Genomic DNA, 288,358 nt, shown 5'->3' with positions numbered 1-288,358 from the left:
CTTTGAAACTGCTAAACAAGCAGCTTTTCTGATCGCAGTTTGTGACTGGGGTGCATTTCAGTGTTCACTCTGCGTATAGAAAATGCACTTGTTATTTAAAAATACAAATAGATTGAATATAACTAGATAATTCCATTTGCGGATATACATTGTACTCTGCAGCAGTTTTATTCCCACATTTAGTAAATTCTGGTTAAATGAATAATTTCTGGGAAAAAAGGAGTAACAAGCATCTGTGTATGTTTCCTCCAAATTTTTTCCAACTTTTACCAGCTTCTCAAAAGTTTTCAGTTCAATTTAAAAAGGAATAGGGCATGTTTGTTAAAAAAATAATGACATAGTCTATAATTAGACATCTTTCTTAAAAAATAAGGAAACGTGTTGCTATGTGAATATGTTTCATACTTCTGAGTAACGAATTTACACGAAAGTGATTAGAATAACAGTTATTTCAGACATTTACCAGTATACAATATCAAAAGATAGTTAAAAGTATAAAATTAAGACTTTTTTTCTAATATTATACTGAAAAAATACAAATATAATAATAAAGGAACACATATTGTTCAATAGTAAATTTAATTTTCTGTATAAGCTAATAGAAAAATCCAATAGCTTGACTCTGTGACTTAAGGCAGTTCATGGTCCATTGATTGTTAAGCTATTATTTTCACCATTCATAATATATCATGAATACAGAGTAAAACCAACTTTACTTTTAGGAGAGCAAATTAGTAAATTTGGGAAAGGTGATTTGGCCACATACTATAGAAGCCTTTAAAATACCAGTATCTTTTAGTGTAGTAAGTCCATTATAAGCAAGTTATTCTAAGAAAATAATTAAAGATTCATACAAATACATATTCATTGATATTCATTTCAATGTTATTTGTGCTAGTACATAGTGTAAATCATTTGACTGTCCAGTAGGAAGGGAATGGTTTAAAAATTAGGGTATGTCCATATATGAACAATAATTTAGCTATTAAAATCATTTGAGGGTAACATTTCATGTCTTATAAATGCTGAAAAAATACAAAACTAAAGTTATAATCACATGATTATAATTTATTTATATAAATATAGAAAAATTAAGGCAAGATCACACAAAAACATTAACAGTGGTTTTCTCTTGTGAAATTATTGGTAATTTTTATTTTCTTCTTTACATGTATATATTTTCCAAATTTCTGCCATAGTATTACTTTTTAACTAGAGGAAAACTATAAAACTATAAGCTTTTTATGTTATAATGCTAAACCACTACTTTATACGTATATCAAAGAGATGACTGAGGACTAGTTAATTAATAGGATTGGAGTTGAAAGAATAATGTGGGCATGTGACTTTAAGTTAGAGTGAAATAGGCTTGGAGTAAGTCAGGGATTCTTAGTATTGTTTAATTTTTAGAGTAGTTTTCAACATGAAAATGCTAAGAAACTATTACCTTTTCACCTCTAGTTTGAAACAGAAATGCGTGTGTGCAACCTGAATCGATGGGATGATATTTCTGTACTCCAGGCCTGTCAATCCCTCACCTTTCCAGAACACTAAACCAATAAAGTGAATTATTTTTGAGAATAACGAAACAGAGAAAATGTGATTTATAAATTGACTTCTTTGTTCTGCCAATTGACTAAGTGACACTTAGTCATCTCTAAGTGCCTGGAGAAAATAAAAGGCATTTCTTTTTTGAAGCTGATGAACAATTAGGCAATTGTAAAGCACTGAACGACAAAGTGGAGGATACAGGGTAATATTGTTTTATGCATCTTCCCTCTTTTTCTCTTTTTATTTTTATTTTTGGAGAAAAAAATGCTTGAGGCAGATATTTTACTTTCTCTCCTACCATCTAGGTTTTAAAATAATGATGAACATTTGCTATGGATAACACAGAGGGATACAAGCCATAGTTCAAATAGAGAAGTTGTTTTCTAAGTTAACCAGCACATTGTTTAGGGGAAAAAACTGCTGCCAGGCTTCTTAACTTTGTTCAAAGGTCAGAAGGTCTCATAAGTACTTTCAAATTTCATTCCCTGTAACAGCTACAAGTTTTTCATGTGGGGGATTAAAGTACACTTCTGTTTGCAATATTCATTATCTTTCAAACTCAGCAGAGATGGGTATAGGAAATCCTCTCCAAAACTACAAAGGCTTTGAAATATGTCAGTTATAAAGGATTGTCTTGGGTTCATAAAAAATATGATAGCTCTCTTTATCAAGTTAATGCTAACAAGAGCTATATTATGTAGAATCATACGTAATCATGTACTTGTTTTACATCATCACTCAGCTGATACAGTCACATGTATATACGTAAGTACATATACATATTTATTTATATTTGATGACAATTGTTAAGGGTAAGCCACTCTGTAAAGTAACATTATAGACTAAATTCTGCAGTGTAACCCCTTCTGTTATAAACACAGAATTGCTGGAAAAATATAATAAATGAGTAGACACACTATAAATGTTCTTTTGTCACAAAGGGACCAATAAAACTCAAACGATAGTGGTAAGCATTAGGCAGCCCACAGAGTGTTAAATACTAAATATGAGTAGCTAAAACAATTTTGAAAATAATAAATTTGGAAACATCACAGTACGGAATTTAATTATAGTAATCAAGATACTGTGGTTTTGATGACACATCGATCAATGGAACATCCTAGAGAGTCTAGAAATAGACCCATAGCAATAGGGCCAGTTGATTTTTGACAAATGGCCAAAGGTAATTCAATGGATAAAGAATAGCCTTTTCAACAAATGGTGTGGAACAATTAGATACCCACTGGCTGGATCCAAATAAAACCTCATCCTAAAACTCTTACCTTATTCAAAGTAAACTCAAAATACATCAGTGATCTAAATGAAAAATATAAACTATAAAATTTCAGAAGAGAATGCAGAATTAAATCTTGATCTAGCATTAGGGAAGAAATCTTAGATCTGACCTTAAAAACTCAATTCATAAAAGAAAAGAATGATAAATTGAACTTCGTCAAAATTTAAAACTTTTGTTTTGTGAAAGACATTGTTAAAAGCATGAGAAGAAAAGCTGCAGACTGTGAAAAACATTTGAAACCATGACAAAGATCCAAAGATCTCTTCAAACTTAACAGTAATAACACATACAATCCAATAAAAAATGGACAAAACATGAACACACATTTCACAAATCTATGGATGGCAAATAATCACATGAATATTTTTTGTCAGTAGGGAAATAAAATTAAAATCACATTTAGACACCACTGCACACCTATTAAAATAATGAAAATTAATAACAATACCAAGTGTTGAGGAGGATATAGAACCAGAAGATTCCTCACACACTGTTGATGAGAATGTAAAATAGTACAACTTCCCTGAAGAATTTAGAAGTTTCTTAAAAAGTTAAGACTTAATGGGACTTACCATATGTCCCAGTATCCCCACTTCTAGGTTTTATCTTAGAGAAATAAAAATTCATATTCTCACAACAAAACCATACATAAATGTTTATAGCAAGTCTGTTCATAGTTACCAAATCTGAAAGTAACCCAAATGTCTACCAATGGATAAATGGATAAATAAATGGTAATACATCCTTATAGTGTAATACTACTGAACAATAAAAAGGTATGAACTCTTGATAGTAACAACATGAATCAATTTTAAAGGCATTATGTTGAGTGAAAGAAATTAGTTATATACATATGACTCTGTTCACATGATGTTCTGGAAAAGCTGGGAGTATAGGGACAAAGAACAGATCAGTGGTTGCCAGAGGATAGGGGTTGGGGAGTGTCTGACTACATAGGTGCAGCATGAGGGAGATTTTTGGAAAGATGAAACTGTTCTGTGTCCTGATTGTGGTAGTATTTATACAAATCTGTACGTGTTTTAACCCAGAAGTGTGCATGCTCACACACACACACACACACACACACACACACACGTAAAATTAACCATATATCAATTTCTAGAAATAGTAATAATATCAGCCCAAGATTTTAAGTGATGTTAAGATTTTGGAAATTGCATTCAAACTACAAATGATAATTATTATTGAAATTAAAGTTTATTAGAACTGAAAGTGTAATTTTCATGAGTAAATTTCCTTTTCTTCTAATTATATATAATGTAAAAATCATATTTTGATTGTTGCTGTTTAGCAATTCTCCCACGATATGAACTGTTAAGGGTTTTATAGGAAAATCTTATAATTTGAGGTATTTGAAACTCAAAGTGTGTTTTTTTTAATTGGTATATAAAGGCTGAATTTGTTCTAGTTGTAACACTCATGTTTAACTTAATAATTGTGGGTTTAAAAAAGGAAATCATGCTCAAATTCTAAGAGATAATGACTTTCAAACTAGAATTCTATACCTAGGCAAAATATTAATTATTTGTGAGTGGGGAATAAAGACATTTGAAGACATGCAATATCTTGAAATATTTACTTATCACAATTCTTTCTTAGAAACCAACGAAGGTAAAATAAGAGTGTAAGCCCTAGGACCAAGGACAAAGGAGTAAAATCTTGAGATTCAAAAAAGAGTTTAGGATGAAATAATAAATGAGTCTGGAAAGGTGTGAATAACTTAAATAATACCTTAAGTACTTCAGTTCAACAAAGATGTAATGAGAGATGATACCATGTCAGACTGTTTGGTAAAAAATAAAGTATTTTGGAGTCTACTAATTAATTGAAAACAGTGACAAGTAAATTTATAGAGCACAGTATGGTATTATTAGGGTAGTAAATACAGAAAGTGCTAAAGGAGAAACAAAGAAGGGCCCTAACCCAGAAGAACTTGGGAACTAGGAAAGGAGAGGAGATGAAACGACTTCACAGAGGAGGTGATCTATTAGGTCAAACTTGAAATTTGGGAGTTCGCCAAGTAAGGAAGGTAAAGAGGGAGAATGGGGTTCTACTTAAAGATCTGGCTTGTGAGAAGGCCTGGGGCCACACAGAACTAGGGTAGGGTTTCAGGGCGTGAGTAGAGTTTCTGGGCGGGAATTCCTGCCCATTCTCGGGAATTATTTTCACTTTCCCATTCCCAAATCCCAAGAAATATTGGTTGGGAAATCGGAAAAATCGACTCCTTGAACCCAGTAATATCCACAATGGGAAACAAATGTATTACTCACAATGTATCTCTTAGACATTTTTCCTATTTATCAAGTATTATGGGTAAAACTCAATATGGCTGGCTCATAGATTTTGAAGAAAAGACAAGCAAGAGGTGAGGCTAGAATTTAAAGAGAAACTACCTCAGATCATGCAGGGGCTGCAGGCCATGTTGAGTTATTTTGGATGTATTTTAAGATTAATGAGAAGTTCTAAGAGTGATGGGATCAAAAGATCACTCTGCATAGAGAAGGAATTGAAAGGAGTAAACTTAAGGCAGAGGGAGACTTCTGAATAGCTGATGGAGGTCCAAATAAGGTAGTGAAAGTGAAACTGGAGAGAAGAAGACAGTATAATAAATATAACTTGATGATGCATGTGAATAAGAAAGAGAACTAAAGAATGAAATTAAAGCCATTGATAGGGCCAAAAAGTGACCTGTGTTTACTTCTTCCTTCAAGGTTTTCTAGTACTTATAGTTAGGACATCAAAGTCTGGCAAAATGAGGTCTTGGCTCTGTAGGTGAAAAAGGGGCTTTATCCCTAAAAAAGTGTATTCACCCTGGGAACCAAAAATTGGGTTTGGCTTTTGTAAAGAGAAGGAAAGCAAATGGGAGTGGTAGTACTCAGAGAAAAAAAGGTGCAGAGGATGAAAGGAAGAAGGGACAGGTGTCAAAGAATGTATGCCTGAAATGAAAAACCTCGTTAGGTTTAGTGGCTAAGTGATTACAAATTGACCTGGGACTTTTTAGTAGGACTGAGAGGATGGTGCTGGAAGAGTGACTCTCCTCCTGCCCCGAACTTCTTTCTCCACATTAATAACAATGGGTAAGAATTGGCAGGATCACAGTGCTTTAACACTGACTGTTCATGGAGGAAAGTATCATCAGCAGGATCACCAGTTGCCAGGAAAGAATTCTGGATCTCCTGCCTTTCCTTTGTACAGCTGTGGGAACAGGAATGAGGTTGTGGATGATGTTTGTCTCTCAATTTTTGAATTATCAAAAAAGAGGCAGAGGAAGGGAACCATGATAGGAAAGAAATATAAGCGTGGAAAAGCCAAATGGGATTTGAAATAATTTGAATAATCCATAGATACGGATTTATTTTCTAACCCCAAAACTGGTGAAGCGGAGAAGTCTTGTTTATACTGGGGGTGCCAAAAACACGTATGCACATGACTTGCATTTGTTGTTATCGGTTTATGAGTATATTGAGTATTACAATTTTAACACAGTTTTTTTCCTTTCTGAAAACGTGTATACATTTTTTTTTGGCACACTGTGTATAGTACAAGTATATCTAAGTCATGATATAAATGAAAAAAATATTCTTTTTCCTTCAGTAACATCAAACATGAGATAGGCTAGAAACATAGCTATAGACAGAAATATGAAGCTTTTGTCTGGTTGTCTAGTAACCTCTCCCACTACCTAAACAGCCACTCAGTATTTTAATGGCAGGTTTTGTTAGGCAAAAACCAATTCCCAAGTTAAAAAATGACTGCTTGACTAAGGCCTGTCTTATTTAATAATTCCTTCTGCAATCTGTTTGCTTGTTGTAGAGATAGGTCTGAACTCACAGTTGAGATGATTGCATAACTGATGAAAAGAGAAGGATATTTATCTTGTCACTTAAACAAATTAGCATTTTAGGCATATAGGCAGCCCTCATTTATATTCACTTATAGTCATTAAAAATGTTTTTTAAGAGTTGGCATTTTCCATTAAATTATGGATCCAATTGTCAAGTTAGTTTGAAATCGGACTCAAAATAGGTAACAGACATATTATGAGCTTTTAGCCTGACCATGTTTAATAAATATTGTTTTCAATAATTTTGACAGTTATTGTTTCTGTCATAAAATAGCATTAAATAATGAAATTTAGAAAAGAAACCTCATCTCCACTTTGATAATTTTGGCTTCATATGGGGGAAAACAGCCTACTCTTAATTTAAAAAGTAACTTTGTTTTCTGTTACTCTATCTTAAAAGAAAACCTTTTAAAAATGTGTGGTTGATTTGCCTGAGCAAAGTGTGCAAGACCAATTTACAGTAAGGACCATGTCGTGCTGACGAAAATCGGACTTGCTCTTTCCACTGGGCATCACATTGCATCTGTTTTTGTGACAGCATTGGATTCGGAAATTAAGCACAGCAGGAAGGAAGATCTTGCATAGATTAAAAATGTATTGCATGTCTTGACATTATAGCCTGCTTTTACAGGGAGAAAAGCCTAAACCCCCATCTACTGTACCTAGGGGAAATGAAACTGGGTGGGGAGGAGAGTAGCTAGTCCTAGAGTATCATTCTGACTTAAACAGGTATGATCACAAGATTATTCCCAGTGTCACAAACAACCAACATATCCTGATTTCAAAAAAAAATAAGCTCTATTTTGAAAAAGTATTCTATAGTAATGTATAATGCATATAGAAAATATAGAAAACAAAAATGAACATCTCAACGAATTAACAGACCAAACATCCATGTTAACATCAAACAGATCTAGAAATAGAACACTGTCAGCACCCCAGAAAGATCCTCATGTCTTTTCTAACTTACAACCTGTGTCTCTAAACACTATAGGTTAGTGTTGCATATTTTTTTAACTTTATGCAGATAAAATCTTAGAGTGCATATTATTTCATTTCTGGTTTCTTTGGACCCACATTAACGTTAATGAGATTTATTCATTTGTGAGTGTAAATACAATTCCTTCTTTTTTGCTGCTTTTTAGTTGTCCATTGTATAAATGCACACAATATAGTCGTTTAGTCTGCTGTTGAAGGCCATTGGGTTATTTCCCATTCTTAGGTCCTATGAATAATGTTGCCATGAACATTGACATACACCTGTTTTGGTGCATATGGACATGCATTTTTATATACAGAGGAATGAAATTGCTAGACCATGTAACAGTTTCAATTTTACAAGTTTTCAACTTTAGAATGCTAAAAGATTGTCCAACGGTGTTTAAAGCAATTTGCATTTCACCAGGTTTTCAGAGTTCCTGTTGCTTCGTGCACTTAGTAACTCACCAGTATTTAGTAACATCAGTCTTTTTCCTTTTCAGACCAGCAGTTTTGGTGGGTATGGAGTGTGCAACATTGTAGTGGTTTTTTTTTTAATTAAAGTTTATTGGGGTGACAATTGTTAGTAAAGTTACATAGATTTCAGGTGAACAATTCTGTATTACATCATCGATAAATCCCATTGTGTGTTCACCACCCAGAGTCAGTTCTCCTTCCATCACTATATATTTGATCCCCTTTACCCTCATCTACCACCCCTGTCCCCCCTTACCCTCTGGTAACCACTAAACTATTGTCTGTGTCTGTGAGTTTTTGTTTCTCACTTGTTTGTCTTGTTCTTTTGTTGTTTTTGGTTTATATACCAAATATCAGTGAAATCATATGGTTCTCTGCTTTTTCTGCCTGACTTATTTCGCTTAGCATTATAATCTCAAGATCCGTCCATGTTGTCACAAATGGCCCTATTTCATCTTTTCTTACCCCCGAATAGTATTCCATGGTGTATATATACCACAACTTCTTTATCCATTCATCTACTGAAGGACATTTTGGAGAAGGTTTTTGTAAACAGTGCCTCCAATAAGGGGCTAATATCCAAAATATACAAGGAACTCATGCAACTCAACAACAAAACAACAAACAACCCAATTTAAAAATGGGCAGAGGACCTGAAGAGACATTTCTCCAAAGAGGACATACAAATGGCAAATAGACATGAAAAAATGCTCAACATCACTAATCATCAGAGAAACGCAAATAAAAACCACAATGAGATATCACCTCACCCCAGTCAGAATGGCTATCATCAACAAGACAAATAGTAACAAGTGTTGGAGAGGCAGTGGAGAAAAAGGAACCCTCATACACTGTTGGTGGAAATGCAGACTGGTGCAGCCGTTATGGAAGGCAGTGTGGAGGTTCCTCAAAAAATTACGAATAGAATTACTGTATGACCCAGCAATCCCTCTCCTGGGTATCTATCCAAAAAATCTAAAACATTTATTCATAAAGACACGTGTGCTCCAATGTTTATTGCAGCTTTACTTACGGTGGCCAAGACATGGAAACATTGTAGTTTGAACTTGCATCTTTCTGATTATTAATGCTGTTGAACGTCTTTTCATATATATATTGGTCACTTAAATATCCTCTGTTCTCTTTTTTTATTGGATTACCTGCTTCTTATTGACTTGGAAAGCTTTTACATGTTTAAGACACAAGCACTTTGTGTACTAGTTTGTGTGGTGAATGTATTCATCCACTCCAGGGAGTACATTTTCACTTTCTTAAAATTGTCTTTTGATTAATAGATGTTCTTAATTTTAACATAGCAATATGTCATATCATGGAAGTTCTCTTCTATTCCCAGCCTGTTAAGAAGTTTTGTCACGAATGGATATAGAATTTTATTTTATCAAGTACATTTCTGTATCTATTGTATTGGTATGTACTTCTTGTCTTTTTTTCTATTAATTTGGTTGATTTCTGAGAATGATTTCAGAATGTGAAGTTAACCTTCCATCCCAGCAATAAATCAACACATCATAATTTATTTATTATACTTTTAAAAATCATAGGATCCTACTTGCTGTTGCATTTAGGTTTATGAAAGATTGGTCTGTAATGTTTCTTTCTGGTATGGTCCCTGTCTTCTCTCATAAAATGAGTTGAGAAGTGTTCCATTCTTTCATTGTTTTAGTCTATTCTATTTGGATAAGATTGGTGTTCTCATCTTTTTAAAATCTTTTGAGAATTCACAAGTGAAGCCTAGAATCTGGACCTAAAATTTTTGTTACAGGAAGGCTCTAAATTATAGATTCCATTTTTTCATGTGGTATTGGCCTATTCAGATATTCTCTTTCTTATGTCAGTTTTGGTAAGTTGTGTTTTTCTAGAAAGTTGTTCATCTTATTAAGTTTTAAAATTTGTTACCACAAAGTTATTCAAAATATTTTCTTTTTTGAAGGATGTGGGATCACTAGTAATGTCTCCTCTTACTTTCCATTTTCCTAATAAACTACTCCAAACAACTTTTCACTCACATGCCTCCATCATCAATGACATTTCTATTGCTGGATTCGGTCACCAAGTCCTAGCTCTTATTACCCTAGAGCACATATCACACACTTTTCCTTCTTACACCATCTCTTCACTAGACTCCCCCACACAGTATTCTCCTGTTTTTCCTCCTACCTCACTAGTTATCTTTTCTCTGTATCCTTTGATGGTTTCTTTTCATCCCTTTAACTCTTGACACTGGTGTTCTCCTTGTACCTCTTCTTGCCTCTCACTGACTACCTTGGTTACTCTATCCAGTTTTGTGGTTTTAAATGTATCTGTACAAGGATGGTTCCCAAATAAACATCTCCATTCATGATCTCACCTCTGACCTCCATACTCATAACAGCCAGTGTCCTTCTTGACATCTCCACTTAGATTTGACAGTCATTTCAAACTGAATGTGTCTAAAACTTACCTTCTGATATCCATCCCCCTACCTCAAACCTGTGTCCCCACTGTCATTCTCAGTCCAGTAAATGGAAACTCCGTTTTCACAATGCCTCAGATGAAAAACCTTGGAGTAATTTTGACTCCTATCTTTTTCTCATACCCCATAGTCATTGATCAGACTGTCAGGCTAGCTTTAACTTCAAAATACTTTTATTGAAGATCAGATGAAAATTTACTCAATCTCACCCATTAAAAGAGATGTACAGAATAAAAATGGCATGTTTTGTTTCTTTTACCTATCAGATTAGCAGTAACAAAAAGACTTTTAACGTACTTTGTTGTGGAAGTAAGGGAAAATGCACTCCTGTATGTTACTCACTGTTAATGTAAATCATTCAAACTTAAAATAATGATTAAGGGGGTTGGGGGGTGGGAGATGAGGGTAAAGGGGATCAAATATATGGTGATGGAAGGAGAACTGACTCTAGGCAGTGAACACACAATGAGATTTATAGATGATGTAATACAGAATTGTACACCTGAAATCTATGTAATTTTACTAACAATTGTCACCCCAATAAATTAAAAAATAATAATAATGATTAAAATATTCCATTATATAAAGTTTCAAAAAAATACATTTCTTATTTGTCCATTTCTTACCCACTACCTCTGCTACCAGTCTTGTCCAAACAATTATTTATCACCTGGTTAATTGCAATAATCTCCTAACTAGTCCATGCTCTTGCCCTTTGGCGCTGTTCGATCTGTTCTTAACACAGCAGTCAGAGTGACCCATTAAAACATAAGCTAAAAAAACAAAAAACAAACAGACAAACAAACTAAGCTGAATCATGAAGCACCTTTGCTCAAAAATTTCCAGTCTCCCCATATCATTCAGAGTAAAACCCAAAGGCATTGCAACAACTCTAATTCTACCTTATCAGGCTCTAGCACCTCTTTCACCTCAAATTCTGTTTGTTTGTTTTTTCTTTCTTATCCCACTCCAGTCATACTGGATGCTTTGCTTTCCTGAAACACATCAGACAAGCTTCCATCAAGGCCTGTGCATTTGCTGTTCTCTTTATTTGGAATTTTCTTTCTCCGTCCATTCACATGGCACACTTTCTAATTTTCTTCAGTTATTTATTCCAACGTAAACTTCTCACTGCAGCTTTCCCTGGAACCTATCTAAAATTGAAATTTTCTCTTTCCAAAAAACTTCCTACCTCATTTTCTTGGTTTTTCTCTTTGTGAATCATTATCTAGTATACAATAAATTTTGCTGATTTATCTCAATTATTCTCTCTCTCTCTCTCTCTCTCACTAGAATATATGTTCTATGAGGTTGGAAATTTTTACAACCTGGATTCCTTCACTGGCACCCAGAACAGTGCCTAGAATAGAGTAGATGCTCATAAATTATTGAATAAATGAATAAACAAAGTTAAACATATTGTTCCATAGTTTTCAAAAAATTAATATTTCCATACAGTGATGCCTACATACAGTATGCTGTATATAATTTCATCTCATCTGCCATACATACAGTATGCAAAGTCCTACTGAATCCAAGCATCCAAGCATCCTACAGCATCCAAGTTGTGCTATGATGGCAAAAATTCCATTTTCTCTGTATTATTGAAATGTTTTATTTTTGTATCTATCAATATATCAATAGAGTTATTTCTGAATAAAATGAAGTAAGCAATAGAATGTGTAAGAGAGTGATTGCATTGTTGGTCCAATTGCTTAGTCTTCCATAATTTAGTGTCCTTTGTCATGTAAATTTGAATCCCCTTCTACCACTCCTTGATACTGGGCTTAGCCATGTGACATTCTTTGGCCATTGGATGTTAGCAGATGTGACACAAGCAGTGTCTTCTCTGTGTTCTCATAACTGGGCTAGTCTGTCGAAGAATAAGACATGAGAAACAGAGCTGAATCATCTTAGTTGTCCCAACTCTGGCCATCATAGATCAGCCAACCCATACATATTTGAGTGACAGCAGTCATGATCAGTCTCCTAACCAAACAACTCACATATGTGGCAATAAATGATTATTGTAGGTTCTGAGATTATTAGTTACACAGCCTTACTATGGCTGTAAATAACTGGTAGAGAATGATTTACAATGCTGGCAAGACGTAACTTCATGCTTTAGAATTTTGTTCAAAATAACTAAACATTTTGGGACACTTAGTAATTTAGACACCATTTTAAGGTGAAATTCTAGTAGTATATTTCTAGAAGTCTTGTAGACACTAAGTTTTGAAATGAGAAGCATTACTGATTTTAAACATCTTTCTCAAGCAAGCTTTTAATATGAGCTAGATGTTACTGATGTAAATCAACTCACAAATAAATAGTCTTATTACTAATTTCCTGGAAAAAACATTGATTTTCCTGGTCTGGTTTCAAATATTATATTTTTTTTTGAGGAATATTACCATTAGGTTAAATACTTTATTTAATGTCTGGTAAAACATAAACATTTCAAATAAGCAAAGAGGGTTGATTTATTTTGCTGAATCAGTACCAATTTATGAATCCTAGTCAGTAAAATTACATAAAGAAAAGCTTATGTCATGATCAAAGATTTTAGTGAAATAACTTCTGTAATGATAGAAATTTAATTTTGTACCTTATTATAAGTGATGTGGCTCGACAGTGTGCATGCTGAAGTATTAACAGCCTCTATGTTTTACTTTTAGAGAACAGATTTTCATGTAGTTACTAATGTCAGTTCCATGATCAAAAATCAAAACCAAAGCAATACCTAAATGAACACACTGGTCACAATTTAAACTTGCACCAGTATGAAAAATCTTAGGAAACTACATGGTATCTGAATTCAATGAGATAATTATGCAGACTTTGGGGAAAATTCAGAATCCATTATATTCACAACTTTCTGTTGTAATACTGCAAGTATCTCTTAAAGTTCATACCATGTCATATCAGCGAAAAGTAGATAAAACATGTTTTTTACTTAGTTTCTGACAATTTTTGTATTTGTTTAAATGGATCTTATAGAACAACTGTTATGAGATAATGAACAATACATTATTTTGTAGCTTAGAAATAGGCAAACTCAGAATTTTGAAGCACTTAACACAAAAATTATTGTGTGATATTTATAGTTAAATTACTATGGCTAAAATAGGTAAGTAGTGAATATTACTTTTATTCAAAAAGAATGAGATCTGTAGTGTTACAGAATAGAATTACAATTGGAAGGGAAACACACATTGAACTTTACGGCTACATTGTCTTAATATTTTGTTTTTGAAATTACCTAGTTTTTTTCCCCAAATTATGCACATACATGCTTCATCTATAGTTCTTTGCATCATGCTCACACTTACTAAAAACCATTGTAAGTTTCATGAAAAATACATGACATTTCCATATACTTGCAATTGTGAAAGATGTAACATGGTGCATTATTTTCAGCTGGCACTGTAATTAACATAATTTGGCAGGTTAAAGATTATTTAAATGTAGAAAACACTACATAGTATATACTACTTAGGTAAATGGTGAATACAAATCAGGAATTTTGAGCAACCCCTGCAGCACTATGTTAGAAACAAATAAATTCTTTGCTTAACTGTTTAAATTCTACTTAAAGAGCTAGAGGAGTAAAAATACCTGTCCCAGTTTTTTTTTTTTTTTTTTTTTCAGTTTAATAACACCAGTAAGGGGATTTCATAGGAAAAAGAACTATTTCTTACTATACTATTTGGGAGTTTGGTATCAATGTAGGATTCTACATTTTGGGGGAGGAAAAATACGTACGTATTGATATTGCGTATATATGCCAGCTTGCACAAGACAAATTTGAGTAGAAAAAGATCACAGGAACACCATGAATATATAAAAACTATGATTAAGGTATATAATGTGTGTGCACAAATTATATCCTAAGAAGCTCTGTCATTATAACAAAGGGTAAAGCTGGGTCCAGGCTCTTTAGATGCTCAGAAATTATTATGAACTAAGGTGCATTAGAAGAAATAGTCTTTCCTTGATCTCAGTTTGTCTCCAGCAAACGGTATTGGACATATTGGATGAAGTGATGCAGTGTATTATGGCAATTAGCATAGAATAATTATAGTGGTGCTAGTATTTAGTCCATCTTAATGAGACTGGCTGTACCACACGCAGGCTTGGTCTGGCTACCTTTATTTCCTCAGACGGCTCTGCCACATGTAAGTGGAAAGTCCTGTTGGTCACAGAGTAGAGCTATAATAACTAAAGTAAACTTGTTGAAAGGGGTAAATAAAAAGACAACAACAATTATCTTGAATCATTGTGACCCCTTTTAGAGGATAAGAAGTAGGGCAGCAGATAACATTCTCTGAGGATTTTACACTAATGTAAATACATTAGTGTCATACACTAATGATGACACATAGAAAGTATCAAGTAGAACTAACACTTCGTTTATGATTTTCTATATTTCTCTCATTTCTTCCATGTAATTGTACTTTACATAAAACATCTTTGGCAAATAAGTTTCTACATGTCACTTGAGTATGTTTACATCTATACTCTTCATTTATATCAGGAAAAGATTTTCTACACATCAAAAACATGGGCCACATTTCCCCACTTTGCCTACATCATGAATTGTGAGTGGATCACATAAGCAGTTTCTATTAGTTCATGGTCTCTTTTTATAAACTGTTGGTTTGCTAATGGCCTCTACTATAATAAAATGTTTTACTGGCAAAACTGTAATCCCCCTTGACCTTCTCCAGGTCTAGCTGGCACATGATCGTATTGTTGTCAGGCAACTCATTTACAAATAGTACAATCAAGTGCATTATGAGATTTCTTTTAAAGCACTGATGGTATATCTGTACTGCCAGCTGCTCTAATGATGGAGAAGCTGCATTATTCTAAGCTTCAAACACACTTATTACAGTGGGACTCTGTGACACATGTATGCATGTGTGTGTGTGTGTGTGTGTGTGTGAATATGTGTGTGTGTGTGTATGTGCATTTGCACGTGGACATGCACATAGCTCATGCATTTAACTGAATTTTATTGAGTTTTGATTGACAGTTGAACCCAATTTTGGGCATTTTACTCTGATTCTTTTAAACAGGGACCTGCCAGGATAGGAGAAAATAACAGTGAGACTGAGAGTGCCCAAGTTCACAAGAGAATGAAGAAAAGAAATAGGGGTGCAAAACACCTGTCCATTGAATTGAAATGTGTTTACGGTTTCTATTCCATCCTTCTCAACAAGAAAATGAAATATGGGATTGCAGAATATACACTATACAGGGATACAGAAACTGTTTCTAATGTTTTTGGTTTCTTTACTGTTGTTGATTTTTTCCCCCTTTTTTATCTTCCTTCCCCTCTCCCTCTTTCCTCTCTCTCCTCTTCTCTCTCTCCTGTCCTTGTTCTTTCTCCCTTCTTCCCTCTCTTAATCTGTTTTGTTTTTGTTTTGAGAGTCAGAACTCTGAAGTTAGAGGTAAAAAATTCTACTGGAAAGACCATCACATTTGCACCACAGTCTAAAACATTAATATACTTTGAGCTGGATCTGTGACAAATCAGCATTATTCACATTTCAAAGTCAACCTTAATATCCCATTCCAGACCAGATCTTAGTGGTCCTGAACATAATTAAATTAGTTGCAGAGATTGTGGTCCCAACATGTAATTTCAAGTGTCTTTCTGTGCCAATTACCCGGAGGCTGTGATTTGAGCTACTTCTAGGACACTTTGAGGACAGTAACGTTGTGTTGCCTGTGTTTAGTGATCCTGTAGTTATGTTCATCTAATTTCTAATTCACCTCCTCTGTGACTGAGTGCAGAGGATTTTACCGTACATCAGCGCTGAGCATGACACCAACAGTCTCACAGATGTGCTATCCTGCCCTTGCCTACTTTGTCTAGCAAGTTTTATTTATTATGTTTCCTCTGATAATTTTAACCTACTTAAAACGGGAAAATATTTAAGTTTATTTACTTTTATTCTCACTTTAAGCTGTCTTGACAAGTTCTGATTTCAAAGCTTCAATTTTAAAGAACAAATAATCCAAAAGACAAGGAAGAACAGATGTGTTATTACCCAAGACCTAACTTTCTGCATGGCATTGCCCAGAAAGAAAAGATACAGTGTTGATTAATTGATTGTTAATATTTTAACATTAAATTATCAAGACTCCAAAATGACTAAGAAAAATGGATTAGTAATAAAATATATTTTCCATATTTAATACTTATAGTTGTATTCTAAATTATTATAATTTAATATTACATTCTGATAAATAATGATTTAACAAAACAGCTCAGAGTGTGTAGTACAAATACTAAATAAGTTTGTAGTTAAATATTTATAGTGCTTATTGCTAATCATACACACTAAGAAAAAGACAAGGGAAATGAAAAATCTTTGCAAAATATTGATAGTGACAAATTATACAATTCAAGAAAAATCTAATAGAAATATAATGCAAGACATATATAATTTTTAATTTTCTAGTAACATTATAAAGCGAAAAGAAATATAATATTAATTTTAGTAACATTTTATTTGATCCAGTAGATCAAATATAATAATTTCAACATGTAACAAACATAAAAATATTAATGAGATATTTTGTATTCTTTTTTTCAACTGTCTTCTTCAAGATCCATTGTGTATTTTACACTTACAGCATATTTCAATTCCAGATTTTCACTGGAAACACTTGATTTAGGTTTCATAAAATATAAAGTTGAAATACTAGATTGATATACCAAAGTTGGAGGGGGGGTGGTAGATGAGGGTAAAGGGGATCAAGTATATGGTGATGGAAGGAGAACTGACTCTGGGTGGTGAACACAAAAGGTGATTTTTAGATGATGTAATACAGAATTGTACACCTGCAATCTATGTAACTTTACTAATAATTGTCACCCCTTAAAGTTTAATTTAAAAAAATTTTCAAACTAAATTGAGTACCATAAGAAATCATTTCCTGTAATATTTTCACTCATATTACAAAACTGGTTCATCTTTTTTAGAAGAATTGATTTGTTAATCTTTGATACAAAAACATAGTTGCAGAACTTTGTGTATTCAAGTTTACTTAATTCACTATCTCTTATGCCAACTAAGTATTAACATTAAATTTGAAGGGTTCTTGCAAATGAAAAGCAACTCTGAGTGTATCTGTATCCAAAAAAAATTTCTTCAGAACTTTTTTTTGTAGTTTTTTCCTGACAATTTTCTTAATATTATAAATTATAATTAAAATTTTCTTCATATTGACTGTCATTTAAAATATGTAAATTATTATTATTTATTTGTATCATGAAAACTTTCTATTTCAACATTTTGTTCCTCCCTGATTGGTCATAGATAATGGAACTTCAAATTTCCAAGAAAATTGAACTTCAAATTTCCAAGAAAATCTTTGGTTTGAGTTATCAACAAATCTTTTTAAAACAGTTAATTTTTGTTACACTCTTTGTTATACCAAGAATCAACCAGTGGGCACTGACAAAGAATAGAGGATCAGCAGATTAATTGTTTGGTTTTTTTTCAGTAGCTCCATAAACAGGTGATATCATAGCATTTACACATATGTACTAACCAATTTTACAATCCTTTCATAGTTAAGGGATTGTCAATCCTTTCACTATCTTTTCATAGATTCTACTTCAGAAATCTGAGCATAAATATTTTCAATATGTATTGAATTAAATGAATAAGAGGCATGAAACAATAAGAGAAATAACAATCTTTTGCTTTAAAAGTCCAATAACTGGATTTTTGACCTACCATAGCTGGAACATTGTCTATTGTGATAGAAACTAATTGGTTTTTAAATATCTAGCTCAAATTATTCTTTGATAAATGTAAGATTCAAAAATATTTATGCCATGAGTTGGATTTGGTCAAAAGTTAGGAACATTTCTTCATCTTTCCATTTAAAAATTATATGTGTGTGTGTGTGTGTGTGTGTGTGTGTGTATACACACATGTATGTGCAAGAGTCTCAGTTTGTAGCTGGCCAAACTTATAAGCTTAGATTCTGTGTTAAATTATTTTAAAAATATTTTAGGGACATTTCATTCTGATTTCAGATGACCAATTTCACCAATTCTCTTTTTTTTTAATTAGTTTCAGGTGTACAAAACAATGTAATAGTTAGACATTTATACCCTTCACAAAGTGATAACCTCCCTCCCCCAATCAACTACCCCTCTGACATCATATATAGTTGTTACTGTTCCACTGACTCTATTCCTTATGCTGTACTCCACATCCTGTGCCTAGATAGATAGATAGATAGATAGATAGATAGATAGATAGATAGATGATAGATAGATCGATAGATAGATAGATAGATAGATAGATAGATAGATAGATAGATAGATAGATAAAATTATAGTTGACATCCATTATTATTTAGCTTCAGCTTCAGGTGTACACTGCAGTGGTCAGGCACCTACACCATCTATGAAGTGGTCTCCCTAATAAGACAAGTGTCCAACGGATACCCTACAAATTCTCCACAACATTGTTGACCATATTCCCCAAACTGTCCTTCACATCCCTGTGGCAATCTTGTGGCCACCGATTGTGCCTTCTAAGCCCCTCACTCTCACCAATTCTCTTTTGATTATTGAGGAAATTTCTTACCAAATTCATTGAATTTGCCCAAATGCCTCTTAATCATACCAATTTTATTATGTTTAACATTATTGTATACAACAAGCAAACAACTTTTTCATTTTGCTCTAATGATACAAAGTGTAATTGCCAAAATTTGTGACATAGTTTCTCCCAAGTCTCATTTTTTCTTTACTGTTCTGGTGGTAGTAGTTTATTGTTCTTTACTCTTGCATTATTTCAGTCACTTCTGTGTCAGTACTGTGCTTTCATTTAAAATTTACAATTTGTACTTATGAAAATTAAATTAATAACATATAGTTGAATTTAATTACCAATTAATTCTAATTCTAAATTAGAATCTCCTAATGCTTAAGGTGCTCTTTGCCCAAAAGGTAAGTGTGTTTTGAAGCTATACTCTTTCAGTCTTTAATGACCAACCAAAAAAAATTGAAGATGTTAAATCAGAATCCATAGGCACCCAATTTACATTTACTGAGTATTACAGGTAGTGGGTAACTCTTGTCCATTAAATGGTGTTTTTTTAAAAAATGAAAGAAAGCATGATTTCAGATATCAACGATCTGCCTCGGTTGGGCAGACAACTGTGTTTCTTTCGTTCTCTAAATAACCATTTTAACAATGTTGTAGTAATGTGCTCCTCTGGTTTAAAATCTGAAGCACTTGTTTTAATAGTCTAGCAAAAGATAAATTGTAGTGACAATTCATTCTTTGCTTGGAGGGAATCAATATTTTCAGCTCTATTCTCTCTCTTCCCTTGGCACTCTGTGTCACCTGGGTTCCCAGTGCATGTCACTCTGTCACAATCCCTGTGTATATTGTCCTCTTCTTGTGAAAGGCCCCAAATGGGAGATAATAATACAGTCCTCAGCCCAGTGACATGCAGGTCCAGAAGGCTTTCAGGGGTGATTTGAAGAAGGAAATGGGAAAGAACACTAAACTTTAGAAAATGTAGTGAGAGTTAAAATGAACTTGGTAAAAATGTCACCTCTCTATCTTCCATACATCTCCAGACTTACAAGTTTAGCTCCTTCAAGGGTACCTGTTCTTTACCAGTGTCAGGAGTACAGAATGCATAATGCCGTAAGTAGGAAGAGCAAGCTGTGCCGTCGCTAAACTCAGTCCTGATCAAGAGATGAGAAATCATCATCTGACAGATGATTTCTGACCTAAACTTTTTACTGCTAGTGCTAATGTGTGCAATAGAAAGCAGTATCAGTTTGCAGAAGTTATATTAGCTTATCATATCATACTGTCTTTGTCTGATAACGTGAGAAATGTAATAAATACAATGGTACCTAAAAAGGAAGAGATAGAATGCTTAAACTTCTTAGGACATAAATCTGATCTTGACAGTGAAAGCAAAAATGTGAATTTACTCAAGGGAGCTCAGTATGTCCAGATTAAGCCAGTTGGATTGTCTTTTACTGGACACCAGTTAGATTTATCCAGGAGAAATCTTAGATGAAGTTCAAAGGGTTTCTCTACATTGAATTGTGCTAAAAATATAAAAATTAGATAGATGGCATCGCAACTGCCAAAGGTGGATAATTTAATTGTTTATATTATTTTGCTAATGCAAAGCAGAGCTCAGGATCCAACAGGGTAAAGAATGCAAATTTCAGAGGATCAAAAGCAGTGATAATAATAATAGATAATGTTAGTGAACGATAGCCCTGTTGGGGTTTTATATATATTATACTACGTGATCCTCACAACCAACTTGTGGGACTGGTATTTTTATTCTCCCTCCTTTAAAAACAACAAAAGTCAAGTTAAGTAATTTTCCCAAGGTCACTCTGGGTAAACTCAGATTCCTGGCTAGAAATCTGCCTCCCAACACTTTATACTGCCTCCGTATACTTTATAGAGAGAAGATTTATTTGTAAATCATTGAGTAACGGAGTTATGTAAGTTTAAAAATTTAGAGATAAAAGAAAAATAACCTACCTACCAAGGCAAGGAAATACTTTTATTTAGTATGATTCTTAGTATTTCAGTGTATTTTTAACATCCTTTACTGTTTGAAGACAACTGTAATTTTTCTCAAGCAAAAATTTTCTAAATTTTCATTGCTGAGTATATTTTAGGCACTGTGCTCTATACTGAGGATACAAATATCTTATGTCCTCCTCCTTTGAGTAGCATAAAATCTAGAGGAGGAGACAACTCATAAATAAAGATATCCAACACAATGGGGCAAATGCAAGGAGAGCTAAAGGAGGGAGAATTTAACTCAGAGAGCTAAAGGAGGGAGAATTTAACTCAGCTGAGATCAGAAAGAGGTATTGTTTTAGAGAAGTACCAAAGAGATTGACACATTTGGGGAGAAATTCTGTGAGATTGAGGTTTGCAGTGTTTGGGCAGGAAAATAATAAATATTGAGATGATAAAGGTATATTAGAAGTAAAGCACAGTGGTCTTGAATGTAGCCACCCTGTTTTGCAAGGTATGATCATTAGGAAAATACTGAGGAGGAAAACAATGATAAGCAAATATTTTAAAAGGGGAAGACATTCTAAAGTTTTAGGAAATATTCCATAAGACTTCATATTAATTTTGAAAAAAAGTGATAAAACATGATATTAAGTCAAAATTTCTCCTGTGAATTGCAATTTATATTTAGCTTTACAAATTGGATGAACTAGAATAGTTTGTAAAATTAACATTCAAAGCCACAGAGAAGAGATGCATTTATATTCTGCCATATGCCATCTGAGCTCCATTTTTTGAAAGATGGACAAGCTTCGTGCACTGCTCAACGTTTTTTTCCAATTAATTACCCAATTACTTCACAAATTATATACTTGCTGCAAGTTGTGCTATTTTGAGATACTATATTTAAACCTATTTTCTTTCTTGTATGTTGAAAAACTCTATACTGATTTCATGTGGCTGAACGCCCCCTATTGCAAAATTTTAATTCAATTCATGAAGCTCGCTTGTGTATTTTACTTTTTACAGATTCTATTCATTTGCAAGCCACTAATAATCCACAGATTGCTCACTTGCACACATTCTCTCTTTCACACTCATATACAGTTACACACAGACCTAAAATAGTCCAATTTTCCAAGTAAATTTGCTGATCCAATATGAAACATATTATAGTTATACATAACTAAATATTTTTTGTAAATATCATTACATTATTTAATAATTATTAATATAATTAATACTCCTTTAGAGGAATGAACCTTTTCTTACCATGGGAATGGACTTGAGTCTTTCCTTCTTACTAAATATCTAAAACAAGGTAATAGAATCATTAATGGAATGATGACATTTTTATCTTGGTACAGAAGCATGTAAACTGGAATTTACAAATCACTTTAACCTTTAAATACATTCCAATAGAAGGATAATTAGTGAGCCTACTATGTGTCCAGCTCTCAGTTTGTGTCTGTGTCATCACCTAAATTCAGGAAAATGCACCTCAGACATAGAGCAGTAAAATTTTACAAAATTCAATCTGCGTAGCTTGAAATACTTAACAAACAAACTGAAGTGTCTTTATTTTACCTAAAAGGCCCTCACTTTATGAAACAATTTTTAAAATATTGCTCTAAATAGCAACTTTCTTCATTTCTTTACAACATCAGTCACACATTTTTAAAGAAGACTCTTCTGTAAACTGAAACAGACTATGGTTTTCCATTCTTTTTGAAACGCAGTAGAATGTTTACATATGTGTTAAGAGTAACAGAAACAGAAGAGAATAAGCAAAGTTGATAACTTGGCGTCAATTAACTTTCAGGCAAGAAAATTGCAAATCATATGTATACTTATAATCTTTTCTCAATCCTAAAATGCCATTAATTGTAGATGACTTAGCTTCAAGTATGACAGCTTTTTGACAAACAAGATGAAATACCACATTAACTGTGCATTAATTGCTTGACCTATGCAAATATCAGAAATATTAAAATATGAATAATGGAGTTCAGAAAATTTAGTTTGTGCATACCTAGGAACATTTTCCCTGTATATTATAATGTGCATATTTGCACGCATGTGTGTTTGTGTGTGTGGTGTGTGTGTGTGTATGCATGCACGTGTGCAGGAAGGCAGAAGGAAGAAAGATTGATTGCTAGCTGGCATGGGTGCATACAGACTTGCATGCTTCTTGAAATCTCTTCCACTATTCAGTTGCAAATGCCTCAGGCATTCAGCTACAGAGTGCAAAAAGAGACAAATACCCACCCACACATCAATACTCTATTTGGTAGTTTAAAATACTTATCATCTAAAACATAGTTCTTTAAATACTAAATACAGCTGAAAATCAGTTACATAATGACAAAAAGGAAGACAGAGGTACCAACTGCAGTACTTTTTAGTGGAAATAGATGTGCTCTGGGCAAGATCTGTTGGAGAGGGGAAGGGTTAAGCTTTGAAATTTTTATTTTCTTCCTATGCTACTTTTTAAATTTCACAGTAGTTAGTAAGCTCATGTTTTGTGTTATTGATGCTTTAGCATCCTTTAAAAATATTTAATTACCTAGTACGAAGAGAGGGATAAAAGATGGTAAGACTTAAAAAAGAAAATCATGTAAGCTACATTTAAGTTTTGTTTCACAGCCCTCAATTAGATATTAGCTAAGAGAAACTTAGATTTTCCCTCCCAAAATACACTGCTATTGCTTTCAAAGCTTCGCATAGGGATGTTTAGAGGAGAGAGGGAACGTCGTCCATTTTTATTGGACGACGTGCATTTTTATTCAATGCACTGTAGAGTCTTATGAACAACGTACCCTGTACATTCAAGGGAATTATAAACAACTTATATAATTTATCCTGATACTCTCTGTAGGCTGCATCTGGTTTTGGTTACATGCATGTACGTCTGCCTTATTTTTGAGGAGAAACAAAATGTAAGCAGAGAGGTGCAGTATCCGGAGAGAATGTTCATGTTGAGTCTCATGAAGCCTTGAAGCCCATTTGGTTTTGATGAAGTCATGTGACTTTAGTTCATACCAAAATGCAAAAATAAAACTATTTCTATAAAACATCTTTTAAAAATTATACTACAACAAGGGAAGGTTATAAAAACAAACTCCCACATTTAAAGAAAGATGAGGAAAAGCATTGGAAATTGTGAACTCATAAATACCTCCTGTAATATTTTTCTGTAAATGAATACTACCCCTAAATACCATAAACCTCTCTAGAAGAAGAGCTCTCTCTTCTGATTCTTTGTATCCTCAGGGTCTAATCTACTCTAAATACACAGAGTAGGCACATAATAAACCGTTGATGACTTATTTATCCATTCAGTTTACTGAGTTGCTAATATGTGCTGTGAATTACAACTAGAGTACTAAGATGAAACAAATGTAGGTCCTATTCTCAAGGAGCTATTAGTCTAAGAGGGTAAATAAGATACATAAAATATATGTGAATATCAGATATGCAGATATATAAAATAACAAGATAAACTGAAAAAAGGAAAACGTTAGAGTCAAAGTAGAGACAAAATTCACTTGGAAGTTCAAAGGAAGTAATTCAGTAAATGGGAAAGGCTTTATGAAGAAGGTGAGCCTAATAGTGATAGCAGACAAAAATTGGATCAATGATGTAATATTATTTTGGAAGCAAATATGATAGAAAGAATTTGAAATGAAGGGAATTAAGTTCTCTGGAATATAAAAATATTTAAAATTGTTTTGAGAGTGTGTTTTCTTTTTGGTTCATTTATGCAAAATAGTCTGTCTAATAAATCTATGCTTTTCCTAGCAAAACTACACACATATGTAAAGTGTAAATTTTTATTTGTTCATTTATTTAGTAAAAATTTGTCTACTTATAACTGTATTTTAGCATAGTGAACTAAAAGCACAATAAGGTATTAAAAATACACGACACATAATACATGCTTTCAAGCATGTATATATACATGCAGTCATCATTATGGTAGAATTTGCTAATTATAAACATCCACAGTAGTTTTGTTTGTCTCATCCAACACAGCCTTTGTTTTTTTTTTTAAATAGGAAATAGACCTATCCTTAGTTTACCAATTTTATCAAATTAAAATACAGATAACTTCTGGCTAACAACATAATTGGTTTTTGTACAAGCAAAGCCCTTCTAAGTCAATCCCTTGATGTTATCAAGTTAGGGTTTTATTCCAGAAAAAAAATTGATGTCATTATATACTAAAGATGTTCATGAAAGTAAGTTAAAATAAAACACAAATGTATTTGATAGGTCCATATCAAGTACATATAAGGAAGACTGCATAATATAAAACCACGTTGTAAATATTCCTTTGGAGGTAAATTTCTATAACTTTTACGATGGCTAATTACAATAAAAAAGATGATAAAAGCAGAAGGGCATATTTTAAGATATTATTAAGTCTAGGCTTTCCCATGAAATAAAATACACTTAGAAAATTTTATGTATTATGTTTTTATATTCTGTTTTTAGAAAGCCCTTGAATTTCTTACATTACCTCATTTCATCATTTATGCAACCTAGTTGGTAGAATTTTGTGATCTATCTAGTCTTTATGTTTAAGCTGTTTCTTTAAATTCTAGATAAATAGGCAACTGAAGAGCTCTTTGATAATAGTAAACAAAACATACAGGATTGACTAGACTAAAATGTAAAATCTAGAGATAATTTCAGCTGAAATATATTAATTTGGTGGTTAGAGGGAAATAAGCATAAGAAAAGGGAAGAAAAAGTGTGCATAATTAGAGACTTCATTATTGACAATAAGTTAGATACCACATTATTGCCTGAACAAAGATAAGCATAATCTGTGTATTTCCAAAATGTTCTGCTTTACATATCCTTATTTAACATTTGAAACTTACGAAGACTTATTAATGTCATTTTTTCCCCTCTGCATTTGTATAGCAAATGACACTGTCTTCTTGTTATTACAAGTGTATGACCATAAGTTTTAGGCTTTTGTTTCTATACTCAGTCACAACCAAAATTTATTTGTCCCAAGGTATACCCTGGCCAACACTGGACAAAGTTGTTCTCTTTTTGAAAGAACTAATTCCTGAGGAAGGCTCTTTTCCTCTTTGATGCTATTATAGTACCGGCTTGGTTATTAATCTGCTAAGGTGATCATGTCCTACTTCAAATACATCTTATCCGCATCACATAAGAAACTACATAATGAATCACAGAAGAAACTACATTCATGTACACGATTGTTGGATTTATTTCATTGTTATTTTTAAAATAATATGGGCATCTGAATATGTAAATTGAGGCTATAAATGAAAGTCTGTCATTGCAATCTCCATTCTCCTACATTCTCTGGTATTTCCCCTAAGCGATTTTGCACCTGACTAGTTGCATGGTTTTAGCCCCCATTAAAATAGGTCTGACACTTCAAGAAAAAATAAATCGTGCCTGAAATTGGGACTCTTAAAATTCTAAAGTGTCACCCAGAAGCCAGCAGTGGCACTACAGAGGGCCTGTAAAGAACAAAAAAATAAAAACACGTGAAATGTGATGTTCTTTTTGTTGTGGCACATCTAACATTTTTAAGCTGCAGAAGTCAGCTTCATATAGTTTGATCAGGTTATAAGCTATAAAGCCAAGGTTGGTGCAAACTAGCTTCAAGTCACATAGAAAGATATTCTTAGGAACTGACATTTTCTCGATGATAAATACAGCCATCTTCATTATAATCAGCATTCTTTTCTATATGTAGGTATTTACAAGGCAATTTAGCATGTAAAAAGAGAAAATATTTTCATCCTCTAGAAGTTTATCTGTTCTAAAAAGCAATCTGCAACAAAGATATGTCTTTTCATACGTTGCATGTTGATAGAGGAAATAGTGGGTTTTGGTTCTAACAAAGACAAGGGGAAAAAAGGCAAAATTGAAGCAGGAATTCAAAGGAGGGGAAAAGAAGTCCAGCATCTTTAAAAAGTAACCTCCTTCCACAGTATCCATTACTGCTGCCATCAGTAATGAGTGTACACATATTTCATTACAATCCACCCTCCTTCTTACATATCAAGAAGATTTGAGATATTTGAATGAGTCAGTTCAATTAAGCAGAATTCTCAACTCTAACTTGAGTTTTGAAAACAGACGAAGCATGCAAATATGTCCAGGTTTCAAACCTGAGGTATGTGGGTAGGAAAACTGATCTCCTTAGTCAGACAAACCAAATGCTCTGGAGGAACAAGTCTAGATTCCAGAATACCTCCTCATGCTGACTCGGGGCAAATGCAGCAAGCAGTAATAGACAGTAGCCTATGATTGTCTGGTCTGTCCATTCCAACAGGGAAAGCTGGGTGGGCATGATGGCTGAGATGTGAAAACTGGAACATACCATACATCTGTAAAATGTTCCCTCTGTACTATTGTGGTTAGTGTTCCATGTGGAGTGGGTAAGAGGAAGTGGGAAGAAGTGGGAGAGGCACCTGAAAATAAAAAACAACCTAAGAATTTGCTTGCAAAAAGGAAACAGGTTGTACTGTGAGGATAGTCATCCTACAAAGATTCCAAATGCGCTCTATTTAACAACTAGAAAAATGACCTGCTTTCCAACTGAGTTGAATTCGAGGCAGGAAAGCTGTAGCTGGAAGTTTTGCAAGTCTATTAGGTTCTGAATAATGCTTATACTGTTAATTATCTTCTATACTTACCATACTACTGAAAACTTGTATACGACTGGGGAGACTGTTCAGTAAAGTAAATGAACTGTTCATCCTCAACACGCTAGTTTTGCAATGCATTTCTGAATAAATATATTTTGTAAAATGTCTATTCCCATATCCCACAGCTCATCATTGTCATGTCAAACAGCCTTCTCTCTACTAAGGTCTTTGCTATAGATACACAATACCAATTAATAGATTATAGTTGTCCAAACCTGTCCAAAAATAAACGTATTATTTTAAATTATGAAGACAGCCAAACAGTCTGATTGAAAGGGATATACAAATAGATATAAATCTTCTTTGAATTGCAATCAACCAGTTTTTTCTAAACTACATAATCAAAATGAATTAATACTTAATCCTCATGCCCTACCACACATTATTTTCAGTGTGGGTGCAAAACAGGCACATTATGTTGGGTTGAACAGATGTGGAGATTCTTAATACCATCATATAAAAATAGACTATGGCTTAGCTTCAAAGTGCATACTCAAAAATACACTGGCATTTTGGGGAACTATTATAACGCTAGCCCATGTAGTTAACTCAAGGCAAAAGCCATTCTAGTGTAATTACCATTTTTAGAGTTTATATGTCAATGTGTTTTTGAGTGCTGATAACAATGTGAAGTTTTCTGATATTCCAAAAGACCAAATCTTGGGGAACTATAATCTTAGGAATACAACATGACATCTGTGAAACTTTCAATTTAATTGTGCTTCAAAAACTCAGCTCCCATGTGTATATTTTAAGTTAGCTATCCTCTAAGATATTCATTCTTATGTTGGTCTATCTTTTGTCTTTGTCTTTTCTAGTGCTCATAAAACTTAACTTTCGCCCAGCAAAGCAAACATTGTGTTTAATAAACTACTTAACTTATCTGAAATTAATAACTCACCTGAAGAAGTAACACATTATTTTGTACTTAGCCATTGTATATACCAGTTGATGTATGTGTCTGCTTTTTAAATGATCATATAAATGGAAAGAGTTCTTTCTCTCTTTTTTTGTTTTGCTTATATTTGGACCTTTGAAATTTTGCCTGCTTCCCTGACATCTTACACATACACTATCATCTTCAGGTTAATCACAAGCATTACATAGTAAGAAAAGAATGAGAGCTGAGAAAAAAAGAGGTCAATTCAAACTGAAAAGAACAGATTAATCGGTTGAATCAGAATAGAATAAAAGCATAGCAATTCTCTGGAAGCATTTAAAGCTATCCTAATGAATTAATAGGATGAAAATATTTATATTCAAGAAGTTTCTGTGGGAACTCAGGCACTAAGGATTGAATGTTCTAAGAGTTAGAGAGGATCATGGATTCTGATGCTGATTCAACCTTATGATCCTTGGCAAGTAGTTTGGCTTTACTGGATTTCACATTCCTCACAAAATTCAACTAAGATTTTATTTATGGGAATTAATATATATATATATATATATATATATATATATATATATATATATATATATATATATATATAAAATCAAGAATTTTACAAATAAGAAACAGATTAAAAAACATTCTCTAAAAAACAGGATAGGAGTTGGTATCCAAAGTATGTTACATATTAATCTCAATTATGGATGTTATGTACATTTCCAGCAGTGGCAATGTTATAATCTGTGAGTGTAACACATATTTAGTGTAATTCTTTTAATCTTTGATTACTTAAGTAACAAATTTAATGAATTTTCAATAACATCAGATTGAATATTTTAAAGTAACAATGATGTTTATGACACAAACAAAATATTCTTTAGAAACCAGCTTGAGTTTAAATACAACAATTACATAGAAAAGAATATAATAATTTTGTCTCCTAAAGAAATCAGTGTTTTCAAGTGTGGCCACAAATATAAATTAGGGGTTTTTTTAATTCGGTCCTAGGTGACATATTTTTTTATGTTCGTTTTTAAGTTTTATTCATTTGTAATTCTGGTGTCAGAATTTACCCACGTTATACTTACCCTAAAGAGTATTCTAGAAGATGAAAAAACTAAAACCCTAAAATTCCTTCAATTCCACTTATTTCAACTTACAGTCACATAAAATGAATTAAACTGATTACAGGTACTGAATCCATTTGAATGGGAATCAAAATAGATATGTAAAATTTAGACTAGAAATAATGTTATAAAGATATAAAATAACATATAATAAACACAGTACAATATTGTAAAGCAAGAATAAGATACAAAATATCCAACTTGTATTTTTGTTTGCAATTTTTAATTTTAGTGTACTTTTAATTGTTTAAATAGTATGCAACCAAAGATAACAAAACTTTTTAAAATGTAGCATGTTAGGTGAGATTTAAAATACTTAGCTATAGTAAGAAAGTGCCCTAAAGAAAAAACATTTTCATTCCTCTTTAGAGATCACCATTTATGTCTAAATAAAACTTTATTACAGATAAAATTATGATCCTGTAGTAGAGACAGGGTGGTGAAATGAGCACTTACCAATAGTCTAAATTTGACTATTCTTAAATTATATTTTTCTTTTTTTCACCTCCCAAGTTATCCGTTGTTTTTTCCCTTATATCCAAATGTTAAAAGCTCACTAATTACTTATTAATATCACACAAGAAATGGATAACCTATTTAAATGGACTTTTTTTAATTGAAGGAAAATCAAACAAAGCCCCTCAGGTTTAATAAAAATGGAAATGAATACAAATTTTTGAGCTACATTAAACTATCTTTGCATTAGCAACGAAAAACATATTGGCATCCAATAAATGTAAGTAAAATGATGACTTTAATTGCCAGTAAATATCTCCATAAACATTATTTACAGTTTCATAATTTGAATGACTTGTAAAAGAAACTTTCTAAGAGCAAAAGAAGGTCTATGACATCTTGAATTGACAGAGTTTCTGGGAAAGGAGTTACCGAGATGGGGATACCAGACTTTGTAACCCAGAAAGCCATCAAAAGTACATGTCTTAAATAGTCAAATTAACAAATCTAGTGTCCCTTAGTTTCCTTACTAGCCCATAATAATGAAACTTCATGCTTTGTGAGAACATTCACAGTTCCCAGAATGTTCCTAAATGTAACACTGAATCCATCTCCAAAAATGTTTCCTAACTATAACATTGAATCTATTTCACTCAGAGAAGTCCATTTCCTACCCTACCCTGCCTCCTCTTAGTTTATAGTATTCAGTGTATGTAGTGGAGACCATTACAAAAACACCACTTCTTAAAGAAGCACATTTCCAGGCATCTTCTGCGTAGCCGTCCCCTAAATACCTCAACAGGAAAAGGGCATTTCAGCCTGTCTAGGCAAAGCACTGATGGGGCAAATTCTATCTACATGTCTAGACATAAAACTAATCATACACTTATTGATGGTACAGTATCGATTTGTCCCTGGGAAATATTAAAATGATATTTAAAAATTTTATATCACCTTCCATCTATTAACATATTAGACAGTTTAGTATTCATATCCTTTCTAGATAAAGCATATACATATTCTTCTTAGATTTTAAAAAAATACTGTATCTGGAAGGAACAGACGATCTTTGCTTAAAAATAAAAATCATGCAATTAAATGTTAACCAATCATAGCCATTACTTTCAAAGACATCTTCTGGAGAAATGTTAGCTCTAAAGAATTGAAATATTTACTGACTTTATAACCAATAAATTTTACTAAATGCATGTGCCTGGGTAGTTTCGTAAGGGAGATAGCATAGATAATCTGATAGCTTTTTTGTTGTTGTTTTTTTTAAAGATCCTCAGGGCTACTGTTCTCATAAAGAATGACAAAATGATACACCAGGTTTATTCAGCTTCGAAGGCAGAGAACCTCGGCCTCTTCTCAGGAGAGTAATACTTTTAATGACTCCAGGGACAAGGTTGTTATTTGGAAATCAACAAGCACAGCCTGAATTGACAGTGGCCTCTTCGTGTTTTACCTTTTAATGTGAACTAATACTTTCTCCAATTTCTCATTTTTTCCTACCTACAAATAAACCAATATAAAGAGTGAGCTATAATATTCATCCCACTCACTTCTCTATTCGATATGGCAGTACTGATGTCCCAGGTCCCTAGACTAATCCTTTATTTGGGGGTAGAGCTTTTTTTCCCCAGAATAAATAAAAACAGAAATTTCATTTTAATAAGGCATGTGTTACCCCTCTGCTGCAATTTCAGCTACTAGCGGACAATCATGCTGTGCATTGATTTAGTTTTCTTGCAAAGGAAAATAATGCATGATTTCTTTCTCATTGTATGGAGTGGAGATCACTAAGCCACCACTTCTTAAGGCAATGCATCTCTAAATGAATAAACAGAGATACATGTACTGCATAATATAATACTCTGTAGAAATATTTAGAAATGGAAAACTTAGAAACATTCAAGAAAGAATTTCAAAACTGGAAAGCCAATAATCTAACAGGGTTTGGAAATAATGTTTAAACAATACAACATTAGCACCATAGAGGCGTGTCAGCACAGCAATCTAAATTACTTGTATTCTTTCATGCTTAGATTTCTTCTCAGACAGTCGTAAGTCTAGACATCTCAAAAGTAGCAATTTTAAGATAAAAATGTAGATGTAGAGAAACTAAGTTACTACCATGGCACATAACTGAGGCAAAATAAATGAAAAAAAAAATTTTTTATTTTTTTTCCTTCCTAGGGAATAATGTTGCCTACTCTTTTAAAACAAAATATTGTTTATTCACACTATAGTTCCATTTTTGCATCAGTTGCCAAAGTGTAAAATGGTGATGAAATAAGAAAAAAATCTGTTTTGCCCACATTAGGAAATAATGAAAACGATATCTGCTCGGAATTTAATTCTGAATTCCCTGTTAATAAGTCAATAAAGTCTATAAAGCATAGTTTCTAATGATGGGGGGCCACAGACCACAAGAATTAGTCACCTGGAGTGATTGTTAGTAATTCAGATTTCTAGACTCCAACCTAGATGCAACCATCTGAATTTCAGGGAACTTAAACCTAGATATTCCCCATAGCTTGAGAATCATTTATACAATATCATTAGTGCTTTTACACTTAGATATCAACATTGTAAGTTTGAATAAGAGCAGAAAATTAGCACAAGTATTTAGTATTGCAAAGCTATAGGACACAATAGTAATGGAAATATGGCGGGGAGAGGGATTCAACAACAAAGACTTCTACTTATAGAAGAACAATAATAATGACTACAAGCATGTTTGTCATGCTTTCTGAGGGTCGGAAACTAAGATAGGAATTTCAGATGCAATGATTCTTAGTACCTGGTTCCTATCCTTTGATGAGAGGGCAACTCACAGCCTGGAGCCTTGGAGTTGCTGTTTCCTGAAGCCTGTGATGTCTTCTTTTTTAATTTAATCCCTGTTTTCCTAGTATAAATCCTTGAGTAACTTTCTAATAAGTTGTACATAGGAAACAATTTTTCTGAGTCCTTGCTATATCTGAAATTATTCTGTCTCCACTTTTGATGGGTAGTATGATTGGGATACAATGCTAGGTTGGAATTACTTTTTCTTTGAATTTTGAAAGATAACTGTAATATTCTGTATTCAATATCACTGACGAAATATCTAATGTTAGTTAGATTCTTTTTCTTTATAGTTGATTCTGTTCTATTATAGAACCAGAAAAGGACATGGTAAGAAACCTCTTGGAAAATCTGACTTGTTTTCCATGAAGTTTGGAGTTGCAAACTCTGGTGATTTAATCTCAACTAGAAAACAGCTGAGCAAAGATAGAGAGCTCTAGTGACTGCAACTTGATCACTCAGATTTTAGTGGGGGGCAAAAGCCATGTTCTTGTCCTTGCTTTTTCCCCATGGCCTACGTAAATACCACAGAGAGCAGCTTGGCTAGAGATGACCTGAGAGGTCACTGCTTAGAGGGCTTATGTCTGGTGCAGGACCACAACATCAGACAGGAGATGTAGTCTTCTGCCAGGGCAGAAGCTGAGAAGTCATAACAGGTCAGCCACAGAAGGAATAATTGGTGTCAGAGAACTGAAAGCGAGAACACTCCCAGCTCCGGAAGGGTGGAGGTCAGAAATGGGTACATTTAAAGACATGTAAGTATAAAAGAGAGACAATATCAAGACATCTGCCAGAAAGTGAATATTGCAGCCAAGAAAGAGTTATAAATACATAGCTCAATAAACAAACATTGTATTTTCCTTTACCACTCATCACTCTGTCCCACTTTAATCTGGGAAGAGCCAAAGACAAAATAGTGAATGGAGGGAGAGAAGTAAAAGAGCTGAGAGGAAGCAGTAAGACACAGAACATGTTTCTTTACCCTGCTGCAAGGTCTCCAGCCTGGGTCAGGCTTCAATCAGTGTGGGAGGAAGGGGGAATGAGTGGGTATGCAATCTTTGATATGAATATGAAATAGAACTTTTGGTTGGAATTAGACTAATGACTAGTCTATTATCTGAAAATAACAAAATAATCTATCAGACATGCCTGGGAAATATCAGGGTAAGGAAGAGAGATTTGACATTGCATACTTGAAAACAGAGGGTTAAAAAAAGTAGAGCTATTTTTTTCTTGTAGCTCCACTAATCGCAGCCCATTCAATTAACTAGTTATAATATCATTTTTATTTCTTTACTATTATTTTTTATAAAGTTCTGGTAGAAAAAGTCAATATATGTGAGCTCAGTTCAACATTTTAATTATGGGTTCTAGAAATTATTTAAAAAAGATTTTTTTGAATGTGATTCTGGGCTGTTTTTTTTTGACTTATTCGTTACCATTCTTCCTATTTTATTATATTTTGTAAATCTGGAAGAGTTGAAACTAACAAACTTTGAATCTATAATAGAACATATGACACCCAGTAGCTAATTTGGTTGCTTTTTCCTGCAAATACCTTTTTAAATCAAAACTAACACATGTTTTGGTTTCAGGGAGATGTAATTTATATAAATATGTAATCAATGTCATAAGTGGCTAGGTTTCAGATTAAGTAATAAAAGGCCAATGAACAGTATGAGCATGACAGCACGGTATATAAAAAGATGACCAAGTTTCATTCAAAATGAGATAGAGTTAGGGTTGAAGAAGAGGGTCCTCATCAAATATCACAGGTCAAGAAGAAAAGCCTCCGTATTTCAGCTGTCGCCTCTTTACACACAACTTCTGTCTTTGCCACCATAACTCCTACTGTGCAGTTAAACTGACAGAGATCATTTTGCTTTGATTGGCAAAAAGAGAGGAAGAAAAAGAAGAGTTGGGAGAAGAGAAGGTGGAAAAGGAAAAGGAACAAGAGAAACTAGAAGGAGGAATGACAGGGAATGAGGAGAGGGAAGATTAGGAAGAGGATGAATCTGAAGGCTATTTATGAGAAATGAACACTAATAAGGGAAACCTTTAATCTAAATATCAGGCAAGAGAAGGCTCCAAAGGTGAGTTCTTTCTTGAGGAAGAAGAGTCAGATTTTTAGGTATGCTGTCAAATAGAACAGCCACAAGTTTATGTGCTATTTAAATTTAAGGTTAAATTAAAATAAAATTTAAAATGCAGTGCTCCAGTTGCACTAGCCATATTTTAAATGCTAAGGAGTCACCCGTGGCTAGAGGCTACCTTATTGGACAGCACTGAACCATTTCCATCATTACAAAACATTCTATTGGAATGTGTTGTTACAAAGTTTAACATCAGCTGAAGTTCAGCTCGTTTTGGAATAGTAGGTCAGAGATGCTTTTTGAGAGAGGGAAGGGTTATTCTTGGAATAACTCTAGTAGTAGTGGGCAATTTAGGTTTATTAAGTAGGTTGGGGAGAAACAATTAGTAGACAAGGTTGTATGTAAGATGGGGTTGGGAAGAACAATTAGGTAAAACAAGGACATGTGAAGGGCACAATGGTAGATTTTTAGACCTTCACAGTCTCTTGTAGTCTTTCTTGTTAATTAACAAGAAAACTGAGTCTCATTTTTTCGACCATATGTTAGTTTATTTAGTTCTCCAGATTTACTCCATTCATGTTGTAATTTCAGATTCATTAGGGATGACTGCCATCGGGGCTTCTCATAATTTTTCTATGTGTAGTTAAATTTCAATCATTTATTGAGTGAAATGCTGTATTGGAGAGAATGGAGAAAAAACTGTAAGGACACGTGACATACTTATTAGATGACCTTGGGTAATGACACTTAGCCATGATCCCACCCCATTTGGGATCATCCAGAAGAATAAATCTTATCTCCATCTTGAGTCTGTACAAAAGGAAGTTTTGATATAATTGGTTTGCTTAACACTTTGTCCTGATTTACCCAGAGTAACAAAATTAGAGAAACAACTTTAAGAATCTCATTTTAACAATCAAAAACCTTAAATCAGTAGAGACACATCCACAAAAATCATATCAACAAAAAAAGGAAAATAGTTTAAAATAATGTGGTGGTCGGCTTTCAGGGCTTTTATTCCCCTGATTTTAGGATCTACTTCTAACCATCTGCTGCTTGATCTGAGATTCTTGGGAAAGCTGTTTTCTTTGAGATGCCATCTGCTTCTGGAGAATCCTGAGAGCTCTAACTTTGCAGTTTCCTATTGACATGAAGGGTTAGGAGGTGGGTACAAGATGTATTTTTAGGGAGACATTAATCCAATGGTCAGTTCCCTGGAGTTTGACATTAGTGTTAGTCGTAAAGAGTGCCTGGTAAACTCCCTTCTAAGGAAATCCAAAAGCAGTGTTACATTGGTATCATTTCCAGTAAATCAGGTCTCCCGGCTGAAAGTCACAGGGATTCTATGGTTTGTCTTTGAGAAAAACACCTCGGCTTTTTTGTATAATGCCTTAAACCTCTCCAACATTTGGCCATATGAGCCTTAAAAAGAACAGAATAAAGGATAGGAGATGAGATCCATACCGGAGCATCAAATGACCATCTCACATGTGGATAGTCTATGAGTTCCTGTTGAAGAAGACTTAATGTCCGTAGGAGCTAAGAGTAAAGTGTTTGGCCACAGCAACTGAACTTTTTTGGATAGTTTTGCAAGTTTCCTTTTCAACATGACATTCATTCTGAGTATTAGAGATGGTAGGGGCTGTAAAGCTTCAGCCAAACAGGTCAAGTCTTAAGAACCCCTTAATTACTAGTCTAGTGAAATGGGTAGACAAGTCTATCTCTATCACTAGCCAAATATGTGAATCTTACTTAAGTCTAGAGTTTCTTTGCTACTATTCAAACAGTTGTTTTGTAACAAGGAAAGGCTTCCAGCAGACAGACAATAGTAAGAAAATATTCATAGTTATATAGGTGGGATAACTGAATATAATCGATTGTGCTATTGAGGTAGAATCCTCAAAGTTCATGTGCAAATGAAGAAACATTCATGATGAATGGGGAATTTTTTTAAGTTGCAGAAGATAGTCTTTAGGGAGTTTGTCCAGGTCAACGTCTCAGCCATGCCAGTTTTCAATATAGACCATATGTAGGGGTCACCAGTTCAGAAAAATTAGGTATCCAATGTCTACCTTGTCCCATGAGACCAAGAAATCCTCCAGATTGATAATTGGCTGGGAAAAGTCACAAACGGATTTTAATCTTTTAGGAGAAAGAGGCTTTCTGTTACTCTGTTCCCCAAAACATAAGACCTAACCGGACAATCAGCTCTAATGCATCTTTTTGGAGCAAAAATTAATATGAGACCCAGTATTATATTATAGTATAGTATTATATTATATTATGTTATATTATATTTTATTAAATAAGACCGGGTCTTATATTAATTTTTGCTCCAAAAGATGCATTAGAGCTGATTGTCCAGCTAGGTCTTATTTTCGGGGAAAAAGAATGAGTGATGTCGTGGCCTAGGTAATGCATGAGACTAATAAAATTGGTATTTATCTCTGAGACTTTGTGTATCTTATACATTAACACTACCGGCAAAGTGAAAGGATAAATTCTGCAAGACTTTCAATCTGTAAGAACATAACAGAAAACCATCACATGTTTTTTTTTTTTTTTTTTTTTAAGTCATGTATTTTTAAGATTATATAAGAGTCCTGAGGGAACTGGATGTCTCTAAACTTCTCTAAGGTTAGGATTATGTAATTCCAACAAGTACGATGGTACCTTTGTAAACCTTTGAACAATAACTGTCTGTGTGTATTGTTGATTTCCCAAGTGAATGCAGATACAGAGACTCTGACTGCAAGGTCATTCCAAAGAATGCTAAGCATAGCATTATGCTTAGCACTCTACCACTGTAAAGTGAGCCACTATTTCTGACTGACAATGAAGTGGTGTTAGGATTGAGGACTACATGGAAGTGAGAAAACACAATCTCAACAATTACCCTTAAATCTTGTTGAAAGCAGTAGCCATGCCCATTCCCGCCCCCTTCCTCCCCCCCTCCCCACCCAACCACCTCCGGGGTGAAACAGCGGTGTTACAAAGGCTACCACAGGAGATAGTGAATTATTTCTGTAGGTGTGCAGATGGGGTGCACAAAAACTCTTTTTAAAGGTTAGTTTGGATCATTTTCAGTAAAGGTATAGAGAGATTGATTGAGACCTTTAAAGATACAGCCTCCTTTACATGTTCTGTGTCTAAACTGTCTTTGGCCCAGGGACAACTGGGGACGGAGTCATGGTCTGAGATTTTTGTTGGGGAAACCTCAGACAATAGGTAACCAATTTGTGCTATCAGCAAAGTACAAGCCAAGGCTGTTTCTCCTTCTGGGAGTTCCAGAAAGACTGTCAGGTCATTTAATACTGGTGCCCCATTAACAAATAAGGTCTCTTCTCAACAGATTCACCAAGGAAAAAACAGCAGAAAAGCATATTGACTAGTGAGAGGGCCCAGAGAGACAGGGAGGGGTTTGGAGAAAGGCAGAGTCTCAGAGGTGTGTGAGATAACTACCATTGAAACATTAAACAACAACAACAAAAAAGGCTTTCTTGAAGTATAATTCATACACAAAAAAAGCTGTGAAACGTTTTTGTTATCAGGGAAAGAAATGGTAAAAAAGTAGTCAAGTTTATAACAGAGTGTAGTCCTAATAGCAACAAGAAATGGTACATTCTGATTTTGCAATTGTATAGAAATCTTTCTCTTTTCTCTCTGTCTCCTTTTTTATTTTTTTATTTTTGTTAAGGGCAATTAGCAAACCAGAGCTGCTGCTTACTATGAAGGGTATTAGTCTGTGAGATAGTTTGTCTTTTTTTCTTTGTAGATATTATCTTTTTCTCCGAGACAGGGCAATTGTTCTTCCAGTGTCCTTTGTCCTTATAATATCTGCAGGTGTCTTTATCTAGACTAGACATAGGGGTGCCCTTGTCCTTGGGTTTTTCTAATTGTTTAAACAAAAGAGCTATTCATTTGGTCTTTAAATTTTCTTTTCTCTAAGTCAAAATATTTTCAAAGTACTCTATACACTCTTGTAATTCAGAAAGAAACAGTCTGCCATCTTATTAATTTTCTGACTTAATCTGCCGCCAGATTTAGACCATCAAAAAAGTAAGTAAAGAAGGCAGTTGTGAGGCCTTATCCTATTTCATTTCAATCTGTAGTCAGATTTTGACTCATGTATTTTATATCAGTCTCATCATCAATCTTTTCTCCTTTTTCTAATCAAGTTTTAGTATTTTGGGATCTCACAGGAGCTGAATAATTGGTAAATATTGGAGAGTACCACAGTTCAAGATTCTTCGGTGGACTTTTGTCTTAAGAGGGTTTACAAATCCTGAACTAGATTCTGCAAATCTGACCTTGACCAAGGGTTAAAGTTATAAAAAGCAGGGAGATTGGCCAACATCTTTGCAAATCTTGGTTAAGAATCACTGCCTAAAGACTAGCAACTAATAAAATGACTTGCTCAGCTGTCCTGTCACTGAGACTCCAAGGAGGGAGATGTCAGAGATATCCAGCACTCCATCCTCATGGAAGTGGCCCAGGCTGAGCAGCAGAGGATCCGCTTTTGATCCAAATCAAAATCACAACACCAACGATTGTGGGGTAAAATGAGCGGAAGCCAGTGGTCCTCAATTCAAGGGGGAGGGGTTTGAGGAGAGGGAGAAGAGGGTGGGAAGAATAACACAAGGGACATACATCAATGTCTGAAGACATTTTCAGCTGTCACAATTTCAAAGGTGGGTATGCTAGTAGTTCTAGTAGGTAGAAGCCAGCAATGCTTCTAAACATCTTGTAATGCACAGGACAGACTTCCAAAACAAATAATATCCATCCCAAAATATTAATAGAGCAGAAATCGAGAAATCTGGGCATCAGTCTTCATGCTAAAAATGCCAGACATCCGAAGGTTCTGACAGAGAGGTTTATTTGGGGGAAAGAAGGTAACATTTTTAGACCTTTAGCAGAAAGGTCAAAGTTCAGTTAATTTGAGAACTCAAGTCAAAAATGGTTCTCTGAATAGGGAAGAATTGTTCTTGCAGGTTCATAGGTGTTTGCTTAATTCAGATTTATCAAGAAAGGTGGACAAGCGTTAGGGGCTAAGGTCGCGGGCAAGAGAGCGTTGAAAAGAATAGCTGTGGGAGTCAAGGACAAGTGAGGGCCAGACTAGGAAGTTCTCTTACAAGAATGATCTGAAACACATACAGGAGATCGATGTTATCAAAATGTAGGATTCTGCCTAATGGAGGAATGTTTTCCCGTTAGAATAAATAAGAATATGAAGCATAGTAATGAAGTTCGTTTGCTGTTCGAAGAACTATATAATATGGGATACAACCAGTAGCACTACTCTGGCCAAGGCAATATTTAGGTAGAGATATTAAACTTGTTCTGTTTCTACTTTCGAGCCACATCAAAGATTTTTAATTGAGTCATTTTAACCTCACAGCTTCTTACCAGACTGATCCTTATACAAACTAAACGAAAATGGGCAGGATTCTTACCGATGGTAGAATATCCCCTAAAACAAGCGTATGCTTGAAAGTAGTTAAGGAAAAATTATGTGGAATAAAGACAGTCTGGGTTGTTTGACCTGGTTGAATGAAATCTGGAAAGATTGCAGGCTTTTATTCAGCAGTACAGAAGCAACTTTCTTTGAAAAAATGTGTTTGAGTACAAACACCAATTCCTCATTAAATCTACATGTTTTAAATAGTCCTCCACTAACTGTTTTTCTAAAGAGTTAAACAAAAATATTGGAAGGAAATTTAACAGGTTTCAATAGGTGAAAAAGACTTCCTATCACAACCAGGCAGAGAAAATGACATTTTCATGTGTGGAGGCCTGCCATGGAAATACTTGTAACAAAGCCTCTTCCACAAAGCAACTTGGTCAAAGACTGAGGAACAGAGATATGCATATGAGGAAGCACAATGCCTGGTAATAAACAGGCCTGTTTCTTTTTAATGTGTAATCTTTTAGCTTTCTGCCTGGATGGTGTTATATAAGGCCATCATAATCAACAAATTTCACTGCTGCTGAGGAGAAGAGGAAGTCTAAACACATCAGCAATTTCTTAAGAAAGTGCAAATGCCAAACAAATCAGGAATTCATTAACTAGATGGTGCTGACATTTCCCAGTGGCTTTTGGAGAACTGAACCATTCATTCCTCAATCTTTACTCAGGAACAGGGGGCTCTCTGATAGTACATATGAAGTGTGATTTTGTTTAGACTTTAAAAAAAAAAAAAAAATCATGGTCTGATGTGCGTTCCTACCTTCAGGTTTTAGTATTTTATTGAGCATGTCCTGAGGTGCGGCAGTGGATGACAGACCTTCCGTGTCTTTTTCCCAATTCACGCTCATTGCTCCTCTCTGATGGGAGACCGAAGGATCCGCATCATCCACAACCTGTTATATCATAGAGCAAATAGAGTCAAATTTCTTTCTAAAGTCTTTCTATGTTTCTCTCTCTAGATTATATTGGTTGTTCTTTTTGAAATATTAATTTTACAATTTCATCTTTATCATGTTTGATTCACTGGCGTCAGAAACTATTCACAGTCTATAAACAGCAAGGCTAAATAATAAATGTCAATTTCTTTCTTTTTACCACATGAATAGACAGCCCACTGGTCAGAGTAAGAGGTGTCCTAAAAGGAAGCAATAAGGACATAAAATACGAGTACACATCTTCAGCCAGTATGGGGCAAACAGAAACATTCTGTGAATAATTGTGTTGAATAATTAAATAAAACAAAATCTCTGTCATGTGGATTAACAAACAATTCCCAGCTTAGGCTCCTGGTAAAAACTTCCCCAAATCCTTCCTTGTATTTATTTTTCATAATATAACACTGATTGATTCTTGAATTTTTATGAACTGCTTGTTCACAAAAAGTGAAAATTTTGATCTTAATTACATTAAGAAGCAGATACATTCAACAGTCTATTATAATATCAATGTTATGTTCTTATTTCAAAGAGCTTCTTACTCTAAATCACGCTGTTATGCCTTTGATCATTTTGGGAATATTGGTATGACTTTGGCTCAAAAGTACTATGTAGAATTATATTTGTTTTAAAAAATAAACTGATTTTAATTGATATTTTTCTGAATTAAAAAAATAATAAATTTTGACCTTGGTTAAATAGCTATAGGCACACTTGCTTTGAGTATTATTTTTGGGTATCACTTTAGAAAGTTTTTCAAATTCTATTAAAACTATACTTGAGTATTATTCTGGAATATTTTTCAAAGTATAGTTTAATAAGAAAAATAAGGAGGAAAAGGAATATGCTATTGCTTTATAAATGTAGCCACTTACACCAAAATATTTTTCAATTCAAAGAGTTCATAAGTTTGTCAAATCACCAGTAATCTATTTGCTTAAGCAATTGAATTCTTTCAAGTTTCATATTTTTATGAAATATGTATATTCTAAAGTACTAGTATAGTACCTAGTACTAGTACCTAGTATATTCTAAAGTATTTAAATTATTTTCTATTATAAATAGTTATATTCTATCAAGTTGATGACTCCCTTACAATGAAAATCAAGTTTCACAATTGTTAGTGGATTCTAAAATTTTACTCTGTATAAGATCACAGACAAGATTTCAAGCCCATTGCTCCTATACATTAATGTTTCCCAATACAGATGCCAACATAGGCAGAAAGCTAGGCAGTTGATCTGAAAATTTGATGTAGTTAACATACCAAATTCTAAAGTCTCGGTTATCCGTTATGTTCTTCAGCCAAGAAGTGCTCAAGTAAGTATATTGGCAAAAAAAAATTTTTTTTTCAGCAAAATTTTATAGACAGTTAGTAGCAGAGAATTTTTATAGAAGAGGAGTAGAGCTCTGAAGTGTACAACTACAGTTACCATCTGTTAGTCTCCACAATCTACTTCCACCTAGGAGTTTTAACTAGCATTTTCATATGTTCATCTACTAGAACATTTGTTATAGCTTTAGAAGTCTTCTGAAGGTTCTAAACTACTAGTCCTTTTGCCCAAGTTTTATCAGGTATCTCTTGATGACGTGAAGTTTGCCCTCTAGTACTTTTGTCAAGCACAAATTATTTGGACACTATTTCTTTAGCTCTTGCATATTCAAAACTTTCACCATAGCTTTATACTTAAACTTGACTGAATATAAAAATCAAGGACTTTACTTGTTTCCTTGGATAATTGTAAGTTTTGCTAGACACTTTTATCTTTAAAGTTCAACAATTCTATTAAGCAATGTGTCCGTGTGGATCATTCTGGGACAGTTTTTTATCTGCTAAAAGTTGCCCTGTCAACTTAAAATTTCAAGTAGCTTTGTTTGTTTCAAGAATATATTTAGTTATAGTTTTAAATAGTTGTTCTCTCCTGTTGTTTTAGTTTTGTTTTTCTGGGACTCTGCATTGTTTTGCATCTCCTTTGTGTGGTATCTATCATTTTTCTATAAATTTTTATCTCTTTATTTCTATTTCCTTTCATGAATATCATATTTTGCATTTCTATCTCCTCTTAATGTGCTTCTGTGCTCTTAGTAAACAACCCCTATTTCTCAAAGTTTTATCTCTTTCTATTTCTCTACCAAATTCTTCTAGTTTTAGTTTCACACCTTTCTGTTGTCTTACCATTATCTTCCTGAGGTCTTCTATTTTCGGTTGGTAAATTTTTCCTTATGGCTTCATATTTCTTTCTAATTCATGTTGGTATCCTGGCAAGAGTTTTCATCTGCTTTATCTTAATATATCTTTTAGTGCACTTTTATCATCAACAGGAAAGTTGTGCTATTTTTTTTCGCATTCTTATAACATTTTTGTATAAATACTGTAAATGTTACTTTTTTGTTATTTGAATAAGTTAAAATCTCCTGGAGTTTTAAAAATATTGGAAGGGGCTCAGATAACTTTCCAGGCTTCGCCAGTCAAAGACCTCTCAAGCCAAGGGCCATTTCCCCATTCATGCGACCTCTGTAAAAACATGCCTCCACTGCCACTTTAAATCTAGTCTGGCGCTGGAGGACTTTGACTGTCGGCTCTCAGTTTCCCTTGTTTTTTTCTAGTTTGTCTTCAGAAGTGAATAGCCCTGGTCTTTCAAAGGATTTTCGTTTTTCTGGCTGGAACTTTCTATACTTTCTATCTTCAAAAACTCTAGAAGTCAGGTCCTGTTCAATCTCAAACCTGCCCATTGCAGTTTACTCTCAAGATAGGGCCTTATGTTTCTGGATGAATATTTTCTGTAAATTTATGAGAGCTGCATCCGTCCGCACTCATGGCTCTATCACAACCTTCCCATGTGGGTCTACTTCCCAGGTCAGCTTAGTTGCCTTTGAACCCCTGCACATAATTTTGAGTTTGTAGGTACATTCCTCTTTCTCACCTTGATTTGTAAAAAATACGGATTGTGAATTTTTGTGTGTGTTTGTTCTGTGAGGTTTCCATAAGGAAAAAAGAAAAAAGGATGATTCAGAACTAGACTGCTATATTCCAAGAGGCACTAAAAGTCTCTTAGGAAGTTTTGTTAGTTATAATGCCCAGACAATATGAAAATCAATTATTTTTTTTCCTCCTAGAGTCAAGTTACTAAGAAATGATATCTTTTGACAGCATATTATCTCACATACCATAATTTAATAAATCAAAATAAAATTTAGCATACTGTGGAATGCACCTGTTTTATTGTATTATGGGATGAATGTTATCTTCCCAAAATTTGTTATGAAGACCTAATCCCCAGCACCTCAAAATGTAATGATATTTGGGGTTAAGTTTTTAAGATATGATTAAATTAAGAAGAGGTCATTCAGATGGGTCCAATTCCAACCTGACTAGTGTCCTTACAGGAAGAGAAAATTTGGATACACAGACACCAAAGATGCACACACACAGAAAAGGCCATATGACAGCGAGCCATCTGAAAATTCAGCCATCTACAAGATAAGAAGTCTCAGAAGAATCCAAATCTTTGACCTCTAGCTTCCAGAACTGTGAGAAAATAAATTTCCATTGTTTCAGCCACTCAGTTTGTGGCATTTTGTTATGGCAACCCTAGCAAACTAACATACGCTGCTAACTCTGAAATTCATTTAGAAAGAGTAAGTACATCTCTCTAGTCCCCAAGGGGAAAAAAAAAGGGAGGTTTGTTCTTATGAGTTGAGGTAAGAGGGTTTAGAATGCCGTCCCCAGAATTTATGACTATACTCCGTATTTAGCTATAGGGTCTGTTGTTATTTGACTAATACAGCATGATTTTATTTCTGAATAAATAGGTTTTCAAATGATTCATTGAACATCTATTAAAAATTAGCAATGTTTACTTTTCCTATTTTATTCCATCATTACACCTAAAATATTTTTTCTCAATGCCTAACATTCCATTATCTCTGCATACATTCTTATATATCATCTTGTCAAAACCCCGTTATTAGTTATGAGGATTTTCTAGAAAATAGCAAAACATTGTGTTTTTCAGTATCTGCACACACGTTGATACCACACAGCTGACTGGGGATTAGGGATTGCAGGGAAAGAAGTATAGGAGCCGTTCAGCATGAGTCTTGGCATTTTTGCCCTGATACTCACCAGATGGTTCTAAAATGCTTTCTACCCCCATATCCCCACTTCAGTGATAGCACAGTAACTGCAGTCAAAAGCCTAATTGATTTGAGAAACCTGAGGAATAGCTGGTGAAGTCTTCCAAAGGATTAATTAGATCTATACTTTAAGAAGTCAATAAAAGATCAATATAATTGATTTGAATGCCGTTTTTACAGTAACCCTAAAATGTCTGACATCATTGAATAAACACACGCTCTAAGAGATCCAGCCTGATTTTCTGGTTACTTTCATTTCTCAGAAGAGCACATATTTTTAGTGTGTTACGTACTTTAATGCTGTTCCATTCACATTTTAGTAGACATATTTTTAGAAAATATATCTTTAAAATGAGGATTTAAATGAGAATTTAGCTGGTACCTAAAGAAAACCTATGTATACTTCTAAAAGATTACGTTTATGTGATGATATTCCAAAATTAAATACAAAGTAGAAAACTGGTCTTACATTGCCATTGCTCTTCTTAACTCTGTGTGTGTGTCATTAAGATTCAAGATGATGTTTCCTCTATTTAAAATGTTTACCTCAAGTAACTTGTATTTATACTGTTTTAGCCAAATATTGATGCACTAACATGTCAGAAAGGTTTTCCTGGCTTGAACTCAAGACTCTCAATCCATTGATACTACAAATTCCATTTCAAAATATATCCCCAACAGTCCATCTCCTTCATCTCCACTTTTAGAGCCATTCTCATCTGTCACCTGCGTTACCCCCATGACCGCCTGATATCCTTTCATGTTCTTTTATTCTTAGAATCCGTCCAAAATGATCTTTTTAAAATATGAGGTAGACTATGTCACACACCTGCTTAAATCTGTGCACTGCCTTCACGTTGCTCTTGGGAAAAAAGCAAACCCCTTCTCATAGAGCCTAACAGGCCCTAAATAATCTGCCTAACTATCCAACTTTATCTCCTAGAACTTTCCCTCTTGTCTGTTGGGCTCCAGTCCCACTGGTCTTCCTCCAAGTTTATTCTTACTTTAAAGGCTATGTATTTGCTGTCCCCTCTGCCTCGAACTCTCTACCCCAAGGCAGTCCTAAGGCAGGTTGCTTTTTGTCATTCATGTCACATCCTAAGTATAGCTTTCTCTGGCCAGCCAATTAAATGTTTGAATCTCCTCCCATAAGTCATCACTTCACATAACCCCATTTTATTTTTTTCATGGCATTTACCACTATCTAAAATGATAGATTTATTTTTTTTTCTCTTTCTCCCCACTGTCACATAATTTCCTGAGATTAAGGAACCTGTATGTCTTCCTCACCAGTGTCCCCAGTACCAAAAAAAGAACTTGACATATTCATACTAATTGACTGGGCATTCAGTAAGTCGTTGTCGAGTATATCTGACTGGTTGAGTGAATGCAGAAATGATTCCAAACAATTACATGGTATTCTTTCTAAGCTTACTAGAAGTTCACCTAGATTATTTGAGTGCTTTATTGTGTTTTAATATAATTCATTTTTCTAACAAAAATGGAGTCTAATTCGGTAGCTATGTCTATAAAAATCATAGGAGTCAGACAAACAATCAAATTAGTTTATTTAGTATCTTTACGTCTCCTCCTACTAATCCATTAAAATAATTTAAATAATTTGAATAATCCAGATAACTTTTCTTTCAAACTAATAATCTCATTCAACCCATTGTACAATAGAGACATAGGATCCCAAATAAAAAACAGTTAAAAAAAAAAAATCTCAAGTGAAATGAAAGGAAAACTTGATTTTTTGTTTTTCTTTAATTCCACAAAGAAAGAGAACTGGTGTGTGAATCTCTGGGATACTCAACCGGGGTGCCAAAAGGGCTAAAATGACTGGGTGGAGTGATGGTTACTCTGCAAATGGGTCTGCAGTGAGAACTGTGCTCCCTAAACCAGGCTGAAGGAAATAAAGCAAGAAAAAGGCAGATTAAGAGAGCATCAGGGTGGCCAAACAGCTTGATTTACTCTCATGTCTCAGAAACTTTCATTAAGATTTACATCATGATGCTGACCTAAGTGGCAAAGCAATTTTTTCAAAGCTGAACAAAAAAGCTAATACTCTCCAATTGGGTCAGGTAACCTTTTTCTTGCTCACAGCAAGTAATGGAGTTTGCCTCATGTGAATGAGACTGACCAATGGACATATATCGCTGCATTCCAGTGAAGTAGGTTCCCTATGTGATAAATTTGCACTCTACTTATTAAGGTTTTCTAAAAGCCCTTTCTCATTTTATTCATTTTTCTTAGTAAGCCTGAGAAAGGCTGTATGCAAACTTTTTTTTTAAAGTGCTGGCTGACATTAAAATACCCAGCATGGTTTGTAAAAGCACCTGGAGAAAAAAATGACCCAGTACCTTGGGAATCAAGTTCCTAAAACAAAACTGAAAAACAAAGTAAGCACACACACATATTAAAGAGATTTAAGTGGTGGCTGAAATTAATTAGAATTTTTGTTTTACGTAATTGATTTCAGAAAAACTGATTTTTTTTTTTTGTAAGTGAGATAATCACAGAGAGGAAAACTACCACAGAGAAACAAAGTGACTGTCTTAGAAACTGTTGCATTAACAGCCCAAAGCAGTAAAACATAGTAAATATAGTGTAAACTAGTCACTGGCATTAATTCTATTGAATGGGGTGGGGGCTACAACCTTCTTAGGCAGAGAGAGATGGCAAGCTGCGTCCTTCTAAGCTGGCCTTAGCCATATCAGGGAATTATCTTTGCGTAACTACAACCACGGGTTTTCTCAGGCCACTACTAACACCTGGGTGTCTCAGTGTAAATGAAAAATAGAAATGATGTCCTTCCTCAGTAAAGAAGTTTTAGAGGAGTTTATTGTTATTTCACAACAATAATAAGCTAATTTCATATAAATGACACAATTCAAATACATAAATTTAAGGGAAAAACATTGGGAGGAAGAGCCAAATCATTAGGATATAACATTTTGTTATTTAAAAAAAAAAAAAAAAATCCTCTCACCTTCATGGAAAAAATATTCTTTGTGGCAGTTTTGAGGCTTACTTGTTCCAGTATCTTCATTTTTTTAAAAAAGGTGACTACATAAAAACTTTTCCTCAGACATTAATGGCTTTAAGTTTTTAATAATTTGTAGTTTTGAGATACAGCATTCTCCAATGAGAAATAACTGGAAAAATCAAAGAGATACAAAATTATAAAGTATTTAGAAATCGCTTTTAAATTATTACTGCAAATACATCACAATATTTCAACAAGAGTCATACCCCATTTTAGAAAACAACCACAGTTTTAAAAATTCTGTATATATCGATGTCCCACCATTACAAAACTCCTTTACTATGTTCATTATTAAATGTCAACTGTAATTAAAATTTTTTTTAATTATTTATTTTTCTTCAGTTATACTTTACATTCAATATTATTTTATATTAGTTTCAGGTGTACAGCATAGTGGTTAGATATTTATACAATTTATACATTGATCCTCCTGATCAGTCTAGCACCCACCTGGCAGTATACATAGTTATTACCATATTATTGACTATATTCTTTATGCTGTACTTTACATCCCTGTGACTATTTTGTAACTACCAATTTATATTTTTTAATTTTTTCAACTTTTTCACCCTGCCGCCCAACCTCTCTCCCTTCTGGCAACCATCAGTTTGCTCTCCGTATCTGTGAGTCTGTTTCTGTTTTGTTTGATCATTTATTTTGTTCTTTCTATGCCACATATAAGTGAGATCTTGTGGTATTTGTCTTTCTCAGTCTTACTTATTTCACTGAGCATAATAACCTCTAGGTCCATCCATGTTATCACAAATAATAAGATTTCATTTTTTTTCATGGCCAAATAACATCCGTTGCATAAATGTAACACTTCTTTTTTATCTATTTGTCTATAAATGGGCACTTAGGTTGCTACCATATCTTGGCTATTGTAAATATCGCTGCAGTATGCATATATCTTTTTGAATTAGTGTTTTGAATTTCTTCAGATAAATACCACAGCGTGAAATTGCTCGATCATAAAGTAGTCTATTTTTAATTTTGTGAGGAAACTCCATACTGTTTTCATAGTGGCTGCATCAATTTGTAATCCTACCAACAGTGCACAAGGGTTCCAAATTCTCCATATTCTCACCAACATATTGTTTCTTGATTTATTGATGATAACCATTCTGACAGGAGTGAGGTAATATCTCATTGTGGTTTTAATTTGCATTTCTCTGATGATTAGTGACATTGAGCATCTTTTCATATGTCTATTGGCCATTTGCATGTCCTCTTTGGAGAAATGTCTATTCAGGTCCTCTGCCCATTTTTTAATAGATTTTTTTGTTTGTTTGTTTTGTTTTTTTGGTGTTGAGTTATGTGAGTTCTTTATACATTTTGGATATTAACCGTTTATCAGATGTATCATTGCTGAATATCTTCTCACATACTGTAGGATACTTTCCATTTTTTATGGTTTTCAGTCTTACATTTATTTAAGTCTTTAATCCATTTTGAGTTTATTCTGTATATGGTTTAAGAAGGTGGTCTAGTTTCATTTTTTTTTTGTTTGTATCTGTCCACTTTTCCCCAAACCTTTTATTGAAGAAACTGTCTTTAGCCCACTGTATGTTCTTGCCTACTTTGTCAGAGATTAAATCACCATATAGTTGTGGCTTTATTTATGGCCCATCTGTTATGTTCCATTGATCTATGTGTCTATTTTTTATGCCAGTACCATGCAGTTTTGATTACTATAGCCTTGTAGTATAGTTTGATATCAGGTAGTTTGATACCTCCAACTTTGTTCTTTCTCTAGATTGCTCTGGCTATTTGGCGTCTTTTGTGGTTCCATATAAATTTTAAGATGATTTGTTTTATCTAGTTCTGTGAAAAATGCCATTGGTATTTTGAAAGTGATTGAATTGAATCTATGATTACTTTGGGTAGTATGAACATTTTAATGATGTTAATTTTTGCTATCCATGAATACAGTATATGCTTCCATTTATTTGCATCTTCTTCAATTTCTTTATTCAGTGTCCTAGTACAGGACTGTTACTTACTTGGTTAAATTTGTTTCTAAGTATTGTTTTAATTCAATTTTAAATGGGATAATTTTCTTAATTTCTCTTTATGATGTTTCATTTTTGGTGCATAAAAAGGCAGTATATTTCTAAATATTAATTTTGTACCCTTCTACTTTACTGAATTCATTTATCAGTTCTAATAGTTTTTTGGTGGAATCTTTATGGTTCTTTTTTATAGTATTTGCAGGTGATCTGTAAATAATGACAGTTTTACTTCTTCCTTTCCAATTTGCATGTCTTGTATTTCTTTTTCTTGTCTGATTGCTATGGCTAGGACTTCCAATACTATGTTGAATAAAAGTGGTAAAAGTGGGCTTCCTTGTCTTCTTCCTGATCTTAAGGAGAAAGGTTTTAGTTTTTCCCCATTGAGTATGATGTTAGCTGTTGGTTTGTCATATATGGCCTTAATTACATTGAGATATATTCTCTCTATTCCCACTTTGCTGAAAATTTTTATTATAAATGGATGCTGGATTTTTGTCAAATGCGTTTTCTGCATTTATTGATATGATGATATGATTTTTAGCCTTTATTTTCTTTAAGTGGTGTATTGTGTTAATTAATTCATAGATATTGAAGCAAACTTGCATCCTAGGAATAAATCCCACTTGATTATGATGTATGATCTTTTCAATGTATTGCTGAATTTGGTTTACTAATATTTTGTTGAAGATTTTTACATCTATATTCATCAGGAATACTGGCCTATAACTTTGCTTTTTTGTAATATCTTTGTCTGGTTTTGAATTCAGGATAATGCTGGCCTGTAAAATCATGTTGGGAGCATTCCCTCCTCCTGAATTTTTTGGAATAGTTTGTGAAGGATAGGTGTTCTTAGAATCTGTGTTAAAATTCACCTGTGAAGCCATTTGGTCCAGGACTTTTGTTTGTTGGGAGTTTTTGATTAATGATTCAATTTTGTTTTTAGTAATTGATCTGTTCAGATTTTCTGTTTCTTCTTGATTCAGTCTTGGAAAGTTGTATCTTTTTAGGAATTTATTAATTTTTCCCAGATTATCCAACTTCTTAGCATGATAGCATCCAACTTGTCCATGATATTTTCTTACAATACTTTGTGTCTGTGGTATCAGTTGTCACTTCTTTTTCATTTCTGATTTTATTTATTTGGATCTTCTCTCTTTTTTCCTTGATGATTCTGATTAATTGTTTATCAATTTTATTTATCTTTTCAGAGAATCAGCTCTTGGTTTCATTGACGCTTTGTATTTTTTTTAAAACACTATTTTGTTTATTTCTGCTCGGATCATTATTATTTCCTTCCTTCTAGTCACTTTGGGCTTTGTTTGCTGTTCTTTCTCTAGTTACTTTAAGTGAAAGTTAAATTGTTTGTTTGAGTTTTTTTTTCCTTGAGGTAGGCCTGTATTACCAAAAATTTCTGTCTTAAGACAGCTTTTGCTATGTCCCAATAGATTTGGGGTTATTGTGTTTTCATTTTAATCTGTCTCAAGGTATCTTTTGATTTTTTCCCTTGATCTTGTTGTTAGTCCATTCATTATTTAGTAGCATGTTGTTTAGCCTCCATGTGTTTGTATGTTTTATTTTTTTTTCTCATAATTGATTTCTACTTTCATACAATTGTGGTCAGAGAAGACTCATGATATGATTTCATTCTTCTTAAATTTATTGAGACTTGTTTTTGGCTTAACATGTTGTCTATCGTTTCATGTGCAACTTGAAAATAATGTATATTCTGCTGCTTTGGGATGAAATGCTCTTCAAATATCATTTAAATTCATCTGGTCTAGTGTGTTATTTAAGGCTACTGTTTCTTTGTTGATTTAATGTCTGGAAGATCTGCCCATTGGTGTCAATGGGTATTAAAGTCCCCTACTGTGACTGTATTACAGTCATATGTCAGTCAATATTTGCTTTATATGTTTAGATCTTCCTATGTTGGGTGGATAACTGTTTACAAGAGTGATGTCCTTTTATTGGTTTGACTCCATTATCCTTATGTCTTTGTCTCTTGTTGTAGCCTTTGTTTTAAAGTCTATTTTTTTCTGGTATAAGTATTGCTACCCAACTTTTTAAAAATTTCCATTCACATGAAATATCCTTTTATATCCCTTTACTCTCAGTCTATGTATGTGTTTCAGTATGAACTAGATCTCATGTAGACAGCATATGTATGGGTCTTGTTTTCTTATCCATTCAGATACCCCATGTCTTTTGATTAAAGCATTTAATCCATTTATATTTAGAGTGAATATTTATAGACATACAGTTATTGCCATTTTATTTATATTTATGTTCTTTTTCCCCTCCTTTTTCTTAAAGAAGTCCCTTTAATATTTCTTATAATACTAGTTTGGTGGTGATGAATACCTTTACCTTTTTCTTGTTTGGGAAGCTCTTTATCTCTTCTTCAATTTTAAATGATAGCCTTGTTGGGTATCTGCTGTGCAGGAGGCTTACCCTGTGGAGTCAGATTTGCCCAGCAGATTCTGGTGCCTGCTGAGATCACCATTTGGTCATGCCACTTGTGGGCTAATTGGGTGGTGCTCTGTTGTAGTCTGAAGCTGACCTCCTTGAATATTGGTTCTGGAGCCTCTTGAGGCCCAGTTCAGGCTCAGGTCAGCTGCTGCCTGTGACCAGCCCAGGACTAGCTGGTAGAAGCTACAAAGTGATTCATGGTTGGTCGCTTCCTGTGCTGGACATGGAGGCATGTGGGAGAGGTCACACACTGAACCAAGGACAGTTACCAAAAATACCAGACCTGGGGTAGTTCCCAAAAAGCCCAGGGTACCCCAAGGCCTGCTGTTACGTGCTGTCTGTCCATAAGACTCAGCCAGTGTAAGAGTCTCAGGCAATATGCGAGTTGGGTGAGGCAGGGTCTCAGGAAGTCACTAGAATGTGAAGAATTGTGGTCACCAGATTAATGTAGATTTTGGTTTGGTGCCAGTTCTGATTCTGGAGCTACTCACCAAAAAGTTCAGAGCACACTGAGGCCAGCCGCCACCAGCCTTGGGCTTGCCCACCCCTGAGAGGTGTCTAGGAAAGATTGTAGAATGAGCTATAGTGGCTACTGGCCATAAAAGTACCTCCAGTGGCACATGAGTTGAGGCCAGCTGTTTTCTGCTGAAAGAGCCTCTTCGAGTGTGCAAGGCAGGGCTGGTTGCAGGTTATGGAAAGTGCCTCTGGTGGTGCACAAATTCGGTAGGATGAGGTCTAAGGGAGATACCAGGTTGGAGAAAATGGAGTTCACCAGGCCAGTGCAGTTTTATATTTGGCCATGTTGGGGAAGGGCTCAACAGAGGAAAGATTGTGCCTGCCTACCAGCTGCGCAAGAGGTGGTTTCTACACAGGGAAAATGGCTACTGTCCCTCCAGTCCTCACCCTGAATTCCCACAACTCAATTTCTCCTTGTATGGCTCTGGTGCCTCCTAAGTGGCTGTCCCTCTGCCAGAGCCCAGTGTGAGTGCTTACAAGTGAGTCTGTGTGCTGGCCCTTTAAGAGGATATGTGGGTTTCCAGCAGCTTTCTGTCTCACAGCCAGATATTGTGGGGACTCCTTTTTGAGGCACAAGTACTCTGGGCTGGGGAGCCCAGTATAAGGCTGGGGTGCCTTTCTTTTCTGGGGAGGCAACCTCTGCAGCCAAGATATTCCTCCTGAATCTCAATTGCCACATCAGGTGTGGGGCCAGCCTGTTTTGTGTCTCTGCCCCTCCTACCAGTCTCAATGTGGCTTCTTTCTGTCCTTAGTTATAGGGTGTCTATTCAGCTAGTCTTCAGATAGTTCTCTAGATTGATTGTTCTATAATTTAGTTGTAATTTTAATGTGGTCATGGGAGAAGGCAAGCACAACATTTATCTACTGTGCCATTTTGCTCCCTCCAACTGTAAATTTGTATATAGTTGTAGTATTTCATTTTCATGTAAGTCTTCAAATTATACAGTTATAGTATTTCATTTTTGTGTAATTCTTCAAATTATATACACCATCTAGAGCAGTGCTCCTCAAACACTAATATGCACATAAATCAAATGGGATTCTGTTAAAATGCAGTTTATGCTTTAGGGCCTGAGATTCTGCATTTCTAACAACATTTCAGGATGCCCATCTTGTTGGACTGTGGACCACACAGAAAGGCCATACTGTTCTTTCAATACTGTAAAGCATTCTTTAATGAAGTGTTAGTATTTTATGTTAGAACGTGTAGCTCTCAAAGCAAAATGTGTATATTAAGATGCTAAATTTTAACAAAGTTAATTTTTATACTGATGAAATTTCCATATTAAAAATAAATAATTTCTATAATTAGTTAAGCATCATTTTGCAACCTTTATATCTAGCTAACATCTATTTTGTGGATTATTAATGGTAAATGTACATAGATTATTTCATACAGGTTCATGTCATATGGACGTACTTAGAAATTTTAAATGGGGGCTCAATAGTAAATGGTAGAGAATATAAACTGAAAAACAAATTGTCATATTATCCAGTACGCTGCTAAAAGGGTTTCTTAAATTTTTATTTTAAGATTCCATTCATAACCACAGTGGGAAAAGCAGCAGAAGCTTCTTATTGAAATGTTGTTGTATCAAAAAGGTCTTTCAATTACTGGGTGTATTCCTCTAGAAAAAAACAAATATCAATTCTGTTAGAACAAGATACTTTACTTTCATTTGTTAGAAAATTATTATAATATGCTGAATTTGTTAGAATAATATACTCTACTGCCATCTGCTGTAAGATTGTCATAAGAAATATATGAAGCACTTATATGTAGAGACAACAAAGTTATAATAAATAAGCACAAACATTTTTCCAACTAATAAGACATCTACCAGGTACACAGTGTATCCTTAGGTGTGGCTCCTTTTGTAGTGTGCAACCTGAACTGATATCCACTCCTCTGATCTGAAGGTAAAGGCTGGCCCTTACGTGGTCTCGGACCATTGAAAGTGGAATTGATGCTGGCCTCATGACACAGCATCAGGAAGAACATTTGTAGATGTCAATAGCACAGACGAGGTTCAACATTCATGTGCATGGAGCCCCGCACATCTGTAGGGTCGGACTTGGCCACCACATGGCTTACATTGGTGCAGGGTGGTGCTTGCTCAGGCACAGGATGGGTTCTCACTTCCCACTCCACAATAACTTTCAGTAACTGTTGCCTTTCAAAATCTAGTTATAGACTTATCTCCATTCTGTCAGGATGGGTGAGCAGCTATCATATAATATATAGTAATTGCATCTCTTTCTCCCTTGAATTTAAACCACAGATTTTGAAACTTAAATGTCAAGAACACACTGTCTCTCTCTGTTCTCTCGTTCCTCTTGCCCACAGGGACTCTTCCTGGATAAAAGCCTGGACATGGAGATGGGGACCCTCCTGTTATTTTAATATTTCACAATATTATTCCACACTGATTGATAAACTGTAAGAGAGGTGTGTCATTTAGATAGTACACCAGGTTGTTCCATTTAAGAGATAACGCTTCAAGCTAAATTATTGTATGATAATGGTACTTTCTGGAAGCACTTTTGATAAATACTAAATAAAAACATCTGTCATCCTCTATTTCTGTCCTTTGATCCTTTGATGGATATCGTTTAGAACGTTTAGAACAGGATCACATAAATCTGACAGAAAAATGTTTAAAAATTGTATCAAAGAGATGTCTGGCAACATGGTAGGCCAAACTGATACAAATAAACATTTTTCTCATTACAAACTCATAGATAGGCTAGATACATTATAACCAAAGTTTTAAATGCATAGTCAAATTCAAAATGAAAACAAGGGAAATCACTAGGTATTAGAAAGAAGAGAGAAATAAAACAAGAGCTGAGACTTTGCAGTTTCATGGGTGTTTCTAACGATTTATAGGCCCTGGGGTGTGAGAACCAGTGTGGCAATGACCGTATGGGAGTGAATATGTAACCACAGCTATAAGAAGTGAACGATTTCATCCATAAATTTTCTATTTGCTGACAACTCCCACATCTATTTGTTCTGGTCAAAGCGCTCTCAGGACTTCCCCTTCTCATAGATCTTCCCTCCTGGAACAATTCAGTACTAAAGCCATTAGGTGGGTCTACATGTGATGGGAGTTGGGGCAGATGCTGAATGTGGAGAATCAAAGCTTAAATGAGATGAGGAGGGAATCCCTATAGAGTGGGAAATTAGACCAAAGTGAGTTTTCAGGGCCCCGGGGGGGGGGGGGTGGGAAGGATCCCTGCAGTGACGCAGTGCAGCACAGTGGGTTGAAGCAAGAGTAGGGAGAGGAAGGCATCATAACAGGATGTCAGAGCCAGAGGGCTGAGGTGGGCATGTGCATAGGACATGGGTTACATACAAAAAGAATGCTGAAATAAATATATGTGACCGAATTTCTGACTGTCAGAAAAAGTAATTACCAATGTGAAAAGGGAAAAACGTTTACTTGAATGCTATTGAGGTGTTGGTCTGAAATCAAGGGTGAACTACTGGTTTTTAATATATAGAAATAGAAATAAATACATGAGTGTATAATATATGCACATATTCCTTTGCGCTCTCAAACTTAGAAGCTCTGGTACCAGTGAAAATCCCCCAAACGGTGAGCATAGCTAGCATCAGATCTCGGTTTTCACATTATTCACATAAAGGAACCAGGGCTCCTAAGAGAAAATGTCTGAATCCAGGGCTGGGGAGGAAAAGGACAGATATGCCTGCAACATTTTGTTGTGCTAGAAGCAATGAAGTGCTCTAAGAATGATGGGCCATGTCAAAAGGACACAGGAATCAATTCAAAGAGCTCCCAATGGTCAAATTTTAGACAATATTAGCACCAAATACTGATACTAATGTGTTATAGCTTATTGAATAAAATATAATAGGAAATCATAGTCCATTCTGACAAGTGAATAAATCAAAAGCTTTTGATCAAAAAAAGGACATTTTTCTAGCTTCACATGGTATTTCCCCCAAATATTTATTCATTGCAAAGTTTTAAAAACGTAACTTTTAAAGTGAAGATCCTGGCAAACATCATCTTAATCAGGGATCAAGGGAACAACATCAGTAATGGAAAAAATCAGTTTTTGTACAACCTATAGGGTGCGATGACAGGAACACAGTATCGCTTTTGTGGTATTCCTGCCCAAGATATACCTGTATAACCTGAATCAATCTTAAAGAAACATCAGACAAAATCAAACTGAATGACATTCTGCAAGGTAGCACTCCTGCACTATTCAAACATGTTAAGGTCATGAAAGCCAAGGAAAGACCAAAGAAATGGTCCAGACTGCAGAAGGCAGGATAGTTAAATGCCCCCGTGCGACTCTGAATCATACACTTTTACTTTAAGGAAAATTACTGGGGTAACAATGGTGAAACTTGGAGCCTGAGGATTATATGTAAAGTATTAGTGTTAATATCTTAATGTTGACGGTAGTGCTGTGGTTATGTGGGAGACTGTACTTGTTTGCAGGAAATACACAGTAAAGTATTTGGGGGCCCAGGGTGGCAAATACTCTTCAAGGGCTTCAAAGGAAATTTTTGTTGTTGTTGTATTTGGAACTTTTCTGTAAGTTTGTGGTTGTTTCAAAATGAAACAAAAACATTTTTTTAAATGTCAATGTTGTATTTGTATAAACAGTGACAGATCCAAAGATATTTATATAACCTAAATTGTGTGATATAAAGAATAGTGTTTCAAATTAATGACTAATTTTACATATCACTAACTTAATTTCAAAACAACACTCTGAACTCTATAAAGGGCAAGCCTAAGGCACATAAAAGAAATTTGCCCAAAGTTATACTAAACATCCTCTCTAACAGTAGAGAAATGTAATTGGTCCAGAGTAATTTTTCTCTGGGATTTGCTTTAATACTACTTTTATTCAAATAAAACTCCCTTGATGCCTATAAACTATTATGTCAAGCTTCAGATATAGGATGTTTTTCCAGGGTTAAGAGGGGTTCTTCCAAAGGGAGTGACAGAAAAGCTCCGTGCCCTAAGCCAACAAATGCCAACAGCAGGAGCAATCCCTCTGTAATTAATTGGAGAGCTGGTTCCAGCACAGCTGGGGCACTAGAGCCCCCTTTCCCCTTTCTGCTCCCCATGTGTACAGAATGTGATCACAATTGGCAGAAAGCATAGAGCTTACGTATAGCATAAAACCTAAGAGCTGTTCTCTCCAGACAGTGGACAATCTTTATGGGGAGAGACTCACAATGGGTATTGGGGCCAGCAATCATAAAAAATATCGAAGACTTTCAATGACACACTGAAGAAGAAAAAAAGAGTCAGATCCTTTTTTTCTTCTGAGAAGTCAACTGAGAAGTCAAATACTCGAAAGCTGCTCCCACCCAGAATCAAGTCCCATTTACTTTTGCAGGTTGAAAGACTGCTAGCCTGGCTGCTCCCCACAGCTTCACAGGAAATATTTCCTGTCAACACAGAAAAAGCAGTTAACTCTCCTTCCACCTCATCACCCCTCCAAATCAAATGAGTATTAAAGAAAAAACTTACTTAAATGCAAAGAAAACGTATACTAACTAATCTTTCATTCATAAAGTCTCTGACAGCCAGAGTATCAAACACTTTATTAAACCATTAGCAAGAACAACAAAGATCAAGATGAACATATGGAACAACCATTAGTCAGACGTCACCAATACAAAAATGGACAATAAATATGAACAGCCAGTTAAAGAAGAGAAAACCTGAATTGCTAATAAAGATGTAAAAATATGGTTAAATTGAGGAAGAAAAAATTCATGTGCCGGTGGTTCTGCATAACAACTAAGCATCACCAGAAGTGCCCAGGTGCAGCACTATAACCCCGCCCAGGGCTGCTCTGAAAGACACTGATAAGAGGACGTCCTTTCAGGAGGACACCTTTAAGCAGAGTACCTAGGGCTTTGTTTTGCCTGGAAAAGGGGATAACCAGATACACCTATCTATACCAATATGTGAGCGGTAACTAACACTTTAAATGGATGGTCAGAGACTTGGTAGGAAAACTATTGGAAAAAGCTTTAAATTATTGGAAATCTCTCTGAATGGGCAAAGAATGTGAAGGTAATTGTGTCCCATGTGAGTTGCTTGGCAAATGACCTCATCAGAGGAAGATTTCACAATCAGGTGGAAGACGACCCGATCTGAGGACATCAGTCAATATCCCCCTCCAACTCCCTAATTCATTGCTCAATGGGCATATGAAGAAAGTAGCCATGGAAGCAGGCAGGGAGGTTATACCGTATTTTGCCATGTATAATACACACCTATGTTTTTGGCCCAAACTTTCTGGGGAAAAAATCTTTTGTTTTAATTTTTAAACTCAAATTGTTATTTGCTTACATTTAGGTATTTGTTTTTTGTATTACAAAGCAATTTTAGCATTTATTTTTTAGCATATTATGGTACAAGAAATTTTGTGTAACAAATAATTACAAAACACAAGAACAGATAGAAAGTACATGAAATTTTATATACCGGTAACAAATTTACGATATTTATGCATCATAGGAGGCCAAGAACTCTTCCTTGTTGCAAGTTCATTGTAAGTTCAACAAAACCGATAATTATATTCCAGGGTACTATTTTGCATATGGATATCATTATTGATTTCTATACACTGTGAACTCATAAGCATAAATAAAAGAATTAAAAACATTTATATAGATAGGGAATTAATACTGCCCCTGTATAATGTGCATCCTTATTTCTCCCTCACAGATTTGGTCAAAAAAGTGCATATTATACATGGCAAAATACAGTACCCGGGTGAAGCAACATGACTTCCATTCACTAAAACTCATCTGGCTACAGCCAATTGCTGAATACCTCATCTTCCAAAAGCACAGACCAACACTGAGCCCCTGATGTGGAACCATTCTGCCAAAGAACCAGCCAGCAACTTGGAAGCAGGTCGATTAAGTTGGATTGCTTCCATTGTGAAAGAAGCAGTGCTTTGCTCTTACTAGAAGAGACACCGACAATGATTTGCCTTCTCTGCCTGCAATGTTTCTGCCAAAACTACCATCTGTGGATGTATAGAATGTCTCATCGACCATCATAGAATTTTCTGCAGCACCACTTCTGACAAAGGAACTAATTTGATAGTAAATAAAGTGGAACAGTGTATCCATGCTTATAGTATTCAGTGGTCTTGCCATGTCTCTAAAGCAGCTGAATCAATAGAACAATGGAATGAACTTCGGAAGACAGTTAAGAGCCAACCAGGTGGCAATACCTTATAGTGCTGGAACAATGTCCTGAAGGACACAGCATATGCTCTCAATTCATGATCAGTATATGATGCTGTTTCTCCAAGAGCAAAGATTCATGGATCCAGGAGCCAAAATAAGGAAATAGGATTAATTTCTATCACTTTACTTTTAGTAATAAGTTAGCAAAATTTTTGTTTCTCATCTCCACAAACTTGGGCTCTGCTGGTGTAGAAGTCCTGGCTTTCAAAGGAGGAATACTTCCACCAGGGGAAAGCAATAGTTCCATGAAACTGGAAGTTAGGACGGCCACTTGGCTACTTTAGGCTTCTATGTTAATAAATTAAAGGCAAAGCAGAAGGCCACAGTGTTGGCTGAGGTGATATATCTATCTTGACAACCAAGAGGAAATTGGGTTGCTACTACAAAACGGGGTGTAAGAAGTATGTGTGGAATACAGGAGATTACCCCCACAACACCTATTAACACTCTCGTGACCTGTAATTAAAGTCAATGGAAAACTAAATCCAACTGGAAGGATTGCTAATGGTCCAGACCATTCAGGAATGAAGATTTTGGTCACGCCACCAGGTAGAAAACCACACCAACTGAGATGCTTGCTGAGGGCAAAGGGAATTTGGAATGGATAGTGAGTGAAGGGTGTTATAAATACCAACTACAATAATATAACCAGTTGTAAGAATGAGGATTGTAATTATGAATATTCCTTTCCTATTGTGATATGAATATATTTCCAAATACATTACCCACTTTTTTCTTCTCTCCTCTTCCTATCATCTAACATAAAGTATGTTAATAGTAATCTTTATACTGCCATGTCTAAATTAAAGGGTATCAAAGAGAGTGTGTGATTCAGCTAGATAAAGAATGGATCTCATCAAAAGATAGAAAATGAGACATTGTATCCTTGGTGGGGAGAGGGTTAGCATGTTTCATTTATGCATGAGATAGGTGGTTATCCTGTTAGTTGGCTATGTAATGTATAAATATGGCTAAGCTAAACTACATTTGCCAGGATTCAACTCCCTGAATATTTCCAGTTAGAGTTGTCACAACAGAAACTTGCATGAGATCTAGAAGGCAGAAGTGAAGGAGTAGTTATGGTTTGCTGTCTGAAGGTCAATGCACTTCATACCCTATTTGGAGGCCACATAAATTTTCACTAATTCAGCATCTCCCTGTGTTGGCGTGGACAGCAGCCGAGCCTCCCGCTCCTCCAGCTACTGCCAAATCTTTCCTTTTAGCTTCAAAGTTCTGAGTTGCGTACCAATGTGGCTCCTAAGCAAACCAACAGCTTCTCCAGCAGGTTATTCTTGGAAGCAAGGCTTAAGACTGTGATGGGACAGGCCAGTGGGAGTTCTGTGACTGATACATGCAGGTTTCAGCTTGTTCTTCGTGGTTTCCAGTTCATGCGCACCCCCCCACACACACCACTTCATTCCCTCTTTTCTTCCCAATAGCCTTTCTTGTGTCCTCAAGCTAAGTACTAGATACAAAATAAATAGCCAAAAAGGCTGCCCTTACCATTTGCTGCAATTTCTTAAAGTCAAATCCTGTAACCAATCCCTTATTCAACATTATTTCCTGTGTTGTGCTTCTCTGAGAAAACCCTGTCTGGTAGGAGAAATAATTTTGCCACACACGACCTGAAAAACAAAAACAAAAAACACAAAACCTTGATTTCTAGAATTACTAAATCATATATCTCTAGGTAAAAGAGAGAATTTGAAACAATAAGAGGCACAATCATATATCTCTAAATTTGATTTAGGAATAAATATGCATTAAAAGAAGTGTTTTATCTTGGATTCCTGAGAAATCAAAGCCTGAGACAAGAGCTAATATATTATTTGGGAAGCCCTTGCAGGACTTCAAGGATGAGAAAAAGGGAAGTGCAGTAAGAAGAAAATGAAAAATGTAAAGTGAAAATGACACTGCGGAATACTGCTTCATAAGAGTGACAAGGAAGCTAGTGTGTTGTGTGGCAGATGCATATTAGACTGCTCTATAGAGGCTGCAAGGATAAGCTATGCCTTGAGTTCTCGCTGGGAGAGGGGATGGAGGGAAATGTACCTGCCAGGCTTCTCCCATCTCCTGTTTCTCAATGTTGCAAATTCAGTGCAGAGATTGCTAATTCCCCCACACTTTCAGGTTTCACTTTCGGCAGCTGCTCCAGATGCTAAACCCCAAATTAAGTATGGTGGCGGTGGGAGATTCCAGAAATTCCCTCTGTGCAGCCCCATCACGGCTGAGGAAGCAACATTCACCTGATACACGACTGGTTGACCTAAGCCGTGATGGTACTGCATCTTCAAAAGGAAAAAAAGCCTTTTTTTACCTGGAGAAAAAGGGAATGTGAGGGACCCAGTGAGCCTTGTATCTGATAAAGTAAACAGTCAAAGAATGATAGTTAAGGCTGTTGCTTCTGATGAACAGCCTTGAGCAAGCCCAGCAAGAAGGTCCCCTGGCTCTGTGGGCTGAATTTAAAGGGGGAGCTAATTAAACATCGGAGCACGCCACGCTTGGTGAAATACACTACAGCATGCCTATATACGTCAGGATCAAGGCAAGGATAGCCACCAGGATAACAAGTACTTAGTACTTCTCTGCAGAAATTAGCTGATGTATTTATAAAAGGGGTGGGGGGAGGAATTAGTTTAAAAATTGGAAATGGTAAAAGGTCATTGTTTGTAGATAATATAATTGTATCTTGGGAAATGTAGTAGAACTACTTGTATAATTACAAGAGATTTCAGGGAGATGAATAGATACATAATTAATAAACAGAAACCATCAGGATTATTTATACAAAACCTGCATTTTATAGATTGAAGCTGCAATATGATATAAGCAAGAGCTATATAAAGAAAACTTTCAAAGCCTGCTACAGTCAAGAAAACAATATATGGATAAAAAACAAATTACATGATCTTGAATGGGAGGATTCACTATCATAGTATTTCCAACTCTTGCTAAATTAATTTATAAATATATCCACAATACTAGTAAAAATAAAAAGAAGATTAAAAAAAAAAACTAGACAGCCTGGTTCTAAATTTTTTTCATGTGGAAAAATAAACAAGTAAGAACAACTAGAGAAATTTTGAAGAAAAAATAGTAATAAAAGTAGCCCTACTAAATATTAAATTGTAAAACAACAGTACTGGCTCAGAACAGAAGACATTTAAAAAGTCCACAAATAAACTCAAATATAGATGAGAATTTAATGTGTAATAAAGGTTGAATTACACATCAGTCTGGAAAAGATTTTAATTCAATAAGCAATGTTAGGAAAAATGTTAGGGAAATTCCAAATCCCACATGGAAACAAATACTAGTTGGATCACAAGTTTAAATGAAAAAAGAAAAATTAAAAAGAAAATTGAAACTACCAAAGTACTAGAAATTGTACTGTTCTTAGTAGCCTCAGAATAGAGAAAGCCATCTATGCTGGGAAGCTGACACAGATGTAGAAAGCCATCTCCTTAACTCAGGTGGTGGGCTGGCTGAACTTGTGATCCCAGAGATTCTGTGGGATCAGATTGAAGCCCTACTTCAGTCCAGACCATTCTGAGCTACTCCTCTCACTCTCCTTTTCCTGCGAGCACTTCCTAAAAAATCACATACACAAGAATATCTGTCTCAGAATCTGCTTCCAAGGAACTGGACCTAAAACAGTGGTGAATTTATTGTCTATTAGGAAATTAATTTCAAGCCATAGTTAAAATAAAATGTTCTGAGTTCTGTTGCAAATGAGTTTTACTGCTGAGCACATCATGTTTTGTTTATTCTTTGAGATCCGACAAAAGCCTCATGAGTTCCCTCATAAATTAATATTATGCTAGTTAAAACATGAAAAAATATCAAAGAAAGTTTTGGAAAAAACTCCAAGATAACATTCTTTAGCCAATTACTGCATTACCAAATATAACGTATAGTAGTGTGTTGGCTAGCATACATCCAATTTCAAGAACTACCGGAGAAGATGCATACCCATTGACTTAGTAATTCCCATTCTCGTTATCTATACTAAGAAAATTAGAAATTTAGAAAAAAAATTTTGCACAAAAATGTCTGTCATTGTGTTGCTTATTCATATACTCACAATGAACAATCTGAAAATGAAATTAAACAATTCCATTTACAATAACATCAAAAAGAATAAAATACTTAGAAATGAATTTGACAAAATAAGTTCAAGACTTGTACACTGAAAACTATAAAATACTGTGGAAAGAAATTAAGAAAGACTTAATTAAATGGGAAGACCTCCCATGTTCATGGGTTGGAAAACTTAATATTGTTAAAATGGCGATAATCTATAAATTGATCTATAGATTCAGTGTAATCTGCACCAAAATTCCAGTAGCCATTTTTTTGTAGAAATTGACAAGCTGGTCGTAAACTTCATATAGAAATGCAAGGGGCCCAGAATAGCCAAAACAATCTTTAAAAAGAACTATAGAGTACTCACACTTCCCAATTTCTTTTTTTTTTAATTAAATTTATTGGAGTTACATTAGTTAGTAGAATTATATAAGTTTCAAGTGTACATTTCTATAATATATCATCTATATATCACATTGTGTGTTTCCTCCCAGAGTCAGTTCTCCTTCCATCAACATATATTTGATACCCTTTTTCCTGTTCTACCACTCCCCCTCTCCCCTTACCCTCTAGTAACCACTAAACTGTTGTCTGTGTCTATGAGTTTTTGTTTCTTTGTTTGTTTGTCTTGTTGCTTTGTTGCTTTCAGTTTTATATCCCACATATGAGTGCAGTAGACTTCAACGGCAAGTGAAGTAAAAGCAAAAATAAATGAATGAAACTTTATCACTCTTTGCAATTTCAAAACTCCCTAGAAAGCTGAAGTAATAGTGTCTCATACTGGCATAAGAATAAATGTAGATCAGTGGAATAGAACTAAGATTCCAGAAATGAAATCTTGTATCTACAGTCCAACTGATTTTAGACACGAGAGCCAAGACAATAAAATGAGGGAAAGAATCATTTTTTAATTAAATTTGCAAGAAAATGATATACACATGCAAAAGAATTGAATTTGGACCCCCCTATCTCTCACCACATACAAAAAATAACTCAAAGTGGATCAAATATTTAAATGTAAGAGCTAAAACAATAAAACTCTTTTGATGTTCGTTGCAGCTCTATTTATGGTGGCCAAGACATGGAAACAACCAAAGTGTTCTTCAATAGATGATTGGATAAAAAGATGTGGTATAGATACACAATGGAATACTATTCTGCCATAAGAAAAGATGAAATAGTACCATTTGCGACATGGATGGATCTTGAGATTATTATGTTAAGCGAAATAAGTCAGACAGAAAAAGTAGAGAACCATATGATTTCACTGATATGTGGTATATAAAACTGAAAACAACAAAGGAACAAAACAAACAAATGAAGAAACAAAAAATTCATAGACACAGACAATAGTTTAGTGGTTACCAGAGGGGGAAGGGTGGTGGTATATGAGGGTAAAGGGGATCAACTATATGGTGATGGAAAGAGAACTGACTCTGGCTGGTGAACACAAATGGTGACATATAGATGATGTATTACAGAATTGTACACCTGAAATCTGTGTAATTTTACTAACAATTGCCACCCCAATAAACATTTTAAAAAAAAGAAAAAGAAAATGTAGACCTACATCTTTGTGATCTTGGATTCAGCAATGTTTTCTTACATATAACATGTAAAGCACATGTAAAGTAACCAAAGAAAAGCTAGATAAATTGGATTTCATCAAAACAAAACAAAACAAAAATTTTGTACCTTAAAGAACACTACCAAGAAAATGAAAAGACAACCAGCAGAATTGGAAACGATACTGAAAACCATATATCTGATAAGAGTCTAGTATCCAGAACATATAAGGAACTCTTACAACTCAACCATTATAACACAACCCGATTTTAAAATGGTGTACATTGCTTGTAGGAATGTAAAATGATACAGCCAATATGGAAAACATTTTGTCAGGTCCTAAACATGTTATCTTAGAATTATCTTAAGACCCAGCAATTCCACTCCTAAGTATAAACTTTAGAGACTTGAAAATATACATCCATCCAATTGTATGTGTATGTTCATAACAGCATTACTCATAATAACTAAAAAGGGCAAACAGCCCAAATATCCATCAGATGGTGAAAGGGTACACAAAATGTTGTATATTCATAAAGTGGAATATTATTCAGCCATAAAAGTGAATGAAGTACCAACACATACAACAGTGAAGATAGACCTTGAGAGCATTATGCTAAGTGAAAGAAGCCAGTCACAAGAGGCCACATATTGTTTGAATCCATTAACTAAAATATCCAGCTAAGCAATTTCATACACACAGAAAGTAGATACGTGGTTTTCAGGGGCTAGAGTCTGAAGAAATTGGGGATTTTCTGCTAATGGGTATGGAGTTCCTTTTTGGGTGATGTAATGTCCTAAAATTAGTGGTGTTTGGTTGCACAAATCTGTGAGCATACTAATAGTTAGTGAATTTTATACTTTAGAGAGGTGAATTTTGTGATTTGTGAATTATAATTCAATAAAGTTTTTATTTATAAAAGAGTTACACTAGGCTACTTCTACTCATACATAAGGAAGTATTGAATATACACAGTATTGTCCAACAGGTAGTAATAGATGCTGATGCATCCATAAAGCAAGATTAGGTTTCTCTAAAGAAAGAACAATTAAAGAACATAAAAGGACTCTAAAAAATTAAAATTTTGCTAATTAAAATATGAAAAATTATCAATAGAAGTGTTGGAAAATAGATATTAAAAATGTTCCATAAAGAAGAACTGGAATACACAAATAAAGAAAATAGATGAGATTTAAAAGTAATAAAATTAATCCAGAAGCATCTAACTCATCTGAGTTCCAGAGAGAATAGGGGAAGGGAGGTAAAGAAGTAATCAAAGAAATACTAGAAGAAAATTTCCAAGAGCTAAAAGCCATGAGTCTATAAATCAAATGAGCCCACCAAAAGTCAACAAAAAGAACAAGAAAGAATCCAATTTAAGTCATTTTCTCAAGAAATTCCAGAATACTAGTTACCAACAGATGACCTTAAGTTCTTCCCCAAAATATAAGCATGTGACATAAATGTTAGAGATCAAAATGGCATCAGACTTATAGAGCAATATTGAATGTTAGAGTAGTGGAGGATTGGCTTCCGAATTCTAAGAATGAATAAATTTTAATCTAAACTTCTCTATCTAGGTAAGCTTTCAAGCAAGTGACAGGATAATATGAACATTTTTATGGTACAATTATTTTTTAAAAATTCCTTTTATGCATCCTTTCTTAAGTTACTACAGTATGTTCTTAAGAAAAATGAAGAAGTAAACCAAGAAAGAGGAAACAGAAATTTCTACTTAGGAGAGTAATGAAAGGACATGTTCAGATACCGGTACTACATTAGACCTTACAGGAGAGGGAGTATGAAAGAGGGAAGTATATATATATGCATATATTAGAACTGCTAGATTATTTGATATGTATGTGCTTTTGAAAAAATTCTGATACCTGTTTGAAAGATCTGTTGGAAAACTGGTTAGAAAATAATAAAAGACAGAAATAAGAAACAAAACAAAAACAAAAGGAAGTAATTATTACTGCCCCCCAAAAGAAGAAATGTCCGACTAGAAAAGAAACATAATCATAGTAAGCAAATTGGTGAAGGAAAAAATAACATTTGTATGATCATAATGATGGAAACACTGTTGATTTAACAAATATTATGACAAAAAATATATTGGGAGGGGTAGAAGAAGAAGATCATGTGGGAATTATGTAAAAGCTAAATCTTCAACTCTCATAATAGAAGGTTAACAGAACACATTTAAAATTGATAAATTAAGAAATTATATCACTTAGAAATATATTCCTGAAAAAAGGATTTAAAGTAGTTCTTCCTGAGGAGGTAGAATGAGAAGTAAGGTGATACATATATATAGAGAGAGGGTGCCAAAAAAAGAAATGTGTACATATTTTAAGAAAGGAAAATACTAAAATTGTAATACTCAATATATACCGATAACAAAAGATGAGTACAAAGTCACGTGTGTACATTTTTTTGGTGCTCCCGGTTTACATATATTTAATTATAGTTGACATTTCATATTTTATATTAGTTTCAGGTGTACAGTGCAGTAGTTAGGCATTTATATAATCTAAGGAGTAATTGCCCCTGATAAGTCCAATACCCATTTGATACCATACATAGTTTTCATAATAACATTATGGGTTATATTCCCCATACTGTATTTCATATCCCTGTTGTGGTTTCAATTCTTAAATTTACGTCTTTAATCTTCTTTGATTTGTGTGTGTGTGTGTGTGTGTGTGTGTGTGTTTGTGTATGGCATAAGAAAGTGGTCCAGATATTTGTGTGTGTGTGTGTGTGTGTGTGTGTGTGTCCATGCATCTATCCAGTTTTTGAAGAGACTGTCATTTATTGAACACCATTTATTAAAGAGACCATTAATTTCCCAATTGTATATCTTTCCTTCCTTGTTGTAGATTAATTGGCCATGTAAGTGTGGGTTTATTTCCAGCATCCCTAATCTGTTCCATTGATCTGTGTCTGTTTTTGTGCCTAGTATCATACTGTTTTGATTACTATAACTTTGTACTATAGTTTGAAATCAGGCAGCATGATATCTCCAACTTTTTTCTTTTTTCTCAAGGTAGTTTTGGCAATTTGGCTTCTTTTGTGGTTCCATAGATATTTTAGAATTATTTGTTCTAGTTCTGTGAAAAATGTCATTGGTATTTTAATAGGGGTTGCATTAAATCTGTAGATTTATTTGAGTAGTATGGACACTTAAACAATATTAATCCTTCCAATCCATTAACACAGTATATCCTTCCATTTATTTGTGTCATCTTCAGCTTCTTTCATTGATGTCTTATAGTTTTCAGAGCACATATATTTTATGAGAGATAAAAGTCTTTCTGATACACAATGGAAGGAAATTACCATAGGCATCTACTGTGTTTCCCCAAAAATAAGACGGGGAAATAAGACAGGGAAAAAAAATTTTTTTTGCTTCAAAAGACGCATTAGGGCTCATGTTCAGGGGATGTCATCCTGAAAAATCATGCTAGGGCTTGTTTTCCAGTTAGGTCTTATTTTTGTGGAACCATGGTAGCTAAATTTGCCACAGGAAGGCAGGATGGAGACTTCATACAACTCACCATGGCTTGTAAAATTGCTAGTGATAGTGTAATGGCAAAAATGTTTTTCAATGCAACTCATTAAGCTTAGGTCTCATAATTTTTCCATATTCTACTGTATAAAGTACTCAGTTCCTCTAATAGAAGGTGCAGATTGACCAAACCTTAGGATGATGCAGTTACAGAATTAGAAATAGTGAATAAAGAAAGGTATAATGACTCTCCAACATCATGCAATTGTCCCATGAAAAACTCATATTATGGACTTCAGCCACCCAGGGTGACAAGGAAGAACATAATAAATAAGTATTACAGGATGTAGAGGATGGAAACCAATTAAGCATCAAAGCCAAAGGAGCAGTCATCTCTGACTACCCTAATCTTGCTCATCCTTACCCCTAAAAATCTCCATAGTCACTAAGAATAATCAACTTTTACTTTTTACTTTTGGATGCAGAAAGTAGATTCTGTCCTGTAGGCATTTTTCTCTCATTTTTTAAATTTCCAAGTATCTTGAAGGCAAAGAATAAACATGGTGGATTTTACTAATTCTTATTTTAAGGTCTTTAAAGGATTTTAGGTTTCTATATTGGGAAACATTAGAAATAGATATTTTATTCAAAAAACATTAAACCTCCTAGTAATCCAAAAGTCTAAGAGAAAAAATTTATCTCTGTAGGAATACGTGGTAACATACTTCCTTTTTACTATAACACTTAAGCTGAATTATATATATTGATATTTGCAATTAACTGGTTGTTTAAATTGAAGTTTCTAGTAGATATGGTTTATGGTATTGATTGTAATTGTTATGCTGTCAAAATTCTTTTAAATGTGCTGTAATATTGTGAAGAGAATAGCATCGATTTTTGGCCCTTTTACCTTGTTTCAAAGCAGACTGGTGTACGAGCTGATACTGAAAAGCCTTCATCAGTCTTCAGCTCCTTACTGTCATTTTATCATTGATGTGTTTGTTTCTCTCCTCTCCCTAGCCCTCAGTAGTTAGCAAAGGCTGGTGGTGGGAGTAAGTAGATCTCCACAGATGTAGGAAATAAGGGGCATAGTGTCTGTAGAGAATTCAAAACAGTAATAAAACCCACTTAGAGTGGCTGTGCTTTTTATTATCACCATGCCCCCCAATTCTAAACAGTGTTCGTGATAAAATTTGCTTCCCCAAAAATATTTTCTGTATGTTCTAAACAACTGTTTCAGTTGTGGCTGTTTTTATAATTTATATGTGAACTTCAAATTTGTAGAATTTTATTACTCATCCTCTAAAGAAATGCTGAATTCTCCTTAGAAGTTAATAGAGTCACCTCCCACATAGACGTGGATTCAGCTACATGCATTTGTTTGAAGAGTAATTTTTTAAAGTTGCAGATTTTTGACTTGTTTCCAGTGCTATTGGTGTCTCTATTCCCCTAAGTTACCATCCATACCTGCCTTCGGAGTAGACAATGCTAGTGCAATGATGATAAAGACAAGAAACAGAACCTGAGTTACCTCAACTCTGTCAGTCCATGTGAAAAAAATGGAGTTTTTAAGTGCTTAAAATGTTTAAAACTGAAGTAGTGTGCAAACAAAGAGGTGTAACTCGTATTTGTAAGAGGAAATTTTATATATGTGAAAAATGTACATGAGCATGCATGAAATAGATTCATTTCACTTTATGATTATTACTAGATATGATTTTCTTGAAGGAGGGACGGTATTTTTTAAATGATCTGCTCTGGGGTCAAATAATGAGGTTATACCATGGCCCACTACCCTTCTTCCTTGCTAAGTTTCTTTCAGTCACTATGTATAATATAGTGCTGACTTTGATTAGTAGATATTCTGAGGAGACACATACTCGTATATACAAGTAAAGCACTCAAAGCATATGGAAAAAGAGTGATAGCAATTCTTATAAAAGTCCAGGGAGGAGCATTTTCCAAGAAGAAATGTTTTATATTCTCAAGTTGGAAATGGATGAAAACTGAAGGGAAACAATGAAATGTTATTTTGACATTTGAGAGGACTGAACAAAAAAAATAATTTTGTTGAATCCTCACGTTGATAAGAAGTGAAAAATGGGGGCACAAAACATGGCAATACCTTAAACAAATATACAAGAACAAAAAGGAGTGATGACAATGTGGATTAATTTGTGAGGGCAGGCTTGAAGGAAATGTTTTTAGAATTAGTGTTCACTCTATTTGTAGCACTGGAAAAAAGGAATCAGTGGACAAAAAACTAAAGTGACGTTGAGAGGTAAGGGTGATTGATAGAAAATGATCCCAGAGGGGACAGAAGGAGATGGAATCAGTAGCACAGAAAGAGATGATAGGGAGTTGCTATTTCCAAATAGGATTTGAAGCATGGATCCGACGTTCTGAAAAAGTAAAACTAACACAGAATTATAAATCCAGAGTTTGAAATCTGCTTTGTACTGAGAATACTTACATAGTTTATATAGAGGAAAGGAGCAGTTGCCATGGTGGCTTAGGAGATGAGAATGGCTATCATACTGAATGACAAATTAGGGCATTAGAAGGACAGGAGGAAATTGCAGAGCCTCAGAACTATTGATGAAAGTTTAAAAGAATTGTGGAGATATAAGAGAAGGTTAAATCTAGGTGTGGAAGCTTAAGAAAGAGTGTGCTAAATCAATCAGTTATAAGAAACTCTGAAGTTTTAGTGAGATTTTCAAACTCTTTTCCTGCACAGGAAATAATGGAATTGGTAAAATGAACTATCTACATAAATACCTAAGGGATATAGACATTATATTTCTTTGTGTGATCTTTTCTTTTATCATTTTGGTAGATTTTGAATACCTCATATTAAATTCGTATTACAGTGGATTCAGTCATAACACACTGCATTTGCTACTATAATTTTGAATAAAGTTAAAACATTGAATGTATTTATTGACCACTAAATTTTAGTCTATGTTTGTTTCCAATAATTAGAAGAAAGATATGGAAAAGAACCACAAGCATAATTTCAGCAACTTCAGTTACAACTAACTCTACTCCTGTCTGTCATGTTCTAAATCCCTAGGCAAAAGAGGATGTATAAGGAAAGGTGAGACTAGGTTGAAGAGTGAGCTTGGGGAACAAATGGAATGAGAAGGATACATGACATTTATTCCACATATTCTGACATGACTTTTCTATGCTCACAACTATTTTAGTGGGACTTATCTCTTCTTTGGCAAATGTTTTGGAAGAAGACAGATGAAAAGAACAGACAGACACATGGAGAAAGTGAAATGAGACAATGTATGCCTTTCTGACAAGGACATTTACTTTTGTGCACACCTATAGATTCTTGAAATTCTCACTTTAAGTAAACTCAATAAATGAAATAATATTTAATATGTATAAAATGGAAATCAAGAGGTTATTATTTACTTTAGAAAACATTACTTCATCTCATGAATGTTTTCTCTTGAGCTTTGTAATTAGCAAGCAACCACAGGACATTAAACATGAACCTTGATTTATACACAATGCTTTAGAAATGTATCAAATTTTGCTGAAATCCCAAAAGCAGAAACATAGCTATGCCAAATGTGGGTCAGTAATAATGTTTTTATAGTTTTTAAAGTCTAATGTAGGCAGGAATGATGATATTTTAGAAGCCTAATAACCTTTTTGGTGGGTAGAAAGTTTTTCCTAAGCTATGTGTAAAGTGAAATTGGAAGAATTAATGATGAGGAAGCATCTGCTCAACAAGTGGACTGGCTGAATTAGAAGTATTTTCTTGCTTTGCCATGTAGAAAATTCAATAAAATGTTTTATAATATACATTTGAATATCTATTTTCTTTTTCTGATCTTAGGTCTCTGTAACACTTAGAGTGGAAACTTTGCCAGGCTTTGTTCCTTTTTGATATCTAATTAAACCTGATTTAGTAGAAAATTTATCAGCATGCCTTTTCCCTCATATTTCATTTATGGATATACACCTATTTTTACCATGCACTGTATGTTGAAAGATCAAATACATCAGCATAATTTAAATAAATCTGAGCCCTATAAATTCCCACTGGACGCAAGACCACAAATGGAAACAAGAACAAGGGCATGTTCAATGACATTAAAATGCAACTAATTTAAAACACAAAGAAAATGCATTTCTATGGAGTGCCTAATAAATCTACAGCACTCATTTCCACAGGATTTTAGTGAGCCAAATACCCCGGCAACTTTCAAGAGAGAATTATACATTCATAGCACAGGAAAAAAATATATATATTTGTGGCTTTGAGGCTACATGGACTATCAATTTACATGCTTTGTTTTTGAGTCATAAGAGACTCCAGCCAACTTTCTAGATTAGCAAAAATTCCTTGATAATTGGAGAATGTGCTAAAGTGAAAATATCTTTAGATTTGGAGTCTTGGTTTGCTTAATTATTTGATTTGATTGCTGGATTTATTTCAAAGAGCACTGGGATTACAGATATGGCCAAAATGTTTTCTTTGAATTAATTATACCAGTAGATCATCAGCATAATCAAATCAATCTTCTGAAAAAACTGGATAATAAGCAAAACCAGTAATTTTTATTGTAACACAAATGTATTTGTATAAGAATGTTAGTAGAAGAGAAGGAAAAGAAGAGTAAAATGATGAAGAGAAAAGGGAATGAATGAGAGCTGGAGGGGAAAAAGAAAGAAAAATAATTGCTAGAGGTGATGGAATGGCTAGAGGCACAGACTGGTTCTGGACAAAAACAGAGATAAGAAATCAGGTTTTGCTAATGAAATAACAAAAGACTTTATCATTTCCTCCTTATTACTAATGTTTCTTAATGAATAGTCTTCCACTTAATGTGAATCCCCAATGTTTTCCTTTTTATTCCTCTTCCCATGCCAGCAATTACCAAAGAAGAGAAGTTCATGTAAGCTTCCTTTTATCCAGATCCTTTCCATAAGGTTCTCTTAGGATGAAGAAAGCCAATTGTCCCTTTTTATCATATTTCCCCAAAAATAAGACCAGGTCTCATATTAATTTTTGCTCCAAAAGGTGCATTAGAGCTTATTTTCAGGGGATGTCTTATTTTTTCATGTACAACAATCTACACTTATTCACTTACTCATGTACAAAAATCTGCATTTATTCAAATATAGCCATGTCATCTTCTTCTGGAACATTGTCATAACTCTCCAAACGCTGAATTCTGGCTTGAATTTCTTGCAACTCCATTTCCTGTAGAACCATTGGCCCCAATCCCTCATGTCCAGCAATAAAGCTCTCCTTAAATGAATACTTTTTGTCCATGTAGCCTGCTCGTCTTACATTGGCAACACAGCTGTCAGTGATTTTATCCCATGGATTCTTTACCCAAGTCACGACCTCTTGCAAGCTAGGCTTCACTAAGTTTCTACGCTGATTTCTCTCCATTCTATTTTCAACATAGTCATTGATTTCTATGTGCAAATGGTACTTGAATGCCTGTTTATTGCAATATCAAGAGTCTGGAGATAGGCAATCATTTCTGTGGGAATCATTATTTGATCTATTCTTCCCTCTGCAAGGAAGTTCTTCATGTCTTTAGCACGGTGAATGCTGGCTGAATCCCAGACTAGCAGACCTCTTTGGCCACCTCGCAAAATGAGTGACAGCATTAAATCAACCCACTTCTTTATAACTGCTTGTGTGCACCAGGCTTTTTTGGTTTCAAGAATGTAAATGCCTGAAACATTTTCAACCTTATCTTTCTTGCCCTTAGTGATGATTAGAAGTGGGGCTTTCTTTCCATCCACACGAATCGCCAAAATACAGGTAACGTGCACTTTTGTAACCAGTAAGGGAACGTAGATTGATGAGGCACCCCTCTGATCAATTGTTGTTTGAGATCGTTGGCCGATAAACACTGCAGTTTCATCCATAGCAATCATGTTGGAGAGCTGGTATTTAGAAAAGTCGATGCCATCAACAAAGGATTTGAATGCAAATGAACATTTAATAACTTCAGTATCTTCCAGATTGAACAGTATTGTCGGTCTTAGAGACAGTTCATATCACTGAAGAAAACCATCCAGCCAGTGTTGTGATGCTTTGAATTCTCCTGGGAATATTTCTAACTGTGGTGCCATTGCAAGGGCAAATGCTTGAATATCATCCCTGCACACAACCAAAGTCTTTGCTTTCCTGTCAGCAATCCATTCCCAGATGATATCTTCCAGCTCAGGAAATAATGGTTGCCGACCTGATCCACACTTGCGCTTCTTAGCATTTCCCTCATTCACCTGTTGACTGAGGTTATTGAACTCTGCTCGCCATTTTTGGACCATTTGGAGATCCAACTTCTCTTTGCAGAAAGCTGTAAGATTCTTGCTCGGGGAGTCCTCCACGATTCCTTTCTTGTACTTGACGGAATAGCCCTTTCTTTTTGCACTCATCTTGTCTGGGGGTCAAAATATTATTTCCTTTAAATCTACCATTAAATCAATTGTTAATTGAAGACTCACGAGACAGGAGTGGCAACAAAATTGATGACAGTTAAAAATGATGGTCCACACAAAAGCGATGAAAAATTGCAAGCACCGAAATTCAGAAAACGTTTCTTTATTTCACATGAGTGCATTAAGTACATCCATTACAACACACAATGTATTGAATTATGAAGATTCATGTTAGACACAACCTCGTCCGTTCGTTATCAAGTGTGCACGTTATTCGTGTGTTGCATCTGTACTCCGATTGGTCATTTGGCAGTAAGTCTGGAGTTCATTTGTTTACATAGGCGTTAACCTCTCGTCCAAAGGCACCCATTTGGGTATTTACAACTACTTAATTATAATTTATATTATTATTTATTTTAAGTATTAATGTCAATAATATTTATTTATTAAATATATATTTAATTATATATTAATATTATTATTTTATAATTTAATACTTCCATTGTGTGTTGCAACAGACGTACTAAATGTGTCTGTCTGGCTGACAATCTTAACTGGGGCTTATTTTAGGGGTAGGGCTTATATTACGAGCATCCTGAAAAATCACACTAAGGCTGATTTTCCGGTTAGGTCTTATTTTCGGGGAAATATGGTATGAGCCCAACCTTCTGCATGTTATTAGTGAACTTTACAATTCCAAACCCATGATCCTTCCATTCATTCAACTATTTAGTTAACAATCTAATATCTCCCAGGCACAAAATAAACAAAAATCTCTACTCTCATAGAGCTTATACTCTACCTGGAGGGGGCGGATATGGGAGAGAAGTTATATAACATAATAAGAAATTAAAATAGAGATGGTAATACATACTATGGAGAAAAACAAAGCAGCAAATGTGAGTAGAGAGTGTGTTTGTGGAGCCTGAGGAAAGGATGCAGTTTTAAATGGAGTGGTTAGGAAAATCCTTACTGAACAGTGTCAATTGAATACTGTACAATGTAAAGGAGTGAGTCATTGGCATAAGTATTCAAAGCAGAGGGGAAAGGAGGAATGCAAATTCACAGATTCAGATTCTGGATGTAATTTTAATAAAGATGGAATCTGAAGTCCCACCTAGGTAAATGTAGGGTGGAAGATATAGGAATGGAAGTCTTTAGTAGAGATGCAGAAGTTAAAACCATGAAGGTTGATAGGAACTTCCAAAGAAAGTATGTGAGAAGAACAACAAAATAGGGGCAGTGATGGAAACCTGCTGGACACTAATATGGAAAGGATAGAAAGAGATGTATGAATTTAAGGAATCCAAGAAAAAAACTGGTCAGAAAAATATGGAAAGAAACAAACAAGCATGAAAGATAAAGACTATTAATCTTCACTAAGGACCTAGGTAAGCTTAGATATCATGAATTTGGACTGACCTAAATTTGGACTGACATAGGGTTGTTTGATACATTTAGGAGTACTCTATACTAGTAATAGCATAGAAGCCTGATTGAAAAGTTGATTCAGAGTGTGGTTTTGCTGAGCAGGTGCAATAAACAATAGGAACATCAAATAACTGAGTTATTGATAGGAGAGAGTGGATAAGATATTCAGCTATGTAGTGCCAGGCAGGAAAAAGTAAGTAAATCAAAAAGAAAGATAAATAGTGAGGAAACACGGGATTAAAGAAACACGATATAAGAGTTTGAAGAGCAGATTTAGTAGGAATAAGGTTTAAGATAAGGTTTAAGTAGGAATAAGGAATAAGATTTAGTAGGAATAAGGAGAGTGAGGATAGGAAAGGGTTGTTAAAGAGTGGGATATGGGTGCTTAAGATTTTTAACATGGAACACAATACAGCAAAATATGATTATATTTAACTTAATCAATTAAAGTTGATATCTTTAATGTATCTTAGGCTATAGATATTTTCACAAATAGAGATTTAATCAGTCTCATTGCTTTTTTTATTGTCACAGAATCCCAAGTTAAAGGATTCTCTTCCAGGTGTTTTACGTTAGAGATATCTATTCTAGTGTACCCCAACTGACCACTGTAGGCAAGACTGAGGGGCCCATTGTAGGAAATCTTCCCTCAGCCTACAGAATCCTCTTTTTACAAGACTTATTTCAGAGTGGATATGAGCATATTACTCAAATTTGCATAGTTCTAGAGAGTTCAAAACAAATTTTTGTATGAAAAGTTTTGGCGGGATCAATCAAATGCCTTCTGAGTATTTTTTCTGTTAAATAGTCTAGGTTAAAAGTATTCACAACTCATTTGGTAAAACTAAAGAAAATAAGATATAAAGATGTAAACATGCGTTCATTAAATAGAAATGCATTGTTTACTATGAAATATAATCATAAAGATTAGATAGATAGGTAGATAGATAGATACATAGATACATAGATACATAGACAGATTACCTTAATTTTAATTTTAAACAAGTAGAACTCTCTTGAAGTAAGGTGACATAGTTGAGTCGTTCTGTTTATCCTTCTCCAACTTTTCTGCCTTTTTTTCTAGATCAGCAGACTGAATGTTGAAGCAAACTGCCTCACCTTCTCTCCGCGAAGTGCTTTGCTTTGAGTTTGCTGCCAGCCTCTTTAAGTTCCAGTCACTGAGTGTGAACCTGTTTTCAGCTTCACACCTCTTTAACTAAGTCTGTCTTGCACATTGAAGCTATGCATAAAATCGTGACAAAGTGACCCAAAGGCTTCTTTTGGTCATTAATCTCCAAGTGTAAACCCACAAAGGAAGAATTTAGTAACTCCCTGCAACAGAATAAAATTAAAATTTTATGGTCCTCAAAGGTAGTACTTCTGAAAGTAAATCTAGCAACACAGACTCCTCCTTTTTCACTAAACCAAATATACATTTCCCTGTATCGTTAATAGATAATTTACCAAGAGAAAGAAATTCTCATAAAAGGTTAATTAGATGTTAAGAGACATAAGCTAAAAGAAAGAATTAATAAAAAGGGAAGATTATTTCAGGCATAATTTGATAAATAATATCTACCAATGTGTTAAAATAGAGAATAAAAGAAAAGTTAAGCAAACAAAAAAGAAAAAAAAGCAGGGAAGAGAAAAAAGAACAAAATTCTAGAGGTACATAAGAAGAAAATGAAGAAAGGAATGAAAGAAAACAATGGAAAGTAAGTTAAAAAAAGAAAGAATGAAAATATCCCACTGATTTTAAAAAGTAGCATTATAATTTTAATAATAATATTAAAAATATTAAATCACTGGGTAATGAGTAAACAGAGATTAAAATATTTTCTTATTAAAATTATGTTTACATGCCACTTTATTATTTTCATTTAATGTACTTCCACTTTAGTAAAATTATCTATATTGCCTTATATTGTTGGATGAATTATTTCATATAGATAAGTTCGTATGAAAACAGAATAATCACACAATGTCTCAAATACAGAGGATGCATTATGTGTGTACATTAATCAGAATATTCAATTTTATTTGAACAAACGTAATAATAATACTACAATGTTTACATTTTCTGCATGCCTAACTATTCCATCAATGCATTAAGATTGCCCATTTATTTTAAGTATAATTGGGATATCCCCCCAAAATCGAATAGTTGCTTCCTCATTATAGCCATGTGCTCACATGTATTCAAATAGAGAACAATTTCTGCAGCATCTTTTAAAAACAAAATAAATAAATAAAGTATCTATCTAATTGTGATTGCTGTTTTGTAGGTTCAGACATTTTAATGCATTCTTCCTTGGAAAAAATAACAACAACTAGGAGCAACAATCACAGGCAAAACTTTCAACACCAATTGCCTTGAAAGGGAAACAAATATTTCCCCCTCACACAAGAAAAAATACTGTCCATTCCTGTCAGCCTTTTCAACCTCTTTTGTGTTCCAAGAAATTGCGAGTAATGAAAACAGGGCAGAGCCAATCAAATGGGTGTGTATACTAGTGCACTGTGAGAGTTGAAAGCTCTGCATTTAAAATAAGGTTTATGCATAATTCATAGACTATGCATGTTTATGTAAATTACCAAAGGCGGAAGTGTATATGAAACCAGAATCTGAGGTAAAATGACGATGTTTATAATATACTGCTGGACTTGCATCTCGCCAATTCAACATTTCCCCGTTACACTATTCTTGAAAATTACATCATGTGCCAGCTCACACTAGGAAACCTAATAAAACTTTGAGGCTTATACACATTGTATATTTTTCATCATTTCTTTCAGATTCAATATATTATTAAACACTGAAACTTAGCCATATGTAATTCAGACAGCCTGGGAATAAAGATGTACACATGTATTCCTGTTAATGGGTGTTTTATAAATCCAGAGAAATAGAAACAGTGCCTAGGAATTTAAAGATAGGAAGGATTTTTAATGTGTTGGGATTTCCACTTTTAAAAAGGAGGAAATGAAGTCTTCCGTCAATAGAAACAGAGCTGGTGAATTTTGGAAGGTAAAATATTATTTGGAAGGCATCCTCCCACCTAACATGGAACACTGCAATAGTTTCCAGCTGATGATATTCAGCTCAGAGTCATCTTCTGGGTGAAAGTGTTCTTTTGAATCAGTCATTGTGGGCTGCCAGCGGAGAAGAGCTCATTTGCATGAGCTCTCCACCTCCTGGTCAGCTCTGAAAATCTTGGCAGCTTAACACTGCAATTGGCAAAGGAGCGTTTCAAAAAAATTAATAAATAAGGGCTTCCAAAGAAAACACTGTCACTAAATTAAGTCCAATGCACCTGAAATTCATTGCTCTGTTATCTTTTTAAATTGTCATAAATATAGCAGGCATTTTAAAGTCATTTCTGTTTATTCCCTTCCTAATGTACTGTGTGAACCATTTTTCATATGTGTTAACTTACTATATGCAAATGGCATTTAATGTGTTTTATTCACAGAATGCATTTACAAATCATTTTGTGTATGGAGGAAAGCAGTTGCTTCACTTTTGCATGTGAAACTGAAAAGGAGGAGTACATATCACTACATTTTTAAAATGAGAGAACATTTAAATGGAATGAGGAAAGCCCACAGATGCTATAATAATTTTTTGTTTCTAATTCATCTATTAGTACCTTTTTTCTCACTTCATAGACTTTCAAAATCTGGTGCAGAATTTCCCCTCCCTAAGAATTTTAAGCTTTTGTCATTAGAAACGATTACCTCTTCCATTATTTGTGTTTAGGTCCACATGTACTGTTCCTCTTAGAAGTCAAAAAAAAAGCTCAGAAACAGCAAACAGTTTTAGGAAGCAAAAATGAATTTAAACATTTGTGTCCCATGTACTACCACAGTAACTGAGAATTAGTTCTTAACACATATAATCATCATGTATTTTATTCATGGCACTTAAAGACTTTCGAATAATTTGCAACAAGTTTATTTTATTTTAAATAGTTCTCATATACTAAACTATGTAAAATCACTAGGTGTTTAAAAAATGGAGTAGATTAAATATTGAAAGTGTATTAAAATTCAATTTTTATATAAGTTAAATATATAACAATAATGAACATCTGTAATTGATATAAAAATAATATGAAAAATGTGTACAACATAATTCTTTTATTCTGCTAATTTATAGAAATAGGTCCCTAAATGATTATTATTTTCATTCCATGTATAGAATGACCAGGAAGAATGCTGGCAATTACTCTGTGAATGGTGTTCTATTCTGGCATGAAGCTATAACTAATTTGCATATAGCATTGTTGGAAAGGAAGCCTGTGACATACAGATCATCATCAACATTGGGAATTCACACTGCCAACTGTACCTCCTCATACAAACACATACTGCCACTTATGGATCAAAGGGGGTGTTGCGACTGCAGTACTGAGCTATTAAAACACATCATGCTACCAGAATTTTAAACATGTTTTAGAGGGGTCTTTATTATCAGAAGGGTATTTTTCCCTTGTTATGTAAACAAAAGGAATTCTTTTATAAACTTATTCCGTGAAAATAATTATCTTTTACCTGCATTGTCATTATTTTCCCCAAATAAAAAAGGCATATGGTACAAAATAAAATTTTAATTATTTGGTATGTTAGTAAACAGCACTTTGCATTTATTCCATAATAGGAAGAAAATTTAAAAGTCTTCTTTAAATTTAAGAATAAGAAAGAGATAGATCAAAATGTACACACAATTCACTAATATTTGAGCAATGGTTTAGTAGTTTCCATGGCGACATGAGTCCACAAATATAAACTCAAGTGAGGCAACTTTGACCTCATTTATTAAATAAGGGAAAAGAAAATTTTATTTTAAATTACCTGGATAATTATCTCAATTATTTCCTGCATGTTGCATATTTAGTCATGATTGATTTATCTCCTACTAGTCATCTTTGTTTTTTTGAAAACACTAAAATTTTTGCTTTGTGCATTTTTGAAGACTAAGTATTTTGAAAATGATATAATGAGAGGTTATTATTTCTTGATGTAAATCAAAGCTTTCTTGATTACAAAATAGTGAATTGGTTATGAAACTTCAAGAGAATTAAGCTCTCAGCAGAAAGATATTTTTTTCTACCAAATTTTTGAAAAAGGGCATGTGAATATATTAGAGAATTTACGTCTGCCCTATTGGACTATCTGCAGTAGATTGTTTCTATGCATTATATGTCAAGACTTGCCTATTGAAAAATATACAACAGGTACGTACTAAAGTATAATTTATAAAGTGTGCTTACAAGATATTTCTCTAATGTCCTTACTTATTACCTATTACCTTTCTTGTCCTCTAATTTTCATGAGGATCCATCGTGCATCTTATTTTTTATTTAGTGAAGAAGCTGAGTAATTGGTTATGGATGATAAGGGAAAAATCAGTCAAATGTGGACAAGGCTGTCCTGATAAGACTGAAATGAAATATGCTTTTGGTTGTGTAATAATTTCCAGCTGTGTTCTAGTTTAAGAAAATGTCCAACATGATACTCCTAACTTAACTCAATCACACATTTCATATAGATTGTGTTTTTCAGATGACACCAAGTTAGAAGGGGTTGCTAACACTTCAGAAGAAAAGATCAGAATTCAAAGTGACCTTGATAAATTGAAGAAACAGCATGAACCAGATGAAAATACTGGCTAACCACAGGTCCTACAGGGAAAGAAAAAAAATATCTAAGCTAGAATTCATCATTGATTGAGTTATTCATTTTTGTTGAATGCCTACTATGTGCCAACCACAGGCTGGCATTTCACACAAATACATTTTTAGCATGGAAATCAACCCCCTACTTTAATACATGACTGGCCTTTTTAGAAATCAATCTCTTTCAAAAGTATGTGTTTTTACATTGTGCAAAACCAGTAGACTAAAGCAGAAAAAATAAAAGCAGATCAAGAAATCCCAGCATCATACACACACACACACACACACACACACACACACACACACACAGAGAAAACCTTCCTTCTTTTTAAAGATGAGTCACTTTGGGGAGACAAAATATGTCATATTTAATGTTTAACTTTTGGTTACCATAAAGTTATAATAAAAATAATTTTAAAACATTTTACTGGTTCAATTCAGGAATACAACGGTCCCTCCGTATCTGTGGTTTCGCTTTCTATGGTTTCACTTATCCATAGTCAACTGAGGTCTAAAAATGTTAAATGGAAAATTCTACAATTAAACAATTCATAGGTTTTAAATTGCGCACCATTCTGAGTATCGTGATGAAATCTCACACTATCTCACCCAGGATGTGACTCATCCCTTTGTCCAGGGTGTCCATGCTGCATAAACTTCCCTCCAATTAGTCACTTCGTGTCCCATCTTGATTATTAGATCAACTGTCATAGTATTGCAAGTAACTCTTATTTAGTAATGGCCCCAAAGCACAAAAGTAGTGATGCTGGCGATTCGGATATGCCAAAGAAAAGTTGTAAAGTGCTTTCTTTAAATGAGCAGGTGAGTACGGTACAATAAGATATTTTGAGAGAGACCACATTTACATAACTTTTATTACAGTACATTGTTAATATTTTTCTGTTTTATTATTGTTGTTGCTAATCTCTTATTGTGCCTAATTTATAAGTTCAACTTTATCATAAGTCTGTATGTATAGGAAAACAGCATAGTATATACGGGGTTCAGTATTCTCTGTGGATTCAGGCATTCACTGGGGTCTTGGAACATATCTCCCATGGATAGGAGAGGTCTACTGTACTCAATTCACTTTACATATTTTGATTCCAGTAGTGTCCTACCTTTGTTTCCACCCAGGCTGCCTTGGAGAATAGTCATCATGCATCCTGGTTTAATTGAGGCAGTTTACCCCTGCTATCCCGTCGTAATTACTAACCTCTTTCACTCTCAGAAGTGATCAGTTTAAACAATAAGTTTTGTGATCCCCCTAACTTGAGACGTCTCTTCACCTGTACCCAAATCCTGCACCTTTTGATGGGGTCCAATAAGATGCCATTCCTGCCCTTGAGGAGTTGGCTGGACACTGGAGGAGACATAAATATCACAGACCTTTTCAGGGGAAATCAAGGACCTGAAGGATGAATTCACATTACACAAAGATTCAAATAAAAGTGAGCTAGTATTCAAGAAGCGATTAAAGCTGTCAAACTTGGAGAAAAAAAAAAAGACCATAAAGCCTAATTGACAACTTAAACACAGTTCATCTCTGAGCAAAAACCACCTTAGATAGGTATGTTTAACTTGAATACATGTTCCACAGACAAAAAGGCAGAACTGATAATAGCGGTTTTTAATAATATTCATAAATAAATAATATATACCTACATATAATGAAAAATATTTTCATTACTTTTCCAGCCTTTTCACCATTCCTTGAAAATGGACTATGTGTTTGCTTTTCTGGTAAGCAATAACTGTTCTACCTGGATTTGATTTTTCATGTTTTTCTCTTTTCAATTTTGTAATGTTAGGTGTGAGGAAAGAAAGAGTTAAATTTTTAAACAGCCACTGATATGCTCTCTAAAGCAATTATTCCTTCTGTCACCAAGAGATAAATGTACTACCACAAGACATTACAAATGTGCTCTTCTAGACTCTAATACAAATTACTGTCAGACCACACCACTTAAAGCCTTCCTCCTCTTATTTAGTAAAGCCAATTCTTTTTATTTTTTTATGTGTAAAGAAGAAAATATCTTGTTCTAATGATTGTTTAACACATTTTAACAATTTTTAACCCTTTTAAAATCACATTAACTGCTTATTAACTTTTAATTCTGAGGTTTATGGACATTGCGGGTTAAGTTGGTAGAGAAGAGAGTCTCTGGTACAAGGTGAGTTTTCTATTATACTATATGCTAGGGTTGCAGAAAGCACCTCACTCAATGGAAGGAACTCTAAAGTTAGTTCTAACCCCAAACAAGTTTCATGAAGAAGAATTCAAACTACAAAAACTAGAGAATAAGTTTGTCTCTTTATAGTCCAATCCCAAGCAGAAATGATTTCAGGGTCATTCAGAGCATATCAATCTGCCAAGAGATTGTGAACACACCGCATACATGTAAGTTTGCACTATAATTTTTTCTATTCTTTCTTTGGGCCTGTGAAAAGATATCTAATCAGCAACTCATTTTTAGGAGGCTGAAATTAAAAACTGAACAACTTGGCAGCATACAGTCTGTGAAAAGTTGCCATGAATTAAGCTATTGGACTGAGAAAGTTTGTGAGAGAGCAGTGACTTTTTCAAGTAAAGGACTCCAATCTGTAGAGTGGCGAATAGTATCGAAATACAGAGCAAAGAAAAGATTTGACATAAGCCAAGAGGCTGATACCAGTCCTTAAATGTCTTTCCAGACCAGCCTTGCAGGAATCCCTGGTTCCAGCCTCAGACATTCACTCTACCCACCAATTCCCTTTAATTAATACACCTTACAGCTCTCTTATTTTGTTTTTTCATATATACATAAACATATGTATATATTTAGGAAAAAAGTGAAGTACTAAACATATGAATAAGTAAAGTATGGGACAGAAAAATTAATTGTCTTAAGTACAGAGTAGAGAGGTTATGTGTTAAAATTAATGGGAAAAAGGTTAAATACTAAGCCAGGAAACTTGGAAAATCTGGCTTTGAGACAACTTATCATGAAAAAATTATCTCTGTACTTGATTTGAAAGAAACTCACTAAGGTTAGAATAGGGGAGCATAAGGCTTGGCCTTTTCTCCCATAAGGTAATTTACACAAGATATAATAGCAGGAAACAGAAGCATGGGATATTCTGCAAGTCATGCTTTCTGTTTGGGGAAATGTCTACTTTCTACTTTATAATACTTATACTAAATATTAAAACTATTTAGATATTAAATTAGATATTAAAACTTTCGTATTCAGTGCCCTAAGTAAGAACAGTTATATTTGGATGGTATACTACCAATCATCAGATTCGTAAAAGAGGTAATCCCATCTTCTCACATTTTTTGACAGTGTTCAGAAGATCCTTGCCCTGAAGGTTGGGCTGTGGACAACAGGTTCTTTTTGGTAGCCCCTCCTGACACTGATGATGAATCTTAACTTATTGGAATTTTGAAACAACAACAAAAAAAACATAGCAAAGAGCCAAGGCCCAATATGCATACTATCTACTTCGTAAAATTAACTCAAGTTAGTACTTAAAGCCACAAAATTGCACTCTTATAATGGTAGAAATGGTAAATTTTATGATATGAACTACAACTTAAAAGATGAACTCAAGTTAAAAAAGGTTTTATTTTTTTAAAAAAGAAAAGTTCGTTGATTTGTGTCTGTGTCTTAAAATTCTGAGTTTTAGAGCCAACTGATTGTGAAAAACTAATTAATTAATTAATTGGGACTTTAATGGAGAAAGAAGAGACATCCTGATCTAGGTTTTCTAAAACAAATAGATAGGATAAGGCCAGAATAGGCAGACTTGAGAATAAGTTAGTGTTATCTTATGAATGCATTTGAATAAAACAAGCTTAGTCCTCAGCCCATCTTTATTTTTGAGGTCTTTATTACCATTATGTGGAGAGTTAAAACAAATGACCAAGTGAAAAGGAAAGGAGACAGGTGATAATTAAGAGCGGAAAAAAATTAATTTTTAAACATTCAGAAGCCCTTGAGTATAGTGATTGCTTTGCTGCAACTGCAGTGATATGAGGACTATTAATTTGTTTAAAAAAAAGAAGAAGAAGAAAGAAAAGAAAAGAAATATTGTTAGCACATCAAAGAATTAAGCAAAATCATCTTGGCTTATATGTTGAAAGTATGGTTAACATGACTCTCAAATAAACTAAGATCGCATTACCCCTATAAAAAAAATAGCATTTTTCAAGAGACCAGATAGCATCAGAACCGTATTTCTTTTTTTTTTCCATTTGATTGAACATCCAGCACTGAGGGAATTCAGGTATCCTTTATACAGTGTAAGCAAATATGTTAAGTTTCTCTACAAAAACAATGTATGTAATAGGGAATTAATTCAGCTAAATTAACATTTATAGACTATTTAATGCGCCTGTGTTACCTGTCTATGCTGTTCTGCAATGCTATTCTCATGCTCTCTTTTTCCATTTATTGTTTTCTGCCAGAAACAACCCTTTCCTCTTGTTTCCTTGGTCTCTGCCAAATACCAAACAAGAAATCATCAATTAAAAACTGAAAGTGGTAACAAACTACCAACTGCCAGATAGTTGTAAAAGCAGCAGGTCTGTTTTCTCAGAAAAAAAAAAAATACCGTGTTTCCCCAAAAAGAAGATCTAACCCAAAAATAAGCCCCAGTTAAGATCGTCAGCCAGATGGACACATTTAGTACGTTATGACGATGTTCAGAAGAAGATGACATGACTGTATTTGAATGTCGATTGTTGTACGTGCAAAAAAAGACATCCCCTGAAAACACCCTAATGTGTCTTTAGGAGCAAAAATTATGTAAGACCCAGTCTTATTTTCAGGGAAACACGGCATATGGCAGACAGAGGCTCCACTTTGAATAGAATGGTGTATTTCTAAAATATTATTTATAACAAAATATTGTCTACCCCTCTTTGTAGAAAATAAAAGATATGAAAAAATCATGAGGCTTTGCTCTTGTTTTACCTGTTAGTGACTGCTGACCCAAGTCCAAAGACAGAGATAAAGAGCTTTGATTAAGGTCCTAGGTAATACAGATTTTCCCTGGTTTTCCTCCTACTTACTTTCCCTTCATAGAAATAACCAAAGAAAGCATCATAGTTATATGCATCAACTCTTAGCAAAGTTATTCATTACAAGATAGATCCCACTAGAGCTTCCCATCCTCCTTTCATCACCCTTCCCTTGGTGGTGGGATACATTTTGGTACAGACCTTTTGGAATATCTTTAAAATTTAAAATACACATACTCCTTGATCCTGACACTTGTGTAAGTATTTCTGTCGGACTGATTTTGAGAAAGAGAAAAGCAGCCCCTGGCATCCAGGAAGTGCCTAACACACCTTAGGCCTTGATGGTGCTACCATGTTTCCCCGAGAATAAGATCTAGCCAGACCATCAGCTCTAATGCACCTTTTGGAGCAAAAATTAATTTAAGACCCAGTCTTATATAAAACCCAGTATTATATTATATTATGTTATGTTATGTTATGTTATGTTATGTTATGTTATATTGTATTATATTATACTACACTACATTATATTATATTATACCTGGTCTTGTATTAAAATACCACCAGGTCTTATAATTAATTTTTGCTCCAAAAATCGCATGAAAGCTGATGATCTGGCTAGATCTTATTTTCGGGGAAACATGGTAGTTACTTGCCTGGCACCCATAGCTAGACAGAGGTGTTCTTCTGTTGGACAGAAACAACCTGATAGAACACCAACATCAGACCAGGTCACTTTGTGGCAGTGATGAAGTGAGACCAAATCAAAACAAACAAAACAAAAGACAGCTTCCTAGGGTCTAGCCATAACCTAAATTCTCTAAGTGCTTTCTGACACCCTCTTACCGAGATCCCCCGAGGTTTTCCATGATGGTGCTCTCACTTCCTGCAACAAGCAATAAGCCCAACTTACTTGCTGGTGGTCTTTGGTGGGAGGGCAGGAGCAGTTCTTAGAGGAAGAATATTATTTACAGCAATGTTTATAATGGCAAAAATTAGAGATGACCTATTTATTCAGAAACATGAAAATGATTCAATAAGTTATGATGCATCCATTTTATGAAATAGCCCTTAAAGAGTAAGTTAGATGCATGGTCGTTGAAAAGGGGGCAGTGTCTCTAAGACATGCTATTATATTGGAGGAGAGGGCAAGCAAGTGAAATAAAATTACCATTCTAGGTTTAAAGAATATTATTCTGTGTTTAAAGAGAAACAAACGTGTGTGTGTGTGTGTGTGTGTGTGTGTGTTTGTGTGTGTGTAGAAAAAGTTTTAGAAGAAGATAAATCAAACTCCTATCTGTTGTTTTAATTTTGACAAGCTTTTGTCATTTTGTAATTTTTAGAAAAGACTATAATTTTTAAAACTTGGCATCTCAATAAACAAATGCCTATCTAATATATATATATATATATTACATATGCACATGTACATATATGTACATATATAGGTATATATGTACATATGCATATATGTATACATATAATGTGTATATGAATTATATATGTTGAGGGGATAGTATACATATTTCTCTGCATCTGCTTTTCACATACATCACAAAAATGTTCTAAGTCAACTGGTGTAGGCCTAACTCAGTATTTATAATAACTACATAATATTCCATAATAAAGATTATCAGAATTATTCATCCATTGTCCTTTGATAGACACTTTTTAATGTACTTTCTGGCCATTATATATGATATGTTCTATACATATGTATTTGGTCACTATATTTATTTCCTTGTATATGTATACTTTCATTTTAGTGCTTTTTATCCTATGACATACAATGACAGGAATCAGGAAATGGATAGGATTTGGTGGTCAAAGAGCATGAACTATTCTCAGTTTTAATAGATATTGACAGTTTTACTCAAAATAATTCATATTTTTACCAGAAGTGTTTCAGAATACCTTTTCCTCTAAACCCCAGCCACCAGTTGGTGTCACCTCTTTTTCTAAATGTTGCCAAGCAGATATCAATTAATAAACTATTTTTACATCATTTTGCATTTCCTGTCCATAAAAGTGGTTGAGTATATGTTCATTTCTTCATTGACCATTTTGAATTTATTTGTCTGCCTTTATAGCCTTTGTTCATCTTTCCATTCTTATACACTTTGTTAATAACTTGTGAGTTATTTGTGAATTATAGATCAAGATTTAATTTGCAAATATTTTTCACATTTTTCTCTTCTATTTACTTTGGTTTTGGCATCTTGCTATTTTGATTGTATTATTTTTTAAAGTTCTTATTAAAGTACAGTTGGCATAAAATAGTATATTAGTTTCAGGTATACAACATAGCGATTCAACATTTGTTTACCTTACGATGTGATCACCACACCAAGCCAGGCAATTATAGTATCATTGACTATCTTCCCTGTACTGTACATTATATCTCCATAGCTTATTTATTTTATAACTGGAAGTTTGCTCTGTAACAGAGAGAAATGTTCAGTCTCTCTGACTTCATGTTGTTCAAGTCTGCTTTGTTCCCATAGCCTTCAGGCTAATAGCTTCCGCTTAGTCTTGCATATAGATGTGCTTCTCATTAGAGGAATCCTTCTTGTGGCTTGAAGAGATGAGGGAAACATGGGTTGTTTATCAAATATTTGCAGGAACCTCATGACTAGACTCACATAAACTAGCACAGTCTTCCTCAGCCACCGCTGATGTCCAGATGTCTGCGTTGGTCAGTCACCTCTTGCTTCTCCCATTTTCCCCTCCCTTGACATAAAAGAAGCCTGAACTCTACTTTCTTAAGATGGATTTGAGGTACCACTAGGTCTCCCATCTTCTCAATTGGTGTCTTCTCAATCAATAAACCTTTCCTTACTCCAAACTCTGACATTTCGAGTTTTGGCCTTTTGAGTTTTGACACACAAACTTTGGACAGGTAAGAATACGTTTTATTCCCCTTTACCTTTTCACCCATCCACCCATCCCCTCCCCTCGGGCAACCATCAGTTTATTCTCTCTTTCTATGGGTCTGTTCTTGTTTTGTTTTGTTTGTTCATTTGCTTTGTTTTTTTAGATTCTACATATGAGTAAAATCATATGGCATTTGTCTTTCTCTGTCTGAGTTTTTACTTAGCATAATACTGTTTAGGTCCATCCATGTAGTCGCACATGGCAAGATTTTATTCTTTTTTATGGCTGAGTAATATTCCATTGTATATATATTGCACATCTTATCCATCCATCTATCAATGAGCACCTAAGTTGCTTGCATATAGTGGCTATTGTAAATAATGCTGCAGTGAACATAGGAGTGAATATGTCTATTCAAATTAGTGTTTTCTCTTCAGGTAAATACCCAGGAGTGCAATTGCTGGTTCATATGGTAGCTCTATTTTTAATTTTTTGAGGAATCTCCATACTGTTTTCCATAGTGGCTGCACCAATTTGCAATCCCACCAATAGGACACAAAAGTTCCTTTTCTCCACGTCCTCTCCAACATTTGTTATTTGTTGACTTTTTGATGGTAACCATTCTGACAGGTATGAGGCAGTATCTCATTGCAATTTTGATTTGCATTTCCCTGATGATGAGTGACTTTGACCATCTTTTCATTTGTCTGTTGGCTATCTGTTATCTTGCTATTTTAAAACATTTTATATGGTTAAGCGTGCATTCTTTTCTTTAATGGTTTGGGCGGTTCTTACCTTGATTAAAATTTTATCTCTAGTACATCAGCATTTACTCTCCTAAATTTCCTTTTAAATCTTGTATTATTTTTACATTCAAATTTTTACTTTATCTTAAATTATGTTCTATAGTTTACAAAAAGTAAGGGATGATTCTATTTTCCTTCAAAGGCATAACTTACTGCACTATTTAAAAATGTACCCTTTCCTTCCAAAATTGATAAACCATCTTTCATATATAAAAGCGCCACATGTACAGATCCCACATGTACTGGGATTGATATTCTGACTAATTTTCTTAATTTACTACATCTACCAGGACCCCAAAACAAATTGAACTATTATTAATTTTAATTTTTAGCTTTTCACCATTTAGAGTGATATTTGCTGTTAATTTTGGACAACTAATCTTTACCGTATTTAAGTAAAGTTCCTTAATTTTTCAGATTTAAAAAATCTCCTTTGAGACTTTTGTCTAGGCTGAATTAGTAGGAAGTTACAAGTCACAATTTCATATGGACCAAGGTCTTGAACAAGGAAGAAACAATCAGATGAACCTAAAAATATTTTTGTTTATTCAGAAGCTTTGCTATAAATAGCCTATTGCTCTACTGGAAAGGAAGATAGAAAATATTTACAAGTCCATGAACTTGAAAATAAAGCATCACCTGACTAATCAGGCTAAAACAAAGATCCCAAATAAAATGACATTTGATTATGCTCTGTTCATAATCATAAGTTACTATCCTTTATACTGTGTTTCCTGACACCAGGATTAACTACATAATATGTGAGGCCAAGTGCAAAATAAAAATGTGGATTCCTTATTCAAAAAGCAGGAAATACATGCCATGAAATATACTAAAATATTTGTTTTCCTTTTTTCTACAGTCTCTTTCTTGACATATCACAGAGTTTTTTTATTTGCTATTTAAAGGCATATGCTCTGGGGCATGGCAATACTCTTGGGCAAGTGCAGACCCTCACAGGCACCCAGGAACTGAGCTGTGATTTGACCAACAGAAACACCCATCTGCTGCCATGCTGACCAGCCAGCCAGTCCCAGCAGTATATGTTGAAAAGACTACTGTTTCCCCATTGAATGGTCTTGGTATAATTGTTGAAATCAATTAGCAATAGTTGTATGAGTTTCTTTCTTGACTCTCAATTCTATTCCTTGGGTCTATATGTCTATTCTTATGTCAACACCACACAAAACAGTGTTTTTACGTAGCTTTGTAGGAAGTTTTGAAATCAGAATGTGTGAGTCTTCCAACTTTGTTTTTTTTTGTTTTTAAGATTTGTTTGGCTACCAGGGACCCTTGTAATTCCACATGTATTTGAGAATTGCCTTTTAAATTTCTTCAAAAATGGTCATTAGAATTTTTATAGGAATTGTATAGAATATATAGATTGCTTTGGGTAATAATAACATCAGAACAATATTAAGTCTTCCAACTCATAAACGTAAATGTCTTTCCATGCATATAGGCCTTCTTTAACTTCTTTCAGCGATGTTTTAGTTTTCAGTGTATAAATCTTTCACCTCCTTGACTAATTTTTTTCCAAGGTATTCCATTCCTTTGGATACTATTGTAAATGAAATTGTTTACTCAACTTCATTTTCAGATTGTTTGTTGCTGGTGTATAGAAACACAACTAATTTTTGTGTATTGATCATGTACCTAGAAAATTTGCTGAATTTGTTTATTGTTTCCAGTAGACTTTTTTTGTGAGTGGATTTTGGTATTTTCTATATATAGAATCATATGATCTGGAAATAGAGAGTTTTACTTTTTCCTTTCCAATTTGGATGTGGGTTTTTTTTTGTTTGTTTGTTTGTTTTTTGTTTGTTCCATAGCTGTAGTAAAAGCAGGCATCTTTGACTTATTCCTGATCTAGGAGGGAAAACTTTCATTCTTTCAGCATTGAATATGATGTTAACTGTGGGTTTTCTATAAATGTCTTTTATCATGATGGGGAAGTGCTTTTCTAGTTTTTGGTTTAGTTTGCTGTTCTTTTTCTAGTTCCTTAAGATGTAATGTTAAGTTATTGATCTTTGTTTATATTTTAAATTTAAGTTTTCAGTTGTTTCTTCCAACAGTTCTGTTTTTCTTCTGGTTCTTTCTTTCTATGGCTGTTGAATCCTCTTAAGTGAGTTGATACTTTTCTTTGACTACTCACCGGAGTTCAGACAGACAGTGGGGTACCTTAGGCAGTGGCAATACCGAAAGTGCTTGTAATTTAAGTGGGGTCTATCCCTGTGGGCTAGATGTAGTGTAGCCAGCAAGTCACGAGAGCCCTGTCTGATAATGGAAGGGGATCTCTCTCTGCTACTAGGTCCCTCAACTGCAAAGGTAGGTCTTCTAGCCATCCTACCCACAGAGTAGAGAGAACTCAGGCAACCTGCTTGACCAGGTTCCTCTGTAGCTTCTTAAATATTAGGCAAATCAATAGACCCTCTAAGATAGTCACATGGATCTCCATGAGCCAAAATTATTCTAAATATTCTCTCTGATTGTTGTTTCAGGGCTCTTTACTACTGGTCCACAAGCTATTGTCCATTCCAGGGAGGAAAATTTCAGTACAGCCCTCTCCATCCAGACCTGGAAGAGCTCGAGGCTTCTAGGGCTCCACCTCCCCACACCTCTATCTACCAGCTTAACAGTTGCTGATTCAGAAAAGGTAGTTATCTGAACTAGAGTTAAGAACATAGGGCAATGGTCATGTGTCTTAATTGCCGTTGCTCCAGCCATTTAAAAAAAATGTATATATTGGTAAAATTTTCTCAACCCTAAAGCACAGTTTTGTTATGTCATGCAGCCATCCTCTTTACATTGGAATGCATCTCAGAGTTTTAAATGGGAAATATTATCAGTATACAGAATATATATGGATAACTTTTCAAGTGTTTATCTACACCTTATACAAATAATACAATCATCACATTCCATAAATAAATGGATATAAGTATTATTTACTCCAGGAAAACAATAAATTGAGTTTTATACTGTAGTCAAATTATTTCTTTTAATCAATGAGCAAACAAGCATACTACACCTTGGAAGACCAATTCCAAACACAGAATTAGGAAGTACAAAATATCATCAGTCTATTTCTCTATGCAAAATGCAAAGCTTCACTTATTTATTTTCTAAAAATAAACTCACAGAAAATAATTCCAGTGAAACTTCAAAATAAAGTTATTAGAAAAATCTACACAAAGCCATCTGAACCAGTTCCTGTATTTGAACATATACTGTCTTGCAACCTTAATAACTTTTATAAGTCAGTGGTTCTTAAGTGGTATTTATTTTTCAGTAACAATTAGTGGTTTGTTGTAAGCCCCCCAGAGCTATAGTAAACCTGTTAGAAAAGATTCTGCATACTTCAAAAAAATCTATTGCAAAGGATATTTTTCTCTAAAAATATTTTTCTCTAGTTTTTGAAATTATGAACAATGAATTAATGTTCCAACTCTCTGTCTTGCAACCTACATTTTATTGATCACCCAACCACATAAAAATAAAAACAGATATTCCTCATAATTCATATACTTCATAAGAGCAATAATTTAAAATTATCTCAAATCATGCTTGCAAATATGTGCTAAACCCCTGCCAATTTCATCCTTTTGGTTATAGTAGTCTCAGAAGCCACTCATTTGTTACCATTCACCTAGCAAAATTTTTCACCCAGCTGGATGGGTAAATAGCCATTTAAAAAGTGGCTACAGATAGCAGTCATTTTTTATTAGTACTCTGTTGATCAGTCTCAGAGTTTTTAAATACTTGCTTTTATTTTCTTAGAATGTTTATCTTTTGACAAGGGAAAGAAATAAAACTATTCTGTGATTACACTAGTAACTCATGATAAGAAATAAGTGGGAAATTTTTCTTGTATAGTTATATGATGCTCAAATGATCTGATTTTAAATTTTAAAATGAAGAGACTAGCAGGTATAACCAATTCTGTCATTACCTACATATATAATTAATAGCTTTTAAAAGTATATATTTGTTTTAATTCCTATTAAATTGCTTGCCAATCCTTATAGTAATCTTAATAATATTTCTCTATAAATCTACTGGCTGTTGTTCTTTATTTATGACACTATTACGTAACATATTATGATTTGTAAGGACAAGAGTGACTGACAATTCCAGTGTACTGCTAGTGCTACATTTTACAATGAACACAGCATACCTTGCTGCACAGAGTTCAGACTCCACCCGTAATGTCCCTAAATCATGTATCAGCTAACACACTGGTAACACAAGAACAATTTTATTTTTAATAACTTTTAACCTAAAGATAATATTTGTTTTTTATAAGAATTTTGGAAAAAAAGAATATAAAGAATTTATAATGTTCATCGGTAAGCCTACCACTAACTTTATAAATGTACATATACATATACAAATATATATGCACATACATACACAAACTACTTACATATATACATACCATCCACCAAAACTGAGATCATATTGTACATTTTATTTTGAAGGTTACTTTCCATACTAGAAAAACTCTAAAAAACAACAACAAAAAATGGTGCTTTCTATATCTTTAAACTGGACTTCTACATACATAGAAGAATAGTAACTATACTAGCATGCCATGTCCAGAGTAAATCTGTTTCTTACAGATATCCAAATTGCTTCTTGACTATTGCTCAAGTATTTTTAAGGATATATTTCTTCTTTTAAATAATTGATAAGAAACTAACCTCATAATAGATGTGGCCTTTAAAAGATGAAAAGCCTTTTAGTTGTTTTTTAAATACTGGACTCTAATTTTAAGAAAGATAAGAGGTCATGATCAAGCTGGGTTGAGCTAGTGTACATGCAAACTTGTTTTATTTTTTAAAGGCACACTTTGGAATGAAATTCTGAATGATGAAAAAAGTATTTAGACCACAGTAACATAAAAAAGTTAAGTACTATTCACAAATAAGTAGTAATTTTTTTTGTTTGTTTTGTATCTAATTTACTCAAGCACTTCCTTATATAAAGGATACTTAGAAATTAACCACAAACCATTAAGGGGCTGAGGTATGTGCTTCTCTTACCCTCAGTGACTAACACAAAACATTTTTGTTTGTTGATGCTACTGCGGCTTCCACTATTGCTGATAAAATTAATAAGAAAATATCTTGCTTTCTGATTCACTCTATTGTTCCTCAATAACTTGGGAAAGTTAATGTATATTTGAGTGATCTCCAAAATAGAGTTCAATATATATTGAATAATAAATAAAAAATCTAAGCCTTAGCTCTTGGTGGAATTATCTTAAATTCCTATATTTTTATCTTAAGAATGAATGAGCTTATAACGTTTCTTCCAGGCTAGTGTGTGATCACTTCTTACAACAGATTCAGGCAGCGCGGTCTGGAGAAAAGTGAAGGTTATGACAGAAGGAAAATATTAGAGGGAGGGAAAGGGAATTAAAAGAATGATTAAAAGAGTTCCATGAATATAAAATCTGTCTGTATATTCCCTTACGTGTATCATTTAAGATCCAAATCAATGATTTACTATAAAATGTTTATATTTACTAATTGAAATTTGCTTCATTGGGGTTTTGACAGTGAATTGTAAGCCCTGAAAATAGTTTGTCTCCATTTTTCTCGTTCTTGGAAACTCAGTATAACAGTTTTGTTTTTTTACCCCACTCTAGCTTCTATCAGTAGCTCTTTTGATAAGAAGTGTCTTTATGCATATAATCACATACTGTTTTCTTCTACATCTTTTTTTACTTTGCGTGAACCCAATTTAAGCTCTTTAAAGATTCCAGATTGTGCTAATTAGAGTGCCACGCCCCCACCCACGCCACCCCATAGGTATCATGAAATCAGGCTGCTGCTAATCCAGCCCTCTCAGTGTATTTGAAATGCCCTAGGATGCACAAGGGTATTAAAAATATCAACCCTAGAGAACAAGATTTGTCATCCCTGTCAAATAGCACTCATCCTGAAGAATTCTGACATTCACCGCAATATAAGTCAGAATCCACTTATTATTTAATTAGCCAATTCTATGCAACTTTTGCCATTAAGTTGACAACATATGCAGCCTCTCTCTTTTCCTGTATTATGGTGTAACCTAACATGAATTAAAGAGGAAGTTTAAATTGAGAGTTCAATCTTCAAAGTCATATATTCGTTGACCTGCAGCATGACATCCTTTGAGTGATAGGAGTTTCTATGGCGAACTAAACCCCTGTTGTAGCATTATGAGATCTGGTGACATTTTAAAAATGCAAATGTTTAACATCAAAATGAAAATTATTTTTAAAATAATGAGTACATTATGGTTAGCTCATGAGTATATAATGGTTATGTAGTTTATCTGAAATGTGATTGTTTTTATTTAAGTGGACTCTGTCTTGAATATTAGTTCATTGACAGACTGAACCACATCGTCTACCGCTGGGAATAGTGGTGTTTGGTTATAGAATTGGAAGTGCTTCTAATTCAACATCTCACATAGTAGCTGATAAAGCTAGATCCGTAAGTCTAAAGGAAAAATTAATAACTATTCAATTCACCACCCTCTTGCCCCTAAACTGTCCTTTTAAAGAAAAGAGGAACACAATGAAATCCTAATGTCTTGAAATGCTGGCATGACAGAGTATTACAGCAACTATTTTGTTAAACCAGCACCGTACCCCCATCCCCCATTACGTTATTCTAATAGTGATATCCCCTTTTGTGGAATTTCTCCTTCCCCAATCCATCCATGTGTTTCTAGTGGGAACTTCCATTAGTATACCCTTTCTCTAACTAAAAGTCGGGTGGGCCCTAACTCATACTGAGTCCAACTTATTGCTCCATCACTAAGGAAAGGACTAATTGTTCTAACACCAAATGGGTGACTCAAGCTAGACCAGAGAACTTCTTAATAAGATCTAATTAAAGATTGTCAGCATTTTCCAATTGCCTTTTGAGTTATATAAATAGAATACTCTGAGTCTGAAGTGGTCTAGAGCCATGTTTCCAATCATGAAGAAATTCATCTGGAATAGGAAAAAGTCTAATATGCTGAAGAATCCGACAAGAGTCAGTTAGAAGAAGAAACCTGACTGGGTTAGATCCATAAATCCTGTCATCTCTGAGTGTAATTCCACCATTGCATTTTCTGTGGATTAGTTACATGAGACAATAAATTACTTATATTTGTTTAAGTTAGTTGAGTTTTGTCACTTGCAACTATAAGTGTTCTAAATAACCAAATAAGAGTTCTGAACCCTGGAATACCTGAAACTCTTAATATATTTTTCAGAAAGCCTGGGAGCTGCTGATGACACCATTCTTGTCAAATGCACCTGAAATATTCATTGAGTAGGACATATTGTGTGTCAATTTAAGGGGACTAAAGTCTGACAGAATATATTCTATAATGACAATGGAGTTATTAGATATCAATAACAGAAAGATATCTAAAAAATCCCCAAGTGTTCGGAAGTTAACACTCTTCTATATAACTCATGAACTAAAGAAGAAATGACTAGAAACAGAAATTATTAGAAATAAAATATTTTGAACTTAATAAAAATGAAAACTTAATATTTTAAAATATGTTATAATACATACTAACAGCTAAATAAATAATAAATATTATAATAAATAGTAACAGCTAATAAAGTATAATAAATATTAACAGCTAAATGCTGTAGTATGGTAGCCATGAACCAACATGAGACTGTTGAACGCTTAATATGTGGCTAGTTTGAATTACGATGTGCTGTAAATGCAAAAAACATACCAGATTTTGATGACTTAGCACCAAAAAGGGAATGTAAAATGTCACATCAATATTTTTATATTGACTACATGTTGAAAAGATAACATTTTTGTATATTCAGTTAAATAAAATATATTAACATCAATTTCACAGGTTATACTTTCATTTTTTCACTATGGCTACCAGAAAAATTTAAATTATAATAGGTATGTGCCTTTCATATTTTGGCTTGGATTATATTATGGTCTGAATGCTTGTGTTCCCCCCAAAATCATGTGTTGAAACCTATCCCCCAAGGTGATGGTGTTAGAGTTGGGGCCTTTGGGAAGTGATTAGGTCCTGAGAGCAGAACCCTCATGAGTGGGATTAGTGCCCTTATGAAAGAAGCCTGAGAAAGCTCCCTTGTGCTTTCTGTGATGTGAAGTGACAGCCTGAATACTGCCATTTATGAACTGATGCAGACCCTCATCAAATACAGAACCTGACCATGTAGGCACACTGATCTCAGGCTTCTAGCCTCCAAAACTGTGAGAAACAAATTTCTGTTGTTTATAAGCCACTCAGTCTGTGGTATTTTGTTATAGCAGCATGAATGGACTAAGACCCATCGCATCCCATTGGTCAGCATTGACTTATAGATTTAATGCAATTCCAATCTCCTACAGGCTTTTATTTAAAATTGACAAAAGGATTATTTAATTCATATTGAAATACAAAGAACCAAAAACAACCAAAATAATTCTTTTAAAAGAACAATGTTGAAGGATGTGTATACTCTCTGGTGTCAAGACTCGTTGTAAAGCTAATTATAAAGTAATCGAGACAATGTGGTATTTGGCATAAGGATACAAAAAACAAATCAATGAAACAGAATCAAGTCCACAAATATATAGTGATGGAAGGAGAACTGACTCTGGGTAGTAAACACACAATGTGATATATAGATGATGTATAACAGAATTGTACACCTGAAATCTATGTAACTTTACTAACCATTGTCACTCCAATAAACTTTAATTAAAAAAAAAAAGAATCAAATCCAAAAATTGCATCACATAATATAGCCTCAATTAATTTTCAACAAGGCATGAAAGTAATCCAATGAGGAAAGGATAGTCTTTTCAATAAATGATGTTAGAACAACTAGGTAGCTATATGGAGAAAAAAAATGAATCTTGATCCTTGTCACTAGTGACACACAGTTAATTTGGAATGGACCATAAAACTAAATATAAATTCTAAAATTGTAAAACTGCTGGAAGAAAACATAGGAGAAAATTTTTGTAACCTTAAGGTTGGTGAAAATTTCTTAGAGCAAAGACAAAGCATAAAAAATCATAAAAATGATATATTGGACATTATCAAAATTTAAAACTTCTGCTCAATAACAGGTACCATTAAAAAAGCAAAATACAAATCACAAACTGAGAGAAAATATTTGTAGTAAGTATATCCGACTAAGAACTAGATCCAGAAATCTACAAAGACGTCTTAAAACTCAATAATAAGAATACAAGCAGTCACATTAAAATCAGGCAAAGATTTTAACAGAACTTTCACAAAGGAAAATAGATGTCAATTAAGGAAATAAAAATATGCTCTGAATCATTAGGAAAATACAAATTAAAACTACAATGAGACACAACTACAAATTCATTAGAATAGGTAAAATATTTTAAAACTGATAATACTAAGTATAATCAAGAGTAAGAATTCTCATACATTATTGATGGAGATGTACAATGGGACAATCATTGTGGGAAACAGTTGAGCAGTTTCTTATAAAGTTGACTATCTACTTACCGTTTGACCCAGCAAGTCCACTCTTGAGTAGTTACCCAAGACCAAGGAAAGAAGGTCCACACAAAGATTTGTTTATGAAACTCTACAGATTAACTCATAATAGCCCCAAGTCAGAACAACCAAATGTCCATCAACAGATGGATAAATTATGATACCCATACATGGAATGTAACTTAGCAATATAAAGGAACGAACTTCTGATATAGTCAACAACCAAAATAAATATCAGAAGTGTCATGCTGAGTGAAAGACTTTAGATACAAAAGTATATACCTTTTCATTACTTATATGAAACTCTAAAAAAAGCCAAATTTAATCTATAATGATAGAAAGATCACTGTTTGCCTGGGGCCAGATAGCAGAGGAGGGACTAGTAAAGCAAAAACGGAAGGGAATCTTTCGGGATGTTGTAAATTTTTTGCATCTTGATTGTGATGGTTACATGGGTGTATATATTTGTTAAAACTCATCAAACTGTTCAATTAATATGAATGCATTTATTGCATGTAAACTACACTTCAATACAGTTGGGGACATTTTTTAAATTGGTGAGAACAAAATAAATTTTTTAAGTGGGATTATAAGACTATTTTAAATTTTTATTTAAAGCTAAATTCTTAGTAGTAACATTGGCTTTTGGTCCATCCTGTTCTTTATTTTCCCCATAAAATGACCTGTTCTCACTTTGTGGTTTTGGTCCATCTTCCACTACAGCAACAATGTTAAGATCAGTCAAGTTTTATGGATGCAAAAAATTAAGAAACATTTTGAACAGACCTTTATAAACCTAAGAAGTTGATGGTTCACCAGCCATTTGCAAAATAATTTTGTTTTAAAGAAAAAAGGAAGAACTGCTCTCCAGAGTTCCCAGCTCCTGTTTATAGCTATAAAGGAAAAGTCACTTTTGCAGATAGTCTGAGAAATAATTTCCTGGCAGCCAACTGCTGTAACCCACATACTAGACAGAACATCTTTGTAAAAGATTGAAAATTCTATCTATAAGACAAATTATTATAGCTATTGTCTTTTTTTTCCACAAGGGAAAATAAAGTCATAGAAGCTCAAGTCATAAATACATGGATCATAGCCTGTGAGTTTTGTAACATTTTATCAACTATAAAAGAAGTCTAGTGAAGCTAAACATGTGCATTTTGGTTACTCTTTTATGCTATCTCAAACTATTATCTGTCAGTAGCCAAACAAAACTATTCTTGCTAACTGGAGGTGAGAAAGTTCAACTTGTTTATCAAGAGAGAAATATTTTATTGCTTATGTTTTCCACAGTGAAGCAAACTGATAAGTTTTAAAAGAGGAAATCCACTCATGCTAGGAATATGATAGAAGAAATTATCTTTAGGCTTAAACTCCCTTTTTGGCATAGGTATAAAGAATAAAATTTTCAAAATGCGTTTTTTTTTTTGCACCAGCTTAGCAATTTACATTTTTATATATTTAGCAAATAAAGAATAGCCCAAAAAGTTCTTCAAACTGCGTTGATGGATAAAAAACAAGGAACGTGTGTGTCCCTGTCATCTTTCTTTGGTAAAAGGTCTACTACCCTAACAAATCTAACCTATGATTACAGCTGTGCCGCCAACTCACTGTGTGTCTTTTGGGGAGTCACTTCATTTTTCTGTGTCTTACATGTGTGTCTGACAAGGTGAAGGAATTAAACTAGACAACAGACAAAAGACTTCATAAAACGTGTAGATTTTTAAGTTAAGGTCAGATGGTTTCTGATCCCACATTCATGATTGTGAGTGTCCTGTATGTTATTTTTTCAGGAATGTATAACTACCTATTCATCATTCTAGATATTATCACTTATGAGTAAGTCAGAAAGTTTAAGAAAATATGGATAACAATTGATTGTCCAAAGATGGGTTAGTGTTTGAGAGGTGATAGGTTGGCAAGTGATCTTTTCTCTCAGTAGTTGTTTTCAAATATCATACCAGTTTTTTGACTTAGGCTGTCTGCAATCTCAGATATCAAAATTGTGCCTAGCTGTGTGGTTGTGTGATATATATATATTATATATACACTATATGTGTATATATAATATATATATGTGGTGCCGATCAGCTGATCAGCAACTATGGAGAGCCATATTCAGTATATCACTTCCCATTTAAGAAATACTTAATAAACAATGACTAATAATCGCATCAAAATGTTAATACTCCAATATCAAGATACCAATAAGTGCAAAATTCAGAAAAGAGCAATTTAAAGGCTTTTAAATAAAAGCACTAGAAAGAACTAGAAAGAGGTTATTAAATTAGAATGACTTTCTTGCCTTTCTTATATCAATTAATCTGCAGACTGTTTTTGGCCACTGGTATAGAAAGGATAATTTTTAAATGTTAAAGATATAATGGGAGTTTTCTAACAAATTTTTTTGAGTCTGGTTTTGCAAGTTCTTTACCTGCTTTGTCTTTGAGAGAGAAAACTATTTCTCAGTTTCATGTCATGGGAAGTGCAAAAGCAATGACACACTAACAGGAAAGAGATGCTTTGGGAGGTGTCTATTAACTCATAAAAGTAGATTGCACACTCGTCAGATTTCCAAATTATTTTTGGACAGTGCTGGTTTTCTGTAATTCCATCCACTAGAAATGATTCAGAATCAGATACTTAGCATTCAGATCCTCTGTGTTATTTAAACGAGAGGAAAAGAGACACGAGTAGTGGATAAGTAGTGTGGCTCTCTTTGCATGGTTATTGTTGCTAGGGAAACCACTTCCTTCTGTTCCTTGTGTTCAGCCTGTCCATCCCACTATCTGGCATCATCGCCTCTCTAGAAGGGCAACATCACAGCATGGCATAAGAACAGAAAACAAAAAGGACAAAACCAGCACATTATCCTGCTTCTCACAAACGTTTCTCAGAAAATCTACATGGTAGTGACTTTTGGGAAACGAAACATAGAACCAGTCCCCTAAGACTGCTATATGCACATGTTGTAGTGGCTACAAGGTACTGCATTCACACATGCAAGTATGCAAAAACACCAATTTTCAAGTCACACTTGAGATTGCAGAAGAGAATATCATGCGTCAGGCCTGGACAGCACAGGGCTTGGCGGCTCAGAGTCCCAGGGCTTCCGAGGTCTGTACAGAGCCCTGTGATCTTTCTGAGAAGCAGAGTCACTGGCAGGCAGTCTGATCAGTGAAGAGACTTTGTGGGAGAAGATTCTGAGAACCAGTACAAATAAGGACTAACACTCTTTGATCCTGGGGTCAGGCTGAGGTATGAAACAGACCAGCTAGCCAAATAAGAATATGAGTCAATAAAAACAAAGCTGACATGTGCTGGTAAAATGACTGCAGGCCACAAAGGCAACTGTTCTTATAACTCCAATATTGGCTTCCTCCTGGACATCTTAGCAACCCTCTCAAAGACCCAAACTGGCTCTACAAAACAGACAAAAAACCAAAACTCTGAAAAGTGCTAACATACAGTAACTAATTTGAATGAGTACAGCAGTAAGCATAGACCTACTATCATTGGTGCATTTAAGAAACCTCAGATAAGTTCCTCTATTATTTTTTGTTTTACTCTGGTTTGCCAGTATTTATTACATGTGTGTTCTGTAAACATTTGCTAAATTGAATTGAGGGTACAAGACAGAGGGTAAACAATGCCTACCAAATTCTGAAGTTGGTAATATAAAAAAGCTGTAGCCATAGTACATGATTATGCAACTAACTCAGCTTAAAAAAAAAAAAAAAACATTAATCTGGAAGAATCATAAACCCAAAGTTCTAATTATGATCCAGATTACTAATGGGTACAGCTTGGTAAAAGACCATATTCAAAGATTCTATTCAGTCAGTCTGCATCCTTTATTCTTTTATTAACCTGGGACTTCACCTTATAGTGCACTCACTGCCTTACAACTTATATATTCTGTGTCTTAAATGAAACTAGAGGGTGATCCCTGAACATTACCACTCTGCAGAGCTCCTATGAAGACCTCTCAGATAACCATACTGTTTTTCTGGGCTCTCAAGAGTGACATTCTGTGCAATCCCAGAATACCACCTCTAAATTTAATAGTAATCGATCTGTCAAATATACAAAAACAGGGGCCAGTTGTCTCAAAATCCCTATCAGCCCACTCATAACCAAAATTCATCCACCAGTTTCTTGACTTTTATAGGCAGTCTCACAAGACAGACAGATGCCTTCAAATTTTCAGTTGTAGACCTATCCAAATTGTCTCTGGAACGCCCTTTTTACATGTTTATATCATTAGTTTTGAGAATCTTAGATATATCTGAGATCTGAGAGAGAAATCCAATTTAGTTTTGAATGATTATGAAGAAAATAGTAAATTGCTATCAATCATACTAATTTGAATTCCCTTTTGCCCCCTAGATAAAGACTATCTTCCCAGTGACCCAATATGAAATACAGATTCCCTTCCTAAAAATTTGAGAAATTAGCTGTAAGCGTAATGAATGCCCAATTCTCATGCAATTAAGGTGGTACTTAGTCGTTCATGCCTACAGAGAAAAAGAGGCAGGTAATATTCAAAACTGTCTGTCTAAATGTGATCTGTTTCTGATCCCCAAAATGTAGCTTTACCATCATAGCACCAAAGAGAGTCATGCACAAAACAAGTCATATTCTCCCAAAGTTGTCTGCTTTTATTTTACTCCATAATCTGATGTAAGGATGCAGCCCTTTGTGATGTTGTCTCCCTTCTACCCATAATCTTCCTCATATGACTATAACCTTATCATTTTATTGTTGGGCACAAACCACAAATACAATTTAGTAACAGTTCTCATAGACGTCATGAGGCATCGCCTCTGTGCTTGACCAATCACCAATCAGAACATTTACAAATTGAAAATGGTTGAATTAACTTAGGATCTGGTTTGGATCAAATGTTAGTCACTGATTCATAGAAACAACAGAACTTTTTGAGGAGACTGCATATATGTATAGAAGTAATGCTTAATATCTTACATAACCTTCAATGGGACAAGAATTTATATGTGAAATTGGTGTCCTTTCCTTCACCATCTCATGCCCACCCCAGACCCCAAATGGAAGTGAATTTGGTGTATCTTCTATCTAGTGTCTCCTGCTCCCTGCTCTCTGAGAGAGAGCTGTTGAAATCTACTCAGGAAAAAAAGTAAAAGCCACAAACCACCTTTCACAGGACACTGAATGTGGTGGGAGGTGGTGAAGTGTCTAGCGGGCTCCACATGGGAAAGACCAGGGGGATGGAGCATAGGTTCAAGGATCATAAGAGTCTGGAAAGGAGAAACAATATGGGAGAAGATTGGAATCTCTGTTTGGGGTGTTCTTCAAATGCTTCACCAATGTAACACTAGACGCTTTGGGTCTCAGTTTTATAAGCATTACACATAATTATAAATATCCATGATATTCAAGTCATACATTTCTGTAGATGAAATTCCTCAAACCCAAAATTTCCTCTGGGAAAGAAAAAAGGCTAAAGAAAATCACAAAACAATTCCGGAACTTGGAAGAATATAGTAACATCATGTTCATGCGTGACATCCAAGTTTGCCTTATCTCGTGGTTGACTAACTGCCTGCTTATTGTGTGTAAAATCGTCCTTGCACATCCAAGCCACAGCCTGGGCAGCAGCCGAGTTTCCCTAACACAAGAGCTTCCTCCTGCCTCTCCTTCCCTTTTACACTTTTCTTTCTCTCCAAGTAGCCCAGAGCCACATTTTAATAAGTGACTTTCAACAGGCTGAATAATATCTTCAGTACATGGGTACATTCAAAGCCTTGGAGGATTTAGCTGTAATAAGTAGTCCTAGCAAACATATGGTCTTCTGAAGCCTTTGAAGTCTCTAAAAACTTCCCTTAAGTAGCCTCAATTGAAGGTTTGGGCTAGATGCTTTACAGAGCCCCTTGCAAAGCCAAAATTCTATGATTTGGGATCAACAGAACTAGGTGATATTACAGCTTACTGCAGTTAATATGGCTTTCTTATATTTAAGAATATTTTTGGATTCAGAACAAGCTGATTGAATTGTTTATCTGTTAACTTTTGATTAATGTCCAGTCCTCACTGGGCTAGCAACAAAACCAAACAAGGTAGAGATTTGTATTCTCATTTCTTTAGCTTGAAGAATGATATGATAAATTTTTTCTGTGAAATGCAGTTAGAAAACCTGGTACAGTACTGCAAAGCCAAAGACATTTTCTTGTGAGTCTGGATCAATTGTCATTTAGCAGACTCGGGATTTGTATTTTTTCTTCACAAACTCCCACACTTACAACACATACCTTCCACATCTATTTCTGTAACTTTATAAACAAGTTTGAAAATAATATAACAATGTTTTTAATATTTCATTTTTCAGTTAGAGATGTAAAATATCATAGAAATTTTCTCTTTTTGGTCAGTGAATCAGATTTTTAATTCTACGTGCACTAAATACCATTTTATTAAATCTTCTAGGAATTTTTATACTAATTACTGACTTTCAAAAATAGTAATTGCATTCCGAATCATGCACAGCATCTAGGGAATGACTCTGTAGCAATAAGATTTTAAAGCACAATCACAAACAACAAATAAATAATTATCATCAATAGAAAGCATAGAAATTAACAGAAAATTAGTCTATTATATTCAATTTACCTAATCACCAATTCCTTATTGGCAAATTGACTATTGGATTGATCAAATTTACCAAAAACTTGTTTTAAGAAATATTCTTTTAGAATATATTTAATGAAAATGAATCTTTTAAGTATATCTACTGACTCTAATCTATTTTCCTAACATTTATGGAGGACTTACAATATGTCAGACACTATTTTATGTACTTTATATAAATTAATTTTTTTACGTTTTGGAACAATCCCATGAGGTGTCTTCTATTATTATCTCCATTTATAGAGAAGGAAACAGAGACACTGTTGTGCTGAGTAACTTGCCCAAAGTTATATAGCAAATAACTAGCACACTGTGCCAAATGGCCTCATAAAATGACATTCACAGGAATTATATTAATGAGTTTATTTAAGAATGTATTCAATGTATCAAAAAATAAGGGGATTAAATCAGTTGTGACTTTTTGCTTTCAAAAGTTTGAATATTTCTTAAAATACTGTTTAGGATATATCCACTGACTAAAATTTAAGGAGGACATATCCATATTTACTGAATATACTTAAGAAGAATATTCCCTAAAACATACCATCACTTGGGCTTTATTCTATTCATTCGGAGAGAGTCACTAAAAAAGGAGGGGAATTAAGCTCCACCTCTTAAAGGGAGAAGCAAAGAATTTGTTGATGTAATTTAAAACCATTACACAAAAATTTATTCAAAAGAAAATATTGGATTGGATATAGAAGACTTCATATGAGAATTTCACAATATGAAGCTAAAACTATTATAGGTTAGAGTTATATGAACATTTTATTGAGATTAGGGGTTTTCTTTTTAAATATTTTCTATTAAAAATATTCAGTTTACTATCTGTTTTAAATTTTTTTCAATGCTGAAATTGCTGCAGCCATGTTCAAAAGCACGGAATGTTTAGGCCGAGAAGCTCTTGTTTGTGTACTCAAAGAAACAAAATCTACTTCTTGATTAAGTATTGGTTTGGTTCACTGATAACCCCTCAGGCCAATTCTATGGAAGATAGGGTGGTTTATGCTTCTGAGCAGGTCCTCAGATTTTTATGAGATGATTTCAATCCTAATCTATTTTGTATTCTCTATAGGACAATCCCTCCAAATTCGCTTAAATCTCTCACTAAATTATTTACAAGGCCCTCACATAGAATTGTGTTATTCATCCTAGAGGAAAATTTAAGAATGAGAGTTATGTAACTCCTTCCTGTATTTATTGTAAGAATGATGGCAAAGATGTTGCCTATTGCTTCACGTGGTATACTCTTTATGAAGACCCATAAGCCTTTCCTCATCTCATTATCAGAAAAAAGAAACAGCTTCTCTTAAGCAATTTATTTTTGTCTTATGGACACTGTAATCATATAGCTGATTATGTTTCCCCTTTCATTGAGTATTATAAAGTTCAGAGGCATGTTTTCACTTGTTTCTACCCAGTGTACACAATTTTATGACATGTGTGATATTTGAAACAACTTTTCCTGTAATATCATTTTCTACCTACTTTCATTCTTTGTCCTATTTTCATTGTCACATATTAAACTTTATTATTTTACAGAACATATTTGTATAAATAGACTTAATTACTCTTGAGAATAATTTGGAACATATATGTATATATATATATATATATATATATATATATATATATATCAAACCTCTTATTTGTCATTAAGCTTCAGAACATGGTTTTTATCTAACTGAGCTTTTCAACTAAATACAATCATTCTTTAATAAATCCTTCTTCAAATATTTTTTCACACTTAATTGTCTTGCTAGGGTATCTCATCCACATGCGTGTCTTTTCAGCTAACACCTATGCTAGATGTGAACACAGGAAAGTACGCCACTCAGATCTCCCTTCAAGAAAGAACTTGTCATTCAGCAGGGAGGAGGGCTGTAAGGTGACAGGCTCCAGCTGTAGTTCTTTCAGTCACCACAGTACTTGAAGCAAGGCTACATTTTTCCTGGGAAGCCCCATGCTGTGACTGAGCATAGCTGGTGTCCTAAAACCTGGCCACTTCTGCCCGGTGAGGGATTCCTCTAACAGTCAATCTTTGATCTCGGGCTCACCATTGAGTTGGCCAGAACTTTTTCATATCTGCATCATCGTCTAAGGCTCTCACTCCCAATTAAACCAATTTCCGGTCATGGGTATCAGATTAACATCATGATGTGAAAGAGTTCCATGACGAGTTGTTCTTTTTTTTTTTTCTTTTTTACTTTGTCTTTCACGGGCATAATCAACCCTCTATATCACTCATCAATAAACTTCTTGCACGTGTAATTCCAAATCAGCATCTGATTCTCATAGAATCCGAAACGTCACATCAGATAACTCACAAATTTATATCTCCTTGCAGTCACAAACATCCAAATATATAGTACGAGTTCTGACAATTAAGTTCGTGAACTTGTTGCAACCATGTTGCTAACTTTTTTTGATATCAGAGGGATTATTCATTATGAACTTGAACCAACTGGACAAACAGTTAACCAAGTTTACTATTTGGAAGTGCTGAAAAGGCTGCATGAAAAAGTTAGACGACATGAACTTTTCGCCAACAATTCATGGCTCTTGCATCACGACAATGCACCAGCTCACATGGCACTGTCTGTGAGGGAGTTTTTAGCCAGTAAACAGATAACTGTATTGGAACACCCTTCCTACTCATTTGATCTGGCCCCCAATGACTTCTTTCTTTACCCAAAGATAAAGGAAATATTGAAAGAAAGACATTTTGATGACATTCAGGACATCAAGGGTCATACGACGACAGCTTTGATGGCCATTCCAGAAAGAGTTCCAAAATTGCTTTGAAGGTTGGAGTAGGCACTGGCATAGGTGCATATCTTCCTAAGAGGAGGACTTTGAAGATACCGTAGTGATATTCAGCAATGAGGTATGTAGCACAAGTTCTAGGATGAGTTCGCGAACTTAATTGTCCAACCTTATATATTGAGTATTACAATTTTAATACAGTTTTTTTTCCTTTCTTAAAACGTGTATACCTTTTTTTGGCACTCTCGATACATCTATTTAAGGTAATCTCCTGGATGTCTCAAAGACAACTTAGATGGAACCTGGACAAACTGAACTCCTAAATCTTCTCCTAATTTTTTTTTCTGCCCTGATGTTATATATCAGTGGTTGGTCCTAGCATCCATTTGGTTGTGCAAGTCAGAAAGCTGGAAGCCATCCTTGACATATCTTCTTGCCCATCCCATATATCCAATTCATCAACAAATCGTATTGGTCTTATTCTTAAATATACTCCTCCTTCTGCATCTCTCCAGGTTATCACAATAGTCTTGGCCTAGAATACCATCATCTCTTGATTTTATTCGATACTAGCCTCCACTCTAATCACCAACCAATCCACCACTCTCTCTACTACAGCCAAAATTATTTTCAAAACACAAATCTGATCGTGTCACCAGCTGACTTCAAATCCTTCGGTTGTTTCCTATTGCACTTAAAATTAAGACAAAAGTTTTTAATACAGCAAGTCCTTGTGCTCAAGCTCCAGTGTCATTTCCCATTCCCCTTACCCAGACATACTGTAACTCCATGATGGCAGGGACTGCGCCTATTTTATTTACCATTTTATCTAACAGTCTGCTTTAGCACCAGGCGTCAATACCAAGTGTTCAATACATAGTTATTGAATATGTAATTAAATGACTGAGTAAATAAATGCATCAGTTAGAGGAGTCTTTTCATAATCCACTGGATGCACTTTGTGTTTTTCTATTGTGGTACTTTATCTCAGAGTTGCTTATCTAAGTCTTACCCACCATTTAATTCTCAGCTCAAATATTGACTCCATCAAGAAGGCTTCCTTGACTTATCTGGTTGAAAATAATTATGTAACCTATCATAAAATCCTATATTCTTCTTGTATACTACACTTACATAATCATCTGATAAATATCTTTAATATAACTAATATACCCAATTAAACTGTGAATTTATTGAAAACAAGTGTTGAGAGTATGCTTTCAAGTATTCTGCACATCACCTAACATACACATGTGTGTATATGTGCTTTACTTGATTGAATGATTTGATTGACTGATCTGGCAACATCTGGATGATTTTTCTTGCCACTAGAGCAACTATGGTACTATTAAAAAGAGTGGATGAGGCTAATAAAAATGTGATGGCCCAGTAAAAATGTTGGTTAGGTAATATATCTCTTGAATCTAACTTTAAGTATCAAGAACAGGAGACTTATTTGACCTATAAATTTTTGTTGGTTTTCTAAACTCAAATGCCATAAAATCCACTTCATAGCTACAAAATATGTAGTGGCTGTGTGTTTTTAAGAATTGCTTAAGATTGCCAAAAGAGAAATTTTTCAAAAGAATTATTATGTGTACCACTGAGGGTGGAACCTAAACATGGAGACTTTTTGAAGCTCCCCAGACGATGTTTAAATTGAAAACCACTGAAATAGTTCAAAATTATCATTTTACAATTATGGGGGGGAATCACAACTCCTTGAGCCTAGAAGTTCTTGTGTTCTGTCTATATGACAGACACTTTTATAAGTGTTTAATATGTATTAATTGGTTATATTAATAAAGAGCACAGAGTATCGGCTTGAATAAATAATGGATATTAGTTTGTTATTCATTTTTACAAGATATATCTGTGGGTGATTTACTTTGCACCAGAAACACAAACTATTCCATCCCGTAAATAAGACCAAACTGTTTAAAAGAGCATATGTCTGGAATATGTAAACTACCAGTCCAGGGAGTTAAAATTTGAGAACTTTGTGTGAAAAACACTCAAAATTACATGCACTCATGACACATATCAGTGAAAGGGCAAGAGTTCTTACCAAAAAAATATATTAATGCAATAAAAGAGATGATAAATTATGTACACAGTTATGACAAACACAGAGAGTGAAGAAATTACATTTATAAAATCAATAGTTTAGTATAAAATCAAACTTTATATCTAAACTTCACCCAGCATAAAAGAATTAAGGAGAAAAATCTCAAGTTCAGTTATTATTTTATGTTACTTTTTTTAAAAAAGGTATAACAGAGGATATAATATCAAAGGAATTTCATATCTCTCCATCCAAGTATAAAATTTAGGCTTCATTGGGCCCCAATTTCAAGGATTTGTGTTACTTGCTATAGGAAAATTAGATATCCTCTGGAATTATAATTTCATCATTTTTTGCCTTGACTAGGCAATTTGCATTTGCCTAGTCAATATCCTTGTTCTTTCTATATTTTGCATGTCAGCATTAAATAAATAGTTATATTTCTGCAAAAGGGAATTTCACAAAAAAAAATAGAAAACATTCTTCAATATAAAAGATTCACAGTCTCTAAGTACTTGTTGTCTCAAACAACATATTATTTCTTTATTGTTGTTTCAACAGTTAAACTTATCATTAAACTTACCCTTTAACAAAATGTAAATAGTTGTCATATTCCTTACTACATTTGTGTACAGTGAGTTCTAGTTGCACAGCTAAAAGTCAGTATCAAGTTTAGTGCTTAAACTGTTAATCACATCAAGAGTTTAGAGCTCCCAAATTTCCTAGCAAAACAATTTTTATTTGACTGTTACTTCCAACATTACCTCCATATGTACATTAACCAACACAATTCAGTTCTACAATTGTTAACTAGAATAAAATGAAATCTCTTCTCCCATTCTTTGCCTCTTCACAAACTGTATGGCCCCTACTCCCCACCAAGAGCATTATTTAAAGCTGATGATATCTGTGTTTTGGTTTGGTCATATACAGCTAAGGAAGCAGCCATAAGAAACATATGAATTAGTTATTTACTTATACCTAGTAGCTTTAGGAGACAATTTGGAAATGAGGGTTAAATGAAAAGAATTAATATTGGGGGAAATTTTGTATAATGGCGGCCTTGAAAATTATAGCGAAGGAAATTCTCTTCTTATGGGTTTAGTCTTTCCCATTCCTGAACATTAATACCTGCCCTGGGAGAGGGATGTATGTATGAGTGTGTGTGTGTGTGTGTGTGTGTGTGTGTGTGAGAGAGAGAGAGAGAGAGAGAGAGAGAGAGAGAGAGAGAGAGAGAGAGAGATTTAACAGCTACTCACTGAACAGTAAGAATAAGACACCCGTTTACAAGCCAACCATTTGGGACTTTTAGAGACTAAGTTTGGAAAGGCCACACCCACTCTAGGCCTTTCTGTGAGATTTAGAGTCTAAATGCCAAATCTGAACTGTCTTTATGAGCCTCTATGGGATTATTCTAACTCATACTTGGAAGAATAGACTTTTGAGAGGAAAAGAAATAGATTGTGGAATTAAATTAACCCTGTAGATAAGGTAGAAAATTTCTAACAGTAGCTGGAGAGATTGCCAAGGAGAAAACCTTAGATATCTTACGATAGAATGAGGTTGAGAACTGGGACAACTTCCCAAGAGGCCCCTCAGGAAAGAGGGAAATCTTTGGTGCTTTCCCTTTGGACTCTGGGAAAGCCATATTTAATGTACACATTTACAATTGTTTCTCCATTACTTTTAGTTTTCTTCAACCCTTTAACAAATTCAGATATAAATTAATAACTATTTGTAGTCTTGTGAGGTGGAAGTAAAGAAACAGGGCCATAAAGACATTGGACCAGGACCACTTTTATCACACACGTCAGCAGAGGATTTAGCAACTAGCACTATTTTCCTGAGGAGACCTGAGTGCAGGAACATGATAAATAATAATAATAATAATAATAATAATAATAATAATAATAATAATAATGTCATAGCAAAGTCTTGCCTCTCTTTTTTCTAATGTATGCCATTGCCTGTCAAGTCTCTTCTTCCTATATACTGCATTAGATATTGTGGGGAAAAAAGTTTTTAAAACTTAACTTTCATCAACAAAAAGGGGAGGGGGAAAATATAACTAGAAAGGAATAGTGTAAAATGTTGAACTTCTGTTCCTAGTACTCACTGAACTTACTTCTCCCCCAACCTTCTATGAATAAACATGGACTATCATAAAATCGTTGTTAGAACCTTGGATATTTCGATAATAAAAGGCCAAAGAAACCAAGGTTTCAAGTCATTCCCAAAAGAATGTGAACTGATTTCATTTGAGAAATTCTGTTGAAAAATACATGTTGATGTGAGTACAAATGGACATTAAACATATGGATTGACCAAAACCCACAATTAATAAATAACAAAATAAGAGTCCACTCAGTTTTGTCAACTCCAGAACTCTTGCTATCCCACTATGCCATACGCCCCCCACCCTCAACTATAGAAAGTCAGCCTGTGCACCTGAGAGATCTCAATGAGCCTATCAGTTCCCTGGGGTCTTGTGGAATGACAAGAAACCCTGCTGGAACCCTGAGGGCAGGTTGTGACAGCATCACTTCTTTAAAAAATATGGAGCCTAGTTCTGCTTATGAGTTACCAACCATATAAGGATACTAATATTTTGGTTTATTCAGAATTAAGAAAGGGACATGGGGGGCATCCAATCTGACATACAGCAAGAGCCTCCTGTCTGCAGCCCTGAGAAGCTGTGAGGTTTAGGTAGTTAAAATTTGACTGGCAGGAGGATCCAATGTGTTCACTGCATTGACACACAGATCGGAATGTTGGATAACAGTACGATTCTGAATGCAGGATATAGATTTTTTGTCATATATCATGTTTGATAGATGTATTTAATATTCACTATTGAATATTAAAACTATATTCCCTTGAAGCAATAGAGCCATCAAGAAAGAAAAAAAATGACATGTTATCTTTTTTGACGTAGTGAACACTGAAAAAGACTGAAAATAAATACTAACTTAGTCTTGACAGGTGTGTGTGGGGAAAGCACACTGTAGTCATCAAAACATGAGAGCATTAGATGAGGAGTCCAGCAAACCCAGTTCTGTTCATGACTATGACACCAAACATATAACCTTGGACAACCTTAGCTTCCTCATCTGCCATAGGCAGCTTATCATACGGTCTATATTTATTGTGAGGTGCAAATAAAATAATGGGCATGATTACAGCAAACTATTACAAAACTGCAAGTTAATCTAATGGTTTAATGAGACAATACATCTATTATAGACAAATTAACCACAAAATTATTTTAATTATCAACAATAGATCAGCTAAGTCATCCATGTAAAATTAGAAAACACAAATATTAAACATGAGTGTTTAAATAGGAGTGAGAGAAACATTGAAACAGTATTTATTGAGAGTAGCTTCAGATGTTGAATTGATTCTCATCCCAATGACACGGAATATTTGTTGTTTTCCCACATAAAATACATCAAACTCTTGGAAAATTACTGATATTTTAAAGGAAATGTTTTCAATTAACATTAAGTTCTGAATGGTGCAATATTTTTAAAGAGGAACTAATACAAAGAACAAACAATATAAATAGATTTTTAAGTCTAAAAGAATAAAATCTTTAAAAGTTAGAATTGAAACAATAAAATAGTGGGCTGTAGGATATGCATAAGCTTGCATATTTTCAGTTCCAGAAGAGCTCCACACTTTGGAGTGCCTTTCTCTAAATTTTCTCAAGACTCCCCTGGTCCTTGGTACTGGCCACGGCTGGTGGTGCCATCCAGTGTTCTCTGAGCTCAAACCATAAACCACAAGCACTTCACTCTCCATTTCTCCACTTTGGGGAACACACCAACCCTCTTCCCAGGGTTTGAAGTCAACCAAATACCCCAAGGAGCTCTGGGACACATGCTGATGGAGTTGTCCTACACCCAGCGTTGGTCCCTATTCCAGGAGGGCAGCCTGATGAGTGGGTAACGCCCGATGGCCAGCACAGCATTTCTTTTAGCAGAATCACGTGAGATTGGATTGCCATAATGGCACTTACAAGCAGCAGATGTTAGTGCCTCTATCATCAGATATAAGACAAGTTCAAGACTGGGCTGCCAAGGATCCATTGCTGAACCTTGGGTTTGAGCTATGTGTGTAGGCTTGTGAGTGAGTTTTCCATTCTGTTCGGACCACAGTGCCGCCTGTGGTCTAAATCCAAGGATGTGCTTAATCCTATGTACCTCTGGCTACTGGTACCTAATGCAGTCATCCATTCCCTCAGCAGGCTTCATGCCACATCTGGCAGCCCTCTGGGTGTGGCTGTACTTTTCTATCCAAGGGCTTTGGGTTGAGATCTGCTCTTGCCTTTGATCAGTGGTAATGCCATGCTCTCCTGAGATGATTTCCTTGCACGAATTGTACTGTTCTTTTGCTCTCCCCTCCCTACCAAGCCCCTCACCTATTCTCTCTGCTGATGGCAGTGTGTAGAGGGAAGGCAGGCAATCAACACTGAGTGAGATCACATTCTAGGAATGCAATGATTGCAGCATAAAGCATCCAAGAAAAGACATGGTTAAAAGACATGTCCTTCTATGTTTATGTTATAAAAGTCTAAATGGTAAACTTAGCATGAGTGGAAAATGAATTGTTGTTCACATTTTCCTGCATAGTTTGAGTAAGGCTTACATTTGTGCTCATCATCAAGGAAGCACAGTGACAACATTTGGGAGAGTCTTTGGACATCAGCAATAGGGAGGCACTATGGATGGTACAGTCATGTGTAATCATGTAACCAGAATTAAACAAATGGTATTAGGGAACTGCAAGATCTATACAGAGGGGGCAAAAAAAAGTATACACATTTTAAGAAATGAAAAAACTGTATTAAAATTGTAATACTCAATATATACCGATAACAAAAGATGAATACAAGTCATGTTTGACTTCTGCAGTTACACATTTGCTACCGTGATTCAATTCAACTTCGAAAAGTAATGCCTAGATAACATCTCTTAAAATGTGTATACATGTTTTTAGCACCCCCGGTATTTTTCAATATAAGCAGGTTCCAAAGAGCTATGACCTTGTGAGTAACAACAGTGTTCATGGCTTTTTCCTCAATGAGAAATATGAAATTAGCCAGGAATGATGCATTTGACAATACAGGACATGAAGAGATGGCTCCTGAACCTGAACAAGAAGAGATAATGCCTGGATACTATTGGGAAGAGCCATCTGCCATCGGTCCCGAGCAGTCCTGTTGTTGCCCTGTGTACCAGATTACAATGTTGATCCATCTCCTGATACTGAGCAGTTTCTGTAACTAGTCACATCAACACTAAGAAGGTTAAAGTGACTGCAGCAAGATTGGGGGCTGGCGGAAGTAGGGTTGAGTGGTTTGCTGATTTCTATAATGTTTTGCAACTTGTTCAAACATTCTGCACTCTCACCCCTGGGTCTCTCCTGTAATGCAACCCACTGCGTGCTCAGGTGTCATCTCGGTGCATTGCACCATCCCGTGGGACTTGGCAAAGAGAACTAATGCAAATACTCTAATGATTATGCTGTTTTCTGGGCTGTGAACAATTAAGTCCTTTGTCTCTAACTCAAGAGTCTCCTGTCTTTTGCTAGCATCCTTAAAATACAAACAAACTTCTTACATGGTAAGTAGGGTAAATTCTCACAGCTTCATGTTTCTTGGCAGACACTACAAAGAATTCTCAGGTGCATTGATTAGACAATAAACAAATACATAAAAATCTCTTTTCTACTCATTATTCTAAATTTTCATCAATATGTCACTATAACTCACATGGGCCTGTGATTTTGTGATGCATTTTAAAATCAAATTAGTCACATAGACAGGGATGGCCCCAGTAAAAAATATTTGCTCTGGATTCTGTACACTCCAGGGATGGTTTCCATTGTTTGGAACAGCTACGTATCCTGTTAAGTAGAAAATGATTCCAAGTTGGTTTTTTGTCTTGTGAAACTAAGTGTTCTAAAATATATCATTAAATGTGTTAATTATTACAATTCTCAAAGCATGTGTTATATAAGTAATCAAGAAAATAATAAATATAATAACTAATACATATATTGAATTATCACATGCCAGACACTGATCAAATATTTGACATGTACTATCTCATTTAATCCTAAAATCCTATTATTCTCAATATTTTTCCAACCAATTAACCTGTCTGAAGTTTCATCCTTAGTTAATATTTTTAAATATTTTACTTAAAGGTATGGATAGCTTAGGATAATAAGAGTGTTAAAGTAGAGAATGTGTGTGTTTGCAGGTATATTCAATGGACATTGGATTAGCTCATAGATTGGATGAGAACAACAGACAGCAGGAGCTGCAATAATCAAGCCTTTCAAAGACTTCAGGAATTGAAACTAGAGGTATAAATGCCCTTCTCAGGACTCTGTTTCTTGCCTTCTTGTCTTTGGTTCCCTCTTGTTCTTTTATTCCTTCTGTCTGTCTGCTTAGTACTTGAAGTCCAAGGCTGACAGCATTGGCAACTCTTGGATTCATATCCTCACATCTTCACCACTTGAGTTAAAAGGTTCATCCCTCTACCTTAAGTTTAAATTCTTAGGAAGGAGTCTTATTGGCCCAACATATATCACATTCTCACTCCTTGGATTAATCACTGTGGGCATGGTATATTACGACTATAAAACTTTACTAAATGCTGACCTTACCTCCCTGAAGAAAGAAAAGATGCTGTGCGAATCAAGCAAAGAAATAGCCACAACAATAGATTAGACAATTATGGGTCCATCTTTACACTAAAATTATGAACTAATCTTATCAATATCTTTGGTTTATTTTTTGCAAAGAAAGATCAATTGTTATTTAAGTATGCAAATTGAATGCCATCTAGGGAGCCAGAACCCACATAATTATGAGCCTCTTACTGTTTATGAGCGCGGCACTGACATTAAAAACAAACAAAATGACGTTCTAGATAGCCAAGAAGTGTATTCCAAACATACTGTCATTATCAAGGATCGTAACTAAATATTCCTCTCACTGAAAAGGTATTGCCTGGTAAGGCCAAAATAGGGAGTAAAGTTTATTATTTATATTTAATAATGAACTATATCAAGCCTATCCAATATCACAGAAGTACTGGTTAATTGATTCAGCGTATGTTTAAATTTACATTACAAAAGGAAAACCACTTGTTTAGTATTGCACATACAAGGTCTGACAATTAAGTTCGCAAACTTGTTGCACCAATGTTGCTAACCTTTCTTTTTGTATCAGAGGGATTATTCATTATGAATTTGTACCAACTGGACAAACAGTTAACCAAGTTTACTATTCGGAAGTACTGAAAAGGCTGCATGAAAAAGTTAGACGACATGAACTTTTCGCCAACAATTCATGACTCTTGCATCACGACAATGCACCAGCTCACATGGCACTGCCTGTGAGGCAGTTTTTAGCCAGTAAACAAATAACTGTATTGCAGCACCCTCCCTACTCACTTGATTTGACCTCCAATGTCTTCTTTCTTTACCCAAAGATAAAGGAAATATTGAAAGGAAGATTTTGATGACATTCAGAACATCAAGGGTAATACGATGACAGCTCTGATGGCCATTCCAGAAAAAGAGTTCCAAAAATTGCTTTGAAGGGTGGACTAGGTGATGGCTTCAGTGCATAGCTTCCCAAGAGGAATACTTCACAGTTGACCATAATGCTATCCAGCAACGGGGTATGTAGCACTTTTTCTAGGATGAGTTTGTGAACTTAATTGTCTGACCTCATAAATGCCATCCACATTCTAATCATAGATTTTGACATCAAAAGTGCCCCTCAGGTAAATGTGAGCTCTTTGCAATGATTAACACTTTTTGAAAAGATTTATTTTCGTAAAGTTGAAAACTTTGGCAACCTCTTTCACTACAGGACATTTTAGAAGACTGCTTCTGAAGACTGAGTATACATGATAGGGCTATTATATTTGTGACTGTTCCCATTGATATCTGGTATTGGGAACTTTTTATTCAAGCAACATGAAAATATGTTGTTGTGGTTTTTTTTAAAAAAGTGGCTCTTGCATTCCAGGTAACTCACTTGGATATAAGAACGGTAGACGCTATAGTAAAAAAGCAGGTTGTGGGGATGATTAGAGGGGCATATTACAGATGTTTGACATATGAGTACCAGCAACTACCTCCGGTTCTCCGGAACAAAAGAATAATTGTTTGGGATAAATGTTCATAGCCCGAAAATAAAGACCAAAATACCCTAATAGCTACTATCAGCATTTATGTCACCTGGCAGGCATTCATGGGGAGATAGTTTAGGGTTGGAGGCCCCTTTTCTAGTTTCCCTGAAATCAGGCCCATGTGACATTCTTGGATCCTACCTAGGCACTTTTGTATTGATAGACCCCTTCCTCCATAAAACAAAAATATATATGAATTGTATTGTACTGCTATGTTGGCATAAAGATGAATATATTACTATTTTATATTAAAACGTTTTCTTTGACTTAATAGTCTATTTTTACTTCTGATTTAAAAGACATCAAAATATGTTCATGGACCACCTAAAAGCATCGGGGTCACCAGATACTGTGCCTACTGTGCCCAACAGCTGAGGTGGCCCTGACTAAATTCACAGCTCTTACTCTTCAAGAATATCTAGCCTTGAAAATCTATTTCAGTTAGGTTTTTGTGCAACCAAGGATGCTAAACGACTAGCCAGTGAGTCCAAGGATGCACTAATTTAAAAAGAATAACTGCAGAACATCATCACCCACAGGAAGTCTGTTGACTTAAACACAAATGTTAGAGTTGAAATTTTAGATCGAAAAGAAGTACAATATAGAAGCAGCCGTTCCCATGGAAGCTTTCAAACGCTCCTTTTGAATGGAATACGTTGGCAGAGCACCGTGACTGCTTTAGAATATATTTAACATTTGTTGGTTAATCCAGTCCCACATTCCGCACTCCGAGCCACTGAAAGGTAAGCAAACGCTGGGAGTTGTTTAACAGAAATTAACACACCTGTCCTAAATAAGATAAAACCATTTTACATTATTCATTTAGTCATTCAATAAATATTAATTAGTGCCTACTATATAGTTGTTAAGGCTATGAACCCAAACCTGGAGGTATGAAAAAACCTGGTGGGTTTAGAAGCCTGCCAGTAATTGTGTAGGCCAGTCTGTGTGTGTGTTTGGGGTGGGAGATGGTGATGATGTTGCTAGAAAGGTGATGGTCAGATTTTAAAGAGGATTGTTTGTCTTCTTAATGAAGTTGATTTTATTCTAAAGTTGATGAGGACCCAATGAATGATTTTAACTGAGGGATGACATGATTACATTTATAACTTAGCAATATGTCTATAGTGGAGTAAGGAGTAACCATGTTTCTGGGTAGAATCACCTGTGGAGCCTTGAAGCTTGCCAACCAATTCTCAGAGCCCACCCTGCAAAGATTCCTGTTCAATTAGCCTCAGGTAGGGCCCCAAGTGTAGGGGTTTTTAAAAACTGCTCAGGTGATTCTAAAGTTCGGCCACAGTTGGAGAAACAATGCTGTGAAATATTGAGGTAGAACAAGACTGCACTATGCTAAGTGAGAGACAATAAGGAACTAAACTAATAGTACCAGAGAAAACTGCATGCAGGCACAGGAGACTTGGTTGGTTGCATTTATCATGAATTATATCAAACGGTCAGTATAATAAAACCATCTCCAGGATCCAGGATCCAGCCACATGGCTCCACCATGTGGATAAACTGTGATGTATCAAGTCAGCTGACTGCTTTTTTCCTTCTGATCCTGTTTGCTGTTAGCATGAGAATATTAGTAGAAATAATTTTAAAAGCAAAAAATAATGTGTTGATTAGAAGAAACGTATGTATTGATACCTGAAAAGTTTTAGAACTCAACTACTTTATTTAAACCTGATATCATGCTTTACAAATAAAATTTCTTTATAATTTTCCTTGGGTACAACATTTATTAAAAAGGTACTTATTTGCATTTATTAAGCCTGAAATCTATTAACTAGTGAAATTATCACAGTTGTTTTTGGGTAAAATATACAAACAGTTTTGCTTTGAGAACTTGAAATGCCAAACATTTATAATTACTTCTTATCTCAATAGGATTCCCTGAAAGTCACTTCATAATCATACCATTCTTATTATTGGTATATACTTAAATAATTCAGATAGAAACTTTAAATTAAAGGAAGATAAAAATAAACTGATTATTTCTTATGACTGCAGAAGTTTCTCATCTTATTTAACTACTCACATAATTCTCTATAAAAGCTTGGAAATTTGGTTTGTTGCATTTATCATGAATTATATCAAAACAGTAAGTATAATCAAACCGTCTCTTATTTTGCCCTATCTTAATGGCAAAATAAAACATCTTCATAGTCTGTAAACTTTCATACACAATTGGCTATTGTAATTTATCAATATCTCTAAAAGCAAATTCTGAAAATAAGATTATTAAACTAGTGAAATTAACATTGAGTTTCTAATTCTCCAGCCTCTAGAAAACTTGCTCACTAAGCACTTTCTCAGTTCAAAATTGAAAAGTTGTACTTTTCATCTTAAGGTTTGAACCAAGTTTAAATTTCAATGGTATAATCTAATTTATCAATCCAAAGATTTATATTTTACTTCAAAACTGTCTTTGTTCTGGGAGAAACATAATCCTCACCAGTGAAACATACCAAAATCAATTAAAGCATAAACTATAAATTAGTTCTAAATATGTGACTGGATAAGAATATTGCCTTACTCACTGTAATGACATTGTTGACAAAAATTCTTTTCTAGATGTGGAATAGTAATTAACTTAACAAATATTTTTAGACTACTTGGTAGATATAAGGTATTATGTGAACATCATAAGTGATAGATGACTAAAAACAAGATCCCTATTTTGAGGGGGTTTAAACCTTTGGGGGGTGTGGGGACAGAGCCCCAAAAAGCAGTTTCCATGCTCTCGGCCTCACATAGAAAGGTGCTGGCTCAGGTAGTAAATGGCCGTCGACTGTGATCAAATGGCCATCAGCTGTGGCTAGTTGGCCGTCAGCTGTAACCAGTGAGCCGTCGGGCACTAATATAACCGCCGTGGCTAGGCTAGCAGAAAAGGGGGAGCTAGCAAGAAGATGGTGGCTGAGCCTGCAAGTGGCGCAGTGAGGGTTGGGAATTGGGTGGCTCCTGGTTCCTGTGTCTCCAACCCAGCCGCCAGCGAGAGTATAGTGGTATGACTCCCCTACTTATGGCTCCGTGGGTGTTCCTTTTTGGCCTCACCATGTCCTGCATTCTTATGTGGGGAGTGGGAGCAGAGACCCTGCAGGCCTCCCCGCACGACAGGGGGAAAGTTAAGATAGTCACACATTTAAAATCAAACAAGGTTACACAGATTACACTTGAAGGACAAAAGAGTGAAGCAAAGTGCAATGAGGAAGAAGAGATCACAGTAAGCTGCAACAGTGAGAAGTAACAGAAGGAAGAGGATTTAAGCTAGATGGACCTAAAGAAAATTGGTATAGACCGGCGTTTGGGGTACTGCCGTCAGGGACGGTGACAAGCACAAAAACTGAGACTAGAATGCAGTTTGTAGACGAGCAGCACTGGCTTCACCTGGGAGCATGTCAGAAAAGGAGAATTTTAGGTCAGCCTACTAAATCAAACTCTGCATTTTAACAAGGATGCTAGGTGATGTGTACTTACATTAAAATTTTAAACACACTCTCTTAGAACATCAGTCAGCAACCTTTTTTTCTTAAAGCGTCAGATTAAAATATTTTTGCCTTTGCAGGTCATATGGTCTCCGTCTCAACTGTTTAACCCTGCTGCTCAGCATAAAAGCAGCCATAAATGACATATGTAAATGAACAAGAATGGCCAGGTTCCAATAAAACTTTATTATGGTGTCGACTTGACTAAAAAGGGGTGCCTAGGCATTTGGTTGACGACGGTCCTCGGTGTGCCCAAATGTTTCTGGATTAGATAACATTTGAATTGGTACACTAAGTGAAAAAGATTGCCCTCCCCAAGTGGGTGAGCCTTATCCAGTCTATTGGAGACCTGAATGGAACCAAAGGAGGGAGTAAAGGTGAATTCACACACTCCGCCTGTTTTCCAGATAGGACATGGCTCTTCTGCACTCGGATTAGAATTTACACCATCAGTTCTCCTGACTCTTCAGTTTGCAGACAGCTAGTCACGGAACTTCTCAGCCTCCATACTGCATGAGCCAATTCTATATATATATAATCTCTCTCTCTCTCTCTCTCTCTCTCTCTCTCTCTCTCTCTCTCTCTCTCTCTTTCTCTCTCTCTATATAAAGGTAACCCCTGTATAACATGGTTGTTCGGTTCCTAAAAAATGCCGTGTTATACGAAACAAAGAACTAGTACAAAAAAGGGGGTTAGATTCCAAAAATTAAAAAGTATAGTATATTTTTATAATTAAGAGAAATATCTTTTTAAAGCAATTTTCACCAAAAGTATAACATATTATTATGTATTAAATAATGTTTTCTTTGTCATCACTACTAAGCTTTTATTACGTTTCGTGTTGTTTGGGGATTTCTCTAATTCTCAAACCATGTTCGAGTGAAACTGTGTTCTAGGATGCCACGTTGTACGAGGGTTTTCCCCAATTCTCAAACCATGTTAGAGCGAAACTGTGTTATAGAAGTGCCATGTTATACGGAGGGGTACCTGTATGTATGTATATGTGTGTGTGTGTGTGTGTGTGTGTGTATACTCTTAATATATATAAACTCTTAATATATACTCATATACGCCCCTAATATATATAATCTCCTATTGGTTCTGTTTCTCTGGAGAACACTGACTAATACAGTTTTGTATGCCACAATTTAAATTTCATATAATTTTCATGTGTCATGAAATACTGTTCTTCTTTGTTCAACCACTTAAAAATTTAAAAACCATTCTTGGCTTGCAGGCCATACAAAAACAAATATGGACTAGATTTGGTCTGTGAGCCACAGTTTGTTGACTCCTGTCTTAGGACACTTAGCAGTGAATAGAGACCCTGAAAATAAGTTAGCTCTTCAATTATTTTTATCATCTAAATTTTAGGTTCTACAGCAGCATAGGAATAATAATAAAAGACGTTGGTAATTTTTATTACTCTATAACCAAAGGATATTTTAATCCAATTGTGGGAGAATGAATTTTTTTCTTCACCCTTTTTAGCCAGTGGAAATGTGGTTATTAATAATTATTTTCAAATGGATATTAAACTTCACCATGATCATTTATATGTGTATAAACATAAGGCCAACAAATGATTAAGCATTTTCCATTATTTTCTCACACAAAGGTAACCTGAAAGAAAAACATGGTTTCCTTTAATCAACCTAACATAAAAGGTGAAGACTGTCCTTGATAAGGGCACTGTCATTGTGGGGACAGAGCCCCACAAAGCAGTTTCCAGGCTCTCGGCCTCACATAGAAAGGTGCTGGCTCAGGTAGTAAATGGCCATCGACTGTGATCAAATGGCCATCAGCTGTGGCTAGTTGGCCGTCAGCTGTAACCAGTGAGCCATTGGGCACTAATATAACTGCCATGGCTACGCTAGCAGAAAATGGGGGCTAGCAAGAAGATGGTGGCTGAGCCTGCAAGCGGCACAGTGAGGGTTGGGAATTGTGTGGCTCCTGTTTCCTGTTTCTCCAACCCAGCTGCCAGCGAGAGTATAGAGACATGACTCCCCTACCTATGGCTCCGTGGGTGTTCCTTTTTGGCCTCACCATGTCCTGCGTCCTTGTGTGGGGAGCGGGAGCAGAGACCCCACAGACCCCGCCTGACACCCCGCACGACACATGGCAAAGTCGGCAGGATCCCCTGCACTACACATGGCGCAGCGAGCAGGGTACGGTGCCGGCCAAAACTCCCTGAAGGGCAGTGGAGCAGTTTGTGCATATGAACACTCAGTTGCAGGAAGACCAGGAGGAGCAGCTGCTGGAGAGCTGGACCCCGTGGAGGGGTGGAAAGACGTGGATGGTTCCCCAAACAGCAAAGGCCGGAGAAAGCGAAGGTCGTTGCGGCCCCGTGGGCTGGAAAGTGCTTGCTGAGGCAGCCCGGATGCAGGACTTGTAGTCCCAGGAGGAATGGCTTGCTGAGTCCTCCGTGGGAGCTGAGGGTGAGGTCAAGGTCATCCCTCACCCCCAGGACAGCCCTGGCGAATGACTATGGACTATGGGGAATTGCCTTCCATCCCTAATTTAATGGACAGCTTGACTATTTGTTTGGGAACATACCACCATGTAGTGGAACTGGCGGATGTTTGCTTTTGTGTCTTGACCGGCCGCCATCGAGAATATGTAAGCACCTTGACTGTGAGCCGCTGTTGTTCCAGCATGGTGCCCTGAGAAACCCTGGCTGTGCCCGGGGAGACTAGTGGTACCCTAAGAAGTCCAGGAAGTCTGGCTATGCCCAGAAGTACTGGTGGTGCCCTGAGAAACCCTGGCTGTGACCAGAGAGCTTGGCTGTGTCCAGGAAATAGCATTCACCTCCAGGCTTCTCGCACAGGGCCCCTCGCGGAAGACACTTGTTGCGTAGATTGTGAGGCGAGACCCTGTAGGGGTGGAGTGTGGGGACAGAGCCCCAAAAAGCAGTTTCCAGGCTCTCGGCCTCACATAGAAAGGTGCTGGCTCAGGTAGTAAATGGCCATCGACTGTGATCAAGTGGCCATCAGCTGTGGCTAGTTGGCCGTCAGCTGTAACCAGTGAGCCATTAGCCATGAATATAACTGCTGTGGCTAGGCTAGCAGAAAAAGGGGGAGCTAGCAAGAAGATGGTGGCTGAGCCTGCAAGCGGCACAGTGAGGGTTGAGAATTGTGTGGCTCCTGTTTCCTGTTTCTCCAACCCAGCTGCCAGCGAGAGTATAGAGACATGACTCCCCTACCTATGGCTCCGTGGGTGTTCCTTTTTGGCCTCACCATATCCTGCGTTCTTGTGTGGGGAGTGGGAGCTGAGACCCTGCAGGCCGTCCTGCGTGACACATGGCGCAGCGAGCAGGGTCCCCTGCACGACAGTCATCCTCCCTGTCACCTGGGATTTAAACATCAACTGCATTGACACACTGAAATAATAGTTCTCAAAATACGATCCAAGTTCCCACCATCACCTGGGAACTAGTTAGAAATGCATTTTCTTGGGGCCTGGGGCTCGGCAATCTTCATTTTGAAAAGCTCTCCAAGTGATACTTCAGTGGAAAACCACAGAAGTCAAGAGAACTCTTGTTAAGAATCCAGATTCCTGGGGCTCCACTCCAGGCCTATTCAATGCAAATCTCTGGTTTGAGCTTTAACAAGCTCACAGATGACTTTTGTGCTAATTCATATGTGAAAGTCATTACTTTAGAGTTGCTGCTTGTCTTTCATCCCATTACCCCATTCAACCTATAGGACTTTGACAAGTCCTATAAATTTTACATTTGCAAAAACTTTCAAACCTAATGCTAATCAGCAGTAAAACCTAAGATTTTTATAAACAGGTTCCCAGTCCCAACTCCAGAATTACATGTAAAAAACATATAATTGTATGACATCTCATATGTTACAGGACATACTGTCTCTATTTGGGAGAATGGTAGGGAATTCAGCTTTATAATCCTGAATTTGATGTAGTTACTTTGAAAAGAAGACATTGAGGCCTCACCATGAGAACTGACCCCTTGTTCTATTTTAATTATTTTAGTGTGGACTTTATAAAGGCCTCATTATCAAAACAATCACAAATAATTTCCAAATTAAAGTAATGCAACTCTGATAACTTTATTCTCCCACTCAGAAATTTTTACTGTGTTCCATACAAATTACTCAGTTTGTTACTTAAGACCCTGTGCTAATCTTCTTACTAGCTCCTATCTCAGTCAATTCACTTTATTCTCCAACCAACCAAGCTATGCCCTTTTCTGGTCTCTAGATTTGTACCTTGTACTCTCTGTCCCTGTTTTGCCCAAGAAGTTCCCATTCACCTAAAGTGCCCCTTCTCTCAACCTCAATACAAATTCAAATTCACATAAATGTTATATCCTCCAATTAGCCCATCCTGTGTCCATGAAGTAATAACATTTATTGAACAATTTGTAGAAGACAGTCACTCTGCTATACTTTCACATGTATTAATTAATTTAATCCTCTCAACCACCTTATGAGATAATTACAATTATCTTCTTCTCTGTTCAAAGGATAAAACTCAGAGTAAAATAGATTGAAGTAACTTTCCCAAGAATTCTCAGTAGCCAGTAGTCAAGCTGGGATTCTGATTTCAGATTCTGAGCTCTGAAACACTAGATCTACTGAGTCATAAATGATAACTTTCCAGCCTGTTAAACTGCTATAAGACTGTGTTGGAAATGATTATGTGGTACATTATATAATAGATGTATTCACTCTTAATTAATTGGTATAAAAAAAGGAATAAGGTGAACAGATCACTCCCAATCATGGTTGTAACGGAACCAAGGTCCAGGTCAACTGTTTTTTGGATTACCTGTGATTTAGAAAAACAAAACAAACAGGAATTACTTTCATGTTGATTACCTACCCCTGTCTAGCAGAAAGAGACACTAAGCCTTTGGACTGAACCATGGCTGTTTGGGGCTGAATGAACTAAGCTCTTGGTCTTCCATGGAGTCAAACCACATAGGGGTCTTATCTACATTAGTACCAGGTATCAGTATTCAGGGATATGAAATCTTATTACCCAGCTCCCTATTCAGCCCTAAGGTTACTGTCATTGAGAGAAAACTGTATTTGTGCATGTCATAATTATTCTACTATACTCAAAGGACCCTGAGGTAGGAACTATAAAATAGCCATTTTTATGTTCCCATCACCATCACCACCACCATCTAACAATTAGTACTAAGCCTTGAGTATAGTGGTGATTTAGTAAGATATGCTGAAATGGTCACGAATTTATAGAATTCACTCCTCACTATGTTGTCAAGTCTATTTACACCTTAATTTTAAATAGTCCTAAAACAAAAGAAAAAGTGTTTCAGTTTTGGGAGGTTACATTTAGATCAAGGATATTTTTTAAATGCTGTTTCTTTTTTTCTTTTCTTTTCCTTTAGTAGTACCCTGTTTTGGAGAAACTAGATATTTTCTCCTCTTAGTCCTAACTTGGTCACTGGGAAAAAACAAACAAACTAGAAAAGGATTTTAGAGGCAAGTGTATATATCAAATAGAACTGCAAAAGTCTTGTTTTTACATATCATTGCAAAGCTATATTTAGAATGTCAGAAACCCATGTCAGTAGCTGAAGGGGTACAGTTTCATGTCAGATTTTAAAGTAAGAAAGACATTGTATTTTTGTGAGCATGGATGTGGCTTTATTCCAAAACACCATTCTATTTTCCTTGTAGCCATGAAATCAGAAACTATGTGAATATGAGTATACTGATATGTTTGGAAAATAAAGACTATAAATTAATCAGGCCACTTAAAATATTTTATTAGACTGCAAAACTATTTCAAGTTGCACATATATTTATTGGTTACTCCCTCACCCTTCTTATTCCCTTTCTACCTTTACTCCTAAAATCAGGCAGTCTTATCTTTATTTTTCTAAAACATTAAGATCACTAGGGCAGAGCCTGAAGAAGGAATATTGTCCTAAAGGAAGAGAGAAATTTATGTTTTCTACACTGGAGTAAACTTTCATTTTTTAAATTAAATTTATTAGAGTGACATTGATTAGTAAAATTTTATAGGTTTCAAGTGTACATTTCTATACTACATCATCCATATACTGCATTGTGTGGTCACCACCCAGAATCAGTTCTCCTTATATTTTACCCTCTTTACCTCATCTACCACCCCCCTTCCCCTTTATCCTCTGGGAACCACTAAACTGTTGTCAGTGTCCATGAGTTTTTGTTTCTTTGTTTGTTTGTCTTGTTAGTTTTTTGCTTTCAGTGTTATGTACCACATATGAGTGAAGTCATATGGTTCTCGACTTTTTCTGTCTGAATTATTTCACTTAACATGATAAATTCAAGAGAGAGGAATTCTTAATACTCTCATGGGAAGCTTTGGCATGGTATATGGATAAGTATAGTGCTTCTGGGGTGATCAACAGATGACCTCTGCTTTGCATCGCTTGATCTGATTGGCAACCTCTGGTTTTGACGTAATGTCTGCAATTAAAAATACTTAGTTTGTTATAAAAATACATACTGCAACACAATTTAACAACTGCAGTACACTAAAAGATTGTGTTTATTTAAAAGAAGGCACTGTAATCATGCCTATTAGTTAACATTCACTTCTGGGTAAAGCCCAATGAATTAGTACTATCTTTGTTTTCAAATTTTGAATGTTTGTACTGCTCTTCTAGGAAGTATAGATTCTGTCTATTTTGTTTTTTATTGTTTGAAACATCTCCATCTAGCAGCAGAGATTGTGATTTAAAAGTCATGGGGACGTCGGGGAGTGGAGGATAATTATTGAAATACATTTTTCTCTATTCTCAATGTTTGAATTTTTTTATAAACACGTAAGAGTGGAGAGAAACACTTGCTACTTTTTAGTTGGAACTAGAAATGGAAATAGGTAAAGGCACCATGTTCTAAGTCCAAGTTCTAAGTCTGCCTTCCGGTTGAAATAGTACAAGAAATAAACATGCTCAACAAGCTGAACAGGGGAATGTCATTCAGGCAGACTGACTGGTGCAGCATCCAGCCTGGCTCACCTTAAGAAAAAGAAATCATATATGAGTCCTAATATTAGGGCATCAGCAACAACTTTATTTTGTCCATGGTTAATTTAGGTACAATTTCTTCTACATTCCAAAAGCATGGTCAAGGTTAATTTTCATAGACTAAAATTTTTTAAAGATTTTATAAAATAGTTACACCAGAAACACCAGGTTTTTCATATTTGTCTTCCTAAATGAATTATGACATTCAGCAGTTATACTCTTATCCCTGTGGTAATCATTTTCTGCCACCTCTCCCAAATGCCCCTTTTTATTTCCCTTTACATGAAACTGAAGTAGTTGTCAAATGCCTCTCAGAAAAACAAAATAAAAAGAATTGACATGGTATATAGAATTGACAGGGGTCTAAGACTTTATTCATTTATCTAAATCATTTCCTTTCCTGCCTACCTTTCATTTTCTCCTTTTAAATTATTCTTCGTTATACAATCATTTATGGTGCTCACAATCCACTGGAGTCATAACTTGCCATGTCCCTCCTTAACATTAAGTTGATGTAAGCGAAGCCATTTTAAAATAGAGCTATTATAGCCACTCCAAGGAACTGCCTTGCATGTGTTTTCCTCAAACATTTGGAATGGGAAAAATAATCCTTGGACTGGGCAAAGCCAACATTGTATTCCAAACAGTTTGTAAAAATAACAAGTAAGCAGACATTCTGACTACAAGGACTGAAAATTAAGGGCAGTCTGTAGAATTAGCACAACCATGTATAGCTAAAAATTAGCTTACTAACATCAACAGAAATTCCTTTCTTCTATTCATGTAATTATTTCCCTTCCCTTTCTCATAAAACCCCTGCCTTCCCCCCAAAATCAGAACACTTTCTGAGTTTCTGCCTGAATCACTGCTTTCCTAATAGCTATTCTTTGATCTCAAAAAAATGCTTGTTGCCTTTCACTTTGGCTTTTTATTTCCCAGGTTAACAACCTCATATTTTTTTCTTTCTCTTTTTCTCTTTTCTCTTAGCCAATTTAACTAGTCTGAATTACTGACACATGTTCAAGGAGTGCCTGGATCTCCAGAGTTATAAACTACAAATGATGTAAGTTTGTGCAATTCAAATAACTCTGGCAAAGTCTACTTACCCTCAACTGTACTCGCCAAAATGAAACAAAAAAGAAGAAAAAGCTCTCCCTTTCTTAAGCAGCTAAAAACATTTTCACAGAAAGCAGAGTTAGAGATATCCTATCACCTATTTTTAACTGTGTGGTCTTTTGAATATCTGAACTCTTTGTGTCTCATCTTCATTACCTGATTTTTTATCTGTTGGTGTTTAGAAAAATGATTTGCTGTAGGTAAATCTATCTAACCCAATGTATGATGCATAGGAGAACGTGGTGTGCTTAAATGGGACAGATATCAAAACTAGTAAAGGCTTTTGGAATTCATGTAAATTCTGTATCTCAAATGCAATTTTGAAAGTATTAGTAACAAAAAAATTGTGAATCTTTTAAGTATTAACAGATAGTTTATTGCAAGTTTCCCTTGGGGCAATAATGAAGATGAGGATTTCAAGAAAATCCTAAAACTACCATACGTCATGGCCTCGGAGATGGAAATGGGGGAAAGGATTGGCAGAATCCAATCCAATTGAGCAGAAGAGGAAAGGAAAAGGCACAGAAAAAGATAGGGTCACATTATTGGCAGAGCAATAAAGAACAATACACATGCACTGCTTCTAGTTTTCCAACCATGTTCTGTTATCTCTGAGGCAGAGATTTTTGGTAGTGCTCCAGACACATTCTTTCTTCAAAGAGCCAGGAATACTTCTGCCTTAGGGCCTTCACTGTTCTTTTTGCCCCAGCATCACTCCCACGTGACTGATATGCCTAATCCCTCAACTCTTTCAAGTCTTTATTCCATGTCACCTTCTTAGTGTAGCCTACTCTGAATATCCTATTTAAAAAAGGTGACACCCTCCTAAGTCCTTGCCCCCTCTTCTGATTACCCCGTGTGAATTATGTTAGCCTGCACATACCCTCAATTTACATTCCTTTGGCCATCTCAGCCTGTCACTTCTCCTTTAAGCTTTGTAGGAAAGGGGCGGAGCTAGAGCCAGGGCTCGCAGAAAGGCGGAGCATATCCGTACGCTCCGGCCACTTAGGGAGCAGGCGGCGGCTAAATCAGCGCTAGAGAGGTTCTCCGCTCCGGAAACGCGATCGCCGACGAAGTCACCACGTGATTGTGACGTCAGCGCACCCGCGCCTGACGGCCTGACGCCCTGCGCTGTCGTGGTTTAGCTGCTTTACACCACGGTGTGGTGGCGTTTGGGGTCTTTTTCTCCAGACTTCCTGGGCCTGGTCTCGGACTTAAGGATGTACCACAACAGTAGCCAGAAGCGGCACTGGACTTTCGCCAGTGAGGAGCAGCTGGCACGATTGCGGGCTGACGCCAACCGCAAATTCAAATGCAAAGCGGTGGCGAACGGGAAGGTGAGGACACGGGTGGCCGCCCCGCTGCCCGGACCTCCTAACTCTTGAACAACTGCGGGATCTAGTGCCCCCGCCCCCGGGGCTCTCTGGACACCTCCCCTTCTCCTCCCTCCGGAGCGCACGTTCATTTGTTTAATAAACAGGCGAACACCTTGTCAGGTGCTGTGGGTACAGAGGCGGACAACACCATTTCCGTAGTTGAGTGGCAGGCAAATAACCAGTAATATGGCGTAGGAGACTTTGTAGGATGTCCGTGTAGTGCGGAACCAGAGCCGTTCACTTGTCAAAAGGAGACCTCCGGGAGGGCTTTTCCCAGTAGCTGATGCGAAGCAAATGGGGAAAGAACATTCCCGGAGGACGGAACCACAGGTGCAAAGTGGGAAGTTGTAGGGCGGGTTCCTGGAATGCTCTAGATCGTTTGTAGTGGTAGCAGAGCACCTGTGCAAGACAGGCTGGAAAAGGTAGGCGGGGAGCTTGTAAGCGAAAGTAAGGAATTTGAACTTGATGAAGGGATGGGGAACCTTTGAAAGATTTTAAATGGGAAATTAACTTTACAGATGCTGTTCTAGAAAGAGCCCTCTGGCATCCTGGTGGTGAATGGATTGGATGGGGCAGGGTGGGGGCGGGGAGACAAGACACCGTTTGCACAAACCAGTTGATTGAAGATGGTTTGGATTATGGCCTGCCCGCCAAGTTCTCCCTGTTACAGCTACCAACCACCTTTCCCTCACAAGCTCCAACACCCATCCTAGTAACTGCAAGCTTCCCTCCAGCAAGTATTCCATGTCTAAGATTGTTGGGACTGAGGTACTGTACTTTTAAGTCACAGCTATTTCATATCACTTTATTTTTGTGCTGCATGCCAGGCACTATTCTAAGCATTTGGCAAGTGTTAGATCTTTTAATTTTCACAGCTACTGAGGTAAAGACTGTTATTATCCTCACTTCCTAGCTGAAGAAACAGGTACAGAGAGCAATAACTAATCAAGGCTACATTGGTAGTAAGTGGCAGAGACAGGATTTGAACCCAAGGAAGGAATCTAGTTCCAGCATTCCTGCTCTAAACCGCAATGCCATATTGTCTATAAAATTAGCACCTGTGTTAGTTTCCTAGGGCTGCCATAAAAATACTACCACAAACTGTGGTGTAAAACAAGAGAAATGTATTTTTTCACAGTTCTGGAGGCTAGTGAGATCAAGGTTGGCAGGTAGTTGCTCTCTGAAGCTTGTAGGGGTGGATCCTTCCTTTCCTCATACAGCTTCTAGGAACCCCAGGTGTTCCTTTAATTGTGGCAGCATAACTCCAATCTCTACCTCCATCTTTACATAGTGTTCTTCCTGTGTTTCTGTATCTTCACATGTTCTTATACGGATACTAGTCATATTGGATTAGGAACCAACTCTACTCTAGTACATCTGATTACATCTACAGTGTGGGGACAGAGTCCCAGAGAGCAGTTTCCAGGCTCTCGGCCTCACGTGGAAAGGTGCTGGCTCGGGTTGTAGATGGCCGTCAGCTGTGACTAGTTGGCCATCAGCTGTTATCAGTTAGCCAATTAGCCACTGATATAACTGCTGTGGCTAGGTTGGTTCGTTGGTTGGCAGGCAGAAAAGTGGACGGCGGATTGTGGATTGTGTGGATCCTACTTCGTGAGTCTCGCCTGGCTGCCAGAGAGACTGGGGTGCAGGGAGTCCCTTTGTTGGGGTACTGGCGGATGTTTGCTCCCTGTGTCTCCAACCCAGCCGCCAGAGAGAATATAGTGGTATGACTCCCCTATCTATGGCTCCATGGATGTTACTTTTTGGCCTCACGTTTTTTTGTGGGGAGCAGGACCAGAGACCCTGCATGACACCCCACGTGACAGACCGTATTTCCAAATAAGGTCACATTCTGAGGTCACATACAAACATACCTCATTTTATTGAACTTGGCTTTATTGTGCTTCACAGATGTGTTTGTTTTTTTTCTTCACTAACTGAAGGCAAACCCTCCACCAGCAAAATGATCACTATTTGCTTTATTGTGGAGGTCTGGTAACTGAACCTACATTATTTCTGAGGTGTGCCTCTACTGGGGGTTTAGGACATCAATATATCCTATTTTGGTAATTGTAATTAAACTAGTAACAGCATCTAATGGATATTTTTTGTAAAGTTGTATTTATTAACCATCTAGAATGCATTCTGTAGAGAATTTACAAAGGTGGATAAGAAGTAATGTTTTCAGGGTCAGAATTATCCTTGCAATACTTGTTGATTCTTACCTCAACCTGTGTGACTTAATAACTGACTGAGAAAGAAGTCTTGAAAACTTTCCAAATATGAACCACGTATATCTTCTTTTTGATTTCTAAATAATGACATCAAACCTGTAAGCATAGGCATACATTCCATCATGATTGCTTATACCTTAATGAAGCAAATACCCAATTGACATTCTGAGAAATTGTGAAATTATGGTATAATTTTAGGTTATTAAATTTTTTCCTAAAGCCATTTTGTGTAATAATGAACAATTCTATAAAGTGGAAATGAGTTGTGGTATATTTCCCTTTGGCTGGAGATATTAATAGAAACTAATCTGGACAGAAAAATATTTTAAGATTCAATTGACTGAACTTTTGGTGTAACTTTTAATCTAAAGGTTCTTCACAATGATCCAGTCTTTCTTGAGCCTCATGAAGAAATGACACTCTGCAAATACTATGAGAAAAGATTATTGGAATTTTGTTCAGTGTTTAAACCAGCAATGCCAAGGTCTGTTGTGGTAAGTTATGGTAGTGATGGAGTATAATGTCCTTTAACTGACTTCTGAAATCTGACCTCTTCCAAGTTAGTAACTCAGTCCTCTATCCACTTTATTAAAAATGAATGTGGGGACGGAGTCCCAGACAGCAGTTTCCAGGCTCTCGGCCTCACGTGGAAAGGTGCTGGCTCGGGTAGTAAGATGGCCATCAGCTGTAATCAGATTGCCATTCGCTGTGGCTGGGTGGCCATCAGCTGTTACCGGTTAGCTATTAGCCACTGATATAAGTGCCGTGGCTAAGCTAGCAAGCATGGATTGCAATTAGCAAGGGGTTGGTTGGCAGAGAAGCAGACAGACAGCAGATTGCAGAGCATGTAGCTCCTGCTTCCTGTGTCTCCAACCTAGCAGCCAGCGAGACTATAGTGGTATGACTCCCCTATTCATGTCTCCATTGTTGTTCCTTTTTGGCCTCACCATATCCTGCATTTTTGTGCAGGGAGCAGGACTAGAGACCCCGCATGACAATTCACCTTAGTTATATAAATATATAATTTATGTATTTAAGTTTTTGTCACATTACATATTTTTCAATAACTGCCTTAATTATGAATTCCTGTATAATATTTTACAGAGTGTTCCATCGTCTAAATAGGTTATAACATCCTCATTTTATAGAGAAAGAAAAAATTAAATTACTTTTCCTCCAACTTCTCAACTAATGAGCAGAACTGGGACTGGAACATTGATTACTGCTTTTTTAACTCCATCACACATGTTTGAAATAATGCGTTTATTAATCACTTGTAATCATATGCCCCAGCTGAAACTCATGGCATAAGGAATTTTTAAACCTGATTAGTAGAAGCTGGCAGTTTTCTTTGGGTAAAAAATTGTGTTGTAGTTGATTCAGATATATGGTTCGAGGACCCCATTTGTGTGTGTGTGTGTGTGTGTGTGTGTGTGTGTGTTTATTGTGTTGGAGCAATGGTGAAAAGAAACAGATAGTTAGAATTTTTTGGCTGTATGGATTTACATACACTATCCCTGTAATTGTTCCTATTGTGTGTATTGTTTATAGAAGGTAAACTGAGATTAACAAGCTGAACAGTAAAGAAAAAAGAGGGGGGGTATAAAATATTTTCCTTACTATCTTACAGGTTTGTTGTTAAGATCAAATGTGAAAGTCTCTCTTAGCTGAAAGTCTGTCTTAAGTTTTAAAATTATACAGAGTGAATAATTTAGGACACAATAGGGAATAACCCTCTAGGAAATAATCTCCATTGTTATAGTCGAAAAAAATTGAAGTTTATTGAAATATCAAGTCCAAAAGTATTCATAGTGTCTTCTTAGTTTACCAGACCTTCATCTGAGAGATCAACAATTCTGGAAGAATTCTAGATACACTTGATTATTTTCTATTTCTAGATGTAGTTCTGTTCTTGTCTGATAAAAGAAGTATAATGTAAGGTAGTAGGTTTAAGTGATTTTTTTTTTTAGCTGAAGAAACTGAATCCTTGAATGAACTTCTTTATGGAATTTGTTTTTATACAACATGCTTATTTATATATTGATGAAGAATTTTTTTGTTTCACATAAAATGACAAAATGTTTAAAAGGAAATAGTTTTTTTATATTATAAAATAGATAAATGTTTATTTCATTGGTTCTAGCCAAATGACATAGTTAAAAGTACAGGCAGGTCTTAGTTGAATCTAGCCCTGTCCCTTATTAGATGTGTGACTTTGAACAAGTCAGTTAACCTCATTAATATCAGTTTCCTTCTATGTAAAGTGGAGATAGCAATGCTTCATCAAGCTATGGTAAGGATTAAAATGATAGTTTTGTGCATGGCACAGAGCTTGGCACATTGGGACACAGTCAGTAAACGGTCAGGCGCTGCTTCTGTTGTTAGGTTTGGCAGTAGATTTAGAGAGAAGGCTGATGGCCCCAACTGTGTTGTACTCTCAATAGTTTTACCAGATTAATTGGTTAAGCTGTGAATATTGGTATTTTTCCTCCTTAAATTTTTCTAATTTGGGCCACTTTTTTTACTCCGAATTCTAAAATAAACACACACAACATTTTTTTAAATAAGCCAATAACCATAGGAAGGATAAGCCGGGGTGAGTGGGGAAGGACAACAAAGGGTCTTACGGCTGTGGTGTTTCTATAGTAATTTATCACAATTTATTTTGATTAAAGAAGAATTAACAAGTTTTGGTATTTTGTATGGATAACTTTTTCAAAGAAACTTTTGATAACTAAGTCTATAACAATTTAATATGTAATATATTTGTGAATAGATTCTGATAATGTATGTATTTTTAACCTTAGGGTACAGCTTGTATGTATTTCAAGCGTTTTTATCTTAACAACTCAGTTATGGAATATCACCCCCGGATAATAATGTAAGTATAAGTCTAATTTATAGATTTTCATTTAAGAAAACTTTTATACTATGTGTGTGTGTGAGAAAATGACTTCCTAGTAAAGGGCAATTTAGACTTGCATTCTATTCTGAACTTAAGATCCTTTATTATGTTACTTATACATCTATAATGCTTCCCTTGCTGTAGTACTGATGGCAGCTGAACGTTAACTTGTCCAGATTCAAATTCAGTTTTTCTCAAGCTAGATTCCCTACTACCACTTTGTTAGTGGCACCTTTCTTCCCGTTGCTCCACGTGAGAATCATCAGTGGTAACTCTTCTCCGTCTACATCCAGTCAGTTTACAAGTCCTATAGTGCCATATTCATTGCAGTTGAACAAAGGTGTTGTGTTTCTGCTCTATGCTGAACACTGCTTACCATTAAAGATAGAATTGAAATTAGTATGAGACTCATCAAAGAGCTTACCGCCAATCACATTGTCCCTGTTTGTTTTTTCTCCTTTTCATTCTCATTTCTACCAGTCTAGGTCAGTCCTTTGTTAACTACCAGTCTTGATTTTTGTGGTAGTTTTATTACTTGTTTCTCACTCTGAAATTTGTGTAGTAGCCATGAGAGTTTGATAGGTTTATTCCTGAGGTAATAATCCCCTATTCAAATGCCCTTGGAGACTTTCAGAGACGGGCTTTCCACAATGTGCCTTTAACCTACCTTTCATCCCATGCTCATATGGTACATATTGTGTACTGCTGTATTTTTTTCTCTTCTATCTATATTGCATTATACAAAGTACACTTATTTCTCAGTTATTTTGTTTTTCCAGATATTTAGGTTGAACTCTATGAAGCTACCATTAAGTCAATAATTGTTGAATGCTGTGGCAATATTGTATGGTTAAATGTAATAGATAAAAAGTTTGAACAGGAAATTGTGTCTGTCTCTCTTTATGACATCATAGTCACTTGTGAATATTACGCAATTTTAGAATGTACTTGTAGAAATAAAATATTTACATGTTTTTCAAAGTATGTATATCTGTGTGTGTGAATGACTTCCTAGTAAAGGGTAATTTAGACTTGCATTCTCTTTTGAACTTAAGATCCCTCATATACTCCTTATATTTTCCTCTAGGCTCACTTGTGCATTTTTGGCCTGCAAAGTAGATGAATTCAATGTATCTAGTCCACAATTTGTTGGAAATTTACGGGAGAGTCCTCTTGGACAGGAGAAGGCACTTGAACAGATTTTGGAATATGAACTGCTGCTTATACAACAACTTAATTTCCACCTTATTGTCCATAATCCTTATAGACCGTTTGAGGGCTTTCTCATTGATATAAAGGTAATCTTGTTGATGTAAAGTTACCTGGTAGAGTGTATTCCTTTGCTATTGTTCTGTAACCAAAAGAATCCAAAATTTTATAACTTGTAATTATCTTAATTGTTAAAACAGGGCAGTAGTTATCAAACCTCAGTGTGTGTCAGAACCACCTGGAGGGCTTATTTAACTCATTGTTGGGCTGTAGTTTCAGAGCTTCTAATTTAGTAGATCAGCAAATACTGGTCAAGGGACCATCATGAGCACCACTGTGAGTTTAGAGTAGTGCTTTTAAAGACTTAAGGTAACTCTTTAAAGTGTACTGTCATAGATCTGATATAAGAACCATAAAGAATTCTTAATTTTAAATGGTAAGATTGCTAAGTGAATTCTATTTTTAGTGCAGTCTGAAGTGGAACTGATATGTAGGCATAAGAAATATAAGTAAATAAACATTGACAAAAGCAACTTAAGTTACTTTGTTGGCCCTGAAAGGACTTGGATAGTCTGAGTAAAGTCAAACAGACATGAGAAAAGGGTTCACTAATCTCAGTTGAAAGGTGAAATTTGGGTACCTTCTATATACCAAATATTGTGCTTGGTCATGAAGCCAGGAACAAGACAGGAACAGCCTCAACTTTTATACGCCTTACAATCTAATAGAAAAGACAATATGTATTCAGTGTGCTCAGTGTTACAAAGGGGGAAATACAGGATACTTTAGAAGGAGATACTAGATTGAGAGGAAAGGAAGAGAGTTCTGACAAAGTGTCGTTTAAAGTGAAATTCATAACAAGAATAGTAATTAGGTGGTGAAAGAGCGTCTCAATCAGGGCTCTCTGGTTAAAGGCCCAGATTCAAGAACCATGATGCACTAGACCTAAATGCTTATAGATAGAGGGGGAAGACTGCCACAGAGTGCTGCCTGCATGAAAGGCAGAGAACAGACTGGGGAGGTGATGTTAAGGATTTTCAACAGAGCGATGGGAAGCCAGTGAAAGGTTTGAGTCTGGAGAGTGGCATATTAGGTTTACACCTTTGAAAAAATCATGTTGGCAAGATCATTGCATCAGTTTCCATCCGATATTTATTACACATCTGTGTGTGTCATGATTCTGGAGAATGGATTAGAAGGAATGATGGGGTACCAGTTAATACGCTGTTAGTTTGACTTGTGTAGTGGCAGGGGGTACAGAGAGAGCTTCTTGGACTTCAGAGATCACAGGCAGAATCAGAACTTGAGGTTTAATTGCATATAGAGTGTGAGGACAGAGAAGGAAACCCCAGGTTTCTGAGTACATGGTGGTATATTCTCTGATACGGGAAGTACTAGCACAGGATAGATTTGTTGATGCTGGCGAGGTGGTGGGTTGATGAATTTGGTTTGGAACATGATGGATTTCCATTGCCTGCAACACATCCATGTTTGGAACATGATGGATTTCCATTGCCTGCAACAAATATGTAAGGTGGGTACATATTTGTGTCTGGAGGTCATAGAAGATGGGTAGGCTGGAAGTATAGATTTGGGCATCATTTCCTGAGGAAAATTGAAAGTGGATTGACTATGAGGATCATTGAAGGATAGATAGGTAGAGAAATATAAGAATCTAGTAAGAAGACTGAAGAAATCCAGAAAGGTAGGACTTTCTGGAGAAGTGAAGTGAAGTAGGATACTTTTAGAAGATGAGTATGGCCATCTCCCCAATCCTGCTCAATATTCAGACGGTAAACGTAGACAGATAACATTTGCTGGATGTAGTGCCAGGAAGGTTCTTTGTCATCTTGGTGAAAATAGTTTCTGTGGAGTGTTGAGGAAGAAAGCAGGTTGGAGCCAGCTGGGGAATAAATACAAGGTGAGAAAACAAGTATATATAACTTGGATTAGATGGCTTCTCTTTGAAGTGGGAAAAAAAGATGGGATGATTCAGAAGATGGGGGAACTGCTAGAAATAGAGGAAAGAGACTGTTTTTGTTGTATTGTGATTTGTGGAAGAAACTGGAGCTAGTAGTGAGAGAAAGCTTCAAGGGAAAAGTGGAAAATATGTAGCTCAAGTTTCTCTTTGGAGTAAGATGGGGCTGTCGTGGGTTTCGAAGCAAGTAGAAGGACTGATCTTAGAATAGTAGCTCTTTTAATGCAGGGAAAGAGGACGGCAGGGTGAGGATAGTGTTATGCCTGGGGATTTGGTTGTGGCAGGAAAGAGGGTGTCTTTCTTAAGAGCAGAGATCATTTTCTGAGAGTGATGGAGTTTCTGAGAATTGTTAATGACACTGAGAGATGGAAAACGTTAATATAGTCATTGAAACATAGGAGAACAGATTTTCTATGGAACATTATCATAGTGAGGCAGTAATGGGAGCCCTGCTGAGATCACTGAACCCAAATTTATAATAATGATAATACCGGACCTCTTGGTTGTATTGTTTTCTCTAGCAGACCCAGAAAGCTGGGTATGGTTGCAAAGCAGGTTCATTGAACTCACCTACTATTGAAGTTTTGCCAGAAATGTGTTGGCCTCATATTGGGGCAGGAAATTCAGGGGGAAAATGAGGACCAGAGGACACAAGTGAGTGGAAGCAAGTAGAGGGATCAGGGGCCAGAGTTCTAAGGTGGAAGTCAAAGAACATCTGTGAAGTCATTGAGCCCTGTTTTGGGATAAGGAGCACTGTAGTCAGTCAGAGTGGAATGTCTGAATTTGTCTTATCAGAGGTGAGCATTTGGGGATAATGCCAAGACTTGGGTGCGACTGTACAGTTGTATCTGATATTTTGTTTCGGAGTCTAGAAAAGCTTTCTTACTGCTTTGGGAGCTGAATGTGGATATCTAATGTAAATTGGAGGATTTAGGGCTCATCTTAAAGAATAAGAATTATCGAGAAATATGGGAACCTCCATATTTCTTAGGCATATTGTAAAAATAATTGTGTACTCAAACCAAAATTCATTTCCATTTACCTCTTCCCAGTAGTAAACTTTAAGTAGAAGGAATTTCAAATCAAAATGAGGTGGTGCTTTGGTTCCTAAATATGGCCTTAGAGCTGAATCACCTGGACTGCCTGGGAAGCATTTACCTGGGAGGATGTATTTCTTAGGTCAACTTCAGACCCAGTAGAATCTCTTACGAGCCTCAAGTGGAAAAGGACAAAGAGAGGGATTAACGTAAATCAGAATAGCAAGTACATTCTGGAAACTTCAGTTATATTAAAGCATATATTTCTTATTTAACGGCTGCACTTTCAGTACTCTCTAATGGTGAGTATAGAATATTCTTACATGGAAAGATTGTTATTGCCGGAGTATAGAAAAGGAGTTACTTTTATAAAAGCATCCTGTGTGAAATACTTTCTGGTTAATATAAATACTTTTGAGCTGTTGTTACTCCATTAAAGCCTTGGAAGTGATAACATTTGCAAACTTTCTTTCTAGACCCGCTATCCCATGTTGGAGAATCCAGAGATTTTGAGGAAAACAGCTGATGACTTTCTTAACAGAATTGCGTTGACGGATGCTTATCTTTTATACACACCTTCTCAAATCGCCCTGACTGCCATTTTATCTAGCGCATCCAGAACAGGAATTACTATGGAAAGGTATTACTTTGTGTCTTAACTTAGTTCAGACTCAGTCACTCAGTTTATTCCTTTCTGGAGTCTGCATTTTTAAGTAAGGTTCACTTTCTGAATATAGTCCTTTATATCGCTTATGGCTGAAAGGGGTAGTGAGGGCAACTGAGGGGAAAAAAATGAAATCACCTTTTAAGAAAATCTTTAAAAATTGACTAAAATATCTTTGTGCTAAGAGGATCCATTTATGACTGAAGGAGAAGTAAATCAGGTGATCCTTGAAAGACTAAGATAGCTTATCAGTATATGGCAAATTTAAAAGTTTTCTGAACTGGTAAGCAACATGAGTGCACAAAATATGTCTGCCTTGTTTTGTCATTGTTCTGCTATGGAGCGTGTGTGGCATATGGAATTCAGTAAAGATTTGTTGAATGAATAATGCTTTAAGGAATGTCCAAATGCATTGTAATTGAGCTGTATATAGTAATAGCTAATACATAAATGCACACTGAGAACCAGGCTCTGTGATAAGCACTTTACATGAATTGAATTCAGTTGATTTTTATAGCAATATCTTGTGTATAGCAATATCTTGTGTACAGATTAAGTAAATATTCTACCCATATGGTAATTACATTTATTTATAACTAACTCAAGCACAGGCTAGCAGTAAATTAGACTTAAAATTTTTATATTTAATTTTTTTAAGACCTTTGAAGTTCTACTTGATTTCATTCCTAGATATAGTTGAGGAAGAAAGATCTATAAAACTTTCTAAACTTAAACTATTTTACACGTTTGTAATCCCTCGTCTGTAATTTCAGAGTCCATTGATATGGTGGCAGCAAAAATGAGTGGATGTGAGTTAGTCTTTATTCAACTTAATGGGAATATGTTTCCTTGCAAAATATTACTCTTTACAGGATAGTGCCCCTTACATCAATGGAGTATGTAGTTCACATTCATGGTATATACACCAGGTTACCTATCTAAGACATGAACCACTCTGAATTTCAAAACAAATCTAAGATAAAGGATTGTGGGCTTGCATTTTGTTTAGTTTATTGTATGCCTCTTCTTTACAAATACAGCTCACCTACTGTATATAAATATATACGTTTAACCGCAAAGTGATTTCTACGTCCATTTGATTACTAAGCAAGCCTTTATTGAGTGCCTTTTATGTATCGTGCACTGTACTACACTTTTGGAATATAATAATGAATGAGCTATAAATCCTGGCACTAGTTAAGAAAAATAGTGATGCAAATAATTGACCTCAACATCAACAGAGTTTAGGTGTGGAGCTTCTATTCTCTAAAGGAAGAAAGCCTTTTTCCACAGTTCAGATAAGCAAATGTTTGATTAATCTGTTTAAGCATCGTATTTTGTGCAAATTCTTCATTCGTGAGATTTTTCTTAGAGGATTTTTTTGCAGATAGAGAAGGGTGAAGCATCCTAAGGTCCAAATTAGAGTTTATTTCATCTTAGAAGTTTAGTTATAATTTATGCTAAATTATTATGACAGGCAAAATTGAAATTGTAGTACCTTGACTCATTGCAAATTAAATAAGCTTTTGTAGCATTCCCAGGGACTATAGACATTTGAGCATTTTTTCCTTTGGGGAAATACTTTTGAATCATTTTTTAACTTCTGATTTACTTTGTAAGCTTTTAGAGTACATGAATATTGGTTTAAAAAAATTTTTTTTAATCTTTCTATTACAGTTGACATACAGTATTATATTAGTTTCAGGTGTACAATGTAGTGGTTATTTAGACATTTGTATAACTTCCTACTTTTGCCTTTTAAACTTTGTAGTAGCTTTTTAGTTGGTTGATCCACTGCTTTTATTATGTGTTTGTCAGTGAGAATTTTTCTTTGCTATATTTTCTTATTCATATTGTTTTTCCTTCTTAAAGAAGTCCCTCTAACATTCCTTGTAATATTGTAATATTGGTTTAGTGTTGAAGAACTTTAGGTTTATCTTTTCTGGCAAATTCTTCATCCCCTCTTCGGTTCTGAAGGATAGCCTTGCTGGATAGAGTAATCTTGGATATGGGTCCTTGCTATTCATCACTGTGAATATTTCATGCCAGTCCCTTCTGGCCTGCGAAGTTCCGGTTGAGAAGCTTGCTGACATTCGATAGGGACCTCCTTTGTATGTTACTGTTTTTTTCTTGCTACCTTTAAGATTCTCTCTTTAACCTTAGGCATTTTAATTATGTTGTGTCTTTGTGTAGACCTATTTTGGTTTATCTTGTTTGGTTTTCTGCACTTCCTGAACTTGTATGCCTCTTTCCTTCGCCAGGTTAGGGAAGTTTTCATTATTTCTTCAAATAGATTTTCAACCCCTTGCTCTCTCTCCTCCTTCTGGAACCCCTATGATGTGAATGGTGTGTGCTTGATGTTATCGCAGAGACCCCCCTAAACTATCCCCATTTTTTTGAAATTCTTTTTTCTTTTTACTATTTAAATTGGGTGTTTTCTGCTGCCTGTCTTCAGATCACTGATTTGATTCTTTGCTCCATTTAATCTGCTGTTGATTCTACCTAATGTATTCTTTGGTTCAGTTATTGTATTCTTCATTTCTGACTGGTTCTTTTTTATGGTTTCTGTATCTTTGTGTAAGTTCTCACTGAGAACATCTATTCTTCCTTCCCTAACTTCACTAAACATCCTTGTAACCAATGTTTTGAACTCTGTGTCTGATAGATTGCTTGTTTCCATTTCATTTATTTCTTTTCCTGGAGTTTTGTCCTGTTCTTTCATTTGGTACATATTTGTTTGTCTCATTATAGCTACCTCCCTGTGTGTTTTCTATGTATTAGGTAGGGCTGCTATGTCTCCCGATCTTAGTAGAGTGTCCTTATCTAGTAGGTGTTCTGCGAGGCCCACTGATGGCAGTTTCCCTGGTCACCTGAGCTGGATGCTTCAGGGGTGTCCCTTGTGTGGGTTGTGTGTGCCCTCCTCTTGTAGTTGAGCCTTGATTACTGTTGGCATTTCGATGGGTGGGATTGACCCTAAGCTGACTGGCGGTAAGGAATTGTCCTGACTATGGTGGATGAAGCTGTTGTGTGGAGGCTGACCCCACCAGGCAGGATTCACTTTAATGGGGCTCTGGTGTGTGCTGAGTTCGCCCTTTGGGTGTGTCATTTGTGGAGCTGATGGGGTGGTCTGAAGCTGGCCACCAGTGTGTTGGTTCTGGGGTCCGTTGGGAAGGGCTCCAGTGCAGTCCAAAGTCAGCTACAGTGTGGGACGAGGCAGGCTGTTTGTGTCAAAAAGTTGCTGAAAGAGGTTCTGATTAGGCACCCAACTTGGGTGGGGTGGGATCTCAGGGAATCACCAGGTCAGGACAAATAGTGTAACGCAGGTTATTGAAGCATTCATATTTGGCTCCTGCCTGTGCCTACAGCCCCGGTGATGGGAGGGCTCAACAAAGGAACAATAACACTTGCCAGCACTTTCCTCCTGGAGAGAGCTCCTCTGCCCCCTGCCCCTCCAGCCCTCACCCTAAAATTAGTCTATTCAGTTCCTCATCCTGTGTCCCTGGTGCTTTTCAAGCAGTTACGCCTGTGCTGGATCTATGAGCGAGTGAGTTTGTGAGCAAGTGAGTCTGTGTGTGGTCCTTTTAAGACCTGCAGCGCCTAGGTCTCTAACAGTCTGTTGTCTTTCTTGGACACAAACCATGCTGGTTTTCACAGCCAGATGTTATGGCAACTTCTTACTGCCACTGGTGCCCTGGCTTACGACCCCTCACCTTCAGAGGGAACCTCCGCACCTGACATATCCTTCCTGATTCTTAATCACTGCACCATGAGTATAGAATCAGCCCATTCTGCGTCTCAGCCCTTCCTACCAGTCTTGGTGTGGCTTCTTTATATTCTTAGTTGTAGGAAATATGTTCAGCTAGTGTTTAGATCATTCTCAGTGGTAGTTGTTCTGTAATTTAGTTGTAATGTTGATGTGGTCGTGGGATGAGTTGAGTACAGTGTCTACCTACTCTGCCATCTTGACTGAAAGAGTAGGGTATTGCTTTTACATTTATCGCTGATTTCAAAAAGGGAAAGCCCTTGTGCTGTTGTTATATTGTGGATGAAACTTTAGATTATTATTCATAGGATGTCCTGTTGTTAGTTCTGGCTTTTCTTCTTTTTTCATTGGATTTAGAGCTTTAATTCTCATCTCCTAGTTTGACTTCTTAGATATTCTTGCTTGCCTATAGATTTTTCATAAAAATCAAAATGTTGTAATTCTAATTCAGGATTGAGATTAAGAATTGCTAACTTAAAAAAGTTTCAGAGGTAAAGAATGTGGTCAGCTAACTCTTAGAACTAAATACATTACATTTATGCTTAAGAAGGAGTTTTAGGGAGAAAAGGGGAAAGAAAAAAAAGTTTTTAATTACTGATAACCAGAAATGTATTATAAAGGGAGATATTGATTTCCATATCTAAAATTCCCAGAATAGGTGATGTAATACCAAACTTCAGTTATCAGAATTTTGTAATAAAATTTAAATAATCTGGATAGTTTAAGAGACATACAGCAACACAATTTCTTAAAGAATTATCTATTTTTGTAACTTTATTTCACCCAAGAGGAAAAATTTTTTTTTTCTTTTGCATTCATGTTTCAAAGATTACTTAAGAGAATCTGTTTACTTGGGCAGTTATGAATTACAGATCAAGTTCAGGTATATAAAACCTCAGAGTACATATTTAAATATAAAAATTTTACTTTCATACTACTATCATTGTCCTGAGAAAAACAGGTAATTGGGTATTATATACGTTTATGAGAAAACATTAACACCTTTGATTTGGACCCGATGCAAGTAAGATGTAATAGATTTTTAAAACAGGATGATATTCTTACTGATTTGAATAACTGTTAGTCCCAAGAACAGCTATAATTAACATGGAGGGGAGAGAAAATCCTTACTAGTACCAGGTTCCATCTCTATTACTTCCTAGGTTTATGACTTTGGGCAAGATACAAGGTCATAACTTGTCTGTCCCTGTGACTCAGGTTCCTCCTCTCTACAATGAGATTAGACTGATAGGGTTTATATATTAAACACTTAACATTAAAAGTAACGAGTGTTGCTACTGTTATTTTCTCTCTCTGAAAGCTTATATATTGCACAAATTAACTTTAAACATTAAATGTCTTTTAATCTAATGTGAGGTAACATCAAATAACACCGTAAATGTTTAAATAAAAATTGATTACAGTAAAAGACACATTGCAATTAATCCCCATCAGAATACTCCCCCTCTCTTTGAAAACAATTATCCCATTGTTCTTGCCACTTTCTGAAGCAGCTCTGGAAGTCCTCTTTCAAGTCTTTAGTTGCATTGTCGTGGCTGCCTCGATGTCCTGAGTTGATTCCATGTGTGACACAAAGCCTTTCCATTGTGATCACAAAATACGGTGAATGCTGCTGCTGAGTGCCATCCAACAGAAAGGCAGGGAAGCAGCACATTGAACCTTAGTAACAGTGTGTGACAAGTTTCAACTTGTTCATTGCAATCAGTCGGGTATGAGCTATGGTTGAAAGAAGGTGTGTTTTAAAATGTGCTGTAAATCATCCTTCATCATGACAATGTTCTGTGTCACACATTGCTTATGGTATGGCAGTTTCTGTCAAATAAAAACATTACAGTGTGTCCTCATCCACCTTATTCACTGGATCTGGCACCATGAGATTTCTGGCTCTTTCTCAAAGTCAAAATGATTCAGGACATCGAGGCAGCCATGACAGCGCAAGTAAAGACACTTACAAAAAAGGACTTCCGGTACTGCTTCAGAAAGTGGCAAGAACAATGGGATAAATAAAGTTTGAAGCAAGGGGAAGTATTTTGAGGGGGATTAATGGCAATGTGTCTTTTACTGTAATAATTTTTTATTATTTAAACATTCATTGTACTGTTTGATCACACCTCATATAATTTGTAAGTTCATAATATTTTATAAGAGTTACAGTTTTGTGGAATGCAAAGTATTGTTATTTAGTACTTTTTAAATAATTTTAAAATTGACCTTGATAATGAAATGAACATGGAGGAAAGTATTTTATGATGTCAGGTTTTCTCAAGATGCTGTGTATATCCAACAGATTAAAGCTTTTGTCCTTTCTTATTAGTTATTTATCAGAAAGTCTGATGCTGAAAGAGAACAGAACTGGCCTGTCACAGTTACTAGATATAATGAAAAGTAAGTAAAAGAACACTTTACAAAATATTCTATTACAAAACTGTTTTGTAAATATCTTGATATGGACAAAATATCTTGAGGTCTGACAATTAAGTTCGTGAACTCATCCTAGAAAAAGTGCTGCATACCTCATTGCTGAATTATCACTGCCGTCACCTTTGAAGTATTCCCATTAGGGAGCTATGCACCGATGCCAGTGCCTAGTCCACACTTCAAAGCAATTTTAGAATTCTTTTTCTGGAATGGCCATCAGAGCTGTCATCGTATTACCCTTGATGTCCTGAATGCCATCAAAATGTCTTCCTTTCAATATTTCCTTTATCTTCGGGTAAAGAAAGAAGTCATTGGGGGCCAGATCAGGTGAGTAGGGAGGGTGTTCCAATACAGTTATTTGTTTACTGGCTAAAAACTCCCTCACAGATAGTGCTGTGTGAGCTGATGCATTGTCGTCATGCAAGAGCCATGAATTGTTGGCGAAAAGTTCAGGTCCTCTTTTTTATATAGCCCTTTCAGCACTTCCAAATAGTAAACTTGGTTAACTGTCCAGTTGGTACAAACTCATAATGAATAATCCCTCTGATGTCAGAAAAAGTTAGCAACATCATTGCAACAAGTTCACAAACTTAACTGTCACACTTCGTATGTAAGTAAATGACTATTTTTGTTTATATTTACTTTCATTGAATTATGATGTCTTGGAAGCATGAAGAATATATTGGTGGGGAACAAACAGAAAGTACATGAAAGGACAATATAGAATTTAGGAAAGTAAAAATATACTCAGATTCAGAAAGGGTTGAGATTCAAAACATGGTCCTTTTAAAGTATACACAAATATGTGATAGGCGTTGAAAAAGATCTAAAGGAAACTAAATTTAAGGATATTTAAATGTGGAAGTTCTGTTTTGTAGACAAATCAGCTTTAACTAGTTAACACGTGTCACTTGCTAGTCATTTTGTTAGCTGAATTACAAAAACTGGGTACGATTTTGCAATATCTGGAGAAATTTTAGGCTGTTATAACTTGGGGAGTGGTGGTGGCTGCTACTGGCATCTAGTAGGTGGAAGTAAGAACGCATACCGCCTTGGTAGGCTGTAAAATGTCTCCCCGAAAGATACCCATGTCCTAATCCCTGGAACCTATAAATCTTACCATATATGGGGGAAAAGGGGAGGTTTTGCAGATGTAATAAAGTTAAGGATCTTGAAATGGGGAGATTATCTTGGATTATCCAGGTAAAGCCTAAATGAAATCACAGGAGCTCTTGTCAGAGAAAGACAGAGCGAGAGGCTTGCCAAAGAGAAGGTGGCATAAAGAGATTTGAAGATGCAGGCCTTGAAAATTGGAGTGATATGGCCAAGGGATGCTGGCAGCCACCAGCAGATGGAACAGGGAAGGAATGGGTTTTCCTCTAGCGTCTCCAGAGAGAGCGTGGCCCTGCCCGACTGTGTGCCAGAGACCAATTTCAGACTCCTGGGCTTCAGGACTTTAAGAGAATACATTTCTGCTATCATCTTAAGACTTACTAAGTTTGTGGTACTTTAATAGCAGCCTCAGAAAATTAATATAGCCTCTCACAACAAAGAATTATCCAGCCCAATTATCCAGCCCAAACTATCAGTAGTGCTGATGTGGAAAACCCTATCTTCAGGATTGAGTGGACCCTCCCCTTAACTGACCGGCTAGATTAGCCAGCCCTCTCTCTTCACCTTGCCCGCTTGGCTACTCTTTAGGATTAAAAGTCAATTGTTTTTGTCCCCAAAACTTTTTGTGCCAATGTCCTTAACTTGTAGTTTAATTAAACACTGAATAAACCAGTAAGAGACTGAAGATCTTAATCTTAGATGGTAGTAGTAAATGGGTATAATTTTTTTTGTTTTAAAAGATGCTTCAGGACATAGAAGTATTATTTCTTGGTATCTATCTGCTTGAAATGATCTTGATGGCCTCCCTGTGAGATTGACAGATTTGTGATTTATGAATCACAAAACTGTAGGTCTTCAGTTAAACCACTAGAGGGTTCACTTTCAAAGCTAACTTGGCCATCGATAATTAGGATCATGGAATTTACTAGGTAGGGGCATTAACGATAACCTACTGTACTCATTTTATAGCTGACAATTTTATTACTGATTTCTTCTCAGTACCAAAATTTTACCCCACTTGTCTTAATACAAGAATAGCTATTGATATAGTACTCTTACCTTTAACAATATTAAGGTATCTTATTCATAATTTTTCAGAATAAAGATATTGTCCTAAGGGTGTTGAGTCACAAGTATTAATTCATTTGAAAAACACTGCTTTTTTTGCATTAGGAAATAAGTCAGTCACTCATTTCAAACATGTGACTGGCTAATAATAAGCCCTAGATCTCTCATTATTTCCCTGATAAATCTTGAGATTTATATTCTTTGGTTTACTGTAGTTAAAATAACAAACAGTCCAGGTAGAGGGTGTTTTTGCACTTAAGTCACTGACATAGTAGTTTGCTTTTAGCCTAAAGAGGACAGAGGACATTTTTGTTTTTGGTGATGCCTCATTGTATAGGTTCTGTATATATTGTTAAAGCCAAGGATCATTGATTGACACATTTTTACTAGCATCCTCCCTTTATTAGTACGTGTTTTGTAATAAAGGTTTACTTTGTAAACAAGAAGTACACTCTTGACCCACTGTGTGTAGGCTAGAATGGTATGAATATGGTTGGTGGCAGGGAACAAAGCATATTCACTAAACCATGTAGTAATTATTAAAAACCCTTAAAACTGAGCAAAAATTGACCACAGTAGGATTTGATAAAAATACTGACTAGATTATAGAGAATGTTTATTTGTATGCTATACATGATATGGGCTAAGTGGCAGATAGCTATAATTATTTGAGCTAGAAGTATGGTGTTCATTGGATTTTAATGCAGAATATAAATCCCGATAAGGATAATCACTTATGTCATTCCAAGCATTTTGTTGTTCCCATAACAAGATAGGAAAATATTATACTACTCCCTAATGAGAACAAGGCTTTTTATTATCTAGTATAAATCCTTCTTTTTAAATCTCCACATAGGTATGAGAAACTTAGTAAAAAAATATGAACCACCCAGATCTGAAGAAGTTGCTGTTCTGAAACAGAAGTTGGAGAGATGTCACTCTGCTGAGCTTGCACTTAACGTAATTACGTAAGTCGTTGTGTTGTTCAAGAATAGATATAATGGTTATCCCTTTCGTGGACAGTCTTCCTGGGAAATCCCTGAACCTTTTCATGCCCTTTTAATCTTTAGGTTCTTTGCAGGTCTGAGATCTCATCTAAGGAGTAAGTGTACTGTTCCAGACTTATTTCTGTTAGCTAGAGTAGGGAAACGACGTTATTTTCTTTCAGTGGTAAACTTCATATTGAAGACAAAACGGATAGGAACATGTGCTGTTAGGTCTTTTCTTGCAGCCATAAGGAACACCCATGTCTCTCAAATTTGTAGGCTGACTGCAAATCAGGCTCTTTATGCTTTGCAAATTGAAGGATCTACTTAAACCTAATCTTTTAAGGTTTAAACAAATGGAGATCAGGGCAGGTAATAGGAATGGTAAAACCATTTTCTATTTTCTGTGGAATGCATTCTGATTCAAAAGTTTTTCTACCTAGTTAAGATATAGTGAGAATTAGCTCTGGCCTATTATAGTTAAGATCCATTTGAAATGTTTTTGATCTCTGTAATTCGTGAGTATATGCTACTGCATGAGAAGCCAGAGCAGCATTCCAAGGCCTGAAAATGCACAACTCAAATTCTTCCCTATATAGTTGTAATAGAATATCCAACCATTTATGAAGTGCACAAAGTATGGGACTATTTTATTATATTCATAGCTATAACTACAAACCGTGGTTTAGCATAGAACTTAAAGATTTCATTCCTAGGTTTCATTGGTAACTAACAGGAATGAAGGAATGGTTACAGAGAATGTTGACTTTAATGAATGTAACTACAGTATTCCCTCCCTTATCCACACTTTCATTTTCAAAGGTTTCAGTCAATGGTGGTCCAATATTAAATAGAAAATTCCAGAAATAAACAATTCATAAATTTTAAATTGTGCACTGTTTTGAGCAGCGTGATGAAATCGGGCTGTCCCACTCTGTCCAGTCCATGACATGTTTAGTTATTTTATTAGTCAATCTCTTACTGTGCCTAATTCATAAATTAAACTTTATTGTAGGTAGGTATAGGAAAAACAGTTATGTATAGGGTTTAGGACTATGCAGTTCCAGGCATGCACTGGGGGTCTCAGACCATATCCCCACAGATAAGGGGGGATACTGTATTGCAGCACAGATGATAATGTTCAGCTCACACTGATTCGGAATGGGCTTAGACCAGGAGTTGGCCAACTGGGGCCCATGGGCCAAGTCCAGGCCACGACCTGTTTTTAAAAACACAGTTCTACTGGAAGGTAGCATACCCATTAGTTTGCATATTGTCTACGGCTGTTTTCACAGTACAGAAGAATTGGGAAATTGTGAAAGAAACTGCTAATGGCTCACAAGGCCTAATATATTTACTATCTGGGTCTTTGAAAGAAATTTTCAACCTCTGCATTAGACTGTGTTACTACTATTTTTTTTTTGACCATGTTACTACTATTAATGCTAAACTTTTAGTTAGTTAATTGAATGGACCACAATCCCAAATATCTAATTGCCAGAGTTTACATCTTACTCAGATTCACCATCCGCTTTGTACTGTGCGAAGAAAATTGTACACATCTATGAGTACTTGAGGTGCTTCTCAAACTCTGTAAAGACTGATGTTTTTTTTTTTAATTATAGACCCATATTTTTGTAAAACGTAAGAAATCACTGGAAAAATGAATAAAAACATAGTACAAGAGTAAATTTTATTAGGTGCAACAGTCAAAATCTCTAAATTTCTATAAAAGTTTCTAAACACAGTTTCTGTACTTACTGCACACTAGAAATGGTTCATGGACCACACTTAAAAGCACTACTTTAGGATAAAAATATTTGTTTTCCTTGGTCTTCAAAATTCTTTTTTCTTCATTACACAAATCATATCATTATTAAAGTCAGTCAGTACAGGTGAACTAAAAGTTCTCTGACCAAAACCCCAATCCTAGTTTTGACCTCAGAGATAATTTACAGCTAGTGTTTACCTTTGCCAGCCTTTTCTCTGCATTTGTGTATGAAATAAGTTTTATCTTTTCATTAATGTTTTCATACATATGTACATTTAATAGTATCGATCTTTAACTTTTGCCTGTTTGGGTGGAAAAACAGTATCACATTAATATTTTAATTTGCATTTCTTTGATTACTATGAGGTATTAATGTTTCTGTGTTTACTAGTCATTTGTAGTTCTGTATTGATTACTTATTATAACCCTTGCCTAATTTCCTGGTAGTAGTTTCTTGATTTGTAGTTGTTTGTACACTCATCTTTTTATATAATATACAGCTGTTTTCTTTTTGTTTTTTTCACTTTGTGATATATTAACAAAATTTGTCATTTGCTTTATGGTTTTATATCTAAACACCTTTTCTTACCCTAAATAAAATCTATATTTTCCCTTTTTTCAGCTGTTAAAACCATTTAGAATTTGTGAATGGTGTGAGGTAGCAATCTTGTATTTTTTCAAATATATAACCTGTTGTACCATATACTTTTTAATATTTCATAGTTTGTGTCTCTGCTCGAATATTTTAATGTTTAACTCCTTGCTAATAACCAGTTAACTTTTAATTACCATAGTTTTTATAAGTAGTGTTTTGATGAGAATTGGGACCAGTCTCCACACTTTGTTCTTTTTCATGTTGTTCTTGTTATTTTTGCATAATCTTTCCCAGGTCCGAGTTAGACTAGACAAGTTAGACAAGTTTCATGAAAAATTTTATTAGGATTTTAATTAGAATGACATTGAATTTAAAGATTGATTTGGAAGGTAGTGTCTTCATATCCATAATTCTCTTTCTCTTTCCATTATCCAGGCTTTGTTCTTCAGTAGATACGAATTTCATATAACCTTGCTAGTTTAGTTATGATGCCAGTTATTAGACTGTTTATTGATAGTTGCCTAATTACAGGAAAAAGAGGAAAGGCTATGAAGATGATGATTATGTCTCAAAGAAATCCAAACATGAGGAGGTATGTTCTCCTAAGATAAATATCAAGTTATTCTTATTGTACATTCTGGTGTGACCATACTGTTAAGATTTTATTGTTCCAGAGTGCAAGCATTAAATATATTGAGATGTGGGTTTTGAAAGCCTTAATTTTTTTTTCCATCCTTCTTTATGTACATTGTCATTACAGGGATTTTTCTCACGTTTGACTTTGTTCTGCAGGAGTCTAATAATGACTTGATAAAGAATCCTCTTTATGGTTGTAAAACAGCAGGGATATATGTACATACGTGCTAAATTTTTGCCCCCGTTTTTACTTTCCAATGATGTTTCTATCCTTTTTTTTTTTTTTAATTATACCTGGAAAATCAGATATAAATGAATAATCAGAGGCAGAAGGTCACAACTGTAACCTTTATTTCTGTCACTGGAGTAGTCTGGTGAAACCATGCTATATTACTATAGATGAAACTACTACAAATATTCCTGGTTTATCTATCTTCTGTAATCATGATAAAAGGAATATATTTCCTAAAGGGAGGCAAGGAGGTAAATAGTAGTTATGCTTTAGTATAATGTTATTCTTACTACATTTTCTTTCCTTCTTAGGAAGAATGGACTGATGATGACCTTGTAGATTCTCTCTAACCATTTGAAATTGATTTGTCAATGCTAACAACAAATCAACAAAAGGATGAAGCATATCTGGCATTTCAAGTTTTTTAAAAGTGAAATAATGAAAGCATCAAAATACAGTAAACTTTTCTATTTATTTAAGTGTTTTTTTTTTCTTTCAGGGTAGCTTTATGTGAAATAAAACAGCTTCAAAGGACCCAGAATAGCACCTCGTTTGGATAATCTTGCCACACCATGACAAATATCAAATTAGACTTTCTGTAGTAGCCAAACTAAAGCTATAATTTATTTGCCTATATTGTTTTAAATAAAAATGCAGTAAGCAAACATCCCTTTTGAAAAAAGGCACCATGAAAAACAAAACTTAGTAGTCAGCTTTAAACATGCTAAGGAATGCCTTTTGCCTCTAGAAACCTTTATAAATGGCTTCTCAAATGCCATCCTGATATACTTAGCTATTTGTATGTTACTAGAGAATTACAGAATGTATTTCTACTGTTACGTGGTTCTGAAAGCTAGTCACCCAGGATAATGAGTATTTGTTTTCCTTAAGTAGTTAACTGAAAATGTTTCCAAATGGGTTTTTTTAAAAAAGAAGAAATCAAGTAGGCAGTCTTTAGTTGTCTAGATAAAAACCTTAAGTTCTTAAAGGTAAGGTAGGTAGTAGTGAGTTGTATGTTTCAGTTACATAATTAACCTATTAGATTACCTAAGTGAATCCATAAAAATGTGTTACAGTTACTAGGAATTTTTCAGATTAACTATATTCAAGAAATTGAATTCAAATTAAAAGGAGTTGATATAAAAATGTAAAAGCAAAGACTATGAAACCAAATTACTTGGGTATGAATCATGGCTACCTCTACCTTGTGACTTTGGGCACGTTACTAATGCTCTCCATGCCCGTTTCCCAAGGTGAACCCGGGGAAAATAATAATGCCTACTCCACACAGGATTAATCAGAATAGTGTCTCTCTGAATACTAAGTGTTCAATAAATGTTGGCTGTTGGCTATTACAGCATTTGTTTAACCATAATCTTATTCAATTTCTAAGTTGGATCCAAATTATGGATGTCCGTCAATTTTTTTCTGGAAAACTGGGTTGAAGGAAATTTGAGAAACTCAATTGCCCTGAATCTCAGTTTTATGGCTACATCCCGCTGCTCCTTGTCAGCGCATCCCCTGCTGCGCTATCCATAGGAGCACAGGTACCATTTTAATTACCTCCTTAGTATCTGAGGGGAGTATTTACTACATGAATGTATTCTCCTCTGTAATAATTACATTTTGGGTTGTTTTTAATGTCCTTCTCATTGTAGAATAAGAGGAATAAAATTCATAAAGTGTGATTTTACAAAAGTGGAGTAAGCCGAAACTGACAATGGTCTAGTCCAGGTTAAGTAGCGGTGCTGCTCGGCTGTACACAGAATTGCAAACTGTTCAGTTTACCTTGTTTCTTTGAGGTCACTAAACTCTGGCATCAGAGCAACGCCCACATTTATCTCCGATTTTACTACCCAGACCTAGTTTTAGAGGTTTTATTTCGTCATTGACCAGCTAGTTACTGCAAGGCCTACAAAGGTAAATGACAAGTTTCCTATTCTAGCTTAGAGAAACATGTCATTAAAATATAAAAAGCATTTGTGCAGGTTTTTTTTTTAATAAAAGGCAGAAGTGGGAGAACCAACTCACATTGAGCAATGGCAGATATGACTGAGGTGTGATTAGTGGCAGAGAACCAAATTGTCTAGCATGGGATTTTGCACCTTTTTGCATAATGCTGAAATTTTTTCAGAGATGTCAGTACCCATAACCCTTCCAGTCCTTTATCCTATAACACCAAGAAAGGAGACCAAGTGGGATAATACTGTGGTACTACAGCTGAAAAACAGGAGGGATAGAGAAAAGGGAAATGATAAGATACAGAGACAAGGAGGGAAACTGATGACATTTAAGAAAAAGAAGTACAGGGTGTGTTGAGATTTTGGTTATCACTCTTCAACTGTGATTACAATTACACCAGGGCTAACTTCCTCCATAGAAATAGTTTAAAGTTATACTATGCAGAAATCTTTTAAGCCCTAGATTAGTTAACACTTTGTTTTTTCCTATATTTTAATCAGAGAGATAGAATACTAAGTGTTACGAGTACTCTGATAATCTAGGCCTTTAGCAAATTTCTTTACTGTGGGATATGTTTTTCCCAGTATCTCCCTTGGTTCTTGTCTTGCCCACTTTGATATGCTGCTACATACTTTTTGTATGCCTCCTCTCCCCTGCACAATTATGGGAGTGAAGGAATTGTTGCTTAACAAATACACAATGAGTGGAATCCTTCAAAAGAGACCATTAGCAAAAAAGATGATCTGAAGTTTTCATCTTCTCCCTGGGTCTTGCTCTGGTACTAAATTTGAATTGCCCCTAAAGGAGGAAGAAACTAAAATTAAATGCTTACCTGTATTTAGACAGAAGTAATTAAACTATTTAAGATATCCCTTGGTTTTATTTTAACTTAACCCTTGTGAATACTTCACAAAAATACACATACAGAAGCAAATAAAACTATACAGTCAAACTAAATACCCAGCAGATACAACAAGTAGTCAGAAGTTCAAAGAGGGATAGCTGCTAAGTGGCTGATGAGGTTGTTTGCATAATCAAAAAAAATCAACTTGGAATTAATACTTTGAACAAAAAGCATTCCAGCTGTTTTTAACATAAGAAATTGGTATTCTATAAAATGGTTGAATGGGTAACATGCATCGATCAGTACAATGACCAGTATTTATTGAATTCAAACTATTTACTGTTGTAAACATTTAACAAAAGCATTATGAAATCTAAATAGTTTTTGACAATTCGAACAAAATAAGTGGCATGTTTAAAAAATAAAGCTGATGAGCAATAGGTCCATCCTATATATTTTCTTTGAACAGTCCAGCAAGAAAAACAGCACAGTATTTTAAAAAGTATACAGCAAAGATTGTTCCTATTATAATGGCAAACTCTGGAAACTGTAAATACAAATAAAAGTCATTAAACAGTCAAACGGTCATATTCCTAATCAGGAAGAAGTTACAGTAAGAACAGTCTGCAATCCAGTTATACTCAATTGTCATCAGAGAATGCTTTTTCTTGTCAGTTGATTTCATAGTTCTTTTTCCAAGAGACAGCAAAACTTTGGCAATTGGATGTACTGAAAATATATTCTCAGTTCAAGATACAGTCATAGCATTTTGTTGTATGAAAGGTGATCTGTACACCAAGGCTCAGAGGTTGGTAAAGATTGATTCCATATGTGGAAAAAGTGCAAATATCCTGCACAGATAGCTTAGAAAGCTGCTGGCACAGTTATTCACCAGCAGCATCTAGGGTTTTGTTTGCATAGCTCACACATCACTGGAATGTGGAAAGGTGTGCTATTTTTTGGCAAGAGCAAAGGAGACATACTGATGTGAATTACCATGTTGGGCATGCTGAATCCATGCAGAACACGTGGGCGAAGGCTGCTACCTCACATCATTGGTTTTTGTATACTGGTTTTGTTTTTGTTGAAGCAATTCTGTTATAGCCAGAAGCTTTTTCAGTACGTGCTAGAGAAGGAAAAATAGTATGAAAGTAATTAGTAAATGAATGGAAAGCTTGGTCAGAAGCTCAGGGATGGAAACTTGGATCTGAAAAAAGCTGTAACATTACCATTCTACTGAAAGCATAAAATTGTGTAAGTTTCTATTAGAGGGACTGAATTTTTTTTTTAAGATAGAGTATTTGTACACCAAAGTGAATAGAAATTCATTTGTGTTTGGCATTCTCATACTTACTTAGGCCAGAACATCATCTCTAGATAGAACATCTTGCCAAAAGAGCTTTATCCTTATAAATTACATACATGCCCGATAAGATCATGTAAGGGCACTCAGCTTGTAGCCTAGTGAACACTTTGAAGAGTCATGGAAGAAATATGATTACATTGGGCCTAAAATTAAAACGGCATCTTTACCTTTCTTAAAAAGTCTTAACTGAACTAAATCCTCCATTAAGAATTTTAAGGCAAGTAAAATAATAAACCCAGCCCCAGTCTGGCAAGAAGAGATTACACATGCCATGGGTACACAAGTAGGTACAGACTCTAACTGAGTTTCTAAAGTGATTAGAACCTTAATGAGCCAGACTATTACATAAACTTGATTTTAGAATTTCAGGTTGAAGAAACCTCAGAATCGCAAAACTCCATCTTTAATCTCTTCTATAACGATCCTGCCTAATGGGTGGCCAATATAGTCAGGACTCAGGAAGAACTTACTAGAAACGGCAGTTTCTAAAGTCATACTCCAGAATTTCTGGAGCTTGAAGTATTTTCATCCAACTTCCTGAATAATTCTCATGGGTTTGACAATACACTTGGCCGTGTACTGTTTGAGAAAGAAAAACCCATATTGCTATTGACTTATTAGCTCACGTGCCACTGAAGTGAACATCATTTTTCATTACAGGTAACACTGATTTAGACTCAAGAGCAGGACTTGACATTTTTCAGTATGAAAAATATATAATCTTAGTCTGAACCTGTTATTTCCCTGCTGAGATCTTACTGGATTATGGTTCAGATTTTTTAAAATGTAATATAACTGATAAAATGAAAAGATTGACCATAATTCAACTATTTGCTACCTCTCAGTCTTATGCTTACATTCCGCTTAAACGCTAATGAACCATTGTTAACGAAGGCTAGCAGAGACCTACCTGCTGTGCCCCGCGCTCATTACTGAGTGTTCGCAGTTCATCTGAATGGGCCACACAGATCTCATGCAATGCTGCTAAATCACGGGACAGGTCAGTTCTAGAATGCTCTATAGTGTCCGGAAGTTCAGGTACATTCTTTAAGGGAATCATAAAACTGCATTTAGAAATAGAAATCTTATAGTCTCTTCTGAAAAGATCTTAATTGATTATAATACATAGACTTTTAAACACATAATATTCTCTTAAACTTGTTACATTTCAATATATCCAATTTTAATATTCAGTGTTTATTCTGAGAAATAGATTTTATTGCCTCAGTATTCACATCAAAACCACGTTCTATTTTCTTCCACAGCATAGCAGAATGACTGTGCAGTATTAAAGTTATTCTAAATAAATGGGTTTCCTAAACTTTATAAAGAGTTTTGTTTTTGTGTTTTTGTAAGCTGGAACACATGCCAAACAAACAGTAATATTAACTGCTAATCTGGATTACATACAACCTAAACTTAAAATTCCTCTGCTTTTTCAGACTAAATTTCATTAAAATACTGTAGTTTTTCCAAATTAATCAGCATATATAAGTAAGAGCTACACTATAAAAGTGTGATTTGAACTTGTGAGGCCTATAATTATCTGTGAACTATGCCCAAAACACTTGCTAATGTGTGGAAATCATCAGTGTTAATTATGGTATCTTCAGATAAAGTTGATAAAGTAACTTAGTCACTATAGTAAGTTGATGGTACTTTATTAGCACTAGATACTGATATTATTTTGAGCCTTAGAATAAAATTTCACATGGGCTCAGGTTATCAGTAATTTTGAACAAATCCATTCATTCCTTTCCAGAATGGTGGTGATATTTGCTATATACTCCTAAAAACTGCAAAACACTCAGGTTTCTATAGTATAAAGAAATACTATTAGAATATGTTCTTATTTATTAAATGACTCAGTTATTCACTTATTAATTCAGTAAATGAAGGATTATAGAGATAAAAGACACTAGTATTTGCCTTCAGAGAGCTTACAGTCTAGTAGAGAAGACAGAAGTAAACTGATCATAGCAACGCAGAATTAAAAATCCAAGATAATGCAGAAGATACTTAGTAGGCAAAACAAAAAGAATTCAGGCTTAGGCCTCAGCAAAACCTTTCTGAAGGAGATTTTGAGGTGAGTTGAAAGATAAACTTGATTTATATAGGTAATACAGGAAAAGTATGAGGAGACTGGGCAAGTAGTAGAACACTAGGATTCTAAGCTGTTTGAAAGGCTAGGTTGTGTGGCATTACCAAGAAAGTGACAGAAAAAGCCGAACTTAGACATTTGTGATTGTGGAAAATGAGGTCCCAACCATGAATCCAAAAACCTAGAAATATGGCTTAAGATAAAACTAGCATATGCCTTAAAAAATGTTCTTGTCAATCACTGACCAACTGTATTTTTTTGGTAACTAGAAATATTTCTATCTTCAAAACTTTCCAGGAGTTCACATATGGAGGAAACATCATGGACAGTTAACATTTGGTCCTTTATTTCTTTCATTACAAATATGGAGCTATGATGTAAATAATTTCTTACACAGTGTTTTTTAAACTGGAGGTTGCAAACTAGGGCCCACAGGCAGTCCTGATAGGTTTGACTGCACAGGGGTGCGGTGGTTCTTGTGTTTTTAACTGAATCTGAATACAGTAAGGCAGAATATGAGCACCTCCAGTCTCCTACCCTAGCATTTCCTAATGGCATACATACACCTGTCTAAATTCACATATACAATATGTTCCCTTTCTGGTTTCTGTAGATATGAACTGAATTACTAATATTATTTACTCGGTTTTAAATTGAGTCAACATTTGAAAGTTTATAATCAAGAAAATTTAACTTATACTAAAAACCCAGGATCTTAGAAATTATTTTTTGTCCCCTATTCTTAATTTTATAATCATAATTTTATTTATAAAGGTCCAAATAAGGCATAAGTAGTCCCACTGACTGAAGTGAAACACCAAATCCATGTATTTTACTCTTAGAAAGCCACAAAGAACACTCATTCTGCAGTCCATTTACTTATTTAACGTGGTGAGAACTGTGGGCCATCCATCTTGTTTCAAATTCCACACAATAGCAACCAAGAACAAGTAGCGAAAGTGGCAAAAGAATGTCACAACAGTGAGGTGGAATAACAGGGTAATGAAAGACAGAAACTAGAAAATGACACAAGTTCAAAACCCCCAACAGTGTATGTTTGCTTGATTAAGAACAAGTCAAACAAAACAACTTGTTTAGGAAGGTAGACAGACAAAAATAAGCAGTTTTTTTGTTTGTTTTTTTTTAAGTCTGGATAGAAAATCTTTTTAAAGGTTGTTAAAATCAGTTAATTCTCAGCTATCCTAACTACAGGTCTCAAAGTACTTGAAAAATTATATACATACCCCAAGTTCATCTAAAAACATGATCATGCGATGTTTGTTACTTTTGATGAAAGGATTGACACCTTCCATATAGGGCTCCTAAAAACATAAAAAGTTTACTATATGCATCAAAAACAAACATTATTGTCTGATTTATATTAACAAAAACCTACATGCATCAAGAATTCTTATAAATCTAATTGTGTCCATCAGTAGCAATACATATTCACAGGATTTAATCATACAGTGACAGTATTTGCCTTCTGATATAAGCAAACAGCTATCCTGAGAAACTGGAGTACTTTAATGAAAGCAATTCTGGATGAGAACAAATCAGAACACATAGCCTAGCAGACACAAAATGCTTATATGTAATTCATTCAAAAATAATTACTGAGAAATTACTATTTGCCAAGCACCAAAACAAACATGAGCCCAACCTTAAGGTTCGAATGTAGCAGAGAATACAGAGAATTAAAATAGTGTGATAAGGGCTGCAATAGAAAAATATATTACTCATAAACTGCTTGAGGATTAGATAAATTCAAAAGCTAAGCCATACACATAAACTGCTCTTCATACTAAAATCTTAAGTCTATTTGAAAATATGCTATCTTGTAAAACAGGTTTAGTATTAACACAAATTCTCTTAAAAGCAATAAACTCAATAAGGAGGTAAGAACCTCAGTTTCCAAGAAATAGACATGAAAATTATTCAGTTTCTCTAAGTAATGAAAAACGTCCTTAGTAATTTTACTCCAAAGTTAAAGGAAATAACTGGACAAGTTTGAAAGGAAGTATTATAAGGATACTTGTTACAGCAATATTTATAATAGTGACAAATTGGAAGCTATCTATCCAATAAAGAAAGACTTAACATCCATCTACATGACGGCACACTAAATAATCATTAAGAACAATAAAACAGTTATATATTTCCAGGTACAGCAAGAAATTTGATACGTATTGACAAAAGCAGGTGACAAAGTATAAATACCAGAATATTAAATCCTTAAGTAGTGGGATCACATACAGGCGTTTTAAAAACTCATCCAAGTTTTAAAATTTAATGTTTATTGCGAAATAAAAAAAATGGATTGGAGTGCATTTAAAAATATGCTGATTTAAGTGGGAAAATCTGAGTATATTGGAAATTGAAAATAGTTTTCTATAGTGGCTAAAATGTGGTTTTAAAAATTCCATTAAAATATAAAATCTAAACAAAAATATCAACAAAAGTATAAATTCTCAGGCCGGCCCAGTGGGTTGGTGGTTGGAGCATCGTGCTCCTAACACCGAGGTCTCCGGTTTGATTCCCACATGGGCCAGTGAACTGCACCTTCTACAGCTAAGACTGTGAGGAGCTGGGCTGCCATGAGCAGCCGGAGGTCGGCGTGAGCTGCCGTGGGCTGCCATGAGTGGCCTGGAGCCAGTGTGAGTGGCCGTGGGCTGCTGTGAGCCGCTGACCAACGACTGCCTCAGCTGGAGGAAGCGCAAGAGTAATAATACCAGCATGGGCCAGGGAGCTGTGTCCTACACAACTAGACTAAGAAACAACGGCTTGAACCGGAGTTGGGGGAAGGGGAGCAGAAGAAGGGGGAAACAAAAAACAAAACAACTATATATATATATATATCATATATATATATAAATTCTCTTTATGAAATACCCACTGTTGAAAATGTATTTAAGCTATTTTTTATGATTTTATCATGTCAAAGTTTCATTCATGAATGACACTGTATCAAAATGTTTTTACCTTAGCTCCAAATTCCACAAGATTTGCTAAGTTCTGTACGGACTTAGCAACTAATATCAATGTTCTTGCAGCAATAGGAGATGGGGAATCTGTAAGAGAATTGGGCATAGTGAATCAGACCAACTCCAACATACTTCCAGTTAAAACCATTATAGATTTAGGACTTATTAATATTTCTTTACTGTTAAAAATACTAACATTCTCCCATTCAGAACTTATTTTTTTTTTTGAAATGTTTGACCTGTATAATGCAAAAGAACTTGAGCTAAAGGGAGAAACACTGAATCCACTTATCAGTGCTTCTAGTTTTGTGAAAAAGGAACTACAAAACTCAGCAGTTCCTAACTGGTTGATAGTATTTCAAACTGTCACTCTATATACACACTTTGTGACAATTCACAAAGCTAATTTCAACCCACTCAGGTTAGTAATTTACAACCTGAGCAATTCCCTACTCCAAACCTCCACTGACTACAAATAATTCACTTTAAAGACAAATAACAAAGATAAGGTCTGGGACCTCTGCTCTATTTTGAAGAGAAAAACATGCAATTTAATAAACTTCTAAAATATTTTAAAGATTAGTCAGGAAACATTTCCTCACAGAATATAGATACTAAGATGTAAATGAAAAGTATGGCTATTAAATATAAGCCCTGAAACATAATTAACAGTAAAAACCTATAAAGTCTACGTGATTGCCGGATTTTAGATTGTACTGTCTGTATCTTAAGCTGCTCAACTATAAATAGTATTGCCTAGTGGTTCAAGACCAACATTCCAATAAATAAATCCCTTCAAATACATCTTTTCAAAAGAATCCTAGACCCTTAAATTTTAATAGATCACACATTTAACCACTTTAGTAGCAATAGCAGATAACAACAGATGTGATGGCTATAGAAGTAAATTCCAAAATATTTTTAATACAACTTTGAGCTTCAAATTATTAAGATAAAAATGGTTCAGGTTCCATCTTTTAATAATGGCTCATTATTATATTCATCGTCACAAATAACTCATCCTTTCTGTGAAAGAAGCCTACAACATCTGAAAGTGATTCTATAATGGACATATGTAATAAACAAAACAGAATCTGGGTTAACATGGAGTTTAAAATGGCTGATAAACATTTCATAATTGGTGACAAGAAATCTCTAATGGGCAATCTCTGACCTCTAAAGAGCCACTTTCTTTTTAAGTATTCAGAACACTACTGCAACTATAGCACACAGAAAGCTGTTCTTTCCAACCTGAAAAAGCCAAGTAACAAACTGGAAAAAAGGCATCATAATAGAAGTTTGAGACACAGGTAGAAATGGAAAAAAAGTGGCACCGTATATGTCTAATCATGCCATCTCAGGCTTCAGTTATTAGATGGAAAGAAAGGGTAAGAAGTAAAAAGGAGAGGAGAAGAAAGGTAAAGTAGCAAAAGGAAGGAAAAAGAAAAGGAAGCATACTTTGGAATACTTTATACTCGTCTTACAAATGGGTATTTAAAAAAATCAAATTTACAAGAAAAAAATGAGTAACCTTACTAAATAGTATAAAATTTTATTTTTTTATTTCAAAATTTACCAAAAACTGATTACCTGAGATGATATTAAACATCCGTGGATTCAGGATGGCAGGACAGATAAGTCGAAGAAAAACAAAACCACTGAAGGGGAGGGAAATGCTTTTTAGAAATCTACTACATTAAAATAATAAACAAAATTTTTAATACTTACAGAACCATGAACTTTGAATATAGGGAAGCACAAACACAGCTTTAAGAAAATACAGTAACTTAACATTAAGAACATACATATCGTCTTAAAACATATTATTCACTTTTCCCAAATTTGGAATTTTAAATTTGGGAAGATTTAAATTATATCTGTAACATTTACTGTCTTGGCTACTATTCATTTATTCCAAGCTAGTAGTACATTTTAAATTTATTTTGAGGAAGCAGTGTCCTTAGGAACACTGACGATTTCTGAAAAATGATATAGCTACATCCCGTAAGGTCCTAAAACTTCCATTCTCTCACTGTCCTCTTTCTGTATTTAAACAGAACAACTCAGTAAAATCTGTTGTATTGATTTTGTTGAAGAGTCATATAAAAATAAGAATCCATTGTACTAGGGAAAAAGTGAGTTCTTGATAAACTATAATGTACACAACAGGATGCTAAAAAGCTTTCATGGCAATAAAGAAAAAGACATCAGTCTTTCTAAAGTTAAAAAAGTGTCCTTAAATTACAAGATAATAGCAAAAACAAAAATTAGTCTAAAAGCACGTGGCTTAACATTGTCATATATAATTTTACCTGCTAATCTCAACTCAGAGAACAATGTATAATATAAAACTGCAAGCTTATATGGCTTATTCCTAGCCTGCCCCTTCAGTAACTGATAGAGATTTTATGTTGTAGACCATTTTTCTCTTAATTTTATTTTAAGAGGAATCCACACTAATAATTGACCTCTTAGTTGATAAAATTCCTTCTAGATGCTAAAATAATAGAGACAGTCTCTGTTCTCAGAGTATATAACCCAACTTTTCAGCTTTTACACCTTTCAACATATGACAGTTTGCTAATTTTAGACTCTTAGAAAGTATGTTACTTCTCATCATTTATTGCAATTATATACAATAATTATTAAGTCTTTAAATTTGGGTTTCTTTTAAATTAATTTATGAAGACTTGCATAAATTTTGCTTGAACATATTGATCCTTACACAGGTCTTAGAATATGAAATATAACCTGGCAACATTGAATGATAAAATATTCAGTATGCAAATCTACTTTCTGTGAGTTTTTAGAGGTAATTTTAAATTTAAGAGGGATACTAGGTACCTACACATATATTTGAAAGCTTATTAGGGATAGAAATCATCACCTTGGGCATAACTGCCCCTTAAAACACCCTATAGTATCAATCCACACAGCAGAATTTCTTGCTGTGATTGATTAGTACGTTTTTGAAATTTTCAGTTTATAGAAAAGTGCTAATTTACACCACACAAAGCTGTGCTGAAAGATATGCTTCTAATTCTTCCTTATTCCTCACAATCAATACTAAAGCGAAGAAATACAGAATCTACAATTCTTAAATATTTATATGATAGGGTTAAGATTTTATCTGTAAAAAGAGTAGAAGCCTTTACAAAATTTAGGTTGGGGGCCGGATTCACATAAAATTTCAAAACTAACTGTATGATATTGGTGATTTTAGAGGTTAGCTAAATTTTTTACGGGGTAAAACACAGAACAGGATATATTCTACATAATAAATTATATTACCATTAGACTACTATATTCTCTGATGCTTTTTCACTAAATTTCCAATTGTCTTGAATAGGTGGGGGTGTGCTTAACCTAAACCTGCAATAGTGTTCAGAATATTAGATTGGGTCTAAGTCACTAACTTTCTATATAACCTTAAATAAACAATTGAACCTCTACAGATCTGCTTCCTCATTGGGAAAATATGTTAAAATAACAATGATGAAGTCCCCTTACATAAGTTACAAAATTCTATGACTTGCCTAAGCATTCCCTCCTAATTATCATATAATGAGCTCACTCAAACACAGCGTCAGAACTAGAGGCTCTGGTTGGAAATTAGCCCAGAGTCACAGACTCTTTATTACAAACCAATTAATCTATATCTAAAATGGTTCAGTTATTGATCTTTTCATTTTTAGCACTAGATCAATTATCTCTTTTTTATTCTCTCCTCCCTCCCTATCTATATTATATATATGTAGGCATATGCACGTGTGTATATGTCTCTGTATGAAGAGTATACTATATGAAGTTAACTACAGATTTTGTTGATTATATAACTTTCTACCTCATTCTGTTAGATAAAAAAAAAAAAATCCCAAATAGTTAACTGACTATAAATGAATGTTTAGGTTTTTAGAAAATGTGAAAGATATTTAAGTATTACATAGTAACTTCCAAAAAATGGTAAGTTGACGTTTAGGAGCCATCTGAACTCAGAAAATATTCAACAAGGCTCTGAATAAAAGAAAAAGGTCTTGAATTGTACACTGTATACTGTTAGTCTTCAAATTTTCACAATTATCCACCTGACTCTCAATGTGTACCACATACTGTGATGGATGAGCCTTACCTAACAACTCTTGTTCTCATGGTGGTATTTGTAGGCCACTTGTGCTGAACAGATTTCTGTAAACACCCATAAATATATCTCAGCGTCCTGCAAAAATAACACAATCATCTCAACACAAAAAATGAAAATACTGATCTCACTGTACCCAAAGCTTAATTTACTAAATACATGACATTTTAAAACAACAGACCATTCCCCCCAAAAAAGCACTTGGCTAAAAGTAATGAGAGAATCAAGTAAGTTTTCATTATTAATTGATTAACCAATGATTTACATTTGTTTCAGAAGAAATCTTACCATTTTTATATTACTTGTATATTAATGAAAAATATGAAAAAAAATTGGGATGAGGACAGAGAGGAGCTAATGAGTACAGGTTCTGGGGAGATAAATGTAGACTTAAGTTACTTCTACCTGAATGAGTTCACTAACACTGGAAGCCATTAAGCGATATTGAGCAATTTCTGGTGTACACAGCGAGAAAGATACTCAAGTATAAACTAAATACATACATCTTTTACCATCTCCTCAAATCTGAGACTATAAGCCTCTATTCATTTCCCAAATTACTATATATATCAGACATATTGGCTTGCATGGAAACATGATTTAATGTAAATATTTCACTCTGGTTTCTTCGATTCAGTCTTTTTCCTTAAACACAATTTATCCGGTAAAGATTAAAAAACCCTAATTTTTTCAGAGAAGCATAACATTAGGACAGTGGGAAAGCTTACATGTTTGAGAATACAAATTTTTCAAAAACCAAATACACAATTCTTGTCAAATTAAAATTTCACAACTTACGGTGGAAGTATTTCTGAAGCCATGAATATTTTCTCCACAAGCTCTGAAAGTATGTTTAATAGGTGTGCTAAATTAGTGTTCACATCTTCATTTTTTTCTAACTTTGATGGACTTAACTAAGAGAAGGAATAAATCAATATAAATGCATCTTGGCAATGATAAACACAAATGAATCAAGGTAATCAAACAGTTGTTTTCAAGGCTCTCTATTTTTCCATTTTTCAGTGTGTATTATTAGTCTTTTGTGGGGAAGGTATACATGGGAATTTTTAAGTGGTTTGCTCTATGGAATTCCTTGGGTTTGTTACCATAATTCCCCATTACAGTTGACCCTTGAACATGGATTTGAACTGCACAGGTCCACCTACACACAGACTTTTTTCAATAGATAACCTGTACTGTTTTGGATCGATGGTTGGGAGCCCAAGGATATGGAGGGCTGACTGTATGCACTGATCTACGCCTTTTTATATAAGGGACTTGTGCATTCACAGACTTTGGAATCCGGGGGGTGGAAGGGGAGAGATGGTCCTGGAACCAATCCCTAGTAGACACAGAGGGACAACTAAGTTGAGGGAGTCACAATTTATATGCGGATTTTCGATGGCAAGGAGGTTAATTGTACTCAACAAGCTATGATTATTCAACAATTTTCGGTTGCTTTGGGATTAATACCAGTATTAAAGTTCTATCATTTACCAGATTTTACCTTAGATTTTTATACACACACACACACACACACACACACACACACATAAACTGGATTGGACTTTTATTTTAAATATAACATTCTCAACTAGAAGACCAAAAAACCACTTTAGTGGCCATATATTCACAAATATATAGGGGTATTTAAATGGGAAGATATGTAGCTATAATATTATTATAAACTCTATTCTATTTATTTGAGGAAAAAAGTGATTAAAATAAGCTTTCTGAATGAGATAATAACAAATAAAATACCAAATGTCTTGGGCAGAGTCATGAACCCTTCTCAAAACTTTTCCAGTAACCCTTGAAATCTAAGAGTTCTAATCTAAAATCAATGGAGTAGATGATCTATATATATCTACATTCCCTAGCTTGGATCCCCAGTATCCAGACACTCTGCAGACTTGCTGAATTTCTGTATCTTTTATTGTTAGGCCAACTGTGGTGTTACCCCAGGTTTTCAGCACTAAGTCATCGACTTATTCCCTTTAAGTTAATTAGTAAAAACTGATGACGCAGAATTAATATTTAACAGCTCCCAGTGGACATTATCAAAAGCACTTCATTATTTTATTAATTTTTTATTAGAGCTACAGAATATTATTTAATATCTTCCTTCTGTAGTTGTGCTACCTTCGAAGTAAAATGAGAATAACCATATAAGTGAGATTCCATTCTTTATCTTAATAGTTTATTATGAATTTACACTGAAGCCTTAATCAATCCTAACACGATGTTTTTACTTGCTTTTGAGAGGATTACCTCATACTCCTCCCCCCGAAAAAAAAAATCTTCAAGGACAAACCTAGATGTTATGATATGCTACGCAGTACTTAATTAGGTTATACAACAAGTCTCCAACAAAAACTCCAATTTAGGTTATGCACACTTTCTGAAAGTAGCATATATTTTATCATTAGTATAGTAAGAGAAATGATAAAGTACTTTCATGAATTTCTGGTACAACTTGAGGATTTTAATCCCACAATAAAGTCACCATTAAATCTCTTTTGCATAACATTCTCCAAATGTATTACAAAAGGTTTAACTGCTATGATGAATAATTTTTTAGAAAGCTAATAATGTATTTCCTTAAAATGTACTTAACTATAAAGCATTACCTATTAAAATATGCTTTTTGCTGAAATACTTAAAACATTAAATTCTTACCTCACAAGACTGTTTGCTTTCCATTATCTTTAAAATAGAGTCTTTCAAAGCATGGTGAACAAACTGTGTAGCAGTGGCTTTCATATACTGTTCCATCAAGGTGCTTGCAAGTGTTGTGGCTCGAAATAAGGTAGTGGCTTCATCTACATAAATATTTCAGTGAAAAGATTATTTGTAAAGTATTGTACTAATGTGAATCAGTTGGAAATTGAATGAATTCATTTTTCCTCAACCATTTTCACTCAACAATTATAACCATTTAAGTATGGTTGTTTGCATGTAGCATTAAAGTATTGATTATAATGACCGCCTATATTTCTATACACTTAACTCTTCAAAAGACTTTATTACTTCATTAGATCTTAAATAGGAGAAGGGATTAACACTACCACGTTCATATGAAAAAACAAAGGCTTAGAAGGGTTAGGTGACTTAAAACCAAAGAGCCAGTTAGTGACAAAACTAGGAACAGAATCTAGATTTGCTGTCACCTGAGCATGCTTTGATAAATCTGAGTTAATCTTCAAATAAAAATAAACATAAAAATCCCAATATAAACTAATTTATTAGCCTAAAACATGGCACTAATGACTTTTACTTAATAAAATCCTAAAAAACACAAATATTGCCAGAAAAGATAATCTCTGTATAAAATATGTATTACCACTTTATTGTCCCTGACAAATCTATTTTTACATTTTCTATGAATAGGAGTAAATAGTTTTACAGTTTATTTGGGGAAACCTATAAGCAAGTACTGTTCCTGAGTCAAAGTGCTGGCTGAAAGTGGGTTATTCTGACATATTTGTAAGCCTTAACAAAGCATTATGTGCCCAGCTATATTGCTTGGGAACTACCTACTATCTACAGAAGCTAGAAATAAAATTCAGCTGACTCTCAACTTTTGTGCAATGAATTAGAAAGTAAAAAATAAAGAACATGGTACACTAAACTACTCTTAATAAAGCATTGTGAGCCATTGATCAGGACATAGAAGTCCCTTTCTTTCAGCTTCCAATACCAATTTGCCATGACAGAAACTTGTATCAGAAATACCAATCCCACACATTAGCCCAGTATAAGAATCAGAACTGATAATCTAATTATAATTTTTAATGAAGGGAAAACAGAATATCTTATTTTGAAAGATAATATAACTGTTTAATATATTCTAAGACAGGATCCACATATACTTGATATGTACAATCTAATTACTGACCCCATTTTTAAAAGTATCACACTAACACTTCCATACTATACCTTCCATGCTTATTTCTCTGTCATTTAGTGTACATAACAACAATGATTCAAGCTTTTCATGAAGAAAAATCCTCAGTAGGATGCTAGCCAGTAGTGTTCGGTCCTGTCCACATACATGTGATAAAGCATAGACTACATGAAGCTCCTTTTGCAGTATAAGCTAAAAATAACATCAAGAAAGATTGTTGAAAGTACACACAGCATTAAGCATTCTCTAAGATTAACAGAAAATATGTTCTTTTTGTTATTTAGGGATATGTTTTATTGACTATATTTATTAAAAGTAGAGTGAGTTTACAGCCTACAGATTTTTGTCTCTTAAGACCAACATCCTACCACAAGGCTGTTCAACCTCTGCCTGTCAGTGAGCCACTAAGCTATGGCATTACTACATTAAACTTAATGGATCTTTTATTAAAAGTTAAATATTTCTGTTAATGCTATCATAAATAATTAGACTGGTAAATAATTTAATACCTCTTTAAATTCACTGTATTCTTCTTCTGGCATGATTTTTTCCATAGAATATCGTGCTCTGACACGCAGGGATCCTGGTTCAATACCTTTTAACGGTATATGAGAGCTGAGCAAAAACCATTCATCTGTAGCATGCCCTTTCTGTAACCGGCTCAACTGGCAGCGCATAAATACTTTGACAGAAAAATATCAAATGATTACTGTCTAAAAGATGACACTATAATTTGTCACACAAGTAAACTTTCCTTATGTTGTCTTCTTTATAGTGTTAAATGCTTTTTATTAAAGAAGTTTCCAGTGATATCACAATTTCAATACTTAGTATTTTATTCAGTTACTGAACACTTACTATATGCCAGACTCTGTTATAAGCAGGGACATGGGATACAGACATGATTAAGACACAGCCTCTGACTTACATGGAGGTCACAATCTAGCCAAGAAGGCAAAAAATCAATTATAGTCCAGTGTGGTATGTGCTATAACAGTGGTTAATGCTTCTGGAGTACAGAGAAATAATATCTAATTCAGCTGGTAGGGATTAAAAATCTATTCCAAACATGTTGATCCTTAAACTGACTTGTAACAGGATGTGGAGCTGTACCTAAGTACAAAGGTACAGAAAAAGAGAGAAAGAGAAAGAGAGGTCGGGGAGAGGGGAGCATGAGAGCAGTCCAAATAGAAGGCATGGTGGATGCTTTCAGAATTAACGGGTAACTTAAGAGTTATGAGAAAGATGTTACATAGCTAGAGAGAAATTCTTCAAAAGATTATACAGTGAGAAATTCTACAAAAGATTATACAGTGAGAGAAAAAGGGAAGAGGAGTGGATCAGAAAGGAACTTCTATGTCATTACTGGGTTGAGGGAGTGTGGATTTTATCTTAAAAGTAATGGGGAAGCACTAAAATGTTAAGCATTTAAATACAGAAATTACAGAATAAACATTAGATAGAGAAAAATTCAGGCTTTTGATCTGTTAATACATAACTTCTTTCCCTGAGCCTGACATTTAAGAAGGTATTAACCTAATTCACATTAATATGAATTACTAAATCCCACTGCAACCTGTTTCAGCAACAAGCTGGAAAAAGATGTGCTGCTAAGATCAAAAACTGGGAGGGTTTCACTACCAGAAGTGAATAAATAGTGTACTTGTATTTAAAGAATTTTTTTTTTAAATAGATGTTTATTTTTCAGTTACATGCAAAGTATACAAGAAACCCTAAAAAAGTAGAAAGAGGAGGTAGGGGAAGAACCACAGAAAGATGACCACTGTTGCTGTTTTCTTATTCTTCCTACTCATTGGGGAGAGGAGGATGAATACATATGTAATTTAATCTTAAGGGCTTAGGGTTATAGTATGTAGAGTTTACTCATTTTGGTCTTTTTTCCTTTCTTACATACATTTTAGAAGTACAAAAAGAAACTTTCAAATTATACTACTTGCACTTCTATTTTATTTTTTAATTTCCATTTTAGACTACATTTCATTATTTTAAAAGTATATAAAACTTTTTTTACTTTAGAAAGAAATTTCTGTGTCAACTTACATATATCAGGATCTTTGCTTTTCTTTGTTTTATTACTAAGAGTAATTTCAAATCTGTTGATGTCAGGAGGAAGATCACTAAAGGAGCAAGGAAAAAAACAATTAACAAAACGTCCTGGCATCAAATTATATACTTCCTTTAGTTCTAGTATCAAATAAGGCCGCTATTTTGCTACTAAACAACTCAAATTTGCTATATTTACAACTAGATTCAAAACATGTTTTATTGCTTGGTATACAGGAATACAGACAAGCAAATTATGCTTTCCCTAGCATCTTTCACCTCAAATAAATCCTGGAAACCTTTGCAAACATTTTGTATTTTTGTTAGTAAATAGTTGCGGACTTATCAATAATGCTAATTCATATTAATAACTAGGTGAAAAACAAAAGACATAGCACTTTACTAATAAAGGGGAAAAAATATAACAGGAAAAAAATGTATGTACTATTAGAATGCCTGGATTTGGTATCTTCTTGACGGTTTAGATATAGAGACAAGCCAGACACACAGACAGACAGAAAGGAAAGAAAGGAAAGGAAGGGAAGGAAAAGAAGGAAAGGAAAGAAAGGAAAGAAATAAAAGAAACAGAAAATGCGGTATGCATTGTGGTAAAAGAATTGACTGTAATAATAAAATAAGACTTACTCAAAGACAAATTCTTCTGACCATACAGGATTTTGCCCTTCCCTTGCATGAGTTTTTGCTACCTGGACACTGTTCAGGTAGATGTTACAATACGGATTAGTAAAATGTTTTATTGGGAGTTTATGGGCTTCTTCAATATGTAAAACAAGACTGCTGACCTAAAGAAAGCACAAAAATTGTTACCCCAGATTTCAAGAATTATGCATTAGGTTTCAAAAGCAATTACTACAAATGCAATTTTGTTTTACAATTTATTCTTCCAATTATATTCTTACATAAATGAAATACATCTTTTCAACTGTAAAACCGTGGTTCAGAGAAAATGAAAATGATGATTCTTTATTAATACATGTAAACAACTGTCACCACCCAAATCGAAACGGCGTATGTTACATAATGTTGATCTGGAAGATTTTATTTCTGTAGAGTTCCACAGCTATAAAATATTTTTAAAACACAGATTCCACCTTTTCATTCTACAGAAAGGATATAGATTCTAAAAGAAGCAAAGTTCCTTGTTAGTTTTGATGCCAAAACTTAGACTTCCATCTATCTTCTAGTATCAGGTCTTCTTCCCTCTTACCTACTATTACTCGTGTGGCCTTGGACAAGTCAGTTTCTCTGAACCTCACCTTCTTCAGATGTAAAATTAGGATAAAGTTTACACTGTAAGTTGGAATGATTTCAAATACGTGTAAAGCACACAGTGGAGTATGTGACACATAAGAAAGGTTCAAGAGGTAACAGCTATACCATATTATACCCATAAATCGTAATTTCTTTGCTAAAGTTTCACACAATCTACAAAAATGCAATCTGCTTTTCCATTGCTTACAAAATATTAAAATATGTTTTGAGAACACATAGTGATTATGTGTATAATTAAATGTTCTTGGGAGGGTCAGTCTTTTGATTACAGGGAATATAAACTGTAGTCATCTAAATAACCATTTATCCACTTCCAATAAAATAATGTTAAATTCACCAAGCTTATTGGAAATTCCCACAAATAAAAGTCACTTTGGTTGATAAATATTGGACTAAACTTTCCTCAAAACTCCAAGAATGTTAAAATTACCTAATTTTTCCCAATTATCTAAGGATAACTACAAACAAAAAATCAAGGAAGTGGAGAATTTAAAGTTGACTTTACATATCTAGAAAGAGCCTAGCATAACTCTCCATAAATGAACATATAAGACATGTTAACGTTTCAAATAAGATTGGATACTACCTAAGAGTTATGCAATACATTTCAAAAGCAATTACTATAAAATGAAAAACCCAAAAGTTTACTGGGATCAGTACTTAAGTCAGATGATCTTTTCAATAAGTACCTTTACTTCTACTTTTTTGAAATGGGTCGAAATAATTTTTTTAAGAAAAAACAAAGTGCCCAAGAGAATAGTTTCTCTTGGTGTTGGTTTGGTATTGTTATTTTAAGTGGAAGGGAAAAAAAATCCTTGGTATGCCTTCAAAAGATGGCATTATGGACTAAGTACCCAGCAAGTATATAAAGAACTCTCTCTTTCATAAAGAAGTATTTCTCCTGCTACTGAAGCAAGTGGGAGCACGGCTATAAAATGCCTGACAAGATTAACTTCTCTTAAGAACTGTAAAGTGTTTGAAGTGGTGCCCAAAACAGTTCATATAGAGATAAAAATAAAGAGAAAAGTGATAGAACAAAATGTGACAGTCAAAAATCAAAGGAAATTAAGTTTCACCTGACGTAGGCGTTTATTAGATGTCCCTGGACTACTTTTCCGTAAATTGCAGAATGCCTGCAGACCTTTCATCCAATCCTACAAAAAAAATAACAGCATTTCAAAGAAATATATTAGAGAATAGTTCAGTTTCCAATTTTCAATTTTTTTCTTCAAATTCAATTATAGTCCTTTCGTTCTTTAGACTGCACTTTAGTAAAAAGTAAAACAATGACCAAAACAATTACAATAATTCTGTAAAAAACTGTATTCCTGTAGAATCTCTAAGTTAATGTTACATGTAACAGTGAGTGGCCATTGATTAGCCCAAAAAATAAAGTTTATGTATGGTTAAGCGGTTAAACTTGAGGAACTCTAATGCAGAATTTAACTTAATACATTTGTGAAAGAAGCGCTGACTCAAAACCAATGGATAATAAGATGACTGATTTAATGACAAGCATTCTAATCTTTAGAACATCATATAGGTATAAATGTGTAAGGGAATCTGGGTTATTTGTAAGTTTTTCAAAGACAACATTAGATTAAAATTTTTTTCAGCTTAATATTCAAATTCAGTTGCAGCTGTATTTTAAAATGTTTATCTAGTGCTCTGGAGAAAGGAGAGAACAATTTTAGGTTATTCAAAAATAAATCTAAATATTTCACTTTGGCATTACATATTTTTAAGAAGCTCTATACCATTATTTTACTCAATTATGTCTTTAGTTTGTTGGCTATTTCAATGAATCTGAACTCTGTCAATGTTTACAGAACATCCTTAAAGTAGAGCAAATTAAGACCAAATCAATTAATGTAGCTTTTAGAAATAGAAGAGAGTAACCAAAGATCCCACAAGCCACCAAAATAACGAATATCAGAAATACCAGTGGTACTTTTGGACTTCTTAGTAGGATTTGGAAATACCAAATATAGAAAGACTATATATTGATACAATAAGAAAATGTTCAATTTATACAGCTAAGTGAGGCATGCAAAACATACTGAAACATCATTAAGGTATATAACACATCTTTAGTTAGAAAAAAGGAACATGGTAAAAATAACTAGAAGATAGGATACTAAAGTTTAAATTTCTTCCCTAAATCAATTTGTAACATTTAAAAAAATGTCTAAGGTACCAAAATGTTTTGAGTCCTACTTTTCATCTAAAAATTAGGGACACATACCTACAAAACAAGGTTTTATGTGTGTTATACGTTAATAAGCATTTGAGATATTTTACAAAGATTTAAATCATGATACTCAATTATGAGCCATGAAACATTATATTTCATTCATCAAGTTTACTCCAGAGTCTAAGATACTTTCATAATTTATGTGTCAGCAGCTCATACCAGGATCCACAGTTTTAAGAGCATCTGCCTCACACAGGGTTGGCAAATAATCTTCTATCTCGGACAACATCGCTTTCTCTGACCTCTTCACTACCCTCAGGTTTCCTCCATAGAGTATAAGCAGAAATATTGCCATATTTCTATAAAATATCACTAAGCACCCCAGACATATTATGGTTCAAAGAAATAAAAATATTTTTAAAAGGTGATTTTTTAAACACATTATTTTTCACAGCATTACTTAAATTTTAATAAAGGTTTTTAGAAGGGCATTGCACATAGATCAATGGCTAGTGCCAAATTAGACATTATATCTAGACATAAGAGAAAAATAGAAAATTCCTAAAATAGTTTTCCTTCTAAGGACTGAACTTCTAGTTTTAGACGGGAGTTCAACCAGTGAAGAATGACAAGCTTGTTAGTCAAACTAACTGGCTTACCTTTCGACTGTACTGAGAGTATCTATAACCTTTGTGCAGAGACGATTTTAAATGAGCATTCTCAGTTGGACTCAACATCAGAGAGTATTCAAAGGTCAATTTACAATGAAGTTTTCATTCCTAGTAACCCTTCACTGTGTTTTCCTGCATTTCTTTCAAAAAAGTATTTTACCCGTGAAAGTTCTCATTCCTTAAAATAAAGATGATTAGATTTCAGGCATCCTTTTTGACCCTTTATTTTAAATGCAATATTTTTCTATTCGGGTTAAAAAGAAAACATAGGCAAAAGGTATATAAATATCTTATCACTATGTTGCATACCTGAAACTAATATATGTATGTCAACTTTAATTGAATAAAAAAAAAAAAGAAAGAAAAGAAAACATATGATGAATGTTTACAGTCATCGAAGAAACAATTAACTTACCTCTGCTTGTTCTGGAGTTTCTCCTGCAAAGTAAAAGATGTAATGTTCTTCACTAAAGTGCTGAACTACTATCTGAAAACAGTTTGGCCTTTAAATACAAACAAAAAAATTATTAGGAAGCTTAACAAAAGTATTAAAACATTTATGCCACTTTTGAAGAAAAAAAATCACAATATTATTACATAATTTATATAAAATTACATAATTCTTATTGTAGGGAATATTCCATGTTCCAGATCATTGCTAAAAAGAATGTCAGCTGCAAATATTTTAGACAACTTTGTATTGAAATTTTACACATCTTTCAAATTAAAAGAATTAAACTACTGTGCAAATTAATTGTAAAGATATTAGAAATAGAAAAGTTACAAAGAAATTGAAGCAGAAATGCTAGAATTGCACACAGCTAACGCAAACACTTTTTAAAGCAAAGAAAATGTTACTAAACTCACTGATCCATAAACTCACAGAATGTACATGTATATGAACTGGAAAATGATTAAACATGTTCTGAGGCCAAAAATGTACAGTGGTTATCTTAGCCGATGGTACGTGATTTGAATTTTCTTTTTTATAATTTTATGTATTTTCAATTTTTTTTTTTTTTACAACTGACAATTTTTCCTCATCTGTTAAAATGGAAACATCACCTACTTATACATACGCTTGTTCTGAGGATTAAATGACCTAATGGTGCACAGTAAATGTTAGTTCTTGTCCACCTATAGTATGCACGGTACTATAATTCACTTGACACGTAAGTATAATATCAGATAGTAGTTTGTATCTTTTTTGAAGATTTAGTCTTTCTAACTAGACTTGAAAATGTTTACAAAATATTAAGTATCTTCATGTTTTTGAAACTCAATAAATGTTATTTCTATTTCTTGCCTTAACCAAAGATTGTATCTTATACTTTAGTGTTAGGAGGCCATAGCAAAATACCCCGAGTAGAAGCTTTTATTAAAAATAAAGAACCATCATTTCATGCTTTGAGAATGCCATAAAAATAATGGAAAATATAAACTGAAACATTCTGATTCTGTATCAGACTAACCCTCCTAGTTGGATAACAAAAACAAAACAAAACCAGAAACAACTGTTAAGTCAGTGGAAAACCACCAAAGCAGGTAAGACTTGAAGGGCCAAGATCATAGTGAGGTGAGCCTGATACTGACATTCTCCACAGCTCTTCCTTTCAAGGTGTTTGCCAATTCCTAAACTGTGTTGGGCAAGAAGCTGAAATGCTGAGCAGAAAGCAGCAGCTAAGATGCTGAAAAGGTAACCAGCACATTCAGCTTTTTCAGAGTCAAATGCTGACAGAGTCAAATGGTATCAGGACCTTTAAAAGAGAAAGCTTTCAGTTGAGACCCCTGCAGAGCTCTGCCTTCAGAATAAGGGCAAACCAGAAATAGCCTTAAAAATTAAAGTTTTCTTGGAAATAAAAAAATAAAAAAAAAAGGAAAAAGAAATAGCCTTCACCAATTCTTCCACTGGATCCCTGAAAGAATGAAGATGAACTACTATGCCTACTCTAAATTATCTGGCAGAAGAATAATCCTTTCTGAAAGCAATAACATTATCCATAGTGTCTCAAGTTTTTCATACACAATGTCCACTATTCAGTCAAACATAAGTAGATATTACAAGAGTCAAGGTCAAATGATGAAAAGCCAAAAGGGAAGGAAAAAAAAAAAGGAGAAAGACCAATTAGATACAATATACAAATACTGTAATTAAAAAGCTTAAGAAAATAGATAACAAAATAGAGAATTTTTCCAGATAATTGGATCTATAAAAGAAGAATCATGAAAATTTTAAAATGAAAACTGTAATAAATAAAATTAAGACCTCAACAAATGCATCGAACCTCAGAAGAGTAGATCACTGAGCTGAAATACAGAAGAAAATCCAGCCTGAGGCACAGAGAAGAAAAATTATGAAAAACATAGAAAACGATGGAACACATGGGACATAGTAAAAAGGTATAATGGGTAACGGGAATCCCAAAACATGAGAATGTGGCAGAAGAACTGTTTAAAGAGATACTAACCAAGAATTTTCCAAAACTGACAAAAGTTATCAGGTATGAGGTTGAAGAAGCTCTACAAACATTAGGATAAATTAAAAAAAAAATAAGTATAGTAGGCACATTTTGGTTAAACTGCTGAAAATCTAAGATACAGAAAAATCTCAAGGCATCCAGAAAAAGATGAAATGCAGTACCTTGAAAAGATACATTATCTCTAAACAGGAAACAATTAGAATGACAAAGAAAATGTTGCAAGGCAGAATACAATCTTTAAAATGCTGAAAGAAAATTGGGAACCTAAAATTTAACATCTAGCAAAAAACTCTTACTTGATTAAGATAAAGCAATAACTACTGCACCAGTGAAAGATTCTGCCTAAAAAATGATAAAGGTGTAAACATTCCCACATATTAACTACTATAATAACTCTGTGTCACTGAAATGTCTTTCATCTTGTGCTTCTGAAATGGTTACTATTTAAAGAAAAGCACTATTAAGAGTCAGAGGTTTCCTATAAAGAAACACGAGTACTTAAGAGACCTCTTACTAATACTGGAAATAACTGGAAAATTTGTACAGCTGTGCAATTAATTAAAGCAGGCAGGAAAAGCAGCCAAAAAGGTGGAGCTGTCCAACATTCCTTCCCCACAGGCTGCACATACACACCAATCAAGTCTACTGCAGAGGTCTGCTTAACTTCACTTTAGACTTCACCTAAATGCTACAGGTCAATCAGCAGACTGGGGTCTATGCTTACACAAAGCAAGAAATGTTCAGTACCTGCCAACATTGGGTAGCAAAGAAAAAGATAACAGCATTTACCCATGATTTACCCTTTTGTGCTATGATATTTGTATTCTATGATCCATAATTTGGTATTTATTTTTCACTAATCCTATTATCTAGTAGACAGCTTTTCACATCCTTGAAATAAGCTTTGCTGGTGCTGTTTTCATTGGCATTCTGTCTTTCTCCGTGCTTCCCAACTATTCCACAGTAAGGCACACAAGAATATAGTTGATGGTAAACTGGCATACTTCGGAAAAAACCTCACTTTTTTAAAATAAGAGACTTGTGTTACTTCCCATAAATATGACTGTTTCATATTAAGTTAGACTTGGTACCATTAAATACAATTCATAGTGTAGACTTTTTCAAATGTCTTCAAATTCTTGCAAGTCACCTTCAACAAAAAACTGCATAAGCAGCAAGGTATGCTCTTGTAAAGCAAATGGTAAACGTCTATTTACTGCTTTTTCACTACAACCCAACAGAAACTCCTTTCTTGATAGTATTAACCAGAACAGGAATAATTCAGTCTCTTTAAATTGTACTTCAAAGACCTAATTTTTCTTTAACTCTAGCAGTTCCTTTAATTGGCAAGTGTAATGTTGACCTTCCTTCTGATTACTACAGACAGGTTTTCAATCCAATTGCACCTGTTCATATAAAGTACGTCAAACTAATGGTAGAGCTTTTCCTCAAACTTATATAGATATTGCTTTATTAGTCTTAATTCTTTAAGATTCCTATTGTTCAAATTATAAGTATTACTAGTGAGTCATTTTTAATTTCACCTTTCCAAAGTTAAATTTCTGCTTTGAATCCAAAAACTTGTCAGAACACATCTTTTTATGTTGTACTACTAATTTTGAGGACGTTTACCCATTCTTTCATAAATCTGCAAAGTGAGAATCATTAAGCAAAAAGTTTTTTTCTTCTAGATCATATATTTTAGTAAAACTCTTCTTTGGAGAGCTTACACACTTTGGCATCAAAGAGTACAGTGATATTCCGATCCCATTTCCTCCCATAAAACTGAAAGCATGCAGTTAAAGCTGCTTGGATTTTATTAGTCACCATTTTAAAATATTATTTCAAGTGGAATTCAGGTCTACAGACAAACTTTTACATATAAGAGCATCTCTGTATTGCTTATTTTCCAGAATGAATTTTTGATGTAAAACTTTTAAATGTTCCTATCATGAAGCCTCATCATTGATCATAAACTTAAATATTATTTCCTTAATAGCTTCTTGGCTTCAAAGGATTCCTTTACTGTTTTGAATAGCTCATCCTTAGTAATTTCTTTTGGCACTTCTTTGAATGACCAATAATTTACTTTCAAGTATTTCTCTCAAATCTGTAGATTAATCAGTCTCCAGTGAAAATGTAATCTCTGTATCTACATTCAGGCCATCATTTAATTCACCAATGCATTTACTGATAATCCTATCTGAACACAATCTAATACTATTTGAAAGTGGTATCTTTTCTATTTCTTTTGCTTTTTTGGCCTCAAACAAAAAGTTGGCAATTTTCATACAAACTGACTAAACAAGCAATTCTCCAAATTTGGGTGAGGTACTCTTGCTTTAGCTTTAGCTATTAATTGCATGATCTAACAAGCTTCTCAAGTGTAACCTCATACTGCAGGAACAGACAGATCGGTGAGAGGAGGGGGTTGGGGAGTGGGAGGAGAAGAAAGAAGAAACTGTTTTATTTAGAGCTCACAGTTCATTGGTAGTATGGTGCCAGCAGAGTGGGCTTGGCACCACTAATATTCAGTAACTTTTATGCAATATTTAGGCTGAGGAAGAGAAGACTCACTGGATTTAGCTATCTAAATTCAATACATTGATTATCAAGTGTCCTAATTAATGGGTTGTATTTTTAAAATTAAGGCTACTGTTTTCATCTTGTGAATTTAATGACTTGCCAGTTTTAATCACCAAATTGCCCTGTATGATGGGAAAATATATACCTGTACATTAAAGCCAAATATAATGTAACAATGAAAAAAAATCTAAATTAGTTACATTTTTCAAGAATTCCCTCATATATTTTACAGTAATAAAAACAATTTTAACTTCTGTGTTAATAGAAAAAAATATAAAAACAAAATGAAACTAAATTTTATATGTGAACACAAAAAGTAACTTCACTGATGATCAACAAAAACTGTGAGTAAAGTAATATTTAGAGGATCTGGGTGACTAAACAAAAAAGTCAGAGGGAAGTAGTGAAGTATGGCCACTACAGAAAGCTTTCTGTCTATAAGTTATGCACCAAATCTTTTCCACAATAAAATAATGAACTAAAACAGTTTATAGAGGGAGTCATACAATTTCAAGTATTATAATTTTTGAAATGTAAACATTTGTTTTAATATTTTTATTACAGTAACTTTACAACCACCAATATTTCAAGGAACACCTATAACATTCGTTGCACACTGGTTGGGAAGCACTGCTTTATCTAAAGAAATTCATACTCATCCTCCAAAACTCAGTTTAAGAACCACTGATTTCATAACAGTTATCTCAATGAGCTAGTCTCTAAAATCTCTTCCCTCTTGCAACTGTTGATAGCACAAGTCAGCTGTATTGGGGAAAGAACAGTGTGGCTGTCTCCCCATCTTCCATGTCACTCTCCCACACAGTAGAACATCCTCACTATTTGGGTGGGATGATCAGCGGCAGGGCTGGGCACCTGATGCCCTCACTTTAAGGTAATCACATTCCTTTGCTACCTCAGGTAACCCAAGACTAGAAACTAGTATCAGAGGTGGCTCAAAAGTGCATTCCCAGAATTTTCAATAGTTACTGAAGGGAATGCTGATTTCTCCTTTCTCTGGTACTGTCACCTTGGTACCATGAAGGAAGGCAGAGCAGAGATGAAAGGGAGCCACAAGTCTTATCCAACCATATCTGAAAGCCAAGATTGCCATACTGTTAAAGGAGAGAAAAAAAATTTTAAGAAATCCTATCTGACTGAAACTTTTTTTGGCATGTTCATTGGAACACCTGTTTTTATGATATATTAGGAAGTGTTCAGGAAAAAAACATGAAGAGTATCAAGGTCAAATGAATTCATAAAATACTTCATATTACACTCCCCTCTTAGTGATTCACAACATGAACACTAGATAAGACTCAAAAAAACCCTGCTGTAGGGAAAACTATTTGTTCAGTTCAGCATTTCCCAAACCTACTTTAAATATTTTTAAAAAACTGACTATTAAAATCACAAGTAACATTAATGTGATCTCCGAAACACAGTTTGGAAAAAAGAAATAACAGCGATGCTGCTCTGTAGTATTTTTCTTGCCGTTTTACTAATTTAATTAGGACAAAACTTGATTTGCTTAGTAGAAATGCCATCCTGCAGCAGAAAACCAAGTTGTTAAAAACATTTAATTGATTTGTTATTAATCATTACAATAGATAATCAAAATATATCTAAAAAAACTCTGGAATGGATTATTGATAATACTGGATGGATTACTGATAATAAAAAAAGGCTACTGTACTTGAGCAAAAAACTAGCTGTAATCAAGAGCTGCATTTTCCACGTGATGTTCAGGATTTAACTTTAGCGTACACATTTATATACATTATTTAAAAAATTTTTAAATTAACATTAAGAAATGTTTTAATTTCAAATTTAAAATACTCTCTTTCCTACTGAAACAACTGTTTTTATATTACAATTGTTTCTCAATGTCAAATTTCTTAGGAACGTGACTATCCAATTAATAGTACAAATGACTATACCTAGTACTATTAGATGCACTGAGTTAACAGAGAATGTGATAAAATAGGGGAAAATGACAACACTCAAAGTAAGTCACAAAAGATTGGTGGTAGGGGCACGGAGGAAATATGCTACATACAGATCAAGCCTTACCATAAGAAATGTCATTCCAAGATTTCTATGTAATACAGTGGAAAAGAATTTTATGCATAGGTTTGAGTCTAAAGTAAGGAAGGATGACAAAAATTACCCCAGAAAGTAAATCTGACATTTTTAGATGATTTTAGGGCTATCAAAATTGATCTGAATATACCCACTATTTTATTAACAAAACAACTACAAAAAGAGATATAAAACCAATTTCTTACCTGCCAAAGAGACTATCATGAACAACATAGACAGAACATACACTGAGATCTATTAATCCTTTTGGTTTTGTAGCTCGTTTTTCACTCTCAAAATAAATAAGTTGGGCATCGCTGCCCTCTAAGATAAAATATAAATTTTTCCATCGTTTTCCTTTGCCTGTTAAAAAAAAAAAAAAAGGTTTCCCTTAGCTAAATGGTGAATTGTGAAGTCATATATATTAAAATCATAAAAATTACTCCTGAAAATAAAGAATGTATTTCAATTTGTATTGCAAAGAACGCACTAACCCTTTAAAAAAAGAATATGTAATTTATCTGTAGAAAAATAACTTTTGTTATATTGCTTGTTTTTTAATGAATCACAGAGTAAACGACAAGGGTACCTAAACTACATCTTTGGAAATTTCATTACAATAAGCTCTTTAAAATTCTTGTCTAGAAGTAATTCCTTTTCAGCCGTAAGAAAAAAAAAAGGAAAAAACTCTTCCACTAACCCTGTGTCCCTCCAACCCCCCAACATTTCCTTAATGTCAAATTAAGGCAAATCTATACAATAAAAACATCAATACCATGAATGAGTCAAGTGCCATAAGAAGTTTCACTTTAAAAAAAAAGACTATGGAGTAGGGAGGGGGCAAAGAATCAAATACTTTGCACTGGAACTGATCTCAGGAATTAAAGACATACTTGGAAATATATAAGCTTGTTTCCTAAAACTCTGCTTGGAAATGTGGACTTACATACCCAGACTAGAATTTATAGGATGCTTAGATAAAAGCTCTAACAAAAGCCAATTACTAATAAGATAGGGCAAAACAACTTGTTAAATACATATCTTAATGATAAGTTTTAGGCCCAATATTTAAAATGCTTCCATTGTAAACGATAAAATACTAAAATTGAATCTTTACCCTTAAAAATTTACACTTACCTTTTTTTAGAAGATAACCTTTTTTAACAATATTTTTATAAAAGGCATCCTTTGTTTTTCGACGAATTGTATTATAGATTTCCTTACCATCCACTGCATCATTAAGTACTTGTTCTTGATCCTGTATTTTTAAAAGTATTACAATTGCTTCATGAATTCTTGATGGAAATTAAGTAAAATCTACTAAACTACCAATTAAAAACCAGGTTATGTGTCTGTCTAGACATTAAAAAATGCTTTAAGTACTAAAATCTGAAAAAATGTAACACATATAGTAAGAGATCCTTCGCTTTCCAAACAAATTCTCAAAAAGGTTTCCTTACCATTTCTCGTGAACACAGACAACTAATAAGTTATTTTAAAAAATACAGTAGTTTCCCCACTCCCCATTCTGTAGTTTCGCTTTCTGTAGTTTTAGTCACCCATGGTCAACCACTGTCCAAAAATGTTAAATTCCAGAAATAAAACAATTCATGTTTCAAACTGCACATTGTTTTGAGTAGCTGATGGATTCTCGCTCATCCCACTCCATTCCGCCTGAGATGTGAATTATCCCATCATCCAGTGTATCGTGCTGTACCCTCCTCCACCCACCCATTAGCCATCCCAGTTATAAGATCGACTGTTGAGGTATCTCAGAGCTTGTATTCAAGTAACGCTTATACTGTGTTTCCCTGAAAGTAAGACCTAGCAGGACAATCAGCTCTAATGCATCTTTTGAAGCAAAAATTAATATAAGACCTGATCTTATTTTACTGTAATATAAGACCGGGTCTTACATTATATACATAAGACCCGGTCTTATGTTAATTTTTGCTCCAAAAGACGCATTAGAGCTGACTGTCCTGCTAGGTCTTACTTTCAGGGAAACACCGTAGTAGTCTAATATTATGTCACAGTTGCTGTCATTCACCTCACTTCATCTCATCATGTAGGCGTTGTATAATCTCACATCATCGCAAGAAGGGTGAGTACCATACAATAAGATATTTTGAGGGAGAGACTACATCCACATAACTTTTATTACAGTATATTGTTATAACTGTTTTATTTTGTTATTAATTATTGTTAATCTCTTGCTGTGCCTAATTTATAAACTAAACTTTACCACAGGTATGTATGTGTTGGAAAAATCAGTACATCTGCAGGTTCAGGCATCCACTGGGGGTCTTGAAATGTATCCCCCACAGATGAGAGAGGACTACTGTACAGTTAGTTTTGTTGTGTTTTACAGCAAATAACGCTGTTTTTGTCCTAACATAAGAGATAAATTAAGAAAACAATTTAAGCATAAAACAAATTCATGTATGTTTATGTACAAATATGTTTGCAAGAAATGCTAGGTGAATGCAGAAAACTGCACGCAGCTGATCGGAGATATGTGGGGATACACAAAACACCTCAGATCCCCCTCAGTTCACCAAGTGTTATAACGCCACCTGCCATCTGATTTTGGAGAATCCTCCTTTCACCACTTCATAATATTCAAAACACTCCCAATGACCACTTCCATAAGTAAACCAGATCTTTTTAAAGGTAAAGTACCATATTTATTGTAGTTTATATATTTCTTAACCATTTAACATATAAAAACTATGCTACATTTTTCTTTGGCTTATCTTTGTGTGTCACCAATGAAGCTTTTGAGTGTTGGGGCCCCACCCACACTCTTCCCATTACCCTGTGGTCTTATTGCATGACTTTACATACCATTGTGATTTTTAGGAATGCATATGTCTTAACTGCTACCCTCCCCCCACCAATAACAAAAAGACATATGACATCAGGAAGAATATATCTTTCCAAAATAAATCAATCTTCAGTGTTACCATCAGGGTACATGGACTCAATTTTAGTTGTTCAGTTTCTTTTTTGAGCAGTTTAACTATTAGCAAGGATTAGTATTTTTATGACTTTCTTATTAAAGATTTCATGGGTCCATTTGATCCTTTTCTGAGATATGAGATTCTCATGAATCTCACTTTTCCTGTATCTTGAAACTTTCTGCTGTTTCATCATCCTAGGAACCATTTCATCATTACTCAACAATTATTCCCAAGTATATGCTAAAGAGCAGGAGTTGGCAAACCATGGTACATGTGCCAAATTCAGCCCACTGATTGGGGAGATAGAGTTCTACTGGAACACAGCCACACTCATTCTTTGATAACCTCTGTGGCTGCTTTCACACCACAGGGGCAGCATTTAGGAGTTGAGACAGAGAGGAAATGCACCATACAACCTAAAATAGTTATTATCTGGCTCTTTCCATAACAAGTTTGCCAACCCCTGGCCTAGAGGATGATGAGATAGTAAAATAAACCATCTCTATTGCATCACCCTTTGGCTTTTTTTCTTTTACGATTGTGCCAAGTATTGCATCATCTTTTAAAGAAGTACAGAAAACTGTATTTGTTGTCTTTTTATTAGCTTTCATTGAACACAGTTGAATAAATGCAGGACTCTTAATTTTCTGCTCATAATAGTAACGAGAAAATACTGACAAAGGAACATGTTCTACAATTATTAAAAGAATCAGAAGATGAATGGAAAAAACAGATGGCAGCACTCTGGAATCTAGTGTTATGCTAAAATTGATTTTGATAAGCAAAATCTCAGACTGTAATTCTTCAGATGATAATGATATCCTTGGTAAATTTTCTCAAAAGAATTACTGAGTGAACTATACATTTCTAGGGGGAAAAGGGAATACATATGGTGTTCCCATTTGTTAGTCAATGGGAAGGACTTCATCATGCAATATTTTGTGACAAGAATTTAGATTATCCTGTTTTGATAAAAGGAAATGAGACTATTCTCTAAATTTTCATGTTTGTGAAAAATTTACTTCATGATTTGTCTCCTTAACAATGCACAACAGTCAGAGGGATCCATTTAAAATGGATCACCAAAATGCATATGTCCAAATGCACCAAAATTTACTTCATATGATTTGTAAATGGACAAAAGGTAATTTGAAGCCAAAGGTTATTGAAAGGAGACATATAATGTAGAAATTAAAAATTTACCATATTGATCATTCTAATTGTTTATAAACCTAAGCATAAACCGTATTTTACACTTACGGAGCAAAGAAGACTGTACTTTCCAACAAAAATATGAGCGTTGAAAGTTTTCTAAATTATTGCATATGATGATGAAATACAGGAACAATAAGAAAGAATCATAAACTAGAACCCAGGAGAGATACATTTAAAATGTAGACTCACTATTCCATTTTGACTGTGAAAGTGGGAGAAGAAACAGAGTAAGAATAAGCAAGAACTTACTAGAAATGTATCTGAAATCTGAAATTAGTATTTACAAGATGGGTATCTTGCAGGTCATGCATGATGAAGTGGAAGGACAGTTACTTGCATTTAAAAGACAGTGCCGATTTCAGGTATGTAAGGAAACAGGTAACAAAAATTTGGGTTTGCTACATTTAAATTCTTATTAAATTTTCTAATAAAGTTGTTTTAGACTATCCTTTTATTCTTCTTCTACATATTACTCGTAAAATGACTTAAGGATATAAAAAATTAAAATGGATACATTGGACACCGATGATAAATAGTTATAACTACCTTCCTGTTAATACAGATTTGTTACCAGTCTTTATTTCAATAGGTAGTATTTGTATTAGCTACAGAATGGGGCATATTTGTAGTTTGTTATTTAAGACATATTACTACGCTAACATTTGGATTTAAATATCTTATTTGAAGAAAATTTATATAGGTCTTTTTAAAATTATGTTATGGTTGGGGCTGATATACAGTTCTAGAAATCCTAAAGGATTCCAAAAAATTAGAAGGCACTCTCTGAAAGAACACAACTTCATTTTCCAAGTTCTAGTATATCACTGGATAATAGGAAGGGGGGATTCTAGGCCCACTGAAACAGTTCTGGAGAAGGAAGTTTTATATACTCCTCCCTAATGAAAGTAAAGAATCTGACTGGTGAAAAGTCTGACAGTTTTGAGGCAAGCTTTTGCTTTGAAGTTAGGTATGCAGGGTCCTGAAGCCAGACATCAGTTATAAATCCTGCCTTTATCACTTAGTGGCTAGGAAAACTTCACTTCATAAATTAATTCAATAAATGTTTGTTGAGAGCCAGGCACTCTTCTAGTTCTTAAGATCCACTACTGAACAAATCAAAGATCCTTATCCTCAAAGAACTTATATTCTAATGAGGAAAAGAGATAACATAAGAAAATTGTATTATTCATTAATTGATGGTAAATGGTTTACAGGGTAAAGCAAGTAGCAATATTAAATAAGGAGTATGAGTAAGTCTCATTGTAAAGCTAATTTCTGAGAAAACTTGAAAGAAGTAAGAGAGTGAGGTAAGTGGATAATTGAGGAAAAATCATTTTGGGCAGAGTGAAAGCTAGAGCAAAGATTCTAATGCAAAAAAGAGCCTGGCATATTTTTAAAGGTAGAAGATGCCAGTATCAGTGGAGACAAGTGAGAGGAGAGCAGAAAGAGATGATTACAGATAACCACTGGGATGCCACTCTAGGATCTTGATGCCATTTTAAAGACTTTGGCTTTTATTCTGAATGAAATGTAGAACACCTGCAAGTATTAAAGATAGGTCTGACATGATCTGACTCACATTTTAAATGGATCCCTCTGACTGTTGTGCATTGTTAAGGAGACAAAGTTAAAAACACGATATGAAATCAGATTCTGGTGGTAGTCAGTCATATTCTAGATATATTTTGAAAGCAGAGTCAGCATGATGTTCCTGAGAGTTTAGATACAGAGTGTAGGAGAGAAACAGAAGAGTCAAGGAGGACTTGATGCCTTAAGTAATTTATTTAACCTCTCAGGTATCAGTTTCCCTACCTGTACAATGGGTATAACTAGAGTATCAATCTCATCAAGTTGCTGAAAAAATTAAATAAATTAATACATTCAAGAAACAGTGCCTAAAACATAAAATGTTCAAAAATACTATTTTTATTGAGGGGTGCATTGCTCAAAAGGCTCCTTCTTTTTTCTAATGTCTGTCTCAGGAAGTGGTAGTTTCACACAGACCTAGCTAGGATTCTGTTCTAGCTACTTCCCCTGATTTGGGGTATGCAGGGTCACTTCAGGGGAAGTGAGCTAATTCTAGCTAACCAGCTTTTCCATTGATAAAAGGATATTACTAGTCTTTGTTTCTCTAACAGAATCTTGCTGGGAAGGATAGATAAGTGGTATGATTCCCAAACTTCTACTGTCACCTACTTTTACTCCAGGCCCAAACTAATACACTTCAAGTCTATGGTTTTTATGTAGTAATCAAATTGCTTTGTAAGTATTCCTGAAGTATTCAAAGCATTATAGGCACTTGTGCAAATGACAACAATTTGAGGTTTGTTCACATATGAAATCGTAACACAAGTAAGAGAGTAGGGCACACTGTATATTTGAAGTAATTCTTAAAACAACCTTGTAATTTAAGTACAAAAGCTTAATAGATGTCACATGCTGCTTATTTTTCTAACTGTAAAAATTAAGTTAGTTAATTCTACGCACCAATTCATGATGGGAAAAAATGTATGACTTAATTTGTAGACAAAGTTTGTGGACTTCTGAAACAAATTTAAACCATCATTAACTCAAAGAGCCAATGTGAATTACAGTTCATGCTACAGCAAAGGGAATGAGTGGCAGGAGGTGTCATCTAGAGGTAAAGGCACCTCTGACCACTAATAAAAAGACCCTGAGCAGTGGTTTCTAGAAAGCACACACCACACTATGTGGCTAAATTTTAAAAAGTTATTTTTCCATATGCAGTAATTAGAATAATGAACAGCCAACGTCTGCCAGAAGTGCCGACAAAAGTGGTCCATCAATGCTGACCAGGTATTAATTAAGAAGGTATCGGGGAAGTGAAATTTGAGATAGATCATAAACTAGCAATTCTTAGAAAGACAGAGGAAGAGACTGACATGGAGATAGCAACAAGCACAATGAGATTAAGACACAGTGAGACTACAGAGGGTGAAGTGGGTGCTTCCTGCTAGAGAGCAGACAATCATTCACTCAATTAATATTGATGGAATATCTAATGCCAGGTGCTATTCTAGGCACTGGGAATACAACACAAAACCCCTGCTCTTGTGAACCACAAAAGCATGAGCAAATGAACCAAGATATATTAAAATGTGACAAGATTATAATAATTCTTGAATGTATATTAAGCATCAGAATAATGATTCCCCCCTCAGCAACTGCAATGAGTAGTAGCTACAGCCATCTGAAATTAACTTTTTAGGAGGAAGGAAAATTGAGAAAAGCTAGAGACACTACAAATCACTGTACAAGTTTTAGTTGGGTAGTACACAAAACCTCTCGTAATCCGTTTTTATGTCTCTGGGAATGTCACTACCTGCATTTTCCACATAAGAAAATTCTTAGTCACTCTTTTGTAGTACAGTCAAGCACTGCATAAGAACGGACCGCACGTAAGATTATAATGGAGCTGAAAAACTATTGCCTAGTGAGGTTGTAGATGTTGCAGCTGTCACAATGTGGCAGCACTACACACGTGTCTGTTATGCTGTGGTAAACACACCTCTGTGCTGTCAGTCACAGAAAAGTACAGCACATCAAATTATGTACAGTACACACTACCTGACAATAAATGATTATCTTACTAGTTTCTGTATTTACTATACTATACCTTTTATTGCTATTTTAGAATGTACTCTTTCTACTTATAAAAAAAGTTTGCTGTACCACAGTATGCTGTGTTATGCCAGCAGCAGCCTCATACATCTCACGTTTACCACATCTCTCTTGACTGCATCATTTGTCTTGTGCTTGATTTAATCTCATGTTTTGTACAGCAACATGCTGTACAGGCTTGTAGCCGAGGAGCAACAGGCTATATACCATACAGCCTAGGTGTGTAATAGGCTATATCCCATCACTACATGAGGATCACACAAAGACCCAATCACCTAACAACGCATTTTTCAGAATGTATCCCTGAGATTGAGCAGCACACGATAGTATCCTTTTTTTAACCCCTGCTACAACCTTTCCTACCCAAACTTCAGGAAGTATGAAAAAAAGACACAGGCTAATTTATCTCCCTGTGCATTAAGCAACTAATTTTCAACAGGCCCTCTTGTTCAAGGCCAATTTTTCCTTGTGTTCTGGATTTTAGTCACTCTTGCGTTCTCTAGGACCTTGTACATCAGATACTGCCACTACCTAGCCCTCACCCCACCACTGTCGCTCTCCTCTTTACAACTGGCTTCACGCAGAACACAGAGACGTGCTCAAAACTCTCTCACCATAAAACCAAAGACAAACAAACAAACAAATAAAAAGTTTAAAACCCTCTTGGCCCTACATTTTTCTTCTGGCTATGATTTTTTTATTTTCTTTACTTACCAAGTTCACCTAGATAAGCCTGGCTGTGATTTCTCCTTACTGTCTCTACTTTTGCCTCCAACAAACTCACTCCTTCACCCAGAGCAACTTGGTTTCTGCCCCCACCGCTGCTTTTATTTTCAAAAAGCCATCAGGACTTCTTAATTATCTAAAACCAACATAAATAAAAACTAAGAGATTCTCTTACGTTTATTTCCTGAAAGAATCTGAATCCACAGTATTAAATTTCATCCAATTTTAAATGCATGAGTATGTACATAAACATGCCACCAATAACACATTTTAAAATAAAGTGCTAATTATTGCAAAAAGAAAAACAACACTGACCTGCATTGGTACAGGTTCCTTAAGATAATAACCTTCAACGATTTGTTCTTTTCGATAGTGATCTATGATATCGCCAATGCTGTTAAAAAAAAAATTACTTACATTAACATAATTTGTCCCATAAAAAATGGAATCTTGAAAACACATGCAAACCCTGTTAGCAAGGATTACTTATTTGCAAGTTTTTTCAAAGAATATAGTTCAACTATATTAACAGAATATATAATAACAGTCACATTATTTTACAAAAAGAAAAATGTTCCCAATACTGGTTTACAGGTAAGAATACCTGAGTCAGAGATTCCAATTTTCCATACACATACTCAAGAATCACTATAAAGTGAGGAAAGAATTGAGTTTACTTTTACTTGTAATAAAAGTATTTCTGAGATTGAGAGGGAGTAACTAACAGAGAAATGGCATTTAAATACCAGCAAGTAGTAAGTTCAGGTAAACTTTAAGAATTTTTATTATCAAAACATTTCCTTAGTCTATTGTTATAAAAATCAGATGGAGTTAGGTTATAAAATATATAAATAGCAGGTAAAAGCCGAAGTTTAAAAAAAAAAAAAAAGACAAGGAGTAAATCTTAAATACAAGATTACTACTATAGCAGGAAAGGATTATTGATGATTTTGATAAAAAATGCTACAAAATATTCTTTTTTTTTTTTTAAGGGATTGTGTTAAATCTATAGCTTGCTTTGGGTACTATAGACATTTTTTTTTTCAACTTTTTATTTATTTTAAGTGTATTGTTCCAGGACCCATCAGCTCCAAGTCAAGTAGTTGTTTCAATCTAGTTGTGGAGGGCGCAGCTTACAGTGGCCCACTTGGGGATAGAACCTGGTGTTACGCACACTGAGCTCTAACCAACTGAGCTAACCAGCCACCCAGTATGGACATTTTAATGATGTTAATTCTTCCTATCCATGAGCACAGTATATGCTTCCATTTATTTGTATGTTTTTCAGTGTCATAATTTTCTGAATACAGGTCTTTTACCTCCTTGGTTAAATTTATTCCTGGATATTTTTTTTTTGATATAACTATAAATGCAATTGTTTCCTTAATTTCTCTTTCTGCTAGTTCATTACTGGTATAAAAATGCAACCAATTTCTGAATATTAATTTTGTATCCTGCTACTTTACTGAATTCATTTATCAGTTCTACAATTTTTGGTGGAGTCTTCAGGGTTCTCTCTATATAGTTATCATGTCATCTACAAATAATGACAGTTTTACTGCTTCTTTTACAATTTGGATGTCTTTTATTTCTTTTTATTGTCTGATTGCTGTGGCTAGGACATCTTAAAATATTCTTAACATTTGGGAAATATTACAAACAAAACTGAAAATAAATAACATTATATTTTAACACAAATTCGAGCATGACATGAAGTTCTTAATAAAAAGTGTTTTTCTCTATAATAAGTAGGCCATTTTATTGTCCTGAATATTTAAATCCTAGAATTTTAAATGTTCCTTTAGTATATTAGAAGAAATAGGTATTTTAGGTCACATAGGAAATATGTCTGTTAATACTCCATTTGATTTTTTTCAAATTCTTCCTACTGATACAATAATTGATATATATTATAGATATACCGGGAGTGCCCCAAAAATGTATACACATTACTTGTATTCATCTTTTATTATCAGTATATTTTGAGTATTACAATTTTAATAGTTTTTCCCTTTCGTAAAATGCGTATACGTTTTTTGGGCACCCTCCGCAGATAATTTTATATATATATATATATATATATATATATATATATATATATATATGTATGTATCACTTGAATTTTTTCATAATTCTTCCTATTGATGGAATAGTTGGAATATAGAAAGCTAGCTAGATACCTTTTATCTTTGAAGATATGTATGAATATATACATACACACTAATACATACATTTTTATCTCCAAAGATAGACACATTACACACATACACACATATATGCCTCCAAAGATAAAATATCTCGGCTATACTAAAAATTTTAACCCAAATATAAATAATATTAAAAAGCAAAATAGAAGACTTGAAAAGACTGATAAAAGAATGAGCATGGGGGCAGCCGGATGGCTCAGTTGGTTAGAGTGTGGGCTCTGAACAACAAGGTTGCTGGTTTGATTCCCACATGGGATAGTGAGCTGCACCCTCCACAACTAGACTGAAGACAACAAACTGCCGCTGAGCTGCCAGAGGGGCAGCCGGATGGCTCAGTTGGTTACAGCACGAGCTCTCAACAAAAAGCTTGCCAGTTCAATTCCCACATGGGATGGCGGGCTGCACCCCCTGCAACTAAGATTGAAAATGGTGACTGGACTTGGAGCTGAGCTGCGCCCTCCACAACTAGATTGAAGGACAATGATTTGGAGCTGATGGGCCCTGGAGAAACACACTGTTCCCCAACATTCCCCAATTAAAAAAAAAAACAAAAAAAAAAACGAGTATGAATTAATATGAAATAAATACCAGGGGCAGTATTTAACACAAGGGAGGGTAGGGTGAGGTAGGGTGGAGAATAAGACAAGTAAAAAGGAATTATCATAAAAAGGACAAGAAAGGTTATAAGTTTTTAAGGAAAAACACAGTATCACATTTTAATGCAAAAATGTTAAAAGAAAAATGAAAATGAGAAAAGAATCCATTTGAAGACAGCTAGATGCTACCACTGAAATGACTGTTTCAAGGCAAAAAGCATCAGATCTATGAAAAAAAAATATATATCAAAGATTTCTGGCTCTGTAACTATAAAATGCAATCAATCCTGTGTAGTACCTCAACATTACAACATAATTCTAGTCCATGAGCTGAAAGAATAGGATACTATTGTAAAGCACAGTTCAGACTTCCCAGGAACAAATTTAAAAGTGTGTAGCAACCGTTTGGATATATTTTTACCAATGAGCTGGACTTTCAAGAAGTTTTTTTTAAAAATTCCACTTTAGTTTATATTGTACCAGGTACACTTAAAGAAACAGTCAAGGGAGATGCAACAAATCAAAATTTCCTAGACATTCTAAATAGTTCGAGCCATGAAATCAGGTAAAATTTACATCTCAGAAAACTAAAATATGTTCACTATAAATGTGTATGTGAAATAAATGTGAATTTCCAAAGAAACGATGTCCTGTACTTTCATTTTAGTGATTTAATTAATAAATAAAACTGCCTCTCTTTAAATCCTAGATAAATGTTAGTAATCTTCAAGGTCTAGCAAAATCCTCCCTCCCTTCTAATAACCATCTGAACTACTCTCTTCCCGCTGATTCTGCTACGCATATTTGTTTATTCCTTAATTTATCAAAGTCAACTTACCATCTTTTCCAATAGACCTGAGCAATAATAATGTAGGAACAGTGTCTTTTTCTTTAATGTATATGCACAGCCTTTGTGCAATATATTTCACAAAGTAGATTAGTTGATAAATGTTTGCTAAATTATATTTATTGCCAAATGCATCCACTCATTTTATGAAATTTTGAACATAGGAACACTGAAGTTATGTCTCAAAAGCAGTTTCTAAATAACTGCTACCTCTTTTATCAAGACTACTGTAGAGTTAATGGGGAGATGAACAGCAGAGTATGGCTCTGTCATATAGATTTATTGGATAATCAACTTTACACTTCCATATCTAAACAATAAATGATAATCAGAAAGGTGTGTCTTTTTAAGAATTACTTGATCACTGATATTAATGCTGAAATGTTGTATATATTTCCAAAACAATTCTAAAAACTGCTATTTTCCTGGCATAATTTCTGACGTTCCTTTAAAAATTTTTTTTAAATGTTAAAACTAGAAACAATACTCCTGAACTTTTTATAAGATGAACATATCCATTGGGAATAAAAAGCCTAAAAGTCAAAGATTTGGGGAAAGATCATGAACACTAACTTAACATATATTTAAAAAATTTTAAGCCATTATTTTGCAAACAGTCTCATAATTTGGAAAGAGATATATACTTCAAATACTTCTTTCTTCCAGTTTCATTCTGGTCTTTATACATTAAAAAAAGAAAACCCTACTTTTATATATTACAGAGTGTTTCCACTATGTAGTGAGAATTTTCACCTTTGCAGAATGTGTATCATAAGGAAGTTTCAGTTAATAAACAAAACAAACTTCATCCAAAATAAATCTATGTAAATTATTTTACCTTTAAAACAACTCTCAGGGTGGACATTTATCAATTCAGTTAAGAATATGTTTTGATGCACCCCATGATTACTGCGGCACTATTCACAATAGCCAAGACATGGAAACAACTTTAATGCCTACCAATAGATGATTGGATAAAGAGATTATGGCACTTTTATACAATGGAGTATTACTCTGCCACAAAAAAGAATGAAATCTTGCCATTTGCAACAACATGGATGGACCTAGAAGATATAATGCTAAGTGAAATAAGTCAGACTGAGAAAGACAAATACCATATGATCTCATTTATATGTGGCATCTAAAGAACAAAGTAAACAGAAATACATTCATAGATACAGAGAACAAACTGATAGGTGACAGGTGGGAGGGAGTTGGGTGCATGAGTGAGAAAGGTGAAGGGACTAGGAAGTACAAATTGGTAGTCACAAAATAGTCACAGGGATGTGAAATACTGTATAGGTAATACAGTCAATAATGTAAAAACTATGTATGGTGTCACATGGGTACTAGATTTATCGGGGGGGGGATCACTGCATAAATTATATAAATGTCTAATTGCTGTGCTATACACCTGAAACTAATATAAAATAGCACACACACATATACCGGGGGTGCTAAAAAAATGTATAAAAGTGAACCCCTTTAGTCAACGTTGCTTAAACAGTAGTTCGCTATGAGAAGTGTCTGGACACTGATGGTAACCACTTTGAGCACCTCTTCTAATTGCAGAAGTCAAACGTGACTTGTATTCATTTTTTGTTATCGGTGTATATTGAGTATTACAATTTTAACACAGTTTACCTTTCTTAAAATGTGTATACATTTTTTTGGCACCGTGTGTGTGTGTGTGTGTGTGTGTGTGTGTGTGTGTGTGTGTGTGGTCATGGGATGCAAAGTACAGTATAGGGAATATAATCAATGGTATTGTAATAGCTATGTATGGTAACAGATGGGTCGTAGACTTGGTGGGGTTTATCACTTTGTGAGGGGTGTAAATGTCTAATCATGTTGTTTTGTACACTTGATACTAAAGAAAAAGCATTTATGTTTTGAATTTGTAGTTTATATATTCCAAATCTCTAGAAAACTGGACAATGGGAAAATTAATTTACCTTTATTAAGAGCTCAAATTGCGGCTATTCAATGAGGATGTCTAGATGAGACTGTAATGTAGAAGGTACTCATACAGTTTACACATGAGTTTTGCAAAAGTATTCAACTGTCGAGTCTTGATATCTTCTATTTGATGTCTTATTTCTGTTCACTGAACTTCTGGCAAGCAACTAGAACTTGGGTTTCTTTTCTTTTTTTTTTTTTTGTTATGCTTTGTTTTGTTTTCCATATAAACCAGCTGCTGGATCCCTATGTATTTAAAGATCAAGCTGGAATTGAGAAAAATTCTAAGTGGAATAGAGAATGCTACTGTGGTATTTTAACTTGTATTTTAGCCTCAAAAGAGGAAAACAATGCTAGTCTAGAGTTATCCAATATGGGAAAACTTTTATATTCAGAAGTAAAATGAAAGGTTACTTTTTACTATACAGAAAAAAAAAAACTGTTGGTTCTTTAAGCTGTTGGTTGACAGCTCTCATTCTGTCATATGGTTTCTCTATTAACTTTTATCTAAACAAGTGACTAAAATCATTCTGAGTTTTGGGACAAGTAAAAAGAGTTTACTTGGAATTTTAAAGGTGAGAAGTAGGAACCAATAATTACAAATAAGAAATGTCAACATGAGAACCACCTAATTACATAATATTTGTACTAAGTCTCAGGTTACTCCTTAAGAGCTTTTTTTCTCTATTAAAATGTCTCGCTGATAAAAGAATGTAATGTATTTTCTTTTTCTTAGATGTTTTGCTGTCCTACAGATAATATATGGATGTAGCAAATTTGCTGCAAATACCTTGTACATAATCAAAAAAACTACATAAATTGCGTTTGAAGTAAATAATTAAGTTGTTAATTTATATTCATGTTGGACCCTGCCTAGAGAATTACTGGACATAACTACTACTAAATTATATTATTAAAGGCCTTGTAATTTTAAATTTTAAAAAGTGAGAAATTTTCATACTGTCTTATTGACATTTCAACTATTTTTGCCAAAAGTAAAAGATAGCTAAAATTTTCTCACAACTTACCTGTTATAATATCGGCCTCCCATCATAAATTGATTGTTTGGTGTTGGACATATTTTAAATCGCTGAATGTTTTCACCGGTCCGAAAATAAAGTGAATAGTCACCAGGAGTATTATCTGAAGGCCTCACAAGAAAACTGCAGACTTGGCCAACTGCAAAAATGAAGCTGTTAGTTTTATTCGCTAATTATCAAATAAAGAAGAAAAAGTTTTAAGTATTTTAATTACAAAGTACATTCCAAAGTCATAAACATATGTTAATTTTCACCAGGAACTTGGTTTATAATAAGGACAATTTCCAAACTTTTTTTTCTCCCTGGTTTATGAGTCACAACCACCTATGATGTTACTTGTATTTATTACATAAAAATACAGGGCAGAAGTTTGCAGCAGTGACTTCTGCTTAATAATGTCTATACCTGTCATAATTTAGAAAGAATAGCCTAAGCACAGTTAGAGGATACCAGCTAAAACTGCCATATTCTGTTTGTAAATCCCCTTAATGAGAAGAGTAGAAAAAAGTTACAGTGAAATCTGCTTAGGAATACTCTCTGTACTTTATCAATTGCTTCTGATTAAACATTAAAAAGTAATAACTATAATAATACAAAAAACTTACAAAGGCAGATTCAAAACAGCTGAAATATCTGTGTACATTATAAAAATCAATACACATACACTATATTTCATTCAATAGGTATGGTTCTAAAAAGTCTTGTAGAAGCAAATTATATATTAACTATTTTCATATTTATTTTAGAGAAGTCTTTTTGATATCGTCAATTGGTTATGACTAAACACTAAGATGTTTCTGCCTTTTCTTTAAGTCCTAATGACATAAAAAAGATCAGAACTTGCCTGCTTTTTGGAGAGCACAATGAACACTCAGAATATCAGATGTAATTTTAATGTAAATTACTAATAGTTCCAATCATCTAGCTAAGGAACTATCAAGTAATTTCATGTTCAATATAAAGCACAGGAATTACTGCAAAAATGTTCATGCAAGTGCTTATGTGTACTTTTCAGGGGAGAAAAAACACCAGATTCTTAAAAAAGCACATAAGACAAAAAAAATAAAACTAATGCAAGGAAATTAAGCTTAGCTCCTTTCAACTTTACATGTCTAAAACAAGAGTGAGTGCAAGTATTTGGTGGTGCAAATCCCGAAACATAAACTTATATTCAAAATTCAGTAAATTCACTAAAATAAGTATTTTGGTCCCACTGAAAGTTGGTAGCATGTCATTTTGGTTGAGCATTTGGTCTCTGTTACTACCATATAGCACTGTTATGTTCTTTATTTTTAATCTACTTAGCTTACATCCTCACAAAAAGGTATACTTCTAAATTTGTCTCAAATTTTTCAAAAGAGCAAAGTATTAATTACATTAAAATGCAATGCCTTGTGGCTTAAAACAGTAACTCAGATAACATCTTTAATAATCAGTAGTTTATTCATCATATATGGAAACTATTGAACTCACTGTTTTTAAAGAACTAAGACTTCTAAATTACAGATTATGCATAACTTGTGTCTGAAATCCTAATATGGTATGGTTTACTGAAGAAATATTTGGTAGTTAAATTAACTCAGTCTTTAATGTTTCGTTAGAATGACAGGATGGTTTCTGTTTTAAATAATAAATCCATAATACACGTCAATGTTTACTTTGCAAATTTGTATAACCACAGTTTTGAGAAATTATTAAAATTAATATATTTTAAATAAGGACAAACTATATAATTCTACAAGTGCACAAAGATAAATGCAATAACACTGGCTGCAGCTGAACAGCAAAAACCATGAAAACATAATATTCCTTTACAGGAGGCTGATTATGGTTTTATACAATGGAAAGCTCATGGTCATTAAGAATGAAAATTTACATATGCGGCTATGAAATGATCTCCCAAAATATATCCTAACATGAAAAAAAATATGTTGCGTGTTCCTGTGAGTGTGTATGGAGAGGTATATGTAGGAGTGCGAAAGGGAGATACAGACACAGAAAACTTCAGAAACATAGAAAAAAACTCTCATCTGGTGCTGCATCTAGGAAAGAGGACAACGGCCTATGGCAGAAGGAAAATATACTTCACTGAATTTGATACTGCACATATGCCTTCAATAAAAAACACCATCAACAAAGACACCAGTTTCTCTGTGCTGGGCAAGAAATTACAATATGCGTAAGTACCAAATGAATGCTACAAGCAAAACACGTGGTAAATGGTTGAATCACTTTTTTTATTATTTTGAATTAAAGATATTAGAAAAGGCAAGTGAATATACGAGTACCTGTCATAAGTAAATTATAAGCTTCTTGTTTGGAAATTTTCCCATGGAACCATCTTAAAAAGAGAACAAATTCAATATGTAAATAAAATCTCTTTTGCTGTTATACGATCAAAACTAAATACTCGTAATAACCAACATAATACTCGTAATACTGTACTTCAAACTGACATAATGAAATAAATGCAATATAATTGATTTATGATTTCATTCCTTTTACATTTATGTTACTAGGCTTTGTAAACATGCATAATTTCAACAAAATATAGAAAAATCAGGGACTATCTAGTATGAACTACAGTTTCCATAGTAATTATCAACTCAAAATGAACAATGACTGTAACCCTGATAATGACAAACTGCTATATGCTTACATCACAGCTAGCATTCTCTTTTCTTTTTATTGGGAGGGAGGGGTGGTACAGGGAGACTCTACTACAGAATTGCCCAGAAAAAAAATACGTGACTTAATTCTTGCCATATTTCTGTCAAAGTGAATTTCCCTATAATATATGTAAGTTCTCTCTTCAAATAAAAATCAACATGAATGATTCATACTTCTGAAAAATCAGAAAATAAGATTGAGTAGATGAGAAGAATAGATATCATCATCAAGAACTAAAGAAAAGAATGACTTAGTATTCCTAATTCTATTTGAGCTAATGATATATCAAATTAGAATGCTGGAACATTTTACATTCTGTATACTTAAAATAAACCTTTAGAAATGATAAATGGCATTAAGGTCAAGATCCGTAACATATAACTAAAGTATTTAAATTGTACCTTAAAATGACATATCTAGTTTTAAAAATTAATTACTAGTTACTGAATTAGAATCTCTCATTTACCTGGAGGACTATTATTTATCTTGCTGATGAATACATTAATAACAAGCTGATAACTCCAGATCATTTTGCCATATATTCTTAGGGTCTACAATTATTTTTAATAGTGGCTTACAGAGCAAGTTGGAAAGTAAAAATACTATTAATATGAAACTAAAACACATATGTGCTCTAAAATCCAATCTTACAAAGTTTAGAGGCTGTTCACATTGTTTTAAACCATCCACACTATTACCGATCAAAGTATTAAAATATAACTGAATTTTTACCTTTTTACATGAATGAAATATTAAACTTTTAAATGCTTTAACTTTATTCCAACCACTACCTTGCTGATTCAGATCTCCCGGGGCTCCTGATGCAAATTATGAACAATATAAAGCAAGTATGTAACTGAAACAGTCCAGGCTGCCTTAAAAGGTTCTATATTGCATTCAAGTATCATCTGACTCTTCACTACAAATGCTAGAACAGGATTTCTATATTCTGGGGGAGAGCTGATTAAATGACCTCAATGGCCAATCCTGTATTTTTGTAGCTAGAATAATGGGAAAAGGTGGAATATAAGGAGTGAGAGGGAAAGAAATGAAGTTCAGAGAACAAATCAGCCATATTGTTTTCTGACAGGATTGGATTTGAGTTTCTTCATTCAAACATCTATTATCTTTATGTAATGTGTATATATTTCAAGTGCATGGTTTGTACTAATAATAGAAAAATGAATCTGCTTTTTATGAAGTCCCCATATTAGTAAGAAAAAAGGACACAAATATTGTATAACTATAAAAACAACGTTGAAAATATAATAAAGCACAGTAAAAGGTATGTGCTGGGGCACTTCTGGAATAACAGAGAAGGGCACCAATTTTGTAGAGTGTAGAAGTTAACAGACTTTTTGGGAAAAGTGATGCATTAAGTCCTTAAGTAAGAACAGAAATTAACCAAACACAATGGAAGGGAATTCTGGCCTAGGAAGCAGCTTAAGCAAAAGGAGAAAAACAATATTATGCATGTTAAGACCTATAATCTGGAGAGTATAACACTAGAAACAACAAGAGATAGGACTAGAAAAGGAAAAAAGAGCTAGATTAGAAGACCTTTTCAGGCTCTTCTATGGTAAAGATGGTAGAGAATCAGTTAAAATTTTTAAATGAAAAAGTGACACAGTCAAATACTACTTGTATTAGGTAGATTCTGGCAATTGGAACAGGAGCTACAGTGTCAAGGAAGACTAACTTCGAAGTTATTGCTAAATCAAGTCCTGGTAATAGATGAAAAGAGCCTGAACTAGAATACAGTTAGGATTGAGAAAAAGGCACACATTCAAGAAGTATTTTAAAAGATAAAATTATCAGGACTTGACGCCTATATGATGAAACTAGGGAGCTGAAAAAACACAGCTTAAGTTATACCATCTATTTAGTTTCAAAGTGCACTCCTGATGTTACTGAGGACGCTTCACTTCCAGTTTCCACCTTAAAAAATGAGGGGGGCTGACAAATATATAAAATAAGCCAACAGTGCAAGTTTAGCTTGTGCTAAATACCTAACGAATACAAAATTATAAGGTTCAAAATATTGAACAATCACAATGATATTGAATATAAAAAAAAAAGATTTCCCGGTGAAAATGGCACTTATACTTTATGCTAAGAAAAAACTGCATGTGCTTTAAATATTTACTGGCATTTGACCAACATTTTTTTCCCTCTTTTTTAAATAAACATATAGCATTATTTTTAATAAGGATAAAAATATAGATTTCTAGCTGCTCTTGAAACACAAGAGGACTTTTCACAACATTAGACTCCCATTCTTGCACATATCAATTAGAGTGGTTGCCATACTGTGGGCAAACATTTTCCAGTTTTTGACTTCTTACAATCTTCCCTAATGTAAAGAGTGAGTGCCAGTTACCATTTATCACTGCACTTGCAGTGTTGTTTTCTTACAGTAGGGAAATAGTTCCACGTACCTTGATCTTGACCAAGAGAGAAAATAAGAAAGATCAAGATTATTGTACTTTGAGAAAAATGGGAATATATACACCTTACCTATTTCATTTGCTTACATTAATTAATGCCCTTCAGGCATTAATTAGAATTTGTAACTCCTGATAGAGATAGCGGGGAGACTTTAAATTAACACAGTCAATAAGGTAAGGTCTCACTGATGGAGCCTATTTTGCAGGTGCATAGAATGATATGGAAAAATAACTCAAAAAATATCTCATACTTAAGGAAGGGTGGGTAACTAAATTAGGTGACTGCAAGTGGAGTATTCAGTTTAATGTTTTTATGTTCTAATGATTAGAAACAAAATAAGCAAACACTTGAGAGGTCAGGCTTAAATTCCATCCACAAATGCTGACAGGAAGGCAAGAAAAAAAATTCTACTGAAAGATATTAGAAGATTAACAAATAGTCTATTAAAATAATATAGGTAAAACACAATTGGAGTTAAGAGTTAAGATCTTTGAAAGAAAACATTTATAATTAAATGTCAAAAGGCATGAGAAGGACACTTTAAAAAGATCTTCAAGGACAATAATAAAATTAATGCAAAGCTGAAACTCCACATGGAGTGATTTCCCATAACAGGTTACTGGTTACAACTAATAACACCTGGAATATAAGAGAAGAATGTGGAAAATAATAAGTGAAGTAATACCTACTCTTTGAATTAGTTCTTATAAGATACTTAAAATCAGCCTGGAAAGATTATGAAAAGGAAGTCCCTGCAGAACCTTATTAATACAATAAAGAAAAATGATCTTGGAGAAAAGTTCTCTGACCAAAAAAAAAAAAGAAAACCTGAACCATAAAAGGTGTGATGATGAAAATAAATACTATTAATAAATCAGTAAGAAAACAAGGATGTGAGGAATTGTGACATTCATGTTATTAATGTAATGTTTACTGAAAAGTCTTTAGTTTGGTGATGTAGAGTTATATATAGATATTAAATTACCTTCATTATTTAAAAATAAAACTTTATCACTAGGTCCTTAAGAAAACACTTAGACATCAGTTCCTGAACCAAATAAAAGTCCAAAAAGTATCGATTTTCTTTTAAAATATTTTTTGGCCAAAGTTATCCAATTAGTAGGTTTACAATCTTCTTTTTTCCTTTTAGCAATTATCACAAACTCACATTTTGCCTTCATGTGGATCTTCTTCCCGGCCCTAAACGGGGAAGACAGTATTTATATATTATTATTATATTATTATATATTATTAAGACAGTATTTTATATAATTAACTATAAATCTATTTTTATTAAGAATAAAAATCATATCTTCAAACATATCTCTATCGTGACCTTCATATTTATTTTAGTGTATACAAGAAAAGATGTTTCTGCTCAAGAACTGTCCTTCTAAAACTCTCTCCTTACCCCTCTTCCCTTATTATGATTACTCTAACTCAGGCCCTTTTCCTCCCTTTTCTTAAACTATTAGGGTGGTACAAAATAATTGCAATTTTTACAATTATCTTTAACCTTTAAAACATCAATTGCTTTTGCACCAACCTAATATTACAGTAGCCCAACTAGTAATAATTACCTGTGTTCCACCCGACCACTCTAATCTGGATTCATCAATTTTTTTTACCTTTGCCTTATATAAATAAACACCAAACCAAACAAAAGCAAACAATTTTTAAGAACCAAACCTTTAATACCCCTCCACTGCCTATAAATTCCTCAGTTTACAACCAAAATCTTTTATCGTATGACTCAAGTCTATGTTTCCCATTTCACACTATCAATTTTCTTTAGGTATCTATATCATGGTCACATATAACTACCTATTTGCTAATCTACATTCGCCAACAGTGTAGCTTGTTCTTTCTGACTTAAAAAGTCCTTTCCACTTACTGCTTCCTACCTGTTAGTTAAAACCTAAACCTTCTAGGCAGGATCTGTCTCACATACCACCTCCTCGGTGAGACACCGAGTCCCTAAAACATAAATATAAACTTTTACTTTGAGCAGGAAAAACATCCTTCTTTTACCATCTTTTAACTATACCTTACTCTATTTGATACTTCTATTATTTAAGATACACCAGTGTTATTCATTCAGCTCTTAGCCATTCTTGATTAACACCCATCACCACAACCACCAGTGCTAGTACTATGCTGGGCATTTCATTTTCTCTGAGTATATGTTGAACTGTAGTCCTAGTACCCAGTACAATGTCTAGAACCGAGTTTTCATTGAATACTGAGGGAAAGAGTAGAAAGATGGTCTAACTATACATGGTTTACCGCTCTGTGTTTGGTCCTCATTCATTAAATACCTAACCAAAGTAAAATCAAGCACTCACTGATGAATGACTATTATATTACAAAGCAGTATGCTTTAAAAATTATATAAAAACAAAATGCATTATCATTGCCCAAAAGGAGTTCATCTCTACAGCAGAGGTTTATAAAATAAATTTTACACAATGTAATGGAATGCAGAATTAACAAGGTGCGATGGAAACACAAGCAGATACACTTTAGCCTAAGAGAATCTCGAAATGCATAAAACCGCTGTGAAAGAAGGAGTATCACCTGAGCTGAACTGATAAAGATGAATCAATTTTATAAGGCAGTCTAGCAGGGCAGGAATGTGAAGGAAAAGGAAAAAGAACAGGCACAAACACATTCACTCAACAAACATGTAATGAATACCTACTAATGCCATACACTATTCTAGGCAAAGGAGATACATTATTGAGTCAGAGACAAAAATCCTCACAGACTTACATTCTAGAGTTAGGACATAAACATATAAATGTAACTGGAGAATAATAATTAGAATTTCAGAGTGGGAAATTCCTTAAATCCAACCACCAACTAAATGCCTCAATCTAGACAATTTCCAAATGGTTTTTCAATCTACAAGGAATAACTATGTTCCAGTGAAGATTATTATGTAAAATTATTCTAAATATTAATAGTAAAAATTGTTTATAACTCTAACTTGAAACTAGTCCACTGTTAATTCAAAGTATGACTATATTCATTTTTAGCAGCCACATCACATTGTTCACTCATACTGAGTTGTTAACTTGTTCTTTTTTTCCTTTCCTTGAAATGATGTTTGGTTGTGTCGCCTTATCTTAAACTGGGTTATTTTTTTTCTGTACTCACTGGATAACATTCATTTATCTTTATTAAAGTTTATCTTGTTAAATTTGACCCAGAATTCTGAAAGCTTCAGAAAAATTCAAGTATACTATAATTCCTTTAAATAATCAGAATGCGGGAAGAAGAGGTACAGCAAGGGGAGGAGGGTTACAGTGGGGAGAGGAAAATGCAGCATGTTTTTAACTAAGAAATTTTGTAGTAAAACCAACAGAGACAGTAAGACTCTTCAGTTTGAATACTTCTTGGCTACATGGGATAAATCTCTCTCCTACTGTAGAATACAAAATACTAATCTAGGGATTAGGAATTCTACTCCCAGCTCATCTACTAAGTAAGTTATGTGACTATGAATACGGAATGTATCATACCATTTCCTTAACTCCTCCCACTTTTCCTCACCTATCAAGAACTCACTGCCATCATAGACAGACAAGAGAATAGCAGGGGGAAAAAAAAATTCTCCACTGCCGTCTTCCTGGAACAATATCAAATCATAACATATTTCCAGGTTTATGGCATAATTTAACAACAGTAGCTCTGAGGGCTGTAAAAGATAACAGAAAACATTCCATTTCACTAGACAAATCTGAAACGGTGAATTCCAAAATTGTAATATACTGTGTGATATATTTCAGGGATACTGAGTATTCTATCTGAAATGCAAATGCTGCTGCAATGCTGACCTCTTAACTAAAAATGCACAAACATGATTATTTATACTGTGTGGTAAGAGTATTGATAATGTATTATGAGATGACAATGAAAACACGGGGAATACTCAAAACGTAGAACCATGTGATTAACATACGTATCTGTAGCATAACTGAGGTTTCCCAAGGTTACTAGAAGATTATACATATATTTGGGAGATAAAAAATGTGAGATTCCATGATTAGTGTGACATAACATCATTTAAGAGAAAGACCAAGAAGACAAAAAGAAATAATCACAAATGTTAATACATTTCTAATTCTTAGAAACTGACAAAAACCTTCTGAAAATTGGCAGCTATGGATTAAAACATGCTGGCTTGGCTATGTTTTTTACAAATAAACGGCATTTACTAACAGTAAATACATTTTAATGAAAAATTTCTTGTACTTACGAATTGAGGTTTTTCATAGAAAAAATGTATTCATAGCTAATTTCTCTGATTATAGATAAGTTGTACAATTTTACAACATATTTAGAATTCTGAGAATGAGTAGAAAAAAACAAAACTTACCACCTCTTCTACTAGGTCTTCAACAATAAGGCCTTGTTCATCTGTTCTTAGATTTGTAACCCACATCCATCCATCTTCTAATTCGTTATGAACAATGAACATATCTCCTTTTAAGAAACTGAAAATAGTGATTATGAAATTATTAAAATGAATTAAAAATTTTAAACATGGAAATGTAAGTAATCATGTACTTACCACAGAGATAATATATTGGAAAATGCATGGCACTAAAGTCAAATACCCTAGATTTATTTGTCTTCTTTCTAGCATTATCAACATATAAACCTTTGAAGACACTTAAAAAATCTGAATCTTACTTTCCTCATGGGTAAAATGGATTTAATAAAGGTACCTGTACTATGTACATCACTGGATATTGTTAGATTTAAACAAGAATTTTTGTAAACAGTAATTATATGTATTATAGCTTTGGGGTTTAACTCCAAGAAAACTGAACTTGAAAAGTTAAATTTCAGTGTTATTCCTCTTTCAGATGTAGGTTAGATATAAAATTATAAACATAAAATAAATTAACTCATTACACATACACAAGCAATAGTTACTTTAAAAAAATTATTTTAAATAAGCACAATTAGCCTTTCAGTTAATTATAGGCTATGTTATACCAAAAACTCAACAAGAGGTACTTTCATGAAGGTCAGTTGTAATGTGGAATCTAAAACTATATATATCAATGAATGTTCTGTACTCATTCCAGTAACATCTATTTATCTATCTTGTACTTTAAATGGATCTGTGCATACCTTTGTAACATCATCCTTGATCATTTAGAAAATAGTGGTTCAACTGAGCTATGCAGATCTTCCAGATGTAAACACATTTATACATTATCAAAACATCCCATTCTTTAATATTACCATGACTCTTACCAAAAAGTCATTAAGTATTTCAAAAGCTGTCAAACTCCTGATGGCAGATACAGGGTTTCCAAAACTCCAATTTTTGCTTGAAAGCTTAAATTTTGTTGTTGGCAACAAATACTGCCATTTCCCTTGAAGTAACAAACACTTTGGTTTTTTTAAAAAACACATGTCAAACGTTTGAGTCTGTATAACCACAGTTTACGTAAAAATGGTGCACAAAAGCAGGAGCTCGTTCAGCTCTCAACTCATTGCTTTTCCTCAAGACATTGAACTTTAGTATGCAACAAGTGTTTTATGCGTACTTTCCATTTCATCACACAGAATATTAAAAAGACGTGTAGCCAAGGGTTGAGATTTAGTAAAATAAATTTTTTTAAATGTTTTATCAAGAATATTCTTAAGTGAAACTGGCTTGTTTGTTTAACTGCAAGTGTGTGGTAGTGAAGAACACTGTAGAGTTTGGTGCTACTCCCCGGATTTGTGCTAAGGCACTGGCAGTTTCACTGTCCATTACTTTTGTACTATCAGTGTAAATGTCACAGTGAAAGGCAAATGATGTCTTAGTATTAATATAAAATTAGTTTTGATCTCATGGACCCTTTGAAATGGGTCTCAAGGATCCTCCCGGTTATATGGATCACATTTTGAGAACTACTGTCCTATATGAGAATTAATAAATTATCCAAAATTTCTGAACTTTTAGTTTACAGCTATTCTTTGTTATACACAATTCCTCCCTTCTCTTCCTTTAATTGAATTTTCAAGCTTAAATCACAAATAAAGGTATGCCAATAAGAACTAAATAAGAAGTTGTTATTTTAAGGACAATCATATAAAAATGGAATTCCTATTTTGAGATTTCTGATACCTGAATCTTTGTTTTATAAAACATTATATTTCCAGAATGTTGTAATAACCCCCTAAAGTTATCATATTTTAAATGCTGCTGTTGATTTCAATGAAAACTATATACTCAGAATCAGTAATTATTCAAAAGCAGCCTTAAAATTTTATTAAGAAACAAATTTTCTATTAGAAAGTTAAACAGCTTATAGAAACACAGTGATAATTTGATAATTAGCAAATTATATAATACATCAAATTATACAAATATAATAAAAACAGAAAAGTACTGTGTTCTATACCATTAATAACACTTAAAATTATTCATCCATCATGTAAAACAGAAGTTTGATCATTATTTGAGTAGCATTTATAGTTGAGACATAAATGTCATATAGTAATAAAAATTAAAATAGAGTATAGCATATAACAGAGCTCTCCTTACTTTGTCAGAGATAGTCTAATAACAGCTAAGTTATTTCTCCTGTCATCTTCACTGTGGCCACTCTGATCCCAAATCCAGTCTAAACAGTTAAGCCAACAAAGGAATACTGGAACAATGACTCAATATTAAAGGCACTTTTAACTTTCTGCACGTTATTTCCTCAAATTCTAAAACCTTCTAAGTCCAAGACCAATAAATTTTCAAAGTCTTTCAAATGACTATTTCAAATGCTGATAAATGAGAATGTGTTATAAAATACCTTATTTCATCAGTATCTGGTACTTTCGTGTAAGGCAGAATGGCTCGAACACGCCTTCTATCTTCTACTGGCTAGAAACCATTAAAAATGATTTACAAAAGATAAATAACCTTTTTATGTCAAAGTCAAATCAGGTATGTCCACACAAAGTGAAAGCCAATAAAAATCCACATTATAAACTCTACAGGATCAGTCAAACTATTTTTTACTGAGACCCTAAGTACTCAAAGCCTAGAAATGCTTGTCTTCTTTTTACAGAAATTCTTTTAACCACATAACCAATATGTTTTTATCGAGGAATATGAACGATTATTGAATTTGAAATAAGCTATATGGAACATATAAATTCACATTTCTCTGATGATATACAAGGCATTTCAGAATCTTGAAGCAACTTCAGCAATTAGCACTATATCAGTAATTACTCTCATCCATTCAAAAATATTTGTTATCACCATACAGCATTATAAAAAATCAAGTAACTTAAATACAAAATTACAGACAAATTACTTTTTTTCTTTAAAGAAGTTATCAGTTTTGCTCTCATAGTACAACCAGAAGTAAAATTTAATACAACAAATACTTCAATTGTATTAAATAAACATCACAAGGAAAGTAAACTACAGCTAACCAATTAGTAAAGAGAAATAATAAAATTTTGAAAGATATTTTATTCAAGTTTTACTTGCCTCTGGTGGTGCAACTGGATAAAGCAATTTTTCTCCTTTAAGCAAACAGGAAACATGACTGTAATAACCTATTAGATCTGACAGTGAAGAAAAACGTCTTCCACCAATGTAGTAATCTCCACACATAGCAATAATCCTATTTGTACAATAAAAAAATCAGTATAACAAAAACCTTTAGACAATTTTGAAGACCAATTTCCATAAAGAAATTATAAATACATAATTTTCAATACTCATTTAACTATACCCTGTATTAAAATACCACTTGTTAATATCTTTACCTTATGCTAATTACTTCTGATTATTTCTTTTAAAAATATATATGTATGCAACTGATATAACATATCACATTTACATATCTCAATTACAGAAGTCATTAAAATGTTTGTGAATCTAGCCTCAGAAACCTTTTCTCATTTTCCATATTTAAGACTGACTAACAATTTTAGTAAGTTTTCTCTGGCTAAAAGTAGCTTACAGATCTCTTCAAACATTTACACAGGGTATAATAATAATTTCACATTCTACATGTGGTATGACAGTATTATTATTAAAGCTTACTGTAAAATCTAAATCAAGGGTATACAAAACTATTTTATCAGTTAACATAATAGGCACTAGATGATTTTTTTCAACCTCTCCCCTAAAAATAAAATTGAATAAAATATGTAAATATATTTACACATACAGACTTTTATATCTGTACTTGAAAATTTGCATGCCCATTTAATTGAAATGAGCGTGTGCAAAGAGTTTCAGAACAGTGAAGTTAAATGAATTAAAGGGCACACACCTTGACTCTTAAAAATTGTTTCCTGTATTTTCTGTTACTCGGTATTTCCACTTTACCACTCCAAGTTTCCTTGTAATGTAAAAAGTTTATACTTTATACTTTAAAAGTGATAATTATATTTGGGATTAGCACAATAATGCCCAATAGTAATATTGTTTTCAAAAAAAATGTAAACATTCAACATCTACTCTAAATCTCTGACTAAATCATTTAATTGAAAACAAATCTCTTTTTCCATCATTTAAATGTCAGTGAGTCATTCACCTTTATTAAAGCTGGTATTTTTATTAATAGTACAGCAAAATAGCTATATTGTGTAGCCTATAATAGGAATAAAGACTTACCTAAAATGGTTGACAACATTTGTCAAGCTAAGAAATGAAAGCACAAAGGACCCTGGCCTCCGATCACTCTCTCTTATAAGGTAACTGCCGGACTTCCCTGCCTGTCTGAGGCGCTCTTCTGCCATAGTTCTATCAAGCTTTCCATGATACCACCTAAGTGGAAAAAAAATAACAGATTAGAGTAAAAATAGCAACCATTAAAATTACCAATTACTGATAACTGAAAAACATACTACTAGAGGTTATAAATACCTACATGTAACTTAAACATTTATATTTTATAAATACATAATTTGATTCTAATTTTAACTCAATTGTTTTTCTAATTTTAACTCAATTGTTTTTAACTCCTCGGTCTCTCAAAAAAAATTCATTTACTCAGTTTACAATTTTTTTCTATAAGCTCAGGCCTAATCATCGCACATATGAACCCTTCCATTTCTGCCCATCTCTTCTACCTCCAGGACTGTTTATCTGTTCAAGATACAAACACTACAATCAAATCATTACTTAGAAAATTAAGAGTAAGATTGGTAAATGGAAACAAATGATTAATTTATTACTTCTCTATGAACTAAAGATCTGAGATGTGACATAACAGGGCACATTGTACCTGTAAGAATATAAAACTTTATTCCATTTTACTGTTTCACCCTAAAATAGGAAAATAGAATGGTGCTGTGCAATGGCTACTGTTGTTATTTCCTATTTCTACATAAAACTGATTTTTCCCTTTGGTCTTAACATTATCTACTCCATAACCACACATTTGAACTCAACTCCTCAAACTTATTTAACAAACATATGGAAAATAAATAATACCTTTCTCCTTTCAACTTTTCTGCTCTCAGTTTAACAATATTCTACCTACCGTACTACCAGATGATCTTGCTTAAAATGGCTGTTTAACTCTAGTATCATCCATGCTACCAATCTATATTGATAAAAGCCTCATGGATTGATATGAACAGAAGCAATTTAGAAATAGATTGGAATTTTCATATGCTCATGGTAACAAATCTACAAAGTAATTTTTTAGAAATATTTCTGCACTTTTAATATGTTAGTCATCCAAACTTACCCTTTGGTAACTGTTATCTAACTTGAAACCTTCAGAGGAAAACAATAAACATTCATATTACATTGATATATTTAATATCTAGTGATAAGTCAGTCAAACTACTAAATTACTATGACTTTTTTTGTAAGCTGGTTGTAATGAAAGCTTACTACTCTTGACTCCTTAATTTATTTAAAGGAAAACTCAAAATTTCTTGAAATAATTATTTTTAGTTTTCTTCTAAAAACGAACCCATTTATTTGGAGGTCTGTGCATAAGACTGAAATAAAATAATGAAAAACTTAATCATGGAGCTTCATTATAATTTAATAGGAAAAATATAATTGTAAACTATTAGAAGAAGGGAAAGAACAATCAACATTGCATTCCTCTAAAATTCTGGTCTCAGTTCAACCATTATCTTTGAAGCTATTGACAAGTAAATTTAACTTTCAAGAGCTTTTTTTTTTTAAATCTAAAAGGAAAAGTTTATACTAATGATCATTAAAATTCCTTGAAGAGCTAAAATTTAACAATATACAAGTATAATCAGGACAAAATTTTGAAATTCCAGGCTACAAGTTTATTTAGTTTTGACAATATATGGGACATCCTTAGAATATAAAACTGGTACATTCTATATTACCTAAAGCAGTGGAGCTATGCCAGAGAGCAGATTTACACATCAAACAAGGTCAAAATTAAGGATAATTCTAAGTGAACTTCCTTTTTTTGTGTACGTGACATATCATAAATTTGTTGTATTTTATGCAAAATGTCAAGATTAAATGATTTTATTTAATTTCCATCTTGTAAACTCACCACGAGATGATAAAGAGGTGCATGAGGCATTACACAATTAGTAATTTATAGTAAGTACCTGACTAAAGATCTGTACTGATACATAAAAGATATATTTGTGGTTTCTAGTTCTTAAATCTATGTACTTTCTGTAAGAATATGGTATTAAAATGGGTATTCAGTTCAAGATAGACATTAATCTAAATAAACAACTTTGTTTCCTGAATATTAGTGGTTCCCTTCTACCAAAAAACTCATTAGCTTCAAACACAAAAAGTAAAACATTTTAATTCTTGATTATGATTATAAACTGAAACTAAAGTATCCATCTATATAGATTTATAAGTACAGATGTAGTTGGGTCTGATCCTCAAAAAGTGTTAAAACATTCCACTGTTACAAGTATCAGACTGTTCTAGAAAAAAAAAATTGAATGGTCTTAAAACTCAAGATTTCTAGAATTATCCTTATTGTTTACTTCAAATTATGAAGGTGAATCATAGTGACAAAAAAAAATTAAGTATATGCACAGATATTTTAAAGCTACTATTGAAACATAAAAAGCACTTCAATTAAAACTGTTATATAATCTTTATACCATTCAAAAACTTGGAAGTCAAAAAAATACTTAGCATCATACTAAATAAAAATAATCATTTTATTTAAATTGCATATAGCATAATGATACGCAGCTGAAACTAATGTTTTATGAATAAATCACAAATCCAGTGTGATATCATTTGATTCAAATATTTCATCGATTTATAGAGCCTAAGTAAAGCTCTATATCTGAGCACTGAGTACCAGTCCTTGAATCTACTTTCAAACAATGTCTCTCAATCTTTTTTTTAACCTTTGATCTTTTTGATTAACATAAAAATTTCACCTATCAGGAGATGGAGAGTCCCTAGGTGGCGATTTCTCATAAAGAATCATAATATATTCTATTTTACCCCAGCAACCAACAAAATTCTGTTTATCTTTCTGAAATCTGTAATATAATTCATTTCACGTAAAAAATAACGTGGAGCATGCCTTCTCCAAACATATATCCCTATACCAAAGAAACAACACTCCCTAAGAGGGGACACTTGCCTAGTGGATATTTGTCTAAAAGATTCAATTTAATAAAAATGCTACATTTTCATTGTTCAAATACAGTAGCACCACTACAAGAAAATGAAGAAAAAAAAATTATCCACATTATTTCTCTAACTTTTGATAGTCAAAACTTTATTATATGTCCTTAGCGGTAGTTTTGCTGGCGATTATTTTCAAATAAGTAAAAAAAAAGCAAACAAGGAAACAACTGGAATCTAAATACTTCAAAGAAACACAGAATAACTAAAGTGTCATATTAGGGGTGTAAAGATATTCTAAGTGTAATATGAGATTACCAAATATTTATGGGTTAAATAACCTAAATTAAAGTTTTTACTCTGCTTATATTTGTGGCAATTATAACTCACAGACTGAGCATGACACATAGTAATATTAATTATAAAACTGTTGAATGAAGAATTGTGAAATCATAAAACATAATGTTAGAAAAGGCTTTAGAAGTCCAGTTCGACTTCCCTACTAATGTAAAAAAAAAAAAACAAAACTTTTTTAATGCCCACAATAAGCAAGTTCTGAACTTTGAGGACTACTGTCTTTGTCTTAAAGGATATGGAAAAACTTTAGGCTGATGGAGTTCAAAGAAAGATGACTATACTGACATAACCTAATCTTCTCCAAAAGAGACTAAGTCGACTGGTGAGACTAAGATTTACCAGAAACTGTCTCTATAATTATGGTCAAGTCACTACATTTTGTACCTCATTACCATCACTTGTAAAATAGGGAAAACAATATCCATCTCAACCTCAGAATAAATTAAACATTGGTCCTAAACTCCTTCAAATAAAAATACAAAAAACGAAAAAGTACTACATGGGCTATAACATAGTGCAATGGTTAAGAGCATATCATAACATCTAAGATGAAACTACTTATTGAATAAATCAATAAAAGAGATAAGTTGGACAAGTTATAGGAACCATTTTACTTTTAAATTTGGAATCACATATATGTTTTTTATACATATATGTAGCATACTGCTGGAGTACATTTTAGGGGCCTTCGTGCTTTTTAGTCCATCTCACCTGATCAGGAACAATCATATAGAAATCTGTATTTAGAATATAGAAATCTGTATTTAAAATTTAGACTATAGAAAACAACCTGGTCTGAATATAGACAGACACTTCATTCAAACTACACAATTATTTAAAACTAACTTGACCGTCTTAAATAGAAACTGTCTGCTACAGTAGAAAACGATTAAAATCGTGCTACCATCAACAGACTTCCTTCTAAAAAGGAAACTAAAATTGAAGTTCCCAGCAGACCACTTTTACTTTCCACTATGGTCTTCTTTTCAGACAAGTCACTGACAGGCCCCAGGGTTCTTACAAAAAAATATAAATGCAGAAATCCAATGGCCAAAAAAAAATCTTTTCTGTCATCAGAATCACTTGGGACTCTCTCTGTGCTTGATCACACTACAAACTCCTAAATTTTTCTGTAACTCTCAAAGATGCTAATCAGATTTTCTTACACATGCTTGTCCTTTCTGAAATTAAATTGGTTACTTCAGGTTATTAAGACATATAAATATAAATTTGCTAAAACTACTATATTTTCCTAAATTACCCACACTTCCTTTTAACATAATTCCTACAGTACTACAGTCTAAGATGATGGTTAAGAAAAAGAAATTGAGTTCTTAAGGTGAAGGGGAAAGTAAAGAAAAGATAACTTATACTAAGAGACTAAATTTTGGCTACTAGTAAATTCACTTAACAACCACTAGGCTAAGCATAATAGGTGTAATACCCCTCAGATCAACTACATCACTTAAACTTGAGAAGAAACACTCACATGTATATTTGTGTGTTCAGGAAAATGTCAAGTGTGTGTGTATATGTATTTAGTTATATACATCAGATCAAATTAGCTCAAGGGAAGAACAGAAATTCTATTTCCTGTTGCCACAGTTAACACACATTTAGAATCCAAAAGAGGTTTTTTGTCTAGCGAAATATTTAGAAAGAAACGGCACTGTCACATGTTCTATCCACCCCAAAATTCAGTCCACTGAAAGACTTATACACGAAAGGTGGGAACCAATACTGTGCTTATATAAGCAAAAGTTTATAATGAAATGAACTCAAACCAACCCTCGTTCTCACTACCTTTAACTCCCATCAACCAAGAAAACAGACAATGAAGGATAGAAAAAGTCACAATTTCCAAAAATGTTATGCACTAATCAAATATGTTTTAAAAAAATAAGAAAAAGAAAAAGCACAATCCCTATTAGCCGGAGGTTAACATCAGTTCCTGCATCACATTCTTAATCTCTTATACCTATGTAATTTCATTCCTCAAAAACTACCAATTCTTACAGTTGAGTTTTTCTTAGAACTTCAACAATTATAGTGTCATAACACTAAGTGCATGAAAACAGGACAAGAAAATCACTTGTGGCCATCTGGTTCAATGCACTGCTGCAACATACCGTGTTTCCCCGAAAATAAGACCTAGCTGGACAATCAGATCTAATGCATCTTTTGTAGCAAAAATTAATATAAAACCCAGTGTTATGTTATTTTATGTTACATTATGTTATGTTACATTACGTTGTATTATATAAACCCGGTCTTATTTTACTGTAAGACCGGGTCTTATATTAATTTTTGCTCCAAAAAGACGCATTAGAGCTGATTGTCCGGCTAGATCTTATTTTCGGGAAAACACGGTAGGTGTAAACTACCTTGAAGCAATCCTTTACTTAAAAATTGTTGGGTTTTTTTTTTCTTTCTCTTTTTTTAAATTTCACAGTATAATGATTCAGTGGCTACCTATTGCAGCTAAAAATTTCTTAACCTGTCATTTTAAGATACATACCTTTAAAACACCAAATCTGAAGTTTAAAAGCAAAGTTAAGTCTAACATTGCCTTTTATTTAGTCCATCTCCAATAAACTATATGCCAAGCATTGTGCTACGCAGTAGAAAACAAGTTAACACCACAAACACCATGTAGAAGTTTATGATCTAGTGGAGAATAAAGACAAAACAGGCAATCTAGTACCGTAAGTACTAAAATGTGGGGGCATACAGAAAAATATCACTCAGGATTCTAGAATGCATTTCCTGAAAAAAAACTGATGGTTAAATGGAAACCTAAATAAAAGATGAGTAGCAACTAAATAAGACAAAGCCAGAGACTGAGAAGGTGAGAAAGTTATCAAAGGCACAGAGAAAAAGTACAGGCAAAAAAAAAAGTTTATATACAGATATAGGAACTTAAGAATACTCTAAACTTTCAAAATATACTTTATAAGTCTAATTCTTATCAGATGAAATGGAAAGAATGGAAGCTTTCCAATTAGACTAGACTTATAACCTGAATTGCTGAACTTCTTTCAGTTCCTCAAACAGATGTCTCAAAGAACATTTTAAAAGTTCAAAATATTCTCAGATCTATCCTCTCATCTAGTCCCAGCAATAAACCTACCAGGGGGGCTGGGGATGGGTTTTATATCATAGCACTCAAAGTTCACCACATGCCCATTTTTCTCCTTTTGTCTCCTATATCCCCACCAAATTACATTTGTTCATTCAACAAATCTTTTTTAAATACCTGCTATATTTTAGGCACTCTTTTATTAGGCATTAGTTTTATCCCTCTGTGCTTTCTCTAGGTGTTCTTCCTATATAACATGTTTTTTTTTTATAAAAAGGTAAAAAGATTATGAAATTTATTCAAAAGTCACCCTAAAACTAAAGGCGTTCCTAAGAATTTGTTTCCTTAGAATTGTCTATTTCTTTATTTATTCTTACTCATGGAAGTATCAGCACCTCTTCAGCTAAAACTATAACCTCTATGAGGATAATCCCCAAATTATTCTCTTTAAACCTGGCTTTCCTCCTAAGATTCAGGCCTAAGTTAACAAGTACCTCCTAAGAATCTTCATCTTAAGGTGAATATATCCAAATCTAAAAAATTAGCAACTACCCCTACAAACTCATACACACATCCCTCTTCCTCTTTATTCCTCTATATTGTTAATGGCCCCAGCATCCTTCCTAGTGTTCAGGCTCAAAACTACTGCCAATTTGTATACTGTATCTCTAATATCACTGGAGATGCAATATACTAATTATTCTCTACTTTTCCATTCCCTCATTGATTCCGCTAGTTCAGGCCCTCTTTTCCTCTCCTACTGTTTCAATTCTTCCTACAACTGTGGAAAGATTCATCTTTCTAATAGGCTTTTCCTAAACTATAGGCTTAATCATTTCACTGTAATAACTCAAAAGTCTACAAATGGCTGTTTATCCATTACCAAATGAAGCATTCAAAAGCCACCACAAAACGCTCCAATCTACCTTTGAGGGAGAGAAGTGCAGAATTTAGAGAAAGATAAACAAGAAAAAGAGGCTTAGGTTTTGAAGTATTATGTTTATGATTGGCAAATTTAACTGTTTGTCTACTGCTTACTGGAAATCAGAATGAACTCTTCACTGACTTGAAAAGCTGATTATTTTTTTCACAACTAGTTTTTACACTTCTTCAAGTACATTATAAAACCAATAGGTCCTCAATAAAATAACCACAGTATCCATCCTGAAAAAAAATTATTCTCCAGGTAGGTACCATGGCCAGTTCAATTATACCTTAGCATCTGTTAAAAGCAGGAGAGCTAAGACACAAGCTAATAATTATTTCTCATATTTCCTTTAAATTTATATTTTTCTAGTTTGTCTTTTCAAATAAATAGTCTTTTCAAATAGATGTATCTGGTCTCAAGACATTCTAACACAACAAAATTAAACATTAATAACTCTCTGAAATTTATCCACAAAAATGTCAGCTTAAAATGTGTAACTTTGACAGATTTGAATATCTATTGTCTTAATTTTTTTCTAAATTTTAATGAAATTACAAATAAACTGAATTACAAATAAATTATCTAAGAAGCCATAGAAAACTTTGACTAAAATTTTGAACTTTCACTAATAGAAATCAAAGGATCAGCCTATACATTCATTTTTCAAAATTAGGTTTATTTTTCACCTGTACTCTATCTTATATCAACATTGTTTCTTAAGTAAAACAAATAACCATAAATGCTAGGAAGTATTTAATTTGCTTGATTACTGATATATAAAAACAATAGAGAAAAACTTACTTTCAAGCTGCTACTTCCTGTTTAATAGTACCATGTTTCCCCGAAAATGAGACCTAGCCGGACCATCAGCTCTAATGTGTCTTTTGTAGCAAAAATTAACATAAGACCCGGCATTATATTACACCTGGTATTATATATTATATATTACATATATATACCCGGTCTTATATTAAAATTAAGACCGGGTCTTATATTAATTTTTGCTCCAAAAGACGCATTAGAGCTGATGGTCCGCCTAGGTCTTATTTTCGGGAAAACACGATACATGAAATATACTACAAACAGCAGTTATTCCACCCTTTCACATGTTAATCATTCTAACATAAGCTATCAAACAGTACGCTGTACTTACTCCGGACTGAGGTGTTCTCTGAAAACCCCACAAGATAGCATATTTCTTTAAAAACAAAAGATTTTTGAAAAGGAAGCTTTTGCCTATTAGTCATTAATAAGAGCTGCAACATAATTCTGTACTTATTTATGAACACAGTGAATATGAAAATCAGAATATATCCATTTTAATATAAAATTTTGTATTTTAAATCATTTGGAAACCTCATTCTGCCTAGCTCCTAAATATAATGCCCTGAAAAACTGGTGTAATATTCAAGAAGATTTTGTTTCAGATTTCCAAAACAAAAAAGGGTGCACGCCACCTGTGTAATCTTGGTCAAGTATCCATCCTACTCATCTGGTGTCATGATATTAAGTATTTACCAGTGTAACTCATTCCTCTCTCTCCAGTCAACATTTAAAGACAGACCCACATTTCCAACAGCTGCTAGATCTTTCAATCTGGGTATCCCAACAGACAACTCAAATCCAACACATCAAAAACAACGACCTCATCACCATTCTTCCCACATCCCTTCTCCTAACCTCTTCTTTCTCTCCTTTTTCTCATCTTTACTTACGTCCTATCAATCCACTCACCCGAGCTATCAGGTAGAACCATATATTGTTTTTTAAGGTCAAAAAGCAATTACATGTTTCATCCTAGTCAGGGAAACCTCTCATCAGTTTCCCTGACTTATTCCTCTATGTTTCTTTCATATCCAATCAGTCAAAAAACCTTAAAATTCCAAATTCTCACGCCTTTTTATCTCTCTAATCTTTTCCTTTCCCACTCTCAATATCCTTCCTCATCATGTGTAGCAATTCCTGCGACAGGTCTTCTAGATTCAATGCTCTTCCATTTCTTTATACGTCTGTAATAATACCTTCAGAAACAGCTATACCTGAATCACAACTCAAAAACTGAGAGGTCCCGGTCCCATTGCTTACAAAATAAAATCCAAACTACTGGCATAGCATTCAGTAGTTTTTATGACTTCTTCATTCTCCACAGAACTATTTGTTACTTCTAAAACACATCAAGCATGCATTTTCAAGCCTCTACCTCTTTGATCATCATTTCTTTTCATCTGAAATGCCCTTTTTGCCACGTTCTTCAATGCCTAGCTCAAGTGCCATTTCCTTGATCCTCTGGTCATAATTAATTTTTTTCTACCATACTCCCTGGTTATTTCTTATACTTTTTTTGGACATTTTATCTTATCTGTAATATAAGTCAGTCATTTTCACATCTGTTTTCTCCATTAAATTGAAAGGTACTTAAGGATACTGAGGACATTTAAGTCATCTTCACAATTCTCTAGTCCCACTTGGCACAATGCTTTGAACACAGTAGTCACTGACAGGTGGAAGGCTGAGAAAAACAAATTAGTCAAAAATCCCTGCCTACACTAAAATTCTAGTCATAATCCCCTACTGGAATCCATGTGTATGGCCAAACTGGGATAATGCTTTGCATTCTCCAGAGGAAGCTATTTCCTCAACCTGTGTTGTCCTCCCACTCCCATTCTAGAGACCTTTTAATCACTCTGCCCTCCAGGGAATACCTCTGCCACTAGGCAGAGCTAAAATTCCAGCTCCTCAAAGGAATCAGCTAAATTCCACTCTTGGCCAAAGTGATGTTTTAAATCTAAAAACCACCTAGCATATATAGTGCTTTGTGATCACATCACTTTTCTTAGAAAAAATTAAGCAGAAATATTAGTTCTCTCACATGGATACATGAACCTCCCCTACACTAAATTCACATACTTGCAACCTATACAGCTTGCTGACACTCAGGGAAAACACTCAGACTCACATTCCTTCTCTGGGATCTCTTTCTCTCCCAGTTCCAACCGCCTGGTTTCTGAGAAAAATTTCATTTTTTTGAAGAACCTGGTCTAGTCAAACCTTGCCTGGATCATTCCATGGTGAGCACTTGAACCAAGCATTGTCGAAATATCTTTTCAAGTATTTTTTTCACATTAGAACCGAGAGTCATTCTCAGATGGCAAAAGCTAGAAGATGCAAGGTCAAAGAAAGTGTTTTTGATTGATTGTTTGTTAGGTTTTCAATCACTTAGAATAGCCAGTCTATTACAAGAAAGAAAGAGGCTGACAGAACCAAACAGATAAAAGAGATGAAAATGGAAATTCACAATAGCATTCAAACTCCTAGTTTAAGTTTTCTCTGAGATCCGTTACAAACCTCCTGTTCCCTTAGTTTAGCTATTCGCCTCATCCTTTCATGACTTCTAGACCAGCTTTTTGGTCTTTAGGTACTTTTATATGTTTAAAAAATTACTGGACCCCAAATAAATGTTTATGTGAGTTTTATCTATCAATATTAATGGTATTAATAATTAAAACTAAGAACATTTAAAATGTTTACAATTGATTTTAATTAACACAAAATAGAATTAATTATTCTTAATATGGAAAACATTCTTTATGTAAGATAACTATATTTTCAAAAAAAATTTAGTGAAAAGAGTAGCATTATTTTAATTTGGATACAAATCTTTAATAGCTAACTTAATAGACAGCTGGATTCTCCTATCTGTTTCTGTGTTGACCAGTTGCTCTATATAATTTTGTTTCATAGTGTAGGAAGACTGATTGATTATGTAATTACTTAAAAGTCAGATGAAAAATAGAATCTCACCATACCTATAAACATTTTATACTCTGCTCTATTAAAATCCCCCGGTCTTGTATTTATTCATGCATATTTTGTAGCATCATGCAATAGTCATTTTGCAACACTGGTTCACTAAGCTACGAAAATCTTTCAAGTGTTAATATGTTTTATAACATTAAAACATCAAATTCTTTATATCACCACAATGCAATAAAGGAGGCCTGGGCTGTCCAAACTCTCCACATCTGGCCATTACCCAGGTCCTGGTAGATAATCTCTAAGCTCTTGAAATATCCAGCCCAATAAAAATGTCTTTGTTTACTGAGAACCATGGGCATGCCAGATCATTTATAGTAACAATGGGATTTGTAGTGGGAGCCACATAGTATAATCAGTTTGACTTCTAGAGTCAAACTGATGAAGTAACTAAGGTCAGCCACATGGGGGCTCCAGATCTACATGACCAACCCCCAATAAACATTCTGGATACCAAGGCTCAGGTGAACTTTCCTGATTGGCAATACTTCATTCACGTTGTCACACATCGTTAGAGAATTAAGCACTGTCTATATGACTCTACTGGGAGAGAACAACTAGAAGGTTGCTAACATGGGTGTCATGACTCTTTCCAGATAGTAGGTGTAACCTTGAAGAAAAAGTGGCCTGACCCGGGCTTTGGTGGGTAAAAGCAAAAAATAAAAAGCACCACAAATTTATATTATATATCCTAAGTAACCAATGCTTTTTTCTAGAGTTCGGCATAAAAGGGCTAATTTTTAATCTTGTTTTGTTTTTTGTTTTAGTGTTGCTAATTCTAGTTATAATAGTTGCACATGTGAAAAAAATATCTGTATGTAGTTTATGGACTGGCAGCACTTCAAATAAATGATATATTGAAATACAGACCTGATATTTTTTTGAGCTGTTTATCAATTGACATTTTTTTCTTAGCCCAAGAAAAGAGTCTGAATTTTTTTTGTTGTTTTTTTTTTTATTTATTTTTTTATTGGGGAAGAGGAACAGGACTTCATTGGGGAACAGTGTGTACTTCCAGACCTTTTTTCCAAGTCAAGTTGTTGTCCTTTCAGTCTTAGTGGAGGACGCAACTCAGCTCCAGGTCGTTGCCATTTCTCGTGGCAGAGGGCACAGCCCACCATCCCTTGCGGAAGTTGAACCGGCAACCTTGTGGTTGAGAGGATGCGCTCCAACCAACTGAGCCATCCGGGAGGTAGCTCAGCTCAAGGTGCCCTGTTCTATGTTAGTTGCAGGGGGCGGAGCCCACCATCCCTTGCGGGACTGGAGGAATTGAACTGGCAACCCTGTGGTTGAGAGCCCACTGGCCCATGTGGGAATCGAACCAGCAGCCCTCCGAGTTAGGAGCATGGAGCTCTAACCGCCTGAGCCACTGGGCCAGCCCTGAATTTTTTTTTTTTTAATTATACCTTGTAACATTAGATTTGTTCTTTTAAATATGTTAGGGATTTGAAAATAACTATACTACTTTATTGCTATATTATTAGAACTTCTAGGAGCATAGAAATAATTCTTCACAAATGATTTAGTTCTTTTGAAAAAAATAAGCTGCAAAAATATTTGTTAAACTGTACTTAGTCTGTAAATGAGTGTAGCTTATAAAGGTATAAAGCTTATAGTATGTAATTTTTTTTTCCAAATATAAAAATTATTTGAACGAAACGTTAAAATTTAATAGTGTCCTCTAAATCTTTTCCCAAAATATATCTACATCTTTACCTACACACCCACATCATCATCATCATCTTCAGAAAAGTCACCAAGTATTGAGGAAGCTCTCAAACTAGCAGTTGCAAATTCGAGGTTTACAAAATTCTGATTTTTTACTTGAAGGCTCAAATTTTGCTTGAAAGTACCAAATACTGTCAGTTATTTTCCTTAGAAGCTCACTGTGGTTTTTTTTTTTCAAGAAAATGTATGTTAAATACTCAAGTCTGACTAACCATAGTTTGCCTATCAGTTATTCTTTATAGTAAAAATATTGTGTCATAAAAGCAGCAAGTTCAACTCTCAACTCAGATAATTAACACAACTGCTTTTCCTTAAGATAATGTACTTAGAGATGCAGCATTATGTGTATTTTCCATTTTGCCACTCAAAATATTAAAAAAAGGCACACACTCAAGAATTGCAACTTGTTAACATTTATTTTTAATGCTCTATCAAAGGCATTCTTAATTGAAACTGGCTTTTTTCTTTTACTGTTGATAAGTGTATGGTAGTGATGAATATATAATAGTGCTACTACACTAATTTATACTAAAGTACCAGAAACTTTACTCCCAATTGCTTTGCACCACCAGCACAAATGTCAACGAAGTGAAAATAGCAAATAATGGCTTAGTATTCTGAAAACTGTTTTGATTTTACAGACCTCCTCAAAGGGTCTCAAAGAACTCTAGGGTTCAGAACCAATACCCTAGTCAAAGTGGACTAGAAGAGTCTATGAATCCAGGGAAGCTATTCCAACATCTTTCTTCAACAGTCTCTGTTAAGCCTGTCACCTTTTATATGGAAGACTAGGCCATCACCAATATTATAAACAAAATTTTAACTCTTTCCTCTCTCTTTATGCCAAGCCCACCCAGCCTCCATTACTTACGAATTCTGGGTTGTTTATAAGATCAAAGCTGTTATAAAGGATGTTATTTCCAAATCATTAATTCAAATGTTATTTTATTTTACTCAGGTTTCAGATTATTTTTAACTTCCTATAGTTTTGACATCTTTCCTCCGCTTACTAATATTTTGATGATTAATTCCATTCTCTTTAGATTACTAATTTTTCTTTAGTTGAATCATAGGCTGATGGAGTTCTTTAAAATTCTTTAAAAATTCCTTAGTTTTTCCTGATGGTTTGACCTTTAACATAATTTCAGCAATTAATTAGGAATGTCTTACTTACAGATCACATCCACCTGGGACGTGAATCATCTGTTTGTCCAACGTATCCATGCTGTATAAACTACCTGCCCATTAGTCACTTAATAGCCATATTAGTTACCAAATTGACTGTAGTGGTATCACAGTGCTTGTGTTCAAGTCACCCTTATTTTACCTGATAATGGTCCCAAAATATAAGAGTAGTGATGCTGGCAATTTGGAAATGCTGAAGAGAAACCGTAAAGTGTTTCCTTTCAGTGAAAAGGTGAATACCGCACAATGAGATATTTTGAGAGAGACCCTATTTGTGTATCTTTTATTATAGTATGTTGCTGTAATTGTTCTATTTTATTATTGTTGTTAGTCACTTACTGTACCTAATTTGTAAGTTGAACTTTATCATAGGCATGTATGTACAGAAAAAAAAGCACAGTACATACAGGGTTTGGTACAATCCATGGTTTCAGACATCCACTGGGGTTGTTGGAACATATCCTCCATTGATAAGGGAGGACTACCGTACACCACATAGAAAGCTACGTAACTACTTAAAAGAATAAGGTAGTACAAACATACGCAAGCACACAAATACATCCTCAATGAATCCTATCCTGACCACCCTACATAATATTGCACCCTCCCTCTGGTACTACCAATACTCTTTCATCCTGCCCCATTTTTTTTTCTTTTTTTTTTTTTGTCATACATTTATTACCTCTAGAATTGTGTGCAATTTATAATGTTTGTCTTTCTCCTTCCAGCAAAATGTAACCTTCAAAGGAGCAGGTATCCTTCTCTAGCAAAATGTAACCTTTAAAGAATAGGTATCCTCATCTGTTTATATATTTATCCTAAGCATCTAGGTACAGTGTCTGATACAATATAGGTTCTTAAAAAATTATCTGTTAAATAAATATACAAAAAAAATGATAAATCGTGGACATTGGAAATATAACTTAAGAAGTGAGAGCCAGTGGTAGTAGAGGGGATGTTTTTAAACTAAAGAATAACTTTTTATAACTCCATACATACCGCATTTTTCCCTTTGTCAAATATATATACCGTATTGGAAAACTTAAAAATCTATCACTCATAACAACCATATATATTTATTAACAAATATATACATATCTAATAAGGATGGTTCCTACTAAGAACAGTGAGATTAGGGAGATAGGAAGGAATGGAAATTTTTTTGTGTATTGTTCGTTTTTTCGCAAGAGGTACTCATGTAATACTTGTAACACTACTTGCAGCAGAGTAATCCCCCTCACAAAAAGAATAATTAGAAAAGGCAAATAAAATACAAGTGTGAAAATAGAAATTTGTTCATTTAAAGCCATTCAAGAGTTGCTGAGGCAATCAGAATTTCAAGAGCCAAAATTTCAGAAAAAGTAGATTGCAACTCAGCAGCCACTTTGCTACTTTTTCCCCCTTCATAGAATTTGCCTATTGGGGTCACAAATAAGAGGCTGAGAATTCCTGCAAAAGACCCAAGTGTTCTGCCTGAGTCTTCCTAGGAGGAAAACAATCCAGGAGAGCTTTTGGCAGTCTCGCAAAGCTGATGAAACACATAGTAGAGACTTAAAGGGCCAGAATTCCAGTCATAAAGGAGAGACAGAGAACAGAACCACCGACTGAACAACTTTTCCTCTAGAGACATTTACTGAATTCAGAAATTACAGAAATAACACACTCAGCAAAGACTGCATAGCAAAATGGAGTATTTGAAAATTTTGTGATTAAAGTGATTTGACTGCATTCTATCTGGTAAGCAGAGGGTCAGCCATCCTCTTTAGCAAATTATCATTCAGATCCTCAATAAATTTTCAAATACAATGTCTGGCATTTAATTAAAAATTAACAGCATGCCAAAAGGCAGGACCCAGTAAAAGAACACAAACAAGCAAAACTATAAAAACAAAGGTATAATATAAAAACTTCTGAAAAAAAATCAAAAGTTGGTTGTTGGAGAGACTAATAAAACCAACAGATTCTAGCACGCCTGATCAAAGGAAGAAAAATGTCACGAATTATCAATTTCAGACACAGGCAACAAACTTGAAATTAATAGAAATCTTAACAATTCAAGAAAATGTAGAAAAAGATAAAGATGCAATTTAACCAGAAAATTAGAATGATTAAAAAATAACCAAATTTATAAAATTAAGAACTAAATATGTGAGAGTAACAGCAGACTAGACATATATTTTAAAAAGCTAATAAATGGGCAACTTTCACAAAAATATACTTACTAAAGCACAAAAATAAAGTGGAATAGAAAATACAGAAAAGAGCAAAAAAGTGAACGGCACATAACTTTTTAAAAGTGTTTAGCATATATGTGGAGTCTCAGAAGGAGAAAAAGAGAATCGAAAAAAAGCAAAAGCTGAAGGGAAAATGGCCAAGAATTTTCCAAACACAATGAAAGCTATCAACCCAAAGATTCAAGAAACTCAGTATACACCAAGCGACCAAGTGAAGAGAAAGAAAAAAAAAAAAAGAAAGCCACCTCTAAGTACACCACAGTAAAAATGCTAAAAACAAAAGACAAGACTAACTTTTAAAAGTAGTCTGAACAAAAAGACATTATCTTCAAAGAAATAACAATAAAAATTTTTGCTGACTTTGCAACAGAAATACTGGAAGCCTAAGAGAGTGCATTATCTTCACATTTCTGAAAAGAAATTAACTGCAAATCTAGAATTTTATGTCTAGAAACAATAGCTTTCAAAAAAAAAAAACTAGCATGTTTTCAGATAAACAGAAAAACAGAAAGCAAATTTTTACCAGTAGATGTTTACCAAAGAAATACTAAGTTATACAAACCAAAAAAAAAAAAAAAAAAGAAAAGAAAATTCCAAGAAAAACATGGAAATGCAGTATAAAGTAAAAAGAGTAAATATATGGGTAACTTTCAATAAACACTTTTGTATAAAACAATATCTAATAAGTATTTAAATCACATGTACAATGAAAAATCCAGGACAATAATGTAAAAGGCAGAAATGTAAGTAGATTTTAAGTGTCCTAAGGCACTGTTAGGGAAGTGGTGAAAGTAAATATTTTCAAAAGACTGCAGTAAGTCAAAGACATGTTTTGTAATCTCCAGGACAACCACTAAAAGATCAAGATTGGTAGAATAGATAAAAAAAAATAAAAAACATTTAAGAGATACATCTTAGATTGAAAAACACAGCAAGGTTGAGAGTAAAAGAGATGGAAAAAGTTATACCATGCTAGCACTAATCAAAAGAAAAACTGATGTCAGACAAACTCGATTTTAAGGCAAGAAGAACTATTAAAGATAGTACAGGGCATTTCATAATAATATAAGGACCATTAAGCTAACAGTGCATATACCCAATAATGTAACGTGAAAATATAAACCACAGTAGTTTAGAAAACTAACATACTTCTTATAATAGTTGGTAAAAGAAGCAAACAAAAGAAAAAAAATCAGTATACAACTATTTGAAAATTAAACAACATACTTAACTCTTCAATTAAAGAAGAAATCACAATGGAAAAGTATTTAAATGAATATTAATGAAGACAGAACATATAAAAGTTGTGACATGCAGCTGCAGCTATACTTAAAGTGAAAACTGTAGCCTTAAGTGCTTTTATCAAAAAGGAGAATGACAATAATTATTTAAGTATTTACCTCAGAAATTAATGAAAGAACAAAAAGTTGAACCTGAAAAAGGCAGAAAGAAAGTATAGAAAAAAACAGAATTAATGAAATCAAAAGGAAACGTGTAACATAAAACATTAGGCAGCAAAAGTTATATCCACATTAGACACCTCGTAGCAGTATATTGTCTGTTTTCCTGCCTCTCAACTACTTTTACATCATCTTGGACTTACTCTCCCTTAACCACTGCCCCCCCCCCCCCCCCCCGTCCCCACAATAATGAAAATGTTTGCACAGGTCAAGACTTGTGGTAACTTTTGCAAATTCACACTATGCTCTGCTCACAGGGCCTGACTCCATGGTCAGTACTGGCAGCTGAGTCAATGGGTGACGCCCTAGACCCTCTCATCTATTCTGTCTTCCTATGACTAACAACTCATGACCACTGAGGCCACAGATACGATGGGAAGACAAGCTTCTGCCTCTTTGGCACGTGTATTTTTATAATCGTCAGGATTTTGTCACCATTTTTCATTTTCTCTACTCATTACGTAAATATATAAACTTTTAAACTTTTCAATACAAAAAGTCAATACTTCAATCTCTCTTCACAGAAAAAGCTCTTCCATCCCCAATTATCATAAACAATGATTCTAAAATGCAGTTTTAACTTCCACAGAAGTTAAATACTTCTTTAAAAGCAATTACAAGCATAGATACTATCTCAGTAACTGGAATATGACTGCATCCAAAATTTTTCTACCACATTTCCATGATATTTCAATCACTGATAAGGAGGATAAGCTTCCCTCCTAAGCAAACTTCCTCTTATCTCTGCAAATCTTAGTGAGCAACACTAAAATGTAAATTTATTCTTGGTTTACTGTCATCTCGTCCTGGCCATATATATACATATATATATATATGTAAGAAGCAGAAATGTAAGTAGATTTGTATATGTATATATGTATATATACATATATATATACATATATATATAAAACAAAGAACAAGATTATACAAAAACACAAGTCCTTAGCACTACTGCTTCTCCGTAACATTAACAAGCCATTCACTTATGTCCTTGATGCATTTATTGTTTCAATATTTATACAGGTTTCTGATTTCTGTGACAATTCACCTCAATGTCACCTACCCACAGAAAGCAGACATCAAATGTTCACCTTCTTTTATAAGAACCATATACAAGCCATATATGTAAGTGCTTTTACTAAAGGTTTTTTGATAATCATAAAATACCAGTATCAATAAGAATTATAAAAGGAGAAAAGTTTCCTTATTTCAAAATGGAAAACTGAATCATAAAGAGATTAAATAAATTTTCCAATACAATGATTCACTAAAACCATTAAAACAGAAACTCAGGTTTTCCAAAGCCTAAACTATGGGTTGTTCCTGTGTAATACTTCCTCTGTAAGCACCAGGTGGACAGAAACCTACTTACTTGCTATGTTTCTCAAAACATGTTCTGCAAATAATGTTCACTAAGCAAGTAAATTCAGTTAACAACAACAAAAAAAAGTTTGTTTAATATAGTAAAGACTCTTAGAAATCCTGTACTATGTGCATTCTGGATTTCCAAGAACCCAAATTATTTAACTGTCAAAAAAGTCATAGCATACCGATTCCTACAACTGAACAATGCAATGAACAATTTACAAAATGCTATGAGAAACTTAACAAACAGTGGACACTGGCTAGTAATCCCTTCAATTTGTTCAAACTGTTTTCTTCTAATAAAATCTCTACCTTAATTCTCTGGGTTTCCATTAATTAACATACACTGAAAAATAAAACAACTTTCTTTTGAATACAGTGCTACCTCAGTTTTTGAACGTAATCCGTTCCGGAAGACCAGAGTTCTGAAACGTTTGAAACTTCAAGGCACAGTTTCCCCATAGAAAGTAATGCAAGATGGATTAATCTGTTCCAGACCTTTAAAATCAACCCCTAAAACTGCAAATTTAGCATGAATTTTACTATCTAATGATACCACAGATCCATAAAATGTACGGCGTTCATAAATCAAAATGTTCATCAACAGAGATGTTCGAAAACTGAGGTACCACTGTATATTTGAGTAAACACAAGAAACCCAAGCTAAATGACATTGTTTAAAAAGATACTTATGTACTTACTATTTGGAATAAAATTATTCTCAAATTACTTCTCTGTTATTTTGAAAAAGTTGCTCCCCTTTCTTTGCTATCCCCTCTAGGTACCATTCTTTTGAAGGATTTAGCCTCCAAATTCCCGTAAACCACATTCTTTTTACCTCTTTAAAACTTAAGACTCCTTTAAACCACTTCCGGTTTCCAGTCATGCATACAAGGAACTTACAAATTGCTACTATGTACTAACAAGTAAAAAGCTGAACAAACTAAAAAAATCAACAATTCTTCTTAGATCCATCAGAGAAGTGAGGAGATAGGGCAAACTGCAGTCCCAAAAACTGAGACAGGTAGATAAAGACAATAAGAACTTGCCTGAGCAGAAGAAACCCAGGAGCAGAAACCCCCTGGGAGGCAGCAACAGTGTAGGGAAATCTAAACTGTGATTGACAAACTACATGAGGCTCATGGTGGACAACCCTCAGAGTTAACTCCAAAGTAACCCAATCTCGGGGTGGGGGCGGGCAACACTTTTCTGAGTTTTACTTTCGGGAGTTCTATCAGGTCCTCACAGTGAATATCTGAGAAAATTCACTCCATGCCTCTAGCAGGGAAAGGAAAGGAAACGCTGTGAAAAATTACCAGAGCATTCTGCTCTTAACAAGACCTGGCCCCAGGAGAAATTAACTTACCAGAGGCTAACCTGGTGGTGTTTTATTTATCAAGAATATAACCCACCTGAGAGAAGAGACTATCCAACTCCAGCCACCTCTAGCCTTCCGTGTGGGGGAAGGGAAATACTCAACTCCAGGCCTCCATAGCCATCCTGTTCTAACTAAGGTGATTAAAAGAACAAAAACAAAACAGAAAAAAATTGACAAGCATTGAAGTTCACACTCCAGGGGCACAGGATCAACAAAAGACTAAAAGACCTAATCATAGCACTATAGAATACTTCCTCCCCCTAACACATTAGCACATTATTTTTTAAAAAACCTATCTACCACCGTTAGTCTTACCCAGTACAGCATGCCCACCTCTCAACAAAAAGTCACAAGACATACTAAGAGGCAAAAAACACAATTTGAAAAAAGAGCAAGCATCAGAACCAAAGTCAGATATGGCAGGAATGTTGGAATTATCAGACCAGAAATATTTTGGAAAAAAACTTTTATAAATGTGCTGAGTTTTAATGGAAAAAGTAGACAACACGCAAGAATAGAAGAATAATGTAAGTAGAAGAATGTAAATTCTACAAAAATTATCAAAAAGGAATGTTAAAGATCAAAAACACTGTAACAGAAATGAAAATTGCTTTTGATGGGTTCATTCGTGGACTGAAAAAAACTCTGAACTTGAGATACGACAATAAAAACTTCCAAAATTGAAAAGCAAAGAGAAGAGACTGGGGGGCAAAGGGGAACCTCGAAAATAATATCCAAGAACTGTGGGACAACTACAAATGATATAATATACATGTAATGAGAATACCAGAAGGAAAAGAAAAACAGGAAAGGAAGACAAGAAGTATTTAAGCAAAAATGACTTAGAATTTCCCTAAATTGTCAGACACCAAACCACAGATCCTGGAAACTCAGAGAACACCAACCAAGATAAATGCCAACAGAACTACTCTGAAGCATATCAAATTAAGCTTCAGAAAACCAAAGATAAAGTCTTGAAGGAAACCAAAATGGAAAAAACACCTAACCTATAGAGGGGCAAACATGAAAATTAAACCCAACTTTTCAGAAACCATATAATGAAGAAGGGAGTGGAGTGAAACATTTGAAGTATCGAGAGAAACCACCAACCCAAAATTCTGTATCCTACAAAATTATCCTTCAAAAATGTAGGAGAGAGAGCACATTCTCAGTTTCCATTTAATGTTATGTTTCCTTGGCTGGGGCTGTGATGCCTGAACCATGTTCCCTGAGCTGCACAAATAAAATCTTCCCACTTCACTGTACCCCGAATTGGGGATTCCTGGTGGCACTGAATTGTTGGTGAGAACGACCTTCAGCTGACACAAGTTTCTGTGTGACTGTGAGTTTTCAGTTCTCGTGGGCATATACCTAGGAGTGGAATTCCTGGGCCAGATGGTAACTGTGTGTAACTGCTGGGGTGTTTTCCATAGTGGCTGCACCATTTCACATTCCCACCAGCAGTGTACAAGGGTTCCAGTTTCTTCACCTTCCCCAACACTTGTTATTGTCTGCCTTTTTATTACAGCCATCCTAGTGGCTGTGAAGTGGTGTCTCACTGTGGTTTTGATTTGCATTTCCCTAGTAGCTCATGACGTTGAGCACCATTTCATGTGCTTATTGTCCACTTGCATATCTTCTTTGGAGAAAAGGGCATTAAGATCCTTTGTCCATTTTTTAATTGGGTTATTATCTTTTTAAGAATTCTGTTGTAAGTGCTCTTCATACATCCTAGATGTAAGTTCCTTATGCGATACATGATTAACCAATATTTTCTCCCATTCTGCGGGTTATCGTTTCACATTCTTGTTCTTTAAAGCACAAAAGATTTTAATTTTGATGAAGTCTCATTTATTTTTTTCCTTTCATTGTGTGTGCTTTTGGTGTCATATATAAAAAAATCATTGCCTAATCCAAGGTCACAAAAATTACATTATCCTGTTTTTGTTTTAAATTAGTTTATCATTTTTAAAAGTATTCGTTATAAAACATGGGGACCTCAGGGTAGGTTTTCCAGACAAAACATAGGACTGCCAGTCAAATAAATAGCAACGATCAGATAAATAATGAATATTTTTCTTGTATCTCTATGTCCACATGTTGCACGGGATAGTTACACTAGTAAACTACTCATTCTATACCTAAAAATTCAAATTTAGCTGTGGTCCGGGTATTTTTATTTACTAAGTCTGGCAGCCTCTGTCCCCCCCCAGGGGACATATCCCACCTGTTCACACACACCCCCATGGCCCAGAAATAAAAAAAGTGTAGGAGAAATAAAGATTTTCTCAAATAAAAATTGAGGGAATTTGTTCAGAGTAGATCATTTTGCAAAAAGAAAAAAAAAACAGAACATGAGATAATGAACAAATGAAGGCAAAATAAAGTTTCACTTTTCTTATGAACTGATCTTACCGATAAAGTTTTTTCAAATAATAATAATAATATAATGTACTTAACAATGTATGGTTATGTACATAAGTCATATATAAGTGTGATAAAAAAATACGGTGAATGTTTCAATATTTAAAAATTTATTACAGTAAAAGACATATTGCCATTAATCACCCTGAAAATACTCCCCCTTGCTTTGAACACACTTATCACATCGTTCTTGCCACTTTCTGAAGCAGTTCTGAAAGTCCTCTTTTGTGTTTTTAGTTGTGCTGTCATGGCTGCCTCAATGTCTTGAATCAATTCAAAATGTTTACTTTTCATGGTCATTTTGACTTGGGGAAGTCACACGGTTCCAGATCCAGTGAATAAGGTGGATGAGGACACACAGTAATGTTTTTATTTAACAGAAATTGCCATACCAAAAGCGATGTGTGACACAGAGCATTGTCATGATGGAGGATGAAACCATTTGTCCATTTCATGTTCATGCATTGTTCGTGATCCATGATTTATGGTACACTTTAAAACACACCTTCTTTCAACCACAGCTCACACCTGACTGCACCAAACAAGTCGAAACTTGTCACACACTGTTATTAAGGTTCAATGCACCACTTCCCATACTGAAGATTCCTGCGTTTCGGTTGGATGGCACTCAGCAGCAAAATTCACCATAATTTTTTTTAATCACATCTCGTATATAAGCCTATATATAAGTGAAACGAATGACAGCAATTAAAAATATCTATCATAAAGTACTTGCATTATCTTTGAAGCAGTGTAGTATTATATGAAAGTGAACTTGGATTACTTGTAAATGTATATTCCAAATTCTAGGGCAAAAACTAAAAAAATAAGATGAGAAGTATAATCGATATGCTAAGAAAGGAGAGAAAATTAAATCGTATAAAATGATCGATTAAAATCACAAAAGGCAGAAAAAGTGTGTTAAACAAAAATAGGAACAAAGAACAAGGGCAACAAAAAGAAACTAATAAATATGGCAGATGTTAATCCAACTAATCAATAATAACTTTAAAGGCCAATGGTCTAGTATACCAATTAAAAGACGGAGATTGTCAGAGTGGATTAAAAACAAGACTGAACTTATATGCTGTCTACAAGAAACCACTTTAAATATAAAGACATAAAGATTAAAAGTGAAGAGATGGAGATCTTAAAAGTTCTCATCACACACATAAAAAGAAAATTGTTTAACTGTAAAAAAAAAAAAGAGAGAGAGATGAAGAAAGATATAACATGCTAACACCTAGTCCCAAAAAAGATGGAATACCATGTTTCCCTGAAAATAAGACCTAGCCAGACAATCATCTCTAATGTGTCTTTTGGAAAAAAAATTAATATAAGACCCAGTCTTATTTTAACATAAGACTGGATGTGATATGACATGGTATGATATATAAGTCTGGGTCTTATATTAATTTTTGCTCCAAAAGATGCATTAGAGCTGATGGTCCAGCTAGATCTTTTTCGGGGAAACACAGTAGCTATATTAATTTCAGACAGATCAGATATCAGAGCAAGGAAAGTTATCAGGGGTAAAGACAAGCATTACATAATGAAACAGGTCAATACTACAAGAAGACATAATATTTAGGGTGTATGCACCTAACAGCAAAGACTCAAAATGCATGAGACAAAAAAATAACAGAAATGCAAGGTAAAAATACATGAATTCACAATTATAGCTGGAAACTAACAATCGTCTATCAGAGATGGGCAGATCCAGAAGGCAGAAATTCAGGAAGGACACAGTTGAACTCAACACCCATCAATCAACTGGATAAAATTACTATGTATACTCTATCGCATCTAACAGCAGCAGAGAACAACACATTCTTCTCAAGCTCACATAGAACATTCACCAAAACAGACTACTGTATAGGCCGTAAAATACACCTTAACCTATTTAAAATAGAGATCATACAATGTCTGGTTTCAGGCAACAATGGAATTAAAATGGAAATCAGTAGCAGGAAGATAGCTCAATAATGCCAAAATACTTGGAGATTAAACAATACTCTTCTAATAACACATGCATCAAATAAGAAATCTCAAGAGAAACTAAAAAATATTTTGAACTGGAAACAAAAATACAATTTATTAAAAGTTTGTGAGACGTGGCAAAAACAGAAACTTATAGCACTGAATGCATAAATTAGAAAAGATCTATAATCCATAATCTAAGATTCCATATTAGGAAATTAGGAAAAAAAACAGCAAATTAAATCCAAAGTAAGTAGAAGAAATTAAACAATTAAATTTAAAGCAAAACTCAAGATTTTAAAATTGAAATTAAACACAGTAAATTGATAAGAGAAAAATCAGTGAAACCAAAAGCTGGTTCTTTAAGAAGATCAATAAAATTAATGTCTCTAACAAGCTATATATAGAATACAAATTATTAATATTCGATATTAAAATGGGGACATCAAAAGAATAAAGGAACACTATGAACAACTCTATGCCTACAAGTTTGATAACCTCAATGAAATGGACCAATTCCTTAAAAAACACAAATTGCTAAAACTTACACACGAAGAAATATTCAATCTGAGTAAGCCTATATCTATTAAAGAAATTGAATCAATAAATAACCTTCCAAAAAAGAAAACACCAGGCCCAAATGGGTTAACCGGTGAATTATACGAAACATTTAAGAAAGAAATTGTGAACAATTGTCTACAATCTCTTCCAGAAGACAAAAGTAGAGGGAATATTTCCTGATTCTATGAGACCACCATTATCCTGATACCAAAACCAGACAAATTACAAGAACACTACACGTCAGTGTCTCTCATGAACATAGATATAAAAATCCTCAACAAAGTATTTGCAAGTCAAATCCAACAATATATAAAAATAATTATATGCCATTACCAAGTGAGATTTATCCCACTATGCAAGGCTGGTTCAACATTTGAAAATCAATTAATGTAATCCATCACATCAAGAAGCTAAAGAAGAAAAATTACATAATCATAACTAGTTGCAGAGGAAACATCTGACAAAATCCAACATCCCTTAATGATAAGACAAAAACTCTCAAAAATCTGGGAACACAAAGGGATTTTCTTAACTTGATAAAGATCTTACAACTTTAAAGGACTTTACATAAAAACTACAAGTGACATCACACTGAATGGTGAGAAACTCCAAGTTTTCCCACTAAAATTGGGAACAAGGCAATATGTCTTCTCTCACTACTTCTTTTCACTAATACTAGAAGTCAACGTATTAGACGAGAAGAGGAAGTAAAAGGTACACAACTTGGACAGAAGAAATAAAACTGTCACATGGGCAGAAGACATAATTGTCTATGTAGAAAATCCGAAAGAATCAATCAAAAAACTTCCTGGAACTAGTAATAGATTACAGCAGGGTTGCAGGATACAAAGCTAATATACAAAAACCAATAGCTTTCCTCTACACCAGTTCTGAACAAGTAGAATTGAAATTAAAAACACATTAGCATTTATATTAGCACCCCAAAAAATGAAACACTCAGGTATACATCTAACAATGTATGTTTAAGACCTATTTGAGGAAAACTAAAAAACTCTGATGAACAATCTCAAAGAGAACTAAATAAATGGAGAGATATTCCATGTCCATTGACAAACTCATATTGTTAAGAGGTCATTTCCTCCCAAATTGATCTACATTCTAGGCAATCCCTATCAAAAGCCCAGCAAGTCATTTTCTGGGTATGAACAAACTACAGTTGACCAATGAACAACTCAGGGGTCAGATGTGCCAACACCCCTCTCCCGTGTACTCAGAAATTAACGTATAGTTTCACTGCTCTAACAGAGCTGCCTCTGTGTTGCCACCTATTTATTCCTCCCTCCCCTCCTCAACCCCGACAATCTTTTTATTGTCTTAATAGTTTTGCCTCTTAACAGAATGTCATATAGTTGGAATCACGATACTATTCTGTCTACCACAGTGGATACATGTCATTTTACATTTGTTAAAACCCACAAAGTGTACAGCACCAAGAATGGATTGTAATGTGAACCATAAACTTTGGGTGATAATGATCTATCAGTGTAGGATCATCAATTATAACAAGTGTATCACTGTACTACAGGATGTTGATAGCGGGGACAGTGGATATATGAGAATTCTCTGAACTTTCTGTTCAATTTTGCCTTTCATTTAAAATTGTTCTAAAAACTAAAGTTCATTAACTTAAAAAAATGAGTTGGAAAAGAAAAAAACACCACCACTCCTTTTAAATCTATCTACAAGCACTCACCATTTTACTCCAACAGTGCTCGTTAATTATCCACTACCTTTAACCACTGAATCAAACACCTTTTTTGAAAAGCATCCTCCTAACCCTAATTTTTAAGAGATCACTGTAAAAACGCCTGAAACAAAGAATGAGGTGCTAGGCAGAATTAACCTGCTGGCTGCCAAGAGACTTTATTATAAAGTAGCAACAGCCAAGGTGACCTGACTTTTCCAGGGTCTGTAACGCTAATTCAAGTTAGTCAAGTTTCATCATTGATCGACTCTAACAAAGCTTAAAACCAACTAACATAGAAACAACAACAACTTTTCTATTAATAACAAAAAACAAATGCATACATATATCTCTTTCCATCTTACTCTTCCCTGAGAGTCTGTTAAGTGGGAAGCCAAACTGTAAACATAAAGTTGTGTAATGAAGAATACCAACTTATTAGTTGGCATTCAAAGAAATCATAGAGAGAAAAAAAAGCAAAAAATCCCCCACCGTTTTACAGTATCAAAAAAACAGACAATTAATTTGAGTAAAAATCACAGATACGAACACTACTGAATACATATTATTCATTAATTACTTTTTTGTAATGGCAAAATCTGATGGAATCCACCTAAACCAAGTTCAACTTATGTACATCATCAAAAGGACAACTGACATCATGTGCCCCTACATGTAAAATATCAGGAACTGATGACTTATGGAGTATTTCTGCCAAGAATAACCTGTATCTAATTATAAGAAAATAATCAGACAAACACAAATTGAGACATATTATGCAAAACAACTTTCCTGGATTCTTAACAAATGTGAATATCATAAAAAGAAAAAACGAAAACAAAAAACGTTGGGGGAACTGTTATAGATTAAAGAAGACTACAGAGATATAACAATTAAATGAAATTCATTGAACAGACATAAATGACAATTTGAGGAAAATTTGAGGATCTGAATGTGAATATATTAATATTCAATTCATTATACTTGGCTATGTAAGTTATTGTCCTTATTCTTAGTAAACACATAATAAAGTATTTTAGAGGGAAGGAACATGATCTCTGTAACTCATAAACAATTCAGTAAAAATAACATATATATGCATGTACAAACACAAAGGGATAAACAATCAGACAATATGTAAAGAAAAGGATATATGGTTACTCAGTACACTATTCTTACAACTTTTCTGCAGATTTTCCAACATAAAAATTTGTAGGGGAGTTGCTTTTTGGTCATGAAATCTGGACAAAAAATGTAAATAATTCATACATTTAATGAAAACATATATGTAATTTAAATAAAAAAAAACTGCACCAGAAACAAATAGGTTTCATCCTTAGATTTAAAAAAAAGATTTTTTTTTTTTTTAAAAGCCTACTCCCTTGATCTAAGATCATCACTGACAAGTTTACCCTTAATAAGGATACATTTACTGAGTGCATTGTGACCATGTCATTTAATGACATGGGCTACAATCCTATTATTTAAATATTTCAATAACACCAACCACATTATTGTCAGGTCTTTCTAACCACAAAGCATCTGTAATTTGTCACATGCTAATTTGAGACACTATAGTTTAATTCTGTGAGAAAACACTTTCCTTCTTCCCAAGTTTGTTTGATGAGACTATTGTCACTGCTTGAGAAGAAACGTTTATTTTTGTCATTATATACCACCTTCAGTAATGTCTCAGCTGTATTCAGAAGAATGAATGAGAATTTGTCATACCATCAAGTAGGAAGAAGGGCATCCCAGTAAAAAGAAATATGAAAAGGAGAGAGAGAAAACAGCATGGCAAATTTAAGGAATAAAAACAGTATAGCAATGATGAAACACAAAATTTTGGAAAACAGGTAAGTTGACATTATATGTCATACTAAAATAAGCTTTAATTTTTTTGTCTCAACCTACAGGTCTCAAGCCATTGGGCCAAGAAATCAATTTAGTAGGTCACGATCAGCACTTTTTTTAAAGGAAGTGACATAGACTAGACCAGAACAGTAAGTAGTAAGGATAAGTTTCATTCAACTTTTGTTTGTTATATGGCTATTTATACGCGCTACATCACAGATGTTAAAAAATATTTCTTTTGGTGAATCATGGTCAAAATTAGGTTTGAAGGCTACTAAAATGGTGACTCACAGAAAGGTTTCATGCAAGTACGGTAATAACTGTCTTTACAAAACCATGCTTGCAGTACTAGAGTTTTTCAAACTGCAGGGAATCTTAAATTCAATTACCTTAATTTCCTCATATGTAAAAGTGTTAGCTGTAATTATATTTGAAGGATGGGAATATATACATATTTCCTTTCAGAGATGTACCTAATATACAAAAACTTATCAGTAGCTACCGACCTTTGGTAATAAAAGAATGATTTTTTTCCTTTGTATTTGCCAACAGTCTCCAAATTTTCTAAAGTAAACATATTAATCATACTTAGGGGGAAAAGTGATTTTTAAAAATTATATGAGAGACAAAATGTCCCACATACAGTCAAAAATCACCCATCATACCAAGAACCAAGAAAGTCACTACTTGATGAGAAAAAGACAATCAACAGACATCAAAATTGCTACAGATCAGATTTTGGAATTATCTAAGATTTTAAAGCAGCCATTAAAAATTCTTTATAAATCAATTACAAATTCCCTTGAAACAGACAAAAATTTAAAAAACCCAAGCTAAAAAATAGGAAGTATTAAAAAACACAACCAAATGGAAATTACAGAATAGTAAAATAAAATAAGGGGGAAAAAACACACAAAAAGAAGAACTTATTGGATGGATTCAATAGTAGGGATTACACAGGATAGAATCCGTGATTTTAAAAAGATCAACAGAATTTACCCAATCTGAACAAGAGAGGGAAAACTGACTGAAAAGAAACTAACGAAGTCTCAAAGATCTATGGGACAATAAATAACAAAAGATCCAACTCCAAATCAGTTGAGCCCCTTAAAGAAAGGAGAAAGAGGGTAGAGTTGAAGAGTATTAAAAAAAATGGCTGAAAATTTCCAATTGTGGAGAAAGACATAAACTTACAGGTTCAAGTGAGTAAACCACAAACAGGTAAACCTGTTTGCTACGATATGTCAAGAAATTACACCTTGACATATCATCATTACGCATCTGAAAACAAAGACAAAGAAAATAATCTTGAAAGCAACCACAGAGAAAGGATGCATTACCTATAGGGGAACACCAATTCGAATGACAGCAGACTTTTCATCTGAAACCACAAAGATCAGAAGAAAGTAACAAAAAATTTTTCAAGTGCTGAAAACAAAGAACTGTCTACCATGAATTGCTTCTAATAAAATTACCTTTCAAAAATGAAGGGGATATAAATGCATAAGCAGGCAAAGGAAAACTAAGGCTACAGATTACTAGCAGATGTATATTTCAAGGAAGTTCTTCAAATGATAAAAGGACTCTTGGAAGATCAGGAAAGAAGAATGGGAAAAGCAAAAATATGTGTAAAAACAAGAGACTCAATAGACTCCCCTTCTACTCAAGAGGTTTTAAAATCATAGTTGATGGATAAGATAAAAATTATCCAGGCCAAAAAAAAGCAAGTAAGCTGTAGTTCTTCAAAATGGAAAAACCTCTGTACATCAAAAGGACACTGCCAAAAGAGTGACAAGGTGATGCATGGAATGAGAGAAAATATTTGCAAACCATTTATCTGAAAAGTGATTGATAACCAAAATATACAAAAAACAAAACAAAACAAAAAACACTTCAACTCAACAAAAAACAAACCTGATTTAAAAATGGGCAAAGAACTTAAACTGACATTTCTCCAAAGAACATACATAAATGTCAAATAAGTATATGAAAAGATGCTCAACACCACTGTTCATTAGGGAAACGTAAGTGAAAACTACAATGAGATATTATACCACTTAACACCCATTAGGACAGCTATTATTTAAAAAAAAAAAAAAAAAAAACACAAACAGAAAAAACACCCAGAATATAACAAAGTGATGGTGAGAATGTAGAGTAACTAGAAGCCTTATGCAATGCTAGTGGTACTAAAAAACGGTGTCTTCCCTGTTGAAAATAGTACAGCAATTCCTGTAAAATTTAAACACAGAATTACCATATAATCCAGCAATTCCATTTCTATGTATAGTCCTGAAAAGGAAAGCAGCCATTTGAACATATATTGTATACCATGTTCAAGCAGCATTATTCACAATAGTCAAAAGGAAGAAGCAAAACAAATGTCCACTGATGGATAAATGGATAAACAAAACATGGGATAAGGCTAGAACAGTATTCAGCCTTGAAAAGAAAATTACAACAAATGGTACAACACAGATGAACCTGAGGACCTTATGCTAAGTGAAGTCAGTCACTAAAGGACAAACATTGTATGATTCTACTTATGAGGTACCTAGAGTAGTCAAATTCATACAGACAGAAAGTAAAATGGTGCTTACTAGGAGCTGGGAAAGAGGAGAAAGTTGAGTTATTGTTTAAGGAGTAAAGAGTTTCCACTGGGAAAGATAGAAAAGTTCTGGAGATGGATGGTGGTAATGGTCACACAACAATGTGAATATACTTTATGCAACAGAACTGTACACATAAAAATGGTTAAAGTAATGGTAAACTTATTTTATGCAATGTATATTTTACTACAATAAAAAAGCCCACACCATCTGATGAGCTGCTCAATGTATAACACAGCAGTAATATTCAAGACAACAATATTTACAAAGTGGGAGGGGAAAGGAATTTAAATGGAAGGATTAATACTTCACTCTAACTGATGAAATGTTTATGCCAACAGACTGTGATAAAGTACATACGTGTATTTTAACATCCAGGACAACCATTAAGAAAATTCTATAAAGTTATTACCCAAATACTAAAATGAGACAAAGCTACACACCATTTATCTCTCATGAACTTAGATACAAACATCCTCAACATAACAGCAACCTGAATTCAGCAATGTTTTAAAAGCATTATACACCATAATTTCAGGTATGTAAAGCTGGTTCAACATTAAAAAAATCAGTGTAATCTACCATATCAACAAGCTATAGAAAACACAAATCAAATGATTATATAAATTGACTCAGAAAAATAACTTGACAAAACCCAGTACCCATTCATGACCAAAACACTCAGTAAATTAAGAAGTGATGATCTATCTCAACTTGACAAAAATTATCTATCCCCCCGACACACACACACACACACACACACACACACACACACACAAAGGCCTACGGTTAACATCATACTTACTGGTGACATACAAAATGCTTTCCACCTAAGACAAGAAACAAAGTAAGGATGTCTGCTCTCACCACTCTCATTCAATATAATATTAGAAGTTCTAGCCACTGCAATAAGACAAGAAAAAGAAATAAAAGATACACAGATTAGAAAGAAATAAAACTGTCCCTAAATACAGCTGACATAATGTCTAAGTAAAAAATCCCAAGGATCTATAAAAAGCTTCTTAGAACTGAATATAAGTTTAGCAAGAAGATCACAGGATACAAGACCAACATACAAAAATCAATAGCATTTCTATACTAACAATGAACATATAGAAACTGAAATTGAAAAAAATAACATTTATAAAATCACTGCAAAGCAAACAAAAATTAACTATAAATTTAACAATAGGTGTACAGAATTGACACACTAAAAATTACAAAATGCTAATTACAGAAATCAAAGAGGATCTAAATAAATAAAAACATATACCATGTCAATATAGTACAGATGTCAATTTTCCTCAAACTGATTTATAGGTTTAATGCAACTCCTATGAAAATCTCAGTTTTTGTAGACATGGACAAACTTGTTCTAAAATTTACATGTAAAGACACAAGTCTTTCAATAGCTAAAACCATATTGAAAAGTGAGAGGAATCACTCTACCCAACATTAAGGCTTCCCACATAGCTACACTAATTAAGAGTGATATTAGCAGATGACGACATCTAGATCAATGGAACACAATAGAGAACCGAGAAGAAAATTCATATATATATATATATATATATACCCAATTGATTTTTGACACAAGTGCAAAAGCAATTCAATGGAAGAATGATGTTTGTTTGCCTTTTCAACAAATGGTGTTGGAGCAACTGGATATCCATATTTTGAGGCAAAAATATGAACCTTAATTTAAATTTCATATCTTGTATAAAATGAAATCAAATTGGATCACGGACTTAGAACTGTAAGACCAAAAAACTACAAAACTTTTAGAAACAATCACAGGAGACAATCTTTGAGACCTAGGCTAAGAGTTCTTAGACTTGTCTCCAAAAGAACAACCTACAAAAGAAAATATTAATAATTCACCCTCTTCAAAATTAAAAACTTGTGTTGTGAAAGACCCTGTTAGGAGAAAAAGACAAGCTATAGAATAGGAAAAATATTTGCATACCACATATCAAACAAAGGACTAATATTTGGAATACATAAAGAACTCTCAAAACTCAACAACAAAAAATCCTATCGGAAAATGGGCAAAAGAGATAAACAGGTATTTCACCAAAGAGTATATCAAAATAACACATGAAAAGATTTTCAACATGAGAATAACTAAAATAAAAAATGGTGACAGTATCAAATGCTGGTGTGGATACAGAGCATCAGGGTCACTGTCATACATTGCTAGTGAGAAGGTAAAAGAATACGGCCACCCTAGAAAACAGACTGGCAGTTTTTCTGTAAAACTGAACATGCAATTACCATACAACCCAGCAACTGCACTCTTGGGCATTTACCTGACAGAAATGAAAATTTATGTTCACACAAAAACATAAATGTTCATACAGCTTTTTTTCCTAAAAGCCAAAATGGAAGTAACCCAAATATTCTCTAATGGGTGAATGGCTAAACAAACTGTAGTACATCCATACCATGGAATACTACTCAGCAATGAAAACAAAGTATGGATACACGCAACAAATTGGATGAATCTTGAGGGAATTATGTTGCATAACAAATGCTAATCCCAAAAGGTTACATGCTATGTAATTGCATTTAATATAACCTTTTTGAAATGACAAAATGAAGAACAGATTAGTGTTTGCCAGGAGTTAGAGATGGAGGAAGTGGAGGAGGGAGGTGAGTTTGGTTATAAAAAGGCATCACAAAGGATCCTGGTGCTGATGAAACTGTTCTCTATCTTTACTATGATGATGATCACACAAATCTACAGATGATGAAACTGCATAGAACTAAATGCACATCCTCCCACACACACAAGGGTATGTAGAACTGGTGAAATCTGAGTAAGATAGTGAACTTTATCAATGTCAATTTCCTGGTTGTAACATCAGATGTTGCCATTGAGGAAAAATGGGTGAAGGGCACATCTCTGTATTATTTTTATCAACTGAATATGAATCGACAATTACCTCAAAATAAGAAGTTTAATTTAAAATTTTGAAAGATAAATCATTGGCTAAGTAGATAGACATGGGTGCAGGAGAGATATGGTTCTACTATTATATAATTTAATTGTGAACCAGTCTATCAGGTTATTTCTACATAGACTTAATAAAAGAGTTGAGGGGGACGCCTAGATCTTTCCCTTAGCTTAAGACAGATACCATGTTTCCCCGAAAATAAGACCTAGCCAGACAACCAGCTCTACTGCGTCTTTTGTAGCAAAAATTAATATAAAACCCAGTCTTATTTTACTATAAGATAAGAATGGGTATAATATAAGAGTGGGTCTTATAGTAATTTTTGCTCCAAAAGGCACATTAGAGCTGATTGTCCGGCTAGGTCTTATTTTCGGGGAAACAGGGTATATAAGAGAAAGGAAATTCAAAAGGAATATTGAATGTTACAACAATGAGAACAAAGTGAATACAGAAAATTTGCTGAAGTAATGTCTCACCCATAAGGATTTTCCATGGCTACCAGCCATTGTTATGTGTAGGATGTTTTCACACCATAATGATCAGAGCATTTAAACATGTTTTCCACCTTTCACACAGGTATAGTCAAAAAAGAAGATAAAAGTCACTAACTCATAAAGAAAAAAAGGTAAATATAAGGAACGTTTTTCTTTCCTACAGAGAAAGATAGGAAACAAAAGAATGAGGACCCTGTTTCTCTAGTACTAGGTTGGTGCAAAAGTAATTGCGGTTTAAAAGGTTAAAAATAACTGTAAAAACTGCAATTACTTTCGCATCAACCTAATAGATGTGCATTCAATTTGCTCCAAAATCATCCAAAGCCATTTTTACAGATGCAGGGTTACCCAATGTATCACTCAGCTTAGGATACCATAAAAAAATACCACAGAATGTATGGCTTAAATAACAAAATTTTTTTTTTCTCACAGTTCTGGAGGCTGAGTTCAAGATAAAGGTGCCAGGAGAATTGGTTTTTAGTGAGGCCTCTCTTCTTGGTTTGCAGATGGCCACCTTCTCACTGTGAATTCAACCAGCCTTTTCTCTGTGCACATGCACTCCTTGTGTCGCTTTCTCTTCTTATAAGAACACCAGTTCTACTGGATTATGGACCCACCCATATGACTTCATTTAACCCTTATTACCTCCTTAATGTAATCAAAGGCCGTATGTCCATATATAGCCACATTGAGGGTTAGGGTTTCAACCTATGAATTTTGGGGGACACAATTCATTCCATAACACCCAGTGACTGGATGGCCCTGAAGTATATTAAGTTTTGTATGTATATGTGTGTATTAAATGTACTAGAAGGGGTCACAACAAAGGAAAAATTACAGTTTTTACATTAGAATTCCCATTCTATCACTCAAGTTTTCTCAACAATAAAAATGTGGATAATATCTATTCACAATGTATAGTGTGAGAATCTATGTAAAATGCCTCGCAAATGGTAAATGATAAGTCAATACTGAGCCTCTGCCTTTCAAACATCTCTCCCCCAAATTAATTATAAATATCACTCGAATCTAAACATATCTGAAAATTTATGGGAGCTGGATTCTGTCCCGTACTACCACTACATAGCTATATGATCTTAATTAAGAAAGGCACTCTGAGTATGTTTCTGCACCTACGCGATCAGAGCTTCCTCTATCATTAAAATACTATGTATCTGTGCATATCACTCTTATGAGTATAATACCAAACACCAGTGCTACAAAAGCTAATCAAATTTCCTATAAATTTTCAGTAAAAAAGCATTATGGTATGAAATTTCAATATCATTCTTTCATTCTTCAGCTATCCTCTAATTTGAGAAATACTGTACAATGTGTCTGTAGATTAATTTTATCATCTTATCTCTCTACTACTAATGCCTCATCTTCCAACTAAAGTGTATATTTTTGACCCCATAGTGTTCAGTGGTTTACTCACAAAAATCACACAATCACTGAAACACCTAAAATCACACCCCAAATCCTGTTGAGATATGATTAGAAAATTGGAGAAGTTAATCAGTAAATTATATGAGAACTATTTTTAACTTAGGCCACAACTGAAATATATTGTAGGCAATTTCAATATAACACATCTACTCTCCATACACTTGTATATTCAAACAATGAGCTATAACCAACATCCACACTCAATATCTTTGGTTTAAAATTAAGACAATGGTGGTAACAAGCAAAATCTATTGTAGGGATATTTGACTCATTTAATGAAAGACAATTTACCACTCTGAGCCTAAGGGAAGAACTTGTAAGTACTTGCCCCTTTTCCCACCTCCTCCTGCATCACTGGCGTTCTAGTCCTTTCTGATATTACATGTAAATAAATACATGAGGTAGGCTATAACTTTGGTGCCCCCAAAGAAATCTCACCTTAAATACCAATGCCCTTGCAGTCTCTTCCATACTAAATCTGGACTGGGTCATTATGATTAGCATTGGCCACTGAACATCACCACACATGAAGAACACAGAGGCTTGATCAATATTGACACAGAAACGGTGTCCTCTTAGAATGCTCCCCTGTGGAACCCAGCTGCCATGCTGTGAAGAAGCTAAAGCTAATGAAGTAGAGAGGCTACAAGAGAGAGGGGAGAGAGGGGAAGTTATGAGGAAGAGAGAGGAAGGTGGGAGGGGGGTAAGAGAGAGAGAGAGAGAGATACAGCTGTTCAAGCCATCCCAGCTGAGGCACCAGACATCATGAGTTAAGAAGCTGCTTTGGATGTTATAGCGAAGAGATGACACACAGAACAGTCCTCATCAAGCCCTACTAACATTTTAGAATCAAGAGCAAATAAATATTATTTTAGCAATTAAGTTTTGGAGTGAAACGACACATAAAACAATACATGTAAACCAATTAGAACAGTACCTGTTAGTTAGTAAAGCAACCAAGAAATGTCAGCAGTAATAATTGTCATTGTTAATAATCATTACAAGTCCCCCTTTCCCCAAGGTATTGTTTTGGGTATTTCAGCTGCTCTTAAAGGCATTCTCTCATTTCCTAATGGCCAGTAAAGAGACAAAACCAAAACAATCTACAAAACCAAAACAATCTAAAGCTTACTCTTCGGTTCTCTTTCTTCTTCCTAATTTATTGATACCCTTTTTCTTTTCGTCTGTCAATGTTTACCTGGTTTTCAAAGATCCAGACCAATTCTAGCCTTTGGCTATGCTCTGTCTTCTCAGTAACTACAGGGACCCCCCTCAACCTCCCTCCAGACAGCAGGTAAATAATTAAGAATTCAGCAGGACAGACCTTTCACTAGGGTCAAAAGTTTATACTCGTTTAACTTATAATGCTTTGTTACCTGATAGAATCATTAGGCAAAGGGCATAGGAACCAATAACCTCTTGTTCAGAAAATAAATTAAGCAGCAGGGAACACATACCTGCCACTTTTCCTCAGACTTGACTGATCTTAATTATATAAATTTCTTATTCTTTTAACCCCCATGACTCTTTGCTCACACTTCACTCATGATATTTTAATTTAACCTGAATCATTATAATTGGTTTACCTAATATTCTACTAGATCTAAAACTCTTTTAGAAGAGAGACTCTTTGGGAAAAGGGGCATCTTACTCATTGTTGCAATCCCTTAAATCAAGCACCTACTGCATTGCTCTACTACTTACACAAATAGGGTACAAAATCTGGGTCCTGGTCAGCAATTAGTCCATAACTAATTTTTGCAATTCTCACCCGATTTTTATTAAGAAATAATGACTCACCCATAGTTATAACCTAAACAGTGACAAAGTTATTGAACACTACATGTCCCAACATTAACAATTATTTGACTTATGAATGATTTTATTTTCGTAGAAACTGCAAGATGATTTTTAAGGGGAAAATGGTATTATTTATATTCCTTATTTATTTTTCCTTTAAGTTTCAGGCTTGGAAGCCTGCATATTAGGTCCAGGGTAAGATCTAGACCAGATGCCAAGCAAATAATACCAAAGGTAAAGCAAAATGGAGAACTCAGAATTCACCTGAAAGGGACAACCACTACTCAGCATGAGCAGTCCACTCTCAAGCAGCAACGGTAACCTGTGATTTCTCAAGCGATGCTATAAAATTGAGACTTCTCAAATGTGAAGTCTTCGGGTTTTAAATGGTGGCAACTAATTACTACATGTTTGAAATACACTAACAGCAAGCAATATATATCTATGGGTTGTATTCAGCTCAAGGGCCTCCCTCTACTGCAGGCTCATAGTTTAAAAATAATAATAAGTTATAGAGAAATAGATCGATGATTGATATATAGATGATAGATAGATAGATAGATAGATAGATAGATAGATAGATAGATAGATAAAACTGAAGGTGGAGTAAGGGAACAATACTCCTTTACTATCACCCTTCACCTCTAGGGGAGAGAGAAAGAAATAACAAGAACCATGAAAAGCAGCTCCATAAAATTACAGGGAGTACCAGTGACAAACTCCTTTAATTTAACCTTTCTCTCTCTTGAAAAAGAAACCTGTTAGCAGTTTTAGATACAGAACTTTTGTGGCATAAAAATACATGGAGAGAATTTTTTTGTATTTAAATTATTTTCCTCAAAACTTGCAAAAGCAAAAATATTCAAATAAATGTAATAGTTAAAATTATACAAACTTTCCCAGCCTTAACCAAACTAATGAAAATGAGCAATAATAAACATGAGACTAATGATTCACCATGCACACAGGAAAACAAGGTACAAAATACTAATAGCGTTAATATATTTGCACTGGTCGATCTACATATTGTCACTTGACTCTCTTGTGACCAACAGCACCAAACTAGCTGAATACAAGGTTGAACTCTGTGACCAGGGAGCCCTAGTCTAACAAACCACTGTAGACTCAATCCTGTGACCTGGACCTCCTCAATAACATACTATCAATAACTAAGATGACCAGTCACTAGTAATCAAATATTAATTTAATTCAGAAACATTTCGTCAACACTTTCATGAAAGAGTTAACATTATTTAACCAATCATTAAGACCTTTTCCTCATTTAAAACTAGGAATTTATAGAAAACACTTGAATTTCAATCTAAACCTGCTTGACTTGATGAAAGCCTTTATGAAGTTAAAATTTTTAATATAAATCATCACTGTAGACAGGCTTTTGGAGTTCAAAACAGAGAGAGAGGGGGCTATTTGAAGCTCTTCTCTAAAATAGCTATTAGTAAGGGAGTTCCTATACCAATAGAATTAGTAGACAATTTAATGACAATAAAGTTATATTATTGTTATTTGGGGAGAGTATTTATTGAACACTTATTACGTGCCAGACACTGTATTGCATATGTTCAGGGTTCTCATTAAACCTTAAAAACGACCATACGAGGGAGGTACCATTATTATCCCCATTTTACAGATGGGGACACTGACCTTTCCAAGATCACACAGCTAGTAAGTGGTAGTCAGGATTCCAACCCAAATCTTGTCTAACTTCAGAATTTGCACGCTTAACCACTACACTGTATTGCCTCCAATGACTCTGGGTTGATATCTAAGATAAAGAAAAGAGGGAAATTTGTACTTCTCAGTGGCAAACTTAAAAAACATACTAGAAATGGAGGATACTTTTTAGAAATAGAACAAATCTCATATACATAGTCACACAAATATTTTTATTCTCAAATACATAATACCAAATGAAAATCTCATACAATGGACTCCTCACAAACACAATTTTCCTACGTTACGTACGTATTTATGTTTATTACAAAAAACTTAATGGGAATGCTCTGTATTTTCTGCTCAATTTTGCTGTGAATCTAAAATTGCTCTACAAATTTTATTTGTAAAAAATTTAAAACTACAATATACTAAATATGCCTAACTCAATTATGAACTGGCATAAGACTATATTCTTTCAGTATGAAAAGTTGCACTTTATTATAACTATAATGCTGAGTATGTAGTGGGTACTTTATGTTTAACTGATTTTTTCAAAAAGGTTTGAAGGTGTGTAAACAGTGTGTAAAATCTGAATTTTTAACACTCTCAGAACACCTTCAGAAAAGTCTGCAATACCTAGACCTGACATGGTAAGTTTGAATACAATTAGATAAAGAAAATTGAACTCGTATTGAACAACATAAAGGAAAACAACACCCCTATACCATGGCTGACATAAGACTAACTTTACTTTTCTACCTAAGTATCAAAAGATGTAAGACAGAATAGGCTTACATCTTAAGACAGAATAGGCTAGTATTACAGAATTTTCCTAATTTGTTTTTAAAGTCCTTTCTAAATATTCCAAAGAAGCTTATCCAAAAAAACTTTTTTAAGTAATACTTTCAAGTGTCCAGAGTAACTGTCAATCAAACCTTTTTTTTCCTCTGATATTCACCAAGGTTGTAGAAATTCTAAAGGTCTATTAGGACAGCTGTGAGAGTTCTATACAAGTTTTGCCTCCTATCACCATCCGAACATCAACATTTTCCTCTCATCAAGGTCCACCTTCATACATAAACACATACCTAAATTCAATTATGAAGATAACAAGAGAGATGTACTAACTTTATACGGAAAAGTCATTTGTTCGATATATTCTGCAGTAGACTGTCAAATTTAGAAATAGAATACTGTATTGGTCACCAATGAAAAGCGTTGAAAGGGAAGCACACTATTAATTTTGTTTTACTTCAATATTGTACTTACAAAGTCTCAACTATAAAAGAATGGCACTAATATTAATACACAGGAATTCAATGGCACAAGTTACAGATACTGTAGGAGTACTGGCCCTTAATCACACCTGTAAGTCATAGAACTTTTCTTTCTCGCTGACACAGGTTTTCATAAGTCATCCAAAAACTTTTGCATCGCTATGCTTTTCAGTAGGCAGAAGTTAGAATTTGCAGTGGAACAAAAACAAAGCATTCTGACCAAGGCATGTTTTAAATGATAATCAGTACAACACTCATTCAAATACTTGTATTCAAAACTTCTAATTAATCATCCAGCTCCAACAGAGAACACACAGGTTAGTACTATATAAGACTACGACTGCCCTGGTAGCTGCCAGCTCAGCTGAATCCCAGGACGCCACCTCAATTGAGAAGGGGTAGAACCACATCCGGTTGTCACCTGATACACATTTCCCTATGCTTCCCATCTTAAAAACTTCACATCTTCCCAGAGGAAGCCAGGGAATGTGCCCGTAGGGAAGATAAGTGATCAAATTAAATCCCTACGCGTAGAACTTGACGCTTCAAAACTTTTCACAACAAATTATAGCTGACAGAACGAGTATGTTTTTCCACTTATTTGCAGGAGCCAACTTTCCCCGTCACTGAACAGCGGTCTTGACTTACTGGTTAGTTGGAGGAGCGGTCAGCGGGATGGCCACCTCTTCCTCCTCGTATTCTGGTCCATCTAGAGAGTCACCTTCGTCCACTGTTCCCAGGCCCGCGCCCAAAGGGGGCAGTTGAGGAGGAGGTGGCAGAGGAGGGAATCCGCCGCCTGCCCCGAAGTTCTCAGCAGGCAATGAAGTGGTCCCTTTGGTGAGAGCCATCTCCCCACCAGGTCCGGCGGCGGCAGCACCAGCCACGCCAGCAGCAGCACCTCCCCCTGACAGTGCGGCTCCCCCCAGTGTCCCTGCCACAGACCCGGCTCCTAGGAACCCTGACCCCAAAGCGGCTCCGCTACCCAGAGTCCCGGCCACTCCGGCCTCCGCCAGCCCAGGATAGGGGGCGGCTGCCACAGGCAGGGCCGGAGGGATCTTCACCCGACACACTGCCGGATAGGCACTCGAGCCCGCGGCCGCGCCGCCTCCTGCTGCCCCGGCGGTCACCGGACCGCCCTCCTCACTGCCGGCCTCGGCCGCCATCATGTTGAAGTCCGCTCTACTCTGCCTTACCCAGCCCGCCCGGGAGCCCCGGGGGCCACCAGGCCCGGGCTCCGAGCCGCCCCACCCAGACGCGTCCCCTCTTCAGCTCCCCAGGCGGAGGAAACAACAACAAAAGGAGAGTCGCCGCCGCGCCCCCTCCTCGGGCCACAGCCCAGGCTCCCGAGCTGCCCGGGTTACGGGAAGCGAAGTGGGCAAAAAACCCAACGCCTGCACAAACGCCGCCCAAACCTTCCCCTATACACCCACACTCACGCACATACATGCACAGAAGCGAAAAACTTCCTGGCTCACTAAAGAGGAAGGGAAGCACAGGGGAAGCGGCTGGGCGGCTGCCGCTCCTTGGGCCACCGCCGCTGCCGCCGCCACCGCTTCACCACCCCAGTTCCGGCCACCCCCACCGCAGCCACCGCTGGTGCCGCTGCTGGGGCTGGGGCCACTGCAGCCGCTTCATCCTCCACCGGCCTGGAGACGGGAGGGGTGGGGAGAAAAGAGGAAGGGGGGCGGGGTGGTGGGGAAGTCGACTGAACAGCTCCCAACCTGGAGCTCTCAGTGAAATAGACGAGAGAGAAAGGAAGGCGGAGCACCGGAGGAGGAGCGGAGGGAAGGAAGGGCGGGGAAGGAGGAGGGAGAGGGCGCTTCTGCACAGGCGCGTTGCGGGAGCGGGTGGGGAATGGGCCTGGAGAAAGGAAAAGGAAGAGTCCGGAGGGAAGGAAGCAGCGGGGACGCGCGATGCGCGGTCGCGCCCGCTGTCCCACTCCGGTTCGAGCGCGTGGCGGCGCGGCCGCTTCTCGCATCGGTGTCGCCAGTGGCGCGCGCCTGTCTCACTGGGCTTTGTTTGATGGGCGGGTGGGGAGGGGAAGGGGAGAGTGGGTATCTAAGCAAGCTGCCGCTCAGCTCCGTGAAAACAGGAGACAGAAGGGTAAGAAGCCTAGAGAGGAAGGACGGGGAAAAGGAACGGAAGATGCTGCAAAGCCAGTTCACAGCTTCCTGACCGGTAGAAAAAACACCATTAGCCGGCGGCGCAAACACCTAACGGCCAAGGACCGGGGTAGGGGTGTTGGGATGGGGGACTTGCAGACTGCCTCGAAGGTTGAGGCAGTACTAATGTTTTCATTTTTGTTGCATAATATAAATCACTATATGACTATTGCAAACTAAAAAAATGAAATAAAGCTCTAGGCTGTGAAACTCAAGAAAACGAAATGGATACGGGGGGAGCGGGGGTGGGGGAGAGAGACTATGGGAAGCGTTAAGAATTTTCGCAGAAATAATGGCTGTGAAGTCAGATTTCTATGACTATACACGTTTTGTTTTCTTCATTGACCTCACCTCCTCTGTTTCTCTCTCTCTCTCTCTCTCTCTCTCTCTCTCTCTCTCTCTCTCTCTCTCTCTCTCTCTCTCACACACACACACACACACCTGTGCCATTGCCAAGTCTATTGGGTACTAATGAGGTGTGGAGAGGAGGGGTGCTACATACCACACCAATCAATACACTTTTGTCCTCTTCTATGTGAAAAAGAAAGCAAGGCATGCTCCATAATTCACATGTAACACACAAGAGGACTTTCAACAAGGCAAATGTCAAGAATATCCGGAAGTGCCCATTCAAAAATTATCAATAAACTGAGATCTCACCCTTAATATAGCCAAAAAGGAGGTGGGTTTTGTTTTGTCTTTTATACTTCTATACATGACTTGTATTCATCTTTTGTTACCGGTATATATTGAGTATTACAATTTTAATACAGTTTCCCTTTCTTAAAATGTGTATATGTTTTTTGGCACCCTCCGTGTATGTATGTGTGTATATATATATATATATATATACACACACACACATAGACACACATACATACATATATATGAATAAATATGTATTTATAAACACATGCATTATCACATACTATTATATGCATTATCGCAAAAAAATGTGTACAAGTGGACTTTGGTCAACATTGCTCAAGCAGTAGTTTGCCGTAATCAGAAGTGTCTGGACACTGATGGTAACCACTTTAATCACCTCTTGTAATTGCAGAAATCAAACGTGATTTGTAGTCATCTTTTATTATCGATATGTATTATTACAATTTTAATACAGTTTTCCTTTCTTAAAATGTGTATACATTTTTTGGCACCTTCTGTATGTGTGTGTGTATATATATATACACACACACACTATATATATACACATATATATGAATAAATAAAACTTATAAACACTATTATATGTATTTATATAGGTGGAGGAATCATTCCCTTAGTTTGAAATTACAGTATAGGTAATTTGCCCTTTTGGATTCATATATCGTTCTTTTAAATTCTCCCAGGAGGAATCCCACATTAAATACCAGTAAACATTGATCTTTGAGATCGATATTTTCTCTAAGGATGATCAAACCAACATAGCACATTGGGGATGGGAAAGGGCTGTTACAGAGGCCCTGGGAAAAAAGGAAAAGACTATTAAAAGAGTTGTAAAGGTGCATGAGAGACAATTTCCTTTACTTTAGCAGTTTGCATAATCTATTTGCCAAATCATTGACAAACTTGATTAAACAGTAGTCCTGAGGACTCCTTCAGTGTGCTTACTTCTTCACAGTATATCACTTGGGAGAATGAAGATGGACTAGTCACAAGAATGGTCTCAGACCACCATTATCCTAGGGCCTTGTTAGAAATGCAAATTCATTGGCCCCATTTTGGACACTCTGAATTAGAAACTGCAGTAATTAATGTTTTAATGAACCTCCAAGTTTACCCATTTAAGAACCACCTTACTATAGTATGCTAATCAGGTAGGAGGTATGCAATACCTAAAAATGGTTCTGAAAGAAAGAGGAATAGGTGAGAAAGCCAACTCAGTATCACTCATTAGGTAGGTGGGTAAGAGATGTACGTATTGGGTTGCTAAACTCTATGTTATTCTAGAAAGGAGATTAGGACGTGAAAAAGTACATAATGAAGTAATTCCATAATACTAAAGAGAATAATGAAGACCTACTTCTTATAGTGGCCAACCTGACGAAATTTTGTATTTTTTTTAAACTTAGATCCTCACAGTTAGAAGAGACCATCAAAATACCTATTCCACCCACTGCCAACAAATTTACATGTAACCTGTGTTTGAAAACTCTGTGTGTTAACATGCCAGTCCTGCATCACATCCATCCCAATTACCACCATCAGCTTTTGAATGTAGGAGGTTGGGCTGGCAGATATCACCAGCTCTTGGTTATCACTGGTCTCTCTTCCCTAAGAGCTCACACACTATCTGTTGCCTGAGATTCCAAGTCAGACTCTCTACTATAAATTGCAAAATTACCTCCTTCCCCTTTTTTGACATTCCTTAGCAATTAAAGGCCAATATGTAATGAAGTCCAACACCAATCAGATACTAAGTTATATAGTTTTTTAGTTACTTTTAGGTGGATGTATCTGCAAAACTATACTGCAAATAGAAACCTGTGGTCTATCCTACTGCCTAGTCCAGTGATAGGCATCCTTGCCAACTGCTTTGAACAGATCTCCATCCTTTTAACAAATACTGGAATAGATCAGTATCTTTGGACAGCAATTGTGCAATTAGTAAGAAAGACTCTATTTTAAATCAAACTAATACCAACATCTTACCTTATATTTAATCTTACAGTTTTGCTGTCCTTTTCATCCAAAAAGATTACCACGTATTTTTGATGAGGTATTTTCAAATATGTTATATATTTCTTTTATTTGACAGATGTAGGCTTTCATCCTTACTCTTCCTTGCGTACTTCCTTAATCTCAAATCAGTCATCTACCTTCAGTGACATTTTATTTTTTCCAGAAGAGTGAAATGTTTCTACATTTATTTTTGTCTATTGCCTTATTTCTTTTTCTTCTCACCTTGACCCTTTGCCCTTCTCTCATTCATGTTCTCTTTTTTCCTGCTAATTTCTACTTCAATTTATGCTTCCGTGTTTTCCTTTTCTTCTAAGCCCCTGAATTTCCTGACATAGATATACTCCTTGAAGTTTCATGAGTCAAAAACTGAAGAAAAATTTTTTAAAAAAACAATGAAATATCTACATGGAGAAAGGCATTACAGGGATTCTGCAGGAATTGATGCTAGGTGTGGTGTTATGTAACACCAACTAACAAAGGGAAGTAAACAGTCTGTTAATTAAATTCACAGATAATATTAAACAGGAGGTACTGAAAAACAGAACAATATCCAAAAGAGGAAAATTCAAATAGCTTTTACCTTTAATAAAGCGATTTTGATATCTATGATTTTAGAAAAGTATCTCTACATATTTAATTAAACATAGTATTTAATGAAGACTAAATGATCAAAAATGCTGAACAAAGACTTGTGGGTGAAAAGAATCTGAACATTTAATTTAAAAAATGAATTTGGCTCATTCTGATTATATTGGCATCCCAAATATGAATGTAATACATTCTGAAATATTTTGCAGTTTTGATACCTCAGTGTGTGAAAGGTAATTCTGAGTCAGTAACAAAATTTTACAGGACCTCAAGAGGGTTAGATCAAATATATGAGTAGCTTCTGAGGGAAAGACTAAGCAAGAAGTGATGAAGAGCTTGCAGCTGTGTTTGAAGAATTGCAAATTATGTTTCATGCCCTAGTACATACTTAGGTATACAAACAGACTTCTAAGTTTTTCTAAATAGTGTCAAAAGGTTTCAGTTACCCTAAAATTTGAAAGGAAACCTTTACTCCTAACCCCTAATATCCCTGGTGCATTTGTTGCCCACATCTTAAAATGCCCAATATTAAAAATTTCCTTATTGAGGATATGTTTTGAGAAAATAACATTGAGGAGGTACGGGTTAAAGGAATATTTTTTATTTATTAAATTTATTTGGGTGACATTGATTAGTAAAATTATATAGGTTTCAAGTGTACATTTCTGTAATACATCATCTGTATATTGCATTGTGTTCACTACGCAGAGTCAGATCTCCTTCCATCACCATATAGTTGATCCCCTTTACCCTCTTCTGTCCTCCCTCCCCTCTTACCCTCTGGTAACCACTACACTGTTGTTTCTTTGTTTTTTTGTTTTGTTCGTTTGTTGCTTTCAGTTTTGTATCCCATATATGAATGAAGTCATATGGTTCCTGACTTTTTCTGTCTGACTTATTTCACTTAGCATTATAATCTCAAGATCCATCCATGTTTTTGCAAATGGCAGTATTTCATCTTTTCTTATGACAGAGTAGTATTCCACTGTGTATATGTACCATATCTTTATCCAATAATCTATCGAAGGACACTTAGCTTGTTTCCATGTCATAGCCACCGTGAATAATGCTGCAATGAACATCGGTGTACGTATTTCTTTACGGATGAATGTTTTCAGAATTTTTGGGTAAATACCCAGAAGAAGGATTGCTGGATCATATGGTAATTCTATTCTTAATTTTTTAAGGAACCTCCATACTGTTTTCCATAGTGGAAGTACCAGTTTACATTCCCATCAACAGTGTATGAGGGTTCCTTCTCCACCGCCTCTCCAACACTTGTTAGTATTTGTCTTGTTGATACCCATTCTAACAGGTGTGAAGTAATATCTAATTGCAGTTTTGATTTGTATTTCCCTAAAAGATAATGAAGTTGAGCATTTTTTCATATATCTGCTGGCCATCTAAACTTATATATGGTTAAAGATGCTTAAAGCAGTTGGATCTAAATATCCCTTCACTTGAAAGAAGAGTAGAAAAATGTCTTCGTTTTTAATTTAGTTTATCCTTATTCTTCTGTCTGTATTTTGCTGATTTTCCATTATTCTTTCTCAGAAATTTTCTCTCTTCATTATTTCTAGTCTGTTTTTCAATGCTTCCTATTTTCCTCTGACCAAGAACATTTCTGTATTTCCTTTCTGTGCCTTTACATGGTTCCTTTACATGATAATGCCCCATAGGAGAAGTAAAAGACAGAAAAAAGCAAGTGCAATGGTTTCGGGACAAGGGAAATGTGGGTACCAGGGTGAGTAGTTCTCCAGTCCATATTTTTCTCATAATTACACTGCTATTTCTTGCCTATGTCAGCAACAACTTAAAAATCACCTGAAGCTCAGTCATGGAATCCAACTAACCGATCTCTTCGCCTTAGGAATCCTGAAAAGTCTCTAATTCAGGTTTCATTCTTGGGTCTACCTGAGAGTCTCCTGGTAATCCCTTCATCTCTAAATTCAGTTAACACATCAAATATGCAAACCTCTTTTTTAATCTTTAAAATGTCTATACAATGAAAGGGTTAAACAGAGCCTTGAGTTGAGTAAATTATAAATAAGATGAAGGTTTTAAGTACATCAGAAGAAATTGTTAAGTAATATAACTTTACTAAACTAAAACTACCTTTCTAAGATACTTCTAACTATAATTATTTCTTAATTCACATGTTCCTTGGAAAAACTTCTCAACTTCACCTGTTACCGTAACACAACATTTTTATTTTTTAACTTTCTCTTCATTCTCCATATAATTGTTAAAATCACAATGAAATATAACTTGTAGTACCATAATAATTTCCAGATTTCTGAAGTTTGCAGACTAGGAAAGATTCAACAAAAACTGAAAGACTATTGAAGTCACAAATTTGCCAACTTTAAATTTTGTGAAGTGAGGAATCTTTTGTTGAATTTATCATTTCCTACCACTCTATTTCATAAAAGGAAAGGACATTTCACTGTAGAAAGAAAGAAAAAAAGGAGGAGACTAGAGAGAGAGAAAGTTAGGGAGGGAGAAAAAAAGAAAAGGGAAAGAAATAATTCCAGAAAGAAAGAAAATCTTTTGAATTACATAAATTTAGCTTCATGAAATGTGATTATATGTTATGTCCTTTTCACTTTTCCATGGATTTATTACAAATTGGCATTGATTTGCAGACCAGGTATCTTACTTTGGGTTTCCAAAGAAGCAGACTCTGACAGTAAGACTTGAGTGTTGAGTCATTTATGTGGGAGGTGATCCCAGGAAATTTCAGTAGGACAATAAGGAAGGAATGGAAGTCAATACAGGATGTGTTAATTAGCAGGTTACTGGTAAAAACAACTGAGGTTCAGTCCCATTGGGGAGCTCTGGGAGACACCACAGAACCCACCTGAGAGTTGTTGCACCTGAGGGACAAAGAAACTGGGTTTTATTCATAAACTCCTATTTGTCATTGGTTGAGAGCTGCTCCTGGAAGCATCTCCTCCCCAACACCTCCAGACTGCCTCATGTGCAGGTTGAGCATCTCCATGGCTACAGAAAGTCCTCAGGTAGAAAGTTACTGGTATTTGCAGTGAGAGGCCATTGCATGCACAGTACAGATAAATGCCAAGGGGGGATGGGCTTGGCACTGACAGTAACTTATTTCTGTTAAATATAGGTACTTTGGAATGTTATTTGTTATACTTGAGCCATTTTATATTTAATATATCCTACTCTATTACCTACCAAGGCTATTTAGCACAAATGGCTACGGAGCTCATTCAGTGTTAATCATGGCCAGGGTGAGAACTCGTTTCTCAGTAATTCATATTATCATGAGAGCAGAGCTGACCAGAGGGGGTGCTTTTCTAAGAGTATTTATTGCTTGATTACAAACATATTTCCTGTCATTTCTTTTTTTAACACATATTTTGTGTTAGATAGAAGCAAAAGTGATTATGCATTGGACATAAAGTAGCTTATTGACAACCAAATGGAAAAGAGTCAAGAAAAACTATCATGAATATTGCAATAGCATTTTTGAAGAAATAATTTAACAATGTTTTATTTTATTAAAAGTGGTCCAAAAGTCATGCCTTGTAGTTATAGAAAATGTTAAAGTTGTCAAAGTGTTTTCATGTACATTATTGTCCCTTTCGCAACTGAAAAAAATAAGACAGTATTATTGTCAATTGACAGATCTGTAAGCTTTTGAGTTCCAAAGGTGTGGTCAATTCACCTCAAGTGATGAAAGTTTATAATAAGGATTCTTGGGGAAGTAATGTAGGAAAACTGTCCCACAATAAAATGTCTATTCACGTAGGGAACCCTAACATTTTTTATTGTTCAGGACCCGGAAGCAGCTCTTGGAAACTAAGAGGTATGGTTGTGGTCATGTCTGAAGAATGGGGACTGTGTTATTATCTCCTTCAGTGGCGGCACCATTCCCATGACTCAAGTGATCTGTCACTACTTTGTTCTTTTTCTCTGTTCAACACAACCATTGCTTCTATTGATTCTGACTATCTCCAGCACCAACCACCCATCCCCCTCTTTCCACACCTCTCTACCTAATGATTCCTGCTTACTTGTGGCTTCTATTACTTCTTTCCTTCCACTTACAAATATTTATTCAGTGCCAGGAAGGAATGGGGGGCCAAAATAAGCATGGTCTTTGCTCTCATGGAGCATACAATTTAGAGTGAGGCAGATGTTTAATCAATTAGCCACATAAATGAATGCTGCATTTAACACTAAGATATATTAGGGAAAGAAAGACCAACCTGAATTGATATCTTTAGGTCAAGTTTTTATAGTCATTTGACAGAGTCTTTGTTGAATGTTCATGGAGTGTTACAGTATAATATAGCAGACAGTAAATCAGCCCCAAACCTGGGATGCTGGGACAGATAGATTGTATTTAAATCCCTCTTCTACCACTACTAGATCTATAACTCGGGTACAGTTAATTAACCTCTCTGAGTCTCAGGGTTCATATCTGTTATATGTATGGATAGCAATACCTATTGACTTAGGTTGGCTTTCCCCAGAAGAAGACCCCAAGACTAGAACTGAATTGTAAATTATTTGGGAGGTGATCCCAAGAAACTCCATTGCACAGAGGTTAACAGAGACCGGAAAGGGAAGGAAGCCAATAAAGGGTTTGTAATCAGACAGGCAATTACTGTGGGCTAGTGGGGGAGGTTCAGTTCCATGGAGGAACTATGGGAAAGCAAGTAAGTCATGTCTCAGAGTTATCCTACAGGAGGAGTGAGGAAGCTGGGGGTACTTATCTTCCAATTCTCTTCCATTTTGGTGAAGGCTGTTCCTAGGTTCTTTAACTCCCTACACTTCTGAGATGTCCCATGCTCATAGGCAAGAGAAAGCTCCCAGACAGATAATCACCCAGTAGGTTCCATGGCCATGCACCAGAATGGTGAATGACAAGGGAATATGGGTGGGGTGCTGACAGCTTCTGGAGATTTTTATGAGGAGTTGAGATAACGAGGTAAGGGAACAAAGTAGGAGCTCAATAAATTGTATGTATTGCAACGGATAAAAGTGGTGTTGAAAAGTTGAAACATGTTCTTATGAAATGGTAACAGAATAATACACTATAATGTAAAATTCAATATTTAATTGTTAACATGCATTAACATAAGTTAACATGTTAGACTACTGCAATGCCAGTTCAAAAAATTCAGATAGTATGTGTCCTAGAGCAAAGATTTTCTCTATTAATTTCTTTAATACTAAAAGAAGAAGGACTGGATCTCCCAGGCAAGGAAATAGGAAAGGTGAGGAGACAAGATGAATATTTTTCTATGGTAGAGAAGGAAGGAGCCAGCTGTACTAGAACAGAGAATTCATAATCAGAAAGGAACATGAAGATAAAGTTGTAAGATGATAAAGAAGAGAAAGGGCAAAGTTGTAAAAGTTTTTAAAACCTAATCAGAGGCGTTTGAATTTTTTTCTTGAGTCAAATAGGCAGCTGCTGGAGATTGTTGAATAAAGAGGACCATCATGAAAACAATAGTCGAAGTAAGAACATTGAGTCCTAGATTTTGAAAAGGACTTCGGAGTTCATCTAGTAGAGGTCCTATCCAATACAAAAGGCCTTTTATAAAGGCCGTGACTTGGTGAAAATGTCAGCACTTTCAGTGAATCGATGTTCATAAAATTCAGCATTAGCTGTAAGTGTTAAAAAGTGGTTCCCTTTATTGAGCAGAAATGTGCTCCCGGTGACTTCCTCACATTGGTCCTAGTTCATGTTTCTAAATTTATACTGAACATAGAGCCCTTAAAATACTTGAAGATAACTAATAATCCTGAAAGACATCTTCTTAAATTCTAAATGTTGAGATTATCTTTGGCTTTCTTCACTATCTACTGCTCTTTCAAAATAATTTAATCTAGATCCATAACCTTAAATACCATGTATGTGCAAATGCCTCCCAAATTATTATCTCCAACCCCAGCCTCTCCTGTTTTCTCAAACTGTTCCTAGGCATCTCCTTTTGAATAGCTCATGTCCAAAATAGAATTCTTGAATTTACTACACATTAAAGCTCCTCGCCCAGTATCCCCATATAGATGATGGTATCACCACTCCCTTAGTGGCCAAAAACCTAGATAACATCATTGATTCCTTTTTCACATCCCACATTTAATTCATCTGTCAACACTGCCTTCAAAATATCTCCTGTATTTGATTGTATTTCAATCTTAATTGCTACCACCCCCATCTAAGCCACCATAATCTCTTACTAGATTTCTATAATAGACTCTTCTAGGAGTCTTCCTGCTTCCACTTTCACTCCTCTTGACTATTCTACACACAGTAGCCAGAATGACCTTTTAAGAATGAAATCACATTCCTTTTTAAAATCCCCCCATCACACATAATAAAGCGCATACTTCCTCCCATGAGCTACGCATATAAGGCTCTATGTCACATGGCCTCTGCCTCTCTCATAAACCTTAGCCCCTACCACACACCTCCACCCCTCTAACTATACTTGTGTCACATTGACTGTCTTGCTGTTTCCTGAATATACCAAGAATCAGAATCCTATCTCAGAGCCTTTAGACTTACTATACCCTCTGAATAAAATACTCTTCAACAGAGTTTTGCTTGGCTTACTTCCTCCGCTCACTGAAGTTTGCTCAAATGTCATATCCTTATAAAGGTCTTCACCGACCACTCTAAACAAAAAAGCCCCCACTTACACTGTTTGGTTTTTCTTTTAGTGCTTTTCAGTGCCTGAAGTTATGGCACATTTTAATTTGTTTTCTTGCTATTGTCTACCTCCACAAATAGATTGTAAGCTTTATGAGTGCAGGATTTATGCCTATATTAACTGCTGTGTTCTGCTTGCCTAGGACAGTATCTGCCACACAGTAAGTGCTCAATACAATTTTGTGGGAGGAAAGAATAGAAAAAAAGGAAGGAAGAAGAATGGAGGAAGGACGGAAGGCAGGAAGGCGGGAAGGCAGGAAGGAAGGAAGGAAGGAATTAGGATTCTTGGCAGTTCACATCCTACTGTTGAAAAATATTCAGTTTACATCAATTACTATTGAAATGTTTTTCCTGTGAATGTTCATCAAGTCAAGTCTCTCCACTGCTGTATTAGTGCAATTCACAGTATTTAATCTGGTGCATTCTTTTAATTTGGTTTAATATTTCAAACATTCAGGATTTTTTTTAAAATCCACATTCAGTCAATACAATATATTGACTATTGCTTCCACCTTTTTGGTATCTGTGATGGGTACTTTTATGTGTGAACTTAGCTAGGCAATACTACCCAGTTATTTAATTAAATACTATCTTGGTATTGCTATGAAGGTATTTTAAAGATGTGGTTAACAGTTGACTAGAGGTAAAAAAGATTACTCTCAATAATGTGAGTGGGCTCCATCTAATCAGTTGAAAGCCTTAAAAGCAAAAACAAATATCCTGGAGAAGAAATTCAAGACTCAAGTGTCAATTCCTATCAAGTTTCCAGCTTTCTGTCTTGCCCTACAGATTTCAGACTTGCCCAGCTCAGAAAATAGCTCGCTCGCGCTCTCTCTCTCTCTCTCTCTCTCTCTCTCTCTCTCTCTCTCTCTCTCTCTCAGATAGAGATACATACATACATACAGAGATCTCTTGAGATAGATATCTATAGATAGGTATACATTATAGATAGGTTGGTAAATTTATCTATCTATCTATCTATCAATCATCTATCTATATCTATCTAATCTATCATCTGTCTATCTATCCGTCTGTCTGTCTGTCTGCCTGTCTGTCTGTCTATCTAGCTATCTATCAGTTCTGTTTCCCTGGAGAATCCTGATGGATACAGTGCCCAGTTATGTGAAAAGGAAATCATGTATATTATCTCTCACATCCAAATCAATAATGCAATGAACAGAACAAGTACAAAGCTAGAAATCTCTCTGTGTGGATATAATCCTTTATTAAATATTATTTAGGTATATTTATTCAACAAACAATAAATCCTCTTAATCTACCTTTATCTTATTTCCATGTGTACTATAAATGATTTTGAAAAATACCTTACTAATTTCAAAAAGAATGTCTACAGCATTTTTCTTTCAATTTAATAACGCTATCAAAAAACAAAACAAAACAAAATAAAGGAGAACATAACTAATCATTATTTCCCATTATACACTCAAAAGAATTGGTTAACAATGTTTTCTAAAGTTTCATTGGACACTGGTGTATTTGTTATGTATTTCTGGAATTTTTTTTAATAGAAGAAAGAGCTAATATTTTAAAATTCTACTCTGTGTTACATGGCATGTCATCTCATTTAATTCTGTCAATGACTTTCTGGAATAGATATTGCTATTCCCATTCAGTAAGTGAGTAAAACCAATGCTCCTAAGTCAAAACTGCTTGCCATTCACTGTGCCACAGTTCTTCTGTAATCAGAACATGTATCCAATATCTACCTTCTGCTTTCTCTTATGATCGTTACAACTCATCCAACTTATCAGAGAATCCATGACCACATTTGTAAGATTTTTCAGTAGACTAAGATGTTATTATGATGAAGCTGTGTGTTGGAACCCAGTCAAAACCAATCTCATTCCCATTTAGTATTCTCTAACTTATCTTGGATAACAGGTCCTTCTTAGGGTGATGTCCAGTTAAGCAATACTCTGAGTAGATTGGGGGAAAGAACTGAAGGGAGTTGGTCACTGACTAGATACGAGAAGCAAAGAAGACAGAAGATTTTTTTTTTAAGCCAGTCAAATTTAGAGAAGATTTTTTTGTTTGTTTTTTCCTTTTCTTTTTCTAATGACTCCAATATATTAAGCCTCAGAGGAAAGGATTGGTAGATTGTATTCCTCATGCATTGTTCCTTGTTTATCTGTAAAAGGATTATATATCCCCACACCTTGCCATGTGATGTGCACTGCCTCCCTGTCAATGGTGTACACTTTCCTGCCCCATTGTCAAGTTTGGCCATGTGATATGCTTGTCCAATGGTATGTAAACAGAAGTGATATATGCCATTGAATATTTCTGTCTGCAATCTTTCTCTTTCCTACTGCCATAAGAATCGAAGTTCTATAGAGGAACTGTTGTTCCTTCAGTCAGGGTCCCAGAATAAGAAGATACATGGAGCAAAATCACAGGCAACTTGTCAGCCAACATATAAATAATGTGGACAAGGAATAAACTATTGTTATTTTAAGCAACAGATTTCTAGGATCATTTGTTACTAAACCAAAGTTGACTAATAAAGGTAATCTGTCTATAACAAATAGAATCAAATAAAGTGAAAAGTAATGGTGATTTAGGATTATGCTAATTGATTGGAGAATGATAAAAGTTTATATAGCCTAAAATCTGAATTATAAATAAGCTTTTGCTACCATTTGGAAATAACCAAAAATTCCATAAGATTATCAAGATTATTGAAGAATGAAAAGGACTTAAAATCTGAATTATCTAGATAACTACATAGCCATAGCTAAGTCAAAATGCATTGATTTATGTATAGAATTTAAGCAATTGTGATAGATAATGAATGGATAGTTAAGTTTCTGTTTGGGATGGAGAGTCTTTGTTCTTTTGGACTGAGGTATTAGAATTGATTTTATATTTTCAGTTTTGCCATTTCTCCATTTGCTTTTGTTATTAATAAATCCTAAAGCTAATGAGAGCTTCTGAATTTATTATTTGTTATTTGATATAAATATTTTTATGTCTTAGATAATAAAGAGGAAATCCATTAAATTTCTATACTTTTGGGATGCTTAAACCAACTAGGAAAGCATGTCAAGGACTTTTTTTTTTTTTTTTTTGTAAAATCAAAACAAATAGAGTCAGTTGAAAAATACAGTGCTATATTATTTTCCTAGTCATTTAAAAATTTATGATTTATTCACATAGCCTGACTTGTTTCAAATTGTGCTTTCTTCCAAAATAAAGAGATGATTCCTGCCATAAAATTGTGCTTTCCTCAAGTAAAATAATCAGTTTTTTAAGACTTGGCATTAGCCAAACCATGGTATGATTTTGGCCTGAAGGTTCTTAAATGCATTATGTATTGATGATTATTTCCTGGAGCTTTCTGACTGAGGTCATGGGCAATATACTGCTTCTATACTCTTCACTCTTAAATGATATAGTATGTTTAGCTTTGTAAAACATTCTACTAAACCAATCATCGTAACATCACAGGAATAAATTTTTACCTAACTAAATAATTATTGGAAAATTATGTGATTATACTTATTTTCTTTTCTATATTTTGGAACATAGATTGAATAAATGTTTTCTTTAAGAGTATGTTATATGTTCCTTATAACAATAGTACTTATTTTAAGACTTTTATATTAGTCTTATATTCTGTCATAGCAAATATTTTTATAATTTATACTTCTGATTAATTTTTTGATATATTAGCATTTATTTTTACTCCTATAATTAAGATAAAATGTTAGGAGAAGTTAAATTAGGCAATGCTATCACAAGATTTAAGGTTTCTGCAGGGTAGGACACAGTGATTATGGTTGACCCTGTTAGTTATTTATTCACAAACTTCCTCTCACCTTCTTTTTGCTAACTAAATCTTGATTTATTCAGGAAGACAATGTGTCCAGCTTAAGCAATGCATTGTAACTGCTCCAAGCCAATCTTTAACAGTTCTGTCCCAGACACTTAATTTCTCAGTCACCCTGCAATTAAACATGCCATGTGATCCAGTTAGGTTCTGCTATGGCTTCTGGATTTGTGTCATACTTAAAAAGACCTTCTCCATTAAAAGACTATTTTTAGAAATTCTCCCAAGTTATCTTCTGGTGCTTTTATAGTGTCAGGTTTTATGTTATTTAAATCTTTAATTCAGTTGGAATTTATTTTGGCATAAGGAGTGAAGTAGTCATGCATCTTTTTTTCCTCTCTAAATGTAACTTCCTCCATTGATGTACTTGCTGGCTTTACTTTGCTTTTTTTTCCCATTACACAGTTAGTATGTTTAAAAAAAAACAAAAAAATCAAAAACCTTAGACTCTCAGAGTGAGGTATTATTAAAAGAAAGAAGAAACATTAGAACTCTCATATTTAAATATCTTTGGCATTAGGGAAAATCTTCTATTATATTTAAAAGTTTGGATATCAGGAGATTAAGAACAACTACTTGAAATACCCCTTCCTTCTTCCAGGTCATACAAACATCAACTTTAGAGTGAAAATACCAAGGAGGAAAAGAAAAATTTTCATAAATAGATGTGAAATATCATGATTTGTCCAAAATTTTGTTGAAAATATTTTTGTGTGTCAAAGAGATTTCTGGCACCACACTTTTTGAAAGTTAAACTGAGGCCATTTGTAGTTCAGTGCTGTATTTGCAACAAAGTAAAGAATCACTTCCTGCTTTCTGTGGAGGTGATATGCTTCATGTATCCCCTTTTCCTCATGACTCTCTTTACATGGAGAAATAGAATAAAACCATTTAGAGTTATGAGCTAGGTAAGGAACATAGGTTTATAGGAAGATCTCCTTCATAGTAATATGCATCCTTATTAACATTGAGAAAAGATAATTTTTTCCTAAAAACTGGCAAAACATTAATATTTGTTGAAGCTGGGTGATGATGGTATTTGGAGGTTTATAATCCTAATCATTCTACTTTTATGTATGTTTGAAAAGTTCCATAATGAAAAGGAAAGAGTGATATTTTAAACTTCTACCAGTAATGTATACCTTACTTTATATAAATATCCTTAGAAGAATAGGGGAGAAGTTTCTAGCAAGAGGTGAGGAGGGCTCACCTCAGAGAGATGCATTCATATCAACCAACAACAGGGAATAAAAAGATTTTATTTTCCAAGGATTTAGAAATAACCCTTTGCCAACCAAGAGGAAGGAAAAGCCTGAAAGGAGAATTGTACAAGGTGGATCTGAAGATACTACCAAGCATTCTTGAAAATACAATGTCTTTCCATTAAAGTTGCATTACAGCAATCCATTAGTGTGTCTGACTAGTTGTTATGAGTCAATAATCACAGCCCAACTTTTAGGACATGATGTCATAGTTTTGTAGCTATTTGTTATTTCTTTTGTGAACAAAGGGTCTTTCTTTTCACTATAGTTTTGAGTTGTTAAGGCAAATTTAGAATCTAAAATAAAAACAGTAAGCCATTTAGATTACTAAGCACCAAGATAAATAAAAATAAGCAAATACATATAAATATTTACAAATATATGTATATAAACCTCTGATTTCTATTTCAATTCTAAGATTCAAATATTCTTTGATTTGAGATGAACTAAGACTAAAACTGCTTGATGTTCATTAAAGACACATTTGTATTGAATTTTCACTCAAACTTTTCTCATCATGTAGCTTCATTTTTTTCAGGACTCACGTCTGAAAAAAGGTTAATTATAAAAGCAAGAGGGAAGAGTTGGTGAATGTGCAATGGTTGGTTCCCAAACCAGATCTCTCTTGTGGGTGAGTCAAGCCAAAAGTTAAATCATGTTTATTCTCATCTACTTCTCTGCTTAAAAAAAAAAAAAAAAAAGACAGTGGGGTGGAAGGATACAACAAAAATAAGAAATGTTTGTAAGTATGTCATAAAGATGTAAATGAGAGGAACTGGAATAAGACTGAATTGTTTTATATAATAAAGAAGTAGCAACAGAAGGAAGGACTAGATAAAAAAAATATGAAGGTGGGAGGGGAGTTTTTTGTTGTTGCTTGGTTTATTTTGGTAGGCAGAAAGAAAAGACTTTGGGGAAAGCAAGAGGCATAAAGAAGATTTTTATGATGTTTTGAAGGGTCACTGGAATATGTATAATTCGTTTTTAGAGTCATATCTGTATTTATTTCAAATGTGTTTCCAAGTTGACATGGGTCAGAGGTTGAAATAAAGTAAGCACAGTTTTATTCGTTTCAGTTCAATAAAATGAGATTCTCTTACATTAGTCTAAAGCATGTGTGTTAATGCTGCTTCTAAAGGTCACCATTATAAAGATGTTAAGTTAATTTCATTATGAATTACTCAAGTATTAGTTAATGTTAAATCAAAAGACTGGGAGGAGACATTATATATGGAATGCCTTCATTGCTCATTCATTTCCCCACTAAATCCAGGATAGTGAATTTGAGTATAATGAAAAGATAACAGGCATTGTGTTCATCTAGAACAGCTTGTGTTCCAAACCCAGCATGTACAAGTTAGATTTTAGGCAAGCAAAGCTTAATGAATTTCAATTTCATATATGTAACTTCAGTGACTATAGTTTTTAGTTCTAGAAGTTTTATTTGATATTTTTTTTTAATATTGCCTGGTACTGTTTGAGAATGTCACGGTTTTTGTTTTTGTTTTCTCATATCTTGAATCATTTAAAACATACTTATGTTGTAGTCAATATCTAATAATACTACTTTCTAAAGTTCTTAGGGTCTAACCATGTTGATTGATTGTTGACTTGATTTCATGATGGATTATTTTCTCATGTGTTCTGTAATTTTGGATTGTAAGTGCATTTCAATCAGAGCTTTATTTGTGGGAATCTTGCATGTGTGTGTTTTTAAAATGGTTTGTACATTCACATCTAGGCTAGATGAAGTAACAAGGCCTAACCCTTCTGAAACAATTAAAAATCTGGACAAAATATATGAAGCGACAGTTTTTAAAGATAGACATTAAGCAACAAAGACAATGGCCCTAGAGAGATGTGAAACAAATGAGGTGAGTTCCATGATTAAGGCTTTCCAGGGAATGGGAAATGTAGAAAGGCCAAGGAGGCTGAAATTTACAAATCAGAGTATGAAGGAGGATAGCTGGCTAACTAGCTGGCTAGCTAGGTAGATGATAAATAGATATGCAGAGACAGAGATCCAGAGATCTGTAGAGGGTCTCCTCAAGTCTAAACATACTAATTAAAAGGCAAAGACTGACAGATTGGATAAAAAAGCAAGACCTAACTGTATCTACGAGAAAATCACTTCAAATAAGACATAGTTTAAAGGTAAAAGGATAGAGAAAGATATTCCATGCCAATACTAACCAAAAGGAAGTTGGAGTGGCTATATTAATAACCAACAAAATAGATTGCAAAATAAAAAATGTTACCCAGGATAAACAGAATCATTTTATTGACTGATTTGGTGTTTGTTTCTGCAAGTCTTTCCAAGAGTCTTTAGCTTTGATATTAATGGACACACAGGGAGAAAAGAGTAGTCCTTACATGAAGAAGAGGCAGGGAGTTGGTCCTGAGGCTTGGAATTTCTTGGCTTAGAGGTTTTCAGGCCATACACAGAACATACATTTCTGATCTCAAATCTGAACGTTGTTCTGAGGCAAATTCTGAAGAGTCTTTATTTTCTGACCCAGAATACAAGGAAATGACAAGGTTTTCTGTCTCATGGTATCAGTGGATTAATTTTTTTCCACCTTACCCTTTCACTGCTTTGCAGTGAGTCCATCTTTTTACAGAGGGTCTCAGTTCTAATTCACCACCTTGCCAGGTGCAAGCCTTGCCTCATTGTGTATCTATGCTTACAGTGAATGAGAATACTCCCCAGGCCCCACCCTAAAACAACCTCACCATCAGTTCACATTTTTAACTCTAGTTTTTAGTTTTCTCTACATGTTTGTCCTCTGCAGATCTCCTTTACTTTCTTGCAAGCTCAATTATGCTCTTAAAAGTATGTTTGTTGTATTTTATCCAGCATTTACTTTGAGTTTGTTTTCTTTTGGAAGTTTTGCAGATATAGATTGCCATATTGCTCGTAATGGAAGTCTGTCTTCCTCTAAGTGAAATGGGAGTAATAGTGACTAGTGTAGGATGAGGGTAAGATTTTGAAGATAATATTCATGAAATGCTCAGCACACTGCCTGGAGCATAGTTAGTGCTCAATATAAATAATTATTGTTGTGGTGAGTGACTACGATGTTAAAACCAAGGTGCTTTTGAGATTACCAAACGCTGGGAAGAATGCACTCTGGAGAATACAAAAATAGGCTAAACACAGAAGTCCTGTTAATTTTGTAAACTTTTGTAGGAATTTATCAAATGGTTTTTTTCCAAAAAACTTCCTAGTTTTGTATCAGTGATTGCATTATTTTTTTCTTTACATGAAGTACTCTTCCCTTTTTGTGAGGAAAATTATATATAAAACAATTTAATTATCTGAGAATGACTACAGTCTAAAGGGACTATGCGTTGGGTAGGAGACTAATTCTGAAAGAAGGAAAAGTTCATCCATATCCTCATTAAAATTAGTACTGAAGATACTAAAACACAACAGAAAGTTTTGCCCTGAAGGAACTAGGAATCTGGTGGAAATATGAAATGCGTATATACTAGCAACATATATGTTACTGGAAAATGTTTGCTTAAAAAAAATGGTCACAGTCAATAAATACTATGGGAAGTTCTGAAGAGGGAAAGCACCTTGGGTTGAATTAGTCAAGAAAGATTTAACAGCGAATATGAAAATGGTTAGGTAGAATTTGGTAGTGGGTGAAGGAGGTAGCCAGAAGAGAGGAAAAAAAGATAGATGTGGGAATGGAAGCTGTAAAACAAAGAACTGAGAAGGCTACCTAATCCAAGGAAATAATTTGTAAAAGAAGCAGTGAAAAAGAGGGAAAAGTACGTTGAGGAAGGGCTAACACGTCAAAGACTTGTATTTTAAGCATTAAGCTCAAATAAAGATTCAGATGAAGTGACCTGGTGAAAAGAGACTACGTATAAGATAATTGCCAATCCCAGATATTATAAAACATACGCTTTTACATATGTTCTTACTTCCTGCACTAGAACATATGCTCCCTGAGGGCAGGGGCTTCGGCTATCTTGTTTACCACTGACATCTTAGTATTTAGACCAGTGCCTACCAGAAGTGCCAATGAATGAATGAATGAATGAATGAATGAATGAATGAATGAATGAATGAATTATCTGGCAGCAGTGTGCAGAAAGAACTACATGTAAGGGGAGTTTAAAGACAACTAGTGAGGCTTTTGACATATGCAGGTGTAGTGAGAATGGAAATTAAAGGACACATTGTAAAACCACTGCACTGGGCCTGGAGGTCCTTGAAACAGGAGTTGTGACTTACTAGTTGTGACAATTTTGGTAATTGGCATGGTGCCTAATGATAGCAGGCCCTTAGTAAATGTTTATTTAATGAATAAGGGGAATGATATAACTTAGTGACTATTTGTTACAGGGATAAGCTAGAGGAGGGCATGGATTATGACTTTGATATTTTCTGCTAGTATTCAGTTAACTTTTTTTAACAGATGGCATTTTTTCTGTATGTGCTTTTAAATGTGGACATAATGAAAATGTCCATGTTGTAATTTTACTATTGATCACTCCTTTTTATTTTAGATTCATGGAATTTGAAGGAGGGGTCTTAAAGATCATGTCATTCTTTGTTAGCATTTAAGGTAAGGTAGTTGAAAGGGAACTTTTCCTGTTTATAGTTAACAAGATATCAAGGTTCTATTATATGTTTTTTGAATATGTGTACTTCTATTCAAATGATAACAGATGTGACCATCCTAATGAGTGCATTTCTTGAAATAGAGCAGAAACTTAAATAGCTAGAATGGGCAGGATACCAAGGAAACAGACTAATCAGGCAGATGGTGACTGTTTCCTAGGGAAAGTCTGAGTAAACCAGTAATTCTGCAGCAGTGATCTGAAAATAAAGGAACATTTGTGGGTATGGGAAACTTAATGTTTTTTCATATATTTTTTCATTACATTATAATAAGTCATTAGATTTATATGCACAATTTTATTCGTTACCATTAATCATATGATGAGATTTAGTTGTTTTCTTTATTATAATATTTTCTCTTCGTATTAAAATTTTGTCAAAAAATCATTGCTTTTCATAATTAAGATACAGCAATGTGCAGCAATAGATTTCTGTTTTTGTAAAACCTTTTGAGCATTTCTATTGGTCTTTTAAAATTATTTAATCATTTTGAAATAAATTGATTTTTAAATTTAATAAAATAGATTTATAAATGACTGAGCTCTAGTTCTAGAAAAAAATAAAAATCACAATGAACTGAAATGCATTTGCTAAAGAATAAAATTTTTCAAAAAAAACCAACAAACCAGAAGTAAAAAAACATATCCTAGCAGGAAACCAGGAACGGAATAAAAACACAAAAAGGTATCTCTGGCAAAGTGCCCTGAAGGTCAACAACCATGGCCAAGAGCATGAGGTAATGTTAGAAATAAGAAAACACTATGGGTCAGCTCCTTGTCGCTTTGATCCTAAGACCATTAGTGATGATGTAAAAATGTAATCTGCATAGTGATTTACAAAGTTGTCATATATTGCATCTCATTTCTATTTCATAACACCCCAGTAAGGCAAAGCAGTTCTTCTTATCCTCATTTTATACATGAATAAGTATATATAGAGAAATTAGTTTGCCAAAATTCATAGTTATTAAGTAGCAGAGAAGGAACTAGAACTGAGTCTTCCAATTCTAAATCCAGTACACTTTTTGACTGAAGAATGGAATAATAGAAGAATGGAAGGAGAAAGAGAGGATATCAGTCAAAGAAATGAATGAGTTTCCATTTAGCATATTAATATAGTTTGCCCATAGTTTGCCTGCATTCTTACTATAGCATGCTGTATTTAGTTTATAAAGATAATGATCTGGGGTTAGTACTATTAAAACAAAAACAAAAACAAAAAACAAACCCAGCGCTCAGTTTCTTTCAAAAATTTGTGAAGAGTCTGAATTGTTACATAAAAATTTCCTTGCATGACTTTTGTTTTGATTTGTTTCTCTTAGTAGCAACTTAAATAAATTAAAAGGAACAATCACAAAAGAAAGGGAATCTAATGGACCTTACAAGGGTGAATGCTTCACATTTATTTCATGGTACTTAAGATACTTCCCACAAACATCTAGTTAATTGAGGAAGTATAAGAAGGATGAATTTGAAAAAGGAGGTGAGAAGGAGCTAACTTTTGGGGGTTCCGCAATCTGGTGCAAGCATCAATACTCTCTGGTGGTCTGTTCTCTAAAGAGAGGAAAACCACGGAACAAAGTTGTTTCATACTTTGAATCTGACCTCCTCCCCCATCTATCACAAAATAAAGGTTATACCATAGGAAGAATGGAAGTAAATGGAATGCTTCCAATAGCCCAACATCTAAATCTCTGCAGTTTTCCACAGGACAAAGACTCTCATGTATACTTTTAAAATTCTCATTGAGCCCAAGTAGAAATACTAAAGATTTAATTGTTTACAAAGCATGTATATATGGAAGTGTTTGGCACAGACTAACTTCAGTTCACTACACTCTTTTTCTTTTATTCCTGGACAAACCTCTAAACAGCCAGAATTCCTTTCAGTTAATTATGTCCACAAGATTTAGTTCTATCCAGTGTAATCTAAGAGAAAGTATGGTATGTATTAGTTAGACCAGGTCCATGTGATCCTATATGCTCCTTCCCCTTTTGTTTGCTGAATGTCCAGAATGATCTTGGAAGGCATATATGGAATTTGGCAAAGTTTCCTTTACTGTGTTTCCCCAAAAATAAGACCTAGCCGGACAATCAGCTCTAATGAGTCTTTAGGAGCAAAAATTAATATAAGACCCGGTATTATATTATATTATATTATATTATATTATATTATATTATGTTATATTATTATATTATACCTGGTCTTATAGTAAAATAAGACCCGGTCTTATATTATATTATAGTTTCCATATTATATTATATAAGACTGGGTCTTATACCTGGTCTTATATTAATTTTTGCTCCAAAAGACGCCTTAGAGCTGATTGTCTGGCTAGGTCTTATTTTTGGGGAAACAGGGTAGTTTGAACTGCTGAATGACTATGGTGGATAGGAAAAAGGAAACCAATTTACCTGAAAATCTTCAGCTGCCTTGGTCTGTTTATGTATGAAAGAAATTAGTTTCCATTGTATTTGAACATTTTGGGTCAATTTATTACAGCTCTTAGTCAGTTAGCCTACCTTAACTATTTTAGTGCCTTTGACAAAGTGCCCCACCAGAGAATACATTGATGAACTTCCTCTCTTTTTATAAATGAGGACAGTTGCCAAATATTTCCATGTAGTTCACTCTTTCCACTTGAGAGTCTTCACTATTGCCTCACCTCTGAGCTTCTTGTATTATTTCTAGAGATGATGTGCTCCCATGTTAGCTTGGTCTCAATAGCATTGGTCCATTGAACCCCTAATCTCAATTGTTCCAAGTTCCTTTAACTCAAAGGACCGTTGTCAGTTAAGTTAATTTTTATGTCTACTAAATATAGTATTGGATTAGGAGAAGTCAAGATAGTTGGAGACAATGCTACCTTAGAATCTGCAGTATTAAGAGTCCAAGGTATCACCCAGCTTCCAAGTTGCCACTCTTCTATAGTTACTGCTTGGAGCCAGACTAGATTTCCTAACTTTTCAGACACTAATGAGCCTGAGGGGAATACTGAAGGAATAACTGGGAGAGTGTGGGAATTTCCAAACAAGTTTGATTTGCGATCTGGATGCCTGTTATTGCAGGACGGTGGGGAATCAAACATTCACACTTTCAGGTAAATATGTGTTAGTTATGCTCCCAAAAGGGTAAGGGGTACCCTAGTTATAAATAAATTTACAAAGATGTATCTAAAGATGCTTTAGGTAGAGAATGAAAAACAGAAAGGGTAGATTATGAGATTTCCTAGCCTCCATCATCACATTAGGCAATTTCTTCTAATATATACCTATATTAGAAGAAATATATATCTATATATCTATAATATATATCTATATTAGAAGAAATTGCCTAATGTGATGATGGAGGCTAGGAAATGTATATATATATATATATATATATATATATATATATATATATATATGATATATTATATATATGCAACATATATATGTATATATGTATTATATATATGTGTGTGTGTGTATATATATATATATATATATATATATATATATATCTCCTATAGATTCTGTTTCCCTGGAGAACCCTAACTAATACAAAATTTCACCCATGAGGCTTAAATTCAACTGTACTTGTGGTTTGTGCATGTAACTGCCAAGCAGTTCTGTAACATCTTAACGCATCAGCATAAAAGAAAGTCCCACGGCTGGACAAGAGGTGCTATTAGATTGTACCCACATGAATTTGGTAGAAGTCTACAAAGTGTTGCTGCAATGACTGCTGGCATAAGTGCACAGAGGCCTCAGAGACTGGTGAGACCAAGATGAGTAAATCATTTTCCATTACAAAGAGACAATTGTTCCAAGTGTGTGTTTCACCTAGCAGCTTTTTTTTTTTAATGTTTATATTTAGTCTGTTTCTTAAAGGTAAAAATAGTATTTCAGCAATTAGTGAGAAAATAGCTTGTTTTTGAGATAAATTTGTGTTATGGGGAAAACATTTTGAACCCAAGCCTATACAAAATATGCATCTGTATGTGATATTAAAGTTGAACATGATTAAGTATAGCATCTATAAACATTCCCGTATCTGCACACTTAAAGGGAATTTTCCAACATTCTAAGTTATCTGAATAAAAAATTTCAGTTAATATTAAGTTCATTTGCTACAAACATAAAAATGTACCTTTTCGTTGGTTTAAGAAAGCTGACTGACATCAGGGTGTATTTAAATTTACTATATAAAAGTTACTGAAAACCTTTGTATACTTGGTAGATGGAATTGAAAAATGAGTATCAGCAAATGGTAAAATGGTAAACACATTCAACAAAATACTTCTTTCATTTTGGAATAAATGTTTTTGTGAAGTTTCTTTTTCAGCTAAAAGTCATTAAAATCATGTACTGACATAAACTCAACTTAGTACCAGAACTTCAAATCACTCAATTATAAAGTTTAAAACAGAATTTTAAAAAATAAACTATTTTCCATTATAAACCGATTAATAATAATTTTCTAGTGAGAGTAAAAAGGTTTTATAAAATTAATAATAAAATAAAATAATAGCTTTAAATGTAATTTATTTCATATAAATTTTTCATCCTTTAAAATATCTTTTTTTTTAGAAAGAAAGATTTTCTTTTTTTTATTCTCTGCATTCTGCACACTGACACAGAGGTAAAAGAAAATGACTGAAACAAATATAAAAGAATTCTTTACAATTAAATTCATAATTTTATGCATTAATCTTACATGTCAGTGAAAAATCAACAACTATTATGAAATAGGACAAATTATATCAAAAATAACCAAAAATCCCATAAAAAATATTCCAAGTATGAAAAATACTGTTCTCTTGGTGTCTTCACATCCTTCTCTTCCGTGTGCTTATGTACAAGATATTGTTTCTGTGGATAAGTGCATCCTTGTACTTACTCTTCAGTTGTCTATTTACATATTCTTCCATCTGCTCCATGGCTATATCCATGTAGCCATCCAGGCAAGCCAGAACCCCTGGATAATCCACTCCAGAATTTCATTTTACTGCAACTGGTCGTCCAATGATTTACTTTAAGAAGTCAATGAGGGGTTACTTCTGCAGGCTCATTTTAACAATCTTGATCAGAAAGCTGCTGGCCTGGATCTGGAACCCTCACTCCAGGAGTCCCACATGCCCGGCCTCCGCCGACAACGGGGATCTAGAATATCTTTTATAATAAATATCTTTAGAGTATATATAAAGTATATGCAATTTATATGTAATAAATTACAATTTTATGTATAATAATTTCTATGTAACAAATTTATATGTAATAAATAAATAGTATAGTCTATGCTCAAAATTCTTGATTGATAGGCCTGTGTAAAAAAATGAAGACATTTATTTTAGCAAGTATTATTAATTAAATAATGGTATATATATTTTCCTTTATAGAGCCATGCTGCATTGTTTTTAGGACAATATCTTTACCTGAACAGGTACTCTGTCGGTTCCTCTGGTGTTACTACCCATGAATTCTTCTTGGTGGTAATTCCTAGCTACTTTTCTGATCTCTCCCTGTTCGCTTAAGACTTCAGCTACTGACTCACTACCTTCCTGGACATCTTAATTTCTGTCATTGTTGTTAGCGATTGCAAGATCCCTAAACTTCATCCTCTCTGATCCTTGACCTCCCCTCCTTCAGTCTCTTCCTCAACTTCACCTTTACCACCTACTCACATGAGCACTGGAATTTATCATGATTAGTAAAGAAACCACCTCTTAAGCCTGCATTTGATTTATCCTATTTTGTGACCATCACCTCTTATTCTACTTTACTCATCTTGGTCTTCCATTACTGCAGATCTTTAACCACACTGTAACCTCCAATCTACAGACCCCTCTCTTTGTCTGTACTTCAACAGGGGAACATTGTTGGAAAAACTTAGATTGACTGATAATACTTCAAATGCCCATTCAACACTACTTAGTACGTTTGTATGTTTTCCTAGTAAATTTGCTTTTCACTTTCTCAGATGACTGTTTCAAACCTTCTCTTCACCCTTAACATCCCTTCCCTGAGCTTAACAGAGAAAATAGAAGGTATCAAAGGCAAACTCCCTCATCTTCCCACACTAATTCTAACCAAACAGAACTTGTGCCCCGTTGGTTACAGCGGTATATCCCTGCCCCTATCAAATGCAAAACCTTCTACTTTTCTCTGGATTTAATTCTCTCTTTCTAGTGGACTGGGATCTATGTCTCCTCTACTCCTCATTTCTTCTGGATCATACCAATTAACATACCTAAGCTGTACTATGTTAAAACAAAAAGAAGTAAACACACTTCTGCTAATCTCACATTCTTTTGCAGACATTGCCCAATTTTTCTACATCTTTGTATTGAACATGTTGAACATGAAAGTTGCTCACTGTTACCTCTTTATTAACTTTCAATTAGGACTTCACCCCATTCCAATCTAGTCCGCTTCCACCTCTGCACTGTAACCCCTTTTGTCAAGGTCTCCTACAATCCTTGCACTGCCAAACCTAACTCCTCTGTTCTTCTCTCACTTGATGCCTTGACAGCATTTGACACAGCCAAAACATACCCTCCTGGAAACCATTTCTTCCCTTGTTCACTATCACCTCTCTTTCGGCAATTCTGCACGTCCAATCGGTCATCCAGTTGTTTTTGTTTCTGCCACCAAAATATATCTGATTTTGCCACTTTCCTCCGTCTATATACCACTATTATAAATTAAGCCACCATAATCTTTTTGCACTATTTTAAATAGCTCCCCAACTTGTCTTGTTGTTTCCTTTCTTGTTCTTTTTCAAAAATATTTTTTGCACATAGCAATCAGAGTTATCATTTTAAAACATGAATCAGGCCTTGTCACTTGTTTCTTAGACTCATTCAATGTTTTAGAAATAGATCCATACTTCTTAGCGTACAAGACTCAATGACGTGGATTCTATCTACCTCTACAAATTCACCTCCGTCATATTCTCTATTGATTACAATATGCCAACTGCATTGGCCTCTCTTCTGTTTCTCAAATTCCCTAAGTGCTTTCTGATGCCACGGCCTTTGCAATTCCTGTTCTCTTTGCCTACAAAGTTCTTCCCTCAGCATTATTGCACAGCTAGTTTATTTTCATTCTTTAGGTCTCAGCTTAAATGCCGTATCTCCAGGCATTTAAGCTGTTCAGTACATTAAGCTGAACAATGTGTCTGCATATGTACACCGTATGTATTATAGTTACTTTTTATTGTATCTTCACAGTACTTATCATGATTTCTAACTACTTATTTATCTGTCCATTATTTCTTGTTTGTGATTTATTGCAGAATGTAAGTTCTATGTAGGTAGGAGTTGTATATTGTTTATTATAGTTCCTTGGCTTCTAACACAGTACCTGACACAAGATAAATTCTCAATGAATACTTATGATGAAATAAATTGAGTCCTTCTTTCTCCTTGGCTTCTTTGTTGCTAGATTATGTTGGTTTTCTTCTTATCACTGTCCTATTCACATTTCCTCATTTACTCTCCTATGACCATCTGTATTATCTGCTCAGGCTGCTGTCACTAAATATCACAGGCTTAAACAACAGAAATTTATTTTCTCACAGTCCTGGAGGCTGAAAGTCCAAGATCAAGGTTTCATTTTATCTGGTTTTTGGTGAGAGAGAGCTCCATATCTTGCTTGCAGATGGCTGCCTTCTAACTACGTCCTCATGTGGCTTTTAATTGGTGCATGCTCAAGTAGAGGGAATGGGGAGGGAAAAAGAGTTCTCTGATGTCTCTTCCTATAAGGACACTAATCCTATTGGATAAGGTCCCCACGCTTCTGACTTCATTTAGCTTTAATTACTTCCTTTGTGGCACCATCTCCAAATATAGCCACACTGGGGGTTACGGCTTCGGCACATGAATTTGGTGGTGGTGGGGAGGACACAAACATTCAGTTTATAACACCATCTGTTTCGTCAGCAATCTCATTTATATACTGGCAAAGTATGCTTGTTGGGACCTCCATACTGAATTCCTAGACTGCTTATTATTGCTATATCTTGTTCGACACTATGTATTGTTTTCTGTTATCTTTATGTAGATATGTGCCTTGGTGCTCCAATAATTTGCATTTTAGTATATACTCCCTTCCCCTTCTCCATACGAGACCTTATAAGCAGTTGTTCCATGTATATTTGCTGGTTGATTGATTAAATTTAAATCTACATTTTCATTCATGAACTTTCAGCCAACACCAAATTATTTATCTCCAGCTGATG

At 34.6% G+C, this 288,358-nt stretch overlaps 2 protein-coding genes and 1 pseudogene across 6 annotated transcripts; 1 reads left to right on the top strand and 2 right to left on the bottom strand.

Moving 5' to 3' along the window:
• The first annotated feature begins 134,459 nt into the window (after positions 1-134,459).
• On the top strand, positions 134,460-157,998 carry CCNH (cyclin H). 4 transcript variants are annotated; one of them, XM_033109934.1, is made up of 9 exons: positions 134,461-134,716; positions 137,361-137,483; positions 139,797-139,870; positions 140,982-141,192; positions 144,595-144,758; positions 150,881-150,951; positions 154,022-154,133; positions 157,049-157,109; positions 157,885-157,998. In XM_033109934.1, the coding sequence occupies exons 1-9, from the start codon at positions 134,600-134,602 to the stop codon at positions 157,897-157,899; spliced, it is 948 nt and encodes a 315-aa protein (XP_032965825.1). In that variant the 5' UTR covers positions 134,461-134,599; the 3' UTR covers positions 157,900-157,998. The 4 variants fall into 4 exon arrangements, with proteins under 4 accessions (XP_032965822.1, XP_032965825.1, XP_032965823.1 ...); XM_033109932.1 differs by having other exon boundaries at positions 157,697-157,928; XM_033109935.1 differs by lacking the exon at positions 134,461-134,716 and adding an exon at positions 135,004-135,177 and having other exon boundaries at positions 157,697-157,916.
• A 2,014-nt stretch (positions 157,999-160,012) lies between these two features.
• RASA1 (RAS p21 protein activator 1) lies at positions 160,013-259,991 on the bottom strand. 2 transcript variants are annotated; one of them, XM_033109930.1, is made up of 26 exons: positions 258,908-259,425; positions 217,006-217,158; positions 215,869-216,004; positions 215,180-215,250; positions 212,749-212,866; positions 209,536-209,567; positions 205,538-205,590; positions 203,238-203,388; positions 196,916-196,994; positions 189,192-189,312; positions 188,261-188,417; positions 181,325-181,412; positions 179,121-179,198; positions 177,397-177,554; positions 176,749-176,825; positions 175,197-175,369; positions 174,720-174,879; positions 173,460-173,602; positions 171,579-171,694; positions 170,772-170,858; positions 168,233-168,300; positions 166,641-166,729; positions 164,903-164,980; positions 162,468-162,602; positions 161,188-161,317; positions 160,013-160,145 (listed from the first exon to the last, which is right to left on the bottom strand). In XM_033109930.1, exons 1-25 carry the CDS (start codon positions 259,423-259,425, stop codon positions 161,234-161,236), a joined length of 3,123 nt encoding a protein of 1,040 aa, XP_032965821.1. In that variant the 3' UTR covers positions 160,013-160,145; positions 161,188-161,233. The 2 variants fall into 2 exon arrangements, with proteins under 2 accessions (XP_032965821.1, XP_032965820.1); XM_033109929.1 differs by lacking the exon at positions 160,013-160,145 and having other exon boundaries at positions 160,211-161,317; positions 258,908-259,991.
• Positions 259,992-284,945: 24,954 nt separating this feature from the next.
• On the bottom strand, positions 284,946-285,188 carry LOC117025340 (U6 snRNA-associated Sm-like protein LSm6; annotated as a pseudogene).
• Positions 285,189-288,358: the final 3,170 nt, after the last annotated feature.

This window comes from Rhinolophus ferrumequinum, chromosome 7, assembly GCF_004115265.2.
Source record: "Rhinolophus ferrumequinum isolate MPI-CBG mRhiFer1 chromosome 7, mRhiFer1_v1.p, whole genome shotgun sequence".
NCBI lineage: Eukaryota > Metazoa > Chordata > Mammalia > Chiroptera > Rhinolophidae > Rhinolophus > Rhinolophus ferrumequinum.
Note: the sequence above shows the minus strand (reverse complement) of the source record. Positions and strands in the feature narration are given on the sequence as shown.

Excerpts from the sequence above, each read along its gene's own strand:
- CCNH (XM_033109931.1), top strand. The coding sequence starts at position 134,600 with ATGTACCACAACAGTAGCCAGAAGCGGCACTGGACTTTCGCCAGTGAG. Across the intron at positions 134,717-137,360 it reads AAGCGGTGGCGAACGGGAAG|GTTCTTCACAATGATCCAGT; the intron begins GTGAGGACACGG and ends TTTAATCTAAAG. Across the intron at positions 154,134-157,048 it reads CTTGCACTTAACGTAATTAC|GAAAAAGAGGAAAGGCTATG; the intron begins GTAAGTCGTTGT and ends GCCTAATTACAG.
- RASA1 (XM_033109929.1), bottom strand. The coding sequence starts at position 259,425 with ATGATGGCGGCCGAGGCCGGCAGTGAGGAGGGCGGTCCGGTGACCGCC. Across the intron at positions 212,867-215,179 it reads CCAGATACTGATGAAATAAG|TTTCTTAAAAGGAGATATGT; the intron begins GTATTTTATAAC and ends CACTATTTTCAG. Across the intron at positions 173,603-174,719 it reads CAGAGAAATAAGCATGGAAG|ATGAAGCCACTACCTTATTT; the intron begins GTATAGTATGGA and ends ATATTTATGTAG.